Below are 245,000 nucleotides of genomic sequence, written 5' to 3' on the forward strand. Positions count from 1 at the left end.
TGCTAGTTAAAGAATGGCCATTTGGAGTCTGCCCTACTTTCCGGATTACTCTTGAGTATGTGCATCACTGCAAACATTGTGCCAGTCATGCTTCATTCTTATCTAAAAAATATTTGATCTCCCATCCATATTTGATCTCCCATCGCACAATCACCCTCTCCAGTAGTGGCATGCTATGTACTGTCTTTGATGCCTTTAACTCCCACAGTTGTCGGGGTCAACTTCGAATTTTGAGAACTGTATTTTATTGGCAAGTTATGGCTCGTGCTGTGGACCGGATTCCTCACTTGAGGGTGAGTTTGTAGTCATGAATTCTACCAAAGTGCCTCCTCTATACGAGGAATCAAGTCAAGCTGCATTTGTAAATCATGGCTTGGCTCCTTTCAAGGTGTTTGGCATTCAAAAGTGTGGAATGGCTTCTCCTTGTTGAGCCACCCCTGTGTACTCGGGCAGTAGTCAAATCCTGTTCAGTGTGCCCTGATAATGGCATTAAAGTCATCCATTATAGATCGTCCTGTTCTGCTACTTTCTGCAGTCTGTTCCGCTGCTTTCTCCAGTGGGTCCTGCAGAAACTGTCTGCGCTGTCACAATAGGTTAATGTCATGTTGAATGTACCTGTTAGTGGTAATGTATGTGAAATGATAGTGTGGTTAAGTTATTGGTAGTGAGAAGTTATTGGTAGTGAGATTATTAAAAGCGTGGGCAATGGCAATAGTTGCATGTAACGTCTCCCATTTCATTGTGGTGTTGACATGCATGTAACCCCCCCCCATTTATTAGGGGTGCTGACATGCCATTTAGTGTATGAGACGCATATGAATATATTCATAAAATCCACACAGATGTCAATATACAGCTGTATAACGTTATCACACTAACGTCATTTTCTGTCTGCAAAATGGTGAAACCATACAACCGTTATGCTTGAAAGCTCCAGGGGATGTTTGGCAACTGTGCTGCTCATTTACTGATGTGATTAGTTATATTGCTGCTAATTTTTTTCACTGACTAGACCTCATCGCTATCTTGATCTGCTATTGAACCAGGTGAGGAGTATTAGTATATGCCAAAGATAGTTGCCTTGCTGCTGTGTCCGGGTCTTAGAAAGATACTGTGTTATGTGTTTTTTGGTCTGGATGTTGGTGATGCGTCTTCTAAGTGATGTAAAGGTTCCTCCGCCTTTTGGCTTTTAAAGGCCTGTCATTAAGTTCAATAGAGAAGCATAACTGTTGCTCTTATCCTAATCAGCAGATGTGTATTTACTAGATTGAGAATGGCACAATGGAACTAGCATAGCTATGGTTGGTAATCCTAAATGTTAGAACAGTGAACTAAGTGAATAGTATCTTTGCCATGCATTAGATCATGTATGTAAAGACAAATCATTATGCTGTGCCTTGTTTCTTAAAATACACAGAATAGTAGGAAAACTTTCCGAGTTTGGTGGCATTGTGAGGAAACTTGTTTATTTTACTTGTGTTGCAAAGGTGGAGTAGCATGTGGATTTATCCAAAATGTGTAGCAAGTGTATTGCTGCTTATGAACAGTCTGTAGAACAGGTACTATAGTTTTTCATGAAGAATGTGCATTGTAGCTCACACAGTATGTACATGGATTGCTGAAACTGTGTACTGTTATTGTAAAAGAGGGTTGATGCATCCATCCTAATCGCCGTAGTAGGAGGTGTACTAGCTATGAAGCTGTTGTCAGTTTGCCAGAAATCTAAATTGAAAATAGTAGTAATTTTCTCTTTTTGTAATCTAGCAAGTGTAACTTCTATATATAATGGTAACCAGATCTGTGGTTACAGGAAGAAAAGGACTGGGTACGCGATTGAATAATCTGAAAAAAATTTATTATACATGTAAGAGTTTGCTGCATGATGTGGATGGAGATATTTCGTATTTTCATTTTTTGCTAACTGACCGGTTTTGCTGAATGAAGGCTAATAGCAGTGGTATTTTATGATGAAAAGTTTGCCCCGCGGGATGTTTAGCTGTCATGGCTGCTGCTGTTTGTGTCGTTGTTTAATCAAAGAATGTTTAAAATGAGAGAACACTCGTAACAGGTGCCTTCATCAAAAGCCAGAAATTTTTCCTACTGCTATAACTGATGGGTATCGCGTTTGCTGTCGACTCCTTTTTTTTAATTGATTTTTAGGGACTGCTACTTTTGTGAACACACATGCGTGTCAGTCACTGATCTTTGGAAAAATGCCTTCCCGTATACGTCACTGCAAAACCAAGCATACCATATTGTCTGTTTATCAACACAGGTGATGAAACCAGTCTTGAGGTGATGTTTTTAATATTTTCTGTAATTGGAGCTACATTGGGTTGTGCTGTTATGTGCTCATTCCTTGCCCTGTATCAGTGTGCACCCTAGCAACTTTGTCAGCCAGTTAATTTTCATCACCTGTAGCTTATTCACCTGTTCAACCTATAATGGCAAGTGTTCTTTACCATATAGTAGTAAAAGTTGCACCACTGTGTTGTACACCTTAACGTTCATATAATTTGGTTTTCTTCTGTCATTGCCTACACCAGGTCATGTATAACTGTCTACTGTGGCCTGCTGTGGCTATAGCTTTGACATCTTCAAAAGACTGTTATCCAGAACCACCCTGCCCTGATACTTGATGCAGTTTACCTGTTGAACCATACAACCTCCTATCTGTATTCACCAATTCATATTACATGCAATTACCTTTCATTACTGCCAGTGTTACTAGAAATTAACAGTGCACTATGCTGTCCTTTGCTGAAGTTCAAGCTCAGTCTGCCTGTACTGTCATATTGTCTGTTTACAGCAGCTTGGTTGATCTGTCCCCTGCAACCTGATGTCTATTGTCCATGAACAGCATGAGTATCAACGTGAACAGTGGTTGCTTGGGACACTGTCATAAGCATTTATACAAGTAAAAGAATGGCCATTAGGAGTCTGTGCTATTTTCCAGCATCTGCTCGTATGTGCATCACTGCAAACATTGTGCCATTCAAGCTTCAGCCTTATCTGAATAAGAATTTGTTCGCACAACCACCCTCTCCAGTAGTGGCATGCAATGTAGCTTTTGTCCACTGTACTTTATTGGCAAGTTAGGGCTCTTGCTGAGGGCCAGCTGTTTCACTTGGGGATTAGTTTGGAGTAATGAATTTTAACCAACTGCATCCTCCATAGTCTGAATAAGTCTAGCTGTGTTTGTAAATTATGGCTATGCTCCTTACAAGGCATTTGGCATACAAAAGTATGGAATGTCTTCACTTTCCTGTTGAGCCACCCATGTGTACTCGGGCAGTAATCAAATCCTGTTCAGTGTGCACTGAGAATGGCAGTAAAGCCATCCATTATAGATGGTCATGTTCTGATGCTTTCTCCAGTCAGTCATGCAACAGCTGTCTGCACTCTTTCCCTCACTTTCAAAACACCCAGATGTGATGAATAGTCTGACATTCTGAATACTGTCATATCATTACACTGCAGTCGGGCATGATTGAGTCACAATTGATGTCAGACTGCTTTCAGAAGAGCACTTGCCACAATTCCTACATTGCAGCCATGTGCTCCACCAGAGTAGTATAGTGGGGATCTCAAATGAGTATAAGCAGGAATAAATCTTAGACTAGATAATGTAATGCAATCATGAAGGATGTCAGAAGTAATACATGTATGGCAGTCCCAAAAAAGGTGAAACAGGAGCACATGTTCAGTGAACAGCCCACGGGTACAATCTGCTACTGACAGATGGATTTTGGATGACTCGTTTGCCCACAGTTTCAATTTGGGACTTTTGAGCATGTCTCTGTAATGCACACAGTCTGTCATGTGCAAGACTGTATTTGTTTAGCAATTTTAATTGTGTGCAAGATTTTTAACCTTTTTATCTAGGTAAATGAGAGCAGTATACACAGAGGTACATGTTGTATGGTAACTAGAGAGAAATAGTTTAACTTGCGGACACAGAAAAAAAGGTAGCTATTGTGTGTGGGAGCTGGTTTGGCTACATAGCTTGCATAGAAGTAACTGCCAGTGATGCGTTTCCGTGCCTGTAGCAAGCAATAATAGCCAGATTTGCAGGTATAAAAACAGTGACACCGGTGTCCTGGGAAATGAGGAATTCATACTTAATGGTAATGCAATGTTTAATGTTTGATTGTGTTCAGTGTAACATCCATTGATGGACGATAACAGAGTAGTGACAATATTTGTTGTGTGAATGTTACAGTATGTAGATGTCTGGACTTGCTATGTTTGTTGCAGCTGCAGATTGAAAATATTACTGTACTGGTAATCAATAGTCTGAGTATGGTGCTTGACTCCAGCTGGTGATTGTGGAAGGCTGATTAGCTGCAGGTGTGTTCTGAGAGTTTTGAGATGACTGTGGCTAGGGCTGCAGCTGCAAGTATCGTTGTGGTGTGAATGGACCTCTGTGATGCTGGCTACCGTGAAGTGGTACAGAGGCTTGTCACAATGGTGCAATGTTGAAGAACATTTGCACTTTGTAACCAAAAGCCAGCTTGTGTGGATGCCTACAGAGTGGGTAAGTATTGGTCTGCATGGATTGGTACATAATGTAAAAGTTGAGTACTGTTTGTGAAAGTTCTCTAACTTTTTATGACCAGGAATAAGTGACAGCTTGAGGAGACTGACCAGGAAAATTACGAGCTTGTCTACATTTTAAGCATTGATGACTGATGCTAGCTAACTGATGTATTGGACGAGCTACAAACACTTACTCATGTCCTGGAAAGAATGACTACAACTCTGGCACCCAAAGGATTAGGTTGTGGCATCTACATGGGATGAAGGTAAGGGGTATCTTTTCTATATCAGTCTTATTCTGGTAGTTGAGTAGAACTGTTAACATCTCAATGTTATGAGCTGTTCTCCACGCAGGACTGTTAATTTGAATGAAATGTAAGCTATTCGGCGGATGGATACAGTAAGTAGCTAATGTGCTATAAATTGTAAGGAACTGAGAGCGGACTCTATAAACATTTATTTGCTATTGTGTGTAAAATATTTGGGTCTACTTATGGGCCAGTACAGCACTGTGGTGGGGTGGTGCTGCTGAAGCATTGTGGCATGACAGCCAAACTTTGTCCCGTTTGCTTCTATGGTAAAGCGGCTTCCGTGTAGACATGCGTGAAGGGTCGTACCTTTGAAGGTTGTATCCAGGCAGGCAACTCGCCACATAAAATTCTTAGGTAGAACGGAGTGCCACTGTGGCAACGCCTAACCAAGAAAAGCCGGAAGACCCAAGTTATGGATAACCATATTTCAAGATGTAATGCTCAAGGTTGAAGGAGATATTGAGCTTGAGGTAATACTCACTGAGAAGGAACTTAGTCACGATTGGGAAGGAACTTGTGAAGTTGCATGGTCAGTATGCAGGCCATACCACTCCACAGGACACTGGTATGAGTTGGCTAAAACGTAAGGGAGTTTATCCTTCAAAACTAATGCTTTGGATTTCGAGAAAGAAGCGTTTGTAGATGCAGGTTCAGAGGCTAAATGTTAATATTCAAATTGTCAGTCAAGGTTTGTGATGTAGTCTGGCAGTGTTTCATAGGTTCATAGGTTCATACTAGGCTATCTGCCCTAGGGCATTTATAAGCCTAGCCAGAGTGTGTGTGGCTTTCACCACCCCTTAGGATGAGAATACTATACCCATTAGTTTGCTGTGCCTCTGTCCAGCAGTGATACAGAGATGATTCCCGGGGTAAACCTACGATCTCCCATCCACTCGTCAAGATTTCTCTTGAACAGAGTCAGTGAGGGGCTCTGCCTCAACTGGACTGGGATTCTGTTCCATAGTGTAGGGAGTCTCTGGGTGATGAATCTGTCCCTCCAGCATGTCCTATTTATATCCGTGTTGAGGTTTAAGTCTCTTGCTCTCGTGGCTCTGGTGGATTTGGATTTTTTTAGGTGGAGCATGTCCATTTAATTCCGGGTTGGACATGGCCTTGTATGTCAGGCACAGATCACCTCTGAGCAGACGGTATGCAACTGAATAGAGCTGGAGTTTCTTCAGTCGGGCATCGTATGACATATGTTTGAGCCCCTTTATCCTTTTGGTGAGGAACTTTTGGGGTCTTTCCAACTGCTGCAGGTGTCGGGTAAGGTACATTCCGAATGGGGCGTTGTACTCAATCATTGGTCTGATAAGTGAAGAGTACAGTGGGTACAATGACCTCAACTGATCTGGATGTGAATCCCTTCATGATCAGGTGGGCAATGTAGAAGGTCTTCCGAACCACTTTGGCAATGTGAGTGTCAAAAGAGAGGTTACTGTCAACTTGGGTCCCCAGGTCCCTGATAACTTCTTCCGTGTTTCATGGATTACCACCTATGTGGTAATTAGGGGTTACCTTGTTTTTCCCAAAGGGTATGACTATACATTTTTTGGCATTTAGCTTAAGGCCATGGCTCTGGCACCAGTTATCCATTTCTATGAGACCTTTCTGGAGGATGTCTGTGTCTGATGGAGTGTCAATTATGGTGCCCAGTTTGCAGTCATCTGCAAATTTTGTCAGCCACAATCCCCCTATGTTTAACTGCACTTCAGAAAAATAAATGCCGAACAAGAGGGGGCCCAGGACTGAGCCCTGTGGGACACCGCTCGTGACCGGCTTAGAGTCTGACATGGCACCAGCAACTCTAACCCTGTGTGTTCTGTCCTTGAGCCAGTTTGCAACCCATCTTGTGACATATGGGTTTACATCTAAGCTGGTGAGCTTTTCTATGATGCCCGAGTGGGGTATTGTGTCGAATGCTTTTGCTAGGTCAGGGTAGGCTGTGTGAACTGCCTTACCCTCATCAATGGCCTTAGTGACTGTTTCGAAAAAGTCGACCAAGTTCAAGAGGCAGGATCTGCCCTTGACAAAGCCAAATTGGGTAGGATCCAGTGTCTGTAGGTCCCCAATGTCTTTATTTATGAGTTCCATTATGATCCTCTCCATAGCTTTGCAAACATGGCTCGTCAAGCTTATGGGGCGGTAATTTCCAGGGTCCGTAGAAGCACCGCCTTTGTGGAGTGGGACCACAGTTGCCGTACGCCATTCTTTGGGTACGTATCCTGTAGTAAGGCTAAGATTAAACAGCAGCCTTTTGTGTGGGTTTAGTTCCTCATTGAGTTCGTGTAGCACACAGCCGGGGACTATAGCACACAGCCGGGGAAATGTAAACATGGTGATTTATAAAGCCACTGGTTACAAGATCTGTGTGTTGCCAAACAATCCAATAAGTAGGTTGATTTATGTAGGCGGCACTGTTTAAACAGATTTGGTATAGTGAGATAGTATAACACCACAGATTGCTTGCAGCAACTAAAAAAATGTGAGAGCAACAGTTTTCTATAGACAATTGGCAGCTGGGTGAAGGGATGGTACGGGTTGCAAGTACATAGTCCCATGCTTTGGTGAACCATGTTAAGGTGCGTGAAAATGAATGGACAAAACTAGGCTGGCAAATGTGAATAGGCCTGTGACACTATAGCAATGTAAAGGACCTTTCCATGACAGGGTTATAGTGATAAAAATATTGCAGGATTTGAATTAATACAGTTTATTGAAACAAGGAGAGGAATGAATTTGGGCCAGAAGTACCAAATCTGTGGATAATGTCCTTCCATATCAGGGCTTGGTTATTATACTGGCATTGCACTTGAGTAAAAATTGACTGGTGTGTGTAATGCTGTATGGAGAGAAAGTGAATAAGTATTGCATTTTGTCTGAGATAGTAAAGTCTGGACAAAGTCGATACATGCAGTGGCCTCTGTATGATAGATATTTATCTTGATGGCCTTTTACTAAGCATTCTTGACGATAACTGACCTGGAACCTTCAGACAGCACCCACGATGGTGAATGGGGTGTTACAAGAGGAAAGGGTAAAGGTACAGCAGTACTTGACAGACTTGCTAAGCTGATGTGCTGGGTATATTTTTAAGGAGAAATTTACAGAGTCAGCATAGCTAATTTGTTATAATGAATAGAGGAAACATAAATGTGTAGTGACGCACTGAATGCTGACTGGTAAGTTGAGGTGTAACAGTATTGACAAGTGCCTAATTTAGGATTGGGATTGTGGTTCTTTTGTATGCACTTGTCCTCGAAGACTATATGCTTTATGTCCACATGCAGTGTTTTGCGTACAAGTAATTAAGGGATTTTCAGTAGAGCAAAAATGTGAAGACCTGCATTGCAATACTGCTGTGGACAAATTAACTTCAATTACATTTTGGTGCAGCAGTGAGCATTTTAAAAAAAATCCTGAAAGTAACATGGTGTTTACTGATTAATGCTTAAAGTGCAATGTCCTAGAACTGTCCGATTTTTCTTCACTGCAACATTCAAAATGTTTGGTAACTACAGTCAACAGGAAGCATGAGAATGTGAGATCAAAATGCTTGCAAAACAGTGCCTCATGAATGTGCTTTAAATTGTAAGGAACTGAGAGCTGACTCGATACAATTTATTTGCAATTGTGTGTCTCAAATATTTGGCTCTACTTATGTGCAACAACAGCACTGCGGTGGTGATGCTGCTATAGCATTGTCGCATGACAGACAAACTTTGTCCCGTTTGCTTCTCGGGTAAAGCATCATCCATGTAGAGACATGCGTGAAGCGGTGTACCTTTGTTGAAGGTTGTATCAAGGCCGGCAACTCACCACATAAAAATCTTCGTAGACCAGAGTTCCGCTGTGGCAACGCCTAACCGAGAAAAGCCGGAAGACCCAACTTATGTGTAACCATATTTCAAGATGTAACTTGAATGACTAAGATATTGAGCTTGAGGTACTACTGACTGAGAAGGAACTTATGAAGTCAGGATTGGGAAGGAACTTGTGAAGTCGCATGGTCAATATGCAGGGCAGTAACACTAAACTCCAGAGGACAGTGGTATGAGTTGGCCAAAACTTAATGTAGTTTATCCTTCTAAAGTAATGCTTTGGATTTCGTGGAGAAAATGTTTGTAGATGCAGATTCAGAGGCTAAATGGTAATCTTCAAAATGTGAGTCAAGGTTTGTGATGTAGTCTGGCAGTGTTTCTTGTGATGAAATGTAAGCATGGTGATTATAAAGCCAATGGTTGGTGGTGTATTACACTCGTTACAAGATCTGTGTGTTGCCAAACAATCCAATAAGTAGGTTGATTTATGTAGGCGGCAGTGTGATAAAACATATTTGGTATAGTGATAAAGTATGACACCACAGATTGCTTGCATCAACTAAAAAAATAAGTTGCTGAGCAACAGTTTTGTATAGGCATTTGCCAGCTGGGTGAAGGGTTGTTATGGGTTGTAAGTACATAGTCCCATGCTTTGGTGAACCATGTTAAGGTGCGTGAAAATGAATGGACATAACTAGGCTGGCAAATGTGAAGAGGCCTGTGACACTATAATAATGTAAAGGAACTTTCCATGACAGGGTTATAGTGATAAAACATTGCAGGATTTGAATAAATGTAGTTTATTGAAATAAGGAGAGGAATGAATTGTGACCAGAAGTACCACATCTGTGGATAATGTCCTTCCATGTCAGGGCTTGGTTATTATAGTGGCATTGAACAGAGTAAAAATTGACTGCTGTGTGTAATGCTGTATGGAGAGAAAGTGAATAAGTATTGCATTTTGCCTGAGATAGTAAAGTCTGGACAAAGTCTGTACATGCAGTGGCCTCTGTATGATGGGTATTTATCTTGATGGCCTTTTACTAAGCATTCTTGACAATAACTGACCTGGAACCTTCAGACAGCACCCACGATGGTGAATGGGGTGTTACAAGAGGAAAGGGTAAAGGTACAGCAGTACTTGACAGACTTGCTAAGCTGATGTGCTGGGTATATTTTTAACGAGAAATGTACAGAGTAGGCATATCCAACTTGTTATAATGAATGGGAGGAAACATAAATGTGTAGTGACACACTGAATGCTGACTGGTAAACTGAGGTGTAACCGTATTGACAAGTGCCTAATTTAGGATTGGGATTGTGGTTCCTTTATATGCACTTGTCCTCACAGACTATATGCTTTATGTCCACATGCAGTGTTTTAAGTCCAAGTAATTAAGGAATTTACAGTAGAGCAAAAATGTGAAGACCTGCATTGCAATACTGCTGTGGACAAATTAACTACAATTACATTTTGGTGCAGCAGTGAGCATTTTAAAAAATCCGGAAAGTAACATGGTGTGTACTGATTAATGCAAAAGTGTAATGTCCTAGAACTGTCCGATTTTTCTTCACTGCAGCAGTCAAAATGTTTGGTACCTACAGTCAACAGGAAGGTATGAGAATGTGAGATCAAAATGCTTGCAAAACAGTGCCTCATGAAGTGCTATTGAGCATGGATAGTAATTTGACAGCCTGTGGTGTAGCTAAAACAAATGTCCCACTGTGAGTAAGACTGGAAGAGGTAAGCAGACAATTAGTCAAGACTCCTGCTGTGAAATGTCAATCACAGCCATAAGCAGCTCAAATTACCTTCAGTTCTCTGTCAGCTAGGGAGGTGGTGTGAAAGGGGGAGGGGAGATGATTAGAAGAGCTACAAGCCAAGGATAACAAAAGACTTCAAAATTAGCAAGTGTAACAAGAAGCTGCAGGAAAAAAAACTTTGAAAGTCTGTTCTTTGGAATTGCAGCTGCTTGTGGTATAATTAGCCACTGAAAAGCAACCATTGTTTGGTAAAAAGTTTGTGATTGAAGCTACAGAGTGGATGCATGCAAAGTGTGAATACTGTGACAGCAACTGTGGAACAGGGCAGGCTGCGTGATGTCATGGTTTTGAGACAAATACTGCATTGTGGGATAGCAGGAGACTTAGTAAAACTTAGAAACAATTTCAACATGCTAGCCCCCATGTGGCAAGAGTATAAAATTACGTATAAAAATTTCAAAAAAACTGTAAATGGTCCCAGAGTGCTGTTAAAATAAAGGAAATATCAAAACTTGATGAAATAGACATGTTTTTTCAGTCTGTGGGTGCGGTTCTCCTTTAAGAGCTTTACCAAAAACATTCAGACATACACTTAAAATATAAAATAAAATATAAAATACAAAATACTCGTGGACCTTTCATAGCACATTTTATGGTTTAGCTTTCTTAATACTAGTATGCTCTTAATGGAGTAGCCAGAGTTCAGGCCTGCTGTTTTTAACTTATCTGCCACTACAGCTGTGTATTTTTCTAAGACTGCATTCTTGTTTCTTTGCAATGGTCACATTTTAGTGTATGTAGGATATGGAAGATGAATTTGTGGCGAGATATTCAAGACAGTGTTTGGCCAGTGGATTATTTAATACTTTGAGTTTTCTGTCAGAACACATGGTGTGCTATCCTGACTTTTAGGATACTGATCATTTTGCCCACATAGAAGTAGTAGCATGTATTGCATTGTGCCCTGTAAATTACACTTTCAGTGTTACAATCCCCTCTGGGAGTACTTCATAATTTTCTCTTTAAGTCAAGGCAGGTGAAGTGATCCATCCCACTTAGAAATTCACAAAAGTTGCAGTGTGGAGGTTCACATTTGTGTGTACCCGTGTTGGAGCCCTCCATCTTTTGACGGCTTTTCACACAGTCCCTAATTATTTTGGCCCTTTTAAAAAATGAAACTTGGACCAGGTGCTAGCATTTTCTCAATTTGCTTGTTATCTCTCACAACACTCCAGTTGTTTGTAATGATTTTTCCAGTCTAACATATTCATTGCTACTGTACATCAATAAAAACAGAGATTATACCTGATAACCTTATTACCCCCCCCCCCCACACACACACACACACACACACACACACTGAGCTTTTTATTGCCTCTGACATGCTGTGCTTTAATTCAGCTGCTGTTCCAGGCTTACAAAATCATTTAGTAAATGCATTTCCTTTAGACTTGATACCAAAGACAACCTTGGCATATCTGTCATTGGCACCAAGAGTGTGGTTTTCCCAGATGTCTAATATCATGTTCATGGGTGTCACTCCACATTGTCATTATAGGGATGGTTCTTGAGGGGGATGGGCTTGTGATGTCTTGTGCTCCGTAACAATATCCATCTATGATGCACCAAGCAATAATTTCTATGTGTAAGCTGTTATTTACAGAGCTCAGCCAAAAGCTCTCACAAAGTGAAAATGGGGACAGGATATACACACAGAACTGGGAAGTAGGTTAGTACTATAGCCAAAAAAAGATAATCTCTTCTCTAATAGTTATCTTCCAATTTACTGAATGCATACTCATTTGATAAATTACAGGATAGCTTGCTTTGTTGAACATTTGAATTGTTGAACGTCTGTCTTATCGAAAGACGTAAGTGTGGCTGCAGTATGGGTGGGAGGGTCTGTATATGTGTTTGTGGGTTAGAGTTAGAATTAGGGTTATATTAGGGAATACATTTAGTAGTGTGTGTGTGTGTGTGTGTGTGTGTGTGTGTGTGTGTGTGTGTGTGTGTGTGTGTGTGTGTGTCTGTGTGTGTGTGTGTGTGTGCAGCATTTGTCTGAGCTGTCTTGTGTAGTGGTAGTGTTATGCAAAGGGGTTTTGTAAGATCAAATGTGGTGATAGAGTTAAGGCAGGGGAAGGTTTACCATTAGTGTTAAGAGACATTACTGAGGTGATACTGGGAGGTAAGCCCATTGTCCACCTTAGCAATGCCTGCTATCCCTAACTCTAACCCTGCTCCTGTACCTAACCTGAACAAACGTATATTACATATTGTAACATACTACAGGGAATTCAGCACCAGCTTTATATTTGTTCTTAGTTTATACTTATGATTGCCTAATCCTCAGAAGAGGTAATATGGCCAAAAACAGAAAGAGGATTCAAGAATACATGAGACATATGAAAGCATTGGACAGACATAAGGCAACTTCTTATAAGAAGGTAGAAAAATAAGCTTTTGGACATGTAGGATCTGCAGCTTATTTTTTTGGGTAGGAAACAGGTAGATAGGTGAACTAAATGGTTCTTATCTGCCATCTTTGTTTCATTGACAAAGCATATTGAAGTACATAATGCATGCTAATGTAGCATAACCATTACTTGGTATCATACAAAATTATATCACACAAACAGACAAGTTGGCATTTGTTACCTGCAAGGACCAATCGTAACTTTTTTATGTAGAATGTGGTTCTGAAGGGGACAGAAGAGTTACACACAGTCATGAGGATTAGGCTGAAAAAAGTATGTTTCATATTATATTTTCTTTTAGGAAATGTAATCTTATTAACTAAATTCTCCAGACTTAAAATAACCTTAACCCTAAACCTAAAAACCTAGCCATAACCTTAAAACTCTAACCCTGAAAATATTACCGTAACCTTAAAACATTCACCCTAACTGTAATCCTAAAACTTTAACTATAACCCTAAAAGTCCAATGCTAACTCTCAGCCCTGTAACTGTAACCTAACATTAACCCTAAAACCCTAACTAAACTTAACCTTAAAACTATGAACTTAACCCTAAAACATTAATACAGTAGACAGTTGATTATCTGAACTAATTGGGACCTAGGGTAGTTTGGATAATCAAACTATTCACATAGTCAAACATAAAACTGAACCAGGTAAAACTTCTAAAATCTTGTTTTTTCTGCAAACAGGGAATGCACTTTTCAACAATTCAGCAATTCCAATGGACAATAAAGAATATTTTTTCACACACAAGTGGGCTACAAGCTCAAAAAACATGCACAAGCGAATACGTACAACATTTACATATTCAGACTTTATGATTTTTCACACCCAAAAACTTTGGAAGGCTGCATTCAGATAATTGACTTTTCGGCCAATTGATGTTTGGATAATCGACACTCTGCTGTACCAAACTTAAAAACCTAACCCTAAAACAGAAACCCTAACCCTAAAACTCTCCTTACCATATTATTAACACTAAAACCTGAGGGCGGTTTTAATCTCTTTTTTAAATGTGCCTTATCAGACTAGCAAAATGAACATAATGCTTCAGATAATGTAATCAGTAATAGCTCGGTATATGCTATGTGTTCCCTGTAGTCACTCTATGTAACTATTGACAAGTCCATGTTTGACTATTTTGTTACTTAATGATAATCTCCAAAGGCTGGCATTAAAAAAATGAGTAAGGACTTTGGAAAGTGAAAGAGAAAGAGAAAATGTGTGTGTGTGTGTGTGTGTGTGTGTGTGTGTGTGTGTGTGTGTGTGTGTGTGTGTGTGTGTGTGTGTGTGTGAGTGTCTGTGCATTTTATGAGGATAGGGTACAAGACAAACTCTGTTAAATAGTTTCAGAATGTAATTTAATAGCCCTACTCAGCACCTCCTGAATTAAGCTACCAAACAGTACTTTCTTCATCTGTAGATGACTGCAGAATATACTCTGCAAAAGAACTTTTGCACTAATTTGCCATATCTTTAAAACAAATGTAGCAAGTTCTGGAAAAAGCACTGCGGTATGCTCCTACTTGCCCCACCTTACAGAGAATCAACTTTTTTAGCTTTCTTTATCTGACCTTGTGATCTGAGAAAGAATGAGCTAAACTAGATTCTGCCACTTATGAGAATTGCAATATCACATTGTAAATTAGAAAGGTATTTGAAACCGGGTAGAGAAATAGTGTCCATAGTTGGCTCCATGCCATTCATTTATTGTTATGAGATGGTTTGATAAATATGCAGTAATCACAGTAAACCTGGTATATTTTCATTAATATGTTCTTTAGGAATGCTTAAGTTTATTCTTTTTTTCAGTGGGAGGAGTTAGGACAGTTTATCACTTACAGTGAGTGTAGATGAACCTAGACAGCAGGTTCTACAAGTTGTACTTTTAGCACAATGTGATGCAAACAGAGATAAGAAGTCAGACAGACAGAGAGAGAGAGAGAGAGAGAGAGAGAGAATTAGAGGAAAAAGATTCTGTGTGTCTGATGTGGATTCTGTTAAGCTGATATACATATGTTTTTAGATTTGGAATTAAGTTTCTTCCCATCTTCCATTTCCTGCACTAGACTGGTTAAAGGAATAACTGCCAGAAGATGGAAACAGAGCTCTATAAATCCCTGAAGGAAGTCCCAAAGGGATCCCTCGAAAGATCTTCTCTTAAGTCAGTGGAGGGAGTACAGCTGTTACATTCAACTGCCGATAACTGGGAAAAGATTGCTTGTTTCCAAGCGAAGCCTGATGACTTGCTCATAGCCACTTTTCCAAAGGCAGGTAAGCTATAGCTTCTTATCAATTCTTCCCTAGTATAATCATTTACTGTTTTGCCACAGTTCACAGAATGTGCTCTGACCTCATGACAATGTGATTCAACAATCAAATTTGACTGAGAACAGAGATTTTAACACAGATCTCCTGAATTCTAAGTTTTAGAGGGTCAGCCAGCAAAACAGAAAGTCTTTATGTAGTTAAGACAGTCAGAAGAAAACAGTGGTGATTTAATTGAACTACAAGAAAGAAAATAAAAAAACTATGGCAGTTACAGTAAAGAAAGAATTATTCCCAAAATATACTTGTCTTCAGCCAAACTTTATATAAGTGAGGCATCTACCAGTGCAGAGACATGGATATCTGCCTGCACCACTTGTGATATCAGATGAGTTAATTGTCCCAGATACAGAGGATCAACTGGATTGGAATAGGATTAAGCAGTCTGGAAGGAAAATGTGAAGCACATTCCAGGCAGAGCAGGAACATAGGCTGCACCAACCTGCAAGACTCACCATTGCTGTGATCTTCAATACTCCAGATAAGCTCAAATGTATTTCTGTATGTTTGTCAGGGGGTAGTGCATATTGCATGGGAGAATCATGTGATGGGAGGGTTGTTATGGGCTATACAGACACCACTCACAGTATGAAGGTAAGTGTGGTGTCCATTATCTTAAGCCCTTATTCCTAGAAGGAACAAATGGGTGCTAGGGGCAAAACTGCAGCCCCTACCCCCCAATTGCCTGAAGTCAGATGGGTGGAGAAAGCTGAAAACATTTACAGAACAGAATGTGGACACATTTTTAATTGTACCAAGTATCATTAAACATCTATCCAAATTATTAAGAATTAATAAACTGAGTCAGTATTAAACAAAATTGCACGGATACTAAAAGGTCTACCAAAATCAGTGAAGAGTTAGATAAATAGAGACATACCTGTTATTATCAGTCTACCCCAGATAAAACACGACACAGGGAAGACCCACTCAATATTTTGTATTAGAGAGCAGTACATGATTTCTTTATCAGGAAAGCATTTTGAAAGTTTTGCAACAGTCTAGCTAGCACACAGGAAAGAAATTTTGATGGCAGTTACAGTGATCTGGGACTGAGTAACAGACAGATGCTAAATGAACCATCTGGTGGGATGTTAAAGAGTGCCTTATGACAGCTCTGCATTGTGAGTGGAAGGGGTAGGGTATAAGGAGAACTGCACTTCTAGAGCACCTCTTGTGGGACCAGAGTATTTGCCAGTAACATTTGGAATTCTAGGCATATACAGCACTCTACAGGCACTGGGGGAGTGAGGAGTTCTAACCTTGTGTAAAGATTCACTCAGGTTAACCTCATGCATTGAACACCAGCCTAACAGGGGTAAAAAATTTAGGTACGAGCCTAGAAAATCTGCAAGTGGCAAAGGATGGCCATCAATGGTAAGGTTAATCCTTTCCCCTTGGGAAGGGATGTGGACTGCTACACTAATAGCACAAGGAAACAATAGGCCAGTGGTGTCACTAAGAGGGTTGTATCATCAAAAAAACAGGGGATGAAATCATGTATTTAAGTAAAAAAGGCATGATAAAAGAGAGAGAGAGAGAGAGAAAACAAAGAAATCACAGACTAAATATCTCCAGCACTTGCTTATGACAGAAGTTGTATTGTAACAAATATAACACAACATTCATTTTGCTCATAGTTTCTTAAGTTCGATAATGTTCTGATCCAAGCAGGAGCTTTTCAGAAATAGTCTTGGTACAAATTACAGTTAATTGTGCAATGTAGAAACCATTGGACAGAATGACATTAAAAGCATGTGTACAGAACAAGCAGACAAAATATACAAATGCAAGAAGGGCACAATAAATACCAATGAAGGAAGCCATAAATTATAATCATGGTTTTAGAAGTAATATCTTTTATATCTTTCAAGAGCTTCTTCAGTGAAAAATGCTATAGGGATAATGGTAATGCTGATTTACTAGAAAAGTAATTTATGTGGCCACATTTGAGTCAGACTGTTAGGTGCCGTTATAACTGCTTGTGCAATTAACCACCACCATCGACTATGGAGAAATATAATTCCTTGTTTAAGGACCAGTCACTTAAAAAGAATGGTCACTGGAGAGAAGTTTATTTTGCAAACAATACAGAATTATGGCTTAATTTGTCTGAAATAGAATATAGCATTTTGGTAGATGCTGGAGAAAATCTGCTTTCAAGAGAAGGAGGAAGATGCTATTTTTATGAGCCTGAAAAGGAAAGAGCTCAGCAACAGAGATACTTGATTTCTGACAAGCAGTCACTTGGCTTTCTGTAGCACCACACAGTCATGTTCTGACTGCTGGGATTTAGAGGGAGAATACATTTTTTGTAGGCTATGTCTATATTTGGAAGGCCATATTTGGGTTGTGAGAGAAGTAGGTCTTTATCAGTCTGTTCATGTTTTTTCATACTCCATGGCCATAAAATAAGTTCATTGATTTTATTTTGTTTACTGTATTTGGTGGCTAAGGGTGAGGGTCCGGCCATGCTTTTTAAAAGAAGTGGTGGTTTTCTTTTTGTTGCAAGTTAGATTAGAAATAAACCATTTAGAAAAGACATTCTACTGACAAGTTCATGAACCAAAAATCATTTATTTATTTATTTTTTTTGTTAAGATTGATTCCATCCATGCAATGCTGTTGAGTCACATCTGTCTCCTTTAGCAACCTCTAGAAAAGCTGTCATACAAACAGTTTACAAAGTAAATAGAGAATGGAAAATTATCATGTGGATCCATCCAAGATCTTAGAGCCACTTAAGAAAAACATTTCAAAGGTCTTAAAACATGGGTACTTTGGCATGTGTTTGGACCATGTACTCCTTTTAAATATCACACAAAAACTGCCATCCTCAGAGTTCTTAATTTCTTCTTAACCAATGTTATAACATGGACAGAAAACTCTCTACAGATATCAGAAAAGCATCACTTGCTAACCTACTGACCTCCAGAATGGAGTATGCCTTACCAGTGGTAACCATTCTTCATACAGTACTAGCCTGCTACGAACGTCCATAAACAGGATTTTCTATTTCATCCTGATGACAGAAAGTAACACTGAAGATGACTTAGTAAAGCCAACTATCTGTTTGTGAATGGGCTATACTCCTGTATATGTATAAACAGGTATATATAGATTAAACTAAGTTGTTGTGTCTTCTGGCTTTTCCCGGTTAGGGGTTGCCACAGCGGAACTCCAGTCCACTAATGATTGGCAGTAGATTTTTACGTGCCGAGTTGCCAGCCCTGACGCACAACCTTCAGTGAAGGTATGCCCATTCACACATGTCTCCACACAGAAGACGCTCTAGCTGAGAATCGAACCGGACAGTGTCTTACTGTGAGGCGACAACGCTACCGCAATACCACCACCGCAGTAAGTGAGGTCTGCAAATTCAACGCATTATCTAGCCCATATGAACAGCATTGCATATTCTAAAGCAAATCTGGCTAGAATGCTGATGTTGAAAGATGGTGTTTATTGCTGGATTTTCTCATGCACAAAGAACTTACTGCCCAACCCTTGCTCAGTATCTCTAGCCAGACCACTCCTTAAATATGAAGACCATAATAGAAAATGCAAAAATCTTTAGTAGGCCTCATAGGAACTTTTGCAATGGTGATAAAGTAGGTGTCCTGCCTGTTTCATCAGATCTGCAAATGGGAGTCCTTTGCATCCCGCACAGCCTGTCAACACTCTGCAGCCAGTCTCATTCCCCAAATTTGCCATTGCTAAGCATCAGCTACTTTTACCTCCTTATCTGTCAATGACAGATGTCTCCTATCACCCCCTCACCCATTCTTCCTGGCAGTGAATGAGAGATTCATTGTATTTCACGTCATAATCTGTTGGCCATTGGTATGTCCTGTCTAATCTGCTTATCCCATGATAGATTGTCTGCCAGCCCTATAGCCCAATCTGATTGCTTGACATTACATACTCTTCAACTTCAAGTTTATTAAAGTATTTATTTACTAAGCACTGTACAATAAAATAGATAAAAAGGTAAAATAAAACAACAATTAAATAGGAAACATAAGATAAATGCAGAAAAGTATAAAAATAAATATATTAAAGCAGTACAGGGCTGGAAAGTAAATGCCACTGGATATCATAAGAGCAGAGTTATGATCCAGATAAGGTTTAAAAATAGAAATTATACAATGACTGGCTATTAATATTAAAAAACAAGCATATTGATTAGCCAGCCCAACCAGCGTGCCCATTGTAAATCCGAGAATATACCAACAGGAGAACGACTGGTCGCCCAGACTTTTTCCCATTAGTATATCTCACATTTTTTTGTACTTTTCTTTTTTTAAAACACACAAAAAATAAAACCACAGACCTGAAATGAATGAGAGAGATGGTACAGACAAAAATGAAAGGATAATCAGGTAAGTGCTGCAAAACTATAGAAACTTACCTGATTATCCTTTTATTTTGTCTGTCCCAGCTCTCCCTCGTTCGTTAAAAGTCTCCCGGTTTCTTTTTTTTTTTTTTTGTTTTCAATATTAAAAAAAAAGCAACACAGATCTTCCTTTCTCAGTTGCTTCCTTTGCACAGTGCTGATGTACTGCGTAAGCGTGGGAACACAAGTCCCATATGCATGTGCAGTAGATCAGAAAAAGCCCAAGGATAGCACAAAACCAAGGAAGGGCAGCACGGAGGCATTACACAAAGACATTATTTAAGAAAAGTAAATATTTTTTTTTCTTAAATAATGTCATTATATAATAGCAATAACCGACCCCATGGTTGTGGTATATTGAAATTTACCCACGGTTGGCTTTATTTCATCAGTCGGGATTCGCCCTCATGATTAAACCACACCAACCATGGGTAAATCTATAATATACCACACCACGTCATCGGTTATTGCTTAAATAACTACTACTTGGAAAATGATCACAATATGTACTCTTCTCTTATCAGGCCCATGATTGAGTACAATGCCCCATTTGGGATGTATCTTACCCGACATCTGCAGCAGTTGGAAAGACCCCAAAAGTTCCTCACCAAGAGGATAAAGGGTCTCAAACATATGTCATATGCTGCCCGGCTGAAGAAACTCCAGCTCTATTCAGTAAACACGCCTACTCAGAGGTGATCTATGCCTGACGTACAAGGCCATGTCCAATCCGGAATTAATGGACATGCTCCACCTCAGAAAATCCATATCCATCAGAGCCACGAGAGCAAGAGATTTGAACCTCAACACAGAAATAAATAGGATGTGCTGGAGGGACAGATTCATAACCCAGAGGCTCCCTACACTCTGGAACAGAATCTCAGTCCATGTTAGGCAGAGCCCCTCACTAACTCTCTTCAAGAGAAATCTTGACGAGTGGATGGGAGATCGTAGATTTACCCCGGGGGTCATCTCTGTGTCACTACTATACAGAGGCACAGTAAACTAAACCCTAAATGGGCGTAGTATTCTCATCCCAAGGGGTGGCGAAAGCCACACACACTCTGGCTAGGCTTAAATGCCCTAGGGCAGATAGCCTAGTATGAACCTATGAACCTATATAGATATAAAGTTCCAGTTCAGCAGCTTACATCTTACATATAAATGTCAATAGTATTTGTAGTATGTTGTGCATACAGTATGTGATTCTTCTAATCTGTATGTTTTAGAATCACACTATGATGCAGTAATTTTGTTCAGAGGTCTAGATAAGTGTCCATTGGCTTATGCCAGCACGCATAGTTCTATTGCCTCGCTATGCGAGTTTGACTCTGCCCAGGCCCAGACATGTACAAGGACTCTTAGCACTGTCTGAGACTTAGAGCAGGAAGACATTCTCTGCAATAGGCCTACACAGCACTGCCTCAAGTTTTTTGTTATTTTTCTCATATTCCTTAGTTCAAAGAGTTGGGGAGACTCATCTCAAGTACCTTGTATATTTTAGAGGCCTTATCTCTACAGGGACATTAATGGGAGTTCAGCTGCTCAGAAAAGCCATTAAATGATGCAACCAAAATGCTATGAGGGCAGAAAAGGGGAATTTAACATGAAGCCCACTGTGGAAAAGAACAGAGGTAATATAATGGAGAGTGTCAAATATGTAATGGCACTGATAAAATCTAGAATGAGAGCAATATTTGAACAGAACAGAGCAGATGGGCTCCATGATACAGAAGAGAGCAGCTATGGATGTGGCCCTGCGGAACAGGTTTATGTTAGCAGCCTGGTCACTTGGCGATCTGGCTGGAGTAGAATGGGTATGACTGGCCAATGACATCTTGCTCATTCTGATAAAGGATTTTGGGAATATTTCACTACATAAGTCCTATCTGTTTAAGGAAAGATGACTTGGTGAGCCCCAACATATACAACAGACTTCTCCCAAATAGTGCTTGGTAGTGTAGCTAGGCTGGGTTCAAGGATGCATATAACAGTCTGATAATGTTTATGCTGCTGCTTTAGCTGAAGTAATATCTGAAATTAATCAATAACTTCCATAAATTAGTACTAGGCTAACTGCCCTTGTGAGCTATTTTAAGCCTAGCCAATTATCTGAATGCTACAGAAATGGAACTAGGCTCTAACAATATTTTGTCTGTTGGAGAGGTTACCTCACCCTTGATGGTCTGCGTTATCTCTAGCACCAGCCTGTAAGTAAGGTGTTCTATAACACAAACTCCCACCAAAGAATGAGCCCTCAAAGAGGGATGTTGGGTGCTGTGGTTCTAAGGATATTGAATAAAAAAGCGATTTAGGCTTTGGGAGAGCTGCTAATGGTCAGCAAGCTAGTAAACAATTAAGGAGGAAGAGATGGGAAGAAAATAATACAAACTAGATTTCAACAGCTGCTCTTTACTATGTGGGTAAAGTACAAATTAGGTTGACATTAATGGTCCTACTCTGGCATTACATGCACCATTCCTGTCATGTTAAAAAGTCATACATGACACTTTTTCTTGATTCCAAGAAATGTTTTTAGCAAGCTGCCTTCTGAAAGTACTAATAAAGGATACAGCACAAGTGTTTTCTAGTGGAGGTTAATGGCTGTTTTAATGAAAAAAAAAAAATATATATATATATATATATATATATATATATATATATATATATGTATACAATTTTCAGTAAAGCTTCCTTGATTATGTATCCAGACATGAGAATAAAGGAAGTTAGATGGTGCTGTTCCCAGGGGTGGCCATGGTGGTGCAGTGGTTAGTGTTGCCGCCTCACTGCAAAAGGGTCTCTAGTTCAATTCTCAGCTCAGGTGCCTTCTGTGCAGAGTCTATATGTCCTCCCTGTGGTTGCATGGGTGTGTTCCATTTTCCTCCCACATCCCAAAGACATGCTATGGGTTGATTGGACACTCTGAATTGGCCCTAGGCATGAGTGTGTGTGTGTGTCTGCCTGCTGTAGCAGGTTGGGAGTCAGGCTGGCAACCTGACACTGTAAAACTCTACTGCGAATCAGGAGCAGACCGATGATCTGCTGTGGTGAGCCCTAACCAGGAAAAGCCAAAAGAACATGGTGTTGCTCCCAATTTTCTCCTATTAGAGTGTGATGCATGCACCCTTGTTGAAAGCCATTCTTTTATCCCTGTTAAAATGTCTACTTCTAAATAATCTCATAACTAATCTGATGAAAATAAAGTATTTTTTTAGTGCATCACAAGTTTCCAAATTAATGCTTTCTTAAAACTCATACTTTGACCTGAGTGTGTCTGTTTTTTTCTAGCTTATCTCCAATATGAACTACATTGTAATCAGAAATACAAAGGACTTTCTTGATAATGCTTTATGCAGACACCCCATTTATCAATTTTACATATACGGCCAGTCACCGTTCAGTAAATGTGAATTAATAATGTGTGTCAAAATACATCATTCATTAAGAAATTAGTGGGTGCAAACACTAATTTTGACTCCTCCATCTGGAAATAGTCATGTAAAACTGAAATGAAGTAATAAAGTACCATATTTTGATCATTCACACTCATTCTGTCTAATAAAGAGATTTAGGGTCATAGGTTCATAGGATGATACTAGACTATTGGCCTAGAGGCCCTTAAAAGTCTAGCCAGCAATTTTGCACATGTTCCCACAAAGTAAGCTCCTGTTTCCCCTGTCCAGCAGGGACACAGGTGGGATCCCAGGGGTGTATTTCCTGTTTTCCATACAGTCATCCAGGTTCCTCTTAAAGAGGGCTAGAGAGGTACTCTGTTTGACATGGAGAGGGAGTCTATTCCACAGATGGGGGAGTCTTTGGGACACAAGTCTATCCAGCCAACAAGTTGTAGTAATGTTGCAGACCAGGTTGCGGCCTTGGGTGCGAGTTGTGCGAGTGGAATTTGACTTATGGATATGCAGTAACTCCATCAAGGCTGGGTCAGGACCTTTTAAAATCTAGTACCTTAAGTTACACCTGAGAAAAGCATGAATTCATTCCACCCATACTGCAGGTATGAACTTTCAAAGTGGACTAGATTACTCAGAAGGAAAACAACTGCAATGTAAATGTGGATACATTACAAAACATAATTTTCTTTACAGATTCTAAGTTTCATGCAAGCTTACTGCCCATATGCAGCTATTAATGTGGTATTAAAGTGTCACCAATAGCAGATGTACCATACTTCTGTAGGTACAGAAGTAGTTCAGGAAGTCATTATACTGCCATTCTTTTTTGTATTCATTTAATTCAGTAAAAATAAATACTTATGACCTCGTATTAAACAGTAAAGTAATGGCATGTTTGTGGGTCTTATCTGACTGATGAATACATACAGCACAATTATTGGTATGTTTTCACGTCTTATTGCTTCTTACTGCCAGCAAATAAGTTACTGCCCACACAGAATCTGTCTTCCCAAATTAATAATTTTACCCAAGTGTGCTGTAAAAGCAGGTTGTTTGCATTTCTGATAATTTTTCTCAGTAGTCTTCCTAAAATCTAACTTGCCAGATGTACCATTCATCCCAAACTGGTACATTAAAGACATCCTGACCAATTTGCATCCTCCAGTTCTAACTGCTAGATGTTGAGAAAACAGAATTCATACAGAGATGAATACACCCTTGCCTTGTAATGAAGCAGGCTTACTTAGGTCATCTCTGATGCAATGGGTCTGTGACCCATCCTTCCTTTTTCAATATAGTATGACCTTTTCTTCTAGAACATGCAATTAGTCCACTCACCAGATTGTGAGGGGGAGTCAACCATGTCTATTTGCATTACCCATTTTGACTTTTTACTGTGCTCTTACTTTGATGAATATTTAAATATTTCACAAATAATCCTACTTTATAAAGAAGAGCGTTCTCTATAGACAGAGATTCTCCTCACTAGGCATGTCTGCATTTTCTATGCTGCTTTTTCCTACAAGTGCATATCGTAAAATCATACCTCTCAACCTGGAAACATCAAAAATCTGGACAAGGCCCATGAAAAATAGGTACAAATCTGTACGCTGATTAACATATAATTTGCATACATACTTATGTAACCCCACCCACTCCGATAGAATTGTGGGATACCAACTTTCGAACAGAAACTGAAGAACAGACAACCAAAACATGGCACCAGAGTCCCCCTGCAGCCATTCCAATGTCCCGTTACCTGGCTATTTCACCCCATTTACCATAAACACTAATGTGTGCATACTACTTTACTTCTACAATGATTTGGATTTTATTTTTACATTTTACAGCACAACAATGCAGAAACACTAAAAGACATCATCTGGTAAACAAAGCAATACTGTCTCACAATGAAAATTGGCTTGACATTAAAACTTCTTTGCCCTTCAAACTCACATTCATTGAAACAGCATTGAAACCCACACCACATCCAAAGAAAATGCATCTGGTCAGTGGTGGATAAAGATTACCTTTGGGCTGTTTTCAAATCATTGGCCACTTGCACACAAAACAAGAAACATACATGTGTTCTTTTCTTTATACACCTTCCTGACTTAATTAAATTATATTCCTTGTATAATACAACACACATGTTAGAGCGCATTTTAAATTTATTGTTTGAACATTTTACCAGTAATCTGTACTGTAGGCAATGAAACAAAACACATGAACCAATAATGACAAAACTGCCCAATTCAGAACTTTTCCATCATAAAAGTCTGCTTCCACACCCACACTATAAATAGAATGACAGTAGTGTAAGCTATAGGCATCTTGCACAGTGTCTCACACTTATTTTAAATTTCATTTTTTTTTGGGGGGGGGACAAAAGGTCAGAAACCAGGGACACATTTTAAACATTGCTTGTATAATTTTGTAAAGTTGCTAGAATAAAATGTTGTGTTACCATCATGCATTTTACTGGCAGGTTTTGAACCCAGGACTCTATGCACTACAGTCAGAACAACATGCCCCTATGCCAAATCAGCAGCTGTTTGAAAAATAGGAAGACTGAAACTTAATAGTCATCATTTAGTGAATTCATTTCTCACTTCTCAACATAGCTCTTAACCTCAACACAAAAAACATGGACAAACAACAAAGCCAATAATGGGGGAATGCAAATTCAGTTCTCACTTCTCACTCACCATATCTCTGAACTGTTAGCACAAAAACAATAATGGGGGAATACAAATTGTGTGCTCACTTCTTATCATAGCTCTAAACTCTTAGCATAAAAAAATGTTCTTACTTCTCATCATAGCTCTCTCAACTCTTAATACAAAAAAAAATCTGGTCAAAGTTCAGAGCATAACTTTCAACTGTTAGCAGAAAAAAAATGTTCTCATTTCTCATCATAGCTCTCAACTCACTCAGAAATGGTGGTGGCTAGGGATAGTAGGCTCTTTTTACCCTGTATCAAAGGTACAAGGTTTGAGCCTGAATACCTCTAGCCACCAAGTGTATTATATGGGAGCATTTTCACACACACACCACACACACACACCTTACTCTGAATAACGAGTGGTTCCTTACCCTGAGTAGTTCACACACACACCTTACTCTGAATAACGAGTGGTTCCTTACCCTGAGTAGTTCACACACACACCTTACTCTGAATAACGAGTGGTTCCTTACCCTGAGTAGTTCACACACACACCTTACTCTGAATAACGGTGGTTCCTTACCCTGAGTAGTTCACACACACACCTTACTCTGAATAACGAGTGGTTCCTTACCCTGAGTAGTTCACACACACACCTTACTCTGAATAACGAGTGGTTCCTTACCCTGAGTAGTTCACACACACACCTTACTCTGAATAACGAGTGGTTCCTTACCCTGAGTAGTTCGCACACACACCTTACTCTAAATAACGAGTGGTTCCTTACCCTGAGTAGTTCACACACACACCTTACTCTGAATAACGAGTGGTTCCTTACCCTGAGTAGTTCACACACACACCTTACTCTGAATAACGAGTGGTTCCTTACCCTGAGTAGTTCACACACACACCTTACTCTGAATAACGAGTGGTTCCTTACCCTGAGTAGTTCACACACACACCTTACTCTGAATAACGAGTGGTTCCTTACCCTGAGTAGTTCACACACACACCTTACTCTGAATAACGAGTGGTTCCTTACCCTGAGTAGTTCACACACACACCTTACTCTGAATAACGAGTGGTTCCTTACCCTGAGTAGTTCACACACACACACCTTGCCCTGAATAACGAGTGGTTCCTTACCCTGAGTAGTTCACACACACACCTTACTCTGAATAACGAGTGGTTCCTTACCCTGAGTAGTTCACACACACACCTTGCCCTGAATAACGAGTGGTTCCTTACCCTGAGTAGTTCACACACACACCTTACTGTGAATAACGAGTGGTTCCTTACCCTGAGTAGTTCACACACACACCTTACTCTGAATAACGAGTGGTTCCTTACCCTGAGTAGTTCACACACACACCTTACTCTGAATAACGAGTGGTTCCTTACCCTGAGTAGTTCACACACACACCTTACTCTGAATAACGAGTGGTTCCTTACCCTGAGTAGTTCACACACACACCTTACTCTGAATAACGAGTGGTTCCTTACCCTGAGTAGTTCACACACACACCTTACTCTGAATAACGAGTGGTTCCTTACCTGAGTAGTTCACACACACACCTTACTCTGAATAACGAGTGGTTCCTTACCCTGAGTAGTTCACACACACACCTTACTCTGAATAATGAGTGGTTCCTTACCCTGAGTAGTTCACACACACACCTTACTCTGAATAACGAGTGGTTCCTTACCCTGAGTAGTTCACACACACACCTTACTCTGAATAATGAGTGGTTCCTTACCCTGAGTAGTTCACACACACACCTTACTCTGAATAACGAGTGGTTCCTTACCCTGAGTAGTTCACATTCCTCTGTCGTTGCTGCCATTAATCCTGCTCACAAACTCTGCCCTGAGTAGTGCCCGGCTCAGCAAACTCTGCTGTTTCAGCTTCCTGGCCTGCACACAAGTTTCTCTGCTGTTCTGTTCCCCATTTCTGCCGATTCAGCTTCCTGGCCACACACAAGTTCCTCTGCTGTTCCCCATTCCCACCAGCTTGTAATTCAATTCAGCCAGCCGGAAATGATGATGTGAGCTCCTTGAGCTCAATTCCGACTGACTGGTAGCCTGACGGAGCTGACGTCATTGCGCACGTGATGATGTCAGCTCTGACAGCGCAAAAAAATTTTAAAAAAAGCAAAAAAAAATCAGAAATGAAGGGGTGCCACTCGGGAATTGTGGCACTCCTTCATTTGCACCCAAAACTCAGTAAAAACGGAGTAATTTGGAACGGTTGGGAGGTCTGGGTAAAATTAAATGAGGAAGTGGACATCTAAAGTGTTGCTATTTTACATGTAAAAGGAGGTGCTGTGTTCTACAAATCATAGGAGCATGGGATCATAGGAGGTTACTAGGCTATCGACCCAGAGGGCATTTCAAGTGTAGCCGTTTTATCTCAATGTAATACCCTAGATAATAATACTAGATATGTATTTATTAATGAATGCCCATGTCCAGAATGGTTGTGGGCGCTATCTCCAATAAGAACTTATTTATTTATTTATTATTTTATTTTACATTTGTTGACCAGGATCATCCAACTGTGCTTAACAGCCCTTTTTCAGCAGAGGCCCGGGGAGAAAAGCTCCAACATATTATACAATTTTCATTATACATTAGGATTAAACACCAGTGTTACAGGATTATTACAACGCATTAAGTAGCAATGCAATGTTATACAGTGTCAATAATCAGGAGTATAGCATAACTATTTCAAGATGTATAAAAAGAAATATGTCATTAAAATGAATATGGGTCTTGGGGTAAGTGGTTACAAAACCCAGTTTTATCATAATGTAATTGCATGAAGGCAAGACAATTACAATAGAATGTTTCTCTGAGGCAATTTACTTAACAGATTTTAGAAGACAGTAGAAAGAGTAGTTAAGGAAGATTAGAGAGAGCTAGTGAGAAGAGTGACTTAAGGGCAGAAAGTAGACTAAGGATGTTTAAGGAGGGAGAGTGCAGTGGCAGAACCAGTGACTTTTAAAGTGCTCTTTGGTGGCTTATGGTGTCCTACTCACCTGTCCAGGTTCCTTTTGAACAGTGTCATACAGGTACTCTACTTCACATGAATCAGGAGCCTATTCCAAAGATGCAGAAGTAGCTGGGAGACAAATCCGTTCCTCTAGCACGTCCTATTCAAGTCGCAGGCCATATTTACATCCCTGGAATGTGTAGCTCTAGTCCTGTTTGATTTATGGATGTGCAGCAAATTCATTAGGTTTGGGTTGGAGACTGCTCTAAGCCAGACATAAGTTTCCCCTAAGAAGTCTATACAATGCTGAGTATAGTGACAGGGACTTTAGCAGATCTGTGTACGGCACTTGCTGGAGTCCCTTGATCTTCTTAGACCTCTAAGGTCTCTCCAATATGAGTCTAGTTCATTCAGATCTATATGGAAGTAGAAGATAAATGGAATATATATAGCAGTTACTAAGAAAGGGGCATTTTAGCCATAGCAGCAGGAATAGTTCACATTAAAGCATCTCACCTAAGTATCATCTCAGTGAGAAAGATCCAAAACTGAAAGTTAAAATAGTGATTGCACTCAAATGCAAACACACACACACTCACACACACACACACACATGCATATGCACACATATCACATGCACTTATGTGCATGCACACATACGCACATACATACACATACACACACATATGCACATGTACGCCTAACATGCACATATGTCCACACATTCACTCATAAGAGCATACACACACACACACACACACACACACACACACACACACACGCGAGCATGCATGCACACACACACACACACACACACACAGACAAACACACACACACTCAGACATGCAGATACATGTATGCAAGCAAGCACATACATGCACTTGAGTGAGCACACACATATAAACACACAACAACAAAGAAGAACGTTGGACCACAGTAGTGTGTTTGCTTACTGCTTAGAATGCTATGTCATTAGCATACTGCATACCTCTCAAACCCTTAGAGCAAGAAATTTGGACAAAGCCATAAATAATGGGGTGGACAAAGGCCCAAAAATAGGGACACTTTTTAAATATTGCTCTTACAGACTTAAAAAGTTGATAGAATAACACGTTTTGCATTGGCATGAATTTTCTGGAGGGTATTAAGTCTGATACTCAAATGTCTGTCATTATTTTCTGACTTCAAACCTCAATGATTTGCCAGAAAACCACAATTTTATGAGAAATAGAACAAAAATATGAGACAAAACTCTGGACATTCTGCGAAAATCTGTGCAGTTGATAGGTATAGTGTACAGTAACAAACTAAACCTTATCACAAACAGTATTTTATAAAATGTCATTTCAGACAAAACCCCAGCAAACAAGGTAAAAAATCAGTAGCTGATTCTAAGCAATTCTTCACTTGTAACACTAACATAAACATTCCTATGGCTGTGCATTTTTGCAGAGCAACCTTGTTTTTTTCCTGTCCCTCATAAAATGTTTGATTTTCTGGTAAACCACTGAAAATTACAGTTGGTTAGTGTCAAGCATTAGAACTTCCTAGTTCAAAAAAATAAAAAAGACATTATAGATGAAAAACTAATAAAACCACAAAAAACCAAGAGCAGAAAGTTGAACATTCGAATTTATGAAAGTTAAGTGCTTTTGTTCTAGAATCTGGACTTCATCAGAACAAAATAGATCAGTGCAAGCCTTGATTATATAGCTTAAACACAACACATGATCCTAATTAAATTAATTTATTACCCAAGCCAAAACTGCCACTCACGTAATGAAAAGCAACCTGTACAGGGGTTGTTGTGCAATTCTTGTCTAGATCTTTTGTCTCAGATTCAGTCGACTGTATTCTTTTTTGGCTCATCAGGATTCGCTGTAAGATGTGCTTGTTTAGTCTACTTATTTGTGTTACAATATAAACTTTATGGATTACCATTACACTGAAAATTTATAAAACGTGTTAACAGTAAAATGGACTAGAATGCTTTCTAAGTTACACAATCAGGATTTCATTATGTCTGACTGTATTCAAGGTCATTTGCTGCATGTTCCTGTCGCTACTTGTCCATATAATACAGTGCGTTTGTGTGTTATATCAAGAAACCTGCATATGTTAATTGTACGTCTGATTTCTAATGCATCTTATGCACAGCATGTATTTATTTATTTATTTATTACAGTTTGATTACCGGGGAGGTCCACTGGACTTGTGGGCCCATTTTCAGTGGAGGCCCGGGGAGAACAGCTCCAGAAGTTTAATTACAATAAAAAATTACAAAAAGAAATTACATAGAAAATTACATAAAAAAATTCAAAGGCAATTGTATTTCAAATAATAGTCGTCAATAAAAGAATAACAAGTAACAATTTTTAATAGTTCAAGAGGAAATATTGGCTTATGGTTTGAAATCAGGATGTACTAATTAGGAATCTAAGTAGAGAAATTTAAGGAGGTTAGGTAGAAAAATGAGGTTAGCCAGGAGAGAAATGGGAGGATAACTTGAGAGGTATGGACTTGAGAGTGCAATTGCATTTCCAGTTTTGATGGAGGTAAGAATGAAGATGTTTTTTGAAGATGTTAAGGTTGGTGTAGGACTTAAGTATGTAGGGCAGAGCATTCCATTTTTTTGGCTAGGGTAAAGGATAGAAGCAGTTGAACTGCTGGGCGCTTAGGTTTTTGTATGGTGATTAGGTTTTGGTGAGAAGATCTAAGTGATCTAAGGTTGGTATAAGGCTATAGAATGTTTGAAAGAGCAGGGCAGGTTGTGGGGTGGAAGAATAATTTGTGGGCTGTTGTGATTTGGAGAAAGTCAAGGTGATTGGGTAGTTCAAGCCAGTTTAAGGAGAGGAGGGAGGTGCAGTGATTAGAGGAGGATTTGGCATTTGTGGCAAATCATGAGATTTTGTTGTAGCATTGTTCCAGTTTGGAGGTAAGTGTAGAAGATAAATCAGTGAGGAGGGGAGCACCATACAGAAGGGAGGGAAGAAGGAAGGTAGAGGCAAGGGTAAGTCTAGTGTGAGGAGAGAGGAAGTGGTTGTTTCTATATAGTAAGCCAAGTTTTATGTGTGTTTTTTTAATGTTTAGCTGGATATGGTCATTAAATTTTAGTTGGTCATCAATTATAACGCCGATAAGCTTGGTGGAGGAGACAATCTCAATGGTGTAGGTGTTGTGGCTGGTGATTAAAAATGAGTCCTTATTTAGAGAGGATGATTTAGATGGGGTGAAAAGGATGATCTTTGTTTTGTTTGCATTTAGGGCGAGATGATTTTGGAGCATCCAGTTTTCAGTGGTTGAGAAGGCAGTCTGTGTTATGGCTTTTAGTTCTGCTAGATTAGGGGCACAACAGATTAAAGTGGATTCATCTGCATACTGCACAATTTTGGTGTTGGGAATGGCTTTGTGGAAGTCATTAATAAAGATGTTGAATAGTAATGGGCCGAGAATGGAGCTTTGGGGTACTCCAGTAGGTGCAGGAAGGAAGGAAGAGGTAGCTTGGCCCCATTTCACAGCTTGGGACCTGTTTGAAAGGTAACTGGAGAACCAAGAAAGAGTTGTTTGGCAGAGGTTGAGATTAGATAGGTGGTTTAGAAGGTGGGAATGAGAGATGGTGTCAAAGGCTTTGGATAAGTCAAGAAGAAGAGAGGAGACTATGTTACCAGAGTCACGTGCTGAGTTGACAGAGTGCAAGAAGGAAAGAAGGGCGGTGGTTGTACTATGTCCAGGGCGGAAGCCGTGTTGAGTAGGAGAGAGAAGTTGGTGTTTGGTAAGGAATGGCAAGAGCTGCAGGTGGATACATGTTTCAAGAATTTTGGTAAAGGAGAGAGGATGGCTATGGGATGGAAGTTGGAGACAGAGCAATTTATGCCACCCTTGTGGAGAGGCAGAATGAAGGCAGAGCGCCATAGTTTGGGTACGTAGCCTTCAAGTAAAGACCTATTAATTAGGATGCTGACGGGAATGGCAATAGCGTCAGAAGAAGTTTTAAGGAAGGAGGATGGAATGCTGTCAGCGGCATAGGAACAAGGCTTTAGTTTTTGGAGAAGTTTCTTTATCAGGTTGGTGGATACAGATTTGAGTTCGAAAGAGGGGGCAAGGGATACGGGGACTGAAGTTTGAGCAGGGAGGGGGGAGAGTTACTGTTGGTGAAAGTCCTGGTTAGATCAGCGATAGAAGAAGTGAAAAATGAATTGAAAAGGGAGGATATTTCAAGGTCAGATTTGCTGGTATCAGGAGAGGGGTTGTTTTTAGTACCTGGTCTAAGGAGGGAATTAATAGAGTTCCAGAATTGTTTAGGATTTCTTGGATGGTTCTCTTGAAGTTTGATATAGTAAGACTTTTTATCTTTAATGACTTGCTTTTTACTAGGTTTCTTAACTGTTTATATTTAAGGAAAATTTGTGGATCCTTATGTTTAAGGTGGGCTTTCCAGGTTTTATCTCTTTGAAGCATTATCTTTTTAGTTTCGTTAGTGAGCCAGGGGGAGTTATTTGTTTTGACTCTTTTAGTTCTAATAGGGGCTTGAGAGATGATGATAGTTAAGAATGTGGAATTGAAGTAGTCAACGGCTTTGTCTAATTGTAGTATTTTTAGGGGGTTTCAGTTTGTTAGCTTAAGAGAGTAAGAGAAGGAAGTAGGGTTAAAGTTAGATAGGTTGTGAGTATGAATGTAGTGGTGAGAGTGGGGGATGAGGGAGTAGCTCGAATGGCGAAGGCAGGGAAATGGTCTCCTAGTGGTTCAGGAGAGACTCCTGATTTTATAACTTTGTTTGGATGAGATACTAGGATCTAGTCGAGTATTGTGCCGGGGGTTTGGTTTAGTTGGGTTGAGTAATGGAATTAGTAAGTTGAGTGTATTTGAATAGGTTGATGGCTATTGTGGGATTGGTGTTATTGATTTTTCCCCAGACAATATTTACATCACCCAGAATGACGGTTTCTAGGTTAATATTGGAGGAGATCCAGGAGAGGAGGTCTTCTAGAGTATTGGTATTGTTACCAGGGGGAATATAAAGTCAGATGATGCAGATGCTTTTATGATTATTAATTTTTAGTAAACCAATAACAATTTCAGAGTTGTTGAAAGAGGGTATGAGGTTAGGGTAGGGAGTAATGGACAGGAGGTTGGAATAAAGTGCAGCTACGCCACCACCTCTTTTATTTGGTCGGTCAGACCGGAGACAATGAAATCCTGGAGGAAGGAATTCTGAGTCAGTAATATGAGGTTTTAGCCATGTTTCAGTGATAGCAGCAATATCAGGAGAGTTGTGACTAAGCCAGGCATGGAAGAGTGTTACTTTATTTTTTAAGCTTTGGGTGTTAATAGTGATGAATTTGAGGTTTTTGTTAGAGGGTTTGTTGTTGGTGTTTGGGAGATTAGTGGGAGAGATATTAGGGCCTGGGTTTGGGTGAATGTCGCCTGATAAATAAAGGTAAGGGAGATGGGGGTAGTTTTTTTTGGATTTGGATTTTGTTGGAGGAGGGTGGTAAGGATTTGGTTAAAGGTTGCAGTTATAATTTATGGTTGGGAAATGTTTTAATTTTGATAGAAGGATAGGGTGGGAGGGAAATAAGAATGCAGAGATATTATTGTAGTGTGAAGTAAGGAGGTTCTGGGGAGTAGGAGGAGGAGAGAGTATATGGAAATTAGTATAGTTGGATATTTGGTATAGGAATAATAGAAGAAAGGGGAAGGATGAGAGTAGAAGGAGTTTGGATGAAAGGGTGGGCATGGTAGGTAGATTTGGTAGGAGGTGATAGAAAAGAATGGTGATGAGTTGTAAGGAGTGTGAGGGGAGTGGTTAAGAGAAGAAAATGAAGGGGAGGAGGGAGGGGAGGGGCAGGTGTATCAGGATTGGTTGCTAGAGAGGGAGTGGCTGTTAGGAGGGAATTAAATGTAGGACCACTGGGGGCGGGTGGAAATTGGGGGCAGGGTAGGGGAGCGGAGTGAGCCCGCAAGGCGAACGGAGCGGGAAGAGCCAAGGAGGCAGGCCCAAGAAACAATCAGTGACCCTGAGGCTGGAGAAGGAGAAATATAGCTGGGGTGCAGGTATATGTTTGAAAACTTCTTTTAAAGTAGTTTGATTAGTGTATAACTAGGACTTTTGTTTGGTTCCTGAAGAAAGCACTAAATGTAAGTATATGAGTGAGTGCAGGTGGTATTATGGTATCTTTAAAGTAGGGTAGTGACACTTTTAGGTAGGGAAAGTAGGTGAAGCAGGGAGAGGAATGAGTTACTGTTCTATTTGTCTAATGTAAGCTGCCATCTAGTGGAGAAAGGAGGGAGGTACACTCCAAGGAAAAGATATCCCACAGAGAAAGTATGTTTATAGAGATTAGATAGAGTCAATTAGGGGAGAGGACTGGAAGACCAAGGATGGGGGGGGGTGGCAGTGGAGTGACCAGTGGTAGGCTGCTTTCACACGCACCGAGGTAGAATGTTTTAGAATGTAGAATGTCCTTTAACTAACAAAATATGTAAAATTGTTTTATTTTTGTCTTTCTTTATGAGAAAAATATTAGTAAAGTCTGCAAGGAATTAAGAAAAATCAAAATGCATCTTTGCATGCTTTTGATCAGCTACCCAGATTGGAATGCTGCTATTGGAATGTAGTACACTGGCAATGGTTGGAGACAGTGGGAACTAGTGTGTGTGCACCTCACTGTGCAAGCAGCAACTGTGCAGGTTTATTACATTTTCAACACCTCTACCCTCAATCTCCATGTGTCTCATACCAGGTCTGTAATACTGTTTCAATACTGTCTGCTAAAACGTGACTAAATGATACCATTATTTTGCAGAATTTTACTGAAAAGTGCAAGACAGCAAACTGACTCTCCATCTTACACCTGTCTACAACACCAGGACTACATAAATAATTTAGGGTATTTGAGGAGCACAAACCTTACTATATATTATCGACTTCAAGTCTGGAAAAAATAATAAGTGAAAAGTGGCAAAATTGGTTTGCCAGTTTTCACTGTGATTACAAGTCTGACAAAGTATCAGTTTAGCAGACAAAAGTTTAAATGCTTCAGCAATAAGCCTAGACTCTATTCTTAATTGTTTCACTGGGGTCACATTCTACAGCCCTTTGGGAAGGGAATCTATGGGTTTGATACCCTTATGCAAGGTCTTTCATATCAGTTGTATATCTGGTCCCCTCTGCCCACTAGGAATGCCATGTTCTCCTGCCTCATCCTTCATTTTGATCTCCAACCATTTTGCTTTTCTCCCGACCTCAGATATGCTTCTGAAAACTCTACAGTCATTTAAATACCCGTCAATTCAATTAGACACTAGCCTGACATTTTCTTTTCATTCTTACAGATAAATAAGGTGTCTATCACATAAACAAATACTGTGTGGAGTCTGCATGTCCTCCCCACAGTTGAGTTGCCTTCGAAAGACATGCGTGAATGGGCGTCCCTTCGTTGAAGTTTGGACGTTGAGCTGGCACCTCAGCACCGTAAAAATCTACTGCAAATCATTGGCAGACCGGAGTTCTGCTGTGGTGACCCCTAACCGGGAAAAGCCGAAAGAAGAACAACTAAATGTAAATCATGCGGGCATAAACTCATATATTCAAATTAGTATCATATATACCGAAATGTAAAAATCCTTAATTCATCATAAAACAAACTATAATGCTTGTAAGTTAATATTTATGGAGGATCTTGTGACACCTTGTACCCCCCCCCCCCAATGTAGAAGACTGCTTTCACCACACCCCAGTGAGTTAGATATAATAATTCTCAAGATGTGGTATGTCAAAATAAAGGGAATACTTAGATTTAGAGGACAACGATGTACTCTACTTGTGTAATAATGCTCCACATGTAATATATTTAGAGTCTGGGGAGTGTCAGTATGAAGGATATTATATTAATTCAGTTTTCTTCTCCAATTCCATATATTATGCAGATTTTTAACGATGAACATCACATTTTTCTGGCTGCTGTAACTGTTCAGTATTGACTGGTGAATAAATGACACCTTTTGAACTAAATGTACAATACTTTACAGCAGTTTAGACTGTAACTGTTATATTACAATATATTGGTATTACTTTTCTAGTTTATGTAATTGTATTCTTATAACGTCGATATTCAGAAAGGTGAAATTTATATTTTTGTTTTGCCATATTTGATTTCAATATACTCTCATTTCTGATACATACATGAACAAAATATACAGTTCATTGTCAGAATGCAAAACAGAGATTAAGTGAGGCACAGGAAGTCAAACCAAAGTCCAAATTTTTTTTTTCTTTTTACAAGACAAAAATTCCCTTTTGCCCCATCTGGAGGGGTTCCCCTTTCCCCAACATGCATACATTATTTGTAGTCAGGTCTGATACTACACAACCAGCAAACTACTGTAAAATCTCTGCTTTTTGTCCATTTTAAGCTTACTGTTCTCTTTGTTGCTTGATCTCCGGTCAACAATCTAATTCTTCCCAGGAGCACGTATTGTTCTACTACAGATTATCATATTTTCTTAAAAATTAAACTCACTCAACCATAGAGAAAGGCCTGCTCATACTGACACTTCAGTTTTCTCTTCTTATAAAAAAATTTGAGACACCAACATTACCAAGCTATACAATTGCTAAAGCAAAGAGTACCACTTTACAGCAAACTCTTCCAAGAAGAAAGAGCCACTGTCATATACCTTTCAATAAAGCTTTGATTATGCCGTCTAACACATATGATGATTATTAATATATTAATTTTAAAGCACAATCCCACCTTAAGATACACTGTATTATTCTACCCAGTACCTAGCAGGCTGTGATTTACCAGATTCAGCTCCCAATATTTCTTTTTTCATTTGCTTTCTGTATCCAGGGTTCAAAAATCTGGAATGCAATTCCATCACAGAGTAGGACACTACAGAAATTTGTCTCCAGACAAGCTATATGTCACACATGTTCAGAGGTCATCAAAAGTTTCCTGGCAGAACCTTAACCACCCTCCCCCACTGCCAAGGCACAGCTCAAGTTCCATAATTTTACAGAATGTTTTGATTTTTGATTTGTCCTTTATAAAAAACAATGTGTTTTTTTTCTGGCAAATCACTGAGGGCTGCTGTCACTAAATAACGACAGTCATTGATATTCAGACTTCATATTCTTCAGGAAATGCATGCTAATGTAAAACCTGTTACTCTAGTAATGTCTGAGTTTATAAGACTATTTTTTAAAGTATGTCCCTATTTGGGGTGTTTGACTCCCCCCCCCCCCAGCTGTTATTTCTGGTTTTGTTCCTGATTCTTGCACTAAGACTTAAGAGGTATGTTTTTTTCAATATAATTTTTTACTATATTTTCCATTATACAGGACAAGTATAGAAAGATAACTGACTTTCAACTAAAGTACGTTATATACAATCAAAAACAGAAAATTTAAAATATCAGACATATGAATTGCAGTGCTAGTACATCAGTTTGAGATAAACATAAACTAATATAAAACAGTATTTGGTGTTCACTTGCTTTGTAAAAGTAGTAATATACTTATTAAATTCTCACACAAAACGTATGTAACCATATGTCTAGACCTACGTATTAAACTATATACATTATATGTAAAATCAAGTTGGAGGTTGCAGGAGCAAAACAGGCCCAAAAAATGCAGAGTATCTCAAGACCAACTATGTAAAAAGAATGAGTATTTATTTAAAGATGAGCGCTTTCACTGTTAACACAGCTTCTTCAGATCTAAGTTAAAATAAATAAAAACTTAAAATGGTTCTTTTATATGATCACCTCTGGTGGTCAAACAAGTAATTACAATGAAGAAAACATAAACTGAAACTTTTGTATGATCACCTCTAGTGGTCAAACAAGTAATTACAATGAGGATACATATAATGAATGAATAACAAGCTGGATATACATCATAAAATCACAAATCAAATAGACGTTAAATGCTCAAACAATGCCTGTCCTGAAAATACAGAAAATCCCAGTCAACTACATTTCCAAATGAAATGGCATGAAAAATATATATAACCTACATAAGAAATGTCATGAATAAAAGTGAGTGTTAAGGGGGGGGGGGGGGCGGGGGAGAAAAAGAAAAAAGCTAAATTCTCTAGTGGTCAAACAAGTGATTACAATGAAAAGAACATAAACTGGTTCTATTGTGTTCTATTTAATATTCTTATGTGTTCTTAGTCTCGGTTTTATTGAGGCTCTATCATTGAGGCCAGATCCTTTATCTGCCCTAAGCCGAACTATCCAGTCACATTCCTTGTTCTCTGTATGCGTCCTAATATCACCGCCTCTAGTGGTCAAACAGGTAAATACAATAAGAATGCATGTAATGAATAACCAGTTGAATATACAAAGTATATGTCCTAAAATCACAAATCAAATGAATATTAAATGCTCAAACAATGCCTATCCTAAGGATACAAAAAATCTTAGTCAACTACATTTCAAATAGAATGACATGAAAAATAACGAACCTATGTGAGAAATGTCATAAATGAAAGTGAGTATTGAAGGGGGGGGGGAGAAAAATGAGGTAAAATACTAGTACAGATGTCACTGGAGAAAGCAGATACAATCTATTTAATATTCTTATGTGTTCTTAGTCTCGGTTTTATTGAGGCTCTATCATTGAGGCCAGATCCTTTATCTGCCCTAAGCCGAACTATCCAGTCACATTCCTTGTTCTCTGTATGCGTCCTAATATCACCGCCTCTTATTGCTGGAACTATAGTTTCAAGTACTCTAAAACAAAAACAGTGCGATCTTCCTGCAAGATTGACGTGTTTCTCTAGGGCATTATAAGGTGAACCCTTCCTTATGTGATAGATGTGTTCCCTCATTCTGTCCCTTAATGATCAGTTGGTTTTCCCAACATAAAAGTGGGAGCAGATCTGACAGGTGGCCAAATATACCACATTAGTGGTCATACAGTCAGCCTCCACATTTATTTCATAAGTGACAAGCGTATCAGGATGTAAAAAGTTGCTGTCTTCATTAATAAATTGACAGAAATTACATCTACCACACGGTTTAGTATGTCCTGCTAATTTGTTTACTGTTCCATACTTAGGATAGCATAGCATCTTTTTAAGATTGTTCTTATTCTTGTGCAAAAAACTGGGAGTTTCACCAACTATAACTCTTAATTTAGGATCAACATGCATGATGGACCAATATTTATTGATGATATCTCTAATCTCATTTTTTGTATCCTTAGGATAGGCATTGTTTGAGCATTTAATATTCATTTGATTTGTGATTTTAGGACATATACTTTGTATATTCAACTGGTTATTCATTACATGCATTCTTATTGTATTTACCTGTTTGACCACTAGAGGTGATCATACAATAGAACCAGTTTATGTTCTTTTCATTGTAATCACTTGTTTGACCACTAGAGAATTTAGCTTTTTTCTTTTTCTCCCCCCCCCCCTTTAACACTCACTTTTATTCATGACATTTCTTATGTAGGTTATATATATTTTTCATGTCATTTCATTTGGAAATGTAGTTGACTGGGATTTTCTGTATTTTCAGGACAGGCATTGTTTGAGCATTTAACATCTATTTGATTTGTGATTTTATGATGTATATCCAACTTGTTATTCATTCATTATATGTATCATCATTGTAATTACTTGTTTGACCACTAGAGGTGATCATACAAAAGATTCAGTTTATGTTTTCTTCTTTGTAATTACTTGTTTGACCGCCAGAGGTGATCATATAAAGGAACCATTTTAAGTTTTTATTTATTTTAACTTAGATCTGAAGAAGCTGTGTTAACAGTGAAAGCGCTCATCTTTAAATAAATACTCATTCTTTTTACATAGTTGTTCTTGAGATACTCTTCATTTTTTGGACCTGTTTTGCTCCTGCAACCTCCAACTTGATTTTACTTCTAAGTGCTTTTTAAACTGGGTGACAGGTAGCATTCATCTGGTGTATTCAGTGGTGTGCTGTTTTAAGTTTATATACATTATATACACTCGGTTGTCATTTGTAAAGAATGTCGTACAAAAGAATTATTAGAACTGAGATGAACAAGTACAATCAAAGGGTATGCTCAGACATAAATTACTTATATCTCTGGGGAAACTGAATGGATCTTCATAGTCCTCAACTGATAGATTTCAGGCATTTGGTTATGGAGTTGAAAAGGAAACTTTTAAATGAATATAGAGAGAAATAGTTGAAAGATAAGAGTCTAACTATTTCTACAAGGCTTTTCCAATATTTCTGGAAGTATTTTATTTTCTTTTGACTTAATGTACCTAGTTTGCTGGTAAGAACATATTTAGTAGCAAAGAGTTTAAACTTTTTCCAAGATGTTTTGGTTCTATTTAGCGAATTAAGTATTATATAGGTTTTGAGGAAAGCGCACAGTGTTACGACGATATGCTTGGACTCAAAGTTGTATGAGCTGGGAAATATATTTTGAATTGCCATTTCCCATGAAAGAGTGGATTTCATGTATCCCATTTTCTCAAGTTGTGCTCTCAAAGAGCACCATAATTTATATATGTTTTTGCAGGACCAGAATATGTGTAAGGTATTGGCTACAGTGTTTGAGCATATGTGACAAAGAGGTGATACAGTGGGTTTAATTTTATTCAAAAAGAAAGGTGTGTGGTAGGCATTGTTGTTTATCATAAACTGAGTATAATTTATTTTTTTAAAAGGGGATAGTGTTAGAGTTAAATCAATTGCCACTAACTTTTGGTCAGCAGTTAATTCCTTGTTTTGGCTCTCCCAATTTTTGGAGTAAAATATTGTGTCTTTGTGCTTTATTTTTGATGCTAAATTATAAGTATTTGATAACATTTTGGTCTTTAGCATAAGCAGAGCTGCTAATTGTTGATAGAGTTGGAATTCTAATGGTGCTATTATAACCTCAGCTGTAAAAAGAGTTATTAGATATAATATTTGTTTGATAATTATATAATATTTTTATTAACAGCTAAGGATGTTAAGATATAATCAAGTGACAGATTCTTGACCTTATAAAAATCCCAGACTAGGCAGTTCTTGATGAGTGGAAATTTGTCTAAATTTAGCATCTTATTATTTAGTCTGAAGTTGGTATTTAAGTGAATTGGTTGAGTCATAATTAAAGAATTCTTTAAGTTTAAGGATGTTATGAGCTTTTGTAAACAAAGAGTATTTTTCACTAATGTAGGATGAATCTTAAAGTCTTTAAGAGTTTTAGTATTGAGGAAAGGAATGGCTTTTGGATTCAGTTTGGAATCATAGATGTGAGAGTAGTATATTTTATCCAAAGGGGATACCAGCATTTATTTCAGGGTTCAAAATTGATTATGCATATGATACAACTGCCACTGATTATGTTATAGTACGTTTGAAAGTTAGGGAGGCCCATGCCTCCTTTCTCTTTGGGGAGGGTGAGTTTGGAGTAACTGATCCTAGTATTCTTGGGATACCAGATAAATTTACCTCGTAAAGTTTCCATTTTTGTGAAAAAGCTGTTGGGAATATTCTGGTTAATGGCATAGAAATGAAAGAATTTTAGGGAGGATGTTCATTTTTATAATTGCTATCTTAGAAAGTGGGGAACGTTTTAGGTTTTTCCATTTTGTGAGATCTTCCAGGACTTTGGACCATGTTTTATAAAGATTATTTTTAGTTACTTCCTGTTGAGGGTAAGTGAAAGTAATACCTAGATATTTGAGTGAATAATTTATTTTTGATTTTTTTCTGGTATGAAGAATTTTTTGTGACTTAGGGGATTTAGTGGATAGATTATTGATTTGTTTGGATTGATGGCATAATTTGAGAATAATGAGAACTTATCAATGGTGCTTAGCATCTTTTCTAAATCCATCGAGGGAAACTCAAAGTAAATATTTAAATCATCCACAAAACCAGTATATCTCACTAGAATCTTAGAGATATATACAGGATGTTGGAATGTTTTCTGACTTAATTTCAGGAGAAGTACTTCTAAATAAAGGTTGAATAAATAAGGTGAAAGCGGGCATCCCTGCCTTGTGCCGTTGGTTATTTGAAATGGGTTTGATTTCTTTTTGTTTATATTTAATGTGGCATTCGCTTTATTATATAGGGTTCTGACCATATTTATGTATTCATCAGGGAAGTCATAGTGCTTCAGAATCTTGAAGAGAAAGTATAAATTGACTCTGTCAAAGGCTTTTTGAGTGTCCACAGAGAGAGTGTATTTGGGGGATTTGTCACTTTCTGTTATGTTTGTTATAGCTTCTATGGTTAACATATTATCCTATACGTGCCTACTATTCATGAACCCTAGTTGTTCGAGGGAAATGATGTAAGGTATTACTTTATTAAGTCTATAAGCAAGAATTGATGATATAATTTTTATATCTAGATTGATTAGTGCAATTGGTCGGTAGTCATTGGGGCTGAAATTAGCACTGGGCTTATGTATAAAGATAGTTTTGGAATTATTTATATAAAGATCGGTGATGCCAAATTTAATTATATAATTATAGACTTTTAGTAAAATAGGTGCTAACAGTAGCTTAAAGGATTTATAAAATTCTGCTACATATCCGTCAGGACCCGAGGCTTTTCCTGGTTTCAACTTGTTTATAGCTAAGAGGATTTCATCAGTAGTTAATAGTGACTTGAGAGTATTTCTTTGGGTGTTATTTAGTTTTGGGAATTGTAAGTCTTCTAGGAAGTTTTCAGTGGGCAGATCTCCAACTTGTTTTTGGGGACTGTAAACTTATTGATAGATCTCTTCAAAGACCTGAATAATTTCCTTATCAGAGATGAGAGATTTGTTGTTATGGTTAATTTGCTTTATCTAAGAGGGTGAAGGTTTGATATTAATTATCCTAGCCAGCATTCAAGAAGGGATTTGAGCCCATTCAGCATAACTGTGAAGGAGTCCAAGTTCCGTAAGAGAGTACTGGTTTATATAGATTAAGTGGTATGTACCAACTAACCTCACTTGATGAATCAGAGTGTCTTTTGTGGCAGTCAGGTGGTTCAAGCTACCCACACTAACAATTTTGCTCTGATTTTTTTTCTCAGTTTTACTTCTCTGCTAGCTTGTAGATATTTGGTTGACAGGCACACCTGGGTGTCTTACCCTACAGAATATAGTACTAAGGCCTTTGAAAGTCATACAGTAAAATTACATTACCTAATTTAGATGTCAGTTGATGTATTCTTGTATTTTAGCATCCCAATGGTTCTTATGTCTATTGTTGTCTCTATATTAATGTGATTTCTATTTAATATTCTATAAGTTGATCATGGCTGAATAATGGCATTTGAACTGCAATCCATTACCGTATTTAGTACAAGTAAAACAAATACATAGATACATAAGTGCATACATATGTAGGCAAAGCTAACTGCATAAAGGTCTTGTGTTTTCTGAACATTAGACTAGAGAAGGTATGCCTTATGCCCAGAAAATGGATAAAATAAGACTTTCCAAGAGATGGAAATTCTTCTAAATATAGAACACCCTGCATATCAGTTTGGTTGTGACTGTAAGCTTCTTATAACACTACAGAAAATAAACAGAAGGGGAAAATATCTGAAGTGCAAGTATGCCTTTATTTTTATTTTTGGCTCAGAAAAAAATACCACACTGATGCCTAAATAGTGCTTGGAATGACGTGTATATAAATATTGACAGCACATGAGCTTCTAATTTCCAGGGCCTGTAATTTAAGCCTACCATCTGGATATTGTCTGACCAGAGTTTGCATGTTCTGTCCATATTCACATGAATGGCCTTCCAAACATGGTGCATAGCCTGATAATGTACTTTTTTTAAAAATACTTACCTTCCAGACTTTTCAGAGTGTAGCTTTTATCCTTTTGTTGCCTGTGCAAGGGGACCCTTTTGTTCAGTAAAATATTCCTTGTTAACATAATGAGATAAAATAATAATGCCTAATGATTTCTTTGAAACACAAGTCTGCTAACTCTGACAGCTATCTGGTATGTATTGGACGGAAGTGTTCCAGTCATAGTTTTTTGAAGAAAAACAAGGAATCAAACGTTCCCGTACAACTGAAAACTATAGAGTAAAGATAAGCTGCTAATAATGTTTTCTTTGTATTCTTTTCGCCTTCTGCTAATACAGTTATCAAGTCTGTATGAACTGAAAATGCCACTGTTCTCCCTTGTGTGAGAATTCCTGAGATACACTTGAGTAAGTCTTTGGGGGACATCATCTTGGCAGACATTGGGGACATTATGGCCTTACCAGTTTCCTGGTAACTGAGGACATTTTCATATAGGGCCCTAACCTTTCCCTTTGATTGTATCATGGGCACTTGCATCATTGCAAGGACTACCAATGCACTTCTTTCTGTACATGCGTGCTTCATCTCAAGTGCAGACAAGGGCTACTATCACTGGCCTGTGTGGTCAAGCCTGCAACCTTCTCTAATTGGTCTCTTGCTCCCGATCTACTCCTACCCACCAGAAGAGGTCAGGTCATGTATGGGAGCAGCAGGCATGGCCACAGGGAATGACCATTCCATCTCCCTGGATGGTTACTCCCATCCTCCTTGCCTACATCATAAATTATCCAAACCATTATTCAAACTCAAGATACCTAAGTGATAGTCAGAGCTTTATCATTAGACACCAGCATACCATACACCTTTCCAGGTTTTCACAGAATGTCCAGATTTTGACCTCACATTTTTAGTCTGTTCCTCAGGTGGCCACATTGGTGCAGTGTTTAGAATTGCCACCTCACAGCAGTTCTCTGGTTTGATTCTCAGCTGGGGTGCCTTCTGTGTGGAGTCTGCATGTCCTTCCTGCCATCTTGTGGTTTCCGATGGATGCTCCAGTTTCCTCCCACACCCCAAAGACATGCTGCAGGTGGATTGGACACTCTAAATTGGCCCTAGGTGTGAGTGTCTGCATGTGTGTGCCTTCTCAGGAAGGCGGGCACCAGGCTGGTAACTTGACACTATAAAACTCCACTGCCAATCGTTCTGCAGACTGTTGTTCCGCTGTGGTGACACCTAATGGGAAAAGCTGAAAGGAGAAGAAGAAGAAGATTTCTGGTCTGTTCCTCATAACATTTATGGATTTCTGACAAATCAGTGAAGACTGAATTCACTAAATAATTACAGAAATTTGAGTATGAGACTTCATATCCTTCAGAAAATGAATGGCAACACAAAACTGTTTATTCTAGCACGTTTCTAACTTTATAAGACCAGTATTTAAAATTTATTTTATCCCTATTTTTAGCCCTTTGTCCCCCATTATTTTTGGCTTTGTTCAGATTTCTTGTGCTAAGAGGTTGAGAGTTGTTGACACCAGTGACATAGGCCAGGCCAGGATATAACCCAATAAATAATTATTGTCTTGCTGGGGACAGTAACAGTAGATACATCAATAAAGCTGTAAATGGTGATAACAGTGTTGCATATATGAAATATAATTGCTCTGTTTAAAATTTGATTTCACTGATAATATCTGTTAACACTCATGAATTACTGCACAGCATTTTAGTATTGCTGAGCCTGTTAAGAATTTTGCATCCCACATGTTAGAAGAAACGTCTGGGATTTCATGTCAAACAAAATATATCTTAAGGGAATCTATTTTCTGAACCTCACTCCTTTTAAAGCTACTTACAACATTGTGCTAATGAACAATTTTACACACTGTATATTTGTTTATTCATTGCTAGGATGTATTTCATTTACAATTTTGTGCCATTGTTTGCATTTATAGCTAAAGTGATTAGAACATACAGTGAAGGCAAAGTGCCAAACATATTGTTACAGCGGTAGCATTGTTACCTCACATCAAGAGGTTCTCCCGTTCGATGCTCGGCTTGGCTTAGGAGTGCCTTCTGTGTGGAGTCTGCATGTCCTCCCCGCGGTTGGGTAGCATTTGAAAGAATGCATGCGTAAATGGGCGTGCCTTCGTTGAAGGTTGGGCGTCAAGCTGGCACCTCGGCGTTTCGTAAAAATCTACTGCCAATCATTAGCGGACCGGAGTTCCGTTGTGGCGACCCCTTACTGGGAAAAAGCTGAAAGAAACAACAACTTACAGTTGTGCAGTGAACAAGAAAAAATACTATAAGGTCTCATCAATTTAAAGATCAAGTGCAAAGATTGTTTTTTTTTTACTATTTCTTTTTGATATAATTAGGTCCTTTCTTATTCTCAATGTGTAGTTCTTACTTTAGTTTCTTCACTGGTCCTGTATCAATTACATTTCATTTCTGTTACTGTGTGCTGAGCAACTGTCCAATTGCTTCCTGATTTCATGTCATCTAGCCACGTGTTCTGATGATGCATTAGAGGGGTGAAACAGTTCTGTACTGAATTGACATGTTTTCTGTAGTCTACAACAGATTTTATTATAAAGTAACCACAATACAACACAATCAGTTACTCAGTCAGATGGCAAATCAAAATATAAATGCAGCTATATTCAATTGAAAGGTAACAAAACCAAGGTGGAAAAGGATACTCTGTCTGGATAAAGTCACACATTACCCTGCAGCACAAAGGAGATGTTTCAACAGATATCACTAACTTTAGACCTGTAGTAATCTTATCCTCCCTCTCCCAAATACTTAAAATATGTATTCAAAAACCATTGATAAACTATTTCCTGCAGGAAGAACTCCTATCCCCCACAAAAACATTGCTTCCATCCTTCATATAGTACTAACACTGCACTTCTAACCTATCTAGATACTGTCACTAAAGCTAAAAATAATGGCAAACTAGTCTCCTCCTTATTGCTAGACTTGTGCAATGCATATGACACTGTTTGTCACAGCAAATTTCCACTTCAAATGTCCTCATTAGGTCTCTCTCAGCCCACCTTTCTATGGTTCAAAAGCTACCTATCCAATAGGCATCAGTCAGTAAAATGACACTCCACCCTCTCTCCTTACCTCCCAGTTACCACCAGTGTACCATCAGACTCTATCCTTGGTTCCCTTATCTTTAACATTCTCATCAACATCCTCCACGCATCCATGTAACAGCTCTCCCCAATACAGAATGTGGATGACTCCACATTCATTTGCACAACTGACAATGTGGTACACCTCCAAAAATTACTCAGAAAGCTTTAACAGTTGCATAAATTTGTGCATCCGTGAAAATAAAGATGCAGAAAAATGATCATTCCATAATAAACATCTGTTTACTACAGTGTGATAGTGAGTGTGCTATATTAAAGTATCTTACAGCTTTTAAATTGGTTAATTCCACAGAGGAACAGTTCATTTTGCCTTCTACCCATACCCCTCAGCTGTCCCTGATTTTGCTTCATAGATTTGCCCAGTCTTCATATCCACCTGAAAGTTTTGAATTTCTGGTAAATCACTGAGAATTGCAGTTAGCTAAAAATGTCAGACAATAGTTTCATGCTTCCTCCGTACATCCTCAACTGCTTTTCCCATTTTGCACATGGGGTCAGGGTGTCACTTCAGCAGAACAATCATCTCAAGCCAAGGTTTACACCACTAGGTGGCTAGCCCTGCCACAGTAGTTCATTCATACCACTCACTTTCACCTACGGCCAATTTAAAGTGTCCAATCCACCTACTGCATGTCTTTGGAATGTGGGAGGAAACCAGAGCACCCAGAGGAAATCCACAGAAACACAGTGATGAGATGCAAATCCCACACAGAAGGCACCCCGGCTGAGAATTGAACCAGAGAACCTCTTGGTATTAGGTGACAATGCTAACTGCTGCACCGCCACAGCCACCCCAAGTTTCATGCTTCTTATTGTTCAGAAAATGCATGTTGATGCAAAACATATTACCCCGGATTCATGAACAGTCCATGCAAGAATAGTGTATTCTTGCATATACTGTTCCATGTAGGAATACAACAGCAGCACAACCTACATATTAATGAGAGCATGCTGCTGTATACCTACATGTAGATGATCTGTGTACTAGTGCAGGGGGCATGTATAAGTGCTGCATGGACACTTAAACATGCCCCCTGCACTCAAACAATGAAGAAGCATAATATTAGAGCCTGGCTCTAATAAACTGTCTTTTGGCTTTTTCCCGGTTAGGGGTCACCACAGTGAACTGCTAATGATTGGCAGTAGATTTTTACATGCTGGCTTGCCGGGCCTAACGCACAACCTTCAATGAAGGAGCACCCTTTCACGCATGTCGACACACAGAAGACACTCTAACTGAAAATCAAACATGCAACGTCTAACTGTGAGGCGGCAACGCTACCACAGGACCACCACCGCAGTTATGCATTATTTCAATGCCAGCGGACACAGAAATGTAAAAGTGAGCATGTCAGTGTCCACAGACACTGAAATAAGAAAAAAAAATGTATGCACACAAGCACAAGTAAGTTGCCCACACAGTAAATCTCTGTCCCCAGAATAGCCAGATCCCTGACCCACATTCCTGCAACCTGCAGAGAAATATATGTTGTAAATTAAATGTTATTTTTTTCTAAAGAAAAAAGAGTTTAAGCAAAGCACAGTGAGTTTGCGTGCCACAGCGCTCTGCTCAGCCCAGCCTACATGCTGTATGAAAGTCAAATAGAATTATAAAGGAGAAATCCTCACTGTTGATGTAGCATAGTGGTAGAGCTCTGCTTTAGTGTGCAAGACATACACAGTTTGAATCCCAGCTGTGGTCATTTTATGTGTGGAAGCACTTGTAAATTAATTTTTATGAATTGGAATGATATTTGTGAGTCATATGCCTCATGTATGGTAGTGTAGGGCTGGGAAAATGCCATATGCAAATGTAAAAATATATTTTTTTAAATAATTGTTTGCGGTCAGCTAAGCCTCTTGCAGCTCTGCTAAAACCAGCTAAACTGACGTAAACATCCCTGAGCTTCGCGCAAACCTGTGCAAACCCACTTACAACTGCTTATAACTGCTCTAATCACTCTGTGTTATCCACAGAGTGCTCTGTCTAGCAACAAACTAATTGGCGCTGCCAGGGGTTGAACCCAGAACCCCTTACACTATAGACAGACAACATACAACTTGGCCATCTGTTCAATGGTTTTACTCACATATATTCTGCAGTACAGTCATGCAACAGTACAGAAACATTCTGTACAATAAATGTCAGTTTTTTATATGTACAAATAAACATGCATATATGTAAGAGATGCATATATCTGGAGAAATATATCAATAATATAAATATGGATATACATATTAAATATATATACATCTACATGTAAATAATGATATATGACGTAAAAACAGTTAAATAACATATATACATATAGCAATATAGAAATATATACATATATAGATATATACAGCTATATAAAAAAGTATATATATATATATATATATATATATATATATATATATATATATATATATATATATATCTATATATATATATATATATATATATATATATATATATATATATATATATACTCATAACATTTAGTGAACCCATAGCTCAGAACCATACCTGTACCACTCATACTGCAACCCATCTGGCCAAAGGCTGTCCAAATGGCGGGACAATTGCTAAAAACTGGGGAATCATTTTAATCATTGCACTGAAAATTCTACAATGTTGCCAGAGAGACAGGGTTGCTATCAGCATACATGTTCGGAAGGATCTCACCACTCAAACTGAAATGTGATGTCACCAGTTACTGTAAGACACCCTCACATCATCACAGTAACTGACCAGAGAAACAATATAATGAATCTGTAGAACACACCACAAATGTGACCAATAAATCTGGAAGGCGAAATGCCGAGGTACCAGGTCTTGTGAAGATAAAGGAGATTATTGCTGTAAAGTATTGGCTGTTTGGTGTGTTATTTTTCTTCATTTCCTTCTCTGCATCGTTTGGTTATAATAAACCTGGACAGTCTGAAACAACAGTCAAGAGGTAGGTTCAGAACCCCTTACTACAACCAATCTACACCAAGCATGACAAAGTGGGGGGTAGCCAAGAAAATATGCTTTTGTCTCTCTCTCTCTCTCTCACTCTCTCACTCTCACTCTCACTCTCACTCTCACCCTCTCTCTCACTCTCACACACAGTAGTCAGTGCTGGGATTAGAACTACCTATCTGTACTGCAGTATTACACAGTTATTAGATGCGCCACACAGCTTACTAGGTTGCTGAGGGACTGAATTGACTTCTAAGATGAGTGTCATCAGACGGCACTGTAAAGTTTGGCAATGGCCAGTGTTCTGTCAGCCAAGGTTCCAAGAAACTGTCACCTGCAAACACACACACAACAGTAGGTGATGTCAGATTGCTTAGGCAATGAGACTCACCTTCATAGTGGGACATGGCAGTAGTAACACAAGGTGTGCAATTATCTGCAGCAGGATGACACTCTATGCCTTTCAGTCTGTCTGTATCTGTCTATGACTGTGTGTGTGTGTGTGTGTGTGTGTGTGTGTGTGTGTGTGTGTGTGTGTGTGTGTGTGTGTGTGTGTGTGTCCATCTCTTTCTCACTGTTTCTTTCTCTCTCTCTCTTTCTCCCTTTACCTGTCTCTGCCACTGTATTGTTGATATATTTGTATGTGTTGCCTTATATGTGCATGTGTATTACACTCACCAGTTGCAGACCTATGATATATAGGCCACCTACAGGTAGCTCACAATATGGCTGTGTGATAGGGGCTGGGAGAAACAGGTCAGTTCTACATAGATGTCTGTGTGTAGTGACATACAGGCATAATACAGTTGCGGAAGGTGATCTTGGTTTACACATGGTGCTTATCTAAGTCTAGGAGCATGCCTATTATGACCCTGCATAGTGAGTGCACACATGGGATGTGATTCTCTAACTGTGGGAACATGGCCAGTGTGACCCTGCATAGTGAGTGTGCACATGGGCTGTAATTCTATAAGTGTAGGCCCATGCCCAGTATGAGCCTCCATACTGAGTGTAAACATGGGCTGTGATTTTCTAACTGTGGTAACATGGCCTTTATGGCCCTGCATATACCTCTCAACTGTGCGGATTTTCACCAAATGTCCAGAATGTGGCCTCATATTTTTTTATCCATTTCTCATAACATTGTTTTTTTTTGGGAAATATTGTTAAATCACTAAAGGGTGATGTTCAAACACAATGACAGATATTTCAGTTTCAGACGTTATATCCTTCAGAAAAATTCATGCTAATGCAAAACCTGCTATTCTATCAACTTTCTACTTTTCTAAGGGAATTAATTCAATATCGTCCATATTTCTGGGCCTTTGTCCCACTTTTATTTATGGCTTTCTCCAGATTTCTTGCTCTTAGGGGTTGAGAGGTATGACCCTCCAAAGTGAGTGTAGACATGGGCTGTGATTTTCTAAGTGTAGGAGCATACCTACTATGACCCTCCATAGTGTTGTTGGACTCCATTCCACAGATACTTGTATTCATGCCCAGGATTTTGTGTGCTACAACCATACCTCCCAAATGTAAACAGAACTGCCGTACAGGTACTGGGTTTGTTTTAGCAGACATGTTTTCTGATATATGTGAGCTCTGACTCTGCAATGTATTCTGTCATTCCCTACTGACAAACATCCTGAGATCATCACAGTGCTTTACCAGATGAACACAAGATGTATTATGCACAAAACAATATTATGAGCCACAGTATTCACATTCTTGTCCAATAAGGCCTGTTTACAAATGTGGTTATGTCCACTTGACTGCTGCAGCTTTATAAACAGTCCAGAAAGTTGTTACTGTACTGGTTAGGCATCCCCTGCTTGTGTGTTATTCTTCCTACCTGACAGGTGATATCCTGCTGTAGGCATACCTCTGAACATTATATTTCTGGTGAGATGGTCGAGGGCCTTGTCCAGCACTTTCATGCAGTCTACATAGACTGGTGTTATTATGGCAAGTTAGTTGCATGTACTTGAAGACTGACATTACAACCTAAGGACAGACATTACTGTATCTAAGTTCCTCACCTGCAGAGAAGTCCTGGAAATGCAAGACACCTTACTCTACCAGCTTCCTCAGTATGTAGGGCAGTATTCACTACACATGCCTGTCATCTTGCAGTTGTCCCACTTTCACTTATAACCTTGTACAGATGTGTTGTTGTTATAGCTTTGCGGGTATGTGTGTGGGCACTGAGTGCAGTCTACTGTGCAGAAATGTCCATCATATGTGTAGTATAAGCAGGATAGCAATGTATCTTACAGTATCAGTGGCAGAGCAGTGAAGAGAAATCTGGTGACCCCTGACAGACACACTTCTGTGTGGGTTGATAGGTCATTATGACATTAGTAGGGTATGGGCACTGAGGCCCTTATCACCCACACAGATGAGGGTGTAGGCCATGTTACAAAATGTCAGCACACAGAGCCCCTGTCCAGCAGAGACACAGAGGGATCAGAGAACTTTAGTGTGTCTTCCCCATGCACATCTACAGGCACCACATCAGTAGGGGTATTCAGGCAATTGTGTTGTCATGGCACAGGTTATCATGTTGACTGCGATATCCTTTGCAATGTGTGTTGTACTGTTCTTTCCCTGCAGACATATATGCTACTGCTTTTGTATGGGGGGGCACCTCTGAACTGTACACATTTGCAGAGACTGTGCTGATATTTGCTTAAAAGGTTGTTGTTATTTCCCATAATATCATGCCCTGTGTTGTAGACTGCAGGGATATCAGTACAGAGAATGAGGTCAGACTGTGTTGGCATACATGTGAGTTTCAGACTTCTTGCTCTTCAGAGCCTTACTGCAACTGTAGAACCTGCTGTGCTATCACTGTATAACTCTGTATGGGTGTGTGTCATTATTGTTGCCATTTGTGAGCCTAGCCTGTGCCAGACATTTTATTATGGTTTTCTACAGCTAAGTTGGTGGGTGGTTCTGTGTGGGTTGAGTATGGCACCCCCACAGTGCCACCTATGCCTGTGACCTCTGCCCCCCAGTTACCTGCCCCCCCCCACACACACACATATAATGCTGTTGTATTACTCGCCTTGGGTACTACTGCATAGTGTGGTGATGGCAGGGTTGGCCACACACTTCCTGGTGTCCTATATAGTTGTCACCTGTATGCTGCTATCCCAGTAGCCCACCCCAGTCCCTTGCATGCATGCTGCAATACCATAGGTATGGTAGGAGAACATAGTAATCCATGCAGTTATTGTTAAGAAAACATACTTACCTTGTGCCTGCAGCAGAGGTGAGGATGGTGCTTGAGGGCTGCATATGTTGGATGCACATAGTACACAGTCTATACCAGGTGGGTAACAGATTGTATGGTGTGTGTGGCATCCATTTTACTGTGTGTGGGAGTCAGAGAGAGGTGTCAGTCTCTGGGCCCTTACAGTGTCAGTGTGTGTGCTATGCACTGTCTGTTTACCAAGGCCTGGGCATACTGGGCATGCCTCCTTCTGCCTACAAGTGCAGGCTCAGGGGGTTCCTCCTCCAAGTCCCTCTGTGTCTGTGGAGCCAGTATAAACGATGCTTACTATCATTTGACCCTCCCCTGGCTGTGAACATGCTTATCAGTCACACACCCCTGCTGAGCTAAGCTTAGCTTCTTGCCGCCCATTTGCACAGAGCTCCAATGTGCTTGCAGGAACCATGACACACCCCCCTTTCATGTCTGATGCTCCCTGTTCTTACACCATGGTGCTATTGCTCCTACATGGTTAGGTGGAGTGTGTGGCATGTAGAAGAAATTTGTGATTCAGGTACATTACCCTCATTTACATACCCCACTGCGTTAGCCCATAGTTACTGCACTACAGCACAGCCTTTCCCCTTAGCAATCAGTGTTGCCTCCTGTTGTTTACATTCTGCATGCCATTGACTATAATGGCCAAATTTAGCATTTTTAATTTTAAACTGTTTTTCTTTTCTTTTTTTTTTTTTTTTTTTTTTTAATTTTTGGATCCCTTAAGATTGTACTGAGCTTAAATGGCCAAAATTGGCCACAAAAAAAATTATTTTTATAATTTTTATTCATATGGCAATGCCAATGGCTATATATTTAGCCATTGGCATGCCTAATTAACTTAATACATGCTCTTTTACGAGCTGTCATACCTCCATTTTGCTGGTAGGCTTATTAAGTTCTATAAATAGAAATAACAGTTTATAGAACTTAATAAGCCGAATACGGTTCTGCACATTACACTGTTCCTGCACAGAGTTCTGCCTGCTTGCAGAATCACTATTTTACCTCATTTTCATGGTTTTCACTTGCAAATGAGGTAATTAGTATTCTGAATGGATCTCGGTGCAGGAACAATGTAGGCAGGCTCATGCACATCAGGAACTTACATTCCTGGATCGCTCAGCTGCCATGTTCCATGCAGGAACAGCTACACTGTTCCTTTTTGGACTTTTATGCTTTGTGAATCCCAGGGATTGTTCTATTAACTTTTTAAGTGGATTAGAGCCATGTTTAAAACTGTCACTGATTTCATCCTTTGACCAGAGACGATGCTCTCTGTTTAACAGTGCTAAGAGTTATTTATTTATTTTTTTTAACAAAATACTTCATTCTCCTATAGTTTTTCTTTCTTTTTTCTTTCTTTTTTTCCTTTTCCTTTTTTTCTGTAGTTGGTATTCTGAAAAAATCCAGAATGCATGTGATTCACACATCTGTAGATGTCTCCCTAAAACTTGTGAATCAATCCATTGGGAGACAATGATCCATTAGTTTTAAATCTGTTTTATTACACTGTTTGCCTAGCACTATACACTTTACTAAGAATCGTATGCTGTTCCACCTGATTTTTGTTACATTTCACTTGAATGTAACTGTTTAATTTATTGATTTATTGTCTCTCTGAGTAACTGATTGTGCTACAGTCTAGTTTCTTAGTAATAAAATCTGCGGCAGACTACAGAATACATGCCAGCGCACTACAGCGCTGTTTCTCCCCTATAGTACATCATCAGAAGGTGGGAATGGATGACATGGATTAAGGAAGTAATTGGACAGCTGCTCAGCATACAGTAAACAGAAACAACAGTTTATAGAACTTAATAAATAACTGTGTGAACCTCAAAGAAGCAGGGTTAACTTGCTCATATTCAATGTTCACTGCTTGCTAGATCAAATGCTAAGCCAATGTAATGGACTTCAAAGAGTTTGTTCTTGCGCCATAAGTCCCATGCAATCATCCAGGTTTCTTTTCAATGAACTACGACATACTTTTTTTTTAATTTACAAAGGAAGAACATTGCACCACAGTCCTGTTCTGCAGTGGAAATTTCTCTGTGTTAGTAAAGATATATATTTAAGTACCTCAGCAACCACATTTTTGTTCCTATAATCCCATTCATATTTAAATGTAACACCCAGATTAACAGCAATGTCAACATTGTTCATACATTTATACACCTGTATAAGATCCCTTTAACGACTTTGTAATTATTTAGTGAATATTTTCCAAGTAACCACTATATTTCAAATTTCTCTGTCCTTTTATTTGTCTAGTGTAATACCTTTAAATTCTCTTCAACTTTTTATCAGTTCACAATTGTAAGATCACCCAGGGGTGCAGTATTCAGTTATTGGTCTTACTACTAATTTATATGTGTTGCCTCCTCTTACACTTAGTCATTGTCTTCCTTCATAGAGCAGAGCCTTCAATCACTACATCTCACTCCGATATTGCAGGGGGTCTGCCAAAAGGCCCTAAACCTAAAAGTTTACTGAGAATTCTCTGTGTTTAATAGCCTGTGGTCACTACATCTAACCACAATATTGCAGGAGCTCTGTCACAAGGCCCTACACCTACAAGTTTACTGAAAATTCTGTCGGTGTTAAATAACCTGCGGTCACTACGTCTGACCTCAATATTGCAGGAGCTCTGAGACAAGGACCTACACCTACAAGTTTACTGAGAATTTTGTCTTTGTTTAATAGCCTGTGGTCACTACATCTGACCTTGATATTGCAGGAGCTCTGCCACAAGTCACAAGGCTCGACACCTACAAGATTACTGAGAATTCTGTCAGTGTTTAATAGTCTGCAGTCACTACATCTGATCTCAATATTGCAGGAGCTCTGCCACAAGGCCTTACACCTACCAGTTTACTGAGAATTCAGTCCATTTTTTAATAGCCTGCGGTGACTACATCTAATCTCAATATTGCAAGAGCTCTTCCCCAAAGCCCTACACCTCCAAGTTTACTGAGAATTCTGTCAGTGTTTAATAGTCTGTGGTCAATATATCTTACTTCAATATTGCAGGAACTCTGTCACAAGGCCCTGCATACACAAGTTAACTGAGAATTCTGTCCGTGTTTAATAGCCTGGGGACACTACATCTGACCTCAGTATTGCAGCAGCTCTGCCACAAGGCTCTATACCTACAAGTTTACTGAGAATTCTATCAGTGTTTAATAGCCTGTGGTTACTACATCTGACCTCGATATTGTAGGCACTCTGTCCCAATGTCCTATATCTGCAGGTTTACTGAAAATTCTGTAAGTGTTTAATAGCCTGGGATCATCACATCTGACCTCATTATTGCAGGGGCTCTGCCACAAGACCCTACACCTACAAGTTTACTTAGAATTTGTTCAGTGTTTAATAGCCTGGGGATACTACATCTGACCTCAATATTGCAGCAGCTCTGCTACAAGGCTCTACTCCTACAAGTTTATTGAGAACTCTGGCAATGTTTAATAACCTGTGGTCATTACATCTAACCTTGATACTGCTGGAGTTCTGCCACATGGCTCTACACCTAAAAGTTTATTGAGAATTTTGTCAGTGTTTAATGTATGCCTATTTATTATGAAGAATCTTGCTGCATATTACATTTAATCAGTTAAATACATGCCTGCTTTGTGACTGAAAGTCTCTGTGAAATAGTCTGTGCACTCTAAGGTCCTCTACCTAAGTTGGCCACTGTCTCGTTTTGCTTGACCAGTACAGTATACTGCATATGCCAGTGTTTTTAGTCTGAGGAAATAACAGACAACCTGGTTTACTTGCATCTTTGTTAATTGCTTTGTTCTTGCTGTAAACTGATTGCTTTCTGGTGTAAATTAACCTGAGGATACTTTCTGCATACACATTTTGCTTGTGACTCTTATTCCAAAACCTCTCCCCAATTGACCTTACTACTTCTTAGCATATACTTCTGTTTCTTGTTTCCTGCTTCCCTACTTTTGCTTAATTTTTAGCTCCATTCACAACTATATTTCTCCCTCCCATACTTATTTTCACTATTTCCATTCATAATAATTACCCCTACTGATAGTACCTATCTGTTCTACATTGTATCTTTTTTTCCCCAAATAAACCCTCATTTCTTCTTATTTTGACTACATTGTTATACTCTAGCCTTTAAATCCCCCTGTTCCATACATTCTTTGGAAGATACCAAGGCACCCTTCCTCTCTTTTTTTACAGAAAATACTTCTCTCCTTTCCTATCCTCTTCCAGCTTTCAGAATCCACCATCACTGAATCTCCTACAGTCCTGCAACTCTTGTTTCCATCTTCATTGCTACTTCCTTGCTATCTGATATGTATAAAATACAGATCTCTGTACTTAATTATGATACTCTTCAGCTTACCCTCTATTCTTTTCCTCCTCCTATTGTGCTATCTTTCATCCTACCATGACTCAATAATATTTCTTAGCATCTCTCCAACTCTGTCCCAACCACCTATCCATACGTCCTCTTTGCACTCGCCACACATTGCACCAAACCTATTTAATATTGCCCCTCACCTTTATTCCAAATATAGACTAATCAACTGCACTTCAACTCAAAACTAAACAAAATTAAATGCAAGGATCCTCTCCAAAAAGCAAGCATGCATAATTCCTCAATATACTAAAATCCTTCTAGGAGGAGATATACACCCTAATCATGGTCCCAGCTATCACAATGAACAAAAAGATAATTCTTTCCCACACAGTTCTGTAACCCAGCAACCGACAATCCCCTGGTGAGCTAATTTTTGTTGCAATAAATGTTAGAAGTATAAGAAATAAACTGCTGAACTACGTGTTCTGATTTCCATTCTATAAGCCTGTTGTTCTCACTGTAACTGAAACTTGGCTTAAACCCAGTATAAATAATTCTGAAGTTATATCTCCTGGCTATAATTTCATCTGCATTGACCGTATAGAGAGGAAAGGTGGTGGTATTGCTTTATTATTTCCCGGTACCTACCACATTTCTCCTTGCAACACACCAATACCAAAATTCATATTAGCAGAGCTTCTTATCACATTCCTGAAAATAAATAACTATAAACAAATATATATTACTGTCCTTTATATTCTTTCTTGAGACAAGTATCCTAGAAGATATCTTACTTTAGATATCCATAACATTTCAGCAAGAAAAATATTGCTAGGTGATGTGAATGCCAGTTGGTTGGACGCAAACTCTAACTTCCCTACATCTATCATGAACTTATATGGTTTTACATAACTAGCAAATACTCCACCACAGGTACAATGTCAGACTCTCTCAGTGATCATCTCCCAGTCTGTATGACTAGACATCTCACACATCCAGTAAAACAGCATATGTATAAAACATGTAACCTTTTGGAAGTTTAACCTAGAAATTGTCAATACTACCTGTCATGTATTTACCATAACTTCCTAAAATCCTCCCCTTAGAAGATGCTGTAATTGAATTCATTACAACTTTTCTAAATATCCTAAATAGCCTTGCACCTCCTAGAAAGAAGAGACTGAAAACAAATAATGCAATTTGGCTATCCAGAAAGAGTAGAATGCTAATGCAGGATAGAGAAAAAGCATGGAAAGAACAGCAAAAATATAAAACACCTTGATATCTTGAAAACTCTGCAATTGTACTAAAAAGCAAATAAATGAAGACAAAACACTATACTATAATAACTTTCAGAGTAATAATAAACATAATCCTAAAACATTTTGGACACCCATTAAAGAAGTCTTACATCCCCAACCAAAAATTCAACCCTATCCCCTCTCACCACTTAAAACTACAATACAGTTCAACTCTTATTTCATAGGTAGTATAGCATCTATAGCCAAGGAGTCCTCAAGGACAGCTGTGGTGCAGCAGTTAGCGTTGCCGCCTCACAGCAAGACATTCTCCGATTCGATCCTCGGCTGGGGTGCCTTCTGTGCAGAGTCTGGATGTCCTCTCTGTGGTCGTGTAGGTTTCCTCTGGGTGCCCTGGTTTCCTCTCACATCCCAAACACATGCTGTTGGTGGATTGGACACTCTAAATTGGACCTGTGTGCATGCCTTCTGTGGAAGGTTGGGTGTTGGGCTAGCAACTTGACACCATAAAAACTCCAGTGCCAATCATGAGTGGACAGGTGATCTGCTGTGGTGACCCCTAACAGGGGAAAAGCCAAAAGAAGAAGAAGATCCAAGGACTCCTCAACATCTGTTTCCAACCCTGCCCAACAGCCACATATCACCACATCCACTTTCACCTTCAAACCTGTATTCACATCCTATATAAAACTACTTTTAAACAAACTTAAACTGCTCTTCTTCAGCTGATGACCTTCCAAGTGATTACCTAAAAATAGCAGCCAATAGCAGTGACAGTCCTGTCTCTATCTATATGTATGGGTCAGTCCAGGAATCTTGCATTCCCTCTATCTGGAAAAAGTCACACATTATCCCTCTGTACAAAGGAGGAAATTCAACAAACATTAATAACTTTAGAATTATAGCAATCTTATCTCCCCTAACCAAAATACTCGAAAATTGTGTTCAGAAACAATTGCTACACTGTCTACTGCAGGAAGAACTCCTGTCCCCTACACAACATGGCTTCCGTCCTCCCCATAGTACTAGAACTGCCCTTATAACCTATATAAATTCTGTAAATAAAACTAAAAATAATGACAAACTTGTTTCTTCTTATTTCTAGACTTGTCTAAAGCCTTCAACACAGTTTACCACAGCAAGCCTCTACTTCAAATATCCTCAGTAGGTCTCTCTCAGCTCACCCTTCTCTGGTTCAAAAGCTGCCTTTCCACTAGGTATTAGTTAGCAAAAATGGGACTCCATGGTCCTTACCTCCCAGTCACCACCAGTGTACCACAAGGCTCTGTCCTTTGAAAGAGTTTGGTCTCCTCTTTAATATTTTCACCTACACCCTCTATACTTCCACACAACAGGCCACCCTAATACAATACTCAAAAGATTCCACTCTTGTTTGCACATTTGACAAGATGGTACACCTCCCAAAAATTACTCAGAAAGCTTTAACAGCCACTGAAACATGGCTTCGTAAATTACAACTCATGCTCAACCCAAAAAAGACCAAAGTACTATTTTTCTCCAAAACTACGTCTCTCATCAAAGACCAAAATGTAAAGTCCTTTTGTTTGATAATAGAACCATTGAAGCCACTTCTCATAGCAAACTATTAGGGGTAATAGTGGATGATAGTCTTACATTCGGCCTGCATATACAAAATTGCATAAGAAAAACTCATCAGAAACTAGGGATGTTTTACAGAACCAAAAAAGTTCTCATCACCTCAACTAAAACTACACTTGCCACTACTTATCTCCTCCCCACACTTCTTTATGGTGCTTCCATCCCTACTAACCTGCAAGCTTCACCAAAATTAAAACTTGAACAATGCTATAACAAAATTGGTAAATCTGCAGCATATATCCCTTTCAGAACCAACCATGTATATCACTGAAAAACATTAATTTGCTAGAACTGACACATCAGCTAACATATACTTCACTTCTTAAAACCTATAAAATTATCCAGCATCCATCTGCCTGTCCAGTACTAAACACATTCTACACAACTATGTTCCCAGTCGGTCATTGCGATCCAGTGACCAAAAACTCCTGCCTGTCTACAAATCTAAGAAATTTGCTGAGCATTGTCTGTACTCGTACAAGGTTGTGAAGGCCTAAAACTCCTTGTCTGTATCCATCAGGTCTATACCCTCCATCCCATCTTTAAAAAGCATTCTGAAAGACGTCCTAGCTAAAAGTTGTCTGTGTTTGTGCTCAAAACCAAAATAAACTATAGCCCTAAATGTGAACTAATACCTTTTCATTCCTTATACCTCGCTACTCTCCCTTTTTCACTTACTTCCTTACTGCAATCTAATTCTCTTCACAGTCTTTCTAAATATATCATAAGTCTGTTTTCCCCCTCACTTCATATTGCAGTTCCTATATATATATTAGACTAACTTACCTTTAATTCCTTCTCTACAAACTGTCTAAATATATTTAAATATTAAATGATTGTTTTATATATGTATATATATATAATATATATATATATATATATATATATATATATATATATATATATATCTTGCATCAGTTCTTAACTTCTTGTGGTTTTTCCCAGTTAGGGTTCACCACAGCAGATCACCTATCTACTCATGATTGGCAGTGGAGTTTTACAGTGTCAAGTTGCCAGCCTGGCACCCTCCCTTCCACAGAAGGCACACACAATAGCACCTACAGCATGTCTTTGGAAGGAAACCAGAGCACCCAGAGGAAACCCACACAACCACAGGGAGGACATGTAGACTCTGCACAGAAGGCACCCCAGATGACTGAACCAGAGAATCTCTTGCTGTGAGGCTGCAACACTAACCGCTGCACCACCGCAGCCACCCTGCATCAATTCTTTACTAATGCTTTTATATTACATCTAACTTGTTATAAATATTTAAACTGTAGATGTTTTGTTTTATTTTTGAAGATTGCAAAATTATTTTTCTTAAAATGTTTTGTAATAATTTGAAGATTTTTCTCAATGGGCCTCTGCTGAAAATGGGTTTCTATCCAGTCGGACTTTCCCAGTAGTCAAATGTCAGTAAATAATTAAATGCCAAGAAATAAATACTTAAAGAAGAAGAATTAAGATATATTCACCTTGACTTGAAATGTGTTGACTCCATAGTATTTCCTTATAAATTTCATCAAGTTTATATTAAATGACATCTCTTTATCAATCCTAATTCCCAAATCTTTTATATTATTGACTTCTTCTAAGATCTTGCTATCTATTGCATAAGGGTAGCTATGATTTTTCTAGTGAAGTGAATCACCGTGGAGTTTTTTAACATTAAAGTACCTATTTTTTATTTAGAATATATCATCAAGCTGTCCAAACATTGTTGTAGGCAACACTGAACATTTAAATCAGTAGTTATTGATCTTACTTTCATATTGTTGACAAGCTTACTAAATCAAATTTCATTTTGCAGTGGGAAGTCCAATAAAAAGATAGTAAACAATACAGAACCCAGAAATGACACCTGTGGAACCCCTGTCAATGCTCTTTTTGATGATGACATACTGTCCCTAATTGTGACTTTGATGACGCACCACTGGACCAGTAATCAAGGAGCTTCAATCCTCACCACTAGCAATAGTGGGGGACGTACACTGGGAGGATAACAAGTACACACACAGTATTTCCAGATGCAGCTATCTGCATCAAGTGCAATTTCCCTTAAGAGCATACAGAGACCACAGTCAGTCTAGTGCTGGTTTCTCCCTATTTCTCCTGATCTCAATAACACTCAGCACTGGAACAGCTATAAGGCTGAGATCCCAGCTGAGTGGCCAAGCCAAGACCTCCAGCACCCTCTCTGTCCAACCAATACTTCATGTCCCTGACCAAGTAGATGACACACACTCTGAGGTTTGATTTACATACACACACTGGTAAAGGCTGGAACAGGTTTACCAGCTATGCCACCTTTTTCCCAAACTATAAGGAAGTTATCAGTGCCACCAGCCAACTCTTTATCAGCTACTTTAAGGCCCTTAACAAAGGGTGTCCAGTCTTATTGTGTAATATTAATATTAATACAAATGGTAGTTTGACCATGAACAAGGCTATTAGGAGTGGCCCACATAGTGTCACCAAATAAATATGCAAGGACTCTCAAAACTTAAATATCTCTAGACAGATCAGCCACAATGAAAGCTTTAAATATATTTAATAATAAATAATAAAAGAACAAGAAAATACTCAGTATGCATTCACAGTGAAATCAGAGTTCAAAACCACAGGAAATATTTAAAACAACATTGCAGGACAGTCTCAAATAAATAAAGAAACATTTCTAAACTAAGCTTTACTATATTCCTGACTATATCTAAGAGAATTTTACTATTCTCTAGTAACTTACTTCATCGGAGCAAGGCAGATGTGTGGTGAATGTTTCCTGTTGTTGCCAGGTCCAAGACAGAATACAGAATGCTGCGTGTCTCTCTAACAGACTTTTCAAATTAATATCTCAAATATTACTGTTGGAATAGCTTGCAGAATGACATCATTTCTTGTCATCTGACTCTATCCCAGGTGAAACCCCCATGGCTGGAATTTGCCGGTATTTAGCATCTACCTGTGAAAGTACATAGACCTTAGATCTTTGACAGATGCTGGAAACCATAAAACAATTAGATTTCTTCACATTTCAAAACTAGTTTTTAGTTCACGCTGAAGACAATACAGAAAGCTTCTCAGCACAGACTCTGAAAACTGAAAGGTACTATCTGTTATTGCATAGCCATAAAGTAATTTAATTTCAGCTATTTTTCTGACGTTAACCTTCTGTATTCCAGTTTCCACTGTTAAAATATATACATTTAAACTGTTACAATAGTGCATGTACATTTCTGTCTTCCTCCGGTAGGGCACAGTGCAGATGTATCTCAACCACAAACACTTTATAAAATATCTTTTCAACACACATATCTGTACAAACCAGTTAGATATACACAAGACATACAGTTTTAATGAATTTGTAACACAAGCATCTTATACAAATCATTTAGATATTCACCAATGACATATAGTTATTTATACAGTTCCAGCTGGATGGGCTGGCAGTATCCCCCTTCATCACAGTGACCATGAATACATTATTTTCCAACCAATTAGTGTGCCATCCCACTGTAAATTCAATCACCTTAATTTCTGACATTATTTGTAAAACATTTCCATATGGGGATGGAATCAATGCTGTTTGTAAAGGCCAGGCATACCACACATCTACTGGGAGTCCTATATCTAAGGATTGCCAGATCATCTAACAAACACATTTTTGAAGTAGTTAGGCAGAATCTTCCTTCAGTAAACCCATGTTGATATCTGCCCCTATTTGGAATTAGCTCATTAACCCTGAGTAGCTTCTCATGATGCCTGTGTGCTTAGCACCAAGCATGCCATGAGAAGATAGTAATTTCAAGCTGTTTCTCCCGAGTGCTTTCTTGAAGCGAGAGAAACTGTAGTGTACATTTGTAGTTGAACTTAATGTAAAACACACTGAAATCATAACTGAACATTTAAATTACATTATATAGTTACGATTCAGTGTGTTTTTACATTAAGTTCACATTAAAGTTTTACTTCTAATTCTGTTTAAAAGGTTGTTGATAAAGCAAGTGGTGGCAGCCAATTGGATTATTGCAATCCGAGCCAGCACTTGCGTACCAGCTCCACCCCCAAACTAATTTTATTTTGTTTTATCCAAATAAATAGAAGGTCCAGCAACAGGTATTTCTATTCTTTTGGATAATATTTGGAGACTTTACCTGCTACTGGATCCCTCTATTTTATTTGTGCACTCACAGATCGCCAGAAATAGCCATTGACGCTCATGGGCATTTGCTGCAAGGAGTTCCTGGTTTGACTGCCCAAAAGAACTGCTATTTTTTACCCCTTTAGGTAAGCTGTTGCTTGATTCATCTCCTTGGATTCATATACTTCAGAAAATGCGTGCTAACACTAATGGATATCTATAAGTGGAGTTGGATTTTAATGTTACAATGTAAGGATTTACAATTACGTCTGTAATTATGGGATTTATTCCATGTGGAACACTGCTGTCTACAGTGGTATTTTATTAGTTTATAATCAGTTTTTGGAAGTGCTGTTGATTTGTAAATTGAAGACCTTGTCGGAATCTGGATTGCTTATAGAAGCATTAGATTTGTCTTGCTGACTTAAGACTTAAAAGCATTTGAAAGGGATTTTATAAGTTCTGGAATATTAGCAAATCCGAGACATGTAAGTGTTCACCTTAACGCCCTGTGTTGTGTATGAAGTGGTGATGTTTTGATGCCTGGGTATATTATGAAGGTGACACACTTTTATATATCTGTCATTTGAATGATCCAGTAACTGGCAGTTACAAATTAGCACATCTGATCAGGGGTTGTGCTGCATACATTATTATATAGATGGAAAGGTCAACAGGTCGGATTGTTCAGCTGATTCATGTGTGTACTGAGTGTTTTGTTTTGGCCTGGGATGACATGAAAGATGTTTAGTTGAATGATGTTTCAGTATGGAGTGACTTAATGAGTTCACTTATACCGACTGGATTGCAAAGAAACTTTAAAGAATTGCAGTAGTATCAACTGACAGCTGCTTTACCTATGCTATAAAAGTGATCTGTAACATACATTGCTTTGCAGTTATGTCTTCACATTTACTTCCAGGTAAGGGGAACCCGGTGTTTTGAAGATAATGCTTTCCTGGACTGTGCTGTCACTCCTTGCTAGTGCGGTTTAAAACCGCTTGACAAAGTTACTGCTATTACGTGCTAATTGTAACCAGATGTGTAGTACATATATATATATATATATATATATAAATATATATATATATATATTTATATATATATATATATATATATATATATATATATATATATATATATATGTAAGTATTATGCCAATATTAATTTTGCCCTTGTCTGTTATGATCAAGGCTGTAATAGCTCTAGGCCACTAGGTCCGTGCTGAACTGAAGTCAGATGTGAACCTTCCAGTACTGGTTTAGAGCTGAGCTATTATTCTAAGTGTCCAGATATTTTAGCTGTGCTTTGTAAACTACTGAACTGTTGTTACTTTTGTTTTTATAAGCTATCTGATGGTGATTGGTGAGGTAAAGTCTGTAGCCATACTTTATAGAGGAGGTAGCTTTTTTGTCATAAAGCTGCAAATGCAGTTGTCTGTAAACCACTCATTTAATCAAAATGTGACTTTTCTGACTTTCAGTGGAACTGTAACTAATAAAAATTGCAGAGTTCCCACTTTTATTGGATCTTTTTAACGTGCAGTAGTACTCTGGGGAAGTCATAGGTTTCTAGTTCTTTTACACTGAAAGGTTCTGTGCAGTTATTTCAGTAGTACATCAGTGTAGTGATAGTGGGAAAGGGGCTTCTACATCAGCAGGTGGTATGATTTTTTCCTGGGGAGGGGTACATTTTTACTGTAAAACAAGAGTGTTACCCTGTCTAATTTGTTTGCTGTTATTACGTTTATTTGCTGTTGTGAGTTTGATTCAAACAAGTAGCACAAACTGTGATATTCATTTATAGCTCCACAAGCAAACTTGTTCTTTAAAACTTGCATGAAAAGGTTCCTAAGAAACTAACATTACTGTTACCTGCTGTCATCTTTCTTGTTTACTTGATATCCTGATGTCAGCTTTAATGTTTACTTGATATCCTTTAACCTCTGGCTGGTAACCTTTATCTTGCTTGCCAGGATTTCTGTGGCTGTTTTGGATGAAAAACTGCGCTGTAGTAAAACTCTTGCAGAGAGAATATATTTATTTAAAGTGAAGTAAATGCTGTACTATAATTTTTATTTTTCATACTGTACTTGCATTTTGGGTTGTGTTTCAGTAATTACATTTGTGATAAATGGTATACACAGTGCTTTTGCTCCAGGACATGGCATGTAATTGTTTGGATAACTGGTGTGTTGCCCATTTCACTGCTTCTACTCATGGCCATCTAGTTGTTATTGTGAAAGTTTTTTTATACTAAATTTTATTTTGAATTGTGCACAGTTTTGTCTTTTGTTAATATCATACAATGCAATTTTAATTTAGTATAGAGTGCACCCAAATTGCTAACACTTGGGTTTCATGAGCTTTGCTGTTGGTCAGTCTGCTATAATTTCTTAGTCGATCCATGGTTCTACTTTTATTCACTGTATTGTATGAGTTTTCAGGTATGCTTTTTTTAAGTGTGTGCTGTGTGTTATAGAATGGAATTCTGTGAGTTCATAGTGAGTGTGCTTGCAATGCTTAAAAGTTGTTATATTGTTTTAGTCTGGTAGCTGGTGCAGAGGGTTAACACCGTGAGCTATATTCTCTGTGATACAGAGTTTGATTCCCTTTAACCCTCATTTGCTTCCTGTGTGTCCCTGTGCAAGTCACATAGCCAGGCATCACTCCAGGGCTACCTTTAAATAGGGGCTGAGTGTCTAGTTGGCATACCTGGTTAAAAATGAGAATTATTGCTATTATAATTATTAGTTTTATTTACCTTTTTTTACATTTAAAGGTAGGACTAGATAATAGTGTGTGATGATTCTGGAGAAGGGTACCCTGTATTTTTTGTGCAGGTGTGAAGTTTATGACTGACAGTGGCATCAGTAATCTGTGAAACTGACAATACAAATCATCCTTGCTGTCAATAATGCCATGGTTTGTGTTACATTATGCTATAAAATAGTCAGACTGTCTAAACATAGGCTAAACTATTGGCTAGGCTTATAAGGGCCTCAGGGCCAATAGCCTAGTAACCTCCTATGATCATATATAATACAGCCCTGTTTTAACTTCCATCAGTTCACGTTACCTTATGTAGCAAAATACATTAGTGTAATTAAGTTGCAGTCTCTTCATAATTTGTAAATGTGACTTTCATCATCAGCTGATTTGCACAAGTCTTTTCCTAGAACATGCACGCTGTCCCCCCACCCAAACTCTTGCCTAATTGTCATAGTGGCAGAGATTTGAAGGGGGTGGCAGGCAGGCAGCCTGTTAATGTGCATGGACAGGCAGCAGCCCTGTTCACAGCAGGTAGGATGCATGCTAAGTACTTTAATTCTACTGCTCTTTTAGTGATATTTGCACGGGGAGGGGTCTTGCACCCCAGTCATCTGCTTCCTCCCACCAGATTTTTTTTCATTACTCCTATAAAAACTGTACCATGGCAGGGGATTGAGGATGGTTGCAACTCCCCCTTCATGTGTCCAGATCAACAATAGATGTGTGCAAAAGTGGCCCTCACCATTCTTTTTATATTTGTGATCTCTAGGTGTCCTGAAGTTATTGTTGAGCAGTGAAGTTGCTTTTTGGAGTCACCAACCTAAACATTCATAGGTTCATACTAGGCAAGAGAGTGCATGATCATTTGGTGCACAGCTGTTGCAGACCACTTACTGCTGTGGCTGTTGCTACTACAGCTATCCATAAGGGACTGCAGGGCTTGACCAAAGTTTAATTTATGGTTACTAATTCAAGTTAGAGGCATGGATTTACTTTGGTTAATATGGAGTAGGGGCTTTTTTCACAGGTGGGGTGGTCTTTGGAAGAGGTATCTGTCTTTTTGGAGAAAGTGGATATTTCTGCTGTACATACTGGGCTAGCTGTTCCCACTGGTAACTACTGATGAGCACATAAGCATAAAAATCTAAAGCATTAAACATTTTGGGTCCATGTACAAGGTTGCATGAAAAACCTTTTGGGCAGGTAGTTGATGACAGCATTGCTTATTTTGTCATGTCCGGGGGACAAGCAACATACATTTTTTTATGTTTTGTATGTGTTCTTATATCTCCCTATACCTACATAGTCATTTAAAAATTTGCTGAGCTTTTTCCCTTTGATTTGCTCATAAAGAAGTTTCTTATTATGAAAAAGGTTGCATTCAGCTCTTTGCATTAATTGTACATGTTTAACTAGACCTAAATGTCGTGTGGTGGTATGCATTTATTCTGAAAATTAAGAGCAAATTCTACACATCAACAAAAGAAAAGGTCTGTGAGAAGTGAAAAAAGTTGCTTGGAAATGTTTATAGTGTATTCCTATATTAGTAAAATACATATACAGTAACCACGTGTATGCATACTTACATTGCATGTTTTTTTACCGCATGAATGCCATTTGTCATAATACCATATGGATTGCATTTTCTTCTTCGCATTAGGAAATGGAGATAAATTAATAAATAAAGTCTTATTTGACTTCCTTTTTAAAATATCTCTTTAGGATAAAATACATATTAAGAGATACTGGCTTCAGCAAATGTGCTCTGTTTGGCTAATTGATCTTGCAGTTACCATAGCTGACTTCATACCTAATAAAAGCATTTCTTTACATGTGTTTGGTCTACAAAATCCAATTTTGTAGGTCCCATTTGAAAGATCATAGTGTATGTCATTGCACTGCATGATGAATGTCTTTCCATTGCATTTGATTTATCTTGTTTGCATTTATTTTACATTAGTTGACCGAGAAAAGTCAGACTGAGCTACAAAATAGCCCTTTTCAGCGGAGGCCTGGGGACAAAAGCTCCAGGAACATTATATGTTGCAAAAAAAATACAGATACAGTAACATTTGCTTTTGCTGATATTTACAACATTATGCAAGTTGTAAATAATTATACTTTAGTAATGCAGAGTATATGTGAATATGGGAATAAAAATATTCATTACAGTCTTAAAGTATTAGTATTATGTAGGCATTGGTTACTCTTAAGAAGTGATTTGGGGGGATGTAGGGAGGAAAAGGTTAAGCTGAGGCAGATATAATGTTATCTAGAAAGAGACAGATATGCTTGATCAGAAGGAATAGATGTGTTAGTGCAGAAGGAAGTAAAGCAGTGTTTGGGGTATTGGTTAGTTTATGGGTAGTTTTTGGCCTTCTCCTAACAGATGATAATGACTTTGTTACATAACAGCTGCAGAGGACATTTTACTTAAGCCTTGTATTCTTTTAGTTTTAACCTCTATGGAGATTTCAATTGTTGGATATGTCTGCTTAGGTACATACCAAAGGAGGAATGCACTCAATGAAACTCAAAGGAAACTATTATGCATTTCTTGGCAATTAGTTTTAGTCCATGGTTCTGACACCAGTTGTTTGTCTGTGTCAGCCCCTCCGGGAGAACATTTGTGTCAGTGTGTGGGATTCAATGATAGCACCTAATTTTGCAATCATCTGCAAATTTAGTCAGCCAGAGACCACTGACATTAGCCTTAACTTCAAAGAAGTAAATGCCAAAAAGGAGCTATCCAAGGACTGATACCTGAGGGTCTCCACTTGTGACTGGCCTTTTTGTAGAGGAAGACTCCCCAGTTCTTACTTCCTGTTGTATCAAACGTAGGTTATGGAAATTATGATTTTTTCATATTTTGGCAAATAACTTCGCAAGAGAGAATCTGAATGTGCTAAGTAATACCTCATTTTGAAGACAGTATTGATACTTCCAACATGGCAAAATAACTTTGCCTATGCATTGTACACATGTACAGATATCAAAGTTTATTTCAGAGTTAGGTTATGGAAATTGTGATTTTTTTTTTCATAATTTGGTAAATATCTTTGCAAGGGTGCATTTGAGTGTGCTAAGTAATACCTCATTGTGAAGATAGCATTGATAGTTCCAACATGGTAAAAGAACTGTCCCTGTATTTTGTACACGTGCAGATATCAAAGTTTGTTTCGGACTTAGGTTATGGAAATTATGATTTTTTTCATATTTTGGTAAATAACTTTGTAAGGGAGAATCTGAATGTGCTAATTAATACCTCATTTTAAAGACAGTATTGATACTTCCAACATGTTAAAAGAACTGTGCCTATGCATTGTACACATGTACAGATAACAAATTTTGTTTTGGACTTAGATTATGGAAATTATGATTGTTTTCATATTTTGGTAAATAAATTTGCAAGAGAGCATGTCAGTGTGTCAAATAATACCTCATTTTGAAGACAGTATTGATACTACCAACATGGTAACAGAACTGTCCCTGTATGTTGTACACATGTACAGATATCAATGTTTGTTTCGGACTTAGGTTATGGAAATCATGATTTTCTTTCATATTTTGGTAAATAACTTTGCAAGGGAGTATCTGAATGTGTTAAGTAATACCTCATTTTGAAGACAGTATTGCTGGTTCCAACATGGTAAAAGAATTGTGCCTGTATGTTGTACACATGTGCAGATATCAAAGTTTGTTTTGGAGTTAGGTTATGGAAATTATAATTGTTTTCATATTTTGGTAAATAAATTTGCAAGAGAGCATGTCAGTGTGTCAAATAATACCTCATTTTGAAGACAGTTTTACTGCTTACAACATGGCAAAAGAACTGTGGCTGTGCACTGTACACATGTACAGATATCACAGTTTGTTTAGTCTTGTACGATTATGAAAATTATACATCTCAAATACTTCTCATTTTTATGACCATATCTTTGCAAGGGAGCATGGTGATCACACAAATGATGCATCATTTTGAAGCTGACATTGAGATGCTTAACTTCTATACTGATATGTAGGCTCTGTTACAGGTGATGAGATATTATGCTTTGTTTATTTATCAATTATGAGAAATATTATATTAATCATATTTCAGTGAAAATCTCCAGAAAGGAGAATAACACAGTAATGGCTAAGGTATCATTTTAAAGCTGACATTCATACAAATAAATTAAATACAAATTGTATGGGTCCGCATGGTATACTGACCAAGATATTGTGCTTTGCTTTTCCAAAAAGGTAAAAAATATGCACAATAGCAGCATTCCTTGTCAAATATTTAATAATGCCTTTGATATTCAGTATCAACATTTGCAGTGTTGGAAAGGTCAGTGTCTGTTGAACAACTTTTGCGTTTACATTTTTAGTCTAGTCTTATAGTTAAAGAGTTATGAACATTTGTTTTCTGTATAGTATTACAAATGGATTTTCTGAAAATTAGCTCAGGCTGCACTGTTTTCCTATGGTGGAATTAAGCAGGCAGCTTTTTATGAGTTGCTCCGGAGTGAATGAGTTAATATTTCCTATATTACCTGTCATGTTTTTCCTGTTTATATTAGGTGGGGTCTGTAAAACCAAACCATCTTCCATTAAGATAAATTCCAATTGATACTAAGATTATCTCATACTCTGGGCCCTCATAGCTCAGGACAGAATTAAACATGTTAGTAACATAAAGTAACACACCACACCCATTTTTATTACTTCTTACATTTTGCTGGATACTAAACCCTAGTAATGCTAATTGTTTGCTACAGTCTGAGAACCATTTTCAGTAACAATAATTATAGTACATCATATTCCCCACTAACTACTCTGTCTTTGTTAGATGAAATAATATAGACCCAAGTTTCAGACTTCATGTCACACCCCTATACATTAACACCAACCTCTATCTCCTCCCCTTTAAAGTGCTATCACCTTAACTATACATTAACACCAACCTCTATCTCCTCTCCCTTAAAGTACTATCACTCATCTCCCATTATCCATTACCTTAATACTCTGTCTACAAGCATCCCTACATTCCACCTCCTATGCCTACACTAATGGCCCAAGGATACCACAAACCCTTACCTTTATTAATACTCCTAACTATACTAATTATACCCTATCTACTTAACCTCTACAAACCCCATACATATCTAGGACTTCACACCCACAACAGGCAAACCTCTATTCCTACTCTTAGCCCCCCTCACAGTCTCAACAACTTCTCTTGCCCAGCAAAGTACTCAGCAGCCAAGTTTCATAGACTCACTCACATGTCTCATTATAACCCAATAGCGAGAAAAACCAAGAACCTAATTTTTAAACTTTTACAACTCATCCTAAAAGTACAGGTCCACTCCCTTTTAAATGGTGATATACACCCAAAACCTGGTCCTACCACAAGCACAGCTACACAGCCTGATACACCAACTCCTACTAACACACACACACTTACCAAGCCCCCCAACTATCTCCTGATAGCTCATATTAACATTCGTAGCATCAGTAATAAAGTTGCTCACCTGCATGCCCTTATAGATGTACATTTTATTGACATCCTCTGTCTGTCTGAAACATGGCTTATTCTATCAATACAAGACAGTGTAGTTCTACCCCCTGGCTACAAAATCCTGAGATGTGACCGTAATACTAAGAAAGGTGGAGGTGTAGCCATACTTTATAGGAATGGATTACAAGTTACCTTGCTAGACCCCAAACCTCCACTTTCCCACAATACAGAGATTCTTCTAACTAAGATTCAGTCATATATCGAATCTGTGTCTATCTTCACCCAGGCAATAACATCAACACATTAGAGGCTATCCTCAGCTGGCTCTCAAGCAACAACCTCCAAGAAACCATTATACTTGGAGACTTTAACATAAACTGGAACTTCTGTATATCTGAGCAGCCTTCTACTCATATCAACCTATATGGTTTTACCCAAACTATAACATCCCCTACCCATACCATTAAACTCCCCAACAAAACTATGAAACAGGCACCCTCCCAGAGGACATAAATGACCACTTGTTTACTTATCTAATCAGATCTAAAACTGAAGTTCCAAACTCAACCATCTGCAGAACTATTCGTACTAACAAAAATTTTAACCCTGCTTACTTTCAAACTGAACTAAGTGCCTGTGACTGGTCACCCCTGAAACACATCCCACTAGATAATGCAGTTAAATACTTTAATTCAAAATTTCTTTCCATTTTAGATTGCCATGCCCCATTACGCAAAGTTAGAATCAGAACTAAACCAGCACCATGGCTCACCAAAACTACCAAACAAAAAATCATCCAAAGAAATAAACTATGGGCCAAATGGCATTCAACAAAAAGCCCCTCAGATCACTTACAATTCAGACAGCTAAGAAACAAAACAAAAAAAGCCATATTATCTGACAAAAGAAACTATTACTACCAGCTTCAACAAACCCACCAAAATAATCCTCAAAAATTCTGGCTAGGCATCAATAACCACCTACACCCCGGACACTTAAGCACTCCTGCTCCTTCTGGCTCTGATCACAACAATCCCATCCAAATAGCCAACTCCTTTAACACATTTTTCACTGATACAATACAATCCCTAGCCTACCAGCTAACCCCTAGCACCTCATGCTCTACCACAACCTCTACCAATAATCCTCCTCTATTTTATTTTCAACCAGTGCCCACATCGCTCATCTTTAACCTCATCCAGAAACTTAAACCCACCACACTCTCTGCAGATCTACTACCTGCAGAATACCTGCAAAAAGCTGCTAAAGATATAGCCTACCCCATATCCATCCTCATTAACAGAACTATTTCTGAAGGAACTATCCCCTTAATCTGGAAAGTCTCTCACATTATCCCCCTGCACAAAGGTGGTAACTCCAAGGAGTTCTCCAATTACAGGCCCATAGCCATACTATCTCCTTTGGCAAAAATAATGGAGAAATGTATTCATTTACAACTGCTAACCTACCTACTTGAACACAAATTACTAGCACCCTGTCAACATGGCTTTAGACCATTTCATAGCACCACCTCTGCTCTCTTATCCTTCACTAACCATATTAATAGTAATCGTAATAATGATACTCTATCCTCAGCCCTTTTTATCGACCTGTCTAAAGCATTTGACATGGTTAACCACCACCTCCTCACAGACACACTCAAAAACCTGTCATTGGATGCCCTTACTATACAGCGGTTCCAATAATACCTAGATAATAGGCAACAGGCTGTACTATGGGATAATACTTTATCTTCCCACCTCCCAGTTGCCCTAGGGGTCCCTCAAGGATCCATATTGGGTCCTTTACTCTTCTTCATATTTACAAATGACCTCCATTCTGTAATTCCACAAGATGACTGTATCCAATACGCAGATGACTCCACACTCATATGCTCTGCGACTTCTCAATCAGAACTTCAGTCACTAACCCAAAAGACCTTTAGCACAGTCGAAAACTGGCTCTTACAAAGGTGTCTTATCTTAAACCCAAAAAACCCCTAAAATGCTACTATTCACCCACAGTCGCAGAACCTCCCCACTTAACTTTACTATTACTTCAAATAATGGAACTATAATATCTCCTGAGCCAACCACCAAACTACTCAGAGTACTAATGGATAATAACTTGTCATTTGAACCTCACATTAATAACACCATAAAAACAGTAAATAAGAAACTTGGTTCCCTCCACAGAATCAAACCCTTTCTAACTCCTCTAGCCAGGGTCACCATTGCTCGCACCCACCTTATCTCTACCCTGCTCTATGCCTCCCCTATCTATACCAAAATATGCAGACGTAATCTGAGTAAACTGTCATCCTCCTACAACAATATTGCCAGATTTGCAGCTGGGTCCTCCTATAGAACTCATCACTGTATCAACTTGAATCAACTTGGATGGTTAGAGTTGCCAAATCTAATACTTTTCAATCAACTAATAGTAGCCCATAAGATGCTATATATACCTCAAAACATACACCCATACTTACATCCCTAGTCATCCCCTATAACAATCTCAAAACCTTATGCTCATCTAATAAACTACTTGTACAAATATCTAAATCCAACAATTCAGCTGGTGACACCCTGTTCTCTAATACAGTAGGTAAAACCTGGAACAGCCTCCCAAGTCAGCTAACCTCACTATCCTCAGTTAACCTATTTGAAAGCAAGCTCATACCCTACCTCAAATCACACTGGCTCTGCACCTGCGAAAACCCAGACTAACCACCATACCCTTTTCTAGACTCCCTTGATTCCTAGCCTCTGATGAACATTATCTTGTGTTTACTCGCCGATAATAGTGTGCTTGACCATTCTGAGGATTTTTCCTCATGTAAATATGTATATACTATTGAATGACTAACCGTTTTCATATAAGACCACGACTCTTGCGAGACTGAACACTATAATAGTATCCTTGTAGTTTGCTTTTGTATACTCTATCCATTTAACACTAGTGTTTTTTTTTATATTTTGTGTGACCTTAGTATCTATAGTATCTCTTAGATATAATTTCCATTATTAATTCAAACTACTGTTGTATCTAGGTTAATTTTACATCAGTTTTTTTTTTCCCTACTGGAATAAAGAATATAAAATCCTAGATATGTAATATGTTATACAGTTTTTGTAGTGTGCCAATTTCTACTGTAAATATGATTGTCTTGTCCTATTTGATTGTTGTTTGCGGAGCTTTTCTCCCCGGGCCTCCACTGAAAATGGATATAAATCCAACTGGACTAGCCTGGTCAACAAATGTAAAATAAATAAATAAAAATGTCCTTCAGAAAATGCATGGTACTACAACCCTTTATTTAAGCAACTTTCTAAATTTGTAAGAGCAGTATTTAAAGTGTGTCCCTATTTTGAAGACTTTGTCCCCCCATTATTTTTGGCTTTGTCCAGGTTTTTTGCTTTAGGAGGGTCAGAGCTGTGCTCTTTACGCTCTAGTGCTTTTTTCTTTCTTTTCCTGTTTTCTTGATATTCCTTATCTGTTGAACGGATATGTTAGTTTTATGTCTATTTATGCTTCTATTTTTATACACAGCTAGCTTAATGAATTGCAACAATTTTATATATGTGTTATTAGCTAAGAACAGTTTGACTTTATTAGAATTCATTAGAATTGAGGAAAACAGATGGCAAATGTTTTTTAATCAATTAGCCTTGACAGAAAGTTAGGTATTTTATAGGAAATACGTTTGCTAAAAAGAAACACACTAACTTGTCAAAAGCAAAGTACTTCCGTATGCATACCTTTTTATCTGGTTACTTTTTACAGCCTTAGAAATGTGTTTGTCTAGAACTAAAAGTTGGAAAAGCTTTAAACTTTGTATGAAGTAATTTTTTTCTCTTTCTAAATTCATGATATAGAAGGAGTTGCATTTGAGTATATAGCTGAATCTCTCTATCTTCTTCTTCTTTTTCTTCTTCTTTTGGCTTTTCCCGGTTAGAGGTCACCACAGCGGATCACGTGTTTCCATTTCTTCCTGTCCTCTGCATCTTGCTCTGTCGCACCAACCACCTGCATGTCCTCTCTTACCACATCCATAAACTTTATCTTAGGCCTTCCTCTTTTCTTGTTACCTGGCAGCTTCATCCTTTTCCCAATATACCCAGCATCCCTCCTCAGCACATGTCCAAACCAACATAATCTCGCCTCTCTGACTTTGTCTCCAAACCGTCCAACCTGAGCTGACCCTCTAATATATTGATTCCTAATCCTGTTCATCCTTGTCACACCCAGTGCAAATCTTAACATCTTTAACTCTGCCAAATCCAGCTTTGACTCCTGCCTTTTTGTCAATGCCACTGTCTCTAACCCATATAACATAGCTGGTCTCACTACCCTCTTGTAGACATTCTCTTTCACTCTTACTGGTACACTTCTGTCACAAATCACTCCTGACACTCTTCTCCACCCACTCTATCCTGCCTGTACTCTCTTCTTCACTTCTCTTCCACACTCACCATTACTCTGAACTGTTGATCCCAAGTATTTAAACTCATCCACCTTTGCCAACTCTACTCCCTGCATCCTCACCATTCCTCTATCCTCCCTCTCATTCACACACATATATTCCATCTTAGTCTGGCTGACCATCATTCCTCTCCTCCCTAGAGCATATCTCCACCTCTCCAGGGTCTCCTCAACCCATTACCTACTCTCACTGCATATCACAATGTCATCTGCAAACATCATAGCCCACGGGGACTCCTGTCTGATCTCGTCTGTCAATCTGTCCATTACCAGTGCAAATAAGAAAGGCCTCAGAGCTGATCCTTGATGTAATCCCACCTCCACCTTAAATGCATCTGTCATTCCCACTGCAGATCTCACCGCTGTCACACTACCCTTGTACATATCCTGTACCACTCTTACATACTTCTCTGCCACTCCTGACTTCCTCATACAATACCACAACTCCTCTCTGAGCACCCCGTCATATGCTTTCTCTAAGTCCACAAAGACACAATGCAACTCCTTCTGCCCTTCTCTGTACTTCTCCATCAACACTCTTAGAGCAAACATCACATCTGTAGTGCTCTTTCCTGGCATGAAACCATACTGCCTTTTCAATAATCATCACCTCCCTTCTTAACCTAGCTTCCACTACTCTTTCCCATAATTTCATGCTGTGACTGATCAATTTTATCCTTCTTGTAGTTACTAAAGCTCTGCACATCACCCTTACTCTTAAAAATCGGTACCAAAACACTTTTTCTCCACTCCTCAGGCATCCTCTCACTTTCCAAGATTTCATTAAACAATCTGGTTAAAAATTCCACTGCCATTTCTCCTAAACACCTCCAAGCTCCCACAGGCATGTCATCTGGACCAACAGCCTTTCCAGTCTTCATCCTCTTCATAGCTATCCTTACTTCCGCCTTGCTAATCCATTGCACTTCCTGATTCACTATCCCCACATCATCCAGCCTTCTCTCTCTCTCATTCTCTTCATTCATCAGACCCTCAAAGTACTCTTTCCATCTGCTCAACACACTCTCCTCGCTTGTGAGTACATTTCCCTCATTATCCTTTATCACCTTTACCTGCTGCACATCTTTCCAGCTCAGTCCCTCTGTCTAGCCAATCGGTACAGGTCCTTTTCTCCCTCCTTAGTGTCCAACCTTTCATACAACTCTTCATATGCCTTATCCTTAGCCTTTGCCACCTCTCTCTTTACCATGCACCTCATCTCTTTATACTCCTGTCTACTTTCTTCATCTCTCTGACAATCCCACTTCTTCGCCAACCTCTTTCTCCGTATATTCTCCTGTACTTCCTCATTCCACCACCAGGTCTCCTTGTCCTCCTACCTCTGTCCAGATGTCACACCAAGCACCTTTCTAGCAGTCTCCCTTACTAGCTCTGCTGTAGTTACCCAGCTATTCAGTAACACTTCACTACCACCCAGTGCCTGTCTTAACTCTTCCCTGAACTCCACCTCACAATCACTCTTTTTCAGTTTCCACCATTTGATCCTTGGTGCTGCTCTCACACTCCTCCCCGTCTTCTTGATCATCAACGTCATCCTACAGACCACCAGTCTCTGATGCCTAACTACACTTTCTCCTGTCACTACTTTACAGTCTCCAATCTCCTTCAAACTGGCTCTCCTGCATAGGATATAATCCACCTGTGTGCATCTCCCTCCACTCTTGTATGTCACCCTATGCTCCTCCCTCTTGTTAAAATACGTATTCACCACAGCCATGTCCATCCTTTTTGCAAAATCCACTACCATCTGACCTTCTGCATTCCTTTCCTTAACACCATACCTACCCATCACTTCCTCATCCCCTCTGTTCCCTTCACCAACATGCCCATTGAAATCTGCTCCAATCACCACTCTCTCACCCTTGGGTACAGTCATCACCACTTCATCCAACTCACTCCAAAATTTTTCTTTCTCTCCATCGCACACCCAACATGCGGAGCATATGCGCTAACAACATTCATCATTACGCCATCAATTTCCAGCTTCATAAACATCACTCTATCCGACACACTTTTCACCTCCAAAACACTCTTGGTATACTGTTCCTTCAGGATAACCCATACCCCATTTCTCCTCCCATCCACACCATGATAGAATAATTTGAACCCACCTCCTATACACCTGGCCTTACTTCCCTTCCACCTGGTCTCTTGTACGCATAATATATCAACCTTCCTTCTGTCCATCATATCAGCTAGTTCTCTCCCTATACTAGTCATGCCGCCAACATTCAAAGATTCATAGATTCATACCTTCATTTTATATTTCATGATTCATAGATTCATAGCTTTAGAGATTCATAGCTGAATCTCTCTATATGTTATAAAATTCCAATATTGATACTTTGTAATAAAATGTGTTTGCATTCAGAAACTTTGACTGTCAGTGTTTGGTTTTAAGTAGCTGCATTATATTGTTTGCTAACAGAGTAACCTACACTATTTATTCACATTTATCTTGGTTCTAGGGCCTGCATACTCTTCATGTAGTTTAGTATCAATCTTATTTTTTGATTAAACATGTATTATTACCATATTCATTCTCTAGTTCATTTAGCAGATTAATAACATTTAATGTACATTCCCCTGTTACCTCGTGAGGTTCTTCTTTCATTACATTCTAAATATATATAGATTTTGCTGTGTGTGTGTGTTTCATTAAATATTAAAATGCCAAATATTGTGGCAGTCTGCACTTTATTATGCTTGATTAACTTAACAATAGGGAAAAAGTGTGCAATTCTTCCTTCACAGTCTGTTTGAATGCCAGTTTCACTACTTGTCTGAATCTTCTTAGAAACCTTACTTGTAGAGCAGGGAGATTATTACAGTTTCAGTCATCTGTTTTAACTCCATTCATATTAAACTTTTTTACAATTAATCAAATAACATCTCTCTAGGTCATTAAGTCAATATTTGTCAATTGCCTCCATGTTTCTTACAGCATCCTAATTTATTTAATATCAGAGGTGCTTTTTATAGACATTAGATAGGTAGCAGAGCAGTAGACTCTGCTCTGATCTTGAAACAATTAAAATCAGTCAGCATTCTGCGGACATATTTAATTAACAAAATTATTAACACCTCTTTAAAATCTGCCATTCCAGTTGCCCATCCATTTGGCCAATTGGAAGAGTTGATAAACAGGTCACCTCATGTGTCATCATCTCCCCTGCTCTGTCCTATTTCAAGCCTGCAGTATTTTATGATTTTCTAACCCCCCCCCCCCCATTCCTGTCTGTGCTTTAGGTACACCACACCAAGTATTATACATTAGTCTGTCTCTTACTATTTTTATCCATGGCTGTTAAAAAATATGGAAAAGAAAGGACATTGCCTTGCCCATCGAGGAAGATGTTATCAATGACTGCTAAAAATCTAGTGGAAAAGATGGGAGCTGGGTTCCATAAAATATTACCTTAGACTCTGTGTACTTATAGGACCTTGTGATAGAAGGAATACAAGGAAACTGTATTTTGCATAAACCAGACTAAAGCATGCCCCATAAGATGTTGACAATCATGTGGTCAAAGCTTGGAAGCTCGATCTAAATATTGGAACTGTGGACACCGAAGGTTAGAATACCAAACGCCAGCAACATCGAAACCCAACTTTGCATCCCTTCCAGGTCCATGTTTAGCACTTGTTCCTGGGTCCAGAGCTGTAGGCCACTTTCAGGATTAAATGTTACAGTTGACATGATGTATAGTCGGTATTCCAACTTTCTGTGATCCATTTTGGTGTTTTCAGTGGTGAAGCTTCCAAGCCTCAACCACTTAATAGTAAACTCTAAAAGAGGCTGCCTGGGGAGTCACTATCATCAATGCCTTTTCCCATTTATAACCTGGGGTTGAGTATCACATTGACAATAGTCAAAGCAACAAAATCACCTCATGGCTTAACTTACTGTGCCCTGAGACATACACTAAAGAACATAAACAAATAAATAAATACATGATGAAGTTTACAGAATTGTGTAACTGAACAGAGTACTTTCAAGCTCATGACTTCATCCATAGGCTTCCTCAATAGTTCCTTAAAAACCTTTATTAACAAGGTTTCTAAATTAGTTTACCCTCAGTTTATTTTTGGTATGTAATTAAAATGCCTAGACCATTTATTCATTGACTCAATTTATTCATAGTTAGTTATTAGCCTTAATTGTTTTACTAATTGCTGTATATCTGGATTTTTTGTAATGTGTTTAGTTTAAGCACAAAACATATTTTGATCTGAATTTGAGCTCTCACTGTTTCCTGTAATTTTCCCCTCAGGAACAACATGGATGCAAGAAATTGTTGACATGATAAACAATGATGGAGATATAGAAAAATGCAGAAGGGCACCAACATACATAAGGTTTCCATTCTTGGAATTCTGGTCCCCTCTTCCTACACCAAAAGGTAAGCTGGAAAAAATAGACAATATCAGATTTTGCATATAGGTTCATAGGTTCATAGGTAAGTACTAGGCTATCAGCCTTTGCAGGACATTTTGGGCCTAGCCAGTTTTCCCTTTTTGTGCTCAAAATATCATACCCCATTTGGTTATAGACTGCCTTTACCCATCCCAATGGTCAATAATTATATATTACCCCAATAAGAATGACTTGGATCATACAATAGATAATTTGAGGGGGTTCATGCATGAGATAATACATTTAGGAGCTGCCTGTGCCTATAATTAGTACAGGGTTCAGTTGTGGACTAAATTTTCTATCCCCCATCCATAGATCTAAGTTGCACATGAAAATGGACAGGGATGAACATTTTTGTCACTGGAGAGTCTGTTCTCTTTGTGGAGCTAACTTCCTCTTTTTTGATTATCTGCATCCTATCTCTGAGCCAGTTGGCAATCCAGCAGGTCACATAGTGGTTTATTCCCAGTTTATTTATGCCTGAATAGGGAATGGTGTCAAAACTTTGGCCAGCTCGAGGTATGCGGTTCATACCATTTTGCTTTCATCTAATGCTTTGGTGACATAGCATCTACAACTATGGACTGACAAATATGTGATAGGAAGTACCTACACTTAATTCAGAGATAATGTTGTTCCACTAAAAGCAATAGGTTTCCAAATGTCTGTTGCAGTGTAACAGGTAAAATGTCTTGTCTCACAGCTGCAGTCTCCAGCAAGCTCTAAGGTAATATCACAGGTAATGTATTCTTGGCTCAGGGGAAGATTTTCAACATTTTGCTGGAATGCCTAATACATTTCCTAGAGCAAATATAGGTAAATATATTACTGCCTAATAAGTCACTTTGCTAGGGTGAATGACCCTCATAATTTCAACAAAAATGTTACCAATGGATGTGACAGCAAATCAAAATTATACTGACTGAGGTCTGAGTGATTGTATATCAGTTAGTTCATGACTTCTGAAGTTCTATCAGTTCCCACTCCCACAAGACCTCAAAATAATGTAAAGTAAATATTATATGGCATATTATTCTCTGTGGAAATCTCAACAAAGCTGTTACTGTCACCTTCTCATACCTATCAAATGTCCAGAATTTCACAGATTGTCCATATTTTTGTCTCAGTTTCTGATCTGTCTCTCCTAATAACAGGCGTCTGAGTCTGATTTCCTATTCTTTCAAAATACATGGTAGTGCAAAACCTGTTATTCTAGCAATTTTCTAAGTTTATAAGAGAAATATTTAAAATATTTCCCTGATTTGGGGACTTTGTACCTCCATTTTTCTTGGCTTTGTCTGCAGCACTTGCACCAAGAGGTTGAGAGATATGCACCTGCTGTTTGGTTGGTCTATATAGCCAGAGCAACGTGCATGCGAGAATCAATTGATATTATCCACATTAGCAGTTTAACACGTACCACAAGCAATGAAACTCTATCCAGTGTCTCAGATCTTCTGTTAAGGAATAGACTTTCCAGAATCCACATTAGCAGTTTAACACGTACCACAAGCAATGAAACTCTATCCAGTGTCTCAGATCTTCTGTTAAGGAATAGACTTTCCAGAATCCACATTAGCAGTTTAACACACACCACAAGCAATGAAACTCTATCCAGTGCCTCAGATCTTCTGTTAAGGAATAGACTTTCCAGAATCCACATTAGCAGTTTAACACACATCACAAGCAATGAAACTCTATCCAGTGCCTCAGATCTTCTGTTAAGGAATAGACTTTCCAGAATCCACATTAGCAGTTTAACACATACCACAAGCAATGAAACTCTATCCAGTGTCTCAGATCTTCTGTTAAAGAATAGACTTTCCAGAATCCACATTAGCAGTTTAACACGTACCACAAGCAATGAAACTCTATCCAGTGTCTCAGATCTTCTGTTAAGGAATAGACTTTCCAGAATCCACATTAGCAGTTTAACACGTATCACAAGCAATGAAACTCTATCCAGTGCCTCACATCTTCTGTTAAGGAATAGACTTTCCAGAATCCACATTAGCAGTTTAACACAAACCACAAGCAATGAAACTCTATCCAGTGTCTCAGATCTTCTGTTAAGGAATAGACTTTCCAGAATCCACATTAGCAGTTTAACACGTACCACAAGCAATGAAACTCTATCCAGTGTCTCAGATCTTCTGTTAAGGAATAGACTTTCCAGAATCCACATTAGCAGTTTGACACGTACCACAAGCAATGAAACTCTATCCAGTGCCTCAGATCTTCTGCTAAGGAATAGACTTTCCAGAACCCACATTAGCAGTTTAACACATACCACAAGCAATGAAACTCTATCCAGTGCCTCAGATATTCTGTTAAGGAATAGACTTTCCAGAATCCACATTAGCAGTTTAACACGTACCACAAGCAATGAAACTCTATCCAGTGTCTCATATCTTCTGTTAAGGAATAGACTTTCCAGAATCCACATTAGCAGTTTAACACGTACCACAAGCAATGAAACTCTATCCAGTGTCTCAGATCTTCTGTTAAGGAATAGACTTTCTAGAATCCACATTAGCAGTTTAACACACACCGCAAGCAATGAAACTCTATCCAGTACCTCAGATCTTCTGTTAAGGAATAGACTTTCCAGAATCCACATTAGCAGTTTAACACACACCACAAGCAATGAAACTCTATCCAGTGCCTCAGATCTTCTGTTAAGGAATAGACTTTCCAGAATCCACATTAGCAGTTTAACACATACCACAAGCAATGAAACTCTATCCAGTGTCTCAGATCTTCTGTTAAGGAATAGACTTTCCAGAATCCACATTAGCAGTTTAAAACGTACCACAAGCAATGAAACTCTATCCAATGTCTCAGATCTTCTGTTAAGGAATAGACTTTCCAGAATCCACATTAGCAGTTTAACACACACCACAAGCAATGAAACTCTATCCAGTGTCTCAGATCTTCTGTTAAGGAATAGACTTTCCAGAATCCACATTAGCAGTTTAACACGTACCACAAGCAATGAAACTCTGTCCAGTGCCTCAGATCTTCTGCTAAGGAATAGACTTTCCAGAATCCACATTAGCAGTTTAACACGTACCACAAACAATGAAACTCTATCCAGTGCCTCAGATCTTCTGTTAAGGAATAGACTTTCCAGAATCCACATTAGCAGTTTAACACGTACCACAAACAATGAAACTCTACCCAGTGCCTCAGATCTTCTGCTAAGGAATAGACTTTCCAGAATCCACATTAGCAGTTTAACACATACCACAAGCAATGAAACTCTATCCAGTGCCTCAGATCTTCTGTTAAGGAATAGACTTTCCAGAATCCACATTAGAAGTTTAACACATACCACAAGCAATGAAACTCTATCCAGTGCCTCAGATCTTCTGTTAAGGAATAGACTTTCCAGAATCCACATTAGCAGTTTAACACATACCACAAGCAATGAAACTCTATCCAGTGCCTCAGATCTTCTGTTAAGGAATAGACTTTCCAGAATCCACATTAGCAGTTTAACACATACCACAAGCAATGAAACTCTATCCAGTGCCTCAGATCTTCTGTTAAGGAATAGACTTTCCAGAATCCACATTAGCAGTTTAACACATACCACAAGCAATGAAACTCTATCCAGTGCCTCAGATCTTCTGTTAAGGAATAGACTTTCCAGAATCCACATTAGCAGTTTAACACATACCACAAGCAATGAAACTCTATCCAGTGCCTCAGATCTTCTGTTAAGGAATAGACTTTCCAGAATCCACATTAGCAGTTTAACACATACCACAAGCAATGAAACTCTATCCAGTGCCTCAGATCTTCTGTTAAGGAATAGACTTTCCAGAATCCACATTAGCAGTTTAACACATACCACAAGCAATGTAACTATATCCAGTGCCTCAGATCTTCTGTTAAGGAATAGACTTTCCAGATACATTTAAAGTTGAGAAAGTAACTCTCTCAAGCACTGTATGTTATCCAGTCCCTATAAAAATCAAATATTGTGGAACAAAATCCCGGTACATGTGAGGCAGAGCACCTCTCTGGTCTTGTTCAAGAGGAATCTTGACCAATGGATGGGAGATTGCAGATATACCCCAGGGATTACTTCAGCGTCACTGCTTGACAGAGGCACAGCAAAATGATAGGCATAGTTTTTATTCAAACTAAAGGGGTGGCGAAAGCCACATAACTATGGGCTAGGCTTATAAATGCCCTTGGGCAGATAGCCTAGTATGAACCTATGAACCTATGAACCTATAAAATGATAAAAGGTGAAAATAAATCTTTAATAACAAAAACACATAATGAGATTGCAGGTAATAGATGGATTTATTCAGGGGTACAGCTCATATTCTTGCATAAGATGGGAAATAAATCAAATTAAAGTGGATAAACCACAGTGCAAACCTTAAACAGTTTTAGAGTTATTGGTATAATACAGTACTGTGTCACTGCCATAGGTTCCTGGATATCCAGGAGTAATATAGCAGGTAATATGGTCCTACCACATTTCTTAGATACCACAATACCCTGCTGCGATATAGCAGGTGATTCAGTCCTGTCTCACTGCCATAGGTTCCTGGATATCCAGGAGTAATATAGCAGGTAATGCAGTCCTGCCACATCTCTTAGATACTGCAACACCCTCCTGTGATGTAGCAGATGATTCAGTCCTGTCTCACTGCTGTAAGTTCTTGCATGTCTTCATGTGATGTAACAGGTAATACAGTCCTGTCTCAGTGCTGTAGGTCCCTGGATACTTTGATATAACATAACAGGTAATACAGTTCTAGCTCAGTGCTCTAGGCTTCTAGATACTCAGCTGTAGCACAACAGGTAATACAGTCCTGTCTCAGTGCTGTAGGTACCTGGATAAATACCTGTAATATAGCAGGTAATACGATCCTGTCTCAGTGCTGTAGGTACCTGGATACTCACCTGTAATATAACAGGTAATATAATCCTCTCACAGTGTTGTAGGTACCTGGATACTCACCTGTAATATAACAGGTAATACAGTTCCATCTCAGTGCTGTAGGTACCTGGATACCCAGCTGTAATATAACAGGTAATACAGTCTTGTCTCAGTGCTGTAGGTACTTCAATACCCTGATATAATATAACAGGTAATATAGTCCTGTCTCAGTTCTGTAGATACCTGGATACATACCTGTAATATAACAGGTAATACGATCCAGTCTCAGTGCTGTAGGTACCTGGATACTCACCTGTAATATAACAGGTAATATAATCCTGTCTCAGTGTTGTAGGTACCTGGATACCCAACTGTAGTATAACAGGTAATACAGTCCTGTCTCAGTGCTGTAGGTACCTGGATACCCAACTGTAATATAACAGGTAATACAGTTCTATCTCAGTGCTGTAGGTACTTGGATACTCTGATGTAATATAACAGGTAATACAGTTCTATCTCAGTGCTGTAGGTACCTGGATATCCCTTCTATGACCCAGGTAATATAACAAGTAATACAGTTCTATCTCGGTACTGTAGGTACCTGGATACTCAGCTGTAATATAATATAACAGGTAATACGATCCTGTCTCAGTGCTGTAGGTACTTCGATACCCTGATATAATATAGCAGATAATATGATCCAGTCTCAGTGCTGTAGGTACCTGGATACACAGCTGTAATATAACAGGTAATACAGTCTTGCCTCAGTGCTGTAGGTACTTGGCTACCCTGATGTAATATAACAGGTAATACAATCCTGTCTCAGTGCTGTAGGTACTTCAATACCCTGATATAATATAATAGGTAATACAGTTCTATCTCAGTGCTGTAGATACCTGGATACTCATCTGTAATATAACAGGTAATGCAATCCTGTATCAGTGCTGTAGGCACTTCCAACATAGCAAATCAAAACCAAGAAAATCTAAAGATATTATTGCTCAATGCTAGGAGTCTAAACAAAAAAACTCCACTCCCTAGAAGCTTTCTTTACCCTAGAGAATGCTGATTTCTGTGTGGTCAGTGAGACATGGTTTAAAGCCACAGAGAGCACACCAACAATGCAAGGTTATAATGCCGTCCACACATTAAGGCCAGCTCATTCACAGGCAGGAACTAAAGGTGGAGGTGTCTCTATGTACATCAAAAATAAATATGCATCAAGGCTGGTCAAACAGGACAATGCACTTGAGCTGCTCCATGTTCAAATCAGCATAGGTAAAATGCAATACCACTTCCTTGCAAGCTATAGGTCCCCTTCTATGACCCAGGAAACCCATACCATGTATTTACCTCACAAAAAGGAACCTAGGCCTTAAACACATGTCCTACATGGACAGACTCAAGAAACTTCAGCTGTTCTCAGTCTCTTATCGTCTAATTAGAGGTGTCTCTGCTTGACTTACAAAGCCATCTCTGACCCAGCCCTACTTGAAATACTACACCTAAAGAAATCCCAATCACCCCACGCCACATGCTCCCATAGACCACAGCCGCATTACCACAATTAACAAAACATGCAGGAGGGACAGGTTCATCTTCCAAAGACTGCCCATACTCTGGAATAAGCTTCCCATTCATGTCAAGCAGAGCACCTCACTGGCCTCTTCAAGAGAAATCTTGATGAGTGGATGGGTAACAGAAAGTTCACTCCAGGGATCATTCCAGTTGCCCTACTGGATAGGGATACTGTAAACTAACATCAGGTGGCATGGTGCCTGGGCAATTTTTTGGGGCTAGGCTTGTAAAGGCTCCAGGGCCATTAGCCTAGTACACACCTATGAATCTATGAACCTATGAAACACTAACCATCCAACCCATTACCATATTCATGGGTGACTTTAACTACCCCACTATTAACTGGGAATCCTATATGACACCAAATGCACAGACAAAGAGATTGCTGGATTTTGTAAACACAAACTCCCTGGACCAGATTGTCAATATGCCAACAGGGGTGCAACCATACTGGATCTGGTCCTCACTAATATGGGAGACTGCCGCACACCCCCTACTGTAATGCCTTCCCTGGAAAGATCAGGCCAAAAAATGGTCTCCTTTGAAGTAAAAATAAACTAAACCTGGAATATGTGGTAACTATTCTAAGGATAACTTCCAGCTATTAAGTGAGAATATGGCAAAATTTCAAGCCCTCATAAACCCTGAGAACACTTCTGTCTATGCAGAACTGTTCACAGAAACCTGGTACAAGTATATTAATAGCTGCATAGAGGCAGCTGTCCCCAACAGGAAGAAGTACAGAACTAACGCAAAAAATAAGCCACCCTGGTGGAACTTCAGAATCAATTGGCTGTATAACAGGAGGAAGAAAATCGTGGCAAAAATTAGGAGGTGCAGCACCCAGCAGGATAAAAGCACTCTCATCAAACTAAACAAAGAACTCAGAGGACAATTAAAGTCTACCAAAGCCAAATTTGAGGTAAGTTTGGCCTCCCAGGCCAAGAGCAGCCACAAAGCATTCTTTAGTTATGTCCGCACCTGAAAGGCAATACACAATTGTGTGCAGAGCTCATTGTAAATGGAGCCACTTATAATGAGCCAGAAGATATAGCAAACCTCCTGGCTGATAAATTCAGCTCCACCTTTTCTCCTCTCTCCCCCCCTCAACCTTCCCTCAGGAAATATCATCAAATATAACTCCCCCTCCTATCACTAGAGAACAGGTCCTTAATGCTCTCTCTAAGGCCAAGAACACTGCATCAGTAGGCCCAAACAACATCCAAAGACAATCAACTACCAGCCCTTGATTGTGTTTCCTTTATAAACAGGAAGAGCTAACCATACTTTTATACGATCTGAAGAAGGCATCTGCCGAAAGCGCTTATCGTTTGGACAATTTCATCAGCTTTTTACACTCCAGTGAAGTATATGTTTTTGTCAGCTTTGTTTACAAAGCATCTATTAACTGTACTTGAAGCCTGAAGTTGTGGATGTTAATTACTAGGCTAATTATTTCAGTACTTCAGTGAAGTTTGCATTCCTGTCAGCTTCACTTTTTAAGCTTTCAATAAATTGAGTTTTAACAGCATGAAGTCTGAAGCTGTGGATGACAATTGCTTGGGCAATTATTTTCAGTTCACCATATTCCAGTGAAGTTTACATTTTGTCAGCTTCACTTTTTAAGCAATTAATAAATTGTGTTTTAACAGACTGAAGCCTGAAGCTGTGGACGACACCTAAGGTCTTTTTTCCTTCCTCTATGATGTAGGTACCTGGATACACTGCTGTAAAATAGAAGGTAGACAAGTCCTTCCTCAGTGCTGCAGATTTCTGGATGTCACACTGTAATAAAATAGACAATATTGTCATGTCTCAGTATGTTAGCTTCTAGTTGTCCTGCTGTAATATAATATGTATTACTGTCCTTTCATAATTGTGTAGGTACCTGCTTGTCCTTCTGTAAAATAGCGCCTAACATAATCCTGTCTCACGGCTGTAGTTATCTGGATACTCAGCTGTACTATAACAGGTAACACAATCCTGTCTCAGTGCTGTAGGTACCTGGATACTCACCTGTAATTTAACAGGTGATACAGTCTAGGCTTAGTATTGTAGGTTCCTGCACGTCCTGCTGTAATGTAACAGGTAATGCAGTCCTGTCTCTATGATGTAGGTAACTGGATACACTGCTGTAAAATAGCAAGTAGTACATTCCTGCCTCAGTGCTGTAGGTTTCTGGATGTCACACTGTAATAAAACAGACAATACTGTCATGTCTCAGGACGTAAGTTTTTGGATGTCTCGCTGTAATATAATATGTATTACTGTCCTATCATAATGGTGTAGGTACCTACTTGTCCTTCTGTAATATAGCACCTAGCATAATCCTGTCTCAGGGCTGTAGGTTCCAAGATACCTTTCTATAATATTGCAGGTATTACATTCCTGTCTCTCTGCTAGAACACCACGCTGTAATGCAACTGTCAATACAGTCCTACCTCAGTGCTGAAAATTCCTGTATAGCCCCATGTAATATGAGAAGTAATGCAGTCCTGACTCTGTTGTGTAGGTACCTGGATACCCTGAAGTAATATATAAGTAAAATAACAAGTAACAAAGCCCTCTCTCACTTTGTAGGTACTTGGATGGCCTATTATAATATAACAGGTAATACGGTCTGTTTTTAATGCAGTCAGTTCCTATATTCCTGCAAGAATGAAATGGGTAATACAGTCTCATCTCAGAGATGTAGGTACCTGAATTCTCAGCTGTAATGTAACAGTTAACAGTCCTGTCTAACTGCTATAAGTTCTCTGATTCTGTACACTAATATAATAGATGAACAGTCCAGTCTCAGTCTTATAGGTACCTGAATACCCAGCTGCAATGCAACAGGTAACTGCCCTGCCTCAGTGCTGTAGGTACCTAGATACCCTGCTATAATATAGCAGGTAATACAGTCCTAGCTCAGTGTTGTAAAGGCCTGGACATGATGCTGTAATATAACAGGCAACATAGTACTGTCTCAGTTCCGTAGGTATGTGACAACCAAGCTGTAATATAATGTGTAACATAGTCCTGTCTAACTACTGTAAGTACATGGATTCCCTGCATTCATATAAAAGGTAACACAGTCCTGTCTCAGTGCTGTAGGTAGCTGTACACCCTTCCATAATGTAACAGGTAGTAAAGTCCTGCCCCAGTGCTGCAGGTATATACCCTGCTATAATAAAATAGCTAGTGCAGTCCTGAGTTACTGCTGTTGATTTCAGGATGTAACAGACAATACAGTATTGTTTCCATGCTGTAGAAATCTTCTCCCCCCCCCAGCAGACATCCCAGTTAATTATTTTTGTATCAAGACTTAGCAGTAGCTTTAATCATTGCTGAAAATTAGAGATGACGCTTGAGCAACCTGAAAACTAACTAATTCTACCAAAGATAAAGAAAAAAATGGCAATTTAGGTAAAATGGGTATTAGAGGGGGATCATGCTTCCTTTTTACAGCATTACTAAGATGTGCTTTATATTCATTCTAGAAAATTCTGGTATCTAGTGAATGAAATAATTGGAAAGAAAACTAATAATTCTCTTTCTAGCAACTTTTATAACACTTCAACCAGCATTTTATCACCTGATGTCTTGTCAATTAAATCTTTCAACTCCTGCACCCTCTTTCTAACTGCTAATGTTTATTGCTTTAAAACATCTCCTGCCAAGTTCATCCCACTTTTTTATTTTAAAGCAGTTTCTTCCTCAGATATTGAATAAACCACCTGGCTCTGATGGCCTTCATCCTTGGTTCATTAAACGTTTTGCTGAATAGATTTTATTTCCCTTAAAACAATCTTAGAACCCCTGCTTTAACCAGACCACTTTTCCTAAGATTTGGAAAAATGCCAGTATCAAGCCAATTCCTAATGCTTAAAAATCCAGCTTCTTGTGCTGATTTTAAACCTCTTTACATTTTGCCTTCATTGGGAAAAGTCACTGAAAATTTTGCATAAAATCAGTTTTCTAAACATATTATTGATCAAGCTTTACCTTATCCTTTACAACATTGGCTCTGTGCTAATAGAATTATTGCAACTGTTGTTTGGACTCTGATGATACAATAATGTCAAAGGACAAAGCACAATTTACTGCTGGTTTCTTTGTTAACTAAAACTTTTGATATGGTTGCTCACAATTTACTTATATCAGCTCATATGGAACATAGTGTTAGTTATAAAGCATGCAAATGTTTTTCTTAGATTTCAATTGCATTGTTCCTTTTAGGTAAAGTTACATTCTACATCCTCATCTAAAGCTCCTTTATGTAATGATGTCTCACAACATTCTGTGTTGTCTCCCTTGCTTTTTTCCCTTTACACAATAAACTTTTTTTCAGATATTCCAAATATCTGTTTTATCCTTTACATCGATGACATAGTGATTTGCAGATCCCATTTGTCTCTTACAAATATTAAGATGCTTTCCATCAAGATCTACTAATGTTAGTTAATTAAATCAATTTCAGGAAGCTTTTTCTTAACTCAAAAAAAAAAAAGCTAAGGTAACGTTATTTGGTTCCTCTTATAAATTTAATTCGTTACACTCTAATCCAGTAGGAATTATATCTTCTTTTAAATATTTGGCTCCTTATCTTGATCAAAATCTTAACTTTCAACTGCATATCCAAAGCAATAAATTAAAACATCAGCAATCTTTTTTCTGGGCTTGCAAGATAACTCACATTTTATCTCATGCTGAGAGACACTATATGAAAACCAGTCTTAATACCTTAGCTAGACTATGCACTGGCTTTCAAAGAAAAAGCTTAATGTCCTTCAAACTATATAAAATAAAATTTGTCATTTTATTATACTAGCTCCTAGAACTGAGCATCACTGCTCAATCCTACGTAAAGCTCACTAGTTACCTGAATAGCCCAGATCATAACTTTTACTCAGTACATTGCTGTTTAAACTATTAAATTGTAATTCATTCAATTTTTTTGCAGGTCAATTTATAACCAAAAAAGGAATTTATAATCTTAGTTCTCGGTCATGTCCATATGCTGTTCTCACAACCTTCTTCTCACAAAAAAAAAAATCAGGCCTTTATCCAGACATTTGGCAATCTTTCCCCCAGATATTAGAGACAGTAGTTCCCTTCCAGAATTCAAGAAAAAATATAAAACGCAATCTTTGTTTATATGCTGGATGTAGTTGGTACTCTGGTATCATTTAATCACATATTCATATTCATTATTCTTTTCATTTGCATTACTGCCCTTATTTCATCTTAATTTTCATATGATTATCACATAATCTTCTCTGTTTCCTATTTTACTTACTCCTTTACTTATATACAATTCTCCTTTTGCTTTTAGTTTTAACTTATGTTTATACTTTTTTGTATGCAACAGAGATTAAGGTCACATGAGAATTGCTAGTGGGAATGTAAGTTTGGGAAGTGGAAGAAAGTTAGTCACTGAAAATCCTTGTCACAGTTACTTCACTTTTTTAATAACAATAGAATTGCCAAACTCACAGCTGTGACAAAGTATAGCTCAACAAAGATAATAGGGACTACACCTCTCAAATTAGTGTGACATACCTCTCAGCTGTCCCCGACTTTGCAGACTGTCCATGCTGTGTCTAATACTTTTGTCATGGCACTCATAAAATATTAAATTTTCTGATAAATTACCAAATATTGCAATCAAAATTGTCAGAGATTAAAGATTCACACGTCTTTTTGCTTGAAAAATGAAGATTGGTGCAAAAGCCAGTTAATTCTATTAATTGTTTAAGTGAATTAGAGTGACATATAAAAAATGTCCCTGGCAGTTATTGCAGACAGTTAAGGCTATGAACTTGTTAACAAGCTACTATTTGTAGTCCAGTGTTTAATTGCCTACTATGTCACTTTTATCAAGTCACTTAGCCAGTTAGACTTCTGGGACAATTAGGAAACTTGGCTTGGTTCCTCAATGACTTCCTTGACAACATGCTTAGTAGCTACTGATGAACCCTAATTTCAGGATTTCTCCCTTTATTATTTAGCTTTGTGCATGGTTTTTGTGCAAAGAGGTAGCTGCCAATTGTCTCTGATTTTGTAATATGTCCATGATTATACCTTTCAACTGTACAGATTTTTGCAGAATGTCCAGATTTTTGCCTCATATTTTTGGTCGTTTTTGTAAAATTGTGGGTTTCTGGCAAATTAGTGGTAAATCATTAAAGGCTGAAGTTAGAAAATGATAACATACATTTGAGTTTCAGACTCCATGTCCTTTAGAAAATTCTTGCTAAAATAAAAACTGTTATTCTATTAACTTTCTAAGTTTGTAAGAGCAATATTTAAAAATTGTCCATATTTTTGGTTCTTTGTCCCACTTTTATTGATGGTGTTTTCAGGATTTCTTGCTGTAAGAGGTTGAGAAGCATGTCCCTCGTTTGGTCTCCTATTTGGATGGTTTGTGGTTTTCTAATAATTTGTTGAGGGTTGCTGTCACCACATAATGACAGACATTTGAATTTCGGATTATGTATCCTCTGTGTCAGTGTGCATATGTGTGTGTGTGTGTGTGTGTGTGTGTGTGTGTGTGTGTGTGTGTGTGTGTGTGTGTGTGTGTGTGTGTGTATGAGTGTGTGTTTGTTTTGGGTGTGAATATGAATAATTTTACAACATTAGAGATTTCTAATTCCATTTAGTATGGATGCCGCGATGGTGTAGTCTTTGATGTTGCTAACTTAAAAGCAGCTTAACCCTTCTTTTAATTCTCAGTCAGTTTACCTTCTCTCTCTGTGCAGTATTCTTGTTCTCCCTATGATCATATGATTTTTTGCCTGGATCTCTGGTTTTCTCCACAGTCAAAATTGGTGGGTGATTCAGTTTGCCCTTACAGATGTTTATAAATGTGGATACATAGATAGATGCACCATATGAAGGACTGACAATCCATCTTGAAGCTGATCTTACAGCATACCCCACGTTTTTTTGAGTAGGCTCCAATCCATGACTTAAATTGGTTGAAACCAGGTATGTAGAATGGATGGATGTGTTGGTAAAATGTTTAATATTTTCTTAAAGGCATATGCATTCAAGCATAAAAGTGGAACAAGCAAGGGGATCTGAAATGTTAAACATGAGCAATAACAAGAGTTGCATAATTAAATGTAATGCAAATTATTTATTTTCCTGTAAAAGCAATGTATGCAATTTGCTGACATAGTATGATGAATAGCTTGGTTAGCAAGATGTCAGCCAGGGCACATCAGCTCTTCTTATGGACAGACTGTTAGCTGCTGTAGTGAAAACAAATTAGAATATATTACACAAAAAAAAAATCACTATGTAAATGTAAATGCCTTACTTTCATCAATCATTCATTCCCCTCTTGTTCTTTTAGGTATTGAAAGGGCAGCAGAAATGCCATCCCCTCGGGTGTTTAAGACTCACTTACCATTCCATCTTGTGCCCAAATCATTCTGGGAGCAGAACTGTAAGGTAAGACTGGGATGAGTTTGAACCATGTGCAGGGTGAGCATGTAGGAGATTATTGTTATTAGGGCAAGAAGTAAGCATAGGGCTGTATTCCAGAGCCCTTTGTCCTGGTTATCATGCACCAGTTCCTGTCTCTCAGCATATCATTTCAGGGATTGCAGTAATACCACATTAACTCATGTCTTGTGTGTCTACAAACTGAATGATATAATTAAATGATATATAATCAGAAGACAACCTTATATTTAATCATACTTTCTAAACATTATGCTGTTATCAGACTATTATTATAGGTTCATATGTAAATACTAGGCTATCACTCTGTAAACTATGACAAGCCTAGCCAACAAGAGATCAGAATCAAACCCTGTACTTTGAATCTGTGAAGGTAAGACCTACAAAAAAAAAAAAAAAAAAAAAAAGACCCCCCCCAAAAAAAAAATATATATATAATCTCATAGGGTACTGACCTGTGCTGTCCCACTGTATGCAGACTTTTGCTTCTCCTCACTGTTATTCAGTATCTACGTCTCTAGCCTTAGCAATTCTGAACTGACCCCTGCTTTAATCATTTGCCTTTCAGTTCTATTCTTATGTAGCTTTGCAATGATCTCCTCTACCAAGATCAACATTTTTCTGAGTCACAGACTATATTTAGATAAAATGAAGCCCAGATCCTTAATCGGAAGGTCCAGGGTTAAGTCCCTATGTGGGCATGGGCTTCTTTAGTTGCTTGCAAACTGTGTATGATCTTGCCCTTATTTCACATGCAAATATTGCACGATAGTCTGCAAAAGTATAATGATCTCTTCTGCAAAGGGAGGGTGGCATAATGGTTAGGTGTCTACTTTGCAGACACAACATGCAGCATTTGATTCTCACATGAGGTAATTGTCTAGGCTTAAAATGGCCCACAGGGTGGTTAGTCTAGTACTAATGGATCTATTTGACAACATTGACTTACCAGAACGTTGACGTTCAAAACAGCAAGAACACAACTTTGAAACTTCAGAAAGCCGAACTCACGGAACGTCGCAAGGTAACTCCGGGAAAATAATGATTAGACGACCAACAACTTAAATATGAATGGAAGCAATTGAAAGCCACCAACATGGAGGCCTTCACCCACCACATGCCCCACAGCTCTGGTAACTAAATATATCAACTCTGACTGCACTACAGTGGAGAACAGGGCAAAGCTCACCATGGTGGCCCAGTGGTTATTTTTCTCGAGTTAACTAGCAACGTTCGGGGAGTTCAACTTTCTCAAATTTCAACTGTCTCGCTGTTGTGAACGTCGACATTCTGGTAAGTCGACAGTTCCAAGCAGATCTGTATAAATTATGAATCACTCAAGATAACACTCCATATTGTTCTTATTTTTTTTCAGTTTTATACATTAACTTTCATTTATTTTTTTTCTTCTGATTTCTCATTTTTTTCAATTCACCACCATGGACTTTTGCCTCATAATTAAGGCATCACTTCTTGCTGTGTAGTTCCACGCAGAATTAAGTTTTTGCCTCACGCCCCCTCCCCAAATGCAACACACAGCATTTAATGGTTCTGCAGTCTTCATTAATATTTTCTTCAATTAAGTCAAAACTCACTCTATCTTGATCATTTGATATTTCATAATGCTGAAAGAACAAAACTACCACATCAAGTAGATTACTTTTTAAGAATCCTGAATTGAAAACAAAGAGTTTAAAAAAAGTGGGTGATGTCTACTGCTCTGTTCCTTGCTTCACGTATATTTCAGTTTCAACTGACCAAAAAAATGCTGTTTTTTTTGTACAAACCAATCAGTTGTGTAACTGAATTAAAGACACTGCCTCAGCAGTACCCCTTTCATGATGATATAAAATAAATAACTAAACCATGCTCCTTCTGCAGATGAGAAACACAGGAACTGATGCAAGAAATGGCAGAATGCTTTTATAGGTTCATAAGTACTAGACTAGCTGCTCTTATGAGCCATTTTAAGCCTAGCCAATTTTTCTTTTTGCGATTTTATTAACTTATCCCATTTGATGTTAGATTCGCTTTACCCATCCCGTGGTCAGTAATTATAAATTACTCACTACTAAGAAAGTCAAAGTCAAAAGTCAAAGTCAAAGAAAACTTGATTGTCATTCAGAAATCACACAGATCATACCATTGATAATTTAAGGTGACCCATACATGTGATATAGCATTTAAGAGCTGCTTTGGTTCATTAGTATTACAGGGAACAGTCCCAGCATACATTTTCTTTTTCTCATCCATCAGTTCAAGTTGTACTTGAATATAAACAGGGATGAGATTTGTTTCATGTGGATGGGAAGTCTGTTCCCGAACAGTGTCCTCTACAAGATATACATGTCCCGCAAAACTATTTTATTTATGGTTCAGAAGAGGTTTAGATCCCTAGATTATTTCCTATGCCATTTAACTCTCTGATATGCAGTAAGTCTATCAGTATTGGGTCTGAGCTTGACTTGTATGCCAGACACAGGTCAATTCTTAGCAGTGTGTAGGCTACAAAGTATAGTGACATGGCTTTAAGTTGGTCCATGTAGGACATATTGTTTAGGCCTTGTATATTTTCAGTAAGGTATCTCTGTGGACATTACAGTTGTTGCACATGTCTGGACAGATACATACCAAACAGGGCATTATACTGAATGATTAGTCTAATGATTTCTGAGTAAAGGTGGGGGTTAGGGAGGAAATGACATTGCTAGACTGAAGCACAATTCCTTTCTTTATAAACTGCATGATATAGAAGGACTTTCTTATGACACTGGACAGATGAAAGTTAGGTCACTGTCCACATAAGTTCCCAAATCCTGAACAACTAGGTCAGCTCTTAGTAGTGTATTGTTAATAGGTAGGTTGATAGGTACATAGCTATCTACTAGGCTGAAGACCACTAGGGCCTTTATAAGCCATGTAACAAAACCCAGTTGTGTCCCTATGTTTCATGGGCATTTATTAAGAGGGGGAATTCTCCCTGAAGGCATTCTAGCCAAGATGTCAGAGAGTGAATAAAGTTCCTTTGCTTTTTATTGGGTTACTGGTTTGTGGTTTTTATTATTTTATTTTATTTTTTTGTTTTATTGTTGTGTATTATGTAACAAAACTTAGTTGTGTCCCTATGTTTCATCGGCATTTATTAAGAGGGGGTATGTTAGTTAGGACGTTCCTAGAGGTTAGAGGGTATGTTAGTTTGGGCATTACTGTCTGCCTCTGTCTATCAGACACATGGGAGCCAGACCTAGGGTGAATTTCCGATTTCCCATCCATTGGTCAATGTTATGCTTAAATAGTTTTCTGGGTTATGACTTCCCAAAGGATACGTTAATGCATTTTTTGGTAATTTGTTCTAGTTCATGATTTTTATGCCATTTTTCTGTCCGAGACAAACCTTTATGCAGGATGACTAATTTATGTAAGGATTCAATAACTGTTCCTAGCTTGCAGTCATCTGCAAACTTAGTCAGCCAGAGCCCTTTGGTATTGACTTTTATTTTTGGGAAGTCCCAGCACTTAACCCTGAGGAGACTCCACTGGTAAATGGTCACTCTTTGGGGGCTGCTTCTCCTATTTTTTTTTTCAATAATAATTCTTTATTTTATTTTTTCCAAACAACTAATACAGTACTACCAACTACTTACAATATGTACATGAATGCTTCCAACAGTTACATAGAATCATTATACATACCTATACACTTCTAAAAAAAAATAATGAAGAAAAAAGAACTAGTAACCATATAAGACTTATCTCAATAAAATTCAACAGTTATTCAGTTTTTCCCAGCGAATAGTGGAATGGAACTTTAAGCTAATACAATGTTAAAGATTTGTTCCCATATTTTTGTATTGTTTACATTTTTCTTATGATCACTAATTAGAAATTTATGTGCTAGAATATGTTTGGTGGCTACTATCTTGAAATTTTGCCATGATGTCTGGAAAGGGTTCAACCAATTGGAAGCTATATATAACTTCATCAACAAAAAAATATTGACTAGTATAATTCTTTGGGTTCTTTCCAAGTTGGGTGGTGGAATATGTAAAATCGTAAATTCCCAGGAGAGTGTGGAATGTTGATATCCCATTTTTTGTAGTTGAAGTTTCAAGGAATTCCAGAGTTTGAAAATACATTTACAACTCCAAAACATATGTAGGAGGTTGGCTGTTTGATCTATACAATATGGGCATTTTGGTGAGTTCTTTGAGTTAAATTTGTGTAGAGTGAGACGCGTATAATACGCGTTATTAAATATCATCAATTGGGTAAATAATAGCTTCTGAAGGGACACAGATTTTATGGTTAAGTGAATTGCTTTTAGTATTTTACTTTCTTCAATCGTCAACAATTTCTCTCTCCAGTATTTGGAAATTAATATTTGATTATTATATTTTATTTCTTTAATCAAACCATATGCTGCAGTTATATATTTACATTCCTGTGTAAGGGTTTGCCATAAGTTCAGACACATGTTTAAATCTTCTTCTTTAATTATGTCATTCCCTTTACTAAGGTAACTTATTGATAGGTCTTTTAATTGTCTTATTATAATTAGATACGATTTGGGAGATTCAACTCTTCTAAAATATTGTGAATCGGGATACCTAAAAAAGGATATAAATCAAGTAGGGTTAAATTAATTATAAGTGGGAATTTCTTAAGGTCTATCAGCTGGTTATCAATTTTCAGATTTGGATTTTTGTGAAATGGTTGAAGAATTATCATACTTTGCAAAAGATTTAATGAGTTAAAGAGATTTTGTACTGAAACTATATATGTTTTGATATGTTCCAACACGAAGTACACTTTAAGAGTATTTTTGTTTAAAAAAGGTAATGCCTTGCAGTTAATATCCAATTCCTTGACATGTTTATGATTAAGAACCAGCCATTTGGGAACCCATTTCGAGTTACACCCATCAAAGTTAATTATTCTTAAAAGTCTATTGGTGTTTATTATTAAATAATATGTTTCAAAATTAGGTAGATCCAACCCTCCCCTATTTTTTGGAGCCATCAATTTATCATACGATATCCTAACTTTTCTAGGTTCCCATAGAAATCTAGCTAGTTCTGTATGAAGCTGTTTGAAGAATTTTTGGAGATTTGAACTTGTGATGCTCTAAAATATATAGTAATCTAGGAAGTATATTCATTTTAATAATTGAAGTCTTCGCCATTATTGGTAATTTCAGATTATCCCATCTTTTCAAGTCAGATACTATCTGCTCCCAAATAACCTTAACATTATTGAGATAAAAATCTCTGTTGTCTGTTGAGAAAACCACTCCTAAGTATTTTATTTTTTCTTCTGATTTTACCTGCCCTACTAATGGTAATAGTGAAAAGGTGTAGGTGTCTTTAATGGGAATATCTTAGTTTTCTTTAAATTTAATTTATAATTGGAAATTTTTGCAAATTCTTCTACTGCCTTTAATATTTTATTAGTATCCTAAACAGGTGTTGTGCAATAAATACTCAAATCATCTGCAAAAGCAGCCATTGTGATCTTCGTACCATAGATCCTTGGAGCATTATGATAGATATTTTGTTTAATGTGCAAAATAGAGGTTCCAAATACAAATTGAATAACAAGGGAGATAAAGGACAGCCTTGACGTGTACCATTTTAATTTGAATTCTTTTGAAAGATTCCTGTTAATGACTAGATTTGTATAAGGATTGGTATATAATTTTTTAAAGTTGAAGTGAATTCTTATGTATGTTAAAACATGTTAAAATGTCAAATAAATATTCTAAGTTCACTCTGTCAAATGCTTTTGTGCATCAATTATAAGTGCGTAAAGATTATGGTTTTATGGGTGGCATGAGAAATCATTGTATGCAGTGTTAATGTATTATCTATAGTTTGTCTGCTATTTATAAAACCGGCTTGTTCATCAGATATTATAGGGTTAATTACCATTTTCAACCTGTTAGCCAAAATCGATGTCATAATTTTCATATCTATGTTTAAAAGTGAGATGGGTCTATAATTATCCGGGTTTTGTCGATCAGTATTTTCTTTTGGTATGAGAATAGTTTTCGATGCATTAAAGTGTGGGTCAGTAATTTTATTGTTAATAATATAGTTAAAGACCACTGACAGTATTTTCCCCAGAATATCACTAAAAGTTTTATAAAATTCTGTAGTCAAACCATCCGTCCCGGAGCTTTGTATGGCTTCAATTTCTTGATAACATCAGTTATTTCCTCTGAAGAAATAGGTTTAATCAGGTTCATATGAAGCTCATCATTAATCTTTGGAAATATAATTTTCTGAAGAAAATCATTATTATTCTTATTTGGATTTACATCCTGTTGTTCACCATATAGTTCTGAAAATATTAGTTCAAAACCTCTATGATATCTTCCGTATTGGTGTATGTTTTATTGTTGAAGTATATTTCAGGGATTTGGGAAGGTGACTTCGATTGATTAATAATACGTGCTAGTGCTTTTGACGGGTCTGTATGTGATTAGCGATTTTACCAGCATTTTCTGTTCATGGAATGATAATTTACTGTTTTGTAATAAAAAAAGTTTCTTCTGACAATTTAATAATTCCGCTCCGGTTTGTTTACTATAATTTCTAATTAATTCCTGATCTAATAATTCAATTTTTGATTCCAAGTCATGCATATCTTTCACTTGTGATTTCTTGTAGAAAGTAGCTTTTGGATAAACATTCCTCTAATTTGCACTTTGATAGTTGCCCATTCTATGTCTGATGGATGTCGGTTTTCTAAAAGCTTATTTAATAATTGATTAAAAACTCCTGAGCTTCTTTTAATACATCCTCTTTATGCAATAGATATGGATTTAATGTCCAATTATAACCCCTAGCATGCAATTTATGACAAGTATCTTTCTTAAAGGTTAATGTGATCCTGGAGTGATCCGACAAATAACGAGCTTGTATGTATATATAGGGATCAAAACACATTAGTGTATCTGATATTAAAAGAAATCGATCCTGGACCACATTTTATGACAGCTCGAATAAAATGTGAAGTTATTTGGATTCATTTGGTCCTTATTATATTTAAATGGATCATAAAGTTTAAAATCTGCTTTAAGTTCCTGCAGTGCTATCACTGCCTGATTATTATAAGATCTATGGGGACTTGTTTTATCTAGTTTAGGGTCTTGGTATGTATTCCAGTCACCTCCTATTATTATATAATAATTGTTATATTGGTTTAAAATAAAGTAAAGTGATGTTATGAAGGTTTGCTGATTGGTACATGGGGCATATATATTAAGAAGAATCACCGGTTTATCGTAAAATTTTGTTATAAAAATTACATAACACCATCTTCCTTCTTTATCCATTTTAAAATCTAAAATTCTCTCTTGGAACTGAGTTTTGATGATTATTGCTACACCTGCACTATTAGTTGTCCCTTCCGAAGCTATTACCCCTGATCCATTTTTATTTTTAATGGCAGTCCATTGATCATTAGCCAAGTGGGTTTCTTGTAACAATATAAATTGTGCTTTTGACTGAAGAAGTAAATGAAAAAATAGTTTCCTTTTTTATAGATTCTGGAAACCTTTAACATTCCATGAGTCTATTATCCACATAAAAATACTTTTAAAATGTTAGTGTATATGTTGAATTTGAAAAACGATACTAGATTCTGGTATAATATCAGATTTTGAAATATCTGGAAGCAAACTAAATGCCCCATCCCTAACCAGTGCCTATCCACTATTCTCCTGGACCAGGACAAACATAGGTTTTTAACACTGTTTATACTTCTATTGGTATACATCAATCCTAAATGACTATTATATAATAACACCCTAACAAGATATACAAAACCTATGATAACTACAACTAACCGTACAAAAACTAACCTACACATTCCCCATTAAACACTAGTACCTATCTACAGCTCTTGAACATATTAGTTAGTTAACACACTGTTATGTCTTACATACCAATTTCTTATTCTACCCTGTAATGATTTACATGCATTATTAATTAAATAATTGGTTATATTATCCTAGAATAACTAACTGTCTTATCTAACTTTGCCTAGGTAAGTATAACATGTTAACAGCAGCATTGATAAAAACAACATCAGTAACATTTTTTTTTCACCATTAATGTATTAATACTGTAAGAAATATATAGCTAACATAATGCACAGAATCTCTAGAACCACATAAAATATATATCCTTCCATTCCCTTAGGAATAGGAGAGTGAATTATACATGTTAACACATATAGATTATCATAGCATTAATAAGGAGAAAGTTTTTTTTTTTTTTTGTAGTAACATAAACAATATAACAGTCATTTCAAAGGCAGAAAAGCAAAAATATCAATAGTATATAATTATAACTGCATTTCTATCTTCAGGCACACTATCTAGATCCAAAATAGAATAACTGTAGTAACTTTATATTGTTTCTAACATTGTAGTTAAATTACTCTATTTAACCATATGTTACAGCCCAGTTTAAATCCTTACCTGAATAAGCTGACATTTCTTTATACAAAATAAAAGTCAAACCTCTCTAAAATAGTCCAGGAGCCTCGTTTTGCCATTCTAAAAGCTTCCCTGGCTCCACAGAGCTCTGGCTACTTCCTGGTATAAAAATCTTGATTTTGAGTTCTCAAGGGGACCCATTATGTGGACAGATTTCGGAAGTGCCACAACAAAAGCTGACCCTCTGGAGCATTTCTAGGACTTCCTGTTGACTCACAGACACACACAGTTCATCAAGGCTGCAGGAGTTCATGAAATCTTTAGATTTAAGCTGGACCTGTAAGAAAATACTGGTTAATGATTAAACAGGGGCCTGGTGAGAAAAAGAAGCAAACAAAGGATTTTGAAGCCTTGAGGTATAGTAGCCATGGAATCCCAGAATCTGTATTGCTGTACACAGACTGAATGTTCCAGTTATGCTTCTGAAGTTGGAAGGATTTAAAAGTCTTCAAAAAGGTGAGTTTTGCTTCCTTTTTGTAGAAACAGAATATTTGGCTCCATCAAATGTAAAGATTAATGTACTTGGATACTTCATCTGGAATTTTATATTTTTATCAATAAGAAATTTGCAGTAAGGGGCTAATGCTTGTCTGGCTTGTCTGATTTGCATTGGTAGATCTTGACCCATAGAAACTCTGTTATTTTGCCACATTACAAAACCTCCTTTCTTTTCATAGTTAGAATTATTTTATTTACATCCTGGTAATTCAGAATTTTGACATAAACCGGTCTAGGAATATTTGATGCTTGTGATTCCCTGAGAGCTCTGTGTGCTCTTTCTATGACTATTTGCTTAGCCATACCCGAGTCCTCAAACAATATTTCCAGTATCTGTGTAATGGTAGGCATTAGATCATTATATTGAATATTTTCCGATTCCTCTAATAATTATGTTGTTTCTTCTGGATCTTGCCTCTAAATCCAGGATCTTGGTCTGCATAGTTTGAATGTCCAGGTCATGAATATCTGTTTTTTTTGTAAGAAATGTTATTCTGTCCTCATTATCAGATATTCTAGCCTCAGATTTATCTATTCTGTCGAGAATTTGACTGCATGTGGCATTAAAAGCAAGTATCTGGTTTGAAAGTGCATTTAAAGATTCTTGTATGGGTAACAGTGCTGTTTTAATGTCCTCCATGTTAGCTAGCTGATCCGGTTGGTTTGTTCCTCCTGTTTTTAAAAGATCTTGTGGTTTTACAGTTTTCTGTCTTTTAAATGTAGAGTCTTTCTCTGGTGACATCAGCATTGATAATTTAGTTTTAGTTGTTGTTGTGTCCATATTTTTGTCCAGTTTTGACATCTTGAAACAGAAATCAGATAGATCCTTTGTTTATAGCTCTATTCAGAGTCAGGCAGACAATCAGCTTTAATCCTGTGAAATTAATTAGTTTTTCCTTCGTTCTTTTGATTCTCAGTCGTAGTTTGGTTGTAGTAGAATAGTTATATCCGGTAATTAATGCAAAAAGACTTGTAGTATATCCTCAGGGTTACTTATTCTTGCGAGTAACTGGAGAGCTGTAGATGTACAGTGTCTACAGAAAGGCGGCCATCTTTGTCTCCTGCTTCTCCTATTTTGATCTCCTGCATCCTATCTGTGAGGCAGCTGGCAATTCAGTGGGTGACATTGGGGCTTCTAACTCAATTTTTCTTTTAGAAGGCTCTACTGAAATGTTTATGGTTACCTACAATCATATATGCATATGTATTTTCTGGTATAATTCCATCTTTGTGATCCATATGGGGCTATAGCTGATTGTCTAAGAGGATATAAGTCCCAATAGCATTATTGATGGCTCAAGACCAAAACATTGACTGCCACCTAGTGGACATTTTTGGAATTCAGACTGCTTCAGAGCCCACAGATATACAAAGCTTCAAAAAAGTAATAACTAATGAAAAGTAATGGAGATTCACAATAAATTATCCTGTCAACAGGGAATGTGCACAAAATGCTATGCAACGCAGCAGTCAGTGTTAATAACACTACAGGTGACAAAGTGGAAAGGAATGTTACACAAGTTCCTGAGGAACCCCTCCCGAACTTGTTTAATGAAATCATAGCCACATGGTATATCTAATAAGTATGGAGAGCTCCTGTTGTGTTGCCATTTTGAAAGGTTGGCCCTACCAAGGACCATGGGAATGACAGACCCATTAGCCTGATTCATGTAATTTTCAGTTCTATGGAACACATCATATCTGGATCCATAAACCATGACGTCAAAAACTCTCATTCAGCTAGACCACCATCCGTTTAGGTTTTATCAAGGGGAGATCATGCCTACTCAATTATTTTAAACTTCTTTGAGATGGTTACAGAGGCAGTAGGTATCAGTCATTCTGTCCACAGACCTTATTTAGATTTGGCCAAGTTATTTAACCTTATCCCTCATGCTGCTATTGTAAGTAAGCAAAGACCCCTAACTGTAGCCACTTACACAGTAAGGTGGAAAGAAAACTGACTGAAAGATAAAACCTACATTGTTAAAGTACAAATACTTCCTCAAAAAGTAAGAACATAATTAGAGTGTACCTCAGGGCTCAGTGCTGAGAGACCTTTTCTTTTTGGCATATACTGCTCTGATCACCAGTCTATTAACCCAGACTTAAGTTTTCCTATGATTGTAGGCCTAATTTCAATCATCCTCTGTTATCAAGTCATTAAGGAAGGAACTAATCCTCATTATTCAACGGTCTATAGAAAATGCTAGCATTTAATGCAAAAAAAGTATAGTATTGTCACATTTGGTAAAATTCTTTCTTTATCAATTTACATTATGTCCAAAACTTCACTCCAAGCTGACAGGGTATTCAGAGATCTTGTCACCCAGGTCAATAACTCCATCTTCTTTGAGCAACACATTAGCATCAGTAGTCAGAAAATCTTTCTATTTAGCACAACTAATATCTAAAAGCTAATCATCCAGAGCAAAAGTAATCATGATCCCTATTTACAAAGCTCTAATTGTAGCAATAATAGAGCACACTGCCCACTTTAGTAGGTATCTTTCTAGATATATCAGATAAGGTTCCAGAGGAATTCTAACTAAAATGATTCATGTCTAAAGCCCATAAGCTATGAGGAGAGGCTTAAAGTTCTATTTCTTTATTCAGTATCTTATACGCACGTAAGTCAACATCAGTGTTTCTCATTCTGTGCAATTAGGCACCCGATCCACCTTAATCGTTTTATATGATACATTCTTATTGAGCTGCAAGTGCTGAGAGATTACTGTTTTGGTGTTTTAAAAGTTCTTGTCTATGGTCAGTTAGAAAAAAATTCCTTTCCTTTAACTAATTGCAAAGGATTTAAGTCCAGCTAATTAGTGGGAGGAGCTGAGAAATGAGATTTCTTATTTTAGCTGCATTCCTGTTTAGCTGCAAGTGCTTTGAGACCACTGCCACTGTGTGATTTTTCCCACAGATATGCCCACTTCCTGTTCTGGTTTTAAATTTGGTGGCTTTTGAGCTGCCAGCTCTTAGTGTAAATTTGATTTTGGAAAAATCAGTCCATTCTTATCTCATCTGCTCATTCTACTGTGCACTGAAAGATGTATCTGTGAATGATTTCTCCTTAGACCCTTATAACTTGAATGAGCCTATGTTACATACCATCCTGCTCATTTACTGCACCCTGCAGTATTCATAGTGTTAATCTCTTTTTCCACCTTACTTTTAAAATCTGTAGCATCTGGGACCAGGTAAGCAGTCACTGAAGAGCCTAGGAAATGTTTCTTAGGCATTAGCTTGGGAATAGTGCTTCTGTTTTGATTCCGGTGAAAGAAGGGGCAGAGAAACATTATTTCCTGATTTTCCTAGAGATTATCAATCAACAGAAAGCCTTAAAATTGTTTCTAGGGAAGTAGCTTGGGATTAATTCTTCTTTTTTACTTCTGGTGAGAGAAGGAACAGAGCGGCATTGATTTCTGCTGGTCTCTTATTTAGCAGTGTGTACTGGACTTCACTGAGTGGTTTGGTTGCATTTTTGGTGAGAATCTCTTCAGGGCATTTGTGCAGTTTGGGTATCTATTGAGTCCGGCTGCTATAGGTTTCATCCAGGTTATCTACCAGGAGAAGGGTATAGCATGGGACTGAACACAGCGACATCTGGGTTAAGATTACTTATCAGGAAGCTGCTTGGGATTAATGTTGCTCTTTTGCTTCTGGGAGAGAAGGAGCTAAGGATCATTGATTTCTGGTAGCATACAGCTGTGGGAGACCAGCGCTGTTTCCACTGCCACAGGTAGCACTTCCAGTAGTCAACTGCAAGCCTCATAGGCACTACTCCCCCTTCAGCCTGTATTAGTAGCACCTGGAACCATAGATTTGAACTTTCCAACCATCTCTGTAGTGAGCTTGGCTGAAATGGACATTTAGAGACAATGCAACAATTGACAGCTACCTACTACTTAAACAAGCTGATAATCTGTGACAAGTGCAGTTATTTAATGCTTTTGGTGGAAAAACTGTGACATGAAGACACTTCAAATAAGCAGATTGTCAATACCACATAACACTACTCTAAATCTATCAGATACAGATCAGGCCAAACACATCAACAGCATATATCAAGGCTCTTAAAAGTAATGTAGCTAAACCACAAGGGACCCCCAAATGTAACCTAAGTAACAAGTACCCTCAGCAACCTCACAAACACGCAACACAGGCAGCATCCACCTTAAAACATGCATCAAGGTGCACATTGTCTCAGTTTAAAAGCCCATAAGACAAGCCTCCATATAATCCATCATCCTAGTCATATGTGACTCCATTGTGAGACAGACCGAATGCCCCTCTCACCAGGCTGTACAACTAGAGGGTCACAGTCAGTTGACTATCAGGTATTAGGGTTTGTCACATTATACTCCAGTCCTTGCACTTCAAGTATACATATGACTGTCAAATGACACATGAGTGTAAATGATCCAAAATGTATCTTCTTGGACTGTATGAAAAGGGCGTCATGTTGGAGCATTCAGAATATGTGTTCAAGGCAGGTATGAACCTTGTCTTGAGGAGCATTTTACTATCATCAAAAATGATGCCACAGTAGGAACAAAAGATTATTGACTTCAACAATTAGTTTCCTGTGTCATTCAAACGGGGTCCATTACAAATTAGCCTGGGAGGAGATGGTAGACACTCCTAACTGCTTTGCCAGAGATGGCCTGCACTTTTCTCCACAAGATTTTCATTTATTGGCTAAAACTTTGTCCACCCCATACTGCCTTTTTTGGGCAACATCGGTCCACAAATGCTTCTGACATAACAAAACAAAATCTGAATAGCATAAAGGTAGTGCTGTTCAGCTAGGAGCCTTAACAAAAAACTGCACTTCCTACAAGCCTTCCTGGATAACATTGATATATGCATCATTACAGAGACCTGGTTCAAGACCATTGAGAGCACCCCATGACTGCAATTTCTCAATGTCTACCACACATGCAGGTCCACTGCACTATAAAAAGGCACTAAAGGCAGCAGTGTTTTCTTATCTGTAAATAAATGCTTCACCTCCAGACTACTTAGACAAGATAACAATCTTGAACTCCTCCACATCCAACTTAGTATTAACAAGACCCCCTTATCACATTATGGCTAACTATAGAACTCCCTATATGTCACCTGCGGTGGTGGTGCTGCGGTAGCGTTGTCGCCTCACAGTAAGATGCTGTCCAGTTCAATTCTCAGCTAGAGCATCTTCTGCGTGGAGACATACGTGAATGGGTGTAACTTCGTTGAAGGTTGTGCATCAGGGCTGGTAACTCGGCACGTAAAAATCAACTACCAATCATTAGTGGACCAGAGCTCCGCTGTGGCAACCCCTAACCGGGAAAAGCCGAAAGACACAAACAAACAATAGAACTCCCTATATGTCCCCCTCAGCCCATAACTCCTACCCAACTAGTACAGAGTGCCTCTGCATTAAGCTAAACACCACTCTCCTAGGGGACTTCAGTTATCACTCCATTAACTGGGAGACTTTTACATTCTCTAATGTGTATGCCCCAAAATTTCTGGACTTCATTAATACAAACTCTCTGGACCATTTAGTCTGTACCTCAACTAGGGGCAATAAAATCCTGAAGCTGGTCCTCACCATTATGGGACAGCTGTACTCCATAGCAATGTAACTGTGTCTGGTCATATTGGACCACAAATCAGTCATATTTGCAGTAATACTAAAGCCAGAACATCCCACAATGCCTTGATATTCAGAGATTATACCAAGTCTTCTTCTGGCTTTTCCCAGTTAGGGGTCACCACAGCAGATCACCTGTCTGCTCATGATTGGCAGTGGAGTTTTACAGTGTTGAGTTGCCAACCTGGCACCCAACCTTCCACAGAAGGCACACACAGTCACACCTAGGGCCAATTTAGAATGTCCAATCCACCTACAGCATGTCTTTGGGATGTGGGAGGAAACCAGAGCACCCAGAGAAAACTCACACGACCACAGGGAGGACATGCAGACTACTCACAGAAGGCACCCCAGCCAAGGATCAAACCGGAGAATCTCTTGCTGTGAGGTGGCAATGCTAACCGCTGCACCATCGTGGCCACCCAGAGATTATACCGTCTACTCTACTGAAATTAAGTGATGACCTGGTTAAATTCAAAATCACTTTCTAACTCGATGACCCTGCTGCGTATGTGGAATCCTTTACTGCCAAAATTCAAAGCGTATGTGAATAGCTGGATAGATGCATCTGAAGTAAATATATTGACAGATTCAAAAATAGCCACCTGTGGTAGAACCCAAATATAAACAGGTTATACAGTAAAAAAAATTATGTTACACATAAAACTAAATGTAACTCTCAAGATGCTGAAGAAAAGCTCTTGCTAAATTTTACGGTCAATTCTGGGCCCTAATCAAATCAGCCAAAGCCAGATATGAGGCAACAATTGCCACCTAGGCTAAGGACAATCATAAAGCCTTCTTTAATTATGTTAGAGACCTTAGAAACAATGGCAATCACTGTACAGAGAAAAATAGTAAATTATATCACATACTCAGGCCCAGAGGACATAGCTAATCTCCTAGCAGATAAATTTAGCTCTAACTTTACCTCCCTTTCCCCTCCTACATTCCCAGATCTCATACCTACATCTACACCCTCCCCCCAAATCTCCAAAGAAGTCCTCAAGGCACTATCTAAGGCCAAGAACACATATTTTATGGGGCCAGAGAACATATTGGGCTGCTTACTGGCCAAACTGAAACAGGACCTGTCAGACCCCCTACAGAGGCTATTCAGTGTCAGCTTCCAAACAGGCTTTGTGCTGGATGAATAGAGGACAACAGCTTTCATCCTTTTGCACAAAGTTGGGGCAACAATGGACTCAGGAAATTTTAGACCCATATGTCTGTCCAGAGTAATCAGTAAGGCTCATTGAAAGGGTCATTATAGAATTAGTAAATAAAAACATAAGTAATCTATAAACTCTTGACCCAAGACAGTTTGGATTTTTTAAGGCAAATACTGTCTACTTAACCTGGCTGATGTCTTTGAGAAGGCTACTGAAGCAATGGATGAGGGCAAATTAGTACACACTATGTATCTAGACATTGTAAAGGCATTAAACACCATCCCAAACTCATGTATCACTGACAAATTGTCACACCTAAATGTTAATCTCTATGTAACTCATTGGATCATACATTGTCTTACAAAGAGAACCAAGAGATTTAAGGTGGGCTGTTCTACCTCCTCAAAAAGACATGTCACTAGTGGTGTATCCTCCAATTCAGTCCTTGAAGCACTCCTCTTAGGCTACTGTTAAGGGTTTATGGCTGACCAAGTTTGCAGATGACTGTAAACTTGGTGCCATCATAAACATGATACCAAGATCCTCCAAGAGGGCCCTTCCCAAAACAATAGCTGTAGTCAAAACCATGGACTAAAACTGAATGCCAAGAAATGTATAATATTATCTTTGACAAGCAAGAAGCTCCTTGTAACTATCACACTGACAACACACTGCACATTTATTAAATTAATCCGGTAGTTAGGGACCTGTGAACCTATGTAGACAATGAGCTGCCCTTCAATCACCTAGTATTTACTGTTATAATAAAGTCCTTTTTCATTGCACAGCTTATTAGTAAGGTTATGGCATCCAGGTCCAGGGATGTGCTCATTCCAGAGTATTCTGCACTCATTAGGCAGTAAAAATAACACTTTTGGTGAGGGATTTGGAATTTACTGGAGAAAAATGTCAAAGGCAAAGGAACCAACGTATTGGGAGCAAATAATTAGGGATGGAAAGGTAATAAAATGGGAATAGGCCAAGAATACATTTGGACTGCAGGTTTGAGATTGCCTTCCCTTTCAAGGATGGTATCAGAGTATAGGCAAAGAGAAAGGAATGGGGGGGGGTCCTAACTGAAAGATCAGCACTGGTAGCATTTTTAGAAGACTTTAGAACAGAAATTTCTGTTAAAAAGGGCTAATTAGTAGGGCATGTAAAATATTGCATGATAACTGGAGAACTTAATCAGAGGAGGTTAGAAAGGATTGGAAAGAGAGATTGGATTAGCAATTCACAAAAAACAATAGGAGGTATATTTATGGCTCCTAAATATGCAACAAAGTCCTGATTTAGGATTTTGCTTGGAAGTGTTTGCATGGGTATTTGTATACTCCAAGCAGACTCCAAAGAATTTTCCACTGGTAGATTGCAAATGTTGGAGGTGTGATGGGGAAGAAAGAGTTAATTGGGGACATATTCTTTGGGAGTGTCAGACTTTACACATTTCCTGAAGACTACTCTGTCAGAGATAATGGGTGAGCAAATTTATGTAACTAAGGAAATTATTTTTTGGGCTGTGATACAGAATTGGAATTGCCTAGACATGGTAAGGCCTTGCTGAGTTTAATTCTGTTTGCTGCCAAAAAAAGCAATTACTGGAAAATGAAAATCAAAGTCTAAACCAGCCATAGTAGAAGGAGTAAATAAAGTAACACAGATAAAAGAAGGATCTTCAGAAAAGAGTAGGAGCATATTACACAGAAAAAAATGAGAATTGCAGGAACAATATATAGGTTCATAGGTTCATAGGTTCATACTAGGCTATCTGCCCGAGGGCATTTACAAGCCTAGCCCATAGTTTTGTGGCTTACGCCACCCCTTTAGTATGGGGAACTATACCCATTATTTTGCTGTGCCTCTGTTGAGCAGTGACACTGAGGTAATCCCTGGGGTATATCTGCGATCTCCCATCCATTGGTCAAGATTTCTCTTGAACAAGGCCAGCGAGGTGCTCTGCCTCACATATACCGGGATTTTATTCCACAGCATAGGGAGTCTTTGGGTGATGAATCTATCCCTCCAGCACGTCCTATTAATAGCCGTGTCGAGGTTTAAGTCTCCGCCCTTGTGGCTCTGACAGATCTAGATTTTTGAGGTGAAGCATATTCATCAAATCTGGGTTTGACATGGCCTTGTATGTTAGGCAAAGGTCACCTCTGAGCAAGCGGTGGCGACTGAATAGAGCTGGAGTTCTTTCAGTCGGGCAGCATAGGACAGATGTTTGAGACCCTTTATCCTTTTGGTGAGGAACTTTTGTGGCCTCTCCAGCTGCTGCAAGTGTCGGGTCAGATACATTCCGAATGGGGCATTGTACTCAATCATTGGTCTGATGAGTGATGAGTATAGGGAGACTATGACCTCCCTTGATCTAGATGAGAATCCCTTCATGATAAGGTGGGCAATGTAGAAGGTCTTCCTAACTACTTTAGCTACATGGGTGTCGAATGACAGACTACTATCAACCTGGGTCCCCAGGTCCCTGATAACTTCTTCTGTACTCAGTGGATTGCCACCTATTTGGTAGCTAGGGGTAACCTTGTTTTTCCCGAAGGGTATGACTATGCATTTTTGGCATTTAACTTTAGGCCATGGCTCTGGCACCAGTTATCCGTTTCTGTGAGACCCTTCTGAAGGATATCTGTGTCAGATGTGTTTTCTACTATGGCCCAGTTTGCAGTCATCTGCAAACTTTGTCAGCCATAACCCTCCTGTGTTTGCTTGTACTTGAAAAGTAGATGCCAAACAAGAGTGGGCCCAGGACTGAGCCCTGTGGTACACCACTTGTGACAGGCTTTGAGTCTGACATGGCGCCAGCAACTCTGACCCTGTGGGTTCTGTCACTCAGCCAGTTTGCAACCCATCTTGTGATGTATGGGTTAACATTTAAGCTGATGAGTTTTTCAATGATACCCGAGTGGGGTATTGTATCAAAGGCCTTCGCCAGATCGAGGTAGGCTGTATGGACTGCCTTTCCCTCATCAATGGCTTTGGTGACTGTTTCAAAAGTCAACCAAGTTTAGAAGGCATGATCTGCCTTTGACAAAGCCAAACTGGGATGGATCCAAAGTCTGCAAATTCCTATGTCTTTATTTATGAGGTCCATTATGATCCTCTCCATGGCTTTGCAGATAAGGCTTGTCAAGCTAATGGGCGGTAATTTCCAGGGTCGGTGGAGGCACCGCCTTTGTGAAGTGGGACCACAGTTGCAGTGCGCCACCCCTGGATGTATCCAGAGGTAAGACTATGATTAAACAGCTGTCCTAGCTGTGGGTTTAATTCCTCGTTGAGTTCGTGGAGCACACAGCCGGGGACACCATCAGGTCCCATGGATGCTGTGTTTTTGCTTTGGAGAGAGCAGTTCTCACTTGGGCGTTGGAGATGTTTGGGGGCTGCAATCGCTTGGTATAGATATCTCCTTTTGGGGAGGGGGAGAAGTTTGCACTGAACCTGTCAGCCAGTATGTTGGCAATGTATGTAGGATCAGTAATCTTCACATCATTTTGAACTAGTTCTGAGCATATCTGGGAGTTTCCTCCCAGGTTTCTAACATAGCTAAAGAAGGCCTTATGATTGTCTTTTGAGACTTTAGCTATTTTTCTCTCAAAATTTGCTTTGGATGATTTTATGAGAGCTCTTAGTTTTTTACTTATAGTGATCAAGGGTGTCTTACCTTTTAAGGATTTTGCTCTATCTTGTAGTAGCTTCCTCCTTTTGTTGTAGAGTTTGTTTATGGCTGGGGTCCACCAGAGTGGATGCTTGCCTTTGGTACAAAGAATCTTTGTTTTGCTTGGGATTGCCTTATCCATGCAGTCCTGCAGGTGCTGGTAGAAGGCATTTGTAAGTGATTCAGCGGCTTGAGTACTGTTTTCCGGCTCGGGGCCTTAAGGGAGACCACATTAGTCTTTAGAGGTGTGAAGTCGGCTTTGGAGAAGTTTTTTACTGTGGTTTTTTTTATTTCAGGTGGGGGTGGGATGAGGACCTCCAGCGAGATTAGTTTGTGATCTGATCTCACCAGTGAGGGGTATACTTCCGGTGTTGAACATTGTGCTCCCATGTTCGTGATGATGAGATCAAGTATGTTTTCTCCTCTTGTGGGATGGTGACTAGTTGTTCCATGGCATTTGAGTTTATGAATTCCAGGAACTTTTGGGCTAGGGTGTTTGGGCTTGAGTAGTGTTCCCAGTCTATATTAGGGTAATTGAAGTCACCTAATATGATGGTGTTTGGTGATACATTTATCCCTCTAGTGTTTTCAGGAAGGCCATGTGAGGTTCCTGAGTTTGTGAGGGTGGCCTGTAACATGCTACAATTTGCAGAGCAGTCTTGCCTATGGTTAATTGCACCTGGATGGTCTCCAATGCATCGTGCGTTGCCACCAGTCTTGAGGTGTGGGTGTCTTTGATGAATATGGATACCCTCCTTTCTTGGTATTGTCCGGATTTTGGGGCCGGAACGCATGATAAGAGGTAAAACCTGATAGTGCTGGGGTGCTCTCAGGAGCCTTGAACCAGGTTTCTGTCACTGCACAGACATCGATGTTCTCCATACTGAGAAGGGCCTCGAGTGCGTGCATTTTGAGATTTAGACTTCTGGCATTGAGCAGCATTACCCTTAGTTTTTTCCTTTTTGTGTTCTAGGGTGGTAGGTTTAGAATTTGAGCCTTGCCTAAAAGGCACTATGGGGGTGGCAAGAGCCTTTGCCAATATCCGAATCCCAGGGTGACAGGTGCAAGCTGTCCCTTAAGCAGCGTGGCTTGTCCAGCATGTCATCCCAGGCAGACAGACATTGGATCCCCTTTGAATGACACCAGAGTTTAAGCCAATTGTTAAAGCTGATCATCTTATCTCTGTATTGTGGCATCATTCTTGGTGAAGGTAGGATACTGCTCAAGGTCAGGGTCATACCTGCCTGGGCTACATAATCAGAGAGCTCCTCAATGTCTCTTTTCATGTAGTCCAAGGAGGTACGTCTCAGGTCGCTTACACCAGCGTGGACAATGACTGAGTCATATTTGTACCTGCTGTTGAGAGACCTGAGTGCTTGCGTTATGTGGCGGATTCTAGCGCCCGACAGGCAGCTTACTGTGACCTTCTCCTTACTCAGTCTGGTGAGCGGGACGTCAGTGTGTCTGACTATGGAGTCACCAATGACTAGTGTGTCTGGCATTGTGTTTGGCCTTAAGGGCTGTGACTGTTTGACACTCTGACTGTGAGGTCTATGTGTTGCAGGTGTTGTGTTCTGAGGTGGTGGTTGTTTGGGTGTCTGCTTTGGTGGTCTCTGCTGTTTTGGTAGATTTTTGATCAGAGTTTCCGAGTATGTCTTTGTGTATTTATGTGTATGATTTGAGGTTGTGATGGTACTATGTGAGACTGGGTCTATAGTGTGTGTGGTAACCTTCTCCTCCTGACTGGTCTTGCCAGTCCTATGTTGAGAGAGCTCAGCCTCCAGTTTGGCCGTATAGTTGCATCTCTCGCATGTATTTGTGTTTTGTGGGAGGAGGAGAGGGTTGTTCAGTGTACATGAGGCAATTGTAACATTGCCTCAATATTCCCAGGTTCACCAGCTGAGCAGGAGAGGACACTAGCAACCGATCCCTCGACATGCTAGAAGGACTAGACAAAAACTTTAAAAGAGATTCCGGGGACGTGAGTGACCGAGAAATGGGGGTTTGCCTTTTGGGGTGCTATCTATAAGAGTGCCGTATCAAGGTAATAAGTACTGTAGGAGCAAGTGCTAGGTTTAACAGATAGAGAAAAGTCTACTTGGAGTCAAGTAGAGATGATCTTTTAGGTATTAGAGAAAGTGCTAGTAACAGGGATGCTTAAAGGTAAGATTGAAAAGAATGCACTCTGCAGTGTGCACTAGAGAAGTTAGATATGAAAGTAGGTAACTTGAGTTTTACCTGTTTAAAAAGTTAAGGTTTAGTGGAGAGTTACTATTTTTAAAACAGCAAGATGGACTGAAAGGGGTGGTTACTTTTGTATTTTGGTACTATGAAATACTGTAGGATGGCCAATAAATTTAAATAATTGAAGGGGTGGGATTTCAAAAGTGATGGTTTTGTGATTACTCACATAAGCCAGTGAAAGTAGAGAGAAATGAGATATATGGTCAGATTAACATAAGAGGCGGGCAACTAGAAAGACAGTGGTATTTAACAAGACGACTTAAATGGGTGGAAGGGAGGGAAAAAATTCTGCCTGACTCAGAACAGAGAGAGCTGTGGTCTCTTTTGAAGTTTTAATATGCTGTTAAACAGAATGCAAGCAAAACACAAGGTAAAGAAAACAAACTACAGTATTCAAAATATAGAAAGGCAATACAGAAATACAAAAAATAACAGCAAACTAACCTTTCCTTCACAGCAAAGTGTAGCAGAGTCTGGATGAGCCTTTCTGGTAAAGCCAGATCACATGAGTGGGTGTTTATGTCTCTATGCAGAATAATGTTTTGGAGAAGGAATGGGGTTTAAGGGAATGCAGGACTTGAATGAGCTTTGTAATGTTCAATTGACAGTGACTGTATAGAAGATGGTATGTGATGTATAATGTTTGTAACTGAAAATATATCAATATGGTTTAATTTTATGTACATGTATGATTGCCTATGCCATATGTGGTGATTCAATAAAGATATTTCTTGTTTAAAAATGCCCCTTTTGTATGTAGCTTTGCAACATTTGATACAACACAAATGCCCACAACACTTTCTTGGGCTTTTCAGTGGTCTACAAAATATGCAGACCATCACAAAGCAAGGCCCTTCTTTTCCCTTTCATGCAGGACTTAAGGGGCAATCTCTGTTTCATGTTCAGAGCCTCAACAAACCATATCTTGTCAAATTTGCTGCACATTTGCAAGTCCAGTGGAGACATAAACACCCACTCATGTGATCTAAATCTTGTTTTTAACATAAATGGAACATATTGGAGGGAGTAGAACTGTATCACAGAGAATATCGTTTTTTTGGAATCATCTTCCTCTCCACATAAAGCAAAGTACTTCACTTAACACTTTTCAAACTGTCAAAGAAAAAAACTTCAAAGATCATATTTCATATTTTATATTTAGTATTATTAATTCATTTTATAGTTAGTTATATGTTCATTGGAAACTGAAACAGAATATGTACTATTTAAACTTGTTTCTTTCTTTACTTACATTAGAGGGAGTTATGTGCAATGAATACATATCAACAAGTAGTGACAATGTCAAACATATATATATTTTTTATTTGATTATAGACTAACAATGCTTAACAGTCCACAATTTTTAACTAAATTTTTAACTAAATGAAAAGTTTTTTAAGAACACATGTTTAATATTCATGATATTAATGAATATTTATGAGGTTATTAGGTTTTGGATTTGTCAATTTGAACAATAGAGGTTGTTTTAATGAATTAATTAGTCATTAAGTGACTATATAAGGTGTAACTGACAGTTTGAATTGTATCTGATGAAGTCCTAATTACTGGGACGAAAACGCGTTGTGTGTGTATGAAGAGCGTTTATGCTTTTTATGTTCGTATTGGAATAAACTTTTTGAGCTACTTCGTGGTGGTTTTGCGTCTTTCAAGCAACTCATTTTTTGTGGATTATTTTTATTTACCTTATGTCCTTCAGCGGCTAAAAATCGCAATAGCGCTATGGTATCTTCTCTACAATCTTTCTGGGTGGGGGCTGCCAGCAAAATGTCATCAACATAAAGTAAAATCTGACTGTCCCTTGGTGGGGTAAATCCCGCCAAGTTGCTTGCCATTTCTTGTGAGAATATTGTTGGACTTTCACAATATCCCTGTGGTAGTCACGTATGTATACCTTTTCCCCTGAAATGTGAATGCAAACCAATACTGGCTGTCAGGGTGTATCAGTATCGAAAAGAATGCATTGCTGATGTCTACCACAGAAAAATACTTCTGTTGAGGTTTTAAATCATTCAATAGGGTGTGTGGGTCTGGCACCGTAGGTGCCCTTGGTATTACTGCATCATTTACAGCTTGTAAATCTTGGACCATGCGCCATTCTCCATTTGCCTTTTTAACAGGAAATAAGGGTGTGTTACATGGTGAATCAGGAGATTCTACTAGTATCCCTCCTTTAAGTAAGGCTGCTATAATAGGCGTTATCCCTGCCTCTGCATCTTTTCTTAAGGGATACTGTCTTTTTTGTGGTCTGAATGCTGACTTTGGCGTGATAGTAACTGGTCCCGCTGTACGAATAAGTCCTACATCTGACTTTCCTGTTGACCAGAGAGTTTCTGGTATCTTCTGTAAGGCATTCTCTTCCTCCTTTAATAGGAGTGCTAATCAGCTGTCCTTGCTAGACTGCAAGTGTACGGCTGGGTGGGTCTGAGTTATCCAGCTCAACTTCTTTATTTGTATTCCCTGTTCTGACAGTTCTAATTCTGTCTGTTTCTCCCATCTCATGACTTTTTCTCCTAAGTCTGCCCATTCTATGCTTTTGTTCTTGGTTAAGCTAACGTGGTAATCAATTAGATTTATAAAGTATAAAGAACTCCTGGGGCAATAAACAGCTGGCTACACTGTTCCCTTCTGTGTCCCAGTACAGATTACATAATATCAATCTGTTTGCATGATTTTTAAACAATTCTTGCTCATATTCCTTATCAGGTCCTGGTGTGTTGCAATAATACTGGGTACAGTGCAACAGATGTTGCTTATCAATGTCAAGGGAGGGGAACTTGCTGATGGCTACATTCATTAATTCTTCGGTCACAGTCCCTGGACCAGTCGTAACCAAGTCCTGGCTGTACCAATAAAACATTTCACCCTCCGACTGCACTGCAAAGGTATCAATTTGTCACTATGCTTCCATACCCTGCATGGTTGGGACTACTGCTATACCAAATAGTTGCATGAGGTCTCTGCCCAAGAGGTTTACTGGACATTTTGCAGAAACAACAATTTTGCTTTTCTGAGTCAGTCCTGAAACTGGATCAGTTATTGCAATATTACGGGAGAGGGGCTTCCAATACAGTTGTCCATTAGCTGCTTTTACCAGTATGTAATCAGGTGACTCTGTGTTTTCTGGCAGTTTGGAGGAATGTATCAGGGTTCGTGATGCCCCTGAGTCACACAAGAATTTGACTTCCCTCCCTTCTACCAAGAGTGTAACTTCTGGTTTTGTGTCTGCTAAATAGAGCTCCAAGCTCAATAAAGCTAGGTCTAATATTTCATTTTCTTCATTGTCACTAACTTCTTGCACTTCCTCTATCCCCTCTGTCACATCCTCTACTCCCTCTATCACATCCTCATTTGTCCTTTCTCTGCTATCCCCTTCTAGTGATTCCTGACTACCATATAGTCAGTCCTCACCCTCCTTGTCTTCCGTGGTTGCCTTCTTATTTTTCCTGCAATCCTTTGCCAAGTGTCCCTTTTTACCGCATTTGAAACATTCTCCCCTTTTCTTTCGCCCTTCAAAGTCCTCTGATCGCTGATCAGATTGTTTGTTTCCCTGTGTATTTTTCTTGCCCTTTTTCCAGGACTGTACTACTTAAACTTCTGCTCCATCTTCTACAGAAAATGCTTTCTTTTTCTTTTTGCTATTAAAATACCTTTCGGCATGCCTGGCATATTCAAGTAATGACTGTAACCTGCTTGTACGATGGTCTACTATGTGTTTTGTAATAAAACTGATTATAGGTGCAATACTGCCCTTTAAAAATGCATTCTTTAACTGCTGTTCATATGGGGAACCTTGTGTTTGATCTTCGGGAACCTGCATTCCACACTGGTTGTTAAAACATTCTAATAGTCTGGCATAATACCGGTCAATAGTTTCACCTTCTTGTTGGATGCACTGATTAATGCAAGTCCAGTCTGCCCTAGGCTTCCATTTTTCAGAGATGCGGTCTGTAAGACCTTTAACTCTGTTGTCTAGTTCTGCACTGCTATGTGGGAGGGGTCTTTGTGCAGTGTCACGGGGATTCCAGTTGCCACTAATCATGTGCCAATCTGGCACCACAATTTGTCTAACTACTTTTTCTACCTCTTCTCCATTTAGGTTATAACTCAGCCTCATTCCTTGTAAATCTTCTGAGAATTTTCTAAAATTAACTTTCGGATGGGGAATTCCCTCAGTGGCTTTCTGGATATCTTCTGGAGTCCAGGGTCTATACACTAAAATAGTTGGGTCCTGATTATCTTGTCCTGCCTGAGGATTGGGTACTTCTATAAGTGGGCATATTTCTTCTTCACTCATAGATCGTGAATTCTTAACCATTTGATAAAGTGGGCATATTTCTTCTTCACTCATAGATCGTGAATTCTTAACCCTTTGATATAACTCGATGCCTTCATTTGAGTTACCTGCCTTTACTCGAGACCTGGTCCCGATGGGATCTTTAATATACGGTTTTATTTTCATAATGCCTCTTTCTTCAGTGACCACAGGATATTGTGGGGGTGGACTAACCTGTTCACTTGCTTCATATTCTGGTAAGGGAGGTGGAGGTGCTGATGATATTACTAAGTTATTGTCCTCCTTGTCTAAAAACATTGTTTTTGAATTTTTGTTCTTTTGTTCCCTATGGTTTACTTCCTCAATCCACCTGTGTGCCTGAGGAATTCCTAATTGGCGTTGCTTTTTTACCCAACCTTTGGAATCAATTTTGAGCTGTTTGACAAGTTTGATAAGCGAGGATTTTTCTAATTTTCCGCCAAATTCGTACTTATTAACCCATTTTGAATAATATTTAATATTGTCGGCACACTGCGACTGCATGTATTTTGCGTCTTCTGTTAATGGTGGATTTTGGGGTCTTTTTGTGCAATTATTACCCATTTTGTTCTACCCTTTTGATTGTTATGTAACTTCTCTTATTTTAACGTGGTACCACGGATTTTGTTATAGTCTCTTCAGAATGACTGCCTACTTATTCTGTTTCTCCTGATCTATGACAAGAGAGTAATCTTTTCTGTCCCTGACTTGTAAAATACAGTCCTGACAAAAACAATACAAATCTAGTCCCTGATCTAAAACAGAAAGCAGAAAAAAGTAGATTCACCTTACCTGAGCCTACGTGATTGATCACCTGATTTGTGGAGATCAGTCCTTCAGTCGCAGATCAGAAAGTGGCTGGCCTCTTTTGTACGACAATTCAGTCGGAGGGCTTTCCAAATAAGAAGAACCGATTTGGTTTCTTCCCCATACGGTTTCAACCACCTGGCCTGTCTGATCTGAGGTGAAGAGAGGGTTCCGGTCCGAAGGACCAATCTGTCAAAGGAAAAATCTTCAAAGACCAATTCACGTAAGGTTCAAGTAAGGCACCCTTTATTAACTTGCAGCAAGGAGCAAAGCATGCAGGCAGAATGATTTGTCTGAACAATAATAATTAGTATGGTACTTTTATACAGTTCTTTCCATGTCACACAGTAAATGTTACTATTCTATTGACATAGTTAGACACGGCTTTCTGTATTGTTCTACAGAAAATGTTACTAGACTAATTGCTGACTAGTTAAGAATAACTGCTGATTTACAAAATATTTGAGAAAAACAACCTGGCCTTGGGGCTTATTTTAGCCCACCACAAACTTTCTATTTTCAGTTGTGCAGTTCTAATATATGTGTTACATTTTGCCTAGATTCAAGGTACATTTCTAGCTTAGGTACAAGTAATGCTGACTATGGTTTATACTTTCAAGCAGCCTTTGTGCTCCTTATCAAAGCTTCTAACAGCTGTGTACTTTCTCATGGCATAAGCAGAAAATCAATAACTTTTTGTTAAGTCTCATGACACTAGCAGAAATGAAACACTTCTTGTTATTTGCTGACATTAGCAGAAAGTAGAATGCTTCTTGTTAAGTTTCTAATAGCTGTGCAGATTCATGCAGTGTGAACAGAATAAATGTATTAACCCTTTTAAACCTCGAATGCACTAAGCATGCATATTACTAATACATATTTTTCTAACACAAACAATCTGTAAAAATGGAAAGGTAACCACAATTTACTCATGGTTTAGCAGCATTGTCCTTCATGGATAGGGGGAACATATTTGGGCTGTTCATACTTAAAATATAAGGGCTAAAAACTTCATCAGAATGTATGACTAGGCTTCTAAAGATTCTGATGGATCAATAGCCTAGTAAGTACCTGTGAACATATCCAACAAGACCAACAGCTTAAAAACTACAGAACCAAGGACTCAGATCTTCAGCAGCATATAACTAGAATGTGCTAGAGAGATAGAATCGCCTCTAGAATAGATTGCCCCTTCATGTTAAGCAAAGTGACATCTCTGAATCATTGAAATCAAACCTTGATGATTAGATGAGTACTCACAAATTCATCCCTGGGCTAACCTTTTTCATCCTTCTGCAACTAGGAGTGCAGCATGAGTGTGAGCATTGGCAAGGTGCAAATGGCATTCTTGACTCACTTGTCTTTTAATTCCTATGATCTTATGGATAATAGATAGCATAGACATACTCACACATACCTAGTGGATCATATTTAGTTTTCCTGGCAGGTGATGTAGGGAACAAAATACATACAGTTCTACTGGTGAGCTGAAGTTTTCTTCCAGAGGGATATATTACTGCAGCTTTAACTAGCTGTAACTTCAACTGTAACTAAAGGGGTTGGAGATTGACATAATGGTTAAGGTGTTTACCTTGCATTCAAGAGGGGGTCTATATTAGAACATCAAAGTTTCACAACTTCAAATGTTCTAATATCGACCCCTAGTCAGCGAACACTGAAAACAGTGAAACAACAGAAAACTGAATTTTTCCTATGGAAAGAATTTGGTTGTCTGTTTCTGTCGCTTTGCTATTTTTAGCACTGTGGTGTAAAGTTACAGGTTGGGTTCAGGTAAGTTTGCAATTGGGTTAGGGTGCGGGTTAGGTATGTGTGTGATTGTGTGGATGTGAGGGTTAGGGTGGGTTAGGTGAGTTAGGGTTAGGGCGCAGGTCAGGTAAGTGTGCGATTGTGTGGATGTGAGGGTTAGGGTGGTGTAGGTGAGTTAGGGTTAGGGCGCAGGTGAGGTGAGTGTGTGATAGTGACAGACCTTAGGGTTAGGGTTTGAGTTAAGGTAAGTGGATAGTTAGTGGTGTTTGTACAGTTTAGTGTAGGGTTAGCTGTAAGATTTTAGGTGTATGTGTGTGGATTGCTGTTTGTTTGGTGTGCTTGTATTGTGTGTATGTGTTTCTGAACAGCAAATCTTTTCACTAGGAAAAATATTCGCTGTTCTGCATGTTCGATGTTGTCAGCATTCGCTGAATAGGGATCGATATTAGAACATTCAAAGTTGTGAAATTTCGATGTTCTAATATAGACCCTTCAAGAGGTACAGGATTTGATTCTCACAAAATTGGCTAGACTTAATATGGTTCATAAGGATAGTTGGCCTACTACTTACCTATAAATGTTGGCAGAGTGGCAGACCCAGATGCAATGTATAAATAAAGTTGCAGAAAAGTGCTTAGAGTTGTATTCTCTCCCCCAAATCAAGGAGCACATTAACTCCCCATAAAGGAAATGGAGACATGGTTCCTGTAATCTGTTTTAGTCCAGGCCTGCATTCTTTACCTGGGAGTCCCTGTAGGAAGAAATATGCAACCCCAGTCTGCTCATCCACGTCTCCCTGCTAAGCACTGGTCAGCTTCAGCTCTCTTACACACATCTGAGTAGCGTAAGAGAAGTACTTTGTTTACAACCTGGACTGCTGTTAGCTACTAACCATCGCCTTCCCAGCTAGGTTTAAAAAATGTTCCTGTGGCACAAATTGAGCACAGATCATTGGGCATAGCCAGGTCAATATCCCTTTATATCACATAGCCACACTGTCTTGATGTTTTGAGGGACAATGTGGGTTTTATGTTAGATGACAGATACACATTATGTCAGATGGGATGGATATGTTGAGTGACATGAATGGTTTTATTTTAGTTATAGTTATATGTTACAAAGGGTGATCAGGTACACTAGATGATGTGAGAGCATTAGATTTACAGAGCACATGATCACTTAAAGAAGATGTAAGACAGCAGATTCCATTTTCACCTTTTCTGTAAGCCATTAACAAATGGCAACCTACCTTCAGAGTCAGAATGTTACCCAATGAAATCTTGGTAATGTGGCAAGTTACGGAGATCTATATTTCACAAAGAAAATTGATATTTCTGCCATCTACTCATTGGCAAAATGCAAATTTATTAATTCAAACAGTTTTGGTTTTGTTTTGGTTATCCATACTCAACAGATTTATACAGTATTTATGGAAACAGATTGAACTCTCTCAAGACTACAAGCCAGAAGATGTAGATGAATTGTCTTATAAACACTTGCTTGGAGCACTAAAATTCAGTTCACAGTTGATTAAGCATACTAGCTTGAGTTGGTATATGTCCATGTTTTGTTGTTTGTACCTGTTTAGAGTGTGTTTGTTTATATATTCACAAGTTAGTATGTTCTGACTGTTCCAAGGCTGATCCATCTTAGCTTCTTTGACTGTGGATGATTATTTTTTTCTCCAAGGTGCAGTGACTTCAGCATGAGAATAATAAAATAAGGAGGTGGGGTGAACATACTAGTTCTGCATGAATTTTATAACTGATTTCTTGTTTAGCAGCCTTTAGTATCTTGCAAAAAGTCAGCAGCTGAAGAATATAATTTTTTTTTCCCTAAAAGACGAAGTCAGAATCTATAATATCACTGACACTTTGACTGATGTAAAATGTATCAGGAGACAAAGCCGAGAAAATGCTGGCCAGTTAAGACAGACTATCTGAGTATGTTATGGTGACGTCTGACTGCAAAGACTACTGGGGAGAAGGTATCAGATGCAGCACCATGGATGCTATGCACTTTGTCAGTGGCATTAAATGATAAGGGATTCTGGCTACTAGATATGAATGAAGGTACTGTACAGTTGCTCATAGAAAGGAGAACTGACTTGTTTCAACAGTGGTTGCAGTTATTATTTTTAAACTAGTCATTGATTTGTCTTTCCTACGAAGATATTTTCTGACTTTATTTTGCCATTTTTATTCCTGTCTTCATGAAAACCCACATGTCTTAGAAAATTGTTAACTTTATCACTGTTCTGTCTAGTAGCTATTAGATTGTTAATTTGACTTTTTATCAGCAGACTTCTGACAAATCTGTCCATTTTCATTTACTCAGTCTCCTCTAAAATAGATATAGGCTACTACATATCTTTAGTGCTTTCGAAACGTTGCTAATGATGTCATCATTTTTATTTATTATGTAACATTGATCCTTGTTTAACTTAAAGCTTGTAAAATTGTATGCGCTGTTCAGTGTATTATCATCAATAAACTTTACATGCTGTAAAAATGTATAAGCATCTTAAGAAACAAGTGAGGTGTGAAGGGGAGCCTATCTAAACCACCCACCCCTCTTCCCCTTCCCCCACATCAGATAACAATTGTACCAGCAACTTCTGTCCCCTAATGAGGAAGGACTCTTCCAGCTGAGCAATATAAAAGGTCTAATGGCAGACCAGACACCAAAAAAATTTATAACAGAGATGTTGTCAGGTGACACACTTTAGTTAAGAAGATGCCTTGGAGTAGGCAAGCTAGTATGAACCAAATGAGGAAAAGAGCTAAATATGTTGTTATTTATTTATTTTATTTATTTATCCTTTGTTGACTAGGTTAGTCATACAAGGCAAGTGATATTTTTTTCAAGAAAGACCTGAAGCAGTATTTAGACTAATAGGGATGATTTGGACAGGGCACTGGGGAACTTCCCCTACTCTTTTCGATAGGTGCAATAGGATCTTTTCCACTCCCCTGAGCAACCACTAACTCAAGCACTTGGGACCTCAGTTTAATGTCACATCTGAAGGATGTAAATAAATATATACAAGAAGCTCATTTAGTGGTTGAAACCAAGGAATTTTAAGATCAGGGTAGAAAATGAGCAATTTCTTCCAGTCAGAAACTAGAAAGACAGGAGCAAAGATTAAATAGGACTTTCAGAACTCATTGACGGGACATGTGAATCCTGAGTAACTAATCCTGTGATTCATACATACGTAGTTGGTAAGCAGGAAGAGAAACTTCAGGTTAACATTTGTGATGTCACCAAGCTGTGGTAGAACAGCAACTGCAGGCATACTAGGAGACACATAAAGAACTTCAGCAAATGTTGTTGCATTCCATGTGTGTAACATGGTCTCTAAGGTGTTGTGCTCAGCATTTACAGCATTGACACAGAATGTGAGATGTCAGCTGAGCTGTGGAAGGACACAGCCAGATACACACAGAAATAAACTAAAGGAATGCCAACAGTGGAGTAACTACGTTAGAAGCGCCCTGAGGAAAACTTTTCCTAGGCGCCCCAACATCCCCACCCCCCCCGGGAACCCAAGCCATCGAGATGACCAAAGGCCCCAGAATATTGCTCTTATAAAAGGTTTGTTGTGTTTGTAAAAAAAATCTGAAGGATAAGAAGTCTGAAACTCAAATGCATGCCATTATTTAGTGGCTTGTATCCTCACTGATTTGCCAAAAAAAAAAAAAAAATTTTGTGAGGAACAGACTAAAAATGGGAAGCAGAAATCTGGACTTTCTGTGAAAATCTGTACATTTGCCAGTATGATTTTCCAGAACAGTTTGAGAAGTACATCGTAGCTATAAGCACGACAGCGCAAACAGTGAGAAATAGTACAAACTGTGTAGGCATGGGCAGGCATCAACCCCCCTTCCAATTTTGTACATGGGTCGGGGTGCCATATTGACAGTGACCATAACCGGGTCACACTACTGGATTGCTAGCACAGAACAGAATAAAGTTAACCTTGACCTTGAAATGTGCTTTTTTTGTAGTTCTGAATTATCATGTTCTTTCTGGTATGCCTTGAACTGCACGATTCTGCAATAATTTCGAGAGAAGCATAAAATATCCTTTGTGAAGAATGCAGAGAAGCTAATTTAGACAGCCTAGTTCTAAAATATATATATATATATATATATATATATATATATATATAGAGAGAGAGAGAGAGCGTATCTGTGCATGTTTGGGGGGGGGGGCACAAGTTGGTATGCAATTCTAAAAATTCTGGCTACAGCTGCTATAGCATGTCACTGATTTGTACTGCAGTCTTTTCAACACTGACAAAGCCAAAGATTGGGGGAAATGGAACGGTATTGCGGGGGCAATTAATGTTACACTTAATTCATTTAAAAGGTTAATACAACAGGGTTTGCTTCAAAGTACACTTTCTGAACAATAGCTATAAATGTTAATGTCTGGTATTATAGACTGACTGACTGTTGTCCTCAAGTGATTTATCACAAAATCAAAAAAAATTACAAGGATCAGGGTAAAAATATAAGGCAAAATTGTGAGACAACAGAAAGGTATACGGCCTCCATCATGGCCTTAACGTCTAGCCACTTTGCCAACCTTCCCCAGTCAACAGAAAAACATTTCAGCTTGTCAACCACTTTTGGACTGCTGGTGGTAAACACAAGGAGGATGATGGGGAGGGACTACAAAAGTCCAGCCCTCCAGGAAGTAAGTTTGCTTTGACCGGCCACATGGAATGACCTTTATCCAGGAAGTGTAGAAAAACATTGGGCACATCCATTCCTGCATCCTCAGCGGGGTTGTTGAATAGTTCAGTGCACACCGAGAAAACAAATGCTTTCTGAGTTCTTTAACAGGTATTTTGGGATCTGCCCCAAATAGAAGGAAATCCTAAATCCGCTTCATTTATAGAATCAGAAGGAAAGCAGTGATAAGTTACTTATATGGTCAATCATTTATTGCACCCCCAACTCATATGGATTTGTATTAAAATAGATTTCCGGATTTTAACTTTGGAAGGATAGGGGGCTTGGACAGCCCAAAAGTAGTGGAAAATGGCGACAACAACACTTTTCCCGGTACGGAACCCGTTGGAGTTATTAATTAAAGCAGGTATGAAATTAGTGTAATGACTGAGTATTCATTATCTACAGATAATGACAATAATCACCTATTACATGTACACACATGCAGTGCTTGTTGTACATTTTTGTTGTGGAATTATATAAATAGTTTACGTGTTATTCGGAAAGCGGGGGTTAAATGTTTAAAGCATGCATTTTCCTAATTTATATAATGTTTTCCATGCATAGCAGTAGAGTTTGGGCTAACTGCATTTGTTTGTATATGCACTGTTTTAACCTGTTGTCCACATTAACTGTAACAGCACTCTACGTCTACGTGACTATATCACAAGACAACAGTCTTCTAACAGTGGACTGTATTTTATTATTTATGTATGTATTTTGGGAGGTGAATTGCAACAGATAACAGTAAACGCTGTGCCAGTGTGATGCCCATGAAGAGGCATGCATGCTGTTAGGACAGGGTATGATTACAGGAAGCTTGACAAGTGGGTGAATATGCGGAAGTGAAGAAATTGGATGTGGAAAGTGCTACCTGAGAGAGAGTGGGCAGCCAAAGCTAAAGGATCCTTTTCCTAAATTTATAGTTATAAAGGTTAACCACATTATGTTTCCTTGCTTTTTGTGGCTCTTAACTGTATGTTAAGAGGTACCTTGTCATGGTTACTTCAGAACAAAAAATGCTCATCTCTTTTGTCACCTTTGTTATCCAGAGTTGGTGTCAGCTTTTTCCATAGTACTTTCTAACGGCTTGTTTTGTCTTACTTGTCTGACGGCAATACACGCAACATGTGCTGCAACTCAACTGAGTTTTTAACTTGGAATGGTAATGCGAGACAAAAATGTGTAATTTTCTAAACAAATTTCTGACCGTCTTTACCCTAGTGAGACGTTTGATAGTGCCTAGTGCCCTGTAGGTAGTCCTGACAGCAGACCTCTCGTGCCTACTGCAGAAGTGTTGTTCAAACACTGTCTGCAAGGCCATTAACTGTAAATCATTAGTTTTATTGTGTATAAAACAGGCCTCTCAAATATTGCAACAGCAAGGGCTGCCATTATAAACTGCAAGTGACCTTCATGAAAGAGTTGGCAGTGAGCGACTGTTTTTATGTTTTACAGATTTTTTTTTTTTTTTGTTATTTTCTAAGTGGGAGGGCTGCAGTCCGATAGGACGAGCCACCCCTGTCCAAAGTGCCCCCTGCCGCTTGGCGCCCTGAGGCAATTGCCTCACTTCGCCTCTCGTAGTTACGCCACTGAATGCCAACATTAACATGCTCAAAGCAAACACTGGAGGCCTTGTTGTAACACACACACATACCTTTCAACTGTACAGAATGTTCAGATTTTTGCTTCATATTTTTGGTCTGTTCTTCATAAAATTTGTTTTTTTTTTTCCTGGCAAAACACTGAAGATTTGAGTCACTAAATAATAATAAATGATGACAGCCATTTGAATTTCAGATTTCGTATCCTTCAGAAAATACATAAGAATACAAAACTTGTTGTTCTAACAAATATCTAAGTTTATTGGAGCAATATTTAAAATCTGTCCCTATTTTTGGGCCATTGTCCCCCCATTCGTTTTGGCTTTGTCCAGATTTCTTGCTCTGAGTAGTTGAGAGGTATGCACTTGCACGCCCATGGTATTCTCTTGGGAATAGTAAAAGAAAACTTGCTAGAATAGTAGTGCCACATTTCTGTCTTTCTTAGCTCTTACCAGCAGGTGGCAGTAGTCTGTCAAGTAAGAGAGGGAAGGAACGCTGTTACAATGTATGTCGCTCTACAGGCATCTCAAAAGTACTTTGGTATCTTAGTTTGTGTTTCCTACTTGTGGCTGTAAGTTTTCTTTTCTTATAATACCATGGGAATCTCACTTTTTTAATATATTGTCATGAAATATCTTCAAGTCCTGGAAAATTGAATCTAGCAGCCGAGACACATGCCTTGTCTTGAATTATTTGAGTTTATTAGAGCCATGCGGGAAAGGCAATAACAAACATCACATTTTAATAGCGTCACTTATAACAACTAAAACCTTTCATACACAGTTGTATTCTTGCCTCATTTTTATGTGACAGGATGTTAAACTAAGAATTACTTAAATGAGGCAATTATGTGAGGGTTTAGGTAATGCAGTGACAACAGTATTCATCTCGCAAACTGCATTTTGTGTTTCAAAGTCTCCACTTCCTTGCTATAAAATTTTTATTAAGTCACTCTTTATCACATTAGCAAATACTATTAACTGTTTTGGGGGATGCTACTACATTCTTGTAATAACTCTATGATCATTTGACTACTGTTATGTCTAGTCACTTGGGCTTCAACTTCATGACCAAACCATGACAGACGAGTAAACCCATGTGTAAGCCATACCTGAACTATGTGTCATAGTTGTAACACTATACAGGAATTAACACTGCAATAATGAACAGATGGTCTTTGGTAGTAACAGACTTTACCAGCAGCCTATATGGTTTGGTCATGCACAATAGGGTACGTAATCAAAGTCAGCTGTGCATAACCTTTGAATTAGTGATGCTCACTTTTTTGTTCTTCTGTACAACAGGTTTATGGACTCCTTTTTCTTAAAGACTGTTTTTATTGTGTACTGTTTATTTTCTACTGGATTTCTGGAAGTATCTAGTTCAAGAAAGTTTAATGGCACTTTGCATTTGCTGGCTCCTTTTCCTACACTGGTGGGGGTTATGTATCTTGACAAGTCAGTGCATTTTGATGACTGTTGCACATATGGCGGTGGAATGTATAAATTTATTTTTTGCTTTACTTATAATTTGCTGACCATGGTCATACTGATCCACAACAGACATATTTTGGGCACTGCCCAAGAGAAGAGCCCGGAAATGTGTATTTATCAACAGTTTTAATGCATCATACACAAAGTTGGACAGTCATTATGCAATAAAAACATCAGCATAGTAACTTCATGGATTTTGAATTATTCATAGTGAGAAAAAGAAATACAACAAGATAGTAACTAACTAGATCAGATGCTGCTCATCCTACCTACCCATAATCACTGGTACCCCCCAGCCCTCAATCCTAGGTCCTTTTCCCTTCAATAGTTTGTAAACAACCTATATACTGCATTGAACCAATGCACCCTGCCTCATTATGCAGATGACTCCACTTTAATTTGCTTACCTCCAAGCATGCCATCATTGCAAGGTATTACACAATAATCCTACTCCTCTGTCAGATCTTATTCATACCAATATGATCTTTTCCTGATCCTAAAAAAAATTTCTACTTATCTAAAATAATACTGTGATCACACTCACAAAAATGCCTTTATTATGTCATCCACACAAAACACTAGACTCAAGGTTGTCTCACAAACTAAATTACTACACTTAACCATAGAAGATAATGTAAACTTTGACCTATATGTCCAAAATAGTATAAAAATCCATATAAAGCTAGGTCTCCACTACAAAGCATTCCCCTACCTCATCCTGCAACCTACAAAAACTACTGCCTTCTCACATCTAGTGTCAACTCTGTCCTATGCCTCAAACCTACTAACAAATATCAGCTCCTCCCAACAACCTTGTGTACAGTCAATAAATCAATTAAAATGATAAATTACTAACATCTGGACTACTAGTGTTTTAACTGTTTTAATTTTGTTCTTCCACTGAAAGTGAATAATCTTTATCCAGTCCTAAAATAGTTATAAAATGCTTTTCAAAAATGATGACTCTGGATGGCCATTGACAACACACCCCATGAAAATTGTCTTGTAGTTAAGAATCTGGGAACCTATGTCAATAATGAACTGTCACTTGATTATCATGTATCCCCTCTTGTAAGGATACCCTTTTATATTACCATGTATCCCCTCTTGTGAGGAGGCCCTTTTATATTACCACATATCCCCTGTTCTAAGGATGCCCTTTTATATTACCACGTATCCTTTGTTGTAAGATACCCTTTTATAATACCATGTATTCCCTGTTCTAAGGATACCCTTTTATGTTACCATGTATCCCTTATTGTAAGGATACCCTTTTATATTACCATGTATCCCCTCTTGTGAGGAGGCCCTTTTATATTACCACATATCCCCTGTTCTAAGGTTGCCCTTTTATATTACCACGTATCCTTTGTTGTAAGATACCCTTTTATAATACCATGTATTCCCTGTTCTAAGGATACCCTTTTATGTTACCATGTATCCCTTATTGTAAGGATACCCTTTTATATTACCATGTATCCCCCTCTTGTGAGGAGGCCCTTTTATATTACCACATATCCCCTGTTCTAAGGATGCCCTTTTATATTACCACGTATCCTTTGTTGTAAGATACCCTTTTATAATACCATGTATTCCCTGTTCTAAGGATACTCTTTTATGTTACCATGTATCCCTTATTGTAAGGATACCCTTTTATAATACCATGTATCCCCTGTTCTAAGGATGCCCTTTTATATTACCATGTATCCCCTGTTCTAAGGATACCCTTTTATATTACCATGTATCCCTTATATTACCATGTATCCCTTGTTATAAGGATACCCTTTTATATTATCACATATCCCTTGTTGTAAGATACCCTTTTATAATACCATATATCCCCTGTTCTAAGGATACCCTTTTATATTACCATGTATCCCTTGTTGTAAGGATACCCTTTTATAATACCATGTATCCCCTGTTCTAAGGATGCCCTTTTATGTTACCATGTATCTGCTGTTCTAAGGATACCCTTTTATATTACCACATATCCCTTGTTGTAAGGATACCCTTTTATATTACCATGTATCCCTTGTTGTAAGGATACCCTTTTATAATACCATGTATGCCCTGTTCTAAGGATGCCCTTTTATATTACCATGTATCCCTTGTTGTAAGGATACCCTTTTATAATACCATGTATGCCCTGTTCTAAGGATGCCCTTTTATGTTACCATGTATCTGCTGTTCTAAGGATACCCTTTTATATTACCACGTATCCCTTGTTGTAAGGATACCCTTTTATATTACCATGTATCCCTTGTTGTAAGGATACCCTTTTATATTACCACGTACCCCTTGTTGTAAGGATACCCTTTTATATTAGCACGTATCCCTTGTTGTAAGGATACCCTTTTATATTACCACGTATCCCTTGTTGTAAGGATACCCTTTTATTTGCATAGCTTATCTCCAAAGGTATTATACCCAGATCCAGTGATGCAATCATTCCACTTTATTTGGCACTCATTGGGCTGATCACTGAGTTTAATTCCACTTTTGGTATCTACCTGTCCAAACAATTGTCACAGGTGGAATGACCACAGAGCATTCTCACTAAAAAATCTAGGGCCAAAATTGTAAAAACTATGCAGACCTTCTCAAAGCCTTGTCCCTGTTCTCAGTATCATACAAAGTACTCAGAGGCAACTAATGCCCTGCATTTAGAGTTTCAACAGACAGTATTCTGTGAGACCTATTACACATCCTCAGGCAGTCTCTCTCTTGCACAATTAATAGAACATATTGGGGGGATAGATGTTAATCACAGGGAATGTCGCTTGTATGGAACTGCCTTCTATTCCACATAAAACAAAGTACTTCTGTTACTCTTTTCAAAGCTGAGTTGGATAAATGGATGGGTAACTGTAAATTCAACCTATAGTGTGGACACTTTACCCCAATTTTTGGGAGAGGTTTGAACAAGAGTGCATAATGAGGATTGATAACCTTTTTATGTCGGTTGGTCAGAGATCCAACTTTTCTGTAGTAAGTGACTCTCATTTGCTGTTAGATAAATTGGAATATTTATTATATAAAGCGACAGCTGTTCATTTATTTTATTGTAACTAAAATGCTATTTGGAGCTTGATGTTACACTGAGGGGTCTCCAGGCTTTTAAATCTCCTTCAATTCCCTTTGATCTGGCAGACGAGGATGATAAAAAGTTTTCCCAAAGGTGGCTTGCTGCAGCATATAAATGTGCCTTAGAATGGGTTAACATCTTAATAGACAGAGACATAGTCAAGCAAAATAAATTTAAATGTGATATTAAAACTGTTTGTTCTGATTTGTATGCATTATTGGCACTTTCCTGCTTGAATTCCTGTTGACAGACATTAATGATAAACTTAAAAAATATGAACAGGAATTAATTGATTGTAAAGCCATAAAACTTAAGAGAGATTTGTGGGACTGCGTATACGGTCGGGCTTTCATTGGAAAGCATATAATCATCCTGCTCGTCAAGATGCACAGCGTCATTCCAGGAAGTAATTAAATCCACAGAAGGAAGTTTGTTTTGCATCAGATGCTTTGGGTGCTTCTGCAGACTTTTGAATTGGATGAGCAATCTTTCCCTCCTTTGCCACCAGCTCAGGAGCCATCAAATCTTGAATGAGACTTTTGGAATGGCCATCTGGACTGGAGAAAGAATTTCAATGAGCAGAAATGAGGGAGGAATCAACCAGAAACTGGTAATTTACCTGCATGAGAAGGTCAACAACAGTTTAAGTCACGTAAATGGCAGTAATGTAAATATCTGTAATTATGGTTTGCTGGTTTTGAATATTTCTGGTATTGAGCTAAATGAGACTCAAAAGACATGTGTTGGAGTATGGACTCAAGTTTTACCATGAATGCATATTTTAAAATGTGAGATTTTTAGATTAATACATAAATTGCATTTATTGTATTTTTTGAATGTAATGGGGGTCTGAACCGTTTAAAATATTTAAACAATGTTGACTATTTAAGTGAAATTCCTAATAATGGTAATGAGGACGCCAGTTTTTATTCTTATTTGTCTGATCTGGGGAGTGATTATAGTGTCAATGCTTATAGTCATTTAGATATTACAAAGGTTACTTGTAAGAGTTCTTTAATGCCACCTTTCAAGCATGAAGGTATCCAACAGTTTTCTGGTATGCTTAATTTTCCAGTTGAATCAGTTTATAAAAAGTTTATGTCTCCAAACAATAATATTCAATGTAATCTGAGAAAGAGTGGGGTGAGTTACAGCTACTTTCTAAAAATGACAATCTAGTTATTGAACCATCTGACAAAGGCAATAAAATTGTTATTATGAACTGTTTTCAATATTTACAAATGTGTTTGTCACACTTACAAGATGGTCACATCTACGGGGTAGTTCATATTGCAGACTATAACAGGGCTATGGTAAATTATGTTTAATTATTGGAAAAAAGTTGCAGACCAGGATATTTTTCTCAGGCCGATTTAGATAATAAATTTCAAGTTTTTGATGGTGAATTAGCAGTATTTTATTGCCTTCCTAAGATACATAAAATGTCTTGAATCCTCCTGGAAGACCAATAGTGTCAGCCTGCAAGTATTTTCTTACCGTATGCGTATGTTTTGCATGAATTCTTGTTACCGTATGTCCTGAAGTTGCCATCTTATATTAGGGACACGTGACTTTTGGATAATTTCTGACTTAGTATGGTCAGAAGATATGTTTTCTATGTGCTCTGATGTGCGAAGTCTTTATACCAATACTAAACATAATGTGGGTCTTGAGGCTGTTAAATATTTTTGGAAGATACCCTGTTGTCTAATTGTGTATTATACCTTTTATATTTTTGTTTGACTAATAATTTATTTTTTTCTGCATTTAGTAATTGTATATATCACGAGTTACAAGGGACTGGAATGGGGGGATGATTTACCCCCATGTATGCCAATTTAGTTATGGGTTTATATGAGTTAGAATCTCTTTATCAGTGTAATTTTTTAATAGATTTGTGGTTAACTCTTATCAGGTTATTGATGATTTAATTTTTATTTGTAAAAGTGGGTTAAATATTGTTTATGGTTTTTATCAGAAGTTGCAAAGTAATCAATTTGTTTTTTTTTTGTTTTGTTTTGTTTGTTTGATGGTCCTCACTTTGGAAGACAGATTACTTTTTTGGATGTTAATTTATCTCTGTATTCTGGAGGTCAGTTGTTTGCATCTGTACATAGAAAATTTTTGGTTTGGGGACAATTTTTAGATGGTTATAGTTACCATCCACCCCATGTGTTAGCTGCTCTGTCTTATGGTGAGTGTGTCCATCTTAGGAGACTTAGTAACAATGACAATGATGTCCCCCACATTTTGTTCCAGGGGGTATGATTCAAGACTTATTGAATCTGCTATTAAGAACATGCTTAATGGGACAGTATCTAGGAGAGCACAGCATGAGGCTTTTGAGTCAAGTTGTACCCCTGTGCTGGGTCAATATAGTGGTGAAAAAAAGGAAAATTTACTTTGTGACAACATATAATGTTTTCAGTTCTGGGGTGGTAGCTTTAGTTAAATATTAGAGGAACTTCTTATTTAGATTTAAAGAACTGTCATACGTGTTATATCCTTTTCCTAGTATGTCATAAAAATGAGGCAGGAATTTAAGAGATGTTTTGGTTCTTAATATATTTTTTCTGCTCCCTGATGTTCTGTCTAGTTCTCCCACCTTATTGGGTACCTACCCATGTGGACATTGTTGTTCTTGTCAATATGTTGTTAGGACATTTGACTACGTAAATGCGGTTCCTTTTTATTCTTCTGATTTATACAACTGTAACACTGAGGGTGTTATACATGCTTTACGTGTCCATGTGGGTTGATACACACACACACACACACACACACACATATGTATATATATATATATATATATATATATATATATATATATATATATATATATATATATATACACACATTATATATATATATATAGGTAAGAGCAAAAGAAAATTGAAACTGATGTTGCAGGAACATGTCAGAAACATTAAGTATGCTAAGGTGGAGAGTCCTGTTGCTGAACATTTTTCACATCATGATTCTGACCCTAGTGGTTTAAAAGCAGCTATCCAAAAGCGCAAAAACACCGGTGCAGAAGTCACGGAACTACACTGTTTATTAAAACAAACAACAATTCCAACCACGTTAAGCACTTTCACCCAGGAATCTCCAGAGCTTCATCAGAACACTCAATAAAGACATAGCAATCCTTTTATAGGGATGTTCCCCCTCATTTCCTCCAATCAAATAACCTCATTAATAAATATGAGCAGTCCTTCTTAATAATTCGCATCTTTTCAGTACTTCACATTTGCAACACGTGTAAGTTATAGTGAAACATTTAACATTAACAATACTAAATGCACACCTTTAAAATCCGCTGTTAAAAACTGTTAAGTCAAATTTAAAAATGTCTTAAAAATATATACAGTAAAAATACATATTTGGCATTGATAAAAAGTTACAATTTCACTGCCCTTAATCTAAGGACGCTGTTGATGCTTAAATGGTCATTCAGCCTTGATTTTCTTGTAGCATCAAGTTTTAATTGCCAAAATAACTCTTTGTAGTCAAGACAGGCTTCCCATAATCCACCCCTTAGGTCTTGCTTAACCTGTTCTATTATGTAATATTTAAACTTACTGTCTTTACATTCCCTTTGATGACTGTATAATGCATTTGTGTCTTTATGCTGTGAAACATCATGTAAATGTTCATATATTCGCCTTCTTATAGGTCGCTTTGTCTTGCCTATATAGAAACTGTGGCATTCAGTATAAACTGTCCTTTTCAAGAATGTTACCATGCTGGTTACAAAATCCACATCTATATCTACCTGCTTTTTTTCTGGTTTATACCTTTCAGCGAGAAATTACAGAATCATGGCTGAGGAACATTATAACTGTAACAGTAAAGGAGTAGTTTATATTGTTACATGTGCAGAATGCCCCAGTTTCTATATAGGCAAGACAGAGCGACCTATAAGAAGGTGAACATATGAACATTTACATGATGTTTCACAGCATAAAGACACAAATGCATTATACAGACATCAAAAGGAATGTAAAGACAGTAAGTTTAAATTTGACATAATAGAACAGGTTAAGCAAGACCTAAGGGGTGGATTATGGGCAGCCCATCTTGAATACAAAGAGTTATTTTGGCAATTAAAACTTGATACTACAAGAAAATCAAGGCTGAATGACCATTTAAGCATCAACAGCGTCCTTAGATTAAGGGCAGCGAAATTGTAACTTTTTATCTATGCCAAATATGTATTTTTACTGTATATATTTTTAAGATATTTTTAAATTTGACTTAACATTTTTAACAGCGGATTTTAAAGGTGTGCATTTAGTATTGTTAATGTTAAATGTTTCACTATAACTTACATGTGTTGCAAATGTGAAGTACTGAAAATATGTGAATTATTAAGAAGGACTGCTCATATTTATTAATGAGGTTATTTGATTGGAGGAAATAAGGGGGAACATCCCTATAAAAGGATTGTTATGGCTTTATTGAGTGTTCTGATGAAGCTCGGGAGATTCCTGGGTGAAAGCGCTTAACGTGGTTGGAATTGTTTGTTTTAATAAAGAGTGTAGTTCTGTGACTTCTGCACCAGTGTTTTTGTACTTTTGGAGAGTTGGCCTTTTTTAGTGGATTTCTTAAAAGCAACTATTTTGGAAAATGTGTCTTTGCAATTTAATTTAGAGAATGTTTGTAAGAGAAAACTTTTGTATAAAGAATCTATATTTATTCTAAAATGTGATACTTTATATCTCTCAGGTCTTAATGTGGATTGTAATTGGAGAGTTCTTATCTGATTAATCAATATTGTTTTAATTGCTTAATTGGATAATTTGGATGTGTATATATAGTAGGGTTGTTATTTGTGTATTTTAGTACTCCTTGAAGGCTGTGTGTAAGCCAAGGCACAAGAGTATTATATTTTGTTAAAATAAAGACTAGTGTTTTTATTTTCAAGTATCTTGTTTTATTTGCCTGGTTCCTGCCTAGTGGTATTCAGTCTTTTTTCTTTCCTGTGGTTTGCAAATTCAACCTAGTTTAGTACCACTGTATCTCATGGAGAGGGGAAACATGTAAATATTGCAACATATCTTTGTTTGACCTGCCTGCAGGTTATTTGCATGCAAAATATAAGGACCAACATCTACTATAAGAATATAAGGCTAGGCTTTCTCATAGATCAGTAACCTACTACCTGTGAACCCATGGCACGGAATAACAATTTTTATCATTACTGCACAAAGTAAGGGCATTTCCCCCTTGAAATTTTATGTTATTTATATAAATATAAAATGATCTTTTTATATGTGCACTTTAGGTTACAGTTCTGTTCCTTAGCAGCTATTACACTTTCTAGCTGTGCTCTTGACTAGTTTGCTAAGAAAATTCTCTCTCCTTTTAATGAATACTCTTTAACCATTTTACCATATGTGGTCTAAATACAAGATCTGTCCCTTTTGCTAACAAAATTTATTGTAAATGGCATCCCAAAAGGATTTAGTGTCTATTTCATTACTGATTAAGTCCCATTTCACTCTATTTAATTCTTTATTCAGTACATTATGATCTGTTATCCACCCAATATGGTATGAATGTTTTTGCGTTTATTTCTGGGTTCTACAAATGCAGCATCTTTTTGAGTTAGCAGTGCACTTGCATTATTCTTTCAGCTGGCATAATTATTGTTGAAAACTCATTAAACCAACTATTCCAGATGCAGTTATGATATTGTTTTAAGAATAGCAATATATAAGTATATATACACAAAAAGTGAAACGGTATAAGCAACATCAATAATTTAAGCATTAAATAAGTGTTGTCACAATTATTATATATGAAAGGTGCATTAAGTGACCACTGTCATTATTCATCTCCTGGACTACTAACTTCTCCCACAACCCCAGACTTCTGTTCCAAGGCTGAGGTCAGCCTGGAACCTAAGGGTGTGTTGAGGAGATTGTGGCATTGACTGCTTCCACCAGGGTATTTTTTCATTTATGACCTAAACCTGCTGGGAAAGTCTTGATGACCACCCACCCCCTCCCTCCTCTACAGTCTACTGTGGGGTTCTTAATGAATCCTTGGGATTATTGTTATTGTTGCTAATAGACAAAGGAGGTTCCTGACAGTGCAAGCACACAACAGTGCAGGCAGAAAGACACTTAGCCTGTGTGTGTGACTGACGATTGTATAGCTTGTAAAACTGCACATGTGGATTTTGCAAAAAATGGCTTGCCAGCACTTCAAACACCCAAGCTACTAATCAGGCCCAGGTCACCCGCACCATAATTAGGGCTTTATCCCGCTATACTATGGCATTGGCTTGAAGCATGAAATATCTTGCATTGTAAATGGAGTGGGTTTCATGACAACTGGTGAAACCTGGAATTACAAACCAAGTTCTCTTAGCCTACACTATAAGATAAGTCATTTAACACACAAAACAGGCCCTATGTATTCCATTTGTTCATTTTAGCTTGTGCTAATATCAGGATATTGTCCCCCATTATCCTTAGTGGGCTACATTCATTTCCAAAGTGTCTGTATTACAGAGCTCTAAGCAGTCTGCAGAGGCTTTTTTGAATGGAGGTTTCATAGTAGATTTTCTTTGTAATGAATATCTGAGGTGTAGTGAAGGTTATGCTAAGATTAGTTAATTTTATACTTTCGATATGCATTTTATTTTTAGTGTATTTAGAGTCCACACCATTTTGCAAGTAATAGCATTTTCAAATTGGCTATCGCCAGTGTTTTATTTTATGATCATTGTTCTTTTATTTTAATGTTCTTTCATTCTAATGTGAACACATTTCTTTTATAAAGGGTGCGTGTGTGAGTGTGTGTGTGTGTGTGTGTGTGTGTGTGCGTGTGTGTGTGCATGTGGCTACAGTGGGTTTGATAGTACGTTCATTAGATCGAACATTTTGTTAGAAGGATTGTTTTTTTTTCGAAGTGCTAGTTCATCACTAGATGTTAGCTACTTTGCAAGCAGGATTTCTATATAGCGAGGAGTGGTATTTTGCCCTTCCTCCATTGTTTTGTGATCTCAGAGTTAGTATATATATATATATAATTACCAATGGGAGTAGGAGGCACAGACCCCCATATGTCAATTGATTTAGTTTTGACTGTTTGTGATCAACATAGTACATGCTGATGTGTGTGTATGTATGAATTAATGCATTAGCTTAATTTGTTAAGTGGTTTTCTTATTGTATCTCATTAGTCAATTTCCCATGATACTGAAAGCTTTTAAATTTGTATTGTTCCTTAGCAATGTGGAAATATCGTCTGTGCTGGCACAATTATGGGGTATAAAAAATTGTGTGTGTGTGTGTGTGTGTGTGTGTGTGTGTGTGTGTGTGTGTGTGTGTGTGTGTGTGTGTGTGTGTGTGTGTGTAGGCATGCATATGTTCTCTGGGGTTGCTGGCATACCTCCATACATACACCCCTTGGCTAATGAGCAGAGTCTTCAACATTAGATGGGGTGACCACTTACCAACAGGGATAACTCTCTAATTGTGCCTGATTGGCATTTAAACATAATGGGATTAGGGTGGGAGGGACACTATACACCAAGTATAACTCTGTAAACATGCTTGAGTGACACTTAAATACTGCAAGGACCTTGGGATAGGGGGAATACTAAACACCAACAATAACTCTATACTCATGACTGAGTGTCACTTAAACACTCTAGAGATCAAGGTTGGGGAGGAATACCAGGAATAACTCTCTACTTGTACATGACTGGCACATAGACTGAATAGGATCATTGGAATAAGAGAACATTAGACAACTGGGATAGTTAATATGGCATGACTTAAAAGTACATTAAAAAATGGTGCAGGGAATTGCTAGACACCAGGGATAAGTAACATGCTGTAAAAGGCACTAAACCAACTTTAAACACTGTACCCCCACCCACTTGGAGAGGATATTAGTCCTCAGCTCCACCATCAAACACCAGAGATAAGTAGCATGCTGTAAAGAGCACTAAACTAACTTTAAACACTGTACCCCCCCACCCCCACCCAGGGAGGATATTAGCATTCTGTACCGCCCCTAGACACCAGCGGTTTATTTTAAAAATATTTAAAAGAAAGGAAACTACATGGGGGAAGGGATTTGAACATACATCCTTGACACTAGAAACCCCTGCATTAATCCATGAAAAAATGATAGAGTAACAGGGACCAGAGTTCCGCTGTGGCGACCCCTAACCGGGAAAAGCCGAAAGACACATACATACATTGAGGATCTTGGGCATTATGCAATGGCTGCAACATGTTGTGACTTACAAGAGAGAGGGACAGGAAATGTTAGGCATACCTCTCAACCTCATAAACAGCTTTTGGCCTATCATGCACTTACTGAGAAATATGTGAACCTCAAATTTATGGAATTAAGGACTGACTGTAATTATCCATGAATTATCTCTGTGGGAGAAAAGGAGATATTATAGATGTTCTGAGAACCAGGACAGGTATGGATTATGTGGTGAGTTTGCAAGTGTATGTTTTACCATGTGCTTGTGTCTGTATGGGGAGTGACTGAGGGGGGAGGGGTGTACAATACTAAACTATTGCAGGAAGTGTTGATCTGCAATCTGTGGTAGTTAATGCCATTTCATGGATATACAGAATACCCAGTAATAAGGTCTTTCCTCTCTGCAGTAAATGCATCTATGAACTGCAGAATACTGCATCAGAGAAACAAGGCCTTTTTACCATGGCCCTTACTGCCCACCATACCTCTCAACATCTTCAGATCATAGGATCATAGGAAATTAGTAGGCTAATGACTCAGAGGTCATTTAAATCCTAGCAATTTCACCCCAATGTAATGCCATAGAAATGCTAATTAATACCAAACATTGTACTTAGAAATGACTACCCATGTCCAGATGGGTTGTGGGTGCTATTTCCATTAAGAATTTATGGTGCCCCATCCACTCATCCAGTCACAGAGGTGCCCTTTTTTACATGAATAGGTAACTTATTCCAAATATACAGCAGTTGCTGGGCGATAAATCTGTCCATCCAGCATGTCCTATTTAAGTCACAGGCCATAATTAGGTCTATGGAATGGGTGGGCCTAGTCCTGTTTGATTTACAGATATGCTGCAAGTTCATTAGGTTTGGGTCTGAGATTGCTCTTTAAGCCAGGCATAAGTCTCCCCTAAGAAGCCTATATGATACAAAGTAAACCGACAGGGACTTTAGTCAGTCTGTGTACGGCATGTGCTAAAGCCCCTTGACCTTCTTTGTTAAAAACATCTGAGGTCTCTCCATTTGATGCAGGTGCTTCGTATGGTACTTGCCAAATGGGGCTTATACTCAGCTATTGGCTGGGCTAGTGCTTTTTTATAGAGGAGTTATAACCTTTTTTTGCTTTTGAGATGATGCCTTTACTAATCAAGTGTGCTATGTAGAAAGCCTTCCTTACTACAGTAGACACATTGTGGTGAAAATTAAGGTTGCAGTTGATTTGTGAACCCAAGTCCATTACCACTTCCTGGGTACTTAGGCCATTGTTAAACCAATTAAATGGGTCTTATAGGCATATAAAATGTTTTTTAAGGGTTTTTGCAGATCTGTTTATTGAAGGTAGTATCTCGATTGATGAGTTTAACTTCCTTAATGCACGTTATCTTATTACCCCAGTGATATTTGTTTTCCCTAAACTATAAAAACATCGAGCAACCTCCCCAAGCACCCCATTGTTGACGCAAGAGGCTCCATTACTCACCCCTTAGCTAAGTTTTTAGACATCAAATTAAAAGGTTTTGTAATGGATGAACCTGTATCTACAAAGATTCTTGGGATTTTTTTACAAAGGATTGGTGTTACAGCTTATAATGGGTCATGTATGCTTATTACGACTGATATCAAGGAATTATACATGGTAATCCCCCATGAACGTGGTGTGGAATGGTTTTGCAAATATTACATGAAAAAGGGATCCCACATGTGCAAATATGTTTGAACAACTTATTGAAATGGTGTTGCTGAACAATTTCATCCTTTTTAAAAAATAATTTTTTTCTACAGACAGAAGGAGTAGCCATGGGGTTGGCATGTGGGGGTTTATATGCAAACCTTATGTTACACGGGGAGAAAAAAATATCTGTTTAACTCGCTGTATTTTGCTTTTTGTCATCTTTATACTGTTTTTTTGAATGACATTTTTGTTTTATGGAATGGTCCAAAGGAAGAAATCGATGTTTTTTTTTAAATATATATATAAATGAAACAATTTCTTTTTTGTGTTTCACACAAACTATTAGTGATAAGGATATTTCATATTTGGATGTGTGGTTAACGAAAGATGTATATAGTAAAAGATTTGTTTCTGAAATCTTTCGAAAAGAGACATATTCTAATAGTTTACTGCATTTCACTAGTGTCCAACCTTGTAAACAAAAATGGGCTGTTGTCAAAAGGCAATTTGTTCGGCCAGCTCGGATGGTGAGTACCTTAGAGTCATACCTGGATGAATGTGAAGTATTAAGGAACATGTTCTTTAAGTGAGGTTTTCCCACATATTTAGTGAATGAGGTTATATTGGAAGTTATTAACAAATGAGAGAGGGGACATTTTGTTCCCATTTTAGGCGAATTTCCTGTGGACACTGTAACAGTGGCAACCACGGAGATTATATCCATAGAGAGAAGATCTAGTTACCAGTGTTTGCAGAGTATGGTTGATGGTAATATGATTAATATGATTTTTAAAAGCTCATAACCACTTTTGGTAAAAAGAGTCACCAAGTTTTTTATTCAAAAACTGGGAGAATTTAAATAATGATAAGAACATTAGGGATTATTTAGGTGACAGACCCAGTATTGTATCTAGAAAAGGGAGAAATTTGAAAAATATTTTTGCGTCATATACTAGGACATGAGAAAATGTGGTTTTTGTCCCTATTGTACTTGTATTTTGGAGGTTGATGAAATTAATATCAGTGGCTTGAAGGTTAAATTACAAGGGACATTTTCATGTAGTTCAGAGAAAGTTGTGTATTGTGCCCTATGTTTGAGTTGTTCCTGTTTTTATATTGTTAAGACCAAAGAACAGTATATACGAGCACATTAGGTTCATAACATTTAAAAAAAGATTACAAATGCACTTTCTAAACATTGTATGGAAAAACAAGGATATTGTTTTAAATTTGTTATACTGGAGAGTTTAGTGATGAATGAAAGGGGTGGAGCATGGACACCATGGACACTGATTTTAGAATGACATGAGTTATGGCAAATATGTTTGAATGCATCTCATTGGCCTGACCTAAACCAACAGGCTTCCATCTCACGTATGCTTAAACTTAAGGCATTAGAATGATAATGTCTTCTAAATGTAATTATTTCATTCATTTATTAATATAGTTTTAAGGACATGTATGTGCGATTTCATCTATTTAATACTGTTTTATTTTTATGTTTTGAAATTTTTGTTATGTGTTCTGATTGGCTATGCTGGGGGGGTGTCTAATCAGCTATGATGGCATTTGTTTTAATTTTAACAAATAGAGGAGAGCTGATGTTTTTATCTAATGAAGTTTTAAATTTAATGGAAATGAAAGTATTCATCTTTACTATGAATAAAAGTGTTTTTGTAATATTCAATGTGCTCTGCCAGTCCTGCTTCACCGGATAGCTCCTTGGATTTATTTGGTATTCTGTTCTTGATCTTTGTTACTTAGGGTTTTGTTGTTGATTTGATAGTGTGAAGGGACATTATTTGTGCCAAAGGGAATGATGATTCATTTCTTTGCATTCAGTATGAAACTGTGACTAAGAAACCAGTCGCTGGTCTGTATAAGACCCTCCTGGAGTATACTGACATCCTTTGGGGATTCTATAATTGCACCCAGTTTGCAGTTGTCTGCAGACTTGGTCAGCCACAACCCCTTAGTTTTGACCTGAACTTCTGAGAAGTATATACCAAGTATAAGAAATCTGGACAAAGCCCAACAAAATGGGGGGGGGGGGACAAAGGCCCAAAAATAGGACATATTTTAAATATTACTCTTATAAACTTGGAAAGTTGCTAGAATAACATAACTTGTTTTAACATACATTTTCTGAAGGATGTGAAGTGTGAAACTCAAATGTATGTAATTATTTAATTACTTCAGTTCTCAGGTTCTCAGTGATTTGCCAGAAAACCGCATCTTTTATGAGGAACAGAGCAAAAATATGAGCCAAAAATCTGGACATTCTGCAAAAATCTGGACAGTTGAGAGGTATGCTGCCACTGTGGGGTTTCTTATGAATCACTTAGATTGTTGTTGTTTTTGTTAATAGACAAAGGAGGCTCCTTAGAATGCAATCACTCAACAGTGCAAGCACTTACCTACACTCTTTGTGTGATTGGTGATTGTATAGCTTGTACAATCTAAGATGGGGTTGTGCTTATGGAGGGGGGGTCTACCCACTGCTAAAACTTTTTTTTTTAATTGTGTGTTTGATGGCTCAGAAGTCAGAGCATTTTCTAATGTGTTAGCATAATTATGATGTTGTATTTGGCAATGTGACATACTTTTCTTGTGTGTGTGTGTGTGTGTGTGTGTGTGTGTGTGTGTGTGTGTGTGTGTGTGTGTGTGTGTGTGTTTCTTTTGTAGTATGCCAGCATACACATATACATATATATTATAAAGAAAAAAATAGATAAAAATTATTGCATTCAAGTACTACAGACAGGGAAGGAAGCAAAGAGTTCTGCAGATCAATTAGAGCCTGAAGTTTGTAAAGTAGACACCAGGGAGTCTTTTTGTGAATTATAGCTGAAAGAATCATTTTCAAGAGTTCAAAGAATTCATTTTAAGATTTGAATGAGTGTTTTTAGGAATGCCTGGGAGAACTAAACTGACTGACCATGACAGAGACACATTTGGAGTGACTGAGACCTTAAAAAAGTACGTACCAGGGTCACAAATACACACACATAAACAGACACACACACACACACACACACACACACACACACACACACACACACACACACACACACACACACACACACACACACACACACACACACACACACACACACACACACACACATACACACAGTCTTATAAACCCCATAAATCTGCAGCACACAAGATATTTCCACAGTTTCTAATGGAAGAAATTTTAAAAAAGTGCTCAAATTGGTTATAACATGATAGTATTAGATTCTCAAGGATAACAGTAGTGTAGCTAGGGCCAGCTGAAGGGAGCAATGGCCCAGGTGAAAAGTGTTATGGTGCAATGAGACATCAGATCCCAATCACTCATTAGTGCATATCGTCTTTTAAAATCTGGTATTACATTTGCAGTCAAAACCTGTGGGCTATAGTGCTCTGTGTGTGGTCTAAACTGTAGCTACTGGTTGCTATAGTTTGCTGCAGTTTAAAATAAAAAAATTGTTGTTTTTTTTCTTCACTGAAATCTGAGGAAGGACAGTCAGGGCAGGGAGCAGAAATGGAACCTGATTAGCTCCCACGTTTCAAGATCCAGAGGTATCTAATCGTGAAGTTTTTTAATACCCCTTAATAATGTTGAGTGGCACCATATAAAGGAATGTCCTAGATGCTGCATCTATGGCTCTGAAGGAAAACCTGAAAACTGTTCCCATCACCATAGACATTACCATACAGCCTAAATGGAGCTCCAACCACTGTTCATAGGCTGATGTATGAAACAGTGAAGGCCCACAGATTATATGTGGCTACATACCTGAGTGGCATGATAATTCCTTTAGAGAACAGGTGGTCTTATTTACCAGAAGTGCAGCTTGGGCTAGGATCTGCAAGATGGGCAAGCTTGACTGTGATTGCTTAGAAAAAATAAACTGGACATGGTGGTAGCCAAGTATTTTGGATATCTTGTGGGAAAATGGGATGGTAAGACCACAAGCAGAAAAAGAAGAGGCCTAACCTAGCTTGGTTGTGTACAGGGATAAAGTTCTGACCACATTGCAGGTGATCCAAGTTCACTTAGCAGCTTTGAAGTCTGTAGGAGCTGTCCAGAAAGATAGAATTGAGTGGTTGCTGGATAGATATCTTGTGGGAAAATGGCATGGTAAGACCACAAGCAGAAAAAGAAGAGGCCTAACCTAGCTTGGTGGTGTACAGGGATAAAGTTCTGACCACATTGCAGGTGATCCAAGTTCACTTAGCAGCTTTGAAGTCTGTAGGAGCTGTCCAGAAAGATAGAATTGAGTGGTTGCTGGATATTCTTTCATTCTGGGGAGAAAGAGGCAGCTTTGCAGTGCCACAAGAGTGACCACTAGGGGAAGACTAGGTGTTACATACAGTGGAGTCTATGCCTGTAAAGCCTACATCATCAAAGTAAAATCACAGGCAGCAGTAGTGGACCTTGCAGGAGATGTCGGGGGGTGCTCCCATGGAAGAGGGTTAGGCCACAACCACCAGATCAGCAAGCTGGTCTGCTCACAGCCACTTGATTGTGACTGGGTGAAAGGAAGGATGATCAGGATTCTCTGGATCTTGTCAAGCCTGGGAATGTCCCACTCTGACTCCCAGGAACAAATGTGTCAATTTGGCACAGGTTGAGGAGCTATTATGTGAGGTCCTAGGAGGAGCAAAAAGAAATAGAGTCCATACAACTGGCCTCTACTCTCCATTAAGAGACAGGTAAAGGCTTTCCCTGAAGTATTTGGGTACTATAGAAAGATTGTGCCTAATTTTGCTTGCCCTTTGATAGCTCTCACAAGAGGGGTATCTTCCTATGAAGGTGAACTGTGAACCAAAATGGATGATATATTCTGAAACTGTGTTAATGGCTGCTGATTTTTCAAAAGCATTGACCCTTTCCCCAGTAGACTGATTGTCTGAATGTGGGTAACACTGTAGCTGCAACACCACAAGAGTGGGGATCACAGGGGATGGAAATACTGGCAGCAAATGGGCTGTTAGGTCATTGGAAGAACTACTGTGGCAGGGGTAGCCACCACTTAGTGTAAACCTTGGCTCTAGATATTGCCACTGTTGAAGCGACACCCTGACCCCATGTGTCAAAATGGGGAAAAAGGGGTTTTGGGTAGATGGAAGTTTAGAGAACAATCAAGATAATTGTTTCCATAGAAATCATGACTGCACAAACAAATGGCAGATTGGAAGAAGGAAAACCATGCACTATTTTTTGTAAATTTGGTTATAGCAAACTGATAAAAATGTTACGTATGATGTTGTCACCGGAGAAAAAAAAAGTTAGACAGGAAGAAAATTCACAAAAGTGAAAGTTTTCTTCCAGCACACCATTATTCTGACAAATGTGTAAAAAGTTTTTTTTCTGCATTGTTCTGCTCTTAGAAAGGTAGCAGGTTTGGAGAAAAGTTAGTGAAAGTGATAGAAAAAAGTGAGACTGAAACTGAAAGGCTATTGCTGCACCCTTGGAAAAGAACATCTGTGAGAAAACATAAATGTAATAAAAACATTTAAGTCGGACTGTTTTTCATCTCAGGCAATGAATTTATTAGCAATTAGAACTTCATTTTACCAGTTTATGTTTTTGTATTTAATCGTTCCAGGCTAAACGTGATTTCTTTCTGCTCTTCATTCAGGTGATCTATGTTGCAAGGAATGCCAAAGACACTGCTGTATCGTATTACTTCTTTGACAAGATGAACTTGATTCAGCCAGATCCAGGGACCTGGGAAGAGTATCTGCAACGATTCATGCAAGGAAATGGTACTGGCCAAGAATTTTAAATGGAGTTGTCACTGCCGTAGTAGCAACTAAGGATTTAAAAATACATGGCCACTTTTTAGATAAGAACCAGGAATTTTAAAATGCAAAGTCTTTTTCTCTGAGGTGACCAAGGACTAGAGTAGACATAGTCACTTTCTAGATACTGGCCAGGAATTTAAAGGTGCAATGTTTGTCATTTTCTAGATAATAAGCCAGAATTTAGAGAATTGTGATCTGTCTCTTCTTCTTGACTAGAGTTTTAAAGGAAGTTTTTTTCTTTCTGAAGATGGCCAAGGATTTAAAGGAATGGGTCTCATTACTAATTGAAAATTGAAAAAGTCCTTTTTGTGAAGTCACCAGACTTCAGTTAGTAAATTCTCTATGTACTAATCAGAAATTTAGACTAACCATTTCACAGTCTGAACACTACCTGTTGCTTAAATGGGGAATGTCACTGATAGACAATAACAATCATGTCCTCCAGAGACACAAATCCTGGAAAACCTGGCTAAAAAACTATCTAACACGTTACAAACAACTTCGCAATCAGGCCAAAAGGTTAGTTACTAAAGATAAAAAAAAACACTTCCAAAAAATCCAAAACCAGCATCGCCATAACCCAAAAACATTTTGGAGAGCAATCAACTCCCTCCTACACCCTCGAACAAACCAAAATCCATCCCCAAACCCTGATAAAACACCAGCGGAGTTAGCCTCACTTTTTAATTCCTACTTCATAGAAACCATCAATAAACTTACAACCACCTTCCCACCCATTAACAAAAATCTGCTCCACAGTAGTGCCCCACATCCCCCTTCCTCTATTATCCCCACTTTCTCTCTCTCTCTCTCTCTCTCTCTCTCTCTCTCTCTCCTACACCCACCTCTACCATAAAGAAACTTCTTTTTAAACTAAAGCCTTGCACCAATGCCCCTGACAACCTACCTGCTGAATTCCTACAACAATCAGCCTCATCTATATCATATCCCATCAGCATCTTCGTCAATAGATCTATCCAGGAATCATGCATACCTGATATCTGGAAAAGGGCATATGTTCTTCCATTCCATAAAGGTGGCAAAAACTCTGACATCTCCAACTTCAGGTCCATTGCCATATTATCCCCCATTTCAAAAATACTCAGAAAAATGCGTCCAAACTCAGCACCTCAATCACCTAGTCACACATCAGCTGCTCTCTCCGACACATCACACCTTTAGGCCAGGCCACAGCACTAACACTGCCCTCATTTCTTTCTGGACACAGTTAACAGAACCCGTGACTCTGGATCCATAGTTTCCGCACTCTTTATTGACCTCTCAAAAGCCTTTGATACTGTCTCACACCCCCTCCTACTATCCATACTATCTAAACTTGGCCTATCCCCCACTACTCTCCAATGGTTCTCTAACTATCTCACTAACAGGCAACAGTCTACCATCTGGCAACACTCCTTCTCCCCTTTCATAGATACCAAAACTAGTGTACCTCAGGGATCTATATTAGGGCCACTCCTTTTCAGTATATTTATCAATGACTACCACACTAGCCTTTCTAACTCTACTCTAGCACAATATGCTGACAACTCCACTATCATTTGCTCTTCCAAATCCTCCCCTGCACTACAAAAAAATAACCCAAGAAGCCTTTACATCCACTGAATCATGGATGTCTCACAATCACTTAGCCCTGAATCCCAATAAAACTAAACTCTTAATCTTTACTCCAACTAAAAACTTCCCAATAAATAGATCTGAGCTCACTGTTCAATCCCAAAACAATACCATTATAGAGGTTGTCTCCAATACTAAACTCCTTGACGTCACCATAGACGACAGCCTAACCTTTGACCTTCATGTCCACAATAATGTTAAAAAAAACATCAAAAGCTAGGATCCCTTTACAGGCACAACCACTTTCTTACTCCACTTGCAAAAAAAGCTCTCACCTCAGCATTCTTGCTCCCAACTCTATTATATGGCACACCCATCCTTACAAACATACAATCCTCTCTGAAAACCAAATTCATCTCATGTTATAACAAAATTGCCAAATTTGCTACAAATACCAAGTTCTCCACCCACCACTGTACCACTCAGCAAGACCTGAACTGGCTTGAACTCCCCAACCACCTTTCATACCTACAACTTAGCATTGCCCACAAACTTATCTACTTCCCTAATGCCTGTCCAGCCCTCACTAATTTACTAACCTTGTACCAGCCCAACTGGCACCTCAAATCCGAAAACAAACTACTACTAAATGTCAACAAACCTAAACTCTCCGCCGGCCATATGCTATACTCCTTTAGTGTCTCCAAACTATGGAATGACCTTCTTCCTGTACTCATCTCTAATCCCCTGACCTTCAAAAACTCCCTCAAATCACATTTCACCACACATTGGATATGTACCTGTACCTCTACCACTAAATCAAAAACCTGACCACTCCTACCATCTCTCCTTTCTCTTAAACTATTCTGTTACATACTTTCTACCAGCTCTACATATCACTGCTTAACACTATTTCCTTTCTCTCTGATTCTTATCTTGTAGGCTTAATACGCTCATACTTGGTATGAATCCATACAGATGCTATCTATAATTATATCAGACAATTCCCTGTACTATTTAAATGTTTGTTTATATACAATTACTGTATAATTTAAATTGTCTGTATTCTACTGTGGAGATTTTCTCCCCGAGCCTCATCTGAAAATGGGTTCGTTAGACCCAGTGGACTATTCCAGTAATCAAATGCAATAAATAAATAAATAAAATAAATAACAGCCTCAGTTACTGGCTGAGCATTGGTGAGGATTTAAGAGGCAGTGTTATTCTTCAGGTTCTACTAAAAAGGTTTTAATGGAATGTGTCGTTTTCACTGGATGTGGAGTAAGGATATTAAAGAGCATGTGATCTGGATATTGAATAAGAATTTAAAACTTTTGTTTTTTTCTGACTTGTGACAATGGGGTTTTATTTTATTTATTTATTTTACATTTGTTGACTGGGCTAGACTAACTGGATACATGTCCATTTGCAGTAGAGGCCTGGGGAGAAAAGTTCAAGACACATACAAAATACAATATAGAAAGTTTCAACAGTCCGAGCTAAAACAGCTGTTGTTAATAAAAAAATAATACAATACTCATCATGAACATAACACAAACAGTAAAGGATTATGTACAAGAGATGTTACTATATACATATATACATATATTTAAATTGCAATAACATGGTTATTTTTGGTTCTTTAAGGATAAGTCTATAAAGGTGAAGAGTATTCATTAGTGTAAAGGCAGAAAGTTAGTCAGGGTTAGTACAGGGGCATAAACAATGTGTATTGAGAAATTGTTTTCGATTCTGTTTAAAAAGTGTTAGTGAAGACAGAGATACGAGTTCAGAGGGTAGAAGATTCCAGTGCTTTCCAAGAGTATTAGAGAACAGAGAGTCTCCTGCCAGGTTATTGGATCTGCATGTATTGATCTTTTAAAGTCTCAGTTATCACTTCAGCTTTGTTAAAAGTAGTTTGAATGGGTCAACTTTGATTTACTGAAAACTCATTTCATTGAATCACATTTCACTGAATTTGAGTAATGTTAGGTAAATAAAATGCATATGCCCTTTTCCCCACTGTAGTGTGATCCTGGAGTTAGTATATATAGTTAGGGGGGGTGTGGGGGGCATAGCCCCCCCACCTACTTAGCTTTTATATTTATGAATCTCATTTCACTGAAAGCTAACAATTTAAAGTCAAAAGTAGGTGGAAGGCTAAGCTCCCTTACACCCCCCAATGTGAGAGGCTGTGTCACCCACACACCCCCTAACTATATATATATACTAACTCCAGGATCACACTACAGTGGGGAAAGGGCATATATGTTTTATTTGCCCAACAGTACTTACATTCAGTGAAATGTGATTCAGTGAAATGAGTTTTCAGTGATTCAAAGTAGACCCATTTGAACATGGATTGAAAGAAAATATTCATCTCAATGCATTTTTTAAATCTTAAAGGGTTCTTACCATCTGAATGTTAATGATCTATTAATACGCTGTCCTTTGGTGGTAGCTACAGAAATTTAAACATAGAAAAGTCTGAAAGGTTGCTATTGTCAAGACAAGAGTAGTAATGGTGTGTGTGTGTGTGTGTGTGTGTGTGTGTGTGTGTGTGTGTGTGTGTGTGTGTGTGTGTGTGTGTGTGTGTGTGTGTGTGTGTGTGTGTGGTGTGTGTCTGCGCGTGTGTGTGTGTTTGTGTTTGTGTGGGCATGCGCACATGTATCCACTCATTCAATAATACCAAGTTTCCTCTCATTCCTACTGTCCAGCACAACTCATTGTTCACACATCCCCATTCGACGGATAAAGCTTATTTTTGGAAAGTGTCTCCCACAAGATGGAAGACAGATTGCTGGTTCTGGCATTCTCTGTACTAACATACTCAGGGAGTACAGTGGTCTTTAGCAACTGCAGCACAGTGGTTATGTAGAACATCATTTAGCAATTAGAGAAGAAAGGTTTCCATTCCTTCCTTCCATTTCTCTTTTACGTAAATGGAATTGACATTTCAGTAACTTTTAACAGCTGGGAAGATCCACCAATACATGGTAACCAACCCTTTTCTCCCACAGAATCTGGTAGCATACTCTGTTAAGACTGATGCAGACATGGCTTTCTTCCTGCTAGCAAACTAATTAAAACGAAGTGCATAGGAAAAAATGCCTTCTATGCATAAATGAGTCAATAAAAAAAGTGCACACATCCCATATATAGCTTGTGCTGTGCTCTTTGAGCAGTCATAGTGTAGCACCATGGGGAGTGCAAATAAACTGGTAGCTAGAAGCTGTGGATTCTATCTGCAGACAAGAAACTGAATCATAAGCAGCCCCCCCCCCCCCCCCCCCAAGTAAAGAGTTCAGATTTTATCATAGGTGCAGGACACATGCAATACGCATTCATATATAACACAGAAACAGTGTACAGACATTTATCAACTGCTGTTTTAAGTCACTGTCTTGTATTTTCCTTCAACAGTTGTCGCTGGATCCTGGCATGATCATGTCAACGCATTTTGGGAGAAGAAGGACAAATATAGAATCCTTTACATATTTTATGAAAAATTGAAGGAGGTGAGTGAGTGGGAGCAGACAGACTAACAGCAGTTGGAAAATGACATTAGGCAGCTAAGAAAACTAGACTAATACAAAAGGTCTTGGTGAAAACTGAACTCAGGAAACCTTAATAACCTGCTAGTGTATGACTGAATGATGAATCAGAAGACCAGTTTGTAGTCAGGAGAATGCTGATCTGCACTTGTTTCTAGACTAGGACAAAACTGATTTGTTTGCTCAAGCTGCTCAAAGCTGCAAAGAGATTGGCCTTCTGACATTTGCCCTGCTGTGATATTGGAAAAAGATAAGTGTTTATTTTCAATTGTTTTCTGCACTTCTGTTTTACTACATATCTGTGTAATTTGTGCAACTGGTTTTTGCAATCAGTTAAGTGCAACCTGGATAACTGGATGGGGAACAGAAAATACACCCCTGGGATTCCACCTATGTCCCTGCTGGACAGTAGCATAGGGTGCTGACTTGTTGTAACATCTGCTAAATTCTTGGCTAGGCTTATAAGGGCCTCAGGGCCAATAGCCTAGTAACTTCCTATGATCCTATATATGAATTAATTTGGGTTCATTAGGTGTTATAGTGCCCTATAAGTATTCATTGTGCTGTTATGTGGAGTCAGACAGTATGCTGTGTATATATCCCATGCGTAAATTGGTATACCCAAACTGAACAGGTACTTTCAACACAACAGTGCCAGCATGAATAGAGATGCGTGACACAATGTGCCAGGATACTTCCCTCTAACTTAATAAAACAGAATTTTTTCCCTTCAGTCAACCCCTTGTGAAAAGCCATTTAAGATAAGCTGCACATACAAATGTAGCCAAACAAAACAATGTCTGTCTAAAAGACACAAGGCCAATTGACATTCATAACTAAAAGTTTTCCTTTGCAGAACCCAGAACGAGAGATCCGGAATGTGATGGCATTTCTTGAGAAGGAGTTGCCAGATGATATTGTGCAGAAGATTGTTAACCACACTTCTTTCACGGCTATGAAAGAGAACCACATGTCCAACTACAGCACTTTGCCCGATAGCATATTTGATCACAGATTCTCTTTCATGAGAAAAGGTAAGTGATTATGCTCATTACTTGCAGTGTGCTTTTCTTACCCCAGAGCTGTAGGGGTACATAAAGACTTCAGCTCTCACATAGCATTCTACAGTCTGTACACTGATAGATCTAGTAATGGCAGCAAAACAGTACACAGCAAGCAGTCATAACAAAGGCTTATTGATCAAAGCAGAATCTACATTGTGGAATAACCAGGATAAAGAGCCGATTTAACTAGCAGGGAATGGGAAGATCACCTGTGTCAGGTAGTTTCCGTCCTCTGTTTTTCTATGCTTCAGTACTGTTTTTGCTGTATGTAACAGCTACATTTTAAACTTTCATAGGTTCATAGGTGTGTACTAGACTAATGGCCCTGGAGCCTCTACAAGCGTAGCCCGTAGGATTACCCTGGCATCATGTCACCTGACATTAGTTCCCAGTGCCTCTGTCAAGTAGAGCCACTGGAGTGATCCCCAGGGTGAATTTTTTATTTCCCATCCACTCATCAAGATTTCTCTTGAAGTAGATTCTTAGGCCACTTTAACAGATAACAGATTTCACTTTTAGAACATGTCAAGACTCAAGATGTATATCTCTATTCTGTTACTTCTACTGTTATTTATTCTGTAATACAAGCTCCAGTTCACTTTGTCTCTAACGCGTTTGGAGAATAAACTTAAAAATCTTTATGTTTGCTCTCAATATCTTTGTACAAGAAATCTAGACAAAGCCAAAAATAATGATTTGAGGGAACAAATTAAGGACATTTTTAAATATTCTAATTCACAAGTTAATAGAACAAAATGTGTTCCTCAACATGCATTTTCTGAACAATAAGAAACATTAAACTCCAATGTGTGGCATTATTTATCAACTGTAATCCTGAATGATTTAGCAGAAAATCAAAAATTTTGTGAGTAGCAGGTCAAAAATATCATTCAAAACAAAATTAGGGATATTCTGCAGAATTCTGGACAGCTGAAATGCATGCATGCAGTGCAATACTCACAGCAATATTCCTGTTTAGCTCAACTGCTTGCATTTAGCTAATTCTTCTCTAACTTATCCATATATGAATTTTATGACACCAATCACACATGGCATACACACCTAAGGATAGTTTGGAAATTCAACAGGTCACCTGCAGCATATCTTTCAGATGTGGACACAAATCTCAACACCAACTAAACCCGTGTAGGTATAGGGAGGAAGGACACTGTTAGCTCTGCACAATAGGCACCCCTACCAAGGAATGCAAAACCATGCACTGTCAGACAGCAGTACTAAATGCTGCATCACTGTGATGTGCCAGAGTGGAGCCAGTTCTGGAGAAAATGTCCATTCTGGAGAACCTAACTTAGGTCATCTAGTCTATGTGAAACAGTACAAGAGGATTTATTTATTATGTTAATATCAAGAAGTTTGCGGCATTTTCTCCTGCAATGATAATAAGGATGTCCACCAGACCATAAAAGGGCAGAATATTTGAAACCCAAGGAATGCATGGAGTTTCACTGAAGTAAAAAGACACACAGAATTAGAAATGCTAGATACCATCTTTCCCTACTCAAAAAAAAAAAAAGAAATAAATAAAGCTTAACCAATCTAACCATATGTTTTGCAGCCCTGCATAACTGTAGATCAGGCTTTTCCCAGTATACCATCCTGAAGGGATGCACATTTTTTCCTGGCCCTTTAGTCCAACCACAAGAACTATTGAGTAGTATGCATAATACGTTTAAAAACTGGAAAAATATGTTATGCAATATTGGATGCTAAGTGCAATAATCGGGGAAGTATATTCATATGAATTAAGTGCAAGAAAATAAATAAACAGATAAATAGCAGACTGTTTAATCTCTTAGTATCCAAATAGATGTGACCCAAGATAGGCTCCGTGTTCAAATGCACTAACTTTGTGGTATACATAGATATACTAATCCCACAAAAGATTCACTAGAAATTACTCAAGATGCTTACTGATCAAGGCAAGACACAACCCAACATTTTGCACTTATTAAATTGTTATCACAGTGATAGAGTCATTACTCTTGCTGCCTCCCTGTGCTTGGTCTCCCATTTTGGTTGTTGATTGCAGTGCTGTACGTGTGTAGATTTCATTTCCTATCAGTGTCTGTGTAGTTCCTCACACATTCCAAACACATTCTAATAGATGAACTAATCTGCCACTAAATTTGCAAATTTTTGTTAACATTTTCCACAGGTATGTATGCAGTCTGTCACTGATTCTGTCTGTTCCTCTGCTCATGCACAGCAGCCTGCCCCACATTGGATTTCTGCCTAATTCCTGCCACCTTCTTGAATAAGATAAAGCAGATACTTGAAAATGAATAAATTAATAACATTAGTTAAAACCTGATGCAAGCAAGTGAATGCCATCATTGGCAGATAGGATAACAGATTCCGGAGAACAACTCTAAACCACCATATCTTCTGCATTAGTGCCCAGCATGCCTCTAATAAGTGGTTGTTGTTAATAAGTCTAAGTTGTTGTTGTGTCTTAGCAAGTGAATGCCATCATTGGCAGATAGGATAACAGATTCCGGAGAACAACTCTAAACCACCATATCTTCTGCATTAGTGCCCAGCATGCCTCTAATAAGTGGTTGTTGTTAATAAGTCTAAGTTGTTGTTGTGTCTTTCGGCTTTTCCCGGTTAGGGGTCGCCACAGCGGAACTCTGGTCCGCTAATGATTGGCAGTAGATTTTTACGTGCCAAGTTGCCAGCTCTGACACAAACCTTCAGCGAAGGTTAGCCCATTCATGCATGTCTCCACACAGAAGATGCTGTAGCTGAGAATCGAACAGGACAACGTCATACTGTGAGGTGACAACACTACCACAGCACCACCGCAGCAGAGGTTCAAATTAAAGATACCAAATGGTAAGACTGAATTATCCTTAGCTGCTATAATTTTTCAAATGAATAAAGTCAGATGTGTACACAATTTTTTCCCAAAGTTAACAATTCCTACATTCCCAGTCATCTGTTCTTACCTAATCAACATCACTTGAACATCACTTTCTTTTTCCTTGCCCTCTTTCAACCAATCACCTCTACATTCTCTCTGACTCAGCTTTTTTTTAAGTTTTTACTTATCCATTCTCTATTCCCTATCTAGACCATCCTCCTCCTCCCATTTTGGGATATTTCTGTAGGGAATGCCAACATCCCTACTTCCCTGCCTTTGTAATTATCTTTCTTACCTCCCCAGTAGTGTGAATTTCTAACCTCTCCTTCCACAACGTATCCGGTATCGCTCTCCCAACCGTCTCATTCTTTCCGTTCCCTCCTTGCTTGAGCCCATATTTCACTCACTTCCATACACACCTTCCACATGTGACGTTATCTGCATTTCCCTCATATTTCCATCAATTTGCCATTTGCTCCAAGCCCTCCTGTACTGTCTGTACGCTAACCATCAGTAAACATCCCCTAGTGACCCACCTTCATAGCATCTTCATCATTTCCTATACGCCATCCCATAAATGTGTGCACTTAGTTTTAAATCATATTTCTGCTTTTTAGAGAAAACTGGACTGCTAATTGCCTGAGACAATTTACTGCCATACTTATAAAACATGTATGAATTCCGCACCCACATCAGTAAATGGCAGGTATGGAGAAAAGAGCAAATTCTATATGATTTAGCCACCCTATTTTGCTGGTATTTTATTTACGGAGTCCAGGTCTTCTTTTCTTTGCTTTTGCCATTGTCATTTTGTCTGCAGGTATTGTCTAGAGAAAGGCCTTTAAAATGGCCGATGGTATTCAGAAATGGAATACAATGAACAGCATGTCTAAGCTTATCCTTGGGTTCAGGCACCTAGGCAGTGAGACATTTCCCTGTGGTACATTTGACTGGGGACACATGGCTGAAGTGACAGTCAGCTGCAGAGAAATATGGCTGTTTGCAAATTCCTTGTGGACAAAGAGAAGAATGTGTTGCCATGCCCACAACTTCAAGAACCAAAGTCACAGGGGGAAAACAATGTCCATGATCCCCAAGGTAACATGAGACAGCAGACAATATGGCAAGCATCAGCAGCGGGCTGGCCAGAGGGCATGTCAGTGGCAGTACAAATGCAGTGCACAATGGGCAGTACCATTATAAATGGTGCGTGTGGACCATTACCCCCTTTACATTCTCTAGGGAACATTACCTAAAATGCATACTGGAGCATAAATGTCACAACAGTAGCCTGCAGGATTTTTTCCATGCTGTAGGACACTTCTACATGTTGCAGTTACATAAGTATGCACTCAACACTAAGCACAACACTCATTACTTCTTCTGCCTCCATGCATTTGGTTATTAAAACTGTGAGCATGGCAGTATGTGCTTCTCTTTGCCCACAGGGAATTTGCAAACAGACATATTTCTCTGCAGCTGACTGTCATTTCAGCCATGTATCCCCAGTCAAATGTACCACAGGGAAATGTCTCACTGCCTAGGCGCCTGAACCCCTTATCTTTCTTCTCCGCGTGTCACAAAAGAGCATGCATTTTTTGCTGAAGAAATGGCATCCATAACAAGGCAAACATCTTGAAAAGACTTTTTTGATGTTATCTGGAGAGAGCAGATTTTTATCAGCCGAGGATGTCTCCAGATTATGACTGTCTGAAGCTTGAAGAATAAATTTAGAAATTATTGGTACCGTAAGGCATAAGAAAAACAACTTTATTCTCATGCCGAAGTTATCCTAATTTACTTATAACACAATTGTCTGGCAAGTATAGGACAGTGTGTAAGAAATGGAATAATATGGCTGCCATATACTGACATCTGTAGGTTGGATAGCTGTCTGCAGTAATAAACAAATTGAAAGAATGAATAATTTCTTCCAAAAATCTGTACAGGTGTACAGATTCCTTGTCAGGTGAAATTGTAGTCAAAGCCATTGTTACCTGAAAATCTGTTGTTGGGTTCAACTAAATGATGTTAGCGCCTGCTTTTAAGTTTAGGTATAAATCATACCTTGCATGTGGACCTGCTTGGCTTGACTGCCTTTCTTAAATACGAAGTACTAAGTATCTGAATTCATATTTGATGCATTACTAACATGTTAGAAGAAAATTAACAAAGGAAATATAATTCCATGTTTTGGATCTTTATCTGGAGAGATATCAGAGGCTTGAGATCCATTACCTTCTTATTTCTATAAAGATTATCATCTGAAGGATATCTGGATGAAGGAGATATTTGCCTGTGAGCTGATATGCATAGAAGACCATCTTAGTGACATACGATGGTTGATAATTAGAAAACATTCAGATTTATAATTCAAGAAGTTCAATGTCTGGACTAATTTTCATCTAGATACCCCAGAGAGCCAACTAAACTATATGACTGCAGCGGGTCTATATTAAAACAACGAAAATCCATTACATTGAATACCCAAACAGAAACATATATTACTTGAACCGCAAAAATACAGAACACACAAAACCATGAAATTTAAAATATCGAACGTTCTTAGTTGACCAACCCCACCACCCGCTACATACTACCTACCCAAACAAAATAAATAAATCACATACATACACTAACCAAACCCTACTCCTAACCCTAAAGTAAAGCACCAAAACTCAACTTCTAACCCTACACTAAACCCCACATACACAATTATCTATGCACTACCCTTAACCCCTCCCTAACCCTAAGGTCCGTGACTACCGCACACTTCTCCTACAGAGATATACCCAAACAAAGTAAATAATACACATAAATACATTTAACAAAACCCTACTTCTAACACTACACTAAATCTTACACACATTACCTATCTATACACTTACCTTAACCCGCACCCTAACCCTAAGGTCCATAACTATCGCACACTTACCTTACAGAGCTATACCGCAGACGGGCCAACCAAAACACTTAATTTTGAATTTCGCAGTTTTGCACGTTCGACGATTACGTAAACAGAGTTTTGAAAATCTAATAGGAACCCGACTGCAGCACTGTTTTCATATGAAATATGACCAGTATTAGATACCACAGGAGGAGAAGGCCAGCCTCTGTTGGTTCAAGGATCATTGCAGTGGGCAAAGGCTAGACCAGTGTCAGTAAGAAGACTTACATTGGTTCCCTTAATCTTGAATGAATCCACAAAGGTTATTTGACATCAGTATTACCATTCCTTCTTTCAAAAATATCCATGGTGAATCATACACCCAAAAAGGATCTATACTGAAATTTCCATTAGAGGCCAGTGAGCTTAGCATGCCTAATTCTCTGGAGGCCACTGAAGAATGTACAGTTTAGGCCATCTTCTCTAATAATATGAACGCCAATGATTGTTTTCTGTTGTCCCTGTTTAACAAGTGATTTCTTCCTTATAGAAGAAGCCTTCCAAGGGGAGCCAGTATTGATATATATAGAAGATTTAATCCATTTTCTTTTTATCTAGATGTACCCCTCCTCCCTTTTGTGGCCTCTGATTCTTAAAATCCAAAATATTACAGTTTCCTTGCAAACAATATAAGATTTTCAGTTTATCCCTGTTTTTACAATTCTGATTTTGTTCTTCATATGAAAAGCTTGTAAAACTTCCAAATTTCCAATTTTAAAAGTCTATTTAAATGATAGAAAAAAAATCTACATTTTTGCAGGGGCAAGCCCCTTTGCACCCCCATGTGGACAAAACATTCCAGAAATGGGCTTCCTTCTACTTCTCTAAGAAAAAGTTACATATTCAAACCTATTGAAAACCAATTATAATTTAATTTGGAATTATGGAACATTTTAATGGCTGTATAGGCCTATTGGTAGAGACTCACAGTACTAGGTATATCTCTGAGACAAATTACATTCTCTAGCACAATTTTTGAATTCATATCTATCCATCAGTTATAAACTTTACTTGAGGTGCACTTTTAGATGCAAAGGTAAAAGAATAGTTGCATTTTTAATTTCAAAGTGCCAAGTCAACTCTTGGTAATACTTTCACTTTTCTGTAGTTTCTGTATTAACATTTTAAATCCAAGAAGTCACCACTCTATGGAAAAATGAGTAGTGGTTTTACTTTTTATGTTATAGAAGTAAAATATATTAATGATTCATTTGCTAATGTGAGAGACAAGAAAATATTGCATGTCTGTTGTGAACAAAATCTAAACACATTTGTTTTAGCTATACTGTGAAATTGTAATAACAAACTAACATGCTAAAGCCAAAATGCAATGTATCTTCACTGTCATTCTTAAAACAAATGAAATGCAAATTCTGCTTTCTTTGGCTCACATACCATTCAGCTTAATATGTTCCTTCTAATAGGGTACACCTCCTATGACTGTGATAGAGTCACATAAAAGTAATGGTCACAGTAGTGTACTGCTAGTTTCTGTTTGCAGATCCATATTTGTCCCCCAGTGAAACATATTTGTAACCATTTAACTGCAGTCATCTAACAGCCCTTTCCCTTTACATATAATTTGTTTGCGAGAAGATTGCCCCTTCTTGCATACAATTCTGATGTCTGACTGAATAAAGTAGAAGGCATAATGACCACAGTAATGTATATTTAAACTTGTTTCTTTCAAAGAGAAACACTAGTTCCCAGGAAGTCATATCAATGTTTTTTTAGCAATGCTGATGTAATTGTGCTTTGCTTTCACATTAAGTATATCTCTTTACCACATGGAGATGGTTGCCTTCTTTGTATACCTGTGATGTTTGAGTAGAATGAAAGTTAAATAAATAATTGCCACAATAATGTATTTCAGATTTTGTTCTTAGATGAGCATACACCTTTCCTCAAATAGGTCCTATCAATGATTGTTGAGCAGTATTCTTATAACTGCCCTTTTCCCAGACACATAGCCTTCATCCAAAGTGATAGATTTGAACATGCATGTCTATTGTGAAGAAATTCTAAAGACTAAAACTTGCTATTCTCATTTTACAGTCCTTCCACCTAATCACCGTAATAACTCAATTAATTAAAAAAGATAAATAGATTGCTGCAAGAGGATCGTGTGCTGTTTCCCAAAGACACAGATATATCTGATGTTCTGCCACTATTTGTTATATTATAAGTATGCGTAGGAGAAAAAAAGTCCCTGAAAGTTCAGTGATTGCTCCCTTTCCCATCACTAGCTTAATGAATAGAGGTCACAATGCAAGCACTGAGACCAGTTGTTCAGACCAACTGATTTCATACACTTACTTCACATAGGTATAGGAGATGGATTGGTCACCCATGTCCTATTTCTACATTGAAAATGGTGGAGTGATATATCATACTGATGAGTAACATGACACCTCGCTTCAAGGTTCTCATTCTTATTCATTTTAATGTAAAGCTGTTAGATAATTCTTTCATTAGTAAAATTAATGTACAAATGGAATACTTACCTTGCATGTGTCCTGAGGTTGTGAGAGGTCTCTTTTACTTTAAAATCAAATTCATACTGAATAATACTAAAAATAGCTAAGAAACAAGTTATGTCAATGCCCATAATTCTGGCTGTTGCCTGCAATAACAAGATAACTTGTCATGTATAGTTAAGGAGTTACGATTTTCTACTCAGATAAACTAGAAAATTGGATGTTTGGATTTGCCATTAATGGTAGTCTCAGATAAAGGTTTTATAAAATTATTTTCAAATATTTCAAGAAGTGATACCAACGAATGCATTTTTGTAAGCCCCTGGTTCTTGTCCTCAGCATTTTAAAGGGCCCCTTGATATGAATAATATTTGATGGTGAAGAGATTAAGAGTACATGGGTATGTTAGTACCAAAACACAAACTGGAACAGCTGATCATTTTATTTGATTCGTGTGTTATATAGTTTTTAATTTAGTTTGCATGAACAGCTTGCTGACCATCAGTTCTCTCCCAGGCAATTAACCCTTTCACTTCCTATCACAAGTTGAGAGTCATCTGAGACCGGCCATCATTTAGACAGCGATTAGGAGTGGTATGAGGGTTTTTATCTTAGCAGTATATTCCCCCATGTCAGCCTGGTTTACATAGCTAAAGGGGGACATTCACTGGGTTTACATAGCTAAAGGGGGACATTCACTGGGGTGCCTGTGCTGCACATCCTTCACTTCCATAACTAATGTGGCCAGCAATCAGCCCTTCTCTCTTTACCTCACACATATGAAGTGGATTCCTTGGTCTCCACCAAAGAAATTGCACATCCTTGTGTGCTTTCTGAGCACTTGCTGCCCTTCCCATCCCCTCAGGAAAGGCAAGTAGATCTTGAGCTTACATTCCTTTCCATCGCTTACTGGCTCTGCCAGCCCCATGGACACTAAACAAACTTAGTTGCCTGGGTCCCTGTATCCCCAGACTTAAATATACTAACTCTGCAGTCACATAACCATGTGAAAAAGACAAACAACCTACAAAGACAAACAGAAAGCCCCACAAACTGCAATCTTGCAGTGTACGTCAAACAGTACGTAGTAAGGAAGCATCGTGGAAATGGTATCAGGGAACTAGTTGATTATGTAGGCAGTGACCATTTATAGGGTTAAAATATTTTAACTTTTTTATGAAGATAGCATTAACGGGGCCCTATTATATCATCAAAAGAAGAGATAATCAAATGACATTTCGAATGGCATATAACGAACATGCCTTTCATCAGACTATTCTTAATGAGATCACATTACAGTTGGGATTGGGAAATTTGCCCTTTCCCCCCTCTAGTGCTATCTTGGACTTCATATATAGATAATTAGTGGGGGATGTGATGTGATCCCTTGACAGCTGCACTATGAACTCTAAGAGGGGAATTCTGATATAGATCTTTAAGAAAATAAACAAACTGAAAAAAAATCCAACCCGAAAACAAAGTTAAGCTGGCAATTGAGAAAGGAATGACCAAATTAAATAAGAGACAGTTAAATTAGGATTTTCATTCTTTTAATGTCAGCACCAAGAATTTCTTCAGAAAAACAGACCCACAATTCTCACAGTGCTTATATAACTTCATTAACAAATACATAACCAGTTAATTCTTAAAGGACTAAACAAAACAATTATAGTGTCTATTATGTTGGAACTTAAATTTGAACTCTCTTTTCTTTTAAAAAACATTTAATATTTATTAGATCATTTAATCCTGGTGGTTTATCAGATGATAAATGTATTTGCCTTAAAGCTTCTTTGACTTCAGTGGAAGCAGAGGTATGCTATCTAAAACATAAAAATAAAATGTTCTAAAGCTTGAACAAACTAATGCATGATTAGCCAATGCATTCTTTATATCTTTTCTCTTAATAGCAGTAACATACTCATAAATATGCTTAGAAAATTTTGTAATAGTTATTCCAATATTAAAACTGTGGCAGGACTCTCAAAATGCTAAATAAACAACTCTTTGGATATAATAAGTGTATCTGTTCTTAACCCAAATTTGTTGTCTAGAATGTTGCATAACTACAGGAGAACTCTCAGAGACAAATCTACAATATTTACAACATTGACAACGGTATGTCCCAAAATAAGAATAATGCAATGTACAAGGTAAATCTAAAGAAACTCTCCCTCTTTTGAAAGTGCCTCCACATTGTGTGTCCTTTTGTACTTGGAACTTGATTTATTACCCACTATGTTAACTAACTCTTTATTACCCAAAATAGTTTTCATTAATAATCTTTCTAATGATATTACAATCAAACAAAATTGGTAATGTTGATACATGTTCATATCTCCTACAACAACATTGTTTTCCTTCTGGCAGTAGCCATATCTTAGAATCTGCTTAAAAACAATGTTCCTTTTCTCTGTTAATTCTTCAATTACTCCGTTTAAAAATTCACTAGTGCAGCCTCCACAGAATTTGACTGATATTTTTGGTGCGTGTAAGAACAACATCTATGAATCAGAGAAAAATATTGCTTACATATATTTTCTGTTTATTACATGCCATGATTAAGACACCATATACTAAAGCAGCTATAGTGGTTGTTCAAATTCATCCTTGAAATGCATATAAATTCCTGAATTTTTGGGTGCAATTTGTATCCTGACTTTAAAGAAAATTCCTTGAAAAAGTTATCAAATATTGCCAATGAGGTTTAAATTATTGCGTGTTAGATAAAAGCATGCACACTCATTTTACTACCATAGTATGGCTTAAATAATTTTTATTTTTATATTTATTTATTTGTTTGTTTACTGGGAAAGTCCGACTTGGAACAAAGTCAATTTTCAGTGGATGCCTGGAGAAAAATGCTCCAAATGCATGTCTTTGTAACATAGGAGGAAACTGGAGCACCAGGAGGAATCCCACACAAACGCAGGGAGGACATGCAGACTCCACACAAAAGGCACTCAAGCCAATAATCAAACTGGAGAACCTCTTGGTGTGAGGTGTCTATTAGACGATATGTGACCCTTGCCTAGTATGTAGAAATCAGCACTGGTCCAGAATATAATTTTACAGAGCTTGCATTACTTTAGAAATACAAGTAATGTGTATTCTCCAAAACAGGATTTTGTCAGTGGTAACATGTCATCATGACTCAGATGCCATGGTCTACAGCAACCAAAATGGTAGAGTCGAATTAATCACTGAGTTGCATTTAAATATTCGGTGGCTATATTTTGTTGCTTTATATGCATTTTATATCTGAGCTTACAAGGATAATAACCTGAAAATGTTATCAAGAATTGCTACATTTTTTAAATATTGCCTGTTAAACATAAGTATGAACACTCATTTTACAGTCGTAATCTGATATGGTACATTAATCTAGTATCCCCATTAGGGCTATAAGACTCTTATTAATAATCCAGAATACTGCACTGGCCCAGAATATCTCCTTTCTGAGTTTTCATTAATCAATAAGTAAATATGGTGTATATTTGTCTTGAAAATTTTTTTTTTTCAAGTTGTAACATGTTATAATTCAGATGTCATGATCTGAAACAACCTAAATTATGTGGCCATACTTAGAAATTGTTGCCACTGAATGCACAATTGTAGCAGGTGTATGTGCATTTTGCACCTGAGCTTCCAAGAATAATTTCCCAAAAGTTTTATCGATAGCTATCAAAGGAGGTTGTAATACTGCCTCTTAGACATAGTTCTCCATAACCATTTAATGTCATATTCTGACATGGACTTTGTAGTTGTTTCTACTGAGGATGGGTTTATGATGCCTGATCAGGACGCTAAATGCAGTATCTTTCCAGAATATAGCTCTACAAAGTTATATTTTATATATATATATATATATATATATATATATATATATATATATATATATATATATATATATTGTACACATAATTTTTAGTTGAAAAATGTCTTGCCTGAGATCCCTAGAAATATGGAGTGATCAAATTCAATGTTGAACTATACTGAAGTTCCTTAGAGTAAAATAGCAATCATAGCTGCATTTTGTTCCTGAGATTTAGCTCTGAACATGTTATTATGAGACAGATATTCATAAGCATTCACTATCACACTCTGACATTTTACAAAATACTCAGTTTCTATTGTGACCGTACAACTTCTAGTGGTTGTAAAATGGGAAATAACCAAAATCATTATTTAAAAAAGATTCAAAAGCTACAAAATCATTTTATGAGGGAAATAACACAAAGACAAATAATGTAAACATTTCAGTCAGTTCTTTAGAATATATTCCTAAAAATAACACCTGTACACAACCAAAAATCAAATTGAAAAACAAGTAAGTTTAAAATTTTTCTTGTATTCTGTTAATAGCAAACATACGTTCACACATTTTCAGCACAGATTTAACTTTAATATGTTGCATTCCTAGTTTTACTTCACCAAATCATCTCACAGTCAATAAATTAAATTGTATACTTTTCATTTACTTATGCAACTAAAGCTGTGGAGGTGTACCGAAGATTGTTTTTCATATTTTTTTCTTGTTTCATTCAGTTACCTTTGGCAGTTCAGTATTGTTTCTAATTGAATTGTGTTGTTTTCTTGCTTGAACTGCACATGGCAGACAACATTCTATCTACTGACTTAGGAAGTGCTTGAAAAGAAGGAATAAGGAACAAGACATTTTCAGAGTTCTTAGATGAGCCTTTAAATTCACTTTTAAAATTGAACTTGGCAAGTACTGTAGTAGAACCTATTGTTCACACTATTAGTGAAGAAAGCTTCAACAAAGCTTTTAAAGAGGTAGAAAATGCAGCATATCACCTCAGGAGGTTGCAATGGCAGCGGTTCCATCTAAAAGCTAGCCTTTACCACCAGATTATCCCAAGGGGAATGAGAGTTAAGTGTTTACCTAGCTACAGAAACAGTTTTCTAGATTCCAAATGGCAGGCTATTAATCTGGAAACAAGCTTCAAGTATATGCATTTATTAATAGAATACTTCAAACCTGAAGAGACTAAGGCAGCTGAAATAATTAATAATTATGTTATATTATTGTGGGTGGAAGGGAGTTCCATAATTTGGCTATGGTGCAAGAGAATAGTGCTTCACCAGCAGAGTTATTGGCTTTAGTGATGCACTATAGCCAAATTATGGAACTCCCTTCCACCCACAATTACCTCCATACCATCATGCACCCACTTCAAAACTTTACTAAAAGCGCACCTAAAAATATGCTGGCTATGCCCTTGCAACTCCCACTCTAATATCACCCTCCCCATCCAACCACTACCTTTCTTTCCACTCCCCTAACTACCTTGATTATAGCAAGCTCAGATGCTCAAAAGACAGTACTTATTCTACAGCAGGAACCTCTTCTTGTAACATTTGTTAATGTCTGTTATGTACTTCACAGATAAAGATTCTCGTTGTCTACTGATGTACTATGTTCTTCATATGTAAATATGTTGTAAGTAATTAATATGTAAATTGTTAATCGCTATGTAATCCAATGTAACTACTGTCTGTTTATTTTAACTGTGGAGCTTTTCTCCCCGGGCCTCCACTGAAAATGGACCTACATCCAGTCGGACACTCCCGGTCAACAAATATAAATTAATTAATTAATTAATTACTGCTTTTAACTAGCATGTAGGCATATTTTTAAATGGTGGTAGTACAGATCACTGCCTTCCTGTCCTCTTCTTATATAGCTTCATGTCCTGACTCTGTTCAGTACCCATTGCTAATCTCTAGTACTGTCATCCACTTTCAATGCAGAACTACAGCCAACGATGACAAATGTTTCTTTTTTCTTTTTGTTTTCTAAATACTTTAGGTGATGTTGGAGACTGGAAAAATCACTTCACTGTGGCACAGAATGAAGAATTTGAAGATGACTATAGAAAAAAGATGGCAGGAACTTCTCTAAAATTCCACTTTGAGCTCTGACATCAAGAAAGGGAATGAAACTGCTGGCAAACACCACATTAATAATACTTAGCATTTATGTATTAAGATTCTGTCCATCAAACTACATCACTGACATTTATTAAAGTAAATCAATTAACAGCAAAAATAACTGTTTGCATTTTCTGTAATGTGACAGCCTTCATAATGAAGTCTTTACAGCAAAATATGATTTTTAATACAGTGTGTATGAATTTGTACATTTGTGCTGGGAGGGGGAAGGAGTGTGTGTGTGTGTGTGTGTGTGTGTGTGTGTGTGTGTGTGTGTGTGTGTGTGTGTGTGTGTGTGTCTGTGTGTGTGTGTGGGTGTGTGTGTGTGTGTGTGCATGTGTATTTTTTTGTTTTCTGTAACTAGAAGCCACAACTTAAGTAATCATGGAATCATGAACGATGCTTTTAGGCCATAGTTATGAAGTCATGGAAATGAGGTTGGTATATTGAGGGCTAGATCTTTTCTGATGATAGAAGTATGGTCTGTAGCAGGAAGTCTTGCCCTTACATAAACAAGAACTAAGCCATAAAGAAGAACTAAGCCACACTTAATAATGTAATCTCCTAATGTGATAAGACTTCTATAGTTACAAAATAAATGTGCTGCTTGTCCCAAGGCTTGCTCTGCTTTATGTCAGTGTGCTGTGTAGCCTGAGGTCTTAGCTTTATACAGCTATGTAAGTGTGTTCATTAGTTTGAGGTTTCTGTGTTTTGTAACCTGAGACCTTAGCCACACATAGTCATGGAAGTGTACTCTTATAGAATAAGGCCTTAGCTTTACACAGTCATGGAACTGTGGTCTGGATACTAAGGCCTCAACCATATATAACAAAGGAAGTATGCTCTTTGTCCTGAGAACTTGACCTGCCCCAGTCTTGAAAGCTTGTCCCATGCTCTGATAAGTAAGGCTTGCAAGGAAAGGAAGTAAGCTTTTGTCCTGAGAATTTAGCATTGCCTAATCATGTCAGTATGCTTTATGACTTGAATCTACAAGCTTAAATAATCATGAAAGTATACTTATGTGTTCAAACTCCTGAGGCCTTAGCCTTATATTGGCATGAAACTGTGGTCCTGCTTACTTGGCATGAAAGTGACGTCTTGGTCACATAGCCTTAATCTTACACAGCTATGGAAGTGTGTTCTTTGTCCTAAGACCTTGGCCTGGCTTAGTCTTGGAAATTCATACTGTTCCATCTCTCTCCAGAAACTTCAGTCTTCACAGTCAGAGACTTTCTGTTCCCCAGTGAATGTGGATATCCATGTCTGAATAACAACTTTGCAGTAGTCTTCTGTGAGGGAGGACCATGCTCCACTCCAGACTTCAAACTTCTGCTTTGCTGTCATTCCCATCCATAACATTAGTCAATGAAGGCTTATTGACCTTTGCACAAATCCTACTATTGTGGGTGAGTAGGCATGACTAAAACAAACATAGGCCAGTGTTGCAAATGAACATACTGAATCCCAGTGGAAGAGAGTAGCATGAAGAGCTACTCATAGAGTAACATTAGTACATTGTAAAATGTTTAAACTGCAACAGACCATTCTTCAGTAGAAGTATAAAAAATGCACACATGAAACTCATAGAACCATATTAGGAGTAGAATACTTCTGTATGACTGGAATTCATACTATAGAAAATAATCTGTGGTGCTTGTCATTTTGTCCTCCCAGAGGTTGGGTCAGTGTTTGAAAGACATGCGTAAATGGGCGTGCCTTCGTTGAAGGTTGAACGTCGAGTTGGCACCTCAGCATTTGTGAAAATCTACTGCCAATCGTTAGCGGACCGGAGTTCCGCTGTGGTGACCCCTAACTGGGGGATAAACAACAACAACTTGTCATTTCTATCCATACCCCCTACCAATAAATAGCAAACATACCTGATCCTCAGCCCAGTGTCACAGCAGCTGCAGTAAGCCAGACTTGCAGTGTTTTCTGGTGCTGTTTATATGCATATAGAATGATCTTTTTGGTAGCTGGATCACAAATGGGAAACTCAAGATTTATGACTCCATGGAACAGGCATGACATAAAGAAAGGCCAAGAAAAGTCCTTAATTGGCCGGAAACTCCAAATTATTCCGTTAGAAATGAGACAGCTACGTGGATCACTTAATGGCCAACAGTTTGTATTTTCTAGCCACTGTACAGCAGAGAGTTGAGTGTCTTCGCTGACTGGAGAGTATAGGCAGCTGTTTTCTGATGCTATTGGGTTATGGGAGGCATTTACCACTGTTGATTCTAGGATGGAGCTTCTTGGCAATCTGAAAATGCTTTATGAATTATGTTAGTTTTGGTGTATGTTATTGACTTATTCTCCATTACGTTTTGGGGAAGCTGCTCCAGTGGCTTAGAGGGATAAAACTCTGACTACAGCCCAGGTGACTCAGGATTTATTAGCAGCTCAGGCATCTGATGGAGCGGCAAGGAAGGATGGGCGTTATGAGCTATAGTGGTTCATTCTGTGGGCATCTCTTTGTGATGATCCCTAGTGGAGGTAGGGGAGATCACAATGGAAGGTGTGACCCAAAGGGAAGCATAAGGTGGTGACAGGACTAAGCTGCTATGGAGAAAGGGTGATACACTGCATGTCCTCATTGCATGCCTGCCCCTTGGATATATCACAAGGTACCACTAGGAGTGGTGGCAACAGGATTCTGTCATAAACTAGAAATCTACCAGCGGATATTAACAGTCAGGTCCCCAGAATGCTGTCAAATTCCACAAAAGCCTCAGACCTATTAGAGATGGACCAGAGGTTAAGGAGGTGGTTAGCAGACCCAGTGATGGATGAGGGGCACTTGGTAGGGATCCACAGAATGAAGCAAGACAGAGAAAAACAATCCTCAAAGAAAATATATTCTTTTGAACATGCACACACATTGTCCTTCATGTCTGATATCCACATTTTGTTTTACCAAATATGCTAAAGGTTTTAGCTGACCACTTAATAAGCAGAAGAATATCCAGAGATATCTACAGTAGCTTTGGTCCTACCACCTACAGACAGTTTCCTACATATTCCTATTTCACAGCACCATAAGACATAGATTCTCTAAACCTTGTATACAAAAAATGCTTTGGGTGCCTGTAATGATTCTATTGAACACTATGCCTGACTTCCATGTTACAAACCAGATATATTTCAAATAACAGAATCTAGGCTAAAATCTCAAATACCCAGTGCTGGAATTATGTCTTACAACAATATCGTCTTAAGCTCTGAAAGAAATGGAAAACATGCAAATGTTGTTGCCAAATTTTGTAAAGAAAACCTTCACTGTTCAAAGAGTAGCAGTAATTATCTCATTATACACCTTAAGACAGCATATATCGCTGTCTCTCTCAAGACATGCATCTAGTCGTGACAGAAACTGTGCCATGCCTACTATTATGGGATGTTATTATGTTCATGTTTATTCTTCACAAAATGCATATTAACTTGCAGTTTCTTCACAAATGAGTCAAATAAAATGGTTACAATACATTTATGTAGAAAGAAAAATGAAAACTAGATGCATGATTATGCAAGATATAGTTTCACATGAGTAGTAGCTTTATATTTCAAGTGTCTTACAATTGTATTCTCTCTGCTTGTACTGGCAGAAAGTTGAAGGCAAAGTAACTGCTGAAGGAGTTAAGGGATATTATGTTATGTTTGTGTTTGAAAATTATTGAACTGTGTTAGGTATCCATGGGAACCTGATTATTTAACATTACTCTGGCCTTCTCAGACTGAGGGATGTTTTACAAGGATGTCTGTGAGATAGTGTGCACTGGTTCCAAATGTTATAATGTTGCAGGCCAATAAATCTTTGTCTTAAAAAGGCATCTTTCTGAGTTCAGGATGCTGTGGAAGGAATTACTTGTATTCCTCTAATTCAGTTAAAGAAAAGTACTCAGTTTTCTTCATGAGCACTGCTGAGTTGACAGTACAGTAGGATTTAGTCAGCACTTTTATTACACAAATCAAGGCCGGATCCAGGTTTGATGCCTTCCATTACATTATGGGGGTGTTAGCGGCAGGGTATAGTTTATTGTTGCCTCCTGTGTTGTCGTGGTGGGCATATACCTGGGTGTATGGTGGCAGGATACAATAGTTCACATCAATTCATTTGTTCTGTTCCAATGAAAAACACAATCAACTAAGCTTTTTTAACAGCACAAAATAATGCAAAAGGTTTGTTTCATACATATTGTTTACAAAGTAATGACACATTTACCACTGTATCATAATTATAGAAAGGAAGGTTGTACGTATTTGAGTGAGTGGTTTCAGCTTACTAAAATTACCCAGGTGAAGTATTTCCATTACATGGAACTTATGATAAGAATAAATTACAGAATTTGAAGATTATTTTGAAAAAAAAAAGAAAAACAAGATAAATGGGGAACAATGGGCAGTATTTTATTCTTGGTATACCAAAGTCCTTAAAAGGGAAAAGGAATTAGCATTAAGGGGATTATAGGCTACTAATAGGAAGTTGCTACAACAGGTGTAAGAGGCTAGGATGGCAGTATAGACCAGTAAAAAGAGATCCCTTTATCCTGCCTTGGCAGGTTTGGAGGAAACTGGGGATTTCCAAAAACTGGGACTTCAGAAGAGGATGATAATCCTCCAGTAGCTACTGCTCCCCCACCCCCTTATGAACTTGTATGGGTGGCTCCTGTACACGATTCCACTGTTTCTCAGGCCCCTGCTTTTTGGTCAACGGTCCATTGGACACCATGTCAGTGCTGTATTGTTACATCTCAGCCTAGATCCCCTGTTTAACCATCATCTTCAGAATAGGCATCTGCAGTTGGGGAGGCTTCTTCTTCTCTTTCTCATTTCCGATAAGCCTTTACCTCTCCAACAGGAGCACTAATGTTTGACACACCCATAGCCCACCACACATGCTCACATGACAGGGTAGGACAAGAGCTTGTTGCCTCTGGAGTGGATCTTTTGGCACCTCTTAGAGCAATATTGGGGCCTAAAAATAGAGAGCTTGTTCATTACCATTGGACCTCTTCTGATTGCATACTATGTCCAAAAATTTTCCAAACATTAGAAAAGATCTGTTAAGGTTTAAGGAGGAATTAAAAACTATAATGGAATTTTAGAACCCTACTTTGACAGATTTAAACCAGCTGCTTCAGGTAGTTGCTTCAGATGAAATAAGAAAACAGTTACTTGAAAAGGCCGAAATAACAGATTTTACTCTTACAGGGAATTCACTTTTAGACAAAAGGACACAGTTTTTAAATAAAATTACAGAAGTGTCACAAGTTAGGACAGATTGGTCTAAGATAAAGGCATGTAAGCAAAGTAAAGGGGAAGCCCCTACAGATTATCCGAGTCATCTTAGAGAAGTGTTTTCTAGACCTTCAGAAATACCAGATCGAGAAGGACAAGCTAACACAGCTATTGCAGCTACTTTTCTCCAGGATTTGCAAGCCCATGTACAAAATCAAATAAAGCAAGTGCTTATAGACTGACAGGAAAAGGACATGGACTCCTTACTAAGTGCTGCAAATCACTGTACTGAGTATCAGGAAAAATGGAGAGAGGATACCGAGGATCAGTTAACACTGCAAATAAGACAGAAGCTCCAAGGGGATGAAGCAGAGGCAGGGAAGGAGAACAGGAATTGCTAGAGGATTTAGTAAGAGTACTGGTCAAGGGGAACAAGGTGCAGCTGGTTGGCAACAATGAGCTGGCAGTGCCCCTACTGACTCCTCTCATGGATCTTGCTTCAGTTGTGGTGAAGCAGGACACTGTAGAGGAGAATGTCCACACAGGCAAATGCAGAGAGTCCAAGATACCTGAACTGAATGGCAGCCAAGTTATAACAAGTCTGCATTTCTTCCACCACCTCCTCAAATTGGAAGGAGTCAGGAATCACCATACCGACTGTCAGAATAATCAAACAGAAATAAATCTTAATCCTCTGTTGCTAATAGAGCAAAAGGAACCCTATGTAGAGAGACAGGCTCCTGCAGAGTTGTTGGCTTTAGTGACTTGAAGGAGAGGTTTATTGTAGGGTCCTACACTCCAGCAATAAACCTCTCCCTCAAGTCACTAAAGCCAACAACTCTGCAGGAGCCTGCCTCTATTCTAGTTTTATAGATAAAAATGGAACACATTGCCCACTAATATATCAGCCACAATGTCCCTATCTCAGTTTAAGAAAGCTCTAAAAACAAACCTACAAGCTAATTGAATTTGTAACTGCCCCCCCCCCAAGCTAGACTAACTCCATCTCCTTTTTGCTCACCCAGAGTAAAAGCTCTTCCCTTATCTTTAGGTACCTGACTGCACTTTATCTTGCAAGTCTCATTCCTCATACTTCTCTCTTCTTGTCAGCAGTTACTCCTTCTTCTAGGCATAGACACCTGGTATATACTTTATATTATTATATGACTATATCATACCGAATATGGTTTTGATTGTACTATTTCAGATATTTCATCTCTGTACCTGTATAATGTACTTTTTTCCAAACTACTTTTAGTGGATGTCCAGTTTAAAGTATTGTTATCCTAGTTTTATCTGATATAAAATGTATAGTGTTATGCTTTTGCAACTATGAATTTGTACTTCATTAATCTGTGTTATATGTGGAGCTTTTCTCCCTGGGTCTCTGCTGAAAAAGGACTTGTGTCCAGTCGGACTTTCCCAGTAACCAAATGTAAAATAAAATAAATAAATTCAAAGAAAATTCCTTTCCTGGTGAACACTGAAACATACCTCTCAACTGTACTGAATTGCTTGGCATTTACCGGTTTTGAGGTCCAAATACTGGGGTGCCACGAGTTTCCATGGAGTCCCCTAAATTCCTGAATTTCCTGGCTTTACTTTAAAATTTTTTCGGCCTTTTTTTTTTTGCCAACGTCATCACACGCAGAAGCATACGCGATGATATCAGCTTCGTGACCAGCCTGCCAGCCTTTCAGAATTCAGCTGAGAGCTGAGTCTGTGTTTTGAAATTGTTTAAGTTTACATGACTTGCACATGTGTGTTGAACGTCACACACACTCTAGTCAAGTCTTGCTGCAGCAGCTCTGCCAGTCCTAAATTCAATTCCAAACCAAGGTAGAGAGACGGGACGTAACAAAAACATAGCATAGTCTCTTAGACAGATTTTTATTTTAAAATAGTCAAGCAGTCAGTGAGCAACAGTGACGGGAGGAGATACTGTTCAAAAATGTTAAGAAAACTTCACGTAAGTTTTCTCCTGACTCACTGTGCATTATTTATAGTTGACTTGGTAGGATCTCAAAACCCAAAACTGTCTGGTCCAAAGGTGAGATTGTTTTTATTTTTAATTAATTAATTTATTTATTTTTGTTCACTCTTGCTTGGGTTTCTTTTTAGAGTGATCTGCAAATTTTTATTCTGTCTTGCGATCGATGTGCAACTGATCAAAGTAATGGAACCTTCTATAATTCAATTTACCGAACTTTCTATTATACTGTTAACAGAGTTTTTAAATATAAATTTCCATTTTAACTTGACAAGTTTTAAACCCTTGTATTATTAGTCTTCTAAAGCTGTATATAGTTGTTTTTTTTTTCTGTTTTCTTTCTTCATTTGCTGTTGTAACCATGAGTTCCATCTCCCAGTAATGTATGGATTTATTTTGTAGTACGTTGTCAGTTTTAGGACAATGTGTAATACCGTTGTTTAGGTAAATAAGCTTTCTAACAAAGTCTGCTCATTTCAGAATGTGACAAACAGCTCAAAGTAATGGCATACTGCTTTTTATGTGCCATTCCGAGTTCATATTTTTGCACATCTGTCTAAACAGAACCCGGAGGGTCAAGACCATGGGTGAGATCTTGCAACACAGTGAAATGAGGAGGAATGCAATATCCCTTTCTAATAAGTCATTAAATATATGGTATGGACTACTTTCCTAACCCATATAAGAGTATGTGTGGTATTTGACACTGGGGTATCATTGCTCATAGGTAAATACTAGGCTATCAGTCTGCAGAGTATTACAAGCTTAGACAATAACTAGAATCAAACCTTGTGCCTTGTATGTGTGAGGTAAAGACTTAACAACTATGTATACCCCTCAACCTTACTGTTTAGTCATTACTTTTCATTAAATGGGAGTGGAATATAAATGTTTTTCACTACAACTCTTGAATGTATTTGGTTTTGCCACAAAATTCTATTCTATCCTCATCAGAGATGTGATTCTTTTGACACCAACCAATGTGAGATTACAATCACTAAGCACAGGCCAGGTAATACCATCAGACTTCTTAATTCTCAGAAATGCACACTAATTCAGATTCTGATATTGTCAGTTATCAGTGAACGATACTTGCAATAAGTGTTTCTGATTGGGGGGTCCTTAAATGAAGTGAACCACTGCTCTATAGTTACATCAAACCAGATGGCAGACAAACCACTACCACCAAATTGTTTCTCAGTTGCTGTCACAGTTGCCAAAAAAAATATGTCAGCGTGTATTTCAGCCACATGAGGATTGTCACAGAAATAGTTGTACATTTAGTTAAAATGCTGATAGCTTGCTTGTAGAACATATTTAACTATTCACCTCTATGCATGCATCCATTTAAAAATGTTAATTTTGCCTTCTGTGTTATTGTATTCTCTCCAGTGATCTGCCCCAGTAAAATGAAAACAAAAAATGCTGTCCTTATCGCAGCAAAACATTTCTACCATCTTGAACAGTATATTTCATCCAAATGGAGGTGTTCCCCCATACCTCTTAACTGTATAGAGTTTTACAGAATGTCCAGATTTTTGCCTCTTATTTTTGGTCTGCCTCGCATAAAAATTGTGGTTTTCTGGCAAATCATTGAGGTTTAAAGTCAGAAAATAATGACAGACATTTCAACTTCAGACTTCATACCCTTCAGAAAATAGACATTAATGCAAAACCTGTTATTCAATCAACTTTCTAAATTTGTAAGAATAATGCTTAAAAATTGTTGTATTTTTGGGCCTTTGTCCCCCCATTATTTATGGCTTTGTCCTGATTTATTACTTTAAGAGGTTGAGAGGTATGAACAGTGTATATATTTATTTATTAGTTTAAAACCCTTTCCCTAAGCACAGCAGTAATAGTCTCGATTCGTCTGAGTCATCTCATATCCAGTCCCGGACTCCAGGAGCTGTGCGGTGGTCATCCAGTCATGAGAAAAATATATTTTTGATATTTCTTCTTCCCCTGCTCCTCCTCCACTCCAGCAGGTACCATAAAATACAATAAAGTGTTTTGAGACTTGCAAATGAAGCAGGTGGAGCTTGATGATAAGGCAGAGAACCGTTTTATTTGAAATCATGTTTTTATTCTAGTGTACAGAGAATGTTTGCTTTCTTTAATGAGTTTAGATTAAAAGATTAACTATTGTTAACCATACACTGGAAGAATCTTCATATGCTGTTCTGCATTGATTACATAGTATACTGCTTGCCTTCTTCAAAAAGCATATCTACTTCATACACGGATGTCTTAGTCTTGCACTGTAAAATTAATTTCTTCTATTGAAGGCACATCCATGTAAGAAAACGTTCATTTTATTGCTGATTGTAGCCTGTAACTATCCTGCTTTGGGCCCAGCTGCCCAGGTTATAGTTGAAAACAATCCTTATGTCTTTCCACATGACTAGATCATAAATAAACAAAGTAAAATGCACATAGAAACAAGCTTTTATTTATGTCCAATTTTGTGTAAGGTGTCAGTCTTTTTATTTGCCACCCCTTAAGGGTGATATATGCTGTTCATTGGTTTCTTAGGCCTACACTCCTGTTTTTTGTTTTTTATAAAATTAAATTATGCCACACTCTCATACCAGGGAATTTAAAAAACACCACCTATAATTATTCATTTTATTTTCAGTAATACTGCTGAAAGCAAAATATTTCCTGCCCCGGCCCAAGCTTATTTCACCCTGAATGACACTCCCCATTAGTTAGTTACACTATAAAAAAGTAAATTAATTGTCTAATACTGTTAAGTGTTATTAAAAATGTCTAGTAGGGGTTCTAAATGCAGAACATTTAATACAGAAGCCAGTACCATTTTGTACATAAAAGTGCAGGTGTTTAGTAACTAATAGCCATTAGTGGATCGTATTGCTTGACTTCAATGTACTGCTAAACTATTTTACAAAACATACACTACTTTTCATTACTGTCTGTATACCATGCATCATGCATGTCTGTAATACATGGTTTCAAATGGTGCATGTCTGACATGCTTGTTGCAAATTATTTTGGGATTTGTCTGTCAAGCAGATATTGATGCAGAATTGTGGATGCAGTTGTATTTGTTCGAAAAATAGACCCTTGTGATCAGCTCTCCTTCACAGTTAGCAGAAAAAAATAGATTTATGTATAAACAAGGAGCCATGGCACTGGCCAGATGCATTTTCTTTGAGTGTAGGGTTCAATGCAGAAAGAAGGTGAGTTTCAGGGGCAGAGAAGTTTTAATGCTAAGTCTGTTTTCATTGTGAGATTGTATTGCTTTGTTTAGCAGATGTCTATTAGTGTTTGTGCTATAAAATGTAAAATAAAAGTTTTAAATGAAATCCAGATAATCACTGTAGAAGTAAAGCAGTATGCACATTACAGTGTTTATGGCAAATGGGGTGAAACAGCCAAGTAATAGGACATTATAATGGCTGCAGGGGGACTCAGGGGCTGTATCTTGGTTGTCCATTCTTCAGTTTGCATTTAAAAGTTGGTATCCCACAATTCATTGGAGTGGGTGGGGTTGCATAATTATGTATGTAAATTTTATGTTAATCAGCATACAGATTTCTACCTATTTTTCATAGGCCTTTGTCCAGATTTTTGATATTTCCAGGTTGAGAGGTATGCACTGGAGCCACTAGGTCTGTATTAAAGGTTACCTTATATAACCACATACCAGTATCAAAACATAAACTAAAGTTTGGAGTAACAAATGCTACTGTTATGTATCCTGTTTCAGAACCTATAACCATTTCTTTAGGACCGACTCAAGAAAGGCATTTTTTCCTTTTGAGTACTACTCCACCAGCAAATTTGCTAGGGGGAGACCTGTTATGCAAACTGGGTTGTACTATTTTCTGTACACTAGAGGGGGTATATTTGGATGTTCTAACAGAATCAGAGGGGGAGGTGTTAGCAGTCTTAGCAGAGCTGAGGAACAGCCAGTTAAAGGCATACAGACAGCTGAAAAACTGCTGCAGCAGGTAACTGCTAACTTATGGGCAAACCTTGCTAATGAAGTAGGCATATTATAATCTGCAGAACCAGAAAAATAAAACTGAATCCATCTAAACTTCCACAGTACCAACTGAACCCAGAAGCAGAGCAGGGAATAAAACCTATAATTCAGTCCTTGATACAACAAGGAATAATAGTGCCAGCTAAAAGTCCTTGTAATACTCATATTATCACTGTAAAAAATCCAGGAAATGATACTTATAGGTTTGTCCAAGATTTCAGGGCTGTAAACAATGCAGCGTTGCCAACTTTCCCTGTGGCTGCAAATCCAGTAACACTACTGAGTTGCATACCACCTGCAGCAACATATATTTCTGTGATAGATCTGTGTTCAGCATTCTATTCTACACCTATCCACCATGAAAGTCAGTTTCTGTTTGCCTTTATTTATAAGGGACAGCAGTATACATGGACATGGTTATGTTTGCCTTTATTTATAAGGGACAGCAGTATACATGGACATGGTTATGTTTGCCTTTATTTATAAGGGACAGCAGTATACATGGACATGGTTATGTTTGCCTTTATTTATAAGGGACAGCAGTATACATGGACATGGTTATGTTTGCCTTTATTTATAAGGGACAGCAGTATACATGGACATGGTTATGTTTGCCTTTATTTATAAGGGACAGCAGTATACATGGACATGGTTATGTTTGCCTTTATTTATAAGGGACAGCAGTATACATGGACATGGTTATGTTTGCCTTTATTTATAAGGGACAGCAGTATACATGGACATGGTTATGTTTGCCTTTATTTATAAGGGACAGCAGTATACATGGACATGGTTATCACAGGGATACACTGATTCTCCTTCTTTATTTTCTCAAATTCTATAAAATATTTGGAAGGTGTGACATTTCCAGGTGGATCAGTGTAAGTGCAATATTTAGATGATTTACTAAGAGCATCTGATTGTTTTCAGCAGTGTCAGCAGGATACAATACATCTTTTAACTATCATCGCAGAAAACGGTCATAATAAGAGAAAAGTTACAGCTATGGTCATCTCAGGTAAATTATCTTGGTCATCTGATATCTCAGGATAAGAGGCAATTGTTACCATTTCATATTGAGGCAATAGCCAAAGCTCCATGTCCAGCTACTCAGCATCAGCTTAGATCTTTCTTGGGTATGACAGGGTATTGTAGACTGTGGATTTCTAATTATGCAGAGACTGCTAAACCTTTGACAAATTTGTTAAAATAAGATACACCAGAGCCCCTCCCTTGGGATAGGGAAGAAGAAAATTCTTTTCAAAATTTAAAGCAAGCTTTAGCTACTGCCCCAGCTTTAGGGTCATCAGATTATAGAAAGACTTTCATTATATTTTGTCATGAAAGGAATGGATTTGCTTAGGAAGTGCTTGCACAGAAACATGGGGACAGCTATCATTCATTAGCTTGTTATAGTACAGCACTTGATTCTGTAGCAAACAGATTTCCTCCATGTTTAAGGGCAGTGACTGCTGCCACCATTCTAGTCAATCTTGTGCAATCGCTGGTGCTTGGGCATGATCTTACAGTAACTGTTCCTCACTCCGTATCATCTGTTTTACTTAAAATGAAAATTCAGCCCCTGTCAACTGCACATCTAACTAAATATGAACTTACTCTTCTCTCAGCTTCATCTGTTTCTCTCCTATGCTGTCCTGTTCAAAGTCCTATATCTTTGTTACTTACTGCTGAGGATGGTGAAGAGCATGATTGTGTGCGTGTAACTATCTGCTTTCTCCTAGGAATGATTTAAGGGACACTCCTGTAGCCAATGCTGAACTGGGCCTATTTGTGAATGGTTCCTGTTGAAGAGATCAAAATGGAAATTTGGTCGCAGGAATATTTGTCTACACCAGTAATTATGTTTTTCTTCAACAAAGACTAGAGAGTGTACATTCTGCACAGGTAGCTCAGTTAGTGGCTCTACAAAGGGCTTCTGAGTTAGCCAAAGACAAAGTTGCCAATGTCTACACTGACAGTCGCTCTGCTTTTTGTGTAGGACATGATCTTGGGGCAACTTTGGAAATGGAGGGGTTCTTAACCTCATCAGGGACTCAGATTAAAAATTCTTTTTTTGTGAATTCTGTCTTAAATTCTCATTCGTTACCTAAAGAATTAGCAGTAGTTAAATGTAATGCCTATCAAAAGGGTATAGATACTGTTTCAAAGGGAAATAATTTGGCAGTTCAAACTGCTAAGCACATATGCAAATGTACATGTGATGTTATTGCAAGACTCTAACAGTGATTATGTTCATAGGTTCATAGGTGTTTACTAGGCTAACAACCACAAGGGCCTTTTTAACCCTAGCCATGCATCCCAAATCTCTGACCAGTTCTGTTATCCTTGATAAGTGTAAGCAGGAGCCTGGGAAATGAACCATTTACAGGTTGCTGGTGTCCATTAGACACATAGGTGCCAAGCCAGGGATTAATTTCCTGTTCCTCATATAACTGTCCAATTTACACTTGAATTGGGTTATGGAGGAACTCTTCTTCACATAGATGGAGAGACTGTTCTAGAGGCTTGGCAGTCTCTAGGATACATACATTTCTCTTCAGCAGGTCCTATTTATATCACAAGAAAGGTTTTCAGTCTTTAAAATGGGGTAATTATGGTACTGTTTGTTTTGCTCATATTCAAGAGATCCATCAGAGTGGTGTCTAACAATGCCCTGTATGCCAGGCATCTCCCCTCAACAGCCTGTAGGAGACAGAATACAGGGATATGATCTTCAGACAGTCTGCACAGGACATTTTACTTACCACTGTATTTTTTTAGTGAGGAACCTCTGTGGATGCTCCATTTGTTGTATATGCATGTATTTGATTTTAAGAGAGTATCACCTTTCCAAGCTGAAACATCACAAGAAGAAGTTCAGAGGTGGCTTTAAGATGGATGCAGTAAATCTGACAGTGGGTTATGGCAATATCAGGATGGCTGACTGGTAGTGCCTGCCTCCTTGCTACCTTAGCTGGTAAGAGCATATCATTTACCAGCCCATGCAGGTAAGACAGCTTTATTTAATCAAATTACACACAGTTGGTATGTCCCTCATGTCTCCTCTTTGATACTTTGGTATGTTAATTGTACAGTGTGTTTAAAGCATATAATGTTAGCAAAAACTCAGATGTTAAAGATGCATGCTTACCACCACCTTGGGTACTCTTTGTTAATGTGCAGCTGGACTTTGTGCAGATGCCAAAGGCCCATAATTTACAATTTATATTGGTGGTGGTATGCGTGTTTTCTGCATGGGTGGAAGCTTACCCATGTCATAAGGCAGATTTTGTGACAGTTGTTAGCAATATATTTTTTTAATTTATACCTAGATTTGGTGTACCTTGTACTACCAATAGTGATCAGGAAACACATTTTAATAATTCCCTAACCAGAGAGCTATGCAAGATGTTTAATACTAACTTGAGTCTTCACTGTCCCAGCAACACACAGTCATCCAGAGAACCCTTAAAATAAGATTTTGAATAGTTGTGCTGAAACAAACCTTAAATGGCCAGATGCACTTCTCTTAGCATTAATAAGTATGAGGAGTACATTAAATACTACAAGGACATTGAGCCCCTATGAGATATTAATGGGGAGACCCATGACCCTTCCAGCTACTCTCCCTGTGTCAAATAAAAAATTAACTCTAACGGATGATGTTATATTGTCTTACTGCACAAAACCTATTCATTTCTTGCACCAGTACCACAGAACTGTAAGAGATGCTCTTCATCAACCACCTGACCAGCCCTGTCACCAACTGCAGCCTGGTGATTGGGTTTATTTTAAAACTTTCCAGAGAAAGAACTGTTTGAGTCTGAAGTAGAAAGGTTCTTTCCCGGTCCTTCTTACTACCTTCACTGCAATCCACTGTGCAGGACTTCCAACCTAGATTCATTCATCGCATTGTTAAAAGAGCTGCCATGTAGAAGCCCCAGATGAATCATCTTTGCCAGTGAAGAAAGATCGAAGTGTGAAGGATGAATCATCTGCCGCAGTGAAGAAAGATCGAAGTGTGAAGGATGAATCATCTGCCGCAGTGAAGAAAGATCGAAGTGTGAAGGATGAATCATCTGCCACAGTGAAGAAAGATCGAAGTGTGAAGGATGAATCATCTGCCGCAGTGAAGAAAGATCGAAGTGTGAAGGATGAATCATCTGCCGCAGTGAAGGAATAAAAGAGAAAATCAACTCAGATAACAGTCCATGATGAATGCAGTGACAACAGGTACTGTTACTTTGTTTTTGTTGCTGTTTCCTTTTATAAACTAGTCATGAGAAAACAGTTTCCTGTTGGTTCTTCGACAGTATGCCGTGGATTTAAATGTGACAAACTGTTGGGTGTGTTCACATATACCACGTAATTCTAAGGTAGGGATTCCCATGATTCTAATCCCTGTATCTCAAGTGACATTTGAGGAGGAACTTAGTGACATTAATCTAACTTGGCGTAATGTAACTGATTTTTCAAAAATTTTGTCTCTTCAGCTTGCAGCCACAAATTGTGGAGACACTTTATGCCACAAATGGGACTGTGCCAATGGGAACCAGCAAATGTAATGACACTAGACATGAAAGTGTGTCGAACTCTTTACACGTAAAAAGTTATGACTGGGGGCGTGGCATGGGCATGACAGAGAATCATTACTACATTTGCAGGGATTGTGCCTACTCCTGTTTGCCTATAAACTGGTCTGTTGTTTTGTAGGCTGTATCACTCTAGCTATTCAACATTTCAAGAACCCCCCCCCCCCAGCAGGCACATCGAGAAATAAACAGGCAATTAACTGGGCAGAGCAAGTATTTTCAGTCTTTACTCCTGAGTATGGAGCACAAAGGACAATAATCGAAATCACCATGCTTGCTCAAATTCTTCAGGAGGTAGTAAACCATATTTTATATCACATCAGAATGGCAGATCAAGAAATGACTAAAATTCAAACTGTGATATTACAAAATCGGATGGCACTCAACATAATGCTAGCTGCCTTGAAGGGAGCATCATGTGCCCTAATAGGAAGTCATTGTTATTCCTATATTAGTGACTATCATGATAAATCCAAAAAGTTAGCCAGTTTCATGGAGCAAAGAGCCAAGGATCTGGACAGTACAGCTAAAAAGTGGACACATTTTGAATGGTCGTGCAGTGCATCTGGTAACCTAGGAACTAGTATATTACAAGCTATCAATACAATAATTGGTATTTTTCTTTTAGTTGTATTGGTATTTACTGTTCTAAAGGCTATGATTGCAAAACCCTTAATCTCACCTGCATGCACAATGACACTTACAAAAAAAACATGTAATGATAAACAAATTATTGAAGATAATGAATATTATGATGCTGAAGCATATTTTATCAAATTAAAAAGAATCAAAATATAATTGTGAGTGACACTCACAGTGTCGGAGGGTAGACTGTTATGGAAGGTTATTATGTCTCACGTTATTCTTCACAAAATGCATACCAACTTGTAGTTTCTTCACAAATGAGTCAAATAAAATGTTTATAATACGTTTATGTCAAAAGAAAAATGAAAAATAGATGCATGATTATGCAAGATGTAGTTTCACATAAGTGGCTTTATATTTCAAGTGTCTTACAGTTGTATTCTCTGTTTTTGCAATGACAGTTTTAGGCAAAGTAAGTGCTAAAGGAGTTAAGGGATGTTATACTATGTTTGTGTTTAAAAATGAGTAAACTGTGTCAGACATCAGTGAGAACCAGATTAATTAACATTACTCTGGCCTTCTCAGGCTGTGGGATGAGTCTTTACCAGGATGTCTGTGAGACAGCATGTACTGTTACTGACTTTTACAAAGTTGCAGGCCAATAAATCTTAAGCACAGGTGGTCTATGTTTTAAAAAGGCACATTTGTCAAGTTTTCATGTGAAGCTCTAAGCGAGGATCATGAAGACATAAAATATTTTGAAAATATATTATTTGTTAATAGCTATGTAATGTCAGAGTTCTGCAGGCACGAATTTGATAAGAAAAGGTATAAAAATTGAAAGTTTTCTTTATTCTTGGAGACTGATCTGAAAATTTAAGTGGGCAATTTCCCAGCCCTGTTTATGGAATAAACAAGTACTTTGCAGATCCTGAAGCATTATTCTTGACTTAAGACTAAAAGGTAAAACTGTGTTATTTATGAACTTTAACACTATGTAACACTATTTAAGCTAAACTAATCAAAATGGGAGTCACAAAATTAAGGCATTCATACCTACATGATAGCATTTTGGATTTGTGTGATTAATATTTCTGACCACTAAAATTCATAAACTCATTAAAAAGTATCCAGTGTCAACCGGATTTTGTCCTCTAGACTTAAATATGCTGTAAGAACAGTGACTGACTCCATTACTGACTATAATTCAACCTATATTCTTTGGAAAAGTAGTGAAAGCCACACCTCTTTATCACACTAATAGACAGAAGTTCCTACTAATCAGATAACCATATCGTGAACCTGCAGTGTATTACTTCCTTAGCTCTGTCCTAAGCATTATTTAGGTGTTTGTTTGCTTACTTGTTTGTTTATTTACTCATTAGTTTGTTTGTGTGTGTATTTGTTTTTTTTTTTCTGTAGTTTATTAACCAAGTAAGTGAACTGATTTAGAATAGAACTTTTTCAGTAACAACTGAAGTTAAAGTTGTCTCAGTACTAATATAAACAGTATCAATATTATATAAAGTTTTACATTGGAATGCAGGCTACTTAAATATAACACAAGAACTGCATGCAACAGCTGCTGATACACATTATTTACTGTGTTAATATTATATACCAGATTTCAACAACAAAAGTTATATCCTTCAGTGTTCGATCTAACGAACATCATGATCACATTGTTAGAAAAGACATAAATTAACATCTTACCCTGTGCATATACAATTAAGGTCAAGAGTCCAGTATAACCAGTGCACTAACATGATAACATATAGATCAGAACTATTTCAAGTTGCCAGAAATTCATGTAAACTCGTTAATGGGTGGGAAATTGGCATAAGGCAGGTGTGAAGTTGGCATAATGGTGAAGGTGTTTACCTTACAGATGCACGGTGCAGGGTTTGATTCTCACAGGGAGCAATTGGCTAGGTGCAAAATAGCCCACAAGGGAAATTAACCTGGTTATAATTTACTCTATAAACAAAACCACGTCAATGAAATCTCCAGAACCAATCCAAGAATCCTCTGGATTAGCATTAAAACATATGTTCAGAAAAACCCTCAACCTCAAACACATTCCCTGAGATTCATTAATCATGTAGGCACTGCACTACACCTGCATGATGTAAGCATATCAGTGTTAATTAAATATGCATAATGTTCACCATTCCTGCATGTTTGCATGCACCTTTTCATGGTCAGTAATAGTGTTCGTGGTCATGGAAAGGTACTTGCAGGCAAGGGCACACAATGTAAACAAAACAGTTTGCATATAGGAAATGCTCAGATAGGAGCGTGTATTGTAGCCCAGAACTGGTATACTCAATTGTTTAATAATGGATAATTAATGTTGAATGGGGGAAATTATTAAATTGCACTTGTATCCCACTGGCAATTGTGAAGAAAGTGTGTAAGAAGCATGCCTGACATACATCGGGCAATATTGATGTAATATCAATTAATGTCAATGACAATCCCCCCAGTTATGCACGTAAATAAAAATGGACATGTTAAGAAAGGATGTGATAGAGGCATAAAGCTGACGTTAACTAAGAGGAGTGAGGATTCTAAAATGGTGGATGGTCAGTGAGCACTCTAGCTGTGCAGCTCCCTTAACTTTCAACAATATCTAACCTTTTGCCTGAACATCCTGAGGAAAAATAGCAAATTTTCAACAGAAAAAAAGGCAACAAGCAAGCTACTAAAATATTTCAGCTGTATTTTACATTGGATGACCTTTTTTGAAAGAAAAATATTACTCACTGCAAACAGATTTCTGAACCGCATGGTGGGGACACTTCAAGATAAGAAGGCCTGAGTGAAAAACAGTAGAAAAATACGGCTTATTTTAATATAAAATTGCCAGAATAAAATCAACCTTCTGCAACTTTATCTAGCTGAACATATTTTATCTGAAAAACAGTTAAATCAACATTGGAAATGGAAAATTTACCAGAGCGCATGGATGCAGTAACTACCAAATCTAAACTATCAAATATAGTTACACCAAAAAAAGATACGGCTTCAAAAAGGCTAAAAACAAATAAAACTCAGCCAGAAATGACTAAACCTGCCCTTAGATCAAAGCAAGAACAAGCATTAACATTGAAAGACCTTAAAATGGCATTACAACCACTGCAACAAGAAATCCAAGGATTTGCACACAAACTAAGTACTTTCAGCTCAAGCATGGATCAAATTATGCTCAGATTAGAACAAAATGAAAAAAAATCATGGACAATGAACTAAAAATACAAGAGATGCAGAAATCAATACAGGCTAGTGCAAAACGTATTATAGAATTGCAACAAAAAGCTCTGGAGATAGAAGCAAGAAACAGACAAAATAATCTCATTATCAGGGGAATACCAGAGATTCCGCGGTGGTACAGCGGTAGCATTGTTACCTCACAGCAAGAGGTTCTCCCTTTCGATTCTCGGCTTGGCTTGGGAGGGCCTTCTGTGTGGAGTCTGCATGTCCTCCCCGCGGTTGGGTAGCGTTCGAAAGACATGCGTGCATAAATGGGCGTGCCTTTGTTGAAGGTTGGGCATCGAGCTGGCACCTCGGCGTTTTGTAAAAACCTACTGCCAATCATTAGCAGACCAGAGTTCCACTGTGGCGACCCTTTACCAGGAAAAAGCCGAAAGACAAACAACAACAATCAGGGGAATACCTGAATAAGTTGAAACCACTCAAATAAACACAGTTACAAAAGAAATACTAAGCACAATACTGTAGGATAAAGAGCTTTTGGAGGACATAACAATTGAAAGAGCTCACAGATCCATAAGACGCTCAAAAAACATGGACTTCCCAAGACAAATATATGTCAGGATCCTTAATTCAGCTCATGTACAATCAATATTATCTGCATATAAAACCAAGAAAGCAATCACATGGAAAGGACACAAAATCACAATAAGCCAAGATCTTCTTCTTGAAATAAAGCAAAATTATCAGAAACTTAATAAATACTGTGCTTACCTTATTGAAAAAAGTATCCGCTTTCAGATGAAATATCCTGCTACAGTAGTATTTCACCATAAAAATGAAAAAATATCAATAGATACACCAGAAGAAGCAAAAGCCACATTTCTCCATCTCTATAATGTGAATCCAACATGAAAAAAAACAATGCACCTTTGCTGAAGCATTTGAATGATATAATCTTCTGTTTCAGGATGAATCCTGCATATTTCAACTTTTTTTTTTTAGGTAAATACTTAAATATGTTTATTTTTCCACTTTGCTGAGTAGGCCGAGAGGTTTGTTAGCATGGTGATGTATTACCCACAATTCCATGCAGCTACAATGTGTTTGCAATAACCTTTCACCTTTCAACTCATTTTATCATCTAAATGACCTAGGAGCCCCAGTGCATTACTGGGAATGGATCAAATGTAAACAAGACATTACAACACTGAAAACGGACATTAGACTATTTGCCAAGCATACTGACAGAATCTGTGCAGCAGAATGTAAGCAGATAGACTGATGTTTAGTTAATTTCTGTGCTAGAGAATGTTGAAGTTAATGCAGTTATTTTAAAGGGGCAATGCAGAATATTATTTCAAATAATGTGCTTGAACTTTTTAAACTGATGATTAGGTGGAATATAACATGTTTTTTCTCTTAATCTTAATTATTAGGTGAACCCTTCCTATACTCATGTTTATACAAAGCTGTGAGATATACATAAAGAAAAGACTGAAAATTATTATATTAGATAGCAGCTGCATACTCATATATGCTGTGGCAAAATTTCATTTATGATGATATGATGTTGTTCTTGTACCAAAAACAAATATGATTTGTTTGTTGAACACCTTAAGGTAAAATATGCAACAGGAATGTGTACTTGTTTTATTATTTTTTTTCTCTAGGAAAACTGAACAGAGTATACAAGATATTGTAAAATTTATGTATACAGTTGAGGCATTTTTAATTTTTTTTTAATTTTAATTTTTGTTTTTATCTTTATCTTTATTAGTCTTTAATACTAAGCAAAATGCATGTGTGTGTATATATATATATATATATATATACAAGTTAGATATTTGTAATACACATGTATTGAAGGTGAAAGATAGATGCAATATTATATTATTATTAGAGTGGCAGCAGTACTGTTTAATAATGCCAATCTAGTATTATTTTTCTCTTCTCTTTTGGTGTTCATAGATCTAGCTCATACAAATATACTACATTGTATTTTTTCTCTTTTCTTTAGTTTGTTTGTATTAGGCATTTGCATGTAATTATAAATGCACCTTATAACTTGGTATAGCTTAAAAACAAAATGACATAGGGATGTTTTATTATTTATATATATATATATATATATATATATATATATATATATATATATATATATATATTGGGGGGGCTTTCAGGGCTTGTATAGAAGAATTAAGGACCTTATTTAGAGTTTTAGTATATTCCTTTGGTTTGGTTATAAAGCTATTCAAAATATTGTGATTATATTTACTAATATAATACATAGGTTTAAAATGGTAAGATATTTAAAATTGATTCTGAATATGGGTACAGGAAGGCTGCTATGCAGAGCTGATGCATATGGCTGTGTATATTTTGAAAATAGTAAGTAATTTTGACATCCCTCTGCTCTATAAGACATACACTCAGACTCAGTCACAAAAATCCTTTGATTTTAGAAGTTTTGTTTATCTAACATTACAGAGGGGTGGGTGGTTAGGCACACAAAGGGAGGTAGGAGAATTGCTTATTGTGCTTCATTAACACTAATCAAGAAATATTTTTACACTTTCAGAAATTATATCTTTAGATTAATGGAACATTAAGGGAATTTCAGACAAAAATGAATGGAATCTAGTCATGCATATTATATATCAAAGTAAAACAATGATAACCTTTCTTCAAGAAACTCACCTGATCTCACAACTCTGGGACAGGGAGAGAAAAAGTAAATGGGTCAAGCATATAATAGCTGCTGGACTCAATTCTACTTCCAGAGGGGTTGCTATCATTATAGACAAAGCCTATCGGGGGGGAAATTGTTTCCATGAAGACTGACTTGAATGGTAGATGGGCTATGTTTACCTCAAATTTCCATAGCATAAATAAACCTTTACTTTTCCTAAATATACATAGTCCCTGCTCTAACCAACAAACGTTTATTTATGAAATCTTTAACTTACTTATTAAATTTCCTAATCATTTATATATAATTTGGGGAGATTGGAATGCAGTAATGGAACCTGACAAAGATAGATCCAATAAAGAAACCAAGCAACCGCATATCATAAAATAGCTCTTAGTGAATTACAAAATACTTTTGAGCTATCTGATCCATATGAGAATTTCCAACATGACAAAACAATATCCAGATATACCTTCTTTTCTATGTCTCATAAATCTTGGTCTAGAATAGACACCTTCCTAATCTCTCAGTTCTTTCGGTCGTATAAGCTAAAATACAGCATTTCACCTAGATCTATCTCGGATCATTCTAAAATGAATATATTCATAAACCTGCTAAATTTCAGCCCAACCATATCTTATTTTAATAAGTGGACTTTAAACCCAAAAATTATTCAGAAACAAGAAGTACCTAAAGAGATAAACAGTATACTCACTCAATTTGATGAATAAATCATAATTACTCCAATACCTTATGATAAGCAATGGGAAGCTGCAAAAGCAGTTATTAGAGGTGTCATAATTCAAAAATCTGCCTGGTTTAAGAAAAAGTATAATAATACCAAAACCACATTAGAATCACAAATTGTGTCAGCAGAACTACAATTGCAACAAAAATATTCAAAAGAATTAGAGGAAAAATGTATGGATTGGCAAAAACAACCACATAAGCATTACTTAGAAAATTTAACTTTTTCAGAAAGCAGGTCTTTATATCAATACTCAGAATGGGCTCAAACACTCTCAAGATTTCTAGCCAGGCTAATAAATATTAAGAGTGGCCCACCAAAAATGAAAGAATTACATTATGAAGGACATACATTTCAGGAAAACCAAGACATATTAAATGTATTTGAGAACATATATAAAAGTCTGTACAACATGCACTTACCACCCTCAAATGGCAAGTTTAATGAGTTCATTCAAAATTTAAAATTTCCACAAGTTACGCAAGAACAACAAAAACTTTTAGGGACACCACTACACCTAACAGAGATAAAAGAAGCAATAAAAAATCTCAAACCAGGTAAATCTCCAGAACCTCTGAATTTTATAAAATATTCTCAGAACCGGTCTCTAAAATCCTACTTAAAGTATATAACTATATAATACAGCATGAGATAACAGACTTATATATAAATAATTCTAAGACCATCCTTCTACTTAAACCGAATTCTGTCCCGACAGATCCCACTAATTATAGAACAATAGCCCTCATAAATACTGACTTTAAAATCTTTGCTCAAATTTTAGCCAACAGGTTGAATAATATACTTCCCTCTATTATATCACATAATCAGTTAGGTTTTATGGTACATAGGCAAACAAGTGATAACACCCTGTTACTAGACACAGCTATCAGATTACTAAAAACAGATAAACATCCCAAATATGTTATTGCCGCAGATGCTAGTAAAACTTCTGACAGAGTAAATTTAAACTTTTTATTTAATGTTATGCCTTTATTTGGTTTTCCTAAATAATTTATTAATAAAGTTAAGGTTTTATATCAGATGGCCTCAACTTCCATTCAGATTAACAATAATAAAACAAAACCTTTCCCCATTTCAAATGGCATGAGACAAGGGTGTCCACTTTCTCCTTACCTCTTTAACTTATACCTAGAACCCCTACTTCTTTATATATCACAGAAATATTTTCTACACATTCCAAAAGTATTAAATACTAACATTATATATTCGGCATTTGCTGATGACTTAAATATATACTTACAACCCCCCAAAACAGATCTTCCTAAAATACTGACAGCCATTGAAAAATTCTCAGAGATTTCAAATTACAAACTAAATCCAAACAAATCCCAACTTTTCCCACTAAATCCCATAGGACATATGCACTTTTACTTCCCAGAGAGCAAAATAAAGATAACTTATCAACTACAATACTTGGGGGTAATATATACTCCCTGCTTTATTGAAATTATTAAAAATAACTTAACCCATACCTGGAATACTATTGAAAATGATATGAACAGATGTAAGCATATCAATATGTCTTTGTTATCAAAAAGCAGTATCGTTAAGATGAACATGCTACCAAGAATTCTTTTCCAAATGAGCGATACCTTCACAATTATACCTCAAAAAATGTTTATAGACATGGAAAGAAGTATATCCAGATTTATTTGGTATCCTAAATCTACTAGAATCAAATATGAAAAGCTTATACTTCCTAAATCTAAAGGTGGGTTAGGGTTACCTGATTTTAAATTATACTACAGTATTATCCAGACATATAGACTATGTCAAATCTTAAATTATGAATCAAACACTAACGTATGGTCCCCCTTATGGTCTAGAATTTGGTATGAACAAATGAAGACACTTGGGTGCAATTCTAGGGCTCTCCTATTCTTAAACTTAAACCAAAACTCTGTTTATGTTAAGAATTTACATCCACTTATTAAACAAATGGTTTTAACTACTCAAAAGCTCTTTTCATCTGTGCAGTTATTAAATGACCTCCTTCTACTGCAACCTATACACCTTAATCTTAATTTGCTACTAAATAATACATTGATAAACTTGCAAGAGTATCCCTTAATAAGAGATATTACAGTATGGGAAATTTATAAATGGAAGGAATGTGATATTACACAATTACGAGAGCAATTAAATCTCCCAAAGAAATACGTAATTATTATGAACTCACTCAAATACTTTGTAAACACTAAATTTCATACTGAAAATTTTGATAAACAAGATACTAGTTTGTCCCAGTTAATTCTAAAAAATGTAACTACCAAGAGGAAAACAATCTCTAGAGTCTATAAACTTATAAATGATATAAAACATCAAAATTGTACTTTATTATCCTCATATTGGCAGAAGAAAAACCCACAAATTACTCAACAAAATAAAAAAGATGCCATCGAAAACACGCTCAAATTCAGCCCGTTCAAAAAGTTATTCTATACCCAACTTATGATTAACAATAATGCATGCTTTAACTCTCAAAAAATTAGTAAATTTAATAACAAATACTCACCTGAATGTCCTCACTGCAAGAAACAACCAGCAGACATTCTACATGTTATGTGGAAATGTAATAAAGTTCATAACTTATGGTGTTCACTAAGGGCAAAACTAGAGAAAATGGGCTACCAAAAAAGTACTTTATCCCGGGAAACAGTTATGCTGCACATAAATATGAATAATCTTCCCAGAGTCTTACACCATGTCCTCACCACCATATGTTCTCTAGTCAAATTATATATTACAAAGAATTGTACTATTGCAGCCCCACTGACATGGGAAGGTTTTAGAAATGTAGCAATCAAATACATTGCCTCCCACAAGCTACTACATGTTACTAAGAAACGTAAATATTACCAAGGGTATTAGGAATACTTATTAGATTTCATTCTCAAGAGGTAAAAATATTAAATCTAAAAGTGAAATATGCAATATATGTAAGACAATCAATAAGGATATAGTTGGAACTTTTTTAACATTGTCATTTTATAAATATTTGCGTAGATAAGTTGATTAAAAAAATCCACATACCCTATATAAAGAGGTTTTAGTTTGACTTTCCCTAGTATATGTAATAAACAACTAATGGTACTGTTTTATTCTTCTTGTCACTGTAGAATATGTGGTTAGTACAAAAACTGGATTTTTGAAGTGACTTCTTTGTATATATTGTATATAGAATGTTATGTTTTGTTTTATGTTGTGTGTGTATCTTATTGTATAATGTCTTATATGTTGTAACCTAAAAACTGCAATAAGGAAATTTTGGAAAAAAAAACAAAAACAAAGGGGGGGTGAAAATGTGATGTGCATGTTAAGTGCTGACTTAAGATAACAGTTAGTGAGGGCAGAAGATACTTTCTGAGATGAATGCATAGACTGCAGTTATTGAGTATGAGATGCATTAACAGGGAATGTGTGTATGCAAGCTGACAGCACTACTGTATTATCCATCTCACCATGTATACACAAGAACAAAAGGACCTTACAGCTTTAATGTCAGGTAACTCGGAAACTGAGATATGTTTGCAAAGAAATTACAGTGGCACATGTAGGAAAGAGGTTTATTACCCATGACCATGTAATAGACAAGCAAGTATTGTATAATTATGTGAATGCTAAATTCCAGTCTAATAACAAATAACATACATAGGTGACAAATGACAAAACTGAGCAGATGACATATCAGTCCACATTTGCCATTGCTAATTTGCAAACATGTCTGACAGTAATAGTGGGCATGCTCACATGGAATTACAGGCAACAGTAACAGTAACATGATAGCAATTCAACAGCAGCAACACAATAGAAAGTGTTGTAACAGAGGACCAGTCACAATTAGCATTTGTCTGGCAGCATGCCATACAGTAAGAAATGTTTATGGAATCACTCATCTACTGTAAAGCTGTATAGTGTAATGAAAAGAACTTCAGTATTAATGAGATGTCCAGAGGAAGACATACTATACAGAGCATAATTATGTGTAAATAGGTAATGCATATTAGCAATGAATGGCATAAGAAACATTTGCGTCATGTCATTTTTGAGCACATGCCAGAACAGATATCAGAGAGATGCATAACCGTCATGATCACCACAAACGTACTCCTATCAGTCATGTAAGGAAGAAGCCCTTTGAAGCACTTACAGCACTTTCTTACCATATAAGGTGTACTGATGACCTACCTGGTGGGAAATACTTGAAAAAGGTGGTTCTTTAAGTGTGACATAAGTATTTTGTGTACGGGGGGTGAGGGTGTGCATAAGCTACTGTTGTCTGTCTCATTTGTCTGACAGATAAATGTAAATGGATTCAAACCCCTGACTGTTATACAGACCCTGTATTGACTGCATGTGCCACATCCCATAGCAAAGGAGGCAGTCACAAATAACTGAATGTGTGTGTTAACGCATGAGGTAAGAATATAATATGAACACTTGGATTTATTCACAATGCTGCTAAGGAGTTACACATGTTACTGTTCACATAACACTAAGCATTACAGTATGACTGCTTTTTTGACAAGGAATCCTTTTCCATCCTGTAGGATGCAGATTGTCCCAGAATTGAACACCTCTCTGTGAGGGTATGTTATATAAGCCAGAACTCAATTGATGTGCCATAGTAGCCTTCAACCCTTGAAATTATTCAGAAATCTTTCTACTCATATGAGCATTAGCTCATCACACTGGAAAGAAATTGCTACTTCATAGCATTAAAAGAATACTATTGAAGCACACTGACATCTTTATGAAGCAGAAGGGGTGAACAGAGAGAGAGTTAGAGACAGGTGCAGAGAGGGATAGCAACAATATGTTTTGTGGTCATGTAGGAACATCTGTATATTATTTTAGTCTTACTTATTAAATCATCATTAATCTGTCATGTTCTGTACAATAAAATGCTTACTACATGGTACAAATAAGAGGTAGAAGAGTGCAATGCACATGAATACCTAACTAGGATAAAGTTGGCTTACTAAGTCTCCGTGTTGGGGCTTCAGTGCTTTTGAAAATGATGTCTAGCTGCACTATTCCAATGTTATGTTAAGGGAATGTTTTATATCGAGAGAAATACAGATGTTTGTAGTTAAAATATATGATAGGAATATGAAATGTCATGAAGTAACAAACTGACATACAGCTGTAATCAAACCTATGACATTGTACAGATATATCAGGCTACAAACATCATAACTATCTCAGCATGCTACATAGGAACTCCTACTTTAATATATCCAGCAGACTAAGACCTACTACATTAACCCCATACCACAGCAGATTTTGTGTGAAAGTAACTGGACCAATGTAGATTAAATGGAAATCGCCATCTTTTGCAATAAAAAGTTAAACAGCATTCGCTATCACTCAGCATTACTGCTCTATGCCAAACTCTGTGCAAATGCTAGGGACATAAAGTGAAGGATTTTCCATGGGCCATTTCTGGCCATGTGTGTTGTATGGGAATCTATTTTTTGATCAGATTAAACATGTGAAAATGCAGAAGGGTCTTGGAAGAGCACCCTAACTATCCACTTCTTCACAATATAAATGTACAATTGTAAACACAATGTCATTACTTTGCAGTCACCGTACCAGTGATGTGTGGCAACAACAGAATAATGTCATATAGCCAACTAGACTAAATCAATTGGGTCAAAATGACACACAGGTGAAGTGGAGAGCTATGTATGAGGTATATTTTTTTTTATCTGGGACAGGCACCCATTTTTTGGGTGGTGAAATGTTGGGAAACATGCTTAGAAATGAGAGGGTCAGGTAGGTAGGGTAGGTTAGAAAGTATCTGCAGACATACAGGACATACAAGACAGGGGTGATGATGGAGACATAAGGGTGGGGACACCATGATTGAGGATATGTAGGGGACATCGGATGCACACCCACATCTAGCTTCAGAACAGAGAAAATCTCATCCTAACCCTCAGAACTGTAATCACTGTCTTCTGCAGCAGCTCCCTGGGTTAATGAAAGACATGGCATCATCTTGCATTGAGATGCAGGACTTTTGAATCCTTGCTGATACATACAATGAGGCTCCTCTCCCCTGCCAGGGTGACCAAATCACCACTTCTACTACTACTGTTCCTGGAGGGCACTACTGTGCCAGAAGCTAGGGCAGAGCTACCTGACACACTTGGAGCAAGTACAGCAGGAATTATGGAAGTGACACTGATAAGTTGTGACCCAGATGTGCTGAATGTCTAAGCTGACATCTGTGGAGGTATGGTAGGCTGAACCACAGTATTCACTGTACCTCTCTGTGCTGTTGGTCATTCCTTTTCAGCAGCAAGTTATGGAAATAACAGATTGTTAATCAATTATAACCCCACACAAAAAAAAAAATAGAGAGAAAGGCTGGTGGTGACAATAAAAGATATAATTAGATAAATGGCATCTTACAGTACTCTATATTTTAAATAAACTTGGTTTGGCAGTACATAAACAACTACGATAATTTACTATTGCACAACTTTGCAACCATACCTCTCAACCTCTTAGTGCAAGACATCTAGACAAAGTCTAAAATAATAAGGGGACGAATATCCAAATAGGGGCATATTTTAAATATTGTTTTTATAAACTTAGAAAGATGCTAGAATAACTGGATTTGTGTTAGTGTGCATTTTCTGAAGGATATGAACTCTGAAACTCAAATATGTGTCATTACTTAGTGACTTCATTCCTCAGTGATTTACCAGAAAACCACAAATTTAATGAGGAACAGACCAGAAATATGAGGCAAAAATCTGGACATTTTCTGAAATTCTGGACAGTTAATAGGTATGTTTGCAACATCTAAATATAATGGCAAGGTATTTGCCATTAAATAAACAAATCTTGCTGCTATGATATAAGAAACAACAGCCTTTATTTCTCCATGAAGGATTGAAATTATGCAGTCTAATTTGGTATTTGTAATTACTATAATGTAATTCTTCCTGACAGACTATTGTAAATATCTTATAAATACTTATCTATTAATAAAAATTAGTGGCTGTTTCTGAGTACTGAACCCACACACAATAAAGCTGGTGTTCTAATTGCCTAATGCAAGCAGCAAGAGTTATTGGGAAAGACATACATGTCTTCAGATGAAGGATGAGGTATGCCTCCTTGAGATGCTAGTGCTTGAGGCAATGAAAATAACATTGTGACTTAGATTTTTACATGAATCATACTTACGCTGTGCATCTCTGAAGCAAGTTAATCACTTCTGGTGTGCCTCATAGTTTGCAGATACCTCCTCTGCAGTTGTACAGAACAAAAAGAAAAGAAATGCATTTCAAAGCATAATGAGTAACTGCATTGGCCAGCTAGATAATTACTGCCATATCATAGACAAGTTATGGGTCAGTATACTTGCACAACTGGGGGGGTGTCTCCAGACCTAAATTCTGCCTCCCATTGGCTTAAGAGGTCCTGCTTGTACTTTTTATAGTCACTATACTGGTGATGACATTGTTTCCATTGCATGGAATGCCTATTGCATTGGCTATAGCGCTTAATGGCAAATGCCACAAATATCCTGGACTCCTCAACACCCCACCTTAGCACTCTAAATTTAGCACCATTCTCTCCCTCACCAGCCATGTCTGCAGAAGTCAAGCTAACAAAATATGTCTGAATGGGCACCTAATTTAGATCTACATGTTACTGGTACTTTGCAAAGCCACACAGCCTTGCTAACTGCATTTGGGCATTTGAAAGCAGATTGGCTCTTCGGCAGACACATTGGCACTACTTACCACACATAGAAGTAAAGGCGTGAAACATGGTATCGTGCTGTGCCGTATATGATGCTACACCCATTATCACAGGTTCTGTTTTGTTAACGATGGAATGCTTAAAGTCATGGCTTTTAAGAGTTTCAGTTTGGAAGGTGAAAGATGATGAATTATGACATATTGTCATGTTGTGGCTTATACAATATTAAAATATTATTGTATCAGCTGGGAATCAAATCCATGTGATAAAGGATGCAAAATTGCAACTTATTTTAACTGATACTGCCACTGCCACATGAGAACTACATTTCCAGAATGAAAATTTGACATATAGTAACTTCTGAAAGAATGCAGATACACATCAGAGAGGCCTCTATGTGTGTGGTTGTAATTATGTCTTGGAATGCATTCTGTTACTAAATATGGTTCAGATGGATGCAATTGAATGTGCTGATTAATACAGGTTGGTTTATGTTACATACATATTTCACAAGACATAACTGTCCTAAACACATAGCTGGGATATGTGATGAGTCATGATGGTTATAACAAAAGTATTGTGCCTGTAATACCGATGCAAGTGCATTTTATATGACATATAATCACTGTCATGTCTAGGAAACTGGACACCTTTAGGCTGTGGTTATATATAAAATATTAATGATATGTGCTAAATAGTACAATGTCATTATGCAAAGCTTACTGATACATTGCTTGCAAGAAACAGGTTTAACAATATCACTTTTCTTTTGTGTTACAATCCTATCAAAAAGCTGAGATATGGGTTCTTACACACTTTTTAAAAACTACCTTGTAGCGGGATTCAGACCCCTTACTCAGCTATATTCTTTTTTTTCTCAAATATTTTTTTTTTATTTTTAATTAAAATAACATGTACATAATATTTTTTAAATATCATTTTAAACAACTATATACAATATTTACAATAGCCTGACTTTTAATTATATGCACTGTATGTTAGTAAATATAGAATTAACAGATTAGTTATCAGAGATACAATATTGATTATTGCAGAGTGTCCAACAAAGATATAACTTTCTTCCAAGGATTATTTACCAATGGCCTAGGATAGATTCATAGTTCTTTGATTTTTATTTCCATCAATGCAGTTGTCTTCAGTAAAGTGTAGAATTCTTTCAAGGTCAGGGTGTATTTGAATTCCACCTTCTGGTTATGCATTTCCTACATACAGCAAGTATTGTCCATAACAAACACATATTTGTCTTATTCAGGTAGGGACTTTCATTTGCATTTAGTATAATCAATGCTTTAGTTAAGGTAAAGGATTCATTAAATAAAGCTTGTAAAAAATGATTGATTCCATTCCAATATGATTTAATTTTATTACATTCATAAAAAATATGAATCCAGTCTGCTTTATTTGACTTTTCACACCTCCAGCAGAAACCATTTGCAGTAGTACTGATCTTTTTAATTCTATCTGGTGTTAAAAATGCTCTAAGTATTTCCAGTTACATATTTTCCAGTACTATGTGTTAGAGTTGTAATTAACTGATAGTAAGATGTTAGTTTTAATTTATTCTGTTAACTGCAATGACTGATCTTTTGTTAAGAACTGCCAGTATGATGGTTTGGGAATTGTTTTATATGCTATTAACTCTTTATATAGATTTGAAATGGAAATTTTCTTTTCACAACTGTTATATATAAATTCATACAGAAAACTTATTAGATTTGGAATATCTTTAAATGAGGAATTATTAATTAATCTGCATAAATCTTGAGTGTACATTAGAATGCTTTGTAAGGTTAACCAGTCCTATGTTGGAATCTTGTAAGCGTTTTTTATCATATGTATATCTAAAACATTTAATTTATTTACAAATTGAAACCAGCATAAGAATCCATTTTGTTCCCAGGAGTTTATTGTTTCCCTATATATTTTGTGAGGAAAGCTCTTAGCGATGGTAAATGGGGTTAAAAGGTCGAACCAAAGTTTTAGATTTATGTTTGCATTGATAAGTTTCCTAAAGGAATTGATGTAATGATTAATCAGTGTTGTTATAGAAGGTTTTGTCATATTATATTGTATACTTATGCATAGTATGTACCAGAGTTTGTTTGATTTGTCTACTATTATAGCAATAACCCACGCCTGGGTGTGGGTAATGCTAAATTTACCCACGGTTGGCGTGGTTTGGTCCCGAGGGCGAAGCCGTCCGTTTAAAGCTGTCTCGCTATTTTAAACCCATTTAACATAGCGAGACAGTGTTTTAAAAAACGAGTTATACTAATGGAAAAAAGTCCGGGCGACCGGACCTTTTTCCATTAGTATAACTCGATTTACAACGGGCACGCTGGCCAATCAGCGTGCACGTTTTGGGGGGGTCATGGTATAATAAAAATGTTTTAACAGATTAAATTAATTTGTTAATATAGCCATTGTTAATTCTTTCCAGTTGGCAAAATAATTTGAGTTTATCCTGTCTATTGTAGTTTTAAGCACAGATGCTTTTATATATGTTTCTATTTCTGGGAAGTTCAATTCTCCTTGTTTCCAGGGTCTAATGTGATGAGTTAGAGTGACTCTATTCTTTTTGGGATACCATACAAATTTTATTAAACATGAGTTTATTTCTTTAAGAATGCATCTTTCAAGAATTAACTGTATTGCTAATGCTACATATAGTATTTTGGCAATAAGACCATTTTTATTAATTGCAATCTGTCTTCAAAAGTTAATATAATTTTGTTCTACTTTTCTATATATATTTTTATTGTTTCATAGGTTCATAGGTTCATACTAGGCTATCTGCCCTAGGGCATTTATAAGCCTAGCCAGAATGTGTTTGGCTTTCGCCACCCATTTTAAATTTATTTTGCTATGCCCTTTTTCGAGGTTAGTATACTGTGCCTCTGCCTAACAGTGACAGAGAAGTGATACCCGGGGTAAACCTATGATCTCCCATCCACTCATCAAGATTCCTCTTGAAGAGAGCCAATGAGGGACTTTGCCTAACCTGGACTGGGATTTTATTCCAGAGTGAAGGGAGCCTCCGGGTTATGAATCTGTCCCTCCAGCATGTCCTATTTATTTCAGTGCTGAGGTTCAAGTCTCCCGAGCGCGTAGCTCGATGGGATTTGGATTTTCTGAGGTGCAGCATGTCCATTAATTCCGGGTTGGACATGGCTTTATACGTCAGGCACAGATCGCCTCTGAACAGGCGGTATGCCACTGAGTAGAGCTGGAGTTTCTTTAACCGGGCAGCATATGGCATCTGTTTGAGCCCTTTGATCCTCTTGGTGAGGTACTTTTGGGGTCTTTCTAGTTGCTGCAGGTGTCTGGTAAGGTACATCCCAAAAGGGGCATTGTACTCAATTATGGGCCTGATGAGGGATGAGTAAAGAGGCACGATGACCTCCCTGATCTAGATGTGAATCCCTTCATGATTAGGTGGGCTATATAAAATGTTTTTCTAACCACTTTGGCCACATGGTTGTCAAATGAGAGATTGCTATCAACTTGGGTCCCCAGGTCCCTAATTACTTCTTCTGTACTTAATGGATTACCACCTATGTGGTAATTTGTGGGCACTTTGTTTTTGCCAAAGGGGATGACTATACACTTTTTGACATTTAGCTTGAGGCCATGGCTCTGGCACCAGTTGTCTGTTTCTATGAGGCCCTTTTGGAGGATGCTTGTGTCGGCTGGAGAGTCGATTATGGCGCCCAGTTTGCAGTCATCTGCAAACTTGGTCAGCCACAGTCCTTCCGTGTTGGCCTATACCTCCAAGAAATATATACCGAACAAGAGAGGTCCCAGGACTGAGCCTTGTGGGACACCACTTGTAACTGGTTTGGAGTCTGACATGGCTCCAGAAATTCTAACCATGTGGGTTCTGTCCTTGAGCCAGTTTGCAATCCATCTAGTGACATAGGGGTTTATATTTAAGCTGGTGAGCTTATCTATAATGCCCGAGTGGGGTATTGTATCGAAGGCTTTTGCGAGGTCCAGGTAGGCTGTGTGGACCACCTTCCCCTCGACAATGGCCTTGGTGACTGTTTCAAAGAAATCAACCAGGTTTGAGAGGCAGGATCTGCCCTTAACAAAGCCGAACTGGGTAGGATCCAGTGTCTGTAGGTCCCCAATATCTTTATTTATGAGGTCCATGATGATCCTTTCCATAGCTTTGCAGACCAAGCTAGTCAGGCTTATGGGGCGATAGTTTCCAGGATCCGTTGAGGCACCACCTTTATGGAGAGGGACCACTGTTGCTGTACGCACATATCCTGTAGTAAGGCTGAGATTGAACAGTAGTTTTATGTTTGGGTTTAGCTCTTCTTGGAGTTCATGTAGGATGCAGCCCGGGACACCGTCTGGTTCCATTGATGCTGTGTTTTTTGCTTTGGAGAGGGCAGCTCTTACCTGAGCATCTGAGATGTCAGGGGCAGCACTCTGCTGAGATAGATATTTGCCCTTTTGGTGGGGAGGGGGGGGGGAGAAGTTTGCGCTGAACCTTTCAGCAAGGATGTTGGCAATGTCTGTGAGTTCACTGTATTTTTTGTCATTTTGGACTAATTCTGAGCATATCTGGGAATTACCACCCAGGTTCCTAACATAACTAAAGAAAGCCTTGTGATTATCCTTAGTGTCCTGTGCAATTTTTTTCTCGAAGCTGGCCTTAGACAATTTTATGAGTGCCCGTAGTTTTTTGCTAATACTGATCAGTGATGCCTTCCCTTTTTGGGATTTTGCTCTATCATTTAGTAGCTTCCTCCTTCTATTGTATAGTTTGTTTATGGCTGGGGTCCACCAGACAGGACGTCTGCCTTTGGAGGATTGGGTCTTGGTTTTATTTGGGATCGCATGATCCATGCATTCCTTAAGGTGTTCATAGAATGCGTTTATAAAGGATAATTCAATAATGTTTTATAATTTCTTAGTATTGTTTCATTTATATTTTTGCATAACACTATTCCTAAATAATTTAGCATAAGTTCTTGTTTTCCTATGATGGATTTATCTGTAACTTGTAGTTCTTTTTTCTTATTTAAAAATAGAAATTTTGATTTTGTTCTATTAAAGTATAGACCTGAAATCTTATAAAATTTCTCCATTACTTCTTCTAGCTCTCCTAATGACTCTCTGGAGTTTGATATGTTAATAAAATATCATCAGCAAACAGCATTATTTTAGATATGTACTGGTCATAGACATCTATTCCTTTTATTTTTGGATTATTGCGTATTATTTCTGCAAGTATTTCTATAGCCAAAGCAAATAAAATAGGAGAAAGGTGGCATCCTTGTTTAGTACCTTTTGTTATATGGATAGATTCTGAGGTGAAAGGACCTAATTTAATGTAGGCTAAGTTATTACTATATATGTTTTTTAGTAATAAGATGAAGGGAAGAGGAAATTCAAATAATGCTAAAGTTTTAAATAGATATTCCCAGTTGAGGGAATTAAAGGCTTTTTCTGTGTCTAATTCGATTACAAGTGTTTCTCTATCTTCTTTATTCACATAATCTATAAGAGTAAGTATCCTTTTAATATTATCATGTGTGTGCCTGTTATATAAAAATCCAGTTTGATCATTATTAATTGTCTTTGAAAGTGGGATTTTCATTCTGTTAGCTAGTATTGACATGAATATTTTGTAATCATTATTCAGTAATGATATAGTTCTGTATGGAGTACAAAGGTCTGATGTTTTATTATGTTTTAGAATTGGTGTTATGAGAGAATATTTCCATGAGGGTGGTATTTTTGCTTCTGACTGGACTTCTAGCAAAGTTTTATGAAAAAGGGAGATTACTGTTGAATGAAAGAGTTTGTAAATATCCGTGGTGGTGCTGCGGTAGTGTTGTCACCTCACAGTTAGACGTTGGCCGTTCGATTCTCAGTTAAAGCGTCTACTGTGTGACGACATGCGTGAATGGGCGTTCCTTCATTGAAGGTTGTGCGTTAGGCCCGGCAAGCCAGCATGTAAAACTCTACTGCCAATCATTAGCGGACCGGAGTTCCGCTGTGGCGACCCCTAACCGGGAAAAGCCGAAAGACACACACATACCATCTATCCCTGGAGCTTTGTTAGGTTTACTTTCTTTTATCTTGTCAATAATTTCTTTGTAGGATATTATTCAGGATTTTTTTATATTGATAAGGTTTGTATCTAAGTTTATTTGGTTGGTATCTAAATCTTCTTTTTTGAAGTGCTCCATATAATGGAACCGAAATGCTTCAAGGATTTCTCCTATATCTGATACCTTTTGCCCTTTCTTTTCATGCTATATACTACTAATGTTATTTGCTTTAGATTGTATTTTAATTCTTGTAGATAAGTTATGTAGATATCTGGGGAGGTGGCTAATGAAGCTAGACAAGTTTTTTGTGTTAGAATTTCATTATATATTTTTATTTAATTCCTCTATTTCTTTTTTGACTTCTGGACAATTCTGATTTTTTTTTTTAGATTTTGCTGTCAAGAGTCTGGTTTGCAAGTCTAATGATTCAGATTCCCACTCTCTAACTTTGTTGTTGTGCCAGCTAAGGGTCTTACCAAATAAATACGCTTTTAATGAGTCCCAAACCATGACTCTACTGATTTCTGTTGTATTATTAAAGTCAAGAAATAATTGTAGTTCTGACAACATCCAAGGTCTGAATTCTTTAATTTTCATGATATATAATGGAATTCTAGTTAGAGGATTAAAGGTTTAAACTCTATTTGGAGATTCATTATTAGAGAGTCATGATCTGAGAAGGGGCATGGAACTATTGAGAAGTTGAGGATTTTTGTTTGTAAATCTTAAACTATGAATAATTTGTCTATGCTTGTTTGTGTTCTAAATCTATGGTCTTTATGGGAAAATAATAAGGATTTATCATCTTTTACTTTAAAAGTGTCAATTAAATTGAATTAATAAATTCATTTTTTTAAGGATTTTGAAATAGATGCTATGCGAAAAGACTTCTTGGTGGTTTCAGAAGCTTCTAAGGTACAATTAAAGTCTCCTCCCAGTATAAAATTTCCTTTATAATTGTTGGAAATAAAATTGAGGTGTTTTTTAACCATTTTTACTCCAATTCCTGGGAACCAATATAGATTAGCTAAGGTCCATATTCTGTTATTAAATTTAATTATAACAAATGCTAGTAGACCTTCTTTGTCTTCATATTTATAAATAACTTTTGGAGTGGTTATGTTTTTCTTCCAGAGAATTGATAATCCTTTTGTCTTTGTTCTATAGGAGGATTGAACTAAGACTGTATAGTCCTTAGGGTTCCAAATAAAGCTATCATTAGGCTTAAAATGCATTTCATGGAGAAATACTACTTGTGCCTTATTTAGATTTAAATATTTTAGTAAGTTTATCTTTTATTTGCATTATTTAAGCCATTAGTATTTAATGATAAGAATGTTAAATCCATTTCAAGTTATTGTTAGTAGTCATTGTGCCTCTTTACTCATCCCTCATCAGGCCCATAATTGAGTACAATGCCCCTTTTGGGATGTACCTTACCAGACACCTGCAGCAACTGGAAAGACCCCAAAAGTACCTCACCAAGAGGATCGAAGGGCTCAAACAGATGCCATATGCTGCCCGGTTAAAGAAACTCCAGCTCTACTCAGTGGCATACCGCCTGTTCAGAGGTGATCTGTGCCTGACATATAAAGCCATGTCCAACCCGGAATTAATGGACATGCTGCACCTCAGAAAATCCAAATCCCATCGAGCTACACGCTCGAGAGGCTTGAACCTCAGCACTGAAATAAATAGGACATGCTGGAGGGACAGATTCATAACCCAGAGGCTCCCTTCACTCTGGAATAAAATCCCAGTCCAGGTTAGGCAGAGTCCCTCATTGACTCTCTTCAAGAGGAATCTTGATGAGTGGATGGGAGATCGTAGGTTTACCCCGGGTATCACTTCTGTGTCACTGTTAGACAGAGGCACAGTATACTAACCTCGAAAAAGGGCATAGCAAAATAAATTTAAAATGGGTGACGAAAGCCAAACACATTCTGGCTAGGCTTATAAATGCCCTAGGGCAGATAGCCTAGTATGAACCTATGAACCTATGAACCTAAACATTTTGCTTCTTTATTTTATTTTGATTATAGTAGTTATACCATATTCTCTGATAACATTGGATGTTATTTTTATGTGTGTAAACTTGGGAGTGTAATTTAATGTTCTTTCTTCTTTAAATATATGTAGGGTAAAATTCTGGTCAGGCTTTAAAAAAAGTACTTCCATAAAACATTAATTCGAAAGTATCAAATACAAGTAAATATGAATTTCCCATTAAATGTGGAATGAAAGTCACTCCTATTCCATAAAGATAAAGATATATCTATTGGATTATCACTCATACCTTTAACCAACAATATTAACTGAGCTCCATATGTTAAATTATTATATGGAGACTTTTCTTAAAATAGATACGAAATTCTATATTATTCTATTATTGTTCTATAATATTTTATATATCAGGATGGAATGTTAGTAGTGTAAACAATTTTTATGTTGACTTAGAAAATATCCAGTATTTAGTTACCCTTAAGAGATCCCAAACATGTCAGATATGTCATTTTGGATAAATTAAATGCAACAGAGGAGCATACACTAAATAAGCCAACAACAAATAGATTATTACTAAAATAATTTGACTAAAAGGACTCTACAGGAGACAATGAGTGATTAACAATGAAATATGAATTTACTGTAGGTGTACTGTCTCCTTTACTTTCCCACTCTTCAGCTCATCAACTTCAACTTATACTTATGAAAAGACATGCCCCGGGATTCATAAAGCTTGCGTCAGGTGTAGGGGTAGGGTCGACATTCTAACACCAAAGATGGCCGCCGAGCGATTCAGGTATGAGCTGTTCCCACGTGCACTACCTGCGTACGCTACGCCCACACAACTTCTGAACCTTGTATGCTAATTACCCCATGTGCAGCAGTGTAGCATGCAAATGAAGGTATGTAGTGATTCAGGAAGTGGTGCAGGCATAGTGTAAGAATGCAGAAATGTAAACCGTAGAAAACGGTTTACATTTTTGCAAACATAAAATCGGAGCCATGACAGCTGACCAAACACATGTATTATATTGTTAATATATGCCAATGGCTAAATATATAGCCATTGGCATAAAAAAATGTACAAAATATAAAATTAACATTTAATATATATAGTCACACTATCACGACGTGGAAGCGCAGGGCAGCGGTGCGCAAAGGGGATCGCAAGGAATATATATAAAAATATAGAATAAAACCGCAATGAAACACATATCTCGATTTCCCCATAATAGTCATATAAATGCAATATGTGTAGGTACTGTAAGTACATGGAGGTTGGCCAGACATTTATGGTAAGAAATAAGAAATACAAGATAAGAGGTAAATTTGATTGCCAAAGTAAACAGGTGGTTTACATGGCAAATTGTACACAGTGCTCAGCATTTTATATCGGGAAGACCGATAGAAAGTTACACGAAAGGGTATACGAGCACACCTACTCTATGGGGAGAAACAAGGTAGAGAATGCCTTGGCAAGGCATACTCTAGAACACCCAGGGCATCAATTTCAATTCCAGGTAATTGATCAATTGCAGAATGATGGAAGAGGGGGACCTGACTCCCTCAGTTTAGAAAGGTGTGAACTCATTAGGCAGCTGAGGTTAGACTCCTGCTGTTACCCTGGGATCAATGAAATAAGTTTGATAATGTGTATCCTAAAATTGAGAAGCTTAACTAGACAAACAGTAGGTTTAGTGTTTTAACTCATGAAACCGCAAATAGGATGAAACAGAATTAATAAAACAGAATTAAAACAACCATAATATGGTTTTAACAAGTTTCAATAATTTTTTATCCAAATAATGTGTTAATTCCAGACCAGAGTTAGACATAAAAACATTATTTTTTTGTATTTGTTTCTCAGTCTATAGAGTCAAAAGAAAGAAAGTGGTAGTTAGCTTTGTTATTACTATGTTCTAAAAAGTGTATGTACATATATAAGGTAGTTAGCTTTACCACCACTACTGTTTAACAAGTGTGCACACACATACACAAATATTTTAAATTAAGGAAACTTGCCTATTTGGCTAGCTTGTGTATTTATTTTAATAGATTTTAGAGGCATAAAATGCCAAAAAAAATGAGAAAAACAAACACAGTTTTATTGCCATTTTAATATGCACGTTCGATTGATGATATAAGTTTGTATATACTGTATTTTAATACTTGGTTGAATTGATATACTATCTACCAGGTAACACAGCATTTGTGAAGGGGAGGAATTCACTAACATCAGCTTAGAAAAAGTTTTGTATAACCAATAACATCGGCTTTTGAAAACCACGAGTTGTAAGAGGAGGGGAATTTAAACCTTGGCTTTGTAAACCTTTGTTTTCCTGATGAAGTTAACCATTGTGGTTTAACAAAAAGCAGTTTTTATGTTTAATGCTTAAAATAAATGCTGTTTTTTTATCAAAATAACAAATGCTACTTTTAACTTATTTAGCCTACTGAAGTGCTGTTGGATTAACCCAGGAAGTTTGAATTACGTATATGTATTATATTGTTTATATATGCCAATGGCTAAATATATAGCCATTAACATAAAAAAACATGTACAAAATATAAAATTAACATTTAATATATATAATCGCACTATCGCAACGTGGAAGCACAGGACAGCAGTGCGCAAAGGGGATCGCAAGGAATATATAAAAATATAGAATAAAACTGCAATGAAACACATATCACGATTTCCCCATAATAGTCAATGTCAGGCATGCTATACCATAATCATGGTGCAAGGGTTGCTAAGGGGCAGTGACACTGTTATGTGCAGTAGCTAGGAATTAGTAGGCAATGCCTTGCAAATGAGAGGAGTAATAGTGAATCGCAGATTCCCTGCTGGTGTAAGGATGCACCTCACATCATAGCATTGTAATACCGAGGTGAGCCCTTGAGATAAAGATGACATCAAGAGAGGGGTGTGTCACCATTGCTGTAAGCACATTGGAGCATTGCTAAACTGGTCTACCCCTAGCAAGGCAAAGCTGCAGGATAAGGGTGTGTCGAATTGCCCATAGCTATGCTTAGCTGAGAGTACACAAGGTAACCGAGTATGCATGTGAACGGAGATGAAAACGCTAGTAAACCCTGTCATAGCCGGCCTTAGGCATAGGTCAACTAGGCAGCTGCCTAGGGTGCCGCTCTGGTAGGGGCACTTTTCTAGTATTTATTTGGTGTAGGTAAACCAGGATGGGGGCACCGGGTAGTGTGGTGGGGGGCGCTGTGGAGTCCTTTTGCCTAGGGCGCCAGTTGATCTAAGGCCGCTCCTGAACCCGGTAAATGGGTATGCGCGGCGTGCACTGCAGCTGAAACAGGAAGGATATAGGAAAGAAGTAAGGAAATGCTGCAGCAGTGAAATTAGAGTGCAAATTACTAATTAACACCTAGGAGCCTACAGTGGGCCATTGACAACAGCTAACAAGGCTGCAAGCAACTATCTGTAGAACAGGGAAGGGGAGGGGCTGTACTGCAAAGAAAACAGCAACGTGTCAAAGTAGAACAAAGCCGACATGCAGTATATCAGCTACAAGGCATATTTTGCCATGACTGGATAGGGAAAGTACAAAACAAGAAAGACTGCAGGTGGATGCATGCCTGATAATGGGAGGGGATCCAGATCTAAAAGTGAATTACAGGGCAATAGATTAATCAAGGCAGGCAAGTAGATCTCCACAGTGAAGGCCGCACACTTGCAGTACTCATTGCAAAACCCATAATTAAGACACGCAGCAGCTGGAATAGCTCATACAAACCCACTTACATCAGCAGCATCTATAGCACAATACTATAAAGTGTGAAAGCACCTCATACACATTTGTGTATTCCCATACACTCTACACCAGTGGTGTATACAGACGGGGAACTTGTATTATGTACATGTTTGGGGCTGCCATAGCTTTGATCCACCAGCATGTGTTGGAGACTGAAGGTGGTGTGGAGGATGATGCACATGACCACCGCAGGCACCAGAAGAGGAGGAGAGTGTTCTGACCCAGGGTAACCTACCAGGGGTTACATGATCTGGAGATATCAATCATTAGCAGACCAGAGTTCCGCTGTGGCGACCCCTTACTGGGAAAAGGTGAAAAGATAAGCAACTATATATATATATATATATATATATATATATATATGTCTGCAACTATATATATATATATATATATATATATATATAAAATAAATATATATATATATATATATATATATATATATATATATATATAAAATATATATATTTTATATATATATATATATATATATATATATATATATATATATATACACATGTGTCTGAAAAGCAATGCATACCCCGCGCAAACGCACTTACACTTGCTTACTGGTGTTTATATATGCTTGAACCTGCTTACTAGTGCCTTATTCATTATGACACTTCCAGTAGATTCCAGTAGTTAGTTACCTTTGTTTTAAAATTCCAAGCAGTAAAATTGGACCTTTAAAGTAATGTTAAAACAATTCATATCATAGTAGATGCTTTGAGAGATTTGGCTGTAACAGTATCAGTCTTTTGCTTCTTCTTTTTGATGTCTGTCCAGCCATTTGTTTCTTTTGTTCTCTTGAGAGAAGGTGACATCCAATCCATATCTTCTGGTAAAGTAATCACATTATTAGTTTTAATAAATGAGCCCTTGAGATAAAGATGACATCAAGAGAGGGGTGTGTCACCATTGCTGTAAGCACATTGGAGCATTGCTAAACTGGTCTACCCCTAGCTAAGCAAAGCTGCAGGATAAGGGTGTGTCGAATTGCCCAAAGCTATGCTTAGCAGAGAGTACACAAGGTAACCGAGTATGCATGTGAACGGAGATGAAAACGCTAGTAAACCCGGTAAACGGGTATGCGCGGCGTGCACTGCAGCTGAAACAGGAAGGATATAGGAAAGAAATAAGGAAATGCTGCAGCAGTGAAATTAGAGTGCAAATGACTAATTAACACCTAGGAGCCTACAGTGGGCCATTGACAACAGCTAACAAGGCTGCAAGCAACTATCTGTAGAACAGGGAAGGGGAGGGGCTGTACTGCAAAGAAAACAGCAATGTGTCAAAGTAGAACAAAGCCGACATGCAGTATATCAGCTACAAGGCATATTTTGCCATGACTGGATAGGGAAAGTACAAAACAAGAAAGACTGCAGGTGGATGCATGCCTGATAATGGGAGGGGATCCAGATCTAAAAGTGAATTAAAGGGCAACAGATTAATCAAGGCAGGCAAGTAGATCTCCACAGTGAAGGCCGCACACGTGCAGTACTCATTGCAAAACCCATAATTAAGACATACAGCAGCTGGAATAGCTCATACACACCCACTTACATCAGCAGCATCCACTAAAGTGTGCTAGCCTGTGTAACTGATTTATCACTGTTTCTGCATTTTCTGTGTGTTTCTATCAAAGAAACAAAAAAACAAAAAAATAATCCTTGTTTTCCCGCCTCTCCTCGACTAGTTTAGAACAGTTTACAGGCATTGCTGTATTCTGGGCTGTGGTGTAGTTCCTGTGTTGTCCATTACCTTACTTGGATAGAGGGAAGTTTCTTTGCTCACCAGTGGGAGTGGGGAGCCTTGAGCAGCCTACCTGTCCCTGTAGGAAGTGACCTCAGCACAAGAGCTGTAGTAATTGGTTGTTTTGGACCATTTCTAGCTCTTTTGTAGTTCCCTGTTTAAAATCCGCGTTTGCGCGGCTTTGCGTGATTGTGTGCATAGCGCAGCACCAGTTAAACAAGGTTAAACTTCTTCTGGCTCCGCCAAGTCTGCTCTTCAAATTTTCCCTTAAGGAAGCTCTACTCTTAGTATAATCAGACTACTCGCTATATTATAAGCCTAGCACTTGTTCTCAAAACTTCTCTACTAAGTAAGCACTCTCGTACTAAGTAAGCACTACATCCACCTACCACCCCTGTGAATATCCACTTCCCTTAAAGGCACAACACTCCCTTATACTGTTCTAGCATGTCGAGTGGTAGATTGCTGGCATCCTCTCCAGTTCAGCTGGTTAATCTGGGTATCTTGAGACAATGCTACAATTGTCTCATGTACACAGACAACCCTCTCCTCCTCCCAACAAACACAAATACATGTGAGAGATGCAACTATATAGCCAAACTGGAGGCTGAACTCTCTCAACTCAGGGCTGGCATGACCAGACAGGAGCAGATGGTAACCACACACACAACAAACCCAGTCCCACATGGACCTACCACAACTGTAAACCAAACACATAAAAACAAAGACATACTCAGGGGCTCTAATAAAAAACTTACCAAAACAACAGAGGCTCCCAAAGCAGACATCCAAAAATCCACCACCTCAAAACAAAACACATGCAACACATACTTCAATAAATCAGTGTGTCAACCAATCAAGCCCTTAAGGCCAAACACCATGCCTGATACACTAGTAATAGGTGACTCTATAGTCAGACACACTGATGTCCCACTTACCAGGCTGAACAAGGAGAGGGTGACTGTGAGCTGCCTATTGGGAGCTAGGATCCGCCACATAACACACACACTCAGGTCACTCCAAAGCAAATACAAATATGACTCCGTCATTGTCCATGCTGGTGTGAATGACCTGAGATGTACCTCCCTGGACTACATGAAAAGAGACATAGAGGAGCTCTCTGATTATGTAGCCCAGGCTGGTATGACCCTGACCCTGAGCAGCATCTTGCCCTCACCAAGAATGATGCCACAATACAAAGACAAGATGATCAGCTTTAATAACTGGCTCAAGTACTGGTGTCATTCTAAGGGGATCCAATGCCTGTCTGCCTGGGATGACATGTTGGACTTTGCAAGGGACGGCTTGCACCTGTCACCACTGGGCTTCCGGATATTGGCGAAGGCTCTTGCCACCCCCATAGTGCCTTTTTTAGGCAAGGCTCAAAAGACAAACCCACCTCCTTAGAAAACAAAAATGAAAAAAAACTAACGGTAATGCTGCTCAATGCTAGAAGTCTAAATCTCAAGATCAGGCACTCGATGCACTCCTCAGTATGGAGAACATTGACGTCTGTGCAGTAACTGAAACCTGGTTCAAGGCTCCTGAGAGCACCCCAGCACTACCAGGCTATACCTCGTATCATGCTTTTCGGCCCCAAAACCCGGGCCGAACCACAAAGGGAGGGGGAGTGTCCATATTCATCAAGGACACCCACACCTCCAGGTTAGTAGCAACACATGAAGCATCAGAGACCATACAAGTGCAACTAACCATAGGCAAAACTGCTATACAACTGGTAGCATGTTACAGACCACCCTCCCAATCTCAGGAACCCCACTCAGCCTTCCTGAAGACATTGGAGGATATGAATGTATCACAAAATACCATCATACTGGGAGACTTCAACTACCCAAACATAGATTGGGTACATTATTCTAGCCCTAACACCCTAGCCCAAAGGTTCCTGGAATTCATAAATTCAAATGCACTGGAACAACTAGTCACCTCTCCCACTAGGGGAGATAATATACTAGACCTGATCATCACAAACATGCGGACAAAATGCTCCACACCGGAGGTATACCCCTCACTAGTGAGATCTGACCACAAACTAATCACCCTGGATATACATATCCCACCTCCACCCCCAGCACAAAAGACCACAGTGAAAAACTTCTCAAAAGCAGACTTCACTCATTTTAAGACTGAGATGGTATCCTTTAAGCCCACTGGGCCAGTGGATACCACATCCCACAATGCCGAATCCTTCACAAATGCTTTCTATGGACATCTCCAAGAATGCATGGATCATGCAATCCCAAATAAATCCAAGTCCCTCTCCACCAAAGGCAAGCGTCCTGTCTGGTGGACCTCAGCCATTAACAAATTGTATAACAAAAGAAGGAAGCTACTGCATGACAGAGCAAAATCCCATAAAGGGAAGACATCTCTGATCAACATTAGCAGAAAACTACGTTCTCTCATAAAAACATCCAAGGCCAACTTTGAGAAAAAAATCGCTAAGGACACTAAAGATAACCACAAAGCCTTCTTCAGCTATGTTAGAAACCTGGACGGAAACCCTCAGATATGCTCAGAGTTAGTTCACAACAACAAAAAATACACTGAACCCACAGATATTGCCAAAATTCTGGCTGACAGGTTCAGTGCAAATTTCTCCCCTCCCTCACCCCCAAAAGAAGAAATACTTATCCCAGCTGAATGTAATCTCCCTGTCATCTCAGATGTCCAAGTGAGAACCGCCCTCAATAAAGCTAAAAACACAGCATCAATGGGACCTGACGGTATCCCGGGTTGCGTGCTACGTGAACTCCAAGAGGAGCTAAACCCGCACATAAAAATGCTATTTAACCTTAGCCTTACTACAGGATATGTACCTGAACACTGGTGTACAGCAACAGTGGTCTCACTCCACAAAGGGGGTACCTCTACAGACCCTGGGAACTACTGCCCCATAAGCTTAACCAGCCTGGTCTGCAAAGCTATGGAAAGAATCATTATGGAACTCATAAACAGAGACATAGGGGACCTACAGACACTTGACCCCACCCAGTTCGGCTTTGTAAAGGGCAGATCCTGCCTTTTGAACCTGGTTGACTTTTTCAAAACAGTCACTAGAGCTATTGATGAGGGCAAAGCAGTCCATACAGCCTACCTGGACTTGGCTAAGGCCTTCGACACAATACCCCACTCAGGCATCATAGATAAGCTCACCAGCTTAAACATAAACCCTTATGTCACTAGATGGGTTGCAAACTGGCTAAAGGACAGAACCCATAAAGTTAAAATCACTGGAGCAATGTCAGACTCAAAGCCAGTCACAAGTGATGTCCCACAGGGATCTGTCCTGGGACCCCTCTTGTTCGGCATTTATTTCTCAGATGTTAAAGCAAACATGGGAGGGTTGTGGCTGACAAAGTTTGCAGATGACTGCAAACTAGGCGCCATAGTCGATACACCAGCGGACACATACATCCTACAAAAAGGCCTCACAGAAACGGACAACTGGTGCCGGAGTCACGGCCTTAAACTAAATGCCAAAAAATGTAAAGTACCCACAAATTATCACATAGACAGCAACCCACTGAGTATGGAAAAAGTAATCAGAGACCTAGGGACCCAAGTCAACAGTGACCTCTCATTTGACACCCACGTTGCCAAAGTGGTTAGAAAAACATTCTACCTTGCACACCTCATCATGAAGGGATTCACATCCAGATCCAAGGATGTCATTGTACCCCTATACTCCTCCCTCATCAGACCCATGATTGAGTACAATGCCCCATTTGGTATGTACCTCACCCGGCATTTGCAACAGCTGGAGAGACCACAAAAGTACCTCACCAAGAGGCTCAAGGGTCTCCAACATATGTCTTATTCTGCCAGACTAAAGAAACTCCAGCTCTATTCAGAGGCATACCGCCTGCTCAGAGGTGATCTCTGCCTGACGTACAAGGCCATGTCCAATCAGGATCTGATGGACATGCTCCACCTCAAAAAATCCAAATCCATCAGGACCACGAGAGCTAAAGACTTAAACCTCGGCACAATTATGACTAGGACATGCTGGAGGGATAGATTCATAACCCAGAGGCTTCCCATGCTTTGGAACAAGAAATCTTGATGAGTGGATGGGAGATCGTAAGTTTACCCGAGGGGTCACATCTGTGTCACTGCTAGACAGGGGCACAGTAAACTAATTCTATTATAAGGGGGCCTTCATTGTGTCACTACTAGACAGAGACACAGTATTCTAAATCAATTCTGTGCATTTTTGTGCATTTTTGTACCATTTCATGGGGTGGCGAAAGCCACATCACTATGGCTAGGCTTACAAATGCCCCAGGGCAGATAGCCTAGTACTAAACTATGAACTATGAAACTATAAGAGGCTTCCTCTAAGTCAGTAAAAGTCCTCATCCTCTTGGCATGCAGTATTCTTATCTTAGCTACATATGCAAGGTGTGCCTTGATGTTATTTTGTTTCAGAAACTTTATCATTGGCCACACTTTTTTCCTTTGTTCCATTACTCTAGATGAATAGTCGTTATCAAATCTTATCAGGCTCTGTTTATATTTTAGAGGTGCCTTCTTCCAAGCAGATCTTAAAATCAGTTCCTTGTCCAAGTATGAAAGAAATTTGATAATTATTGACCTAGGAGGAGAGTTTGAGTTAGTGGCAGGTTTCCCCAAGAGCTCTGTGTGCCCTTTCAATACCAAAGGAAAGTCCTTCTTTTAAATTTAAAAAGTCAGGGATCCAGCTTGATAAAAAGGAAATAATATCCTCACCTTCTGTGTTTTCAGGTAATCTGAAAATCCTGATGTTATTTCTCCTCTCCTTATTTTCCAAGTCATCTACTTTATTAACCAATCAAGTGTTTTGTTTAAGAAGCAGTTCTTTCTGTGTTTCCTCTTCCTTAAGTGTGCTTTCTAAGTCATTTAGAGAAACCTTTATTCCTGTTATCCTTGTCCGGTGTTGTCATAGCATTTCCTTGAGGGTGTCTGCCTATTTCTGACTGCTTGTTTTAAGATTTTCTAGGTTCTCTTTAAAATAACCCATCTTCAAAGACATCTCCTGCAGGGTAGATGCCCTCTGTTGTAGTTCCTTCTTTAAGGCAGCATCCTGGTGAGAATTCTTTGAGTTGCTCATTTTAACAAGTGAATATATCTCTAAGCTTTTTGACAGGAAATTGTTTGTAAAACTTCACCAACGTTTCTAATTATGTAAATTAGTCCTTTATCTATAAGATTTTATACTTTGAAGAAAAAAAAAGAATATTTTTTCCTGCCTTATTTAACTAGTTATATGGAGCTCTAAAATACTGCTGCTTTCAGTTAGCCATTCAGCTCAGCTTTATTCTTTACCTCAGTCACTGCAGTTACTCTTTGTGCCACGAGCTAGCACTGTGAGTGGTGGATTTTATTCTGTTGACACTGTCCAGATGGCTGAGGAAAGTACACTTGCCAGGCATATTTGCTCAACCTAAGACAGCCTAAACTAAGTTTTTCACCTTTTTCTTTAGGCAGTGAACCCTGTTTGCATGCTGCCGATCAGAGAGCAAACGTACCTTAACATGAAAAAAATTGAAAATGTACATAATGTAAATAATTAAAAAGTAATCTCTAAATAGGATTCAACCAATGCTTCATGTGCCTAATTTCTTTCAATTCATTTCAGTTACACCTTATACAACAGAATTGGACATCTGTCAGATGCATTTACTAAAGTAACTAATTTCCCATGTGCAGGAGGCCACACAATTACACCAGATCTATTTACTCTACCAAGGGCAGTCTAAACTAAATGTTTCACTTTTATAGGTAGTGAACCTTGTTTGCACTCTGCCAAGCAGAGAGCAAATGGAAAAGAAGGTAGAAAATGAATATATGATACAGAAAAATAAATAAAGAAAATTAAATGCAATGCATGGGTATATGTAGCAATGACTAAAAGATAAAGAAGAGGCACACTCCACAACGTTGAGAAACCTTAATAAAAAACACAAAGGTTTCTGACAATCAGTCCTTCCTCGATGTGCTTTTTCTTTACCTTTTGGACTGTTTTGCTTAACTCCACTTCATCACTTTGCGCACCTTGTTCGTATAACTATATGTAGCAATGACCACAGTAAGAAGTGCATTCAAGTGAAAAATTCTTCCTTCCCACAACTCTTTGCAATATTAGACATGTGCTTTGTGAAACACATTATCAGACTTGTAGTTAATGGCAAACAATTTGAAAATGGACGGAGCAATGATCACATGCTGTTAGTAATAGTGGCGACAACTGGTTTTAAACAACAGAATGGTATCACAAAATGTGATTAAATATGTATTCAGGAAACCCTCTGTAAAAGTGCCATTTAGGTGGATTCAAACCATGCATCAGATTTCCTTTAGCTATAAGCTCACTGCATATACATCTAATGCTACAGACAAAGTTACCTGTGAGGTGTATTTTTCCCCTGACTACTATCCAACATACTGATGTCCATACAATGCCTCCGGGCTGGTCTGCGCTACTTAAGATCACCTAAACTAAATTTTTCACTTTTTCCCTTAAGCTAGGAAACAGGCGTTCAAATGAAGAAAGCAATATTTAGCAGAAGCATTCAAACAGCTTTTGGGGAATTACAAGTTGAAGACACATGAAATGAATCACAATGTAGATGTAGCAATGAGCCCAGCTTGTAATGAATTACAGTCCTATATTCAGCTGTCTCACATTTCATTGCCACATCAGTGGTATCATGTATGTCTTACAATATCAAGACTTTAGCTAATGCCATGGTAATGGAGAATGGCACAGGGAACAGCAGAAATGTTTTCATTGTTCACACAGCAGTCACATTTCATGTTTAAATCATTTTACATGACTTATCTATCTTTTCAGTTTTAGTAATTACTGACTTTACTTGGATTTTCCACATCAACACATTCATACAACAAAGTGAGTATGAAGAATTATTATGAACTCCCTCAGTCAAATGATGTGGGAACAGGTTTTGATCCCCGCATCACATGCACTGTTTCTCTAAGGTGAATACACTTACTCATGCCACAGAGATAGGAGTATAACAGTTTTAATTTATTCACTCAGTACTGTTCAGACTGCTGAGTGAAGCACAACAATGCCTGTCTTCATTGCACTTTTGATGGCAGTCCAACTAAAATTTGTCACGTTTCATCTTGAGCAGTGAAATGCAGTTCCATGCTGTTGAGTACTGCCAGTCAGTGTGTGCAATGTCAAATGGTACACAGATGATACAAGAACAACAAATATATATATTGTAGATCAAATATTTTACATGTACATGATTAACCAAATTTGTTATGTTGGAATAGGAAACTCTATGGATTTGAACCCTCAAACAAGGGTATCAAAAGCAATCACATCACACTGTTTCCCAGCATTGCCACAGATAAAGACACAAATTATCAAGGTAATAAAAAGTGTGACATTGTATCAAGTTACATTGAAAGTGCAACAAAAACAAAGTTGTCCTTTCAAATTTGACAATGAATGTCTGGATGACTGGGATATTGCAAACAGCATAGGCATGTACTCACACAATATTAAACAAAGACTGTGAACACTGCAGGTATATCCTTTCTTTCAGTCCAGTGCCTTATTTCATTATCCATGCTTTAAAATAACAACTCTGTCTCTGTTTTATTCCCATATGTTATCTTTACCAATGCTTAAAGTACTCCCTTTAGTAGGAACAACAATTCTTGCTAAGGACCAATAACTGTGGGCATGACTGCTTGTTGGCATAATGGTTAATGTGTTTACCTTACAAATACAGCATGCAGTGTTTGACTCTCAGATGGGGCAATTTTCTCTCTGACACACCCTCAACAGGTATATATCAAAGAGGAGAGACTATGATAGCTGATTTTTGCTACCATACAACCACTAACTGAAACTGAGGCATTTCTGTCTACTGTCAGAGATCCAAATAGTTTGGCAGAGGGTTGCAGCAGTATCCTTGATGTTGGTGCAGATGTGGACAATATGCCAAGAGTGTCACAAGCAGGCCTTCCAGGTATGCAAAAAGCAAGTGTCATTGTTATATCTTTATATGCATATATTGAAGATGTATGATATATATATATATATATAGATATATATATATATATATATATATATATATATATATATATATATATATATACAGAGAGAGAGAGAGAGAGAGAGAGAGAGACTCTGAGATAACAGTGAGTCAGGCTACAGTCATACAGAAATAGTGATATGTTTGGGTTTAGGAGGAATCCAACTATTCAATAAATTATCCTATGAGAACATTTTTAAATTTCACTTGTGAATGTGATTGCTCTGCTTTTCTTGTTTCATTTGCACTGTGATGCTTAGCAGACTTATTTCCTTGCCATTCCTCACATACAATCACTTCTGGATTACAGGCTGCCAGCTCACCTGCACATAAGAACACATTTGGTTATTGTTTATACTGTATGTAAGGTAGATTCAGGTCTATATGATAAGTAAAGTTTTTTCTAGCTTCAGAATCTGTTAAGAACTTCAATATACCTTTATTATAATAAGGAAAATATGTGATCAATTTTATTCTCCATTTTTCTGTTTGTTGTGTTTATTGCTTGTTATAACAGGTGATCCTGAGAGTGGCAATGTGGAACTCCTACCACCTGATGTCAGAGTATTGGTATCCTCTGAAGCTGATGGTGATGATAAAGAAGCACAGTCTGAGGGTGTAGAACTTCAGTCTGGTACTGAGATTGTGACTTCTATAGCCCCCTGTCATGTATGCCTGTGCATACTCAGGACACAGAGACCTCGGATATAGGACAGGTTGAGGCTGATAGAGTTAATCAAGCTAGTGTAGTTATTTCGGTTGCAGAGCTGGTTGCCTCTCCCAGTAGCCATCATGAGAGCATGGTGCCACACTGGAGAGTTCGTAGGGGTGCTGAAAGGAAGCACCTCTGAAGCCTGTGTGTCCTTAGGTGCCACCAGATGTATGTATAAGGCCATAGTGGAGGCACAGGTATGTTCGACCTGGGCCTCAGAAGAGATAGTGTGACTAATAAACCACACATTCTAAAGTGCGTGACTCCCTGGGCCATGTGGGCAACTCCTCAGACAGGATGCACAACACACCGCATCAGGCAGTTTCTGTGATGTAATGTCTGCTGGGAGAGGGTGGGCATCCATGTGGCTAAAGAGCCATTACATCTTCTGGTGTTAGCAGATGTGGCTGTGCAAGATCTCACTATTGCAGTGATACTACATCCACTGCTCTAAAAGTGATTGCAGGGTCTACACCCAGACATGGTAAAAAACAGGATCATAATTCTGTGAGATGGAGTCATGAGGGGAGCTCATCCAGCAAACATCACTCATGTTCATAGGTTCATAGGTTCATACTAGGCTATCTGCCCTGGGGAAATTATAAGCCTAGCCCGATTCTGTATGGCTTACGCCACCCCTTGATTTGAGTATACTGTGCCCTTTTTAAGGTTTAGTTTACTGTGCCTCTGTCTAATAGTGACACGGGAGTAATCCCTGGGACAAACCTACGATCCCCCATCCACCTATCGAGATTCTTCTTGAAGAGATTCAGTGAGGTGCTCTGCCTCACATGAACTGGAATTCTATTCCAGAGCGAAGGGAGCCTCTGGGTTATGAACCTGTCCCTCCAGCAAGTTCTATTTATTTCTGTGCTGTGGTTCAAGTCCCTCGAGTGTGGCTCTAAGGGATTTAGATTTACTGAGGTGGAGCATGTCCATTAATTCTGGATTTGACATAGCTTTGTATGTCAGGCATAGATCGCCTCAAGTAGACGGTATGCAACTGAGTAGAGCTGGAGTTTTTAACCGAGCAGCATATGGCATCTGTTTGAGACCCTTGATCCTCTTGGTGAGATACTTTTGGGGCCTTTCTAATTGCTGCAGGTGTCGGGTAAGGTACATCCCAAAGAGGGCATTGTATTCTATGATGGGCCTGATGAGGGATGAATAAAGGGCACGATTACCTCTCTTGATCTAGATGTGAAACCCTTTGTGATGAGGTGGGCTATGTAGAAGGTCTTTCTAACCACTTTGGCAATGTGGTTTTCAAAGGAGAGATTGCTATCAACTTGGGTCACCAGGTCCCTAATAACTTTCTCTGTACTTAATGGGTTTCCGCCTATGTGGTAATTTGTGGGCACATTGTTTTTGCCAAAGGGTATGACTATACATTTTTTGGCATTTAGCTTTAAACCATGGTGCTGGCACCAGTTATCTGTCTCTGTGAGACCTTTTTGAAGGATGTTTGTGTCAGCTGGAGAGTTGATTATGGCACCCAGTTTGCAGTCGTCTGCGAACTTGGTGAGCCATAGTCCTCCCACGTTTGCCTGTACCTCGGAAAAGTATATACCGAACAAGAGTGGTCCCAGGACAAAACCCTGTGGGACGCCACTTGTGACCGGTTTCGAGTCTGACATGGCTCCAGCAACTCTCACTCTGTGGGTTCTGTCTTTGAGCCAGTTTGCGACCCATCTTGTGACATAGGGGTTTATATTTAAACTGGATAGCTTATCTATGATGCCCGAGTGGGGTATTGTGTCAAATGCCTTTGCAAGGTCCAGATAGGCTGTGTGGACTACCTTCCCTTCATCTATGGCTTTGGTGACTGTTTCGAAGAAGTCAACCAGGTTCAAAAGGCATGATCTGCCCTTGACAAAGCCAAACTGGGTAGGATCTAGTGTCTGTAGGTCCCCAATGTCTTTGTTTATGAGCTCCATGATGATCCTCTCCATAGCCTTGCAGACTAAGCTAGTCAGGCTTATGGGGCGATAGTTTCCAGGGTCCGTAGAGGCTCCACCTTTGTGGAGTGGGACAACTGTTGCTGTACACCATTCTGTGGGCACATATCATGTAGTGAGGCTGAGATTGTATAGCTGTTTTATTTGAGGGATTAGTTCCTCTTGGAGTTCATGTAGGACGCAACCTGGGACGCCATCTGGTCCCATGGAAGCAGTGTTTTTTGCTTTGGAGAGGGCAGCCTTTACCTGAGCATCAGAGATGTTTGGGAGGCAGCCCTCTGCCGGGATAGATACTTGCTCTTTTGGGGGTGGTGGTGGAGAAGTTTGCACTGAACCTGTCTGCCAGGATATTGACGATGTCTGTGGGTTCAGTGTATTTTTTGTTGTTTAGAATCAACTCAGAACAAGTCTGGGAGTTGCATCCCAGGTTTCTAACATAACTGAAAAAAGCCTTATGATTGTCTTTGGTGTCCTGTGCAATTTTTCTCTCGAAGCTGGCCTTGGAGGATTTTATGAGGGATCGTAATTTTTTGCTAGTACTGATCAGAGATGTCTTCCCTATTAGGGATTTTGCTCCATCATGTAGTAGCTTCCTCCTTCTGTTGTACAGTTTATTTATGGCAGGGGTCCACCAGACTGGATGCCTGCCTTTGGATGATTGGGTCTTGGTTTTGTTTGGGATAGCATGATCCATGCATTCCTGGAGATGTCCGTAGAATGCATTTATATAGGATTCTGCAGTTTGGGCTGTAGTTTCCACTGGCCCTGGGGCCTTGAAGGATTCCACTTCGGTTTTGAGAAGTGAGAAGTTCGCTTTTGAGAAGTTTTTCACTGTGGTTTTCTGGACTGGGGGTGGGGTCGGGATGTGGACATCCAGTGAAATTAGTTTATGGTCTGATCTTACCAATGAGGGTATACTTCTGGTGGGGAGCATAGAGTCCCCATGTTGGTAATGATCAGGTCTAGTATGTTGTCCCCTCTTGTGGGAGTGGTGACTAGTTGTTCCATAGCATTTGAGTTTATAATTTCCAGGAACCTTTGGGCTAAGGTGCTGGGGCTTGAGTAATGCTCCCAGTCAATGTTTGGGTAGTTGAAGTCACATAATATAATGGTGTTCGGAGAGATCTTCATGTTCTCCAATGTTTTCAGGAAAGCCAAGTGGGATTCCTGACTTTGAGAGGGTGGTCTGTAGGATGCTATAAACTGAAAAGCAGTCTTGCCCACTGTTAGTTGCACATGGATGGTCTCCGATACTTCGTGCAATGCCACTAACCTGGAGGTGTGGATATCCTTGATAAATATGGAAACTCCCCTTCCTTTTGTGGTTCGGTCTGGGTTTTGGGGCCGAAAAGCATGATATGAGGTATAGCCTGGTAGTGCTGGGGTGCTCTCTGGAGCCTTGAACCAGGTTTCTGTCACTGCACAGATATTGATGTTCTCCATACTGAGGAGAGCTTCGAGTGCATGCATCTTGAGGTTAAGACTTCTGGCATTTAGCAGCATTACCCTTAGTTTCTTGTTCCTTGTGCTGTCTATGGGGGTGGGTTTGACTTTTGAGCCTTGCCTAAAAAAGGCACTATGGGGGTGGCAAGAGCTTTTGCCAATATCCGAAAGCCCAGTGGTGACAGGTGCAAGCCGTCCCTAGCGAAGCAACGTGGCTTGTCGAGCATGTCATCCCAGGCTGACAGACACTGGATCCCCTTTGAATGACACCAAAATTTTAGCCAATTGTTAAAATCGATCATTTTGTCTTTGTACTGTGGCATCATTCTAGGTGAGGGTAAGATGCTGCTCAAGGTCAGGGTCATACCAGCCTGGGCTACATGATCAGAAAGCTCCTCTATGTCTCTTTTCATGTAGTCCAGGGAGGTACATCTCAGGTCATTTACACCAGCATGTACAATGACTGAGTCATATTTGTATTTGCTTTGGAGTGACCTGAGTGCTTGCGTTATGTGGCGGATCCTAGCACCTGACAGGCAGCTCACCATGACCTTCTCTTTATTCAGCCTGGTGAGCGGGACGTCAGTGTGTCTGACAATAGAGTCACCTATTACAAGAGTATCAGGTGTGTTATTCAGCCTTAAGGGCTGTGGCTGCTTGGCACACTGACTTTGTGGGTTATGTGTTGTGCGTGTTTTGTTTTGAGGTAGCGTTTGCTTGGATGTCTGCTTTGGAGGTCTCTGTTGCTTAGGTAGATTTTTATTTAGATCCTCCGAGTATGTTTTTGTGTATTTATGTATTTGGTTCGCTGATGTGGTGGGACTATGTGATACTGGAATTGTGTTGTGTGAGGTTACCTTTTCCTCCTGACTGGTTACACCAGTTTTGAGATGAGAGAGCTCAGCCTCCAGTTTGGCTGAATAGTTGCATCTCTCACATATATTTGAACCTGTTTGGAGGAGGAGAGGGTTGTCCTTGTACATGAGACAGTTGTAACATTGCCTCAAAATTCCCAGATTCACCAGCTGGACTGGAGAGGAAACCATTGACTGACCTTTGGACATGCTAGAGTAATATAGGGAAACTGAATTTAAGATGGACCAATAGAGGACAGGGTAATCGTAGAGAGAGAGTAAGTAGTGCTTATGGTTTAATAGTGCTTAAGTGTTTAATGTTTAAGTAGCACCCCAACTTCTAGAAACGTCATGGAAGTAGCAGTGTAAGTCATGGCAGAGGTGGTTCTCATGGTCAAGGTTGATGATGCTGAACTGAGTAGTCAATTATGTATGGCTCTCACCTGTCCGAGAAGCCAGGACATAGTGCTAGCACATTGCTTGATTGTGTTCATTCGGAGACACACACACACACACACACACACACACACACACACACACACACACACACACACACACACACACACACACAAACATTGAATAAAACATTCCACTTGCCCATAGCACTTCACACACATGGGAACTGTCTAAACAGTATTGTTTAATGCTATGCCTTTGTTGTTACTGGCTCTGAACACTGTACACTCTGATAGATACAGGTGTTTCTTATTTGCACATCTTCACGTCTTTGGTGTCAGCCTTGCCCTTCCACAACCCCCAAACCCAACCCCCACCCCCACCATGAGCAAGTGATGATGACTGTGCCCTGTCCTTTGCACTTCTTTTTGTCTTACAGTTACATATACACCTGATGCACACAGTGGATAGCTAATATTTGCTTATTCACAGGACTGGATTTAGCAATACGTCCTGTAAAGAAACCAAAAGTGGTTGATTTTTTGTTGCTACTTTTTTCTGAATGATTGCTTCTATAATTGTTGAACAGTATTATATTTTGGTTAGTATTGTCGTCACAGCAGTGGAAGCATTAGGTACTTCACTCTTGCTTCTTGATAATGTTGTAAATGAGGGTATAATTAACCTGTTCCATGTTTTATAAATGGTGGTCATTTGAAATGCCTGATGCACACCATTGTTTCTAAAATGTAACTGTAGGTTGCAAATATCTTACAGAGGAGATATCACTGACATAAATGCACATCTTAAAGAAATGCTCTGCTTATGGGGCATATGCATATGTCCATATGAGAGTAATCAGTTATTTAACTTTTTTCTTTATATGTTTCACACTTAATTTGTCATTACTGCAGGTAACATTTCTCTCCTTGGGGGCTGTCCCTGTCTGATGCTATCAGAACACAGCCATTATGTGCTTAGATAAAGGTTGTAGAGTCTGACAGACATCGGTCTTCCTATTTGTATGTGCATGGGACCTTAGGCTTTGACCTAGGTAGTGATTGTGTGTGCTATCCTTTGCCTCTTAGCTAGAAACAGGGCATATTCTGCATGCTTCCATCTGCCAGCACCATCTTCAGCTGGTGACTTGCCCTCAGACTCCTCATCTGTACCTGCTTCTGCTGCAGGCCCTGCCTGTGGTCTTGGAAACTCTGGTTTTGCTCCTTGCTGTTTTTGTTGAAGTTGTTTCCTGAAAATGATATTGTGCAACATGACACAGACAATAAGTATTTTGGCACAGGTGTCCAGGTCATACTACACTGCACCTCTTGATGTGTCTAGACATCGAAACTTTGATTTAAGCAAACTAAACACAAGTTCTGTGATACTCCTAGTTTGAGCATGGGTCTTGTTGTATCCTTGATCAATGGGGTCAAGCAGGTTTCTCATAAGTGTCATAAGTCAGAGCTCTAGTGCATAACCTGCATCACCTACTAGATATCCTTGAAGAATATCACCCCTAGCAAACGTAGTGTACAGCACAGAAGTGCACCATATGCGTGAGTTACGGAAACTGTGTAGGTTACCTGCACAGACACTGTAGATGAGTCCTTATGCATTACAGATAACCTAACAGAATATGTAGTGGAAACTTTTTCTGTTGATGTACTTCTTTCCCTATTCCCCAGGTGGGACTTTTATTTCTATGTATGTGCAACATGTGGCCCCCAACACGTCATGGAACTGTGCTACTGCATAGAATTCCTGCGTGGTTCTTGCTCTCTCCTGTGGGTTTGTGGGAAACAGATATTCTCCTTTTATATAGTAGCATTTCGTTTAAAAATCTGATATAATATTCTAGTGGCTGATCCTGTGACACCCATAGTATATCCCCTGTGGGTCTCTGGAAAGTACTAGTTGCTAGTATACATAATGCTAAACATACTTTGTTTCTACTGAGAATGGTTCTCACAATTTCCCTGGGGCATGAGGTGGGGCTGGCAGAGGTTGCATATTTCCTCCAGTGTTTCCCTGACCACCCTGTATCTCTCAACAATTTCAGTTTCATGCAGTCCATGAGAAGTCAAATGGGGCCTAAACACCCTATTTCTTTTTCTTGTCCGAGGTCTGGCAGCAACAGCATTACCTTGAATTAAAGCCTGTTAGACACAGAGCATAATAATATCAGCAGTGACCCCAAACATTTGTTTCTAAGTGTAACAGTGCCTGTATTCCAAAGGGTTTTGGTTTCCATGACAAAAGCCTGCACTGAGTGTGCACAATTGGTTTATAGCTTCTGAATAACTCTGCCATGTTGGATTTGTTAATTAACATGTACTTAGGCTGTTTGTGCTTTCACTAGCATATATGGCCATTTCCCTTTCTTTGGTCACTCTACACATCATGTAGAGCTGCTTAATGAATACCAATTAGCCCTTTAGCCTCCAACATAATCGCTGCCCTTTGTATTATCTTTGTAAATCACACAAAATTCTAAATGTATGTTAAAAACATAATTTCAGTGCTACCCCACATAATTACACAGCAGCTGCATTTTTATTCCAGTTGGGCTGAATCCACATTTTTTTTTCATAGGTTCATAGGTTGGTACTAGGCTATCGGCCCTAGGGCCTATACAAGCCTAGCCATAACAATTCCCTGGCTATTTCTTCCCACACTATTTACTTCCCTGGACCCCTGTCTAGCAGGGTGACTGACGTGATCCTCGGGGTGAATTTCCTTTCTCTCATCCAGTCGTCAAGTTTCCTTGCCAAGAGGGCCAAAGAGGTGCTCTGCTTTACATGTATGGGCAGTCTATTCCAGAGTCTGGGGAGTCTCTGGGTCTGGAACCTATCCCTCCAGCATGTTTTGTTTATTGTGATGATAAGGTTTAGATCCCTGGAGCATGTGGCTCTTAGGGATTGGGATTTCTTTAAGTGTAGCATGTCCAACAGCTCTGGGTTTGACATGGCCTTGTATGTCAAGCAGAGATCGCCTCTGAGTAGACGATATGCGACAGAGTATAGCTGGAGTTTTTTAAGGCAGTCAGCATAGCATTCATCAAGGTAATTTCCACTAGCTGCTTAGCTTCACTTTTCAGAAAATGAAAACATATTAAACTTTTTCAGCATGCTGTTTAAATTTCTTCCACTCAGCTCTACCTCTCGGACATACTCATTACCATAATATTTAATGTTAAACCTTAAAAGAAGGATATATGAAAGGAATTCGTCATAGTCCCATCTAAAAACTTGATTCATCTACTGTAATATGTAGGTTTAGACCTATGGCATTGCTGTCTCCCCTGACTGACCTCTTAGTAAAGTCTGTTTATGCACTGCTAAATACTTCTGCACTAGGCAGTAACCTCCTTATGAAGTCAAAGCATGCCTTTCATCCTGTTCACTGGGCTGATACAGTGTTGCATGCAAGTACTGACTCAATACTAAATGACCCAAATAAGGAAATAATGATTGCAGCACTGCTCTGATAATTTCCTGAAGCCATTAATAAGACAAAGCATTCTGTGCTTATAAAACAGGTATAAGACATAGATATCAGTCCATGGCATGTACAATGGATCTGAGGTTATCCTACCTACAAAATACAACTTGTGAGACTGGAAACACTACTATCATTGCCAGCTATAATCCGAATAGCTTTGTATTAAGCATATTTTATATTTAGTCATTGTAAATGGCATAGAAATCTTCAACCTGTCAATGAACAAAGCTAATTTAATACACCAATAATTCTACAATAATATGTTCAGCCACTTCTGTATCTGATATCCAGATGAAACTTAATTCTTCTTACTCAGCCCTGTAAATCTGGTTATAACACCTCAGGAGTCAGTTAAATATTTTTAAATTAAAACACATTTTGTCTTCAATAATAAAATCTCATTAACATCATCAGTCATTGCAATGACATTATTACATGATACTGCCCTGAAGTTGCCCTAATTTTAAATACTTAGAACAGACCCAAGATGAAAATTTCTCATTTAACACTGGCATACAAAATAAAATTTCAAATACCAACAGATCCTTGAAACTACTATTCCTTACTACTGTAAATTACCTTTGCATTCATAGCCACACTACCAACTACAAACTCAATAAAGTGTGTGTGTGTGTGTGTGTGTGTGTGTGTGTGTGTGTGTGTGTGTGTGTGTGTGTGTGTGTGTGTGTGTGTGTGTGTGTGTGTGTGTGTGTGTGTGTGTGTGTGTGTGTGTGTGTGTGTGTGTGTGTGTGTGTGTGTGTGTGTGTGTGTGTGTGTGTGTGTGTGTGTGTGTGTGTGTGTGTGTGTGTGTGTGTGTGTGTGTGTGTGTGTGTGTGTGTGTGTGTGTGTGTGTGTGTGTGTGTGTGTGTGTGTGTGTGTGTGTGTGTGTGTGTGTGTGTGTGTGTGTGTGTGTGTGTGTGTGTGTGTGTGTGTGTGTGTGTGTATGTGTGTGTGTGTGTGTGTGTGTGTGTGTGTGTGTGTCTGTGTGTGTGTGTGTGTGTGTGTGTATGTGTGTGTGTGTGTGTGTGTGTGTGTGTGTGTGTGTGTGTGTGTGTGTGTGTGTGTGTGTGTGTGTTTGACATCACTGTATCCAAGATAACTGAAATGATTCTTTGTACTATTTAATGTTTTTTTTAGCTATACAACATGTTTTTATTATTACTGTTGTGTTATGATTGATAGCTGACATAACTTTTCCACTGAAGTCTCTGCCATAATAGTGATTTATCCAGTCTAAATAACTCAGCATTCAGCTGTAATAAAAAATAAATATATACTATCCAAACATAAACTTTCCTCTCATAAAATCACTAAATTTGTCACTGGCTTACCACCTATATATACATACCTGATCTGCTCACAAGTATTATCTCATATAGAAATAACCTATTTCAGTAACATTCATGTAATACATTAGCACAGTTTATCTGCAATCATGTATTAATGGCTCCCTAACAAAAATGCAAGACCCAGTCCTAAGAGTGTCATCAATTTAAAAATTAAATTATGTTTCAAAGAACAACAGTGAATTCTGAAACTCACCGTAACATCTTTACTGTATGCCTTTTGCCAGCAATAGCCAGTGTTTTGGCATTGCACCTTATATCCTAGTTATATATCCCATTTCTAAGACAGCTATACTTTGGAGCTGGAAGAATACTCTGAGACACTGCAGTATTGACATACTCTATAATCCCCTCTCTTTTGCACCTTCAGTTACACTAGCACAAGGATTTTAATTACAGTCATCAAAATTTCAGCAGTTCACCCTTCTTAACAATAGACTCCACCATGGTCAGTAAGTTCACCCAAGCTGGTCCACCTCAAGTTTTGAAAAGCACTAACAATTATTTTGATTGTACATATTCCTTTTATCTAGTCAAAATCTGGAGCTGCCCAGTACTAAAAATCCAAAACGGCACCTCATTTAACAGTTTTTAGACAACTTTCTAAGCGATAGCTCCTAAATCAAAAGTCCTGCTCCTGTGGACTCACATAATTCTCTCAGATCCTTCCTCTGCCTATCCTTCCTGCCTTCCACCAGTTATACTACAACTTCCATTCATCGTCTTCCTGACCAACAAACTCGTCTAACCTGTGTCTGCCCACTTCTTTCTTGACTAACTTTCCTATATAATTCTACAGAACTGCACTCTAACCGAGGACGGTCCTGTAACCCTGATCTTTTCCTTTATCTCGCAATCATCCGTCTTAAAAGTATAGGTAGGGTTTAAGAAAATAAACTGTCTTAAAAACTATCCAAAAGAAATCTAAAGACATGCAAAAATAAAAGAAAATTCAATTCTGGCATATCTCCAGCCTATAGTTTATATGAATGCAGACCCCAATATATTCCAACACTCCTCCAAACAATCTTTTTTAATTCTGAGTTTATAAATAAGCTGAGCATTCCTGTTTCTGTTGGGGATATGTGACTTCAGAAATGCAACAGACTATTCACACATCTCTTTCAATGAACTGACATTCACTAAAAATACCAAAATGTCAGACATATGCTGATTCCTTGCAGCTCACAAAATCCAAAGAAAAAACAAAAAGGAAAATAAAAGTATTTCCGTAGATCACGGACTTTAATAAATCTTCATAATTTTACACTTTAGTGCTTTCATCTGAAGCAACTTCTTACTTCTTCAAATCAGGGTACAGCACCAGGTGCTAGTGATCTGTAGATATATATATATATATATATATATATATATATATATATATATATATATATATATATGGATCTAGGACTTATGCACGAATGTGCAAAGTCCCGAATCCATAATCACCGAACATATATTAACGAAAGCACTTTCGTTAATATATATTAGAAAAAAAACAAAAAAAAAAAAAAGAAGAAAGAAAGCTATATTTATGCAGGGGGGCTTTGCCCACCTGCACCTCCCACCCCCCCACTTTAATATTCTCACTCCGAGACCGCACTACAGTGAGGAAAAGGGAATTTTCCCTTATCCACACCATAGTGCGGTCTCGCACACAGGCATACTTACGCGAAAGTGCTTCTTCGGTGAAAAGCAATTTCGCGCAAGTATGCCAAACTGAAATTATTTTCGGTGATTGTTGTCTTTCGGCTTTTCCCGGTTAGGGGTTGCCACAGCGGAACTCTGGTCCGCTAATGATTGGCAGTAGATTTTCACGAATGCTGAGGTGCCAGCTCGACATAGGTCGCCTTCATATAAACAAAATCCCACTTACCCAACTTTCATAACATCAAGCTGAGAACACTGAACATCCACAACACCGACCGCTGGGAACACCATGTCACTAAAGTTAAATATCTGCTTGGCTAGCATGTTGACTTTTGCCTCTGACCTCCACAGTGGTGCGATCTCGGAGTTAGTATATTTAGTTAGGGTGGTGTGGGGGGCAAAGCCCCCATGGATGTCTTTTTTTTGCTTCTGTTTCAGTTTGTTTGCCATGTTGGCCAATGGGTTACTTACTTTTAGTTAAATGTCACTGTTCTGAGTGGTCAGTGATGTGGACTTTCGGTGTTCTCGGCTCAATGTTATGAAAGTCAGTTCAGGTAAGTGGGATTTCATTTATATGAAGTAGACCCATATAAATATATATATATATATATATATATATATATATATATATATATATATATATGTGTGTGTGTGTGTGTGTGTGTGTGTGTGTGTGTGTGTGTGTGTGTGTGTGTGTGTGTGTGTGTGTGTGTGTGTGTGTGTGTGTGTGTGTGTGTGTGTGTGTGTGTGTGTGTTAAGTAACATAGCATGGTGGTTCCTACAGGTGACCACCCGGCAGGTAGGACAAACATGGCAGAAACAGGATAATGCTGTGCTATGCATATACTTTGAGCAAGACGGGGATTAATTAAGTTTCAAGACATCAGTAGCAAGACTATTGCATGGGAGGATACAGCAGAGTACTGTAATGGGAAGGGTCCTTAAAAACAGAATGTCTGAGTCTCCAGATGATAAAATTGGCATTAACCTGCTCCTTTTTAAGGTCGTATTAGATTCAAGACCTGCTCTGATATGATTGGTAGTTGAATCTAGAACATACGCTGCTTTTCAAAAAGAGATAATTAGTAGGATATATAAAATATTGCATGATAACTATAAGAATCAATCAGAGGAGGTTATAAAAGAATTGGAATAGTGACCAGAAAAGCAATTTACAGTGGATCAATGGGAGCACATAAGCATGGTTTCTAAGTATGCAACAAAGTCCAGAAGATTTAGAATTTTTGCTTGGAAGTGTTTGCAAAGGTTGAAAGAGTCATGGTCGATGGCAGGAACATGCAAAATAGCAAATTATGTCATAATTACATTATCATATCCAAATCATACCATTTTGTTCCTTTAAAAAGGACCAAAGTTGGACAACAGGTGGACATTGCCACAAAATATGGAAGTGATTAGTGTTGTTCTTATACAGACGATCAAGGGGAAGATTTTTATTTTATATAACGGAGCTTTCGTTGCTGGTGTGAAGCAGGCATTATGAACAATTATAAATTGCATGTAAAAGAGTATTTTTTTAAGGAATGTGCTTGTAGTTACTTGACCAAGATATGGCTAATTTGGATTCAAAATAAACTCTAAAAGTTTGATATTTTAGCCATAAAACTGAGAAAAAACTAGTATTATTGCACTTAGATTAAAAATTTATTTATAGGTCTTAAAAGTCAATTTGTCAGCTTGTACTGTTTTATTAATTTATTATAAAATCATTTTTCTGGATATTTAAGACCAGAAGTGAAGGTTTTAAGAAGCAGATTCCATGTTTGTTTCAAAACAGGTAAGCATTCTTTAGGTAAAATAATTGTGTTTTAAGTATTAAACTGAGATATATTTTTTGAAATGATATCCCAGACAGTGAGATTATTTAATAATGGAAAGTGAGATAAATCATGTATTTTGTTATTGAGTTCCAAATTGGGGTCTAAATGCAATGTCTGAAAAAGTAGAGACATTTTTTGAAGGTTTAAATTTTTTAGGATTTTTTTTTTCTTGAAAATATGAAATTAGTTTATTATAATTAGAAAGATATAAAATGAATTAATGGTTTGTAAGTTCTTTAGACTATAAGAATTAGGTCAGGTAAAGCATATGGTTAAGTCATCTGTTTAAGCAGAAAAGGAGTGGACTAAGAGTTGTGTTTTCTGTGTGGAGTATATCCACACTGTGCAAAAGTGACAACAGTAGGACAACTGCTGCAAACTATTTCTGCTGCAGAGAAGAGAATGATGGCAGTGACCAAGGACATTCACATACTGAAGATAGCGCTACCTCTAAGATTGATTACCTCTAATTGGTTAAGATTACCTCTAAGATCTAAAATTGGTTCAGATGGTGGCGCCTTGATGGCTACGGCCTCTCCGGCTCCGTTTGTGCACTTAATATTTTTGTTTGTTTTCTTTCACTTACCTGTACTGTTGATCTTTGGGCCTTTAGTGGTGAGTTGGATGGATGTAGATTTGGAAGCATAGGCCAAAACCTGTCTCTGATGCAAACTTTTTGGACATAATTTGTTTTTCCAAAAGGGTTCTCATCCAGGAAATAAGAGGTCAGTGTTCCCCTCTATTCGACACTCATTACACCCATTATAGAGTACAACGCCCATTTTGGAATGTACCTCACAAGACATCTGCAGCAGCTGGAAAGGATTTCCTGACTACTGTGGTGATATGATTATCAAAGGAGAGATTATTGTCCACCTGGGTCCCAAGGTCTCTTATCACACATTCAGCATTAAGTAGGCTGCCGCCTATGTGGTAGTTCATGGGTACAGAGTTTTTAACACAGGGGATGACAGTGCAATTTTTGGCATTGAGCTTGAGGCCATGGCTCTGACACCAGGCATTTATCTAAGTGAGGCCCTTTTGTAGGATGTCCGCATCATTTGGGGACTCGACTATGGCTCCTAATTTGCAGTCATCTGCAAACTTTGTTAGCCAAAGGCCTTCTGTGTTAGCCTGTACTTCAGAGAAGTAGATACAAAACAGGAGAGGTCCCAGGACTGAACCCTGTGGCACTCCACTTGTTACTGGTTTGAAGTCAGATTTGGAGTCTTCAGCTTTTACAGTGTGAGTTCTGTCAGTGAGCCAGTTGGTAACCCATCTTGTGATGTAGGGATTTATACCTTGTTTAGTGAGTTTAGCTATAATTCCAGAATGGGGATGGTGTTGAAAGCCTTGGTGAGTTCAAGATAGGCTGTGTGAACCACCTTACCTTCGTCTATGGCTTTGGTGACTGGCTCAAAGAAGTTGATCAGGTTCAGGAGGCATGATTTGCCTTTCACAAACCCAAACTGGGTGGGGTCCAGAGTTTGGAGGTTACCAATGTCTTTGTGCATGAGTTCCATGATGATACGTTCCATGACCTTACAGACCAGGCTCATTAGGTTAATAGAGTGATAGTTCCCAGGATCAGTGGTGGCTCCCCCTTTGTGGAGTGGGATAACTGTTGCTGTGCGCCATTCAGTGGGCACAAAGCCTGACCTGAGGCTATGATTGAACATGGTGCTTAGGTGGGGAGCCAGTTCATTCTGAAGTTTGTGTAAAATGCAGCCTGGGATGTTGTCCGGTCCCATGGATGCTGTGTTTTTGGCTTTAGAGAGTGCAGCTTTTACCTGCGTAGTTGTGATTACAGGTAATCTGCATTCTTCCTGTATAGATATGGGCCCTTTAGGGGGTGAGGGGGGGTAAAGTTAGCACTGAACCTATCTGCCAGGATGTTGGCAGTATCAGTTGGTTCTGTAATTTTCGTGCCATTGTGCTGTAACTCAGAGCACAATATTAGTTGGTTCTGTAATTTTTGTGCCATTGTGCTGTAACTCAGAGCAGATCTGGGTGTTGCCAGTGAGATTCTTGACATAGCTATAGAATGCTTTGTGGTTGCCCTTAGAATCAGTGGTGATTTTGTTTTTGTAGCTAGCTTTGGAGGATCTTATAAGGGATCTCAGCTTCTTACAGATGCTGACCAGGGATCTCCTCCATTCATAGGATTTTACTCTCTTTTGCAACAGTTTCTTCCTTCTGTTGTAGAGTTTGTTTATGGCAGGGGACCACCAGATTGGTTTCCTTTTTTTTTGGTGGATAGCATCTTGGTTCTGTTTGGGATAGCACGATACATGCACTCGTGTAAGTGCTTATACAGTGCATTTGTGTAGGATTCAGCAGTCGTAACTGTATTGTCCATCTGCATGGTTGTCATAAAGTGTGTTACTTCTGTCTTAAGAAGCATGAAGTTGGCTTTGGAGAAATTCTTTACCATGGTTTCCTTAATGGGGGTTGGGGGCGGGATGTGGATATCTAGTGTGATTAGCTTATGGTTGGATCTGACCAACGAGGAGTTGACTTCAGGTGTGGAACACAGGTCACTCATGTTGGTAATGACTAGGTTTAGGATATTGTTGCCCCAGGTGGGGGTGTGGATAAGTTAGTCCAGGTCACTGGAATTTATGAATTCCAGAAAGCGTTGAGTGAAGGAGTTGGTACATGAGTAGTTTTCCCAGTTAATGGTGTGGTAGTTGAAATTGCCCATTATTAGGGTGTTTGGTTGAACCCTAATATTTTCCATTATATCAAGAAAAGAGGAGTGGGAATCCGGGGGCATGGGGGGGAATCTGTATCAAGCTACAACTTGGATTGCAGTTTTGCCCAGAGTTAGTTGCACTTGGATAACCTCGGATGCATTATGCTGAGCAACTAGCTTGGAGGTGTGGATATCCTTAATGAATATGGACACACCTCCACCTTTGGTGTTCTAGTCCAGGTTAGGTGGCCGAAAATGTGGTATGAGTTATAGCCTGGTAATGCAGGAGTGCTCTCTGGAGCCTTGAACCAGGTCTCACTCACTGCATAGATATTGATGTTCTCCATTTTAAGGAGTGCCTCGAGGGAGTGCATTTTGAGATTTAGACTTCTAGCATTGAGTAGCATTACCCTCAGTTTTTGCATGCCTGTTCCTGTTATGGTGGTGAATTTGTCATTTGAACCTTGCCTAAAAAAGGCACTATAGGAGCAGCAAGTGCTCAAAAGAAAGTACAGGTGCAAATACATATGATGTTACATCCACTGTATTTGTTAGACTAGCAGGACCCTGTTTAAATACCTAGAATCTACCTTAGTCCCAAGGATGCAAGCGTAAATATACCTTTAAATAAAAATATGCAAAAAAAAATATATATATATATATATATATATATATATATATATATGTATGTATAAATATGTATAAAAATAAATAATTACAAATATATAACTCTATAAAACATCATATAACATTTTCTAAGAATTGCACACAAAGTATGTACATATACATGTAGGTAAATAAACATATATGCTGTTAAAAAGTAGAAAAAATATAAAAAAATATATAAAATTCCTATTAAAACAAAATTAAATAAATATTTCTAAAGGTACCAAACATAAAATATCTGAATGCATCCCAGCCAGAATGCAAATAGAAGGTACAACATCACAATGAGCGGTGTGTATCCAAGGCATACTAATCACTCTGCTCCATGTCCCTTTTCAAATAGAACCAAAAGTTCTAACATTGTCATTTGTAACATAAGGCAGAGATATCCCATCTGCATTCAATTCATTGTGACCTAGACAATATTGCATTTTGATATTATAAGGTTGCAAAGTTAAACTCCATGGATAATTGTCAGTCTCCATCTTCAGACAGTAGATCATTGTAGAGAGGCATTATCACAATTCCCTACCCCATAAACAGTACTTTAGTGTGGTGATGGCTCATTTTATGATAAAGTATTTTCTTTTTATAGCTGAGTATTGTTGTTCAGTATTGCAGAGTTTGCTACTTATATTACAGATAAGATGTCATTATTTATCTAAAGTCTGCACTGTACCTTTGCCTACATCTTTGGCATCTCTGTGTTATAAGTACTGTTTGAAATAAAAGTCTGCACCTATCAATATTGGTTATGAACACAGCATAATGTTTAGTTAGCCAAAAGCTTATTCTGCTTCAACTATCCACATAAGCTTCAAGGGACCCTTGCCTTTGGTCAGCTCACACCAGCAGCATGCAATAACAGCAAAATTATAAATAAATTTGTGACAATAGATAACCAGGTCTAAAAAAGCCTTAATCTGCATCTTATTGGTTGACATGGGCAAGCTTTGCACTGTTTCAGTTTCCACTGGTTTGCAGTTTCACTATCCTTTGGTATATTACATAACCCAGACACCGGATTCTGCCTAATTGTATTTGATTGGTTTAGCAGTCAACCCAGCTTGATGCATAGATTTTGAGATGGCTTGAACACGAAAGAGTTGATTTTCCCAGTCTTGAGAAAAGTTTACCACATCATCCAAGTAGACGGATGCATGTCTGTTACGGGGTCGAAGCATGTTGTCCGTTAGCCTCTCAAATTGTGCAGACACTCCATGGAGAACAAAAGACAGGACTCTGCAATAGCAGAGTTTAAAAGAAATCAACCACCTGTATCTGACTGAAAATGTACTAAATCTCATAGTTTTGTTCTTGCTTTTCAGAACAGAATTCATGATGATTCTCTACTTGTCTGATTATTGTGCTTTATTATGTAGTAAAAGTAATGTATGCAGTAAGTAGCATAAATACAAAACATTTGGCAAGTTCAATATTACAATGAAGTAGCATGCCGGTTATAGTAGTACAAATAGATGTGTATCCGAAGCTTTGTGAATTATACTTAAAGATGATCCAAACAAATCTTCAACCAAGACTGAAACTGATAACTGAATACTCAAACTTCTGTAATTTCTGTAACTGAAGAAAAGACACTGCAACCTGAACTGGACCGAACTGAATTGACTTCTGCCTTGAAAGTATCCATCTTTAATACCAAAAGTCTGTAAATTTCCTTTGTCAGTTTTGCATGCCTTCTTAACCCTGGTTCCCAAGCCTTGTACTATCTAAATAAGATTTATTATTTCATGTGCCTAACCTGCGAATGTCCCCTAACTGTTGTTGTCTCCGCAAGGTGTCTCTGATACATACAACAAAATGTTCCCTTGCTAAATATAGAATCTTGTATGTCTTTATTAGTGTTTTGGCCTGAAGTTTATTCACTGGAACATTCCTTTCTACTGAAACTGCATGTAAAATATGAAAATGAACATATAGGCTTGCTTTAAAATGGCTGCATTTCCAAGCTTATACAAAGGGGGGACTGTATTTATGTAGAATATTTTCTAATAAACTATATTTATGGAACAAACTGTATTTAGGAAAGACCTGTTTTTTTTCAGAATCCATCTAGTATGGGCAATACAATTTTTAACTTAGCTTTTGGGGCTAACAAAATTAGCAAATAACCATTGGTTAGATACAAAGTGGACAAAACCTAGCCTTGTCCAATTTCTTAATCTATTTGTCCACAGACGCATGGGATATAAATCAAATTTAAACAAGCTATTTAATCTTCTAAAATACTTGGAAAACATTACAGACTCATCAGGACTAGAGATATGTACAACTGAGCTATTCAACTCATGTTATGATTTGTCTATTTTTCAAAGTTTGTGCATTTTTATACCTCTTTCTTAAGTGCTTGCCATTGGTTTTATGGTGTTGGTATAGTTTCAGATTTACTTTCTCACAGGCATGGTTTCCGTATTGTATTGGATTAAACTGGTTCTGCCAGGAAACTCTGAAAATATATCGTTATTACTGTATACAAATTATTTTACATCTTGTTTCTGAGACATTAATAACATCTCATCTAGTTTTACTTCAGGATGGGTTGAGGTGGACGGAACTTGCTCTCTAAGCACGCTTACTGTAGAAACTAAAGGTTTTCTTCCACACTTGAGAAAATGGTGGTGTTACTGTTCAGCTTTCCCTTTCCAATTGTCTCAGCCTATAATTTACTCAAATTATTTTTTTGCAGTTTCAAAAGGTCCTTGCCACTTTACAATGAACTTGTTTTCTGCAGTGGATGCTAACACAAGAAACTTATCTCATGGTTTGAATACTCTGAGATGAGCATTTTTATTGTAAGCTCTCTGTTATATGTCCTATGTTTTCTCTGAGTAGTTTTACTAATGGCATTGTATTTCTAATCCTTCTCCCGCATATCTGTTAAATACTCTATCTTATTTTTAAAAGTATGTGCTTTTCTCCCATATTGTTTCTCTTGTTTCTGGTAAGCCTTGGGGGTGTCTGCCACAGAGTAGTCCAAATGATGTAAATCTAATTGAGCTTTGGGGTACTTCCCTTACAGTGAATAGAAGATATGGAAGCATTTGGTCCTAGTTTCTTATATCCTGTTCTATAGCCATTCATAACATATACTTGAAAGACGGTTTATAGCACATAACCAGCCAATTCATGTGAATATTGTATACAGATGTCCCTATCTGTTTCACTTAAAAAAATGACTGCATTCGTGTATCACTATTGACATGAATGGCATGCCTTGGTCAGTAAGAATTGCTCATGGAAGTCTCGCTTTAGAAAAAAAACAGTACTGGTTACTTTGCTGTAGACAAGGCAATAACTCTTTGTAGGCATACTGCTTCAGGAAAGGT

The 245,000-nt window shown here is 38.2% G+C and overlaps 1 protein-coding gene across 1 annotated transcript; it reads left to right on the forward strand.

The window, feature by feature from the left end:
- Positions 1–14,850: 14,850 nt before the first annotated feature.
- On the forward strand, positions 14,851–172,181 carry LOC122813764 (sulfotransferase 1C2-like). The gene is made up of 7 exons (XM_044086255.1): positions 14,851–15,187; positions 82,266–82,394; positions 96,232–96,329; positions 151,446–151,572; positions 156,610–156,704; positions 157,597–157,774; positions 171,946–172,181. The coding sequence occupies exons 1-7, from the start codon at positions 15,010–15,012 to the stop codon at positions 172,056–172,058; spliced, it is 918 nt and encodes a 305-aa protein (XP_043942190.1). The 5' UTR covers positions 14,851–15,009; the 3' UTR covers positions 172,059–172,181.
- The last annotated feature ends 72,819 nt before the right edge of the window (positions 172,182–245,000 follow it).

This window comes from Protopterus annectens, chromosome 10.part0 (genome assembly GCF_019279795.1).
Source record: "Protopterus annectens isolate FY-2018-M chromosome 10.part0, PAN1.0, whole genome shotgun sequence".
Taxonomy (NCBI): domain Eukaryota; kingdom Metazoa; phylum Chordata; order Ceratodontiformes; family Protopteridae; genus Protopterus; species Protopterus annectens.

Bases quoted from the DNA above. Each gene is read 5' to 3' on its own strand.
- LOC122813764 (XM_044086255.1), top strand. From the start codon at position 15,010: ATGGAAACAGAGCTCTATAAATCCCTGAAGGAAGTCCCAAAGGGATCC. The intron at 151,573-156,609 runs GTACTGGCCAAG...TTCCTTCAACAG, and splicing joins ACGATTCATGCAAGGAAATG to TTGTCGCTGGATCCTGGCAT. The intron at 156,705-157,596 runs GTGAGTGAGTGG...TTTCCTTTGCAG, and splicing joins TTTATGAAAAATTGAAGGAG to AACCCAGAACGAGAGATCCG.